The sequence below is a fragment of the Mytilus californianus genome, unplaced genomic scaffold, assembly GCF_021869535.1.
Source record: "Mytilus californianus isolate M0D057914Y unplaced genomic scaffold, xbMytCali1.0.p SCAF_1, whole genome shotgun sequence".
NCBI lineage: Eukaryota > Metazoa > Mollusca > Bivalvia > Mytilida > Mytilidae > Mytilus > Mytilus californianus.
In genome coordinates, this window is record NW_026262581.1 from 6204458 (window position 1) to 6492815 (window position 288358).

The 288358-nt window shown below is 32.1% G+C and overlaps 7 protein-coding genes across 13 annotated transcripts; 2 read left to right on the forward strand and 5 right to left on the reverse strand.

Annotated features, from left to right (window-relative positions):
• Nucleotides 1-14071: 14071 nt before the first annotated feature.
• LOC127738042 (MAP kinase-interacting serine/threonine-protein kinase 1-like) lies at nucleotides 14072-24388 on the reverse strand. 3 transcript variants are annotated; one of them, XM_052249147.1, is made up of 7 exons: nucleotides 24278-24388; nucleotides 22578-22773; nucleotides 22274-22371; nucleotides 21824-22082; nucleotides 21209-21464; nucleotides 20664-20963; nucleotides 14072-15260 (listed from the first exon to the last, which is right to left on the reverse strand). In XM_052249147.1, the coding sequence occupies exons 1-7, from the start codon at nucleotides 24314-24316 to the stop codon at nucleotides 14933-14935; spliced, it is 1476 nt and encodes a 491-aa protein (XP_052105107.1). In that variant the 5' UTR covers nucleotides 24317-24388; the 3' UTR covers nucleotides 14072-14932. The 3 variants fall into 3 exon arrangements, with proteins under 3 accessions (XP_052105107.1, XP_052105266.1, XP_052105191.1); XM_052249306.1 differs by lacking the exon at nucleotides 24278-24388 and adding an exon at nucleotides 23811-24006; XM_052249231.1 differs by lacking the exon at nucleotides 24278-24388 and adding an exon at nucleotides 22976-23132.
• A 120-nt stretch (nucleotides 24389-24508) lies between these two features.
• LOC127737362 (calcium homeostasis endoplasmic reticulum protein-like) lies at nucleotides 24509-131913 on the forward strand. 2 transcript variants are annotated; one of them, XM_052248006.1, is made up of 19 exons: nucleotides 24509-24636; nucleotides 29747-29899; nucleotides 36930-37192; nucleotides 37650-37787; nucleotides 37945-38021; nucleotides 40986-41060; nucleotides 45334-45445; nucleotides 45906-45956; nucleotides 101139-101177; nucleotides 102563-102761; nucleotides 104584-104786; nucleotides 107106-107424; nucleotides 108342-108541; nucleotides 111176-111309; nucleotides 111546-111839; nucleotides 113649-113744; nucleotides 114503-114606; nucleotides 114959-115150; nucleotides 131151-131913. In XM_052248006.1, the coding sequence occupies exons 1-19, from the start codon at nucleotides 24609-24611 to the stop codon at nucleotides 131186-131188; spliced, it is 2715 nt and encodes a 904-aa protein (XP_052103966.1). In that variant the 5' UTR covers nucleotides 24509-24608; the 3' UTR covers nucleotides 131189-131913. The 2 variants fall into 2 exon arrangements, with proteins under 2 accessions (XP_052103966.1, XP_052104046.1); XM_052248086.1 differs by having other exon boundaries at nucleotides 108342-108535.
• A 2170-nt stretch (nucleotides 131914-134083) lies between these two features.
• Nucleotides 134084-167367, reverse strand: LOC127737534 (post-GPI attachment to proteins factor 6-like). The gene is made up of 12 exons (XM_052248376.1): nucleotides 167345-167367; nucleotides 164331-164499; nucleotides 161388-161586; nucleotides 160371-160495; nucleotides 155222-155487; nucleotides 150853-151100; nucleotides 150071-150291; nucleotides 149205-149356; nucleotides 147330-147508; nucleotides 145641-145910; nucleotides 144902-145112; nucleotides 134084-137840 (listed from the first exon to the last, which is right to left on the reverse strand). The coding sequence occupies exons 2-12, from the start codon at nucleotides 164420-164422 to the stop codon at nucleotides 137716-137718; spliced, it is 2088 nt and encodes a 695-aa protein (XP_052104336.1). The 5' UTR covers nucleotides 164423-164499; nucleotides 167345-167367; the 3' UTR covers nucleotides 134084-137715.
• A 13097-nt stretch (nucleotides 167368-180464) lies between these two features.
• Nucleotides 180465-194577, reverse strand: LOC127737457 (amyloid protein-binding protein 2-like). 2 transcript variants are annotated; one of them, XM_052248278.1, is made up of 10 exons: nucleotides 194464-194570; nucleotides 192465-192506; nucleotides 190540-191209; nucleotides 189543-190232; nucleotides 188256-188380; nucleotides 187757-187862; nucleotides 187182-187386; nucleotides 186128-186308; nucleotides 184376-184548; nucleotides 180465-182274 (listed from the first exon to the last, which is right to left on the reverse strand). In XM_052248278.1, the coding sequence occupies exons 3-10, from the start codon at nucleotides 191182-191184 to the stop codon at nucleotides 181991-181993; spliced, it is 2409 nt and encodes an 802-aa protein (XP_052104238.1). In that variant the 5' UTR covers nucleotides 191185-191209; nucleotides 192465-192506; nucleotides 194464-194570; the 3' UTR covers nucleotides 180465-181990. The 2 variants fall into 2 exon arrangements, with proteins under 2 accessions (XP_052104238.1, XP_052104151.1); XM_052248191.1 differs by lacking the exon at nucleotides 192465-192506 and having other exon boundaries at nucleotides 194464-194577.
• A 14-nt stretch (nucleotides 194578-194591) lies between these two features.
• On the forward strand, nucleotides 194592-202691 carry LOC127739102 (ATP-dependent Clp protease proteolytic subunit, mitochondrial-like). 2 transcript variants are annotated; one of them, XM_052250723.1, is made up of 6 exons: nucleotides 194592-194660; nucleotides 196461-196631; nucleotides 199444-199540; nucleotides 200246-200433; nucleotides 200902-201007; nucleotides 202318-202691. In XM_052250723.1, the coding sequence occupies exons 1-6, from the start codon at nucleotides 194637-194639 to the stop codon at nucleotides 202422-202424; spliced, it is 693 nt and encodes a 230-aa protein (XP_052106683.1). In that variant the 5' UTR covers nucleotides 194592-194636; the 3' UTR covers nucleotides 202425-202691. The 2 variants fall into 2 exon arrangements, with proteins under 2 accessions (XP_052106683.1, XP_052106761.1); XM_052250801.1 differs by having other exon boundaries at nucleotides 194613-194670.
• Nucleotides 202692-217909: 15218 nt separating this feature from the next.
• LOC127737261 (uncharacterized) lies at nucleotides 217910-267696 on the reverse strand. Of its 2 annotated transcripts, none has more exons than XM_052247913.1 (15): nucleotides 267542-267696; nucleotides 266173-266313; nucleotides 265235-265374; nucleotides 264495-264619; nucleotides 262969-263162; nucleotides 262195-262306; nucleotides 256457-256678; nucleotides 239453-239546; nucleotides 238732-238866; nucleotides 237898-237941; nucleotides 222013-222115; nucleotides 220544-221753; nucleotides 219442-220091; nucleotides 218494-218533; nucleotides 217910-218154 (listed from the first exon to the last, which is right to left on the reverse strand). In XM_052247913.1, the coding sequence occupies exons 1-15, from the start codon at nucleotides 267561-267563 to the stop codon at nucleotides 218036-218038; spliced, it is 3351 nt and encodes a 1116-aa protein (XP_052103873.1). In that variant the 5' UTR covers nucleotides 267564-267696; the 3' UTR covers nucleotides 217910-218035. The 2 variants fall into 2 exon arrangements, with proteins under 2 accessions (XP_052103873.1, XP_052103808.1); XM_052247848.1 differs by having other exon boundaries at nucleotides 218479-218533; nucleotides 267542-267695.
• Nucleotides 267607-278680, reverse strand: LOC127738671 (uncharacterized). The gene is made up of 11 exons (XM_052250039.1): nucleotides 278597-278680; nucleotides 276590-276698; nucleotides 276091-276210; nucleotides 275072-275219; nucleotides 274030-274121; nucleotides 270896-271147; nucleotides 270164-270220; nucleotides 269608-269682; nucleotides 268921-269049; nucleotides 268398-268521; nucleotides 267607-267715 (listed from the first exon to the last, which is right to left on the reverse strand). The coding sequence occupies exons 2-11, from the start codon at nucleotides 276696-276698 to the stop codon at nucleotides 267712-267714; spliced, it is 1110 nt and encodes a 369-aa protein (XP_052105999.1). The 5' UTR covers nucleotides 278597-278680; the 3' UTR covers nucleotides 267607-267711.
• Between the last annotated feature and the right edge of the window lie 9678 nt (nucleotides 278681-288358).

Below are 288358 nucleotides of genomic sequence, written 5' to 3' on the forward strand. Positions count from 1 at the left end.
GAATTATACAGTATAATTAGATTCCGTAAAATATCTTTGATATCAAAACAGTATGCCTGGGCTTACTATTATTACTCGGTTGAGTACTAATTTTTGTAGATTACATTAACTTGCCAGAATATTCATCATGTTGATTGTGGGCAGTATTTGGAAGAAGAAGAAGAAGGTATAGATACCATTGAATCCCCAATTTTAAGTGTTAAAAGAATACACATTTTTATAGACTTGTAACGGAGATTATTCTAAAGCTATGAAAATACATTTTTTCCAGAATCCATAAATTTTGTTACCCATAAAAATATTTTTAGCATTAACTTTGGGTTTGAGTAGAACTACTTTATTCAGAGCATGAATTACCGGTTAAATACTTGATCTTTCAAAATTATTGCAAGAAGATGCAAATCACTTATACATGTACCATTTTTAATTTGCCTCAACCCGAAATCTATTTTGGAAAAATTATAAAAGTTCAAACTTTTAAGTTTCAATCACTTAAATTGGCCGAAATCACAACTTTATATGCAAAAGCAATTTGTTTGATTTACAAAATGTACACTAAAAAATGACGATTAAACTGCCTTGGAAATAAAATTATATGATAGTCCCAGATTAAACTTTTAATTTAGAGTTCATCACCACTTTTCAAATCTCTTAAATCCATTTTGAATATACAAATCAAGATAAAAAAAGACACCAGGAAATTGCATAAACTCCTAAAGGACAATGTGTGTCTACAGGGTAACTCCCAAAGGACCATGTGCGTCAACAGGGTAATATTAAGCATTTCATGCTACGCCTCACTGACCATGCGAATCCATACTCGGATAAAATGTCACAATAGGGAATAGTACACAATTGGTAAATTTATAAATCAGACGACTCCAGATATCTTTAAATCAAAACCTGCAAAAACAGTCTCTCTTGAGCTGAGACACAGTCACATCATATCAGCTAACCAATTCCTGGTGGCAATTGTAAAACTTGTGTAGTGTCAATTTCAGTCGTTCTTTTTCCTGATCCTGCTGGATCAGGAATTGCATTAGAAGCACACCGAAGTCGGTATAATTTGGACATGCACACTAGTAACATCAATATTTAAATGCCAAAAGTTGGGGCAGAGGGTATGTTACTACTGAGAAATGAGAATTTGATTGGATACTGAAATTGTCAAGTTTATATATATATCTTAGTTTGAAGTGTCCATTTAGGCCAATTTCTAGCAAAAAAGGACAAAGATATGAAGCAAACCTTTTAATTTCAGTAGCATCATTTATTTTAATAGAAAAACAAAGGATATGGGGTATCCATCCATGAAACAAAATCAGTACATGTACAGCTAATAACACACTTAAAGTCACAAAACTTCGTCAATATACTAGTACCTGGAAGTAAATGGTTAAAGAACTTCGCAAGATGATTTGTAAAGTCTTCGAGAAATTTGGTATGAATATAAAAACAGTAAAATGGCCAGAAGGGATGGCAATACGAGAGCTGCTGAATAAAGTAAAGACATTACTTTTAGTGTAGAAAACTAAGACAAACAAAAAAGTAGAAATAAAGCTAAAACAGCGTGTAAAAAAATCTCTGTTGATACATTTTGAAATTTTCAAGGAACTAACGTTCCAACTCCCTTGTGCAAAGTTGACCTTAGGTAGATTTGGCTATTCACTTTAGGCCGCTTTTGGTTTAGTGATATTGCTCAAAAAGTATTCAAGTGAGTTCTACATCCTTGGCTTTTTAAAAAATTGAGTACAGTTTTTCCTAAAACACATTTTAATGAACAAGCAACTTCAGGTTTAGATAAATTACTGATTACAAGGTATCGAATATAATTTCAATATTGTGGATCACCACATGTACATATGCTAGCATGGGTGAAAGATACACCACCCTTTGAAAAACTACAAGACCTTATTGACAGCAACATTCTGTTCCATTTCAGAAATTATTAAGATCTTTATGAGATTATATCAATAGTTCAGCAACACTAAAATTGCATTTCGAAAGCATGAAGATTCATGTCGATTTCCCGTTTCAAAGATTAATACTATATATATATAAATAAGGAGATGTGGTGTGATTGCCAATGAGGCAACTATCCCCCAGAGTTCAGATGTAGTGGATATAAGCGTTTATAGGCAACCGTACGACCTTCAACAATGAGCAAAGACCCATACAGTATAGACTGCTATAAAGGCTTCGACATGAAAAATGTGAAACAATTCATATGAGAAAACCAACGGCCTGATTTATAACAAAAACAGTTTACGAAAACAAATATGACAGACATGAACCAACGACAACCACTGAACTACATGCTCCTGACTTGGAACAGGCACCTAAGGAATGTGGCGCGTTTAAACATGTTTGTGGGCGCTCAACCCTCCTCTTACCTTGGGCAGTGGTGTAACAGCACAACATAAGATCAAACTGTAAAAATCAGTAGCAATTGGCTTAACTCAAGAGATCGGTACGAGGCACAAAAACAATAGAAACAACACACCGAGATAAGAGTACTCACATTTACTGAAAGCTAGTTAATTCAAAGCCAATTACAACTAATAAATAAATCATATTCTCCTAGACTAAAGTAGTAATCAGTACACATCCAAAGGATTTAGTGTAAAGACGTCATAAACAGTCTGAGAAACGCACGTCCTTGTGCAATGGTAAAATATAGGAAAACAGTTTCGACAGGATGTAGGATAATGAGTTCTCATAACTGTACATATATAGCAATATATATTTAGTTGTGTTTTAGTTTAAAAAAAAATCAATGCTGGTACCAATAAAAACAATATTTTAAGAATTTACTACTGTGTTAAATTGATTACCGTTTATTCAAAAGATAAATTAGTTTACATGGATCTATCTTATTTTACGGGCTTTATAAACAACATCACCGTGAAAATTAAGATGTAATATCCCGTTTATTATACGAACTCTACAGGTACAGCCAAACTTCCTAACCAAATTTTTGAAAGAATTTAGAAAAGGTTTTTATCGATTTGTGGTAACGAAATCCCCGACTTAATAATATATCAGTTATAAATAAATTTCGTTCTTTGAAATCTTAAACGTGACTACATGAGCATAGCGAATAAGTTGTGAAAAATATATAATGTAAGAAGGGGCCAAAGGAAAATCACAGTCCAAAATAGGAAATAATTACTATTGGTAACGAAAAATCGTCTCTTTGTATGGAGGTTCTCGAGTGAAACTGAAATAACCAAATCTAGAAAAGGACAATTATTGCAATCTGTATTAGATTTATTTAAATCAATTTCCAGTAAACTGCGGAAAATCTTGATTATATGAAGCAAAAATATTATTAAGGTAACGGTAAGTGTTTTTAAATTTATCAATTAAATGTAATTTAGACGGAACTTTACTGAGTTTGGCCATACGCTGTGATTCATAAGAATGCAGGAACAAGTCTGCTATTAAAGGGCCGCAATTGGTGCCCATAGGAATACCTACAATCTGTCGATAAACTTTATTGCCGAAACGTAAATAAATGTTGTCAAGAACAAAATTCAAAGCTTAAATCATCTCATTACAGAAGAAGGCTTTATATGATTTGCAGCAAATAAATCTGCAACCAGATCTTTCAAAAGGACCATTTAATTAAATAAGAGAACTTCTGTTTGATAAGATTGTGTGGCAGTGTAGTGTACAGAGTCGAAAAATCATAACTGTCAACTGAATTGAACGGACCATCAAAAGCACGTAATTTATCCAAAACATCCAAAGACACTCCAAAAATAGTTAATTCCATCATTTTCATATGTTTTATTACAAAAATTAATAACTAGTTCTTTAATAGAAGTAAGGGAACTAATTAGCAGTACAGTAAGATTAGTCGTAGAACACTTACTTAAAGCTGAGATGAAACGAAATTTGAACGGGTTTTTGTGTAGTTTAAGGTATACCAATATATAGTAGAGACTTTCAAATTTTCAGAGGATGCATTAAGCTGCGCTGTGGTAGTGACATGATTATTATGCCCCACCTAGGTGCATTATGTTTTTCGGTCTGTGCGTCCGTTCGTTCGTCCGTTCGTCCGTCCGTCTGTCCCGCTTCAGGTTAAAGTTTTTGGTCAAGGTAGTTTTTGATGAAGTTGAAGTCCAATCAACTTGAAACTTAGTACACATGTTCCCTATGATATGATCTTTCTAATTTTAATGCCAAATTAGAGTGTTGTCCCCAGTTTCACGGTCCACTGAACATAGAAAATGATAGTGCGAGTGGGCAGGTTAAAGTTTTTGGTCAAGGTAGTTTTTGATGAAGTTGAAGTCCAATCAACTTGAAACTTAGTACATATGTTCCCTATGATATGATCTTTTTAATTTTAATGCCAAATTAGAGTTTTGACCCCCAATTTCACGGTCCACTGAACATAGAAAATGATAGTGCGAGTGGAGCATCCGTGTACTATGGACACATTCTTGTTTTCTATTTGACTCATTGTGGATCACAAGGCCTTGAATGTAGATGAATGTATAATTTCATTCTTAAAGACTCCCGAGTAGCATTTACTTCATACCACCATCACATTGTTGGCCAGTTGCATTTTCTTCCTGGTAGTCTCTTGGTATTGGGATGTTTACCAAATAAATCACAAAGCTGATTAATATCAGAGTCACCTTTCTCGGCAAATTCGTTTTCATTGTCTTCTCTGGTGGACAAGAGGCTTAATAGTTTCCAATATTAGTGTGTATATAAGTGTAGCCCATCCTCTGTCTATCTGACAGTATACCAACTCTGGTTCATCGTGTGTCAACCTGTCTGTGTGTTGTTTATCTTTACCATGCTGTACCAATGGTACTCATCATTTTTGTTACCATAATAATTGGTCATTACTGTGATTCATCATCGCCTGTCTTCAGTTCTGACAGTCTGCCAGTAATGGGTCGGTCACATCGCCTGTCTTCAGATTACTATGCTAGAGTTGTGGTTATAATCGTCTGCCTGTGACGAGACAATTTGTCAGTGAAATGTTTTGTGTTCCACATGACAATGTGTCAGAGGAATGGTTCAATGTCAGTCCACACGACAATGTACCAGGGGAGTAATTCATCGATTGCATGCCTTTATAACAATGTGTCAGTTCAGTGGTACATCGGTAGTGGTTCATATCATGTGTGTGAATGACGATGCGTCAGTTGTGGGATTCGTCCTTTCTACATATGGCATATATTTGTTGGATATTTCTTTTATCTTCTTACGTTTCAATAATTATATCAGCGAAATTGAGTGATTCATCAACTGTCTACATACCTCTGCTTATATATTGAATCTGTCTTTCTGCATGAATGTGAGCAAGTTGAAGGTTTTGTTGCAAGTCAAAATTACAATGCGTCATGCATAATTCTATTGTCTTGAAAAAAAATGGAAATATTATATTGACTCAATATAATACGTCCATGGTTAAAAATTAAAAAAAAAACACGTGTCAGTTAGTGGTTCACCGGCTGTCTACCGATTACAATGTGTTAATTAAAAGATAGTTCATTAACGGTCTGTCTGACAGTATGTGGTTTAACTTCTGACGACATAGTAATCCTAAAGAAGTGTGACATGGTAAGTCTACAAACATGCATGGGGTATACCCAAGTGTGTTAATCTGGATGTCGTGTGCACAGTTAATCATCTACGGGAATGTGTGATAAAAATGTGTCTGTGTAAAATGTGATACTGACGTGACTTCATGAAGTTTGACCGTAACGTGGTACATTTACTGATTTGAAAGGAGCATAATATTAGCTGTCAAATTTATGTTCACCGATTTGACTCAAATTTTCATATTTCATTTATAACATACTAAAATGTATATCCAAATATCAAAAAGTCTAAACTATGCAAAAAAAAAAATTAATGCTTGGACTCGATAATATATATCAGCATTTCGGGTTATTTTAGTCAAGTTGTTCAGTATTAGATACACCTTGATGGCGTTAACTATCTTTTAATTAACACGACTGCCATCTAATTAATCATCGAGATGACCTCCGAAGACTGCTGAAGGTCATTCAACCCGATATAAACATAAATATAAATAGATAGCGACCACGTGCAATGGAATTTTTTGTTTATGTCTGTTTGATTTCATTTTATAGGTTAAAAGATATGTTAATCATCGTTTATACCTGTATAAGAATGTTTTTTTGTCGAATCAGTCAACCAAATGGTTCATCTTTGTTTCACTTTCAATGTTGACGTTCTTTTCCTTTTGATAGCTGAACACATGCGTAACCCATCTCCAGCAAAGGGTTAAATTGAAGGTTACATGTATACGGATTAAATGAGGTCGAATTATTTACTTGCAAGTGAATAATTCATCAGCGATGTTTCTTAGCTTATATTGACAAAATTGAACCAAATTGGCTGCTAAAAGTGAATTATTATTTTACTATTTCACTTTCATTAATGACTGAACAACAACAAAAAAAATCATATTTTATTATTTTTTATCCCGTAGCTAATGGCCCTTTAATACTTGAAACAAAAAGAATCGTATCATATAAAATTTTGTCTAAATCGTAGCTAATACCCCTTTAATAATAATGTTATAGATTATGATAACACACCAACTGTATCTTTAATTTACACCAAGATGTCGTTAAATGAAATTAGATACCCTGCATTTATCATGCTTTTCAAAAACATATGGTCAAAGCCCTCTCCCAAATTATTGAAAACTATCATTCTGCATTGACAATAATATCTTGGTGTAAATTAGAAACACCCATTCGGGTTAACGCCCTCAATGTGTATCTAATACCTAGCAACTTGATATACTTTCAATAAAATAGACAGTATCATTGTCAGCCGTCGGAGGATTTTATTACAGTACAGTGTTTTATAAGGTATTATCAGATTATGGTTGTTTTATAATGAAAGAAGTACCGTGTGAAACCCGTGTGAAACCCCATCTGGTAATCAAGTTGTGGAAAACTGGAAATATTGAAACCAATTACTAAAACTAATTAAGATCTCAGTAACATGTGTACCTAAATAAGATTAACGTTTTATAATAAATTACTAAATATGAAATGGAATACATTACTACTCTCAGTTTTATTTTTATTGGTCCCAGATAGTGTTGTAAAAAATAGAAAAAAAAGTGAGGGGCTTAAAACATATTTTATTCCATAGATTAAACAGGATTTTGACATATAGTAAGTTGTAATATTCCTGAGTTATCTTTCTTAGGACGTAGAATCCGAGTGAAATATATTTTTTGTCCAGTAATATCCGTTATTTTCTAAATGGGGAGGGGTGGGTGCAATCAAAATCAGAAGAATGATTCCGCCACTAGCGGAGCAGGATATATTTACTATTCCGGAGCTGCGATCCCTGGCAGTTTTTGAGGGGGTTCGTGTTGCTCAATCTTAAATTTCTATGCAGTGTTTTGTGGGCTTGTTGTCTTTTCGTCGCCTTTTGTTTTTTTTTGTCATGGCTTTGTTAGTTTATTTCGACTTGTGAGTTTTGAATGTTCCCATGGTATCTTCTGCCTCTTTTTTATATGCCTGTCCCAAGCAAGAAGCCTGTGATTCAGTGGTTGTCATTTGTTGCTTTCTGTCTTATTTGTTTATTGTTTTGTCATACATCAGGCCGTTGGTTTTTCTTGTTTGATATGTTTCACATCATTCATTTCGGGGCCATTTATAGCAGACTATCATCGACGGTTTGCGCTTTTCTCATTGTTGAAGTTCGTACGATGACCTATAATTGCTGACATCCACGTCATCTGGACTAAGAAGAAGTTTTATTCCATTAAATGGGCTCACAAAGAGCATATTACAACATGACATTATTTAAACAACAACATTAAACAATAATGAAGTATACATACAAAGAAAAGAAAAGAAGTTTGAACATGAACGAACTACACACACAGATATATAATTCGTCTCAATACCTTTACAAGTGGACTATGTAGTGGAAAGTTGTCTCATTGGCAATCAAACCAGATATCCTTTTTTATATTATTAATCAAACAAATCCCCCCCCCCCATAATCTCCCTCGTTAGAAGTTAACCCAATTAGAACGTTTCCTGGATGTCGCTAAGATAGTACAAAATGACACACTAGGCATCTAGTCATTCATTATAATCCAAAAGTTACAATATAACAAAATAAGAATGTGTAAAGTTTTATTGCTTATTAAAATAATGTTTTATGTATGTACCAATGTGTCTATTTAGTTATGAATAATTGTACAGCTCTATCCAGGGTTCCATAAGTTAAATAATAAAATATGTGGATGTCTATTGGCAATCTCTTGCTCATGATATGTCCAATAATTACAAATCGATGCATGCAATGACAGATTTGACAGGTGTCAGCTATTACTGTTCATAGAGTCAAATCAGCATGCTTTTAAAAAAAAGTACCGTCTCACCTTGTTGTCAGTAATGTCGAGCATTATGCATTCAGTTTTTGCTTTGGCTTGTGTTTTTGTTGGTTATTATACCGGTATTGTAGAGTTCAGTGCTTATGATCTGATTGTTTTTGTACATTCTTCTATGCACCTTTTGTAATTCCACTGATCGAGACTTAAAGGTGACAGGTGAGAACTGAAGGGTATAGATTGCATTCATTTTGCAGTGGGATCTAAAAACTGAAACTTGCATATTGTGTTAACCATTTGAAGGCATACAATGAATTGTTGATGTGTTCCTTTTCCCAATAATTTGATTTGGTATAACCATGGAAGTAATATTGGCTTCCATGGTATAACTAAAATTGTTGGCAAAGGAAGATAACTCTTTTAACTCTTCTATTTAATTTTTAATATAACTTTAACAATGACATCATTGATATTTTAAAACAGATACTAGATTCATACATCATGCACATTTTATTTCTTGGCAAGTATGGTGATACACATACACATCATTTGCAACTTGAATATCTGAGTGTATATTTCATTTATAAATTTCTTATGTTCATAAATAGGATGTAGAGAATGGTGTGCTCAATGTACTGTTTTTCTTTTCTTTCTCCAAAGTAGTGATGAAGTCTGAAAAATTGATGACTAACAAGCCAGTCCATAAGGGTTTTGATTGCATGATTGTAATCCCCCAAAACTGTACATGTTGCTGTAAAAAGTCGGGAGCCTGATCAGTAGTTGCCTACTAACAACTGAACACTACGATACATTATGTTCATAATTACATTCGAAAACATCGTGTCTTTAATTATCCCTGTTAGAAGAATAAAGTGTTCTACATGTGATTTCAAGATGTAAAATCAATATATTTAGGTATCTGTTATTGGTGTTCTCATTGTAAAAAAAATTTCAGGCAGCATTTCTGTACTGTTATTGTTAGGTGTCAGTCCTGTCATATGTTCCAAGTCCTTCTTGAATCATTGAGACCTTTATTATTTTAACATACTCAAATTTATTGCAGAAAGCTAAATCACCCAATTGTTATTTTTTTTAATCTTGATACTGACCATTAAGTAGTTTTTTTAGTTGTATGTTTCCTCTCGTAAATAATTCTTTGATACAAATACACAAGAACTTCTTTTTGTCACACGTCTATGCTTTGGACCATTGTTGTGTGTTTTTGCAGCTAAATATTCATGTTCGGATCTTTAATGATGAGATTAACTGGTACATGATCAAATGAAAATGTTTAGCAAACAAAAATTTATCCTCCATTTCAATAGAAACTTATAATATAAATATACCTACAAAGTAGACCTTACATCAGCAACATGTAACAAACTCTAGTTTGAATTTTGTTCCGGTCTGATGATTTTGTGCAGAGTTATGGTCCTTGGACTTAGAAAATTCTCTTAAATAATCAGTTTTCAACACTTTTTTCGTCATGCTTGAAGATATTGATTTGATATTTGTTATATAGTTTACACCATGACAAGTTATAGATTTAGTTAGAATTTTGTTCCAATACAATGATTTTTTTTTATGTTGGTCTACCAGTAGATCTTTTTTTTTGTGTGTACAATAAAAATGCATTAGAAGATCAACAGCTTTACACCAATAAACAACATTTTGTTTGAACCTTGTTTTTTTTTCTTTTCCAGCAATTGTCACCTACTTTTTGTAAACTCAAGACTGCTGCACATTTTAACAACTTGATTTGAAACAGAAATTTCTTTCTGCAAAAATGACAAGGATGCAATATTGTTTTCAAATTTTATTTCAACTTTATTTCTGAAATGCTTCATCAATACATTGTAAAATAAGACATTTTACTTACTTTCATAAACATAATTCTAGACCATATAATGGCCATGTCAAACCCTGAGACAAACATTAGGATCACTCTTTCCTACTTCTGACCTTGAAACACATTTTCAACACAAAACCAGATAAATTTTTAACCATTTATTTGGAAATATTGCAATTCAACAAACAAAACAGATTATATTGCAGAAGTTATAAAAGATGGTGATCCCGAAATAACACTGAAGACATTTAACACTTAGACAGAAATTATAATTCCATTCTAACATGTCTTCAAATTTTAAAAACATTGTAAAATAACCGAAATTGTCTGCTTAAAATCAAACTATTTAAACTGTTATTTTAACCTTTGATACTATAATTAAAATCTTAATCAGATTTTTATAAACTTAAAAAACTTTTGCTTGGTTTAATAATTAGGCCCTTATATAAAACTTTTGATCATTGTCGCGAAATAAAAAGATGTAATTATTCATCAGAAATTATCATTACAGAATATTGCACCATTTCAATATGTTCAAAGCCTCAGCAAAACTTATCGCATAATAAAAATAAAATTTCTTCACATTTTAACATGCAATCTGCATCTCAAAAATAAATAGCACCTTAAACATAGTAATGTATAATCAGAGATATAAACACAACCACATGCCAAGTGGAACGATGGTCAGAACTGGAATGGATTTGAACACTTTTACTTTTTTTTAAACATGCATTGTATGTATGATATGATGAATGTTAAGGGAATGAATATGTCACAATCAAAACAATGAATGTAGGCTGCCTGGCATGTGGCATGGTTTATATTTTTGATGATACCAGTTCATCATTTGCTGGTAACCCCCCAGCATTATCACAGTTCACATTGCCTTTATAATTATACATTGTTACGCTACCGTTATCAATGCCCAATTTATTTGACTAAAAGTACATAGTTGATGTAACTACAATATGTTTATAACAATGTATAAATACACGCTATTGGATTTCCTTCCTCTTGATCTAATATAACCAACCATAAGACCCCCATATCGACTTTGCTGGTACTTGCAGTTATTAAAATACCACTTGTCCAATACATAGCCTGGCCATATAACGATTGTCTCACCGATAGAAGGCCAATGGTTAACTTTTTAATAACAAAATTTTAGGTACTCAAAGTACCTACCTCGAAATGATTGGAATGACTTTTAACTCGTATTTGATGATCATGATATATGTTTTCATTTTTTGAGGTATAACACAATTTTAAGCAATATTATTTGATTTTTAAACAAATATCCTCCAAAAGAAAACTGACTGTTCATAAAAAATAAAATGGAGATCTGTGACATGGCTGAACAATCAGTTTTCTTTTTAGGTAAGCTAACTATTATTATGCTGCACTTTTAAAATAAGGATTTTTCTTAAAACACTTTTGTGCTGTACTTTTTCCCAAATAAATTTTATCTAAATATGAAATATTCCAACTTTTATATTTTAAATGACAAATTTTCTTTAAAAAGTAAAAATAATAGTTTTATCTATTGAAATGACACCAAATGAATAAGCTTATGAACATTTTTTTTGTAATATTTACATTTTTTCAATATGCCCTATATATTCATTCCAGTATAAATGCAGCTCACACACAAGTCCTGTTTCAACAAAACAAGTATTCGTTAAATGCAGTTGAATTATCGGTTGGCATCAATTGTGCTTTGCAGATGTCAAAAAGAGAAAATAATACTTTTTGATATCACTACACCTAGAGCTATAGATAATTCAACTGCTTTAATATATGACTTTCAATGAAGTTATGTACATTAAAAATTAACAAAACACACATTTCTTTTGATGGTGACTGGAATGTTATATTCTGAACGAGAATGTATTATTTCCATAAGCTCTCTTGTCATTTAATACTGATCAAATTATAAGCTGTGGCTACAATAATAATTTTAGTTAAAATAAAATGCTCCGCAGGGCGCAGCTTGATACGACCGCAGAGGTCGAACCCTGAACAGTTGGGGCAAGTATGGACACAACATTCAAGCTTGATACAGCTCTGAATTTGGATTGTGATTAAATATTTGACACAGCATAGGTTTCTGACACAGAATGAATGTGGTCTAAGAACTTAAAAATTTTAAATTGGACATTCACCTATTATGGTCCAATATCCAAAATCTAAATACATGGTTAGATTCAGCATATCAAAGAACCCCAAGAATTCAATTTTTGATGAAATCAAACAAAGTTTAATTTTGGACCCTTTTGACCTCAATGTGGACAAAGTTGATAACGGGGCCCAAAAATCAAATATCTAAATACATGGTTAGATTCAGCATATCAAAGAACCCCATATATTCAATTTTTGTTGAAATCAAACAAAGTTTAATTTTGGACCCCGATTTGGACCAACTTGAAAACTGGGCCCATAATCAAAAATCTAAATACATGTTTAGATTCAGCATATCAAAGAACCCTAAAAATTCAATTTTTGTTAAAATCAAACTAAGTTTAATTTTGGACCCTTTGGACCTTAATGTAGACCAATTTGAAAACGGAACCAAAAATTAAGAATCTAAATACACGGTTAGATTCGGCATATCAAAGAACCCCAATAATTCAATTTTTGATGAAATCAAACAAAGTTAAATTTTTGACCCTTTGGACCTCAATGTGGACCAATTTAAAAACGGGGCCCAAAATCCAAACTCTTAATACACGGTTAGATTCAGCATATTAAAGAACCCCAAGAATTCAAGAATAAAACCCCATTGAAATTGATCAAGAAATAAGCAATTTATACGAAGTATCTTCTTTTGCACAATACTGTGCAATTGAATATTTCTTGCTATTGCGCAATACTGTACAATTGACAATTTCTTGCTATTGCGCAATATTGTGCTATTGGATATTTCTTGCTATTGCGCAATACTGTGCAATTGAAGATTTCTTGCTATTGTGCAATACTGTGCAATTGAAAATTTCTTGCTATTGCACAATACTTATTATATAATAATTTACACATCCTGTTTGGTGTGTATCTCCTACCATATCAATATTATTTGCTTTTAATTATAAATCAGAAATAACCAACTTAAAATGGAAAATTTTAAAAGAAAAAAAAAAGGAAAAAAAGAGAAAACCCCCCCCCCCCCCCCCAAATTTTTTGAACCCCCTTATGATTCATCACCCCCAAACTCAATCCCAGCCTTCCCTTTGTGGTATGGTACCTTGCAGTACAATTTCAGAGAGATCCATACACTTGAACACAAGTTATTGTCTGGAAACTAGAAAAAATGCTTATTTTTGGCCCCTTTTTGGCCCCCAATTCCTAAACGTTTCAGGCAATTACCCACAAACTCAATTCCAGCTTTCCCTTTGTGATATGGAACCTTGTAGTACAATTTCAGAAATATCCAAACACTTACACACAAGTTATTGTCATGAAACTAGAAAAATGCTTGTTTTTTGCCCCTTTTTTGGCCCCTAATTCCTAAAATTTTGAGGCAATTACCCCCAAAATCAATTACAGCCTTCCCTTTGTGATATGGAACCTTGTGGTACAATGTCAGAGAGATCCATACACTTACACACAAGTTATTGTCTGGAAGTTACAAAAATGCTTATTTTTGGCCCCTTTTTGGCCCCTAATTCCTTAACTGTTGGTACCATAACCCCCAAAATCAATCCCAACCTTCCTTTTGTGGTATTGAACCTTATGGTAAAATTTCATAGAAATCTATTCCCTTAAACTAAAGTTAGAGTGCGAAAACCAATGTGTCTTCGGACGACGCCGGACGACGACGACGCCAACGTCATACCAATATACGACCAAAAAATTAAAAATTTTTGCGGTCGTATAAAAACAAAATTAACAGAACAGGAAAATAACATCAAAACAACTGAGCTGTTAATAAAACTTGCAACACAAACAAATTTGGCAGTTAATTCAACAAGTTGATAACATTTTCACAATTTGCTCTGTAATGGCATTTTATGGTTTTGTACCAGCTTTCTACACTAAAATTCAACATTGTAAAAGTATAAAAAAATGAAAAACATGAAAAAGTACAAAACATAAAAGACATTTTCACATAAAAGACAGGCACATTTTTATGTCCACTCTCACATCAATCACCATTCTTTTATTTTTTTTATCACTAATACACACATGTATAATCTCTCATGTTTTAGAACTGCCAATGTGTACAGTCATTCTATTTGGACCCACTTCTTTTTAATTCTAGCACTTTCAAGTCCACAACCATACACATATTTTGAAAGACAATGTTAACATAATGTTATGAGTATCCCTGAAACTAAACCTTCCAACAAAATATACTTCATCTTCTATACACAAGCATACATAGAAATAAGTATTGATAGGATTTATTTCCCTTTTTTTAAAAATTAACAAAACTATTTTTCAGTGTGGAAAAATACAATAAAATTTCTTTCTTTATAAAAATGGATTTCCACTACAAGATCGCGTTGTTTCTATTTTTTTTTGTACATTTTGTAGGTGGTATATACATGATATAAGAATGTACCAAATCCTATGTCCATTCTAAACCCTTTCATACACAACACACTCGTACAATGGACAAAATACAAAATAGCACACACATTCAATACATGTATAAAATCTGTCCAATTTTAAGCACTCAAAAATAACACAACCAGAATAATAACTGATATCAAATGAGTTTGGTCTTCGTCTCAAATACTTATGCCACAACTAGATGAATGGGAGCTTGGCAATGAACAACCACTGTCGCTACTGTCCTCGGTTATTTCACTTAAATTGTTTGGTTTCCTGGCCATTGTACGTCTTTTAGCCAGTCCTGAACTTGGTGGAGACAGTTTGAAACTTGGTATGTTAAACTTGTCATCATCATCGCCACTTTCATATGCATCACAGTCAAAATCGTCCCTCCCACCAATAAAGAAAGAGGGAGGCTCCGAAATCAAAAGATGTTGCTGCATCATTCTGTTGATTGAGACTGCTTCTCCAGCAAAACATTCCAGATCTTTTGTACTGTTGTTTCTGTAATGTAAATAACAGTCCAATGTATAAAAGATAAAAGCTATCATGTTTTCATCCTTAAATAAAATGCTCCGCTGGGGCGCAGCTTGATACGACCGCAGAGGTCGAACCCTGAACAGTTGGGGCAAGTATGGACACAACATTCAAGCTTGATACAGCACTGAATTTGGATTGTGTTAAATATATGACACAGCATAGGTTTCTGACACAGAATGAATGTGGTCTAAGAACTTAAAAACTTTTAATTTACCTATTCAAACCATATCATTATTATTATCTTTTATATACAAATCAGAAATAACCAATTTAAAATGGAAAATTTTAAAGAAAAAAAAAATCCCTCCACTAAATTTTTTGAACCCCCTTATGATTCATCACCCCCAAACTCAATCCCAGCCTTCCCTTTGAGGTATGGTACCTTGCAGTACAATTTTAGAGAGATTCATACACTTGAACACAAGTTATTGTCTGGAAACTAGAAAAATGCTTGTTTTTAGGCCCCTTTTTGGCCCCAAATTCCTAAACGTTTAGGGCAATTACCCCAAAACTCAAACCCAGCTTTCCTTTTGTGATATAGAACCTTGTAGTACAATTTCATAAAGATCCATACACTTACACACAAGTTATTGTCCTGAAACTAGAAAAATGCTTGTTTTTTGCCCCTTTTTGGCCCCTAATTCCTAAAATTTTGAGACAATTACCCCCAAACTCAATCCCAGCCTTCCCTTTGTGGTATGGTACCTTGCAGTACAATTTCAGAGAGATCCATACACTTGAACACAAGTTATTGTCTGGAAACTAGAAAAATGCTTGTTTTTAGGCCCCTTTTTGGCCCCAAATTCCTAAACATTAAGGGCAATTACCCCCAAACTCAAACCCAGCTTTCCTTTTGTGATAGAGAACCTTGTAGTACAATTTCATAAAGATCCATACACTTACACACAAGTTATTGTCCTGAAACTAGAAAAATGCTTGTTTTTTGCCCCTTTTTGGCCCCTTATTCCTAAAATTTTGAGGCAATTACCCCCAAAATCAATCCAAGCATTCCCATTGTGGTATGGTACCTTGCAGTACAATTTCAGAGAGATCCATACACTTGAACACAAGTTATTGTCTGGAAACTAGAAAAATGCTATTTTTGACCCTTTTTTGGCCCCTTATTCCTAAACATTTTGGGCAATTACCCCCAAACTCAATTCCAGCTTTCCCTTTGTGATATGGAACCTTGTAGTTCAATTTCAGAAAAATCCATATACTTACACACAAGTTATTATCATGAAACTAGAAAAATGCTTGTTTTTTCCCCCTTTTTTGGCCCCTAATTCCTAAAATTTTGCGGCAATTACCCCCAAAATCAATCCCAGCATTCCCTTTGTGATATGGAACCTTGTGGTACAATGTCAGAGAGATCCATACACTAACACACAAGTTATGTCTGGAAGTTACAAAAATGCCTATTTTTGGCCCCTTTTTGGCCCCTAATTCCTTAACTGTTGGTACCATAACCCCCAAAATCAATCCCAACCTTCCTTTTGTGGTATTGAACCTTATGGTAAAATTTCATGGAGATCCATTCACTTAAACTAAAGTTAGAGTGCGAAAACTAATGTGTCTTCGGACGACGACGCCGGACTACGACGACGACGATGACGACGACGACGCCAACGTCATACCAATATACGACCAAAAAATTTTTAATTTTTGCGGTCGTATAAAAATAGGAAAATTCTTAATCCAACATCACAGTGTAAATAAAAGTATAAATAGAAAGTGAAAGTATGAAAAGAAAGTGAAACATTTCAATATAATCAACATGAAAAAGATATTAAAATAAAATTGTTCATGTATAAAGTATTTGCTTCAAATTTTATGTCAGAGTTATTTACTGAAAATGCTATAAATGGAATGGATTAAAACATGACTGTCCCATAGTTCTTCTGTTTTGGTGCCTAGGATAACCAACATCAGGTTATGTACACATAATACAAAGGAAAAATCGGAAATTCATAATCCAACATCACAATGTAACCATGGTATTGAAAGTGAAATAAAATTAAGAATGGAAATTGGGAATGTGTCAAAGAGACAACAACCCAACCAAAGAGCAGAAAGCAACTGAAGGCCATCAATGAGTCTTCAACACAGCGAGAAAATCCAGCAACCGGAGGCGGTCTTCAGCTGGCCCCTAAACAAAAAATGTGTACTAGTTCAGTGAAAAAAGACGTCACACTAAACTCCAAAACATATAAATGAACTAAAATTAAAAAAACATACAAGACTAACAAAGGCCAGAGGCTTGAGATCCGAACTTGGGACAGGCGCAAAAATGCGTCGGGGTCTGTTCAATAGTGCTTCGGGTAATTTATCTACACATATGGTTTATTTGCCGCTGCTTGTAGTTACAGGGTAGATCCCTAAAGAGTTATTGTTAAAAGAGTATTTTCATTGTATTAATATAATACTTTTGTACTTTGATTTTTTAGAGTATTGATGGTAAACACTATAACAGTTTAATATTTTATCTTTCAGATAATTGAAAGTAAACAATACCGTTTTCAACTTTCAACTAATCTTTCTCATGTTCTACTGTTACTTCGCTATCTGAGGTAAGGAGGAGGGTTGAGTGCTCACAATATGTTTAATCCTACCACATTCTGTCATTCCATGGTTGTCCATAGTTACTGTCTGCCATATGTTTTAAGCATAAGGGAGCTACCATTTGATTTTACTGGGGGGCTAGGATGAAATTTGAAATAAAATGCTTCGCTGGGCGCAGCTTGATACGACCGCAGAGGTCGAACCCTGAACAGTTGGGGCAAGTATGGACACAACATTCAAGCTTGATACAGCTCTGAATTTGGATTGTGATTAAATATTTGACACAGCATAGGTTTCTGACACAGAAAGAATGTGGTCTAAGAACTTCAATTTTTTTAATTTACCTATTATGGTCCAATGTCCAAAATCAAAATACATGGTTAGATTCAGCATATCAAAGAACCCCATATATTCAATTTTTGTTGAAATCAAACAAAGTTTAATTTTGGACCCCAACTTGGACAAACTTGAAAACTGGTCCCATAATCAAAAATCTAAACACATGTTTAGATTCAGCATATCAAAGTACCCGAAGAATTCAATTTTTGTTAAAATCAAACTAAGTTTAATTTTGGACCCTTTGGACCTTAATGTAGACAAATTTAAAAAACGGGTACCTAAATTAAAAATCTAAAAACACAGTTAGATTTGGCATATCAAAGAACCCCAATAATTCAATTTTTGATGAAATCAAACAAAGTTTAATTTTGGACCCTTTTGACCTCAATATGAACCAATTTGATAGCGGGCCCACAAATAAAAAATCTAAATACATGGTAAGATTCAGCATATCAAAGAACCCCATATATTCAATTTTTGTTGAAATCAAACAAAGTTTAATTTTGGACCCCAATTTGGACCAACTTGAAAACTGGGCCAAAAATCTAAAATCTAAATACATGTTTAGATTCAGCATATCAAAGAACCCCATATATTCAATTTTTGTTGAAATCAAACAAAGTTTAATTTTGGACCCCAACTTGGACCAACTTGAAAACTGGGCCCATGATCAAAAATCTAAACCCATGTTTAGATTCAGCATATCAAAGAACCCTAAGAATTCAATTTTTGTTAAAATCAAACTAAGTTTAATTTTGGACCCTTTGGACCTTAATGTAGACAAATTTAAAAAACGGGACCCAAAATTAAAAATCTAAATACACGGTTAGATTCGGCATATCAAAGAACCCCAATAATTTAATTTTTGATGAAATCAAACAAAGTTTAATTTTGGACCCTTTGGACCTCAATGTGGACCAATTTAAAAACGGGGCCCAAAATCCAAAAACTTAATACACGGTTAGATTCAGCATATTAAAGAACCCCAAGAATTCAAGAATAAAACCCCATTGAAATTGATCAAGAAATAAGCAATTTATACGAAGTATCTTCTTTTGCACAATACTGTGCAATTGAATATTTCTTGCTATTGCGCAATACTGTACAATTGACAATTTCTTGCTATTGCGCAATATTGTGCTATTGGATATTTCTTGCTATTGCGCAATACTGTTAAATTGAAGATTTCTTGCTATTGCGCAATACTGTGCAATTGAAGATTTCTTGCTATTGTGCAATACTGTGCAATTGAAAATTTCTTGCTATTGCACAATACTTATTATATAATAATTTACACATCCTGTTTGGTGTGTATCTCCTACCATATCATTATCATTTGCTTTTAAATATAAATCAGAAATAACCAACTTAAAATGGAAAATTTTAAAAGAAAAAAAAAAGGAAAAAAAGAAAAAAAAAAAAAAAAAAAATCCCCCCCCCAATTTTTTGAACCCCCTTATGATTCATCACCCCCAAACTCAATCCCAGCCTTCCCTTTGTGGTATGGTACCTTGCAGTACAATTTCAGAGAGATCCATACACTTGAACACAAGTTATTGTCTGGAAACTAGAAAAATGCTTATTTTTGGCCCCTTTTTGGCCCCCAATTCCTAAAATTTTGAGGCAATTACCCCCAAACTCAATTCCAGCTTTCCCTTTGTGATATGGAACCTTGTAGTACAATTTCAGAAATATCCAAACACTTACACACAAGTTATTGTCATGAAACTAGAAAAATGCTTGTTTTTTGCCCCTTTTTTGGCCCCTAATTCCTAAAATTTTGAGGCAATTACCCCCAAAATCAATTACAGCCTTCCCTTTGTGATATGGAACCTTGTGGTACAATGTCAGAGAGATCCATACACTTACACACAAGTTATTGTCTGAAAGTTACAAAAATGCTTATTTTTGGCCCCTTTTTGGCCCCTAATTCCTTAACTGTTGGTACCATAACCCCCAAAATCAATCCCAACCTTCCTTTTGTGGTATTGAACCTTATGGTGAAATTTCATGGAGATCCATTCACTTAAACTAAAGTTAGAGTGCGAAAACCAATGTGTCTTCGGACGACGCCGGACGACGACGACGACGACGACGACGACGACGACAACGACGACGACGACGACGACGACGCCAACGTCATACCAATATACGACCAAAAAATTTTTAATTTTTGCGGTCGTATAAAAATGTGATGCATTGTTAAACTTTAAAGAAATGAAACTTATTTTAAGCTTAACACTAGGATTAATTTTTTTATTCAAAGTTTCATACTTCTGTATCTATTTAATGTAACACTTAAACTGTAAAAACAAGTCATTACACTGTTAACAATATAAACAGGAAAAGCATAAAGTGGTCACATACTTTGTCTGATGACTACAGGAAATTACAGTGTATTGCATCCCACCTACATACAGATCTAAATATGGAAATGTATATAACTTGTAGTAAAATAAAGCATACCTTGTCAGAATACCAGGTGTGGCCAAAGGGGTAGGTGCTGCAGGGCATGTAATCCATGGATGTTGTAAAACCTCCAAAGCTGTCAGCCTCTTCCTGGGTTCACGGACTAGTAATTTCTGAATGAGATCTTTGACATCGTTGGATACATCTCTCCATTCATTGTCAGGGAATTCAAACATGCCATCCTGAATTCTAGTGAACAAGGTCTCTTGACATGACTGACAAGCTTCACCTCTCTCCCAGCCACAATCCCCACCGCATTGTCCATAGAATGGAGGATAACCACATAACATAATATACCTGAAAAACAAAATTCATTTCTAGGTTACTCATTTTGAATTTCACTATTTATCACTATCATGAGTACTGATCAATATCATCTTTCTAAACTATGTAAATGTAATTTACGAGTCTATGCTACTCAACATAGCATTTTTTAAAAGAAATTATGACAGAACACATCTTGAAAGATTCATGTGATTAAATTTTCACCTCAAAATTATACTATTTTCTATTTTTTAAAACCAAAATAGTAAAAAACTTACAATATAATTCCTAAGCTCCACAAATCACATTTCTTATCATACGAGAATGACTCTCCAACCCATGCATCAACAACTTCTGGTGCCATGTACTCCACAGACCCCACAGGTGTAAGAAGTTCTGGTGTTGTACAATTATCTTCTGTTTGGCTTCCTGGTACGCCACTTGCCAAATCAAAGTCACAGATACGTATTGGGACTACTTCATCAGTTCTCTCACATAATATGTTATCTGGTTTGAGATCTCTGTGTGCAATACCTAAATATAATAATTTTTAATAATTAATTTGTGTCTGGACAGGTGTTCCTTTGTAAATAATCAGCATGTACGAAATTCAATATTATTATAAACACCAATTAAAATCATGAAATTCTTTCTTCAGATGCTCCTAATGCAAAATTTAAAAACGTTTGCTTTTATTTGTTTTCCTTTTTATTTAAATAATGTATCTTTTCAGGAAAGTTATTAAAATCAAATTTTTAAATGCAATGTCAATCTATAGGAGAGATGCCAACAGTTAAAAAGAAGAGACATTAATTTAGATAAATGCTAGATTTCCTGGAAAACCAGGACACTGAAATAAAAACATACATATATATATATATATATATATATACCTTTTTGGTGAAGAAAGTTCAAAGCTATGGCTATCTGTTTGACTACAAGTGCAGCTTCTCTCTCACATAGGTGGCCCCTTCTTTCAATATTGGCAAGTAATGTTCCGCCTTTCATCTTTTCAAATACCAAATAAAATCTATCTTCCTCTTCAAAGTATTCAAATAGTTGTAAAATATTATCCTGGCCTTGACAAATACTGAAAATCTCTATTTCTTTAAAAACTTTATTTCTTGATCTGGTAAAATCTTTTTCGATAACCTGAAAAATAAAATGATTTCAAATATTATTTTTGAACATTTTGGTTGGTGTTAGTTTTTTTTTTAAATTTATGTCCTTATTGTTATATTCACAACTGTTTTAATACAAAATTCATTATTTCTATTCATCTCTTAACATCATTTAAATGTATTAATTATTTAATAGACCATAAAAATATATTTTCAAATTACCTTCACAGCATATTCTTTGTTCGTTGTGTTTTTTTTGTAAGTTTTAACAGCAGCACATGCTCCATTGCCAAGAATTTCTCCAGTTGCTGTATATAGATCTGTGTAAAAGAACAAACACAATATTATATCATTGATTCATACCATAACTTCATATATTTAATTACACAAACAGTAATCAACAATATCATTACAATGTGCAACAATGAAAACTTACTAAAAGGTCATGACAAGTTGATCAAAGTGTTTCAAATTGAATTATGTCTTTCAAATTATTTCAACTAAAATAAACGAATCAAAAAGTTACCTTCAAATTTTTTAACAGAGTTGTCAGCAGCCCTTCGCTTTTTCTTTTTATTTCTTGTTCTGATATTCATAGAGCATGGGCCATTGTTGTTTTCCGAGTCTGCCAATTCCATATCCAAGTTTGTCATTATACTTTCGAACATCAAACTTTCTGGTCGTGGTGGTGATTGTGAACAATACTTTGACTTTTGGTCGATCTGCAATCAAATGATACATTAAGAATAGAAATTTCATTTTGATCTGTCAAAGGAACAATAAATATTTAAAAATTCCTTATGATTACTTTAAGTTCTACAAAACTAAATCCTAATTATCAATATATGAATTTATTTTTGAACATCAGATAACAGGTTCAATCTTTACTTTAACATATTCAGAAAAAAACAATTTCAAAAATACCTTCTTCAACTGAGCATTGAAAATCATATTCCTCAACTCCTAAACCCTTTCACCATACTGACAAGACATTCATAAAACCATTCCTACTCCATTGGTTTTTCAAAATGAAATGGATTTCACCAAATCATTGCAATAGTTAATGTTGCGTCATCAAAATTTATTTATAAAAGTCAAATTTACTGGTAAAAAATATATTTTAAGTAGTTGAGCTAAGGAATCTAAAATTAGAACTGCTTTGTTAAACCAACCAATCAGAATGCTAGTTGATTAAGTCATTCTATGGTTTAGGATTTTCCATTTGGGCATTCAGCCAAAACATCAATAAATACCTAAAGAATATTCCAGACCTCTGACAAATTTTGAGAATTCTATTTTAAGTTATCCTCTATATACATGATAATGTTTTGCTTTTTACTAACATAAACTGTCTATGAAACTCAGCTATGCTTAACATGTAACTGTGTCAACAAAGAACTGGGTCATCTTCAAAATATTTACATTTCATACAAAATCAATTTCCAAATTTTGACCTTCATGTAAAGATTATTGTGAAACTTATGATAAATTTTCAATCATTAAGATAGTGAATATACATAAATTCTTATAATAAGTGTCAAATATATTTTAATATGAAAAATGGATGTATTCATCAAAGAATATAATCTATTAAGAACTGGATGTATGCATGAAAAATTATAGTGCCAGCATAAAATAAATGTAACACAAAAGAGCATAAAATTATGAAATTTCAGAATAAGACGAAGTCAACAATATTTTGCACAATTAGACAATGTTATTGGAAGAACAATTAATTGCAAAAAATGCTTCTACTTACATCGATCATTTTAAATGCTGATAAAATTCCTATGAAAGAAAACTGATTATTTCCTGATTATATTAATCCCGACAAAATTTGTAAAATCCAATATTTCTAAACCGGTAAGTGGTCATTAGACCTGAATAATTTTGATCACCCTTTCATTGTAAAACACTCTCTCATTGAACATTCAAGACTGACAAAGTTTACGTCAGCCAAGCTATTTATACTAGCACAGCTACATGGCTCAACGTTGACTGGTTGACTCAACGATATGTGACCCCAGTCTACGTACGCAGATCCACGCAAATTTGTTTACATCCGACTCACAACAATGTCGGCCATGTTTACTATGGCGTGACCTATAAACAATGCAAATTTCTAAATTTCTGTTGTTAAATATAATAACAGCATTTGATATCATTCAAAATCAATCTTTTATATATGATTAAAAGAAAACTTTTAAGTATCTCAATGCAACTTACTTCTATCATGACGCTTTTTGTATTAGCACTTTCAAGCATACTCCCGCCGCTGTCACCATTTTCTCAAAACAATCAGTCGGATAACCTCGGAAGAATGATGAAAAATAATTTCCAATTCAATTTCCAAAAAGCCTCACTTTTATTTTAAAAATTACGAAAATAGTTATATTATACAATAAGTAAAAAAAAATACAAAAAAAAAAAAGATTTTAGAAGTTATAAAATTTTAGTCGTAGAAACGTTTTAACAGTGGAACATTAATCACCTGGCGGGGAACATATTATTAAACATTGAATACTTATTTTTCTTCACGTTTTTGGTGTAGAGAATTATGGATATTCCACCAAATCATCCTGACGGTAAAGTTTACGTATAGTTTTGTAGATGCAGATTTGATTTTGTTAGATAGCTAGTATGTAAATATATAGATGTGTGATACAGGTATATCTTCTTACAAACGCCAGTCTGTCATGTTTAAAATTTCGACCTTCTTTTCCCAAGTTTGGTTCATTTTCATGTATCTGTTTATGCCAAATTATGGTTAGATTAGGTTAGAGGTATTTCTAAGTTAGGTTTTTCCTTTATGGCTTGTTTTAGGGTTTGTTTAGTATAGCTCTATAAGGTTTGGGACCCATTATTGGCATTAAGTAAAATAAGGCACCGTTACGGCGTTAGATAACATGATATCTGACGTAAATTTTGGATCATCTAAATAAAAAATATTAAAATACAGCCAAGAACAGGCAAACACACTTATATTTGTCAGATTGAGACAACCATAGCATCTTAGATTTCATACTGCTGTTTGACATTGCATGTGTATCTCCCCCTTTCTTCTGTTGTATTATTAAATATCCTGGTGTTATCAGTTCTCAATAATCAGTACTTCGATTTCTAGAAAACCCTTTGGTTTGAAGCAAAAGCCAAATGATAAGTGATAAAACAAGATGATATTGATGAAAAGCTTACAATTCAGGGTTATGTATTGTTTATATTTATTATAATGGCATTTTAACTACAGAAAACAGATTTTTGCTTACTGTATGCAAGTTATTTGTTTTTTTTTGGGGGGGGGGGGGATAATTATGTAGAAAGTAGATAACTCTATCTTAATTATTATTATCATAGCAATGAAGTACTGTCATGACTGTTGGAATAATAAAGACCAATTTTAATTTGGTAAATAATTTCAAACTTTTTTAATCATTACCTAAATGTATGTGAAAAAAAAAAAATACAACACATACAAATGTAGAAGCAGTACCGTAATTGGCCTTGTATACAGGGCTCAACAATAACGCTTGTTCGATTGTCCGTTACCAGAGGAATAAATGGTTGGACAAGTAAAAGCCATATCAAGCTTGTCCCACAGGGCAAGTAAGAAAATAAATTAAATCAACTTTGATAAAGTAATAAACAAAAAACAAGAAAAGAAGATAAAAATAAATATTTATTTGACATGTTTACTTGCGATAGATAGGTTCTTTGTCAGATACTTTATAACAGATAAAAGGCATACTATTCTGGGAAACCAGTCTTACCAATGGCTTTTATAGATAAGGTAACAAGACAGTTCAATACGGTCATGGAAACAATCAGCTCCATGTTTAATAGACAGTTCGGCACCATTGGAGACATTTGGACCAAGACAAACCAGTACCTCATTTTCCTACCTTATTATGTTGCTTTATGATAATTAGATATAGGAAGAAATATATATGATAAATTTTATTTAGCAAAAATATTTTTTAAAGTCATGTGACAAGACATAACTAGATTCAGTTCTTCTCGACTCATATTTTTGAAAAGGATATCAAGAGATATAAATCAAATTCTGTTCTTTTGTTTTGATTCATTTTGTTCATTGAATCAACCTAAAATGCAAAAAAGGTTAATATAAAGGTATTTTTTTTGGACAAGTTACAATTCCATTCGGACAAGTAAGTTTTGGTATGTACTTGTCCTATTGGGCAAGTTGAAAAAATGTTATGTAGAGGCCTGGTATAGTTGTCTTGATAGTTCGCAATGGTACATTGTCTGCACCCCCTTCTCGCCACGAGAATTCAGGTAAAAAAACTTTTTGTAACTATTCGAGAAAACGTCTAATGAAACTCAGTAATTTCAAATCTTGTGTGATCGTTTGTGGTTTTTTCATGGAAAAACCCATTTTCCATCAAATATTAGTTGAAAATGCTTGAAAATGATTCTAGAACAATTCACAAGTGTTAAAATAAGTCAAGATCACAAAAAAAACAATTGAGAAACTTGTGTATGTTTAAACAGGAAATTTCGAATAGCACATGTTAATGAAAATAAATACGGTGAGAGTGTGTAGAAAAAGAGAATACCACTAGAATATGACTGACAGTAAAACAGTTCCATCCTTTAGTAAAATGCTGTTAAACATATCCTTCATATATATTAATGTTTGAAGGATCTTAAGCTAAAACAAAACGCATCAGTATGAATTACCAAAACGGAACGAATAACCAGTTACGTTTTGTAGTTTATACATTGTTATGCATAAACTGGTTCCCAGCTAACTTATACACTTTTTTCATTCCGTTAATTACAAGTTGTTTCCAGTTTATGTAATGCAATGCTGTGAAAAGTAACGAGAAATTTGTAATGAAGCATTTAATTTTGAAATTAATCACTTTATAATGGATTTTGAATTAAAATTGCACATTCATATGGATTAGGTAAAATATAATTTTTGAAAATGATAAGGGCACCCTCTACAATTTCAAAAACAAATATGGCGGAATGTAAACAAACCTTGCGAAATCGAGTTTTTCTCTTATTTCTTGCTTATCGTAGTTTTTTATGCCCATCCCTGTCTGGCAGGTTCAATTTTGGAGAATAAAACCGCGGACTATACAAGCCTGAATTCGGTACTGACAGTGCTTTTTCTTATTAAGACAGAGTTATCTCCCATTTACACAAAAATTGTTTCTCTTTGTTTTGGCACTATTTGGGATTATGGTCCATTATCTATAGTATTATTGGTTAATGTGGTTTTTTTTGGGGGGCGGGGGGTTCAATGAACCCCATGATATTATGATTACATGCAATGTAACAATTTTTTTTACTGTATTGCCACTTTGGCCAATAATTACTAATAATATGCACATTTTGTTAGTATTAATTTACTAGATACATGTACAATTTACATTGATTGTACCTGTCTTTATTCCCCCAAAACCTTATGACTTTTCAGCTGAATTTGTACACCAAATGTATTTGTGCTCACTTGTGATGTTACCTTGAAATTGCTTGAATCCATGAAAACCCAACTGTATGATGCCAAAAACAAGATGAAATTGATAATAAAATCTATTAATTGATGTTATTTATATATAAGTTATATTCATTTCAATTCAATGTGTACTTCCAAAAGAACATTTTTTACATGTAGGCAAGTTTCTGGAGTAACAATATGGCAGTCATAATTATGCAAAAGTCTGTATTATAACCACAGCACTGATTAACTGTTTGAATTTTAAAGACCTCAATTTTGATTATAAATCTACCTGTTCAAATGAACACTGCTATACATGAACATTCACCCTCTTCAAAAGTTACTGTTAATATATACATTGTACCAGAATGACTAAATACAACACCAAAACACCTTTTTTTCCTTTAACCACTTTTTCAGTTGGAGGTCAAATATAATTGTAGATCATAATTTCCTGTCAAAAATGACCCCTGTACCCATTGTGGATCAATGCAAGACTACCATACCTGCCAACTTTTAAAATTCTCTATGGGGGATTTCAAGCACAAGCGGACCTAATCCTACCTCTACATATCATTAGTGTACTTAATTAGAACATCTATGGTTTAGAATGAGAAGGCATGTGTTTAAATGTATTTTATACTCCTCTGTTTGCCTTTTTAAGTAAGGGTCAGGTCAACACCTCTCATCTCATGGGGGGATATCCCCCATAACGCAGGAAAGTTGGCAGGTCAGAACTAATACTGAACTACATGAAGTTTAAATTAGGGACATTATTGTTTAGGAAAATATGCTCCATTTTAATTTGATTAAAGGCATCATAAAGTTTTCTTTTTTCGACTCACACTTCTTGCTGTACAATGTACACTTTGCTGAACTTGCTGTTCAATCACACCCTCTTTCCTATGTAACTTTTTCTCTTTGTGAAACTTAATATATAAATTGCACAATTGTTGCTCTTATATGTACAAATATGTACAAAGGAAGTTGAAAGGCGATAGGTAATAATTGGTTAGGCAGTAACACAACCATTTTGATTTTTACCTTTTGGTTGAAATGTGAAAGACATTAAGGACAACTTATTTTTCATACTAAACATAGAAATATATTAGTTAACTCCTCCTGGGTTGCTAATTAGTTAAAATTTACCAACTATCTTTATTTTATTATACCCCACTCTTCTTGAAGCATGAGTATTTGCTTCTTCTCCGCTAAGAATGTGGCATTAAGGAGTAAAAGCAAAGACTCATCAGAATAATGTGTCAGAGTAAGGTGACATGTCTTCCTGGGGACTGTTACCTTGTGAACTAGCACGTTTATAAATCTAGCTTAGCATGTCGGTCTAGTACAAAGCAGGGTAAATATTCATATTACATTAACATGTTTTCGTCCTGAATATGCATATTAATTTGCCGCTGGACGTTAAGCAGCCATCCATCATCATCAGCCTGAAGCATGATGTTTATAGTGATGGAGAGCCCCTGTTTGTTTATAATTCTCTCTCACTTTTGTAAAACAGTTGCTCCTGAACCTATTATTAGAATTTTGTGAAACTTTCACAGAATCTTACTCATATTATGTACTTTTGCACCTCCTATTTCATTTCTTCATCAAAATTAAATTTGGGGCTTAGTTTGGCATGACATCAGACTTCGTCATATCAGCACACTGCAGTACACATACACCTTATCGCAATTTTCCGCCATTACTGGACATCACACAGGTTCCCATAAAATTTTGACGTCATAATACAAAATATCTGACGCCACAATGGAAAAGTGATTGTTGTATGACGTCAATAGTTCAAGCGGGACAGATTCTCGGGTCAGCCAGGAATAGCGATAAGGTGTATTGTATTTGCTTCTCCTTTAAGAGAATATAATGAAATGTTCTCAAAATATTCACTATACGTGTTTAATGGCATTGTCCATCTCGTTTATCAGATTTATTGGTGATGTCTAATTTATTTTTTTTAGTTTGGTCACAGGTCATTAAGCTTGTATCCTCATTAGTCATTTCAAACATTATTGAAATATTTTCAATTCCTGCTAACCAATTGCAAAGTGTCAAATTCCATCTAATTGAAATTACAGATTATAAGTCATTTTGATATTCTTCAATTTCTTAGGATAAGAGCTTTTGATATATTTTGCAATTTTAAATACTTTGTAAATGCACATTTTTTTTTTTTATATTGTTCATTGAATGAATAAATTTTTTCCTTTCAGAACTTGAATTAAAAAATATAATAGACAAATTGGCAAGCTTTGTTGCTCGAAATGGACCAGAATTTGAACAGATGACAAAACAGAAACAAAAAGACAATCCTAAATTCTCTTTTCTATTTGGTGGAGAACACTATAACTATTATAAATTTAAAGGTAAGTTAATATAGAGCAGTTATTTTTTCATTAGCAAATGCCTCTTGAATATGATAGAACTAATCAATTTGTTAAATCTGTCCAAGGAGGTTGTATGAGAAGGAGGGAAGACGACAGGCGATAATTGCACATAAAATGTTAGGGCCTTTTCGGCAAGTTGGTGTTAATTAGTTTAGATCGATTCGGTCGCAGAGTTAGACTTTATCCTGATTACACATCTGATTAAAAATGGAACCACCCAAAGTGTTATAAGCCAACCCAGATCCGAGATTTTACAAAATAAGCCTGATACTGGCTCAATTCTCGACAGTATAAATATATACATGATATATAGACTTACTTATGTGAAGTGGAGGTTTGGCCAGGAACCCAGGCTATTAAAACATACACATCAGATGTTTTCTGTTGACGTATTTAAGTCATCATTTGGTCATTGTCAGCAATTTATTTATTGGCAATGCCGAAGCATTGGAGCTGGAATTTGATCTAGAAATATTCTGCATCTGCAAGACGAACGACTTTACTGACATGAACTGCATCATAACTGGTTACTGTATATGGAATTAAATTTTACCGCATTAAACTTTTATAAAAAGATGCAAGATAAATGTCAGAAAATAAAAAATAGACACGCTTTTTCTGTAGTGGTATCGTTATCAACAAATTGCCGTCATCTTTTCCATTTCTTTAATGAATATTTCAACCGTGCATGGCCTGAAAATAGTATTGATTAAGAAGACGTCTGGTTATTGATAAAAAATTAATCTACACATACCATGTTTATTATAAAAAATAAAATCACATTACAGAGAGGTACCAATCATTATCTACATGCCTGGCAATCCGAGTATTTAAATGTACTTTGTAAAAAATCTTAGTGTTAATTTTCGGACACTTTACTGTTTTATAATATTAAGCCAAAGAAATACTGGTTTTTATACGCCCATTTACGGGACATTTTTTTGGTATACCGTTGTTAACAAAATCTTAATTATACTTAAATTATAACGAGGTGTTGATTTGGCATGGTCACATTAAGGATTTTTCAAAAATAAAAATGCATCATATTTCATTTTTTTATTCCTTTGCATTCAGTGAGAGCACATCAATTCAAAGGAACCAAAATGTAAAATATTGGAAAAAAAATGAACTTATAAAGAAATATTTAATTTTGCATGTGTTCTGATGTTTAAAGCATTCTACCCTGAGAAGGACTGAAACTTTCCTCGGATAAATTCTGTCACTAAAAAGATCACGCCAGTCGCAACTAGTCACCACAACAAAGATACATCACATATTTCTCGACTTTTGATGATACATTTGGTATAACCTCACTTGTCATTTCCATAAGACAACATGTTAACTGAAAATCTAAGCACCTATGCTCATCTACAGACCAACGTGTACATGTTATTGCACAATAAAAACACATTAAAACTGATTTGTTCCGATAATTACACCAGTATTTTTATGACCCAGTCACCAATTAGAATCACGTGACATTAGCGTTTCTCCTTATCACGTGGACTGTTCGCGGTAACAGCCTGGTACATCAGAGGACCATATCAAGATGGTGACAAACATGTCAGTTTCTTTATGTTTTTATCGTTTTCATCTGATCGAATTGCTATCCTGGGGATGCTAATTTTACATCAAGCAGAGTGTTCATTCTCCTTCTCATACAACCTCCTTGATCTGACAAAGAACTTTGCAAAGTTTAGATGATTTTAAAAGTTAGGTAAAATACTTTTCTCAAAGGAAGCTGATCTAATGCAAATTGTCAAAAAATGGTCAATATTTCTGATAGAACAGTTATCAAATATCAAAACAACAAATTGTATAGGTCTTTGCAGAATTTTATTCCAGATACATAATTAATAAGGAAGACAATGTAGTATTTTATAATATCACTTATAATGTACTAATGAATATCTTTTGTTTTGCCTGTAAATCCAAAATTGTTGTTTCAAATTTTTAAATCATAGATTAAAAAACTTGAATATTTTTCACAGATTTAAGAAAAATTTTATTGCAAGTGAAATAAACTCTTTTTTGTTTTATTCTGAGTCCATTTTAATTCCCCCTAGGACTTCCCTTTATGTATTTATGTGAATAGATCAGGAATCCTTTGAAGATTGCATTAGGTTAATTATTTGATCTCTCATGAGAAATATCAAAATTGATAAAGGTCAGACAAAAATGTGGGTTAATCCTTTGATAACATGATAAACAAAACCTTGTTTATTTGATATATAATTGGAAATAATTTTCACACCATGACAGACATAATTTGTTAATTGATCTATTGATATTGACACCTCTCTTGATTACTTGTTAATTTCACTCCCATAAGGTGTCATCTCAGAGGGAGTATGAAAAACATCTAGAATAAGCTTTATTAAGTAGAAAAGGAAATATTAAAAAAAACAAGTACATGTAAATGAAATTATAAGAGTAAATGACATGTGACTTTTAAAAGGGATTGTTTTCATAGAAGTTGTTAAAATATGTTGCTAAAAAGAGAAATAATAAGAAAGTATCCCAAGCCTTGTCTAAGCATCATTTGATAGTTTATAGAATCAAATAATGACTCATATGGTCCAGACACATTGATGAAAAGTCATAATGTAGGAATTTGAATGAGGGTTCTTTTTACTTTCATTTTTAAAATGCATTTGAACTCAACTAAAAACTATGGATTCAATGCTGTAAATGTCTAGAGTCTTATCTGTTGGGAAGCAAGACATACATGTAGGTGATAATATTCTGAAAGGTCTGCATTGATGCCATCGTCAACACCTTATTGTTAATTTACACTACCTTATAAAGATGCATCTCAGAGGGAGTCAAACAAAATCTAGAATTAAAATTTGATCACTGTATTATTTTTCAATTCTTTCATCAATTCATTCAGACCACAAGGCATGGCATAATTTCAATAAACATTTAACAGTTGTCCTACAAAATACTCTTTAAAATAACAAGATGGTGTAGGTACTCGGAAATTAAATTCATAAAAAGTATTAATTCGATCCTTCATTTCTCCCTGAAGTCTCCCTGTTGAGTCTTCACTTCTACCTGATTGGCTGCCTAAAATTCTGAAGTGTGGTGACCCCTGAAAGGCATCTACTTGTACAGTCTTCAACAGTAGACTTCATGTAGCAATGTCATGAATCATAAATAGTGCAGAAAAAATGTTTTTATGAAACAGTCTATTGAAACTATTGCAGATACATTCATCTCTTTATGACAGCATATTCTTTGACATATGGCCTTTAGTAATTTTAATTCTATAGTTGTAATGCACATGTTATAACGGTTAAAACAAATTTCTCTATTACATGTAGGTTAAAAAAAATGTTAATTGAATATTTTTAACATTACAAGATTGCATATTTAAGTTTGATGCCTACCAAATTAAAGAAAAAACTTTAATGGCAAGTTGATATTACTTACAAATTCATTTTATGATTGTATTACCTAAATTGGTGTCAATGACAACATTAAATGCCCATATAGGACACTTGGAGTCCAACTTTGATCATTATGACTTATTTATGTTAGTAGGATAATTGTAGTCTAAACTAAATAAGTGACACACAACCTTCTTTTATGTGCATCCCTCTCTTTTTGTCCCTCTTGTCCAAATTTTCTATTTGAGTTTTGTCCTTTAGACTTCAGTTAGATGATCAACCATCTAGGAATGAAAGCTTTTCTCACAGAGTCAAAGTTTATATAAAATATGTAATAAAAAGTCTAGTCCAAAATAGTTCCCCCCTTTTTTATGTACTACATTTCTTACAAACTGATAAAATGTGTAATTCCTTTGTGGATTGTGGAAACCTTTTGCTAGCAGAATAGGTTCATTTGACTCTACTGGGAGATGAAACAACTAATTTCTCTTTATATTGTGCATAGTCATGAATATTACTAAAATATTTGCCACAAGACATCAAGCAAACAACAATCACTCAACCTATTTGAGTGATATTATTAGTTACATAGTGTGCTAGTGACCTAATACGATATATATGAGGTCAGTAAATTCCATATGGGGGGAGAGCTAAGCTCAAATCCCCATATGGAATTTACTGACCCCATATATATCGTATTAGGTCACTAGTACACTGTGTAACAAATTTATCTTTACCGACTATCTTAACATATTTAGTATTTAGACTAGTGGCCTATCAAAGTGATCAAGTCTTCAATACTTAGTATTAAGAACCTACTTCCATTGGTCTATACAAAAACAAATGCCAACAACACCAACTTGTTAGCTTTAAATGTGTTTTATGAATTTATTTCAATCGTTCATCATCAATTACTTCCTCTGTTGAAACCTTTCAGATTTTTCCTCAACATCGTTTTGTTTTTACAAAGGGACGTAACACCACTAATAACCGTGTATTGAAATAAACCATGCCTACTAACCCCATATGAAATATACACGGTCTCCATGCATTTGCTTTTAACCAATCAAATTCCTAGAAATGTATAGGAGGTAAGATATTGCAATTGTGAACTCTCAGTCTGGTGTGTTTGTTGTCCTCTTTATTGTAACCTTAAATTCATATATACTTAGTTGGTATCTCCACAGTTGCTTGAATCAGCTGCAAAGGCCTTAATATCACCCCATTTAACAGCAAAATCTTAAATTAGGATGTAAAGGCTATTATCACAATTAAATATACTATAATGAAAACAATGACTAGATAGAAAATATTTCTATTTTTGAAATTTTAGATATTAGTGTTCTTTTGACAACATCTCAATTAGCATCAATTTTAATTTCCACCAAATTCAATTAAAAACAGGCCAATTTTAATTTGCTTTCAGGACCAGAAACATATTTAGCCCATGTGTCATTATGTGTTTTATAACAAATACCATATCTGACTATTTTGTTTGTCCTGCAACCCGAACTTTATGTTTACTAGGCCTAAATTTGGTTGAAATCCAAGTATATGTCAAATTTTGAAAAAATGTCCTTTTTTCGCTCACCTTGCACAAAGGGCAAAGATCATCTCCTCTAAAACTACCTAGTCAAATTTAACCAAACTTGGCCACAATCATCATTGGGGTATCTAGTTTAAAAAATGTGTCCGATGACCCTGCCTGCCAACCAAGATGGACAAAATGGCTTAAAATAGAAGGTAGAGGTAAAATGTAAGTGTTGTCTATTATTTTGAAAACCGCTATAAATAGAGAAAATCTGACAGGGCAAAAATGTTCAGAATGTTGAGCTCTACCTATTATCCATTCAAAACTGTCAGACAATTTCTTATTGGAGTTATTGCTCTAAAAGAAAAATTTTACTACTTTTTGTCTCGCCTTGACGGGGTAAAAAAGCGAGACATAGATATGCTGTTTCCGGTGTTGGCGGCGATGTCAACAATGTATATATTAGTTTGTGATTAGTTTTTGGTGAACCACTAGTGGTAGGTCAATGATATTTGCCATAATTTGGTATGCAGTTGTTTTAGCATTGGCACATCTCATTTTCATGGAGATTATTTGGCCCTGCCCCCTCAGTCATTGTCTATTAAATTTGAAACTTTTCCTTAGTTTACATGTATTAGTTTGTGATTAGATCAGTTTAAGATGAACCGCTAATGTTAAGTCAATGATATTTGGTATGCAAATTTATTGGCATTTGCAAGTCTCGTTTCCATAGAGATTATATAGCCCCACCCCCTCATGGTTCATTGACTTTGAAACTTTTTCGGATTTCAAATGTTTGGCTTTGAGCGTTCCTGATGAAGGTAAATCCAGAAAAGCGCTTCGGACGCATAGAATTATTAAACGTGTTGTTTTCAATTTTTTACATAGTTTACAAGTTAATGTTTGTGTTTAGGTTTGTTTATACGGAATGATTTATGATAAGTCAATGGTATTTGGTATGCAGCTTTATTAGCATTGGCACATCTCATTTCCATGGAGATTGTTTAGCCATGTACCTTCAGTCATGGTTCATTGACTTTGAATTTTTTGCATAACTTACATGTTTTAACTATTGCTATTTTAATTTTATTATCAAAATTACAAAAAGGCGAGACATAGCTCTGTGTTAACAGTTTATTTTTCCATTTTGCCTATTATCTTGAAAACTTTAATAGATAGAGAGAAACTTTTTTCAGCAAAACTGATCAGCGAGACAAGATCTTCAAATAAATCATTATAGCTGAAATCCTCAATCGACTGTTTATTAGAGTTATTGCCCTTTAATGACAATTTTACCATTTTTGGGTTTTTTTTTACTAAAATCTTAAAAACTACAATAGATAGATAGAAACGTTAAACAGCATAAGTGATCAGCAAGACAAGATCTACAAATAAGTCTAATAGTCGAATTTAGTCGACTGGTTATTGAAGTTATTGCTCTTTAATGACCATTTTTACCAATTTTTGGTGTTTTTACCAATTATCTTGAAAACTATAAAAGATATATAGAAACCTTGAATAACCAAAAATGATCAGTAAGACAAGATCTATAATCAGGTACAATTCTGCCAAAAAAGTTAGTACATAGGAGTGATTGCCCTTAAATGACGATTTTTTCACCCCTCTTTTGTGTTTTCGGCAGAAACTAAATAAGATGGAGAGAAACTGAAAACAGTAGTCTACAATGTTGAAGATGCACATAGACCTAGGTGAGCAACATCACCTCATTTACTAAAGTTCAACAAAAATAATTCTATTTCCTGTTTTCTTTTGTTTATTTATCGACTTAAAACACTTTTCATCTTGAAATAATGTCCTTGATATTGACCTTACCACACATACCCTTTTGATATCTTAAACATATATAGCTATAAGTTAACAAGTAACAATGTTTGACAAATAGTAATTACTTTGTAACCAAACTTTTGCTGGACCACTATTCCTAAAATATTATGCTTTTTCTATTTGTTGTATATTTTCTTCATTGTCCAATTGTATTTTTCTCACAAGAAACATGCCATAAAAATGTCAGTGATCTTTCAGTCAAATAGTCAAGTTATTAAAGTTTAGTACTATTTAACTGTAGTTAACCAACAGCAGCAGACACTAGCTCAGCAGCAAGTAATCGTCCAACAAGTGATTACACAGCAGCAGACTTTGCCACCAGCACCATGGCAACCTAATACATCAATGCCTCAGCCAATGCCACAGCAGACAACACAGCTAAGCCAACAAATCCAGGCTTTACAGCAACAAATAGCTCAGCAGCAGATAGTCAATGACCAGCAGATCAAACAAAGTGAACAGAATTTAGCTGCTCAGTATCAAAGCTTGATGCAGCAACAACAGGTACATAAAACTATATCAAGGATATTGTAAAGTACATACTTCAAAAATTTGATATACTTTGATAAGTTCAGGGTAATTTTTCATTGCGCAAGTCAATCTCATATTTAATAATCACTGAAATTGAAAACACTATAAAGTACATATATATCATGTGGCATGGTTGTGATCATTTTTCAGCTTAATGAATATTATGAAATTTGTTTTTGTAAACATGGTTAAGGACTAAAGATCAATCCTTTTGTTAATTGTAATGTTAGGTTCTGAATAAATTACTTTAAATTTACCAACACGAACTCTAAAACTAGGTTAGAAACAAAGAAGTATTGTTTCTTTAGCTGTTGTGTTCTTGTTTGTTGTTTCTATACCATCGTACTATGGTTTACGAGAATAAAGATATATATGTGTTACATTTTTAAGTACTGGTAATTAAAAACATATAATTGTTTTGTTAAAACAGGTACAGATAGATGAAGGTATAGAGAAAGTTCAGGAAGATGAACTCCAGGAACTGTCAATTAAATGTGAGATACCTCTGGTAGATATAGGCTCAGCTGTCCAGCCTATCATAGATTCTTGTACTAAAGATGCTATTCAGGTAAAAAAAGAAATGAAACAGCATGTTTAATTTGGTTAAGTTTATATACAAATGTAGTATCTAAGAAAAAGAACTTGAATAACAGACTTAATCCACTATACATGAATAGTAAATGCTGAAATCATATTGAAAATATATTTTTATGTTTTACACTCAGAATGGTAAAGTATGGATATTCCAAAGATGTATCACAGATGAACATTGTCAGTTGATGTCAAGATATCTTCTAAATAGGTAAGTTATCTGATGGTAGATTGGTCCTAGGATGGTACAGAACAATAGAATATTGCAAAGTATTTTTAACTTTTACATAACTGAGTTTGGTGTTTCCAATCCCTGAAGTCAGCTAAAATAAGAATTATGCAATATCAAAGGGTAGTTTTTACTTTAATTTTCAATTGAGATGCAGACTGTCAATGAAAACACTGACCCAGTGGTCAACATGAATTTTTGTTAGTTTAAGTGATTATGTTCAGCTCATTCACTTCTGTTGTCTTGGCACCATCTAGAAATTTGAAAGATATCTACAAATTAAATTTCATAAGAACTGATTACATTTGATAGATAAAACTACACTAATTGCAATAGCATTATAAGCGTCACTATTATTGTTTTTTTAATAATTTAAAATTTCAATTATTATTCTTTTTTATTCTCTAATCGCAGCTAGCTGACATCAGCATTTATTAATATGAACTTGTAATGCAATTCATGATTTCACATAAAGATTATTTAAATATAGATGGAAAAATCAGTAGACACAATGTTACATCATTTTATAATTATATCTGAAGATAAAAAGAGTCATTGCATTTGGTTTTACACAAATTTCAAAAATCCCTGAAGCTATTTATATCAGGTTTTTGTTTGGCTAATATTGTATTGTGTTTATATATAGAAATCAGACCACTTATCCTAAAATAGAATATTCTATAACCAATTGTGAATTCAAACAATTACTTCATTGTTCAAGTTCTATGATTTTTGTTAAATATCTTTCAGTAGGTTTCCTCCAAGTGTTTGGCCATTCAAAATGTGATTGCTGATATTTAATGAACTCTAGTTGAGTGGCTAACTATCTTTACTACCGCATAGAAACTAACTTTCTATCTGGCCTCTTTTAAAAAGTCTCCTTGTAAAATATTTCAAGATTTTAGATATTTCGGAAGTAAAACAACTTGAAGGAAGTGAAGGTTTCTAGCTGAGTTCTCCTACTATTAGTTTCTGAACAAAATAAATAAAAGATTATCAAACAAATACAGTTTAGTCATTGAAGATTGAAACATTAAAAAGTAAATTTTATTTACATGATATCAATATGTCAAAGTTCAGTGCACCCATGCATTTAACATAAGAGGGAAGTTATTATATATAATTGTAATTTGACTATAAGGCTGCAGTCTCATTATATTTAAAAATATATTGTGAAATTTTGTAATAGTTGTTTAAAAAACTTCATTTTGGAATAAAGGTGCCAATAAAAATTTGTCATATAAATAAAGATAGTATTGTATCGTGTTTAAATATAGATATCAGACCACTTATCCTTTAGTAGAATATTCTTTAACTAATTATGAATGCAAACAAATCATAAGAATAGATCATTGTTCAGATCTAGGTAATTGCATATGATTATAGCTAAACACCTTTCCGTAGGTATTAACCCAGTAATGATGTCTAGTATCTATTTGTAATTTTAATTTAACCATAAGGCTGTAGTGTCATTATATATTACAGTAATAATTTATTGTAACAATTTTTGGTAGTTACTCTTGTCTTTTAATAAAAGTTGATCCATTTTACTTGAGGTGCATGATGATAATTTTTGTATGACCCCAGAAACTTGACTCTGTCTCTGATAGAAAGATTTTTAAAATATGTGTAGCACCAATTAGCAGAAATAAAGCCCTGTTAAATTATAACAAAGGCTATTTTAGATTTAAAATAACTTTAACTGTTACCTGACAATACTTGGATGATTAACTTATAATACATATCATTATACTGCAAATTCAGAAATTTTTATGCCCCACCTACGAAAGTAGAGAAGCAGTATGTTTTTCGGTCTGTGCGTCCGTTCGTTTGTTCATTTGTCCATCCGTCCGTTCATCCGACTGTCCAGCTTCAGGTTAAAGTTTTTGGTCAAGGTAGTTTTTGATGAAGTTGAAGTCCAATCAACTTGAAACTTAGTACACATGTTCCCTATGATATGATCTTTCTAATTTTAATGCCAAATTAGAGTTTTGAGCCCAATTTCATGGTCCACTGAACATAGAAAATGATAGTGTGAGTGGGGCATCCGTGTACTATGGACACATTCTTGTTTATGATGTTTTTTATCATTGCAAAAGTTGCATAGGTTTTGCAAAAATATAAACACATTTAAAATTTCATAGTGATTTGTATATCCCTAAATCCCAATAAATTAATCTTGTGTTTATGTTTGTATACCATGTTGTAGATTTATGAAAACATGAAGATATATATGTCCACATAAAAAGAAGATTTAATAAAAATAAATAAATGCAAATGTTGATGAATTTGATGTCATTAGTAGGATGAAGATGTTAATTTTACAGGTTTTCCTCCCAATGTATATAGATTAATTTAATCATTTGACTTAATCTTATTTTCGAAGAGATAAAGACGTTAATAGGATTAGAAATATGAATAGGTAACCAGTTAATTATGGATTATCTTTGTTTGTGAAAATGTGAAGGAGTTTCTGGACTACAATTTCATAGAAAGGCAATAGCTCTGAGATGAGATGTACCCGAGAAACCTCCTCGATTTAGTAAGACCCTAGATAATCTGTTTATTGCTATTTTTCTGAGCATGGCTAATGACGTAGAATTTTGACGTCATTACATTCAAATTCTATTCAACTGAGAAAAACACATCGCAGTCAAGAAGTGCGAGATGGAAAATTATCACACAGAAAGATCAAGGAAAACTTAAGAAAAAAGCGATAATACATTTAGCAAAAATTTATAACCCTGTCCTTTAAATATGAACCTTTTCAGCACGGTAAATAAAAAAATCAACCCTTAATTGCATCATGCTAATTTTTTGTGTAATATCATAAGTAGCTTTTACCCATAGGGTAAATGGCTTTTTAGTCATATTTTTTTGTGTTTTGAAATGTTCTGCTTTGTTTAAAGAAATACTTTGTTTTCCACCTGAATTGTTGTTTTGTAGAATTGCAGCTGGAAATGCATCGTTTGAGTTAAGGCTTCATCTGATCTACTTAGTTAATGATTTGTTACATCACTGGTAAGTACTGATGTTATCAAACAGTTTAACCTGGAAAGTAATATAAAAATAAGAAGATGTGGTATGATTGCCAATGAGTCAACTCTCCACCAGAGACCAAATGATGTGGATGTTAAAAACTAAAGGTCACCATACGACCTTCCACAATGTGCAAAAACAATAACAAACATTTCAATCTGACTTAAGACATACTGTTAGTTCAGAAATTTTGTGATGTTTTTACATTGCTAAAATTTTGTCCAAAGTAGGTACATATATTGTAAAAAAAAAGTAGCATTTTAAATTCTGATAGCATTATTTGTATGCAGTATTTACTGAAATCTTGTTAACAATTTCACATTTTTATCCATTTTTTATAACAATAAATGCGAGTAAAAATTTCAGAATTTTCAGTAATCCTTTTTGAATGACATTATGTAATGGGAACAGAGAAAATATTACCTTTCAATAAATGGTATTACATGTATATGAATAAGAGGATAACGTCAGGTAAGAGTCCAACAGCAATAGTAAAAGGGGACTTTTAAAATGAATACCCAAAGGCAACATTATGTTAACTGTTAACAATAGAAAGCCTTATTACCTTATAGTGAGACCTAATATTGTCAAATTCATTTTGTTGCGCAACAGTGCACAGTTAATGACCAAAGATTTCAAAAGATTACATATGGATTAAGTAAAAAGTGCTAAAAATAACTATCTTTTAACCATGTGATGGGATTTGGGATTAAACTAGTAGTTCTCTGATCTACAACAATATTAACCCTGGTCAGTAGCTGAAAATAAATGTTCTATGTAAAAATATAGGTTATCCATATACCAGTACATGAATGTATAAAGAAGGGTATGGGCAATTCAAAGGTTAAGTACATTTGTACCTGTATAATTTGCATTTTGTACATTTTTCTTTTTATTTAATAAAGCCATATGTAATACAGCTGACTAGGAACAAATGACGAGCTCAATTTCATAATTTTCTTGTTGAACTAGAATTTGAATTAATTTTTTTGATTCAAGGAATTTGTTGAGTAAAATATCAGTATTGTCATCCAGAGTGTTATTAACTTTCCTGCTTCTGTCATTATTGACATGACCAAATTAATATATATATATATATATATATATATATATAAAATAAAGCATGCAAATGGTGTTTTATATAAAAATTCACCATGTTAAAGAGTCTGAAAATTAAACAAAAATGGATTTATCATTTATGCTAAAATCTTTATTTTAGTTAAAATGACATAACTTTACATGATTAATTATGTAATTTGTATCAAAAACAAGCATTAAGCTGCAATAATAACTAAATATGTGTCAGAAACAAATTAATCTACTTCAAGGATTTTTATTTTGGTTAAAATATGAAAATTTATACAGGAGACGAAATTATGATAAATTCAAAACTAGGTTACCAGGACCATTTGTACATGCATGCAGTTATGCAATTGTCAATATTTTAAACTGAGGTTCAAGTTTGCTTTTTGTCTCGCCTTGACGGAGTCAAAAAGCGAGACATAGGTATGCAGTTTCCGGTGTCCGCGACGGCAAGAACGTCAACAATGTATTAGTTTGTGATTAGGTCTAGTTCATGGTGAACCACTAGTGGTAGGTCAATGATATTTGGTATGCAGCTGTATTAGCATTAGCACATCTCATTACAATGGAGATTATTTGGCCCCACCCCTCAGTCAAGGTCTATTGACTTTGAAATGCTTAGTTTACATGTATTAGTTTGTGATTAGGTCAGTTTATGGGGAACCACTAGTGGTAGGTCAATGATATTTGGTATGCAGTTATATTAACATTGGCACATCTCATTACCATGGAGATTATTTGGCCCCACCCCCTCAGTTAAGGTCTATTGACTTTGAATCTTTGCTTAGTTTACATGTATTAGTTTGTGATTAGGTCAGTTTAAGGGGAACTGTTAGTGGTAGGTCAATGATAATTGGTATGCAGTTGTAGAAGCATTAGCACATCTTATTTCCATGGAGAATATTTGGTCCTTACTTCTCAGTCATGGTCTATTGACTTTGAAACTTTTGCTTAGTTTACATGTATTAGTTTCACTTTGTGATTAGGTCAGTTTAAGATGAACCACTAATAAGTGGTTAAGTCATTGATATTCGGTATGCAAATGTATTGGCATTTGCAAGTTTCATTTCCATGGAGATTATATAACCCCACCCCCTAATTATGGTTCATTGACTTTGAAACTTTTACATAGTTTACAAGTTAATGTTTGTGTTTAAGTTTGTTTAAAGGGAACGACTTATGAAAAGTCAATGGTATTTGGTTTGCAGTTGTATTAGCATTGGCACATCTTATTTCCATGGAGACTGTTTAGCCCTGTACATTCAGTCATGGTTCATTGACTTTGAATATTTGCATAACTTATATGTTAAAGTATTGTAATTTTAATTTCAACATTTGCATTATCAAAATAACAAATAGGCGAGACATATCTCTGTGTTAACAGTTTATTATATGATGATAGGCATTCAGTTTTAGGCTATTTCAAATCAAAATTTTTGCTTGTTTGTCTTGCTTGTAAGAAAAGTTATGGAGGTTGAGACTTAGATATAACTTTTCCAACAGCAATAACACTTATTAACAATCTTCACCCCATATTTAACATTGGTTACCAACATCTGTATGGAGGATTTATATATTGGAAATTTGTCAGCCAGTAATTATCACTTGACATTGAACTCATTTTCATGCTCTAGTATTGAGTTTAACTTTATTTTAAGTTTTCAGTAATAGGTCTGTTTTTAAGAACAGTATATGTCATATGAATAGCATTTTCATAATTCCAGTGGTCTTGTTAAGAAGTCCTGGTTTAAAGTTACTATACATTTTGGTGTGAGGTGTATATGACCATTTTAACCTCATTTTCATGCTTCAGTAGTCAGTTTTAAGTTTATTTGATTAGGAATGTATCTCTGTAAAACAGGTTTACAATGTTTTTTAGGTTAAGTCATGTTGATTAGGAAATTTTCTTTTGATTTTGACCGCATTTTCAGAATTCATTGACCTTTAAAATAACTAAATTATAAAATCTGGTAAGACATGTTATTGTGTCAACCCTTGTTAAATTTATGGCCCTAATTTTTTTACAAATTGTGCAAAATTTACAAGTAAATTGACATTATTTTATAATTTGTATGTACCTAGAACATTTGTTTCAGACTAGACCATTGTTTTCTACTTCCAGTAGTCTTTCTACCAACTAATTTGTTGAAATCAGTTTTTTTATTTGATTTTTTAGCAAATAGTTGGTGGACATAGATCTTAATATGATTTAGTTTGCCAACAATAAGAACTTCATTTATAAAATGTATTTAAAATTTAAGACAGTATTATAAGAAAAGATTGTAACTTTTACCAAGTTCGCACTATGCAATCTGCTCCAGATCAAATCAGGGATATATATAACCTGAATCATTACCCTGGTTGACACTCTCACACACAACAAAATAGACACATGTGCACAGTTATTGTAAATAGCATCTTTGACAACCAAATGGAAGGCAATATTTTAAATGTCTTTAATAATGAAAATTTGCCACAAGAATCAAAGTTTCAAGAGAAGAAATGGGTCAACAATGTTCAGGAGAATAAGAAATTTTCATGCTATGAACAGCCTTTTGATCCATTATTTGCTTTCAAAACCACACACTGAAAGACAAATCTTGAGCAAAGCCCAGTCATGGAACTGGTAAGACCGCATCATACTTGCTTTCTCCAAGAAAGAATGAATTGATTTTTTTTTCTAGATTTATTATTTAGCCAGGCAACATGTATGGGAATACACTTGTATTCTGTGTGGAAGAGTGAAGCTCCATATGTATCTTGTATGCTCAACATGTATATAAATTTAAAGGTTCTTGTCTCCTAAACACACCATGCAAGACCAAGTTTTGATTTACAACAGATTTTGGTATTTGAACTGTTTTTTCTGATTGTGGCAGAAAAATGTATTAGTCACTATAACATCGTCCACACATCAACTCCTCTTTGCCTTAACACTTAGATTGCTAGGCAACTAACCCAGGTTAGCCCAACATGAACTCCAATGAAGCGCACTTTTAATCCAGTTCGCCTTTTGTTAAGATGTTAGCACTACCAAAATTTAACGCTGATAATTAACAAATTCAAGTCAAACCTGAATTTAATAGACATAATGTGGATGGGGTTTTAATATTTTATGGTGTAGGCAATCTATGTTACAAGCCGATATATATTCCTTATTCTATTTTAATAGCCAAAGAAAGAATGCAGAAGAACTGAAAGAAAATTTAGAGAAAGTTGTAATACCATTATTTTGTAAATCTTTCATTGGTCTAGAAGAAAGCAGGAAGAATAAACTTAATAAGGTAAAATATAAGTGATTTGTTAGATATATCTATAGTTAATAATAGAATGTACTGGATTAACAAGGTAAAATATAAGTGATTTGTTAGATATATCTATAGTTAATAATAGAATATACTGGATTAACAACAATAATACTGCAACAGAACAAGTCATGTTAGCAAAACAATTTAAGTCAGTTAACTGAAAAAATAACCCCAGTATTTAATAAATTTTAATGTTCCCTAATGTTTTGCAATATTCAACAAGAAGGGTTTTTTCCATTTAACACACACACACAGACATGCATAATAAGACAGAAAGGACATATTTCAATGCTGTTGAATTAGAATTATTAAACCGCTGTAGAGAAAAATTTTGTTAATCTTAAAAGAATTCATAAGATAACAGTAGTTTCGTTTATTTACATAGCAGTATAGTAACTAACTGACTTGTAAAAACCTGTTGTTTTATTATTTCCAGCTTTTGAATCTATGGGAAACCAACCACTATTTTAAAGACACAACGATTAAGGTAAGATAACTAATTTGTACTATATTTACCTGTAAGACAGTTACAAGTTTACCTTACATAACAGACCTTATATGGTAGTTCCAGGTACAACGGGAACTCCATAAAACATAATTGTCATTAAACATTTCATAGATAGGTGGTATACATAATTACATAATTTCAAGGCTGTGACAACTTATTAATGCAGAGATGTAAATTTGTTGATTAATTAAAATCAAATTAAAGTCGATCATGGACATAAATTATATATATCGTTTCCTTTACCAAGTAATAATTGTAATTCCTCTGTAGTTTCCTTAAGTGTCAGATGGTTTCTCCTTTTTTTTTTCTTCAGAAAGATGGCTCTTTCCTACCTTTGAATGCTAATGTGCTATTAATTGCATGGTTAATAAAGTTGTTTTGGTGTTTATGTTTCAAAGGGTTAGAGGATATACATGTATCATACATTCTTCAAAATACTAAATTTTCAGTGTAGAGATGAGCTTTATAATTGAAATTCAAACAAAAATTGTTCAAAATGTTATTTCGATATATGCTGAATATCAATTATCATATTATTCCAGTAGTGTTTGACTTTGTATACCTTGTTTATTGCATTAGGATAATAACTTTGTCTGTTAAGGCATAATTTTATATTCCAGAAAATCCCCCGCCAAAACCTGTTATGATAGTACACATAAAATACATATAAAATCGTTGGTGCCAGTACACTTCAAATGTTGTCAGATGTGTTCTTATTAATTGTCGTTAATAATTATGATATCTAGTAGAGGGAAGTACCTGTCCCTAGAGGGCGTATGTCTCTGTAGTTAGTGGACTGACCACAGCTTTGATGTATGTTATGACAATTTTGATGTCGACATTTGACAAGTCTATCTAGTACTGCAATAACTATTACAGCTTTGTCAAGGCCAAGTTGTTTGTGACAGTATGTAATGTTATTAGTATGCACTTCTTGTTTGGTCAATTATGGGGGAGTTAATTTTCACACATTGTTACGACCTTACTTTATGACAGCATGGGAGGAGATTCCTAGTTTAGGTTAATTAGAAACATGTAAAAAGGTTATTAAGAGGGCATAATAATTAGATAAAAGTCCAGGCAAGACCTGATATATGAATTCATTATTGTTCATTACCTGTAAATAAAAATATCAACATTTGAATATTTACGAGATATTTCATGTGCTCATTTCAGCTGATGCATATGTTGTTGCTTTTGTTTGATTTGATAGTGGCTGTCTGGTATATAGGTCTTGCCAGAGTGTGTGTAAAATAAAAAAAAAAATATTTGAGTTGGGGAGGTATATTGTAGTAAATGGTACAGTTTCTCTCTATATATTTACCTATTTTTTGTGAAAGAAAGGTAGCAAGCACCCTGTGCACAAACCCCAACCCATTGGTTTTAGGCCAGATTGCTTAAGAGCAAGTGTGCTTTGTTGACCTATTCATGACAAGGCAGATTTTACTTTTATCAACTTTTATTTGTCCAATAATGAGACCCAATATAATGCAGTTTGATCTGATATCACTACTTATGATAGCAGCTTATAGATTATTTTATGTTTAATTCAAAGGGTAATTTTTCTGTTTTACAAACCATATTAGGTTTAGCATATATAGAACTTATATATTTAATTTCATGCCTACCATCTGTTACTGACATAATGGAAGTTTGTCTTTTTTATTCAGTTCAGAAATTAATGCATGAAATTGTTCTATTTGCTTTGTGGATTGGTTGTTAGAAATGTATTCCAGTCTGTCATTTGTCATATGACCTTGACCTTATTTTCAAACTCCTGTGATCAGGTTAAGTTCCCAGAATAAGGTCTGTTTGTCATTTTCAATCCATGACTGGTTTTTTCTTGGTTGGACCTCATTTTGATGGTCCAGTGGTAAAGATTTTAGAATGATATCTGTCCTTCAGTAACATGCACAATAGCTCAACAATATTTAGTATGCTGATATTTTGTTTCATGTATTTGCTAGTCTGACATATGTCATATGACCTGTGGTCGGATTTTGTTTTCAGAATTATGTCTGTTTCTTAGTTACAAAATGTATTATGCAAGATAGCTGGACAATATTTGGTATGTGGATTCATTAAAGGAATATGTATCTGTCTGACATATGTCATATGGCACTGACCTTATTTCACACTCTAATGGGTTGGGTTTAAATTTCAAGATACTGTTCGTCAGTACATGTTTATGACAGGTCAAAAACATTTTTGTATGAAAATAAGGAGACGTGACATGATTGCCATGGAGACAACTATTCACCAAAGACCAAAGGACAAAGATTAAAAAAAACTAAATTTACTGTGCAAAACTGACATGTCATGTGACCTTGACCCCATTTCAAGCTCCAGATATTAGGGTTAAGTTTAGTTCTTGGATTATCTAACAAAGTATACATGATGGTTAACAATATTTGTATATCAATTCATTACAAGGAGCACAAATACATCTGACAAATTTCATTTGACCTTGACCTCAACTTCAGAGATTTTTTTCAAATGACTCAAAAGTTGAAGCAGGAAAGACATTTTTAGTGTTTCAACTCCTCATAATGTGACATTTATACCATTGCATGTTTTGAACAAATACACATTTTGCAGATTAACATAGTTAATAATAAAAGTACATTTTTCCTTTGCAATTGAACCATATGAAATTTTTCTGGTGAAAAGTTATATAATATATTGATAAGTTATTAATTTGAAATGATAGATCATGAATACTTTTGACGGAAATAGCAGTATCTTAATCCATCAAGTAATAAGCCTAAGGATAAGTTGTTTTAAATATGCATATTTAAGTAAATTTGGAAATTTGTGTGTGCATGTATTAATGTGAATTATCAGAAGTGACTACACGGCACAGTTATTTTTATCACTCACAAATGAAGTTATGTTCATGATGAATTGAAATTTGGTAAATTTTTTTAAAAACTTTTTTGATTCCAGCATCACTCATGAGTCTTTTGTAGATGAAACGTGTGTTTAGCAAACAGATTTTTAGCCTGGTATCTCTTTTGCAAAATTATTTGCACTGTCTAACGTTTTTGGTACATGTTATTCCAGTTATCCTATTCATGTATTATTATTGAAATAGCTTGTTGTCAAATCATAACATCTTAGAGAAATAAGTTCCAACTGCATTAAGATAAGAATATAGCAGCAGGATAAGATGATGATAAAAGACCCTAGTGAAATTATAAAGACTATCTGAAAGTTATGTTTAACAGTTATCTCAATGTTATGTGTTATGACAGAAACAGTTGTATCTTAGAAGGTTCATTAGTTTTGAATTTTGTTGATAATAACATTATTGTACCGGTATACAAAGGAAACTTCTAAAAGAAGTCTGTTGGATGAACATGAACAATTATCAATAATCATAAATTTGTACTTGAAATATGCAGTTTACGATTTGAAAAATCAAAGCATGCATCTGATGTCCTATAAATATTTCTAGAACATTTCAATTAAGACATTGAACTTTCTTCATTTGTAATTAACCCAGTCTTATCCTCAACATGAATTTTGCCGTTGCCAATCTATACTTTCCTAAACAATTTTCAGAATTTTTCAGTTGATGTCAATTGATATTAAAATGTGACCTGTTTCCTTTTGTATGTCTCATGTTTTACAAAGCCTTAAGGTTATAAGAATTCAATCAGTTGTAACCTGTGTAGTTTGATAAGAACTTATTCATCGTTTGTTAACACAGACCATGGAAGTATTATATTGACAGGAACTCCAACGAAAAATTAGCACATTCCCATCCCACTGAATTCTTTAAGAAAATAAAAGGTTCCGACTCAGTTTGTCAAGTACGTGATAACTCCTTTGTGGGGTATCTGTGATGCTGCCTTCGCCTGTTCTTATAACTGAAGCTGGTCTTATCACGTGATTTGGTATCGATTGTCTTATCTACCTACCAATGTAAGTAAACACAGATACTCCCGTGGTTATTTGTGAATCGCCACATGAATAACAACACCTGTTTCTGTTCAATAAATGAAGAACAAAGCTGAAAAGATCGAAAAAATCGGTCCATATTTAACAGAATGACATAAGAAAATTAACTGCATTGGGAAAGAGGGCAAGCTTATTTTTAGTTTTGTTGAGTATGTTTTAATCATTGGAACTTGGAAATCGGGAAATATCCGATTAGGAATATTACATGATTCTGAAGTAGAGTGTTTGCAAAAAATAATGTGATGCGCGTGTACTGTGCCGGATGGTACCGGATAACTCAAATTTTAAGTTAAAGATTGTAAACTTTTATCGAGTGTAACACAAATATTTATGGTTTTCTCTATCGTAAGATATCGTAAAATGTTATTAACTTATCAAATATGTTTTAAAGACTAAAAGAGGTTAATAATTACACGCATGTGATGACCTCTACATAGCAATATCAGGTTACGAGACATGCAGATGAATTGTAACACCTATTATAATAATTCCAAAGTTGTAAACAACCTTAAACATTCAACCTAGTCCGAGATTACTCTGACGTCTGACAGATTTATTTTTACGGATGGCTTTAAATATTTCTGGATGCATTTAAAGAACGATCACCATGATGGGCCCTAAGCAGTTTATTTTTTTTTATCGTGGAAACCAAATTAGAATTTATTTATGTGTTTAAAAGCTTAACAGTTCTGAAACATCTTACATCGTATGAAAGGCAATTTATGATTTTGTTTCTTGTTTAATTGCATGAAATATTTGCAATTGGACTTTCAGTAAACAATAAATCAAAATATTTGATATTTTTTCGGATCAAAGCTCTTTAACCCCATCCCCCCGGCCAACTTTTGGATTAAATTTTTTTTGGAAATTCTTTCATTAAACACTTCAGTAAAATATTTGTCAAAGTTAGCCGTAAAACGCGATAATAATTACTGATAAAAACTTTTCCGTTTACTTTACATGAGAATTTTATGATTTTCAAGCATAACATGTATATAACAGTTATGCGTGTTTAGCCAATGGCCCTCTCATGAATAAAAATGTTACTATTTTAAAATTGATTGTAACTTAAACTGAAATGTTTATGGCTTGTGAGTATTTTTACTCTTCAGTTTTTTTTGTTTGTTTTTTCAATCGGTGAAAACAGTCGCGGGGATTTCGTTTCTTTTCTTTTTATTTGTTATTAAGCAGCAAAACCCGTAAAAACTGACATTTTTTTTGTCATTCACATGGTCGGTAAATGTCATTTCCTTGACAATTAAGTACACATCCGGTAATTTCGGTATGTTCCGTAATTACGATCATTCACGAGGTTCCAAAAATTTGATCGGAACTCATGCATCCATAAGACATGTCGAGTTAATTAACAGATACTTAAGGATTTTGCGGCATTGCACTATAAACGTTTGAAGTCCGCTTGTTGGAGTTCCTGTCAATATAATACTTCCATGCACAGACCATGGAAGTATAAGAGTTTTTTGTTAAACATCAGCTTTGTTAAACTAAGGGCTTAAAATCAGTATATCCCAGCTAAGCACATAGCATTTTGGAGTAGAAGTAAAGACAGGTGGCTTAAAGATGGAATTTAATGTTTCTAGGTATGGTTACATGTATGCCTACAGACTGTTACCCTGTAAGCGAGAATGTTGATGTTGATGGTCTAGTACAATGCAGGTGTAATCATGTGACATATCCTGCATGTAATATTTGCTGCTGAATGACATGCAGTCACCAATCTATCAATCATTGCAAACATGGAGACATGAGAAAATAATTAATGTTCATAAATGTTTCATATTCACAATTTTGTTTGAAATCATTGCATAAATTTATTGTTGGAAAATAGACATAATAATTTTATTAAAATGGTATCAAAAAACTTCAGTCAAAATCATTATCCATGGAGAAATAACATGATAAAAAATTGCTATTAATTTACTTTTTTTGTAATTAAGAGCAAGGTGAGTGTTTGCCCACTTTAAAAAATATATTCATTTAATATGTCTGATCGTGACAGCTATGAATATGTTTCTGTTATATTTATGACTATTTGACAAATCACAATTTGACAGAAATCACAAACAAAAGCATAAAACATTGTTCATGTTTTTATTGCTTAAGTAACAAATATCTAATTCAGAAGTTTTTAAAATATTCAGATGGCTTTACAAAATGTATTGAAGCATTGTTTGTAAAATTTAATTTCATTTGTGTTTTGGACAGGGTGAGAGGATGCTTATATTTATTGAAAACCTGTTCTGAATGTGTTCATACAGGTGAAGGGGAATGATTTAGTGGAAACCCTGTCCTTCAGTGAGCTTTATTTCCACTGTGTAATTATCAAAATGTATACCTGGTTCTTCAACAACAGAGGGTCCTTATAATCTGAATTTTTACAGACTCTATGAATTTAGTTTTGAGTTATTTTACAGATTATCACACTAATATGTTCTAACCATAAAGGGAGGACACAGTATCAATCAACCAACCATTTACTGTCAATAATTTTAGATCTTATTACTGTATAAGTTTCGCTCTGTGCTTGAATGAAATATTATGGTCAAGGATTTCGTTAATGGGAACAATTACTGACATAGCAGCTTACTTTTACCATGAAAATTTAATATGAAACAGAAAATGATATATTTTTAGATTCAGTATTGATGAAGTTCAGACATAAAGTAGTCTCCCATATAGAGTTGTCTCATTGGCAATCATACCACATCTTATTTTTACAGAAAAGTACCTTGGCTGTTTTACCTACAAAAGTCAAGGTTAAGTTGTTTGTTCCCTTGCTTTGATGTATTGACATTATTTCACACCTAGACAGTACATACAAACAAGCTATAATTAGTGTTTCTGTCATTGGTTTTAGTTGTTTGTCCATCTGACCATGAAATTACAAATACTTTCTTCAATGTCTTTCCAATGTCAAAATATTTGAACAATTTCCTTTCTAGTTCATTTGTTTATTTTAAAAAGATTTATAACTTTTCTTGAATTTTGAAGACAGAGATGAAATTTTCATAGTAAACATTTCATACAGCTGAATACAGACCACTTAAGTGTATAGGACACCATGATTTCTACCAGCAGGATGATAAGTACTTCGATCTTGCTTAACGTAACTACAAGCATTCTTTGATACAGCATAATTTTGTTTATTATTGTTTTGTTTGTACTTGTGATTAAGTTTTCTGTCAGACAGTTATTTTAGAGTTCATTCAGTACTTTTTTATAGTATGTTCTTTTATGTATCTTTTGTTAATCCAATGATTGAGATTAAGATTGGGAGGGTTGAGATTTAAAAAAAAAAACTAGTCTAATTTAGTGCCTGTCACAAGTCAGGAACCATATCAGTATTTTTGCTAGTGTCACATCAATTTTTTTGTTATTTGAAGATTTATGTATTGATTGCAGATCTGTGATGATTTCTGTTTAAATTATTCACAACTTTTTTAATACTTGACCTATTGTATATGCACTATTTTTTGGGGGGATTAAAGACTGTATATTGACCTCTAGAAGATATTTGATTCTTTGTGTCATTGGGTTGCTGTCTCATTAACATATTCTCCACATCTCCTTGAATTCATATTTCAAGAATTTTTGCTGTTTTTTTGAATTTTAATATTGAGTCAGTGAAAAGGAGAAAGAGTAAGAAAGAACGGTTTCAATAAATTTGTTCTACATTTATAGACAATAATAATTAACAAAATGTTTAAAGTGTTGTAAAATTTTAGGGTTGTAAAATAATAAGTCCTGTTAAAAGAACAATTGGTATGATAAATTCAGGAAGGTGATTTATCAAGTAGGATGTATTCTTTTCCATCTGTTCTTTCTTATTACCTGAACAATTATTTGATTGTTATTAAGCAGTGGATCAGACTTATACTACCAGTGCACTAGAACATACCTTATGCTCATAGTTAAAGGCTGTAAGGTGACCTATAGTTGCTTGCATCTACGTCATTTGGTCTCTGTTGGATAGCTTTCTCATTGACAATTATACCACATCTTATTTTTATACATTTTTACTTGTTAGACAGTATCTGGTGTAAACTTTCATGAAAACTACTACTGGAAGTGTTTAACGACCTTGACTGGCTGTTCAGCCCTCGCACGGTCGGCTCGGTGCCCGAAAATGGTATTGTTTTGTCATTTCATATGTTCTTGGCTCACCTGGAACAAAGGACCTATTGAGCTATTTTAGTCATCACATTTTTTATCTATCTGTTCATTCACTTGTTTTTTTAACTTTTCATGTTTTAATTTTCTATGAAACTACTAAATTTAACCAAACATGTGGGATTAATGTGTAGAAATTGTAGTATGGCAAAGATGTAGGTTTATGAACTGCAAAAAACATTGACAAATGTTCTCATTTATGTACGAGAATTTATATTTTTGTAGTCTTCCATGAAACTGCCCTGCTAGTCTGTACCAACATTTGTAGAATGTTTTGTTTTTATGTTTCAATGTAAAATGTAAAATAAATCCTAATTATAGATGATTACAAGAAAAAAAACATTACAAAGTCTTATTTGTCAATTTAAAAAAAAATAATCTCCAAATGTTTTTACAACTGGAAAGGAAAGATTTTGCATTTGTTTTGTTTACATTTTGCAGTGGAAATGCATACAAATTATCAAAAAGAGAAGGTTAATGAGGTTTAGACACAAACAGTCTATTTTTTTTAGGATTTGATAACATTTGATAACATCACTCTTACACTAAGCACTATAGAAATTGTATGAGTTTGTATTGTTGCAAAATACCCAGTTGTTTCTTCTATCATCCTTATCAAATTTGTCATACTTTGATCAAGACATAAACATATAATACTGGTACATCTAAGGTTAGAATGGGAGACCTATCAAAAACAAAGATTCATGATGTTTGGAATATTGTATAGCCTTAGGTTGTAGTTAGTAAAGCACTATGAAATGATTTCACGTCTATTTTTATCTAGCTGTCAGTGTTTTTGTGTGTGGATATAGTGTGGCTCCCCAATCTCAAACATTGTGATTTCTAACAGTGGAAAAAGGCTTGAATGTGCACAAGTAACATTGTGAAATCCATTCTTAATTCTTCGAGGCAGGAACTATATAAATTTATTGACATTATGCCTTAAGAATGATTGACTTGCAATAATATATGGAATACAAGTAGTCAGCCTATATTGATGATGAGATATACATATGGATGATTATTGATTCATCACCTGCATACATTTATTTTTAATTGACTGTAATTATATACATGTGTGTTCATGTTATATTATTATCTGGTATTAAAACATGAAAAGTTGATACCTGACTAAAATCAGAATGGTATATGAATCGTGTAGTAAAAATTAAATCCTGATACTAAATACAAACACATGTAAAAACATGTTATTGGTTTTGTACTGAATCTTTATAAACCTAATCTATGCTTAACCTGAAATATTTCAAACATGTTTTATGTATACATAATGTGACTACCTTATTGGCTATGACATGTTTGATGCTTCCAAACGTTTTGTTCTATTTGTCTGCAGAACCATCTTGCACTGAAAGATATTAAGACTGATCTGGTCAGAAAGAACAAGTAGAAATGAAAACAATAAAGTTATTGTTTTAGGAAGAAAAATTGATAAATACCTCTGCATGCAAAATTTGGAGCTTCCAGGAGAATCCTGAGGTATCCTTCATCTATTTATGGACTGGATAATCTTCTACCATGTGCACAACTCGTTTGTATCATTGTCCTTATGCTATAAACTGATGGTTACAGATTCTTTTCAGAAACTACTGAATCAAACATAACCAAACAGTAGGGTTTCAATTTACATGGTCCTTATCAAACTTTTAATTAATGGAAATAACGGGTCCTGATAGACATTTCAGAAATCTTATGCTTTTCAGAAATCACTGAATTAGTTGAATTAATATGACATAAGGAATTCTCATATGGTCCTCTATGAAACATTTGGTTTTATTTATGATCTTAAATCCAAGATGACTGTCTCAGTAGAGCATAGTTTACCAATAAAAAACTCAAAGAAAAACAGCTTCAACTAGGAAACTATTCAGATAGGATTAATATAATGCATGGAATACAATATTATGACTCAACATTTGGATTCTTTTGTATTGGTGCCAATCTGAAATCCAAGAACACTTTACTTTGATACATAGTTAACTTGGGACCCCTGAGAACTACATTTTTACATGGAAGCCTATGAGAACTTTATGGTAACATGGGATCCTATGAGAACTACATGTGAATTCGAACATGGGATCCTATGAGAACTACATGTTAACATGGGATCCTTTGAGAGTTACGAAGTATAGTTAACATGGAATCCTATGAGAACTACAAAACATAGTTAACATGGGATGCTATGAGAACTACCTGTTAACATGGGATACTATGAGAACTACCTGTTAACTTGGGATCCTATGAGAACTACCTGTTAAGATGGGACCGTATGAGAATTGCCTGTTAACATGGGATCCAATGAGAACTACCTGTTAACATGGGATCCTATGAGAATTGCATGTTAAGCTGCAGTTTAACATGAAGTTTCTTATGAAATGGATGAATGATGAAATCATGGTCTTTAGAATTTATGATTTTAAAATCAAAGATGGCTGCTTTCACTGAATGCTGTAAATTCAGAAATTATTGCTTGCATTTATTATTGCGATTTTTTGAGATTAGATAAAAATGAGAAATTTCTTATTGTGATTTCAGAAAAAACTGCTAACAGATGTATGTATTAGCTATCAAAATGCAATTTCTTATTACTGTGTTTATTCTCATTAATAAAAACCACGCAATAATTTCTGAATTTACAGTATACCTTTGAAAAGAACATTTTTAAATGCTGTTATATTCCCATGTATCAAGCAATTCAGGCTCCCTGGAGTTTTTAATTAACTATGACAACTGTAAATTCAGAAATTATTGCGTGCATTTATTATTGCGATTTTTGAAGAATTGACAAAAATGTGAGATTAATTATTGCGATTCCATGAAAACAGCATACAGATAAATGTATCAGATATCAGAAGTGAGTTCTTAGTATTGTGATAAACACCCAGTCGCATTATTCCCATTAATAAAAACCTCGCATTAATTTGTGTTTGTTGTGGACATGTTTGTTGGTTGATGCATTCTTCCTTATTTAAACCCCCCCTCTGCAAACAAAGTTTTTGGGGTATGCAGGAGTCTGTCTGTCTGGTTTAATGTAGTTAACCATGAAATCATGGTCACAACAAAAGATTATGATGTGATCTTTTAAAATTAGATACTAAATTAGGGTTTGACACTGATTTCATGGTTCACTGAACATGAAAATCTGATAATGTGAGCATGACATGGTGTCTAAAGACAAATAGTCTTGTTGGTATTTTTTTTTTTTAGATAGAGCAGAATTTCAGTAACTGTCAATATTGTGACATGCCATTACCAGGCATTATAGTCATCAGTTGCAGCTTACATGTATATAAGAAATCTATGTCTGCTAATGTTATCAAATTCTTCATTCCCTGTTGTGAGGAATACTAATATTGATGGATAGCTGTCTCATTGGCAATCAGACAACATCTCCTTGTTGTTATATTTATAGGTTTAACAAATCATGATCAGTAAAAATCATTTATAATTTTATTATAATTTTACATAGATCAATTTCACATAATTGATATTTTAATGTCATATTTCCTGAAAGCAATCAATAAACTACACATCAATATTTCTGACATTTCAAGGCTGTTTTAACCCATTTCATGATGTTTTTACATGAAAGGTGGTTACCATTTAACATTTTTATAAACCAATATAGAATATTTATAAAACCTCAAACCAACCTCCATGCACTAAATTTTAGATCTGTTATTTGGACATGATCTCTAAATGCTGATTATTTATAAAAGAATCTATGTTGTCAATACATTTTATTCATGATATGTTAGTGATTTATCAGAAAAGGTATTGAATGGATATAAACTGGTCTATAGTTTGCTCCCCTTTCAAAACCAAATATAGAAGGCAGATTTCTGCTATAGATTTATCATCCTTGGGTGTACTGTGAGTGGCCACTATTTCACAAAGCAAACAGTTTCAAGATTTTATACATGTATTTAAACTAATATTCAAGTGTAGGAAAATATGTATCTAACAATGACTTGTGACTGATCCATATAGGTTGTCTGAGTTTTCACATTCATTGTTGTTGCTGATATTCAATTCTTTGTCTCAACCATTCAATGTTTAAAATGATTTATAGAATAACTAATCGAAGAATTCAAATAGAGAAAAATATTCAACGAGTGACCGAACAACACATTAATTCACGAATGCGCGTAGCTTGAATATTTTTCGATATTGAAATTCTTTGATTAGTTATTCTTTTTATTACATTGGCAAATGGCTTTTTTTAATGAAATTAATGTAGAAAATGTAAGGAACTATATCTTTTTTCTACGCATTCACAATTTGTTTTGATCCGACGTTATCGACGTCTTGACAACGCCTATTGTTGCATGACGTCAGAGAGTGAAATAACCACGTTTATTTCACATGTGAAATTATCGGTTTTTATTTGACTGGGAAATCAATGTAATTCAATGCTACCAATGTAATAATTGATTATGATCTAAACAAGTCTTATGAAGAAAGTCAGTGAATCATCTTGTTAAAACTAAGATAAGACATATTCCTTGGTGAGAAATCTGTTTGAGCTAAAATGCATATTTTTGTGCTACAACTCATTTGCGTCAATAATACATTTATGTAGCTAGTTTTTGTCTCGCCTGCGACTTTCGTCGCAGAAAAAGTGAGACATAGGGATTGCTTTTAGTTAGTTTGATAGGAACTACTTGTGATAGATCATTGATTTAATATAAAGTTGCATTACTGTCAGTACATATCAGTTTGTCGACTATTTTGAGGCCCTGCCCCCTATGTAATGGTCCTGTGTCTTTGAATTAATAAGCAATTTTCAATGTTAAGTTTTCTGCTGAAGTTAGTTTGATAGGAACTACTTGTGATAAATCATTGATATTTAATATGAAGTTGCATTACTATCAGTAATATCAGTTTGACGACTATTTTGAGGCCCTGCCCCCTATGTAATGGTCCTGTGTCTTTGAATTAATAAGCAGTTTTCAATGTTAAGTTTTCTGCTTAAGTTAGTTTGATAGGATCTACTTGTGTTAGATTAATGATATTGTGTATGAAGTTGCATCAGTACATATCAGTTTGAAGACTATTTTGAGACCCTGGCCCCTAGGACATGGTCTAGTGACTTTGAATTAATAAGCAATTTTCAATGTTAAGTTTTCTGCTTGAGTTAGTTTAATAGGATCTACTTGTGATAGATCAATGATATTGATATTTTGTATGAAGTTGCATTACTATCAGTACATATCTTTTTGATAACTATTTTGAGGCCCTGACCCCTAGGTCATGGTCCAGGGACTTTGAATTAATTAGCAATTTTCAATGTTAAGTTTTCTGCTTAAGTCAGTTTGATAAGAACTACTTGTGACAGATCAATGATATTTTGTATAAAGTTGCATGACTATCAGTACATCTCAGTTTGTTGACCATTTCTATGCCCTGCCCACAAGATCATGGTCCAGCAAATTTGAATTAATAAGCAATGTTGCTGTCCATCAGATTGTCTTTTTCTGAATTTCATGCGGACAGGCAAGACATATCTCTGTGTCAACAGTTTATTATTAAAATATTTGGTATCATTTACGACTAAAATGAAGCTTAAAATCACGATGTACAATGCAACTTTAAAGATCATTAACTTAAATGAAGCTGTCGTCTAGATTTTTTTTCATCAAAACTCCAACATAGTACCATTTATCACATAAATTATTGTAATTAAAGTTCCACAATTCACTAATGACTGATAGGTATATGTAATAGCAAATGGTAGCAAATGAATTATGTAGTCTAGCACAATTTTTACCTTTGAAAAATTTATTTGGTGCAAATGATATATCCTAAAAATAGCAATTGGTGCAAAATGACTGCAGGTGATTCTTTAATCTCCCTGTAATTCTAATATTTGTTTACATGCTTCAAAAGATTATACCAAATTTGATAGTTTATGTAATATTCAGTCTACCATTCATTGTTGAATTTCAACCTAAAGATTAAAACTATTTTGAAAGTAAATGGATTAGTTAGTGCTAAAATATGGAGTTACAGTAAGTTGATTATTTAAAATAATTATATGTGGAAGAGGAAAGAATAGTATCAAATTTCCAAAAGTACTTTAATTTTCTTGTTGCTGAAGTGTCTTATCAACAGTTACCATATCTACTGTCAAAGGGGACAAGGAACTTTTAATACTAAAATATCAAAAATCCTTCATGCCTTGCATTAGTATGCTTAGACTGTTGGAAAGGCATCAAATGCAGGTTATTGTCCTGTCAAGAGAAGACAACAAACTCAGTAAACTCATAAATATGTATATTGTTTTCCTTGTTACATACAGAAATTGATCATAAATAATATTGCTTTTTCCATAAACAAAATATTGTATTTGCCTCATTTGTTATATAATATTCATAAGTATAAATGTATTGATAATATGAAGTGGTAAAATTTTTACTAGTAACTTTATTGAATGTTTTATATTAATATTGTTGAAATTGGTAATTTAGAGGAATGTTTGAAATGAATAAAGGCCATTTTATTGAAAATCAAAGATTTTGCCTGTTTTCTAATGTATTGAAACCAATTAAGGGATAGCAGTTGGACTGCATATATTCTGTAAATATATAAAATTACAAGCAGGTTTATACCAATACATACAATGTCTTTATTTTCCTTATTATAGGCCACATGACACATATATATATATAATCAAGGATCAAATACAGACCATTATACAATATAATTATGATTTATTAAAACATATATACCACACAGTTATAGTTTAATAATGGCAGTTATGTGGTTTTTTCCTTACTAATAAAGAGCTAAGGGGGAAAATCATGCCATTTCAGCATATTAAGAAATTTCATTTAGCAAAAAATAGCAGATTGAATTTCCAATATACAACCATAGTTAATCAGATTAAAATGTTTCACTTTTTTTGCTTTGTATTGAAAGGTGAACAATTGTACCAGAAAATTGAAAATGATGTTGAATAACTATTTGAAATGAAAATGTTGTTAAATTCAGACTTTTTGAAGCAATTCATCAATGTAGGTATAATTGTGTTAAGTTACATTGTACTTGCTGCTTGAAAAAAGAATGTCAAAAGTTTGTAAGAGCTGGTAGAAAATGCCTTTTGAAAGAGGGTGTTTACAGATAAAATTGAAGAAGTTTTGAATAATTTTGTTTGAAGGCAAAATCTTCCCTGTATAAATTTTCTAAGGATTCCTAAGATCTGTCAAAAGGAAATGCCAATGAGAGATATAACAAAATCATGCAGAATTCCTTAAATTATCAAGTTGAAACTACCCTATTGATATCGATTCCAAATGACCAGACTTTTTAATAAAAAGAAAGAACAAAATAAAACCAGAGTAACTTCTAAATAGTATTAACAGTTATCCCTCAGGCAAAGTTGACCTTAGATAAATTTGGCTATTTTTATGCCCCTGCTGTAGCGGAATGGGCATTCAGTTTTACCCTTGTCCGTCTGTCCGTCCGTACGTCCCAAAATTGGTTTCCCTTCTCTAACTTTAGTTTGCCTCAACCAAATGTTATGAATCTTATACACAATGCTTATTACCACAAAACACAGATCAAGTTTGAATTTGGGTAGCGTCACTTTTACTGTTCTAGAGTTATGCCCCTTTACAAATGGAAAAATTGCTGATTTTTTTTTGTTTCTGTTCTCTTACTTAAGTTTGCCTCAACCAAATGTTATGAATATTATATACAATGCTTATTACCACAAAACACAGATCAAGTTTGAATTTGGGTAGCGTCACTTTTTCCGTTCTAGAGTTATGCCCCTTTACAAATGGAAAAATTGCTGAATTTTTCATTTCTGTTCTCTTACTTAAGTTTGCCTCAACCAAATGTTATGAAACTTATACACAATGCTTATTACGACAAAACTCAGATCAAGAACAAATTTGGGTAGCGTCACTTATACGGTTCTTTATGTCCTATTTGGTCATATATCTCTTCAACTGTTTAGGTTGTTATACATTCATGGCTTTCAAATATTTGGCTTTGAGCGTTCCTGGTGAAGGTAAATCTAGAAAAGTGCTTCGGACGCATGAAATTTATAACGTGTTGTTTTCATTTTTTATGGTGATAAATGGACTGAAAGATACAAAGGAAGTAGGAATATTTTGCTTTTCCTTGTTTGTCGGTTTATATAATATATTCATCTGTATATAGTGAAAATGAATATAATGTTCTGTAAAAACTGTGATTCAAATTGATAATCAAAGACAAGTCCTATTTAAAGAATGGAAGAGTAGGTCTAGTCAAGAAGATAAGACAGTCTTATAAAGTTGTGGAATTTGATGACGAGAGACACAGTTTGATCTATCATTGTCTTGTAAGGTTATTTTCATTATTTCTAAATTCAATAAGATAAGAATCCAGAGACACGTGACAGAAATTGGGTTTTCCCCGACAGGACATAGAAGTGACCTCTAGTGTTTCCTGATTTCATAGATACTGAATTTCAAAGACATCATTGACCGACATAGACTTGCCTTCTCATTCCTGTTAAAACTGTAAATTTCAGAATTTTATTGACCAATCAAGTTTTGCCCTATCTCTCAATAGTTAATAAACATTGACATATGTTGAAATCACATCTTAACTTTGTTTTTCAAAATATCATACGACTTTAAGGATCAATAAATACTATGTGTAACTATGATCAGCTGTTGTTTGCCAGCTTGACATTACTTACCTGAAAGCAGGTGTAATATACAGTCATCAGTTGACTGGAAAAAATACAAATTTCATATATAAGATTTTTAGAAAGGGAATGTTTTGATCATGTTCAAAGTTTGCATGGTATTGTTTGTGCTTGTACACCTCTTGAAGCATCGAAAATTTATGGAACCATATACCATAGTCAGTTTTGTCTTCCTGTCACAACGGTTTTTAGAAAATTTTGCTTTATGACTTTGCAACTATTTTCTATCTATTACTGTTCCCGAATAATGCTCCTTAAATTATCTTAAAACGTGGATGGTTTTTATCTCTCTTGCAACAAAAGTCGCAGAATGCGACACACAGGGATTGCAATCTGGTGGTGTATAACTATATTTGTTATATGGGTTCCTTGAAAGGTCTGTCAGGAAGGGTTCACCAGACCTCAACCTCATTTTATGGATCAGTGATTAAGGTTAAAGATATATGGTCAAGTCCGTATCTCAGATCCTATATTTAGTGTATGGAATGATAGAAAGGTGTACATGTCCAACTGGCAGGTTTCATCTGACCTTGACCTAAGTATCATGGTTGATTGGACAATGTTTAGTTTTTGTGGTTTTGTCTATTTCACAGATACTGTAAGCAATAGGGCCACTATATTTTGTGTATGGAACGATTGTAAGGTGTATAGCACTGACTGGCAAGCTTCATCTGACCTTGACCTCATTTTCATGGTTCATTGGAAAATGTTTTGTTTTTGTGGTTTGGTCTATTTCTCACATACTATAAGCAATAGGTCAAGTAAATTTGGTTATGGAATAATTGTAAGGTGTACATGTCTGTCTGGCAGGTTTAATATGACCTTTACCTCATTTTCATGGTTCATTGGTTAATAGTTTTTGTGGTTATGTCAGTATATCAGTTACTATAAACAATAGGTCAATTATATTTGGTGTATGGAATGTTTGTAAGGTGTACATGTCTGTCTGGAAGGGTTTATATTACCTTGACCTCATGGTTCAATGGTCAATGTTAAGATTTTGTGGTTTGATTTGTTTCTCAGGTACTATAAGCAATAGGACCACTATATTTGGTGTATGGAATGATTATAAGAAGTACATGTCTGTCTGGCATGGTTAATCTGACCGTTACTTCATTTTCATGGATCATTGATAATGTTAAATTTTAGTTGATACTTGTAGTTAAACTTTCTTATTACAGACTTTCAACATGAATTTATAATAAGAAAATGATTTAATATTTGGTCTGCAGCTTTATAATGTTGAGTTGTAGCGAGTAAGCAATTTGTACATCTGACGTGTAGCCGCTTCCTGTTTGCTGATAGTTTGAAATACCGGTACTCATTTTACAAGGAAAATTTTTGTAAAAATTTTCTTGGCATCTGAGTGAGAGAAAGGGATTGATCAGTTATGTTCCAGGATGCAGGTCCAGACCTGGTATTGGTCTTGTTATATTAAAACTTGATTTTCAGTATTGTTGCATTTTCCATTTAAGAGTTTTGCTAGTTGTAACTAGGAGAAGTATTTCATGAAGCACCTTTTAACTCTACACAAAAAAGATTTGAAGGCCTTATAATTCACATTGTAAGGTTATAAAATCAAAATGTAATTGATTTAGAGGTATTTTTTATATGAATATCTTTATTCATACTGATCAGCATTTTAATATTTTGATTGAAACTGTGAAAATTACAATAGTCTTATTCATGCCTTTTGATAAATAAACAAAAGACCTCTTTAGATCTTATAATTATGTAATGTTTATACCGGATTTTTCATTCAACATATACACGATTAGTGGAATTCATGTACAGCTAGCTAGTGTTCTACCAAGACTTTTCAAGTAGCATCATTACAAAGGGGAATTTGAAAAAAAAATCTTATTGCCCCCCACTGCAATACAGTGTAGGGGACATAGAAATACTGGGCACCTGTTTGTGCTTAATATAAAAAATAAGAAGATTTGAGGCTATTGCCAACAAGACAACTCTCCATTAAAGACTAAATGACGATCTCTGGATTGCCACAATGCACCACTAGCTGTTAATGGTGTCATCCTGTTGAACTGAATTGTATCAGAAAAGCGTGTACTGTTACCAATTCGTTAAAATACAATTCATAATAACAGAATTATTGCTGTCAAAACATAAATATTCTTTTTGTGGACCAACTCCCATTTGTACAAGACTTCTTGACAGGTGTACCATGTGATGACTAGCTCAATGTTTTATAGGTTGTAATTCATTAAACAGTTTTGTCATTAATTAAATTCTGTACGTAAGTAATACAATGTGCATAATTAACGAATATCTATTTACCAGTTCATTAACAGGTAAATAAGTGTCCTAAAATAAGGTCTGTTTCAAACAACGGAATCAATGCAGGGATCTGATAGTGGCAGTTTCAGTTGTAGTAGACTTGATAGCTAAAGTACAAGTCACTCAAAGAGAAAAACATTTTCAAAGATGGGAAGAAATATAAGGAATAGATGAGCTTTCATTATGTCTGAAAAATTTCAGTACAGATGGACCAAGTTTCTGGAATTAGACGTTCTAGAGGACAACCTAAATAAAATTGATAAGAAAGAAAATTGTGTAAAGACAAGAGATATGTCATGACCAAAAGCCTGATACCTTATTCAATGGCATTGTGGGCTTTGTTGATTACAAATAACATTTTGAGAAGCATTGAATGCATTTGTTTTTCATGAAGACGTCACATGTCATCTTTGTGATATTTATATGTTACTGTTTCTCCTTCTGATTTATATGTTTTGATGTAAATCTGATTATTTTTGTGAAGAGATGCTCGTTATAAGAATGTACACATTATTCAACAGTACATTGATCTGTATTGCTGGGTGTGACACACTGCGTCATGCAATTGGCACACTAACAGAATGTCCCAGCTAACTTTGACTGAACTGTTACGTCTGTAAATACTTGGGGTATATATATAATATAGAGTGTAAGTAGGGGGAGGAAACTCTGTTTATTATTATATTTCTGTTAAACAGGAACATAGTAAGCAACTACTATTTATGCTTTCATTATGGTGTAATTATGGAAAATTATTCAGCCATCTAGCTGTAGGTGACAATCTTGCTCATATCAGTGTTATCATCTCATTTACTGCAGATAATTTTCTAAACTACAGATGTGCATGTATTAACAAGCCAGAAATCTTGAAAGTCAGCTATCTATCAAACTTTTAATGGTCTTTAATTAACTTTAATTTGTGTAAAGTAAAATTTGTAGGCTTCATTTTAAATAAAACACTTTATTGATCTTAAATCATTAACATAGTGTTTAATCTACATGTTATACAGATGCATTGCATGTAGAACTATGCAGTCTGAATTTGACTTTTCACTTAAAATATCTGTTTAAAAATATTGCACAAGCTTTGTAGCTGAAAGAAAAAAATATTGTAAGTTAGCAGTGGGCCAATGAAATTTTTCTCTCCTTTTTGAATTGAAAATATTTTTTATTCTACTAATTCTATAAAAAAAATACCCTAGTTAATCTGACACTATCCAACTAACAGTTTCATTTATCTGCAGTTTTGCAATATTTTGTTGCTAAAATGTGTCATTTGTATGTAAATAAGGAAGTACATCTTATTGGTTCATTCCATTTCTACCCTGAAGATTTCAACCACGTCAGTATTCTACCTATAATTATACACCCTAAAGAGGAAGTATAACTACTGTTGTATGATTAATATGTATTGAAAGATGTTATGAAAACATGAGAGACATAATAAGACTGTTTGAATTCTCTTACTGGTACAGAGAATAAAAAATATATTTAAAACATATTTGTTTTTTGTTTTTTTATTTTCTACAAAGATTGATTATGAGTAAACAAAAGTTCCAGTTTATATTCTGTGGAAGTGTAAAACGATTATTAAAACTAAATAAAACCACTGCATTGTAATCCATCAAACTTGGAACATTGTGACGATAGTATGAACTTGGTACATCACTCCCCTATTTTACTTCTAGAAAATATTTTTCCTTATTGTTTTAAAAATTTGATTGAAAACAATGACTTTTAAAATATGTTAAAATTCAGAAACTTTTTACATGAATAGGATCATTACCAGTAATTTTCACGCACAAAATGACATTTAGTTCCATTTTTTAACCTTTTTCTTTATATGTCATCATGATTGTCTTTCAGTGATTCAACTGTTATTATAGATGATGAATCCTAATGAAATCATTACAGAGTTTCTTGGCACAAATCAATTGGAATTATTTTTTCTTGCCATGTACACACCCTATTACTTGCTATTGGTACCGGAGATACAAAAGGATCTATGCTCTTAAAAACAACTGTTGTCGCTAAGGATAACAGCTCATATTTTTATGCGTTTCAGATTCCAATTGCAATAGTGTGCAGCAGATTTGAACTGAGTTACCTTTTGTATTTGTGGTACCGATAGCATTTGTATAAAGGTCATTGGCTCGTGTTCCATGGTTATTTCAGGCCCTAGATAGGTAAAATAAAAATGTGCGGTTTTCGTAATCCATCAAGCCATTACATCCTTATGGTTGTATGATCATTGCCTAGTGCGCTTCAATATTATCACATTTCTAGAAAAAATTGTTATTTTATACACAATAGAAATGTTGCTCCTAAATGATGACTTCTTATTAATAACTATTGTGTACTGTTTTAGCTGTTGAAATTTAGGGCCTGATTATTACATTAGAAGTCTATTGATATAGTAAAATTTAATTAAAACATTTTTTAAGTGTAAACTAAGGCGTGGCATTATATATAAAATTTATTAAATATCAAGTATTAATTATTGATGAAGAAACAATGCCATGATTCTATCTAATTACAATTATTGTTTTGGTTTTGTTTTTAAAATATGTCAGGAACTTCTCTAGCCTAAATATGTACATTTCTTTTCATTCATGAAATATTCATTAGAATTATCAAGCAATATTGACTCATGAATTGTGATATATGTACCAGTATGTAGATGCATAAATATTATATCGCATCATAATTGTCAGACAAGATGGCTCTTATTATTGAAAACATGAGTAAAAGTTCTTCAGGTTTATATCAAATGACCGATTTAATCACAATATTTAACAAGGTACAAAAGTGCTAAAATGGGTGCATTCAAAAATTCAAAATAAAATCATACTTGAGATTTCAATAAAGTTTTATAATCAAAAGGGAATAGCTAACATGACTAAGTTCTATAAAACAAACAGTCTTCCGCAAACACAACCATTGCCAAAAACATTTACTACTCATAGTGGATAATACCCCTGAAGACTAACAGTCTGCTTCAGGTATCATTATTGTCAAAACATTGCCTTCTCAGAGTGGATAATACTCTTGGAGAACAACAGTCTGCTTCAGGTATCATTTTTGTCAAAACATTGCCTACTCAGAGTGGATAATACCCTTGAAGAATAACAGTCTGCTTCAGGTATCATTATTGTCAAAACATTGCCTTCTCAGAGTGGAATATACCCTTGAAGAATAACAGTCTGCTTCAGGTATCATTATTGTCAAAACATTGCCTTCTCAGAGTGGATAATACCCTTGAAGAATAACAGTCTGCTTCAGGTATCATTATTGTCAAAACATTGCCTACTCAGAGTGGATAATACCCCTGAAGACTAACAGTCTGCTTCAGGTATCATTATTGTCAAAACATTGCCTTCTCAGAGTGGATAATACCCTTGGAGAATAACAGTCTGCTTCAGGTATCATTATTGTCAAAACATTGCCTACTCAGAGTGGATAATACCCTTGGAGAATAACAGTCTGCTTCAGGTATCATTATTGTCAAAACATTGCCTACTCAGAATGGATAATACCCTTGGAGAATAACAGTCTGCTTCAGGTATCATTATTGTCAAAACATTGCCTTCTCAGAGTGGATAATACCCTTGGAGAATAACAGTCTGCTTCAGGTATCATTATTGTCAAAACATTGCCTACTCAGAGTGGAATATACCCTTGGAGAACAACAGTCTGCTTCAGGTATCATTTTTATCAAAACATTGCCTTCTCAGAGTGGATAATACCCTTGGAGAATAACAGTCTGCTTCAGGTATCATTATTGTCAAAACATTGCCTTCTCAGAGTGGATAATACCCTTGAAGAATAACAGTCTGCTTCAGGTATCATTATTGTCAAAACATTGCCTACTCAGAGTGGATAATACCCTTGGAGAACAACAGTCTGCTTCAGGTATCATTTTTGTCAAAACATTGCCTTCTCAGAGTGGATAATACCCTTGGAGAATAACAGTCTGCTTCAGGTATCATTATTGTCAAAACATTGCCTACTCAGAGTGGATAATACCCTTGGAGAATAACAGTCTGCTTCAGGTATCATTATTGTCAAAACATTGCCTACTCAGAGTGGATAATACCCTTGGAGAACAACAGTCTGCTTCAGGTATCATTTTTGTCAAAACATTGCCTACTCAGAGTGGATAATACACTTGGAGAATAACAGTCTGCTTCAGGTATCATTATTGTCAAAACATTGCCTACTCAGAGTGGATAATACCCTTGGAGAATAACAGTCTGCTTCAGGTATCATTATTGTCAAAACATTGCCTTCTCAGAGTGGATAATACCCTTGGAGAACAACAGTCTGCTTCAGGTATCATTTTTGTCAAAACATTGCCTTCTCAGAGTGGATAATACCCTTGGAGAATAACAGTCTGCTTCAGGTATCATTATTGTCAAAACATTGCCTTCTCAGAGTGGATAATACCCTTGGAGAATAACAGTCTGCTTCAGGTATCATTATTGTCAAAACATTGCCTACTCAGAGTGGATAATACCCTTGGAGAACAACAGTCTGCTTCAGGTATCATTTTTGTCAAAACATTGCCTTCTCAGAGTGGATAATACCCTTGGAGAATAACAGTCTGCTTCAGGTATCATTATTGTCAAAACATTGCCTACTCAGAGTGGATAATACCCTTGGAGAATAACAGTCTGCTTCAGGTATCATTATTGTCAAAACATTGCCTACTCAGAGTGGATAATACCCTTGGAGAACAACAGTCTGCTTCAGGTATCATTTTTGTCAAAACATTGCCTACTCAGAGTGGATAATACCCTTGGAGAATAACAGTCTGCTTCAGGTATCATTATTGTCAAAACATTGCCTTCTCAGAGTGGATAATACCCTTGGAGAATAACAGTCTGCTTCAGGTATCATTATTGTCAAAACATTGCCTACTCAGAGTGGATAATACCCTTGGAGAACAACAGTCTGCTTCAGGTATCATTTTTGTCAAAACATTGCCTACTCAGAGTGGATAATACCCTTGGAGAATAACAGTCTGCTTCAATAATCATTTTTGTCAAAACATTGCCTACTCAGAGTGGATAATACCCTTGAAGAATAACAGTCTGCTTCAGGTATCATTATTGTCAAAACATTGCCTTCTCAGAGTGGATAATACCCTTGGAGAATAACAGTCTGCTTCAATAATCATTTTTGTCAAAACATTGCCTACTCAGAGTGGATAATACCCTTGAAGACTAACAGTCTGCTTCAGGTATCATTATTGTCAAAACATTGCCTACTCAGAGTGGATAATACCCTTGGAGAATAACAGTCTGCTTCAGGTATCATTATTGTCAAAACATTGCCTACTCAGAGTGGATAATAGATACCCTTGGAGAATAACAGTCTGCTTCAATAATCATTATTGTCAAAACATTGCCTTCTCAGAGTGGATAATACCCTTGAAGAATAACAGTCTGCTTCAGGTATCATTATTGTCAAAACATTGCCTTCTCAGAGTGGATAATACCCTTGGAGAACAACAGTCTGCTTCAGGTATCATTATTGTCAAAACATTGCCTACTCAGAGTGGATAATACCCTTGGAGAATAACAGTCTGCTTCAGGTATCATTTTTGTCAAAACATTGCCTTCTCAGAGTGGATAATACCCTTGGAGAATAACAGTCTGCTTCAGGTATCATTATTGTCAAAACATTGCCTTCTCAGAGTGGAATATACCCTTGGAGAACAACAGTCTGCTTCAGGTATCATTATTGTCAAAACAGTGCCTACTCAGAGTGGATAATACCCTTGGAGAATAACAGTCTGCTTCAGGTATCATTATTGTCAAAACATTGCCTACTCAGAGTGGATAATACCCTTGAAGAATAACAGTCTGCTTCAGGTATCATTATTGTCAAAACATTGCCTTCTCAGAGTGGAATATACCCTTGGAGAACAACAGTCTGCTTCAGGTATCATTATTGTCAAAACAGTGCCTACTCAGAGTGGATAATACCCTTGGAGAATAACAGTCTGCTTCAGGTATCATTATTGTCAAAACATTGCCTACTCAGAGTGGATAATACCCTTGAAGAATAACAGTCTGCTTCAGGTATCATTATTGTCAAAACATTGCCTACTCAGAGTGGATAATACCTTTGGAGAATAACAGTCTGCTTCAGGTATCATTATTGTCAAAACATTGCCTACTCAAAGTGGATAATACCCTTGGAGACTAACAGTCTGCTTCAGGTATCATTATTGTCAAAACATTGCCTACTGAGAGTGGATAATACTCTTGGAGAATAACAGTCTGCTTCAGGTATCATTATTGTCAAAACATTGCCTACTCAGAGTGGATAATAGATACCCTTGGAGAATAACAGTCTGCTTCAATAATCATTATTGTCAAAACATGGCCTACTCAGAGTGGATAATACCCTTGGAGAACAACAGTCTGCTTCAGGTATCATTTTTGTCAAAACATTGCCTTCTTAGAGTGGATAATACCCTTGAAGAATAACAGTCTGCTTCAATAATCATTATTGTCAAAACATTGCCTTCTCAGAGTGGATAATACCCTTGGAGAATAACAGTCTGCTTCAGGTATCATTATTGTCAAAACATTGCTTACTCAAAGTGGATAATACCCTTGAAGACTAACAGTCTGCTTCAGGTATCATTATTGTCAAAACATTGCCTACTCAAAGTGGATAATACCCTTGGAGAATAACAGTCTGCTTCAGGTATCATTATTGTCAAAACATTGCCTACTCAGAGTGGATAATAGATACCCTTGGAGAATAACAGTCTGCTTCAATAATCATTATTGTCAAAACATTGCCTTCTCAGAGTGGATAATACCCTTGAAGAATAACAGTCTGCTTCAGGTATCATTATTGTCAAAACATTGCCTTCTCAGAGTGGATAATACCCTTGAAGACTAACAGTCTGCTTCAGGTATCATTATTGTCAAAACATTGCCTTCTCAGAGTGGATAATACCCTTGGAGAATAACAGTCTGCTTCAGGTATCATTATTGTCAAAACATTGCCTACTCAGAGTGGATAATACCCTTGAAGAATAACAGTCTGCTTCAGGTATCATTATTGTCAAAACATTGCCTTCTCAGAGTGGATAATACCCTTGGAGAATAACAGTCTGCTTCAGGTATCATTATTGTCAAAACATTGCCTTCTCAGAGTGGATAATACCCTTGAAGACTAACAGTCTGCTTCAGGTATCATTATTGTCAAAACATTGCCTTCTCAGAGTGGATAATACCCTTGAAGACTAATAGTCTGCTTCAGGTATCATTATTGTCAAACATTGCCTACTCAGAGTGGATAATACCCTTGGAGACTAATAGTCTGCTTCAGGTATCATTATTGTCAAAACATTGCCTACTCAGAGTGGTTAATACCCTTGAAGACTAACAGTCTGCTTCAGGTATCATTATTGTCAAAACATTGCCTACTCAAAGTGGATAATACCCTTGGAGACTAAAGGTCTGCTTCAGGTATCATTATTGTCAAAACATTGCCTTCTCAGAGTGGATAATACCCTTGGAGAATAACAGTCTGCTTCAGGTATCATTATTGTCAAAACATTGCCTACTCAAAGTGGATAATAGATACCCTTGGAGAATAACAGTCTGCTTCAGGTATCATTATTGTCAAAACATTGCCTACTCAGAGTGGATAATACCCTTGAAGAATAACAGTCAGTCAGGGCTTCAATCCATTAGCATGGGTTTTCATATTATGAAGAGATCATAGAAGATCAAATGACACATCATAATAGATTTTTACGTGTATTTGCTTATATTTGAAGTAAAAGACTTCTTGCATGAAGTTTATATGTTTTCTGCTCAGTTAATAGACAATTGCTAAAGGAATTAGATATTTTGAATCCAAAGAAATCTAGTCCTTTTAAAATTTATAATTTTATTGTAATATTAGATTGACTTCTTAAACCACATATATTCATCCTAATGTGATCAATGTAATATAGTCACATGAAATGGACTAATTTGTTTTTCTCTAGACTTACACAGTCACATGATAAAAGTGGACTAATTTGTTTTCCACGTAACCTTTTTTTCTGAGAAATCTTTCATGTGATGCTTCGTCAGCAGAGAAAGATAGGTTTAGTACACCTCTGTCATTTTGTCCTGGGCGATGGGTTACAAGATGAAAAGTGATGTTTTTGTTAACTTGTCTTCTTTGACGATTAACAAGAACATGCCTTTCGGCAATCCTTGTAGTATATTATGTGATTTGTTTATACGTTTAGCAAGGACATTTTGGATGATGTCAAATGGAACATTTCTACGTACACATAATAAACAAGTTACAAGAAAATAATTACACAGGGCTATGGGCTCTACATCATTAAAGTATGGGAAACACCCACTTTATACTGTTATTACAAGACAACAACTATGCCAAAGATACCAGGACATTGTTAATAGATCACATGTATTACGTAAATGATCAGTTGTTGATTGAAATTCCATTTGGTTTGATGTAATGTTTTCTTGTGAAGGGAAACACAGAACATGAACTGTTAAGCTGTCAACATTATTGCAATATGTATTTGAAATTTTAATGACTTGTTTTTGAAGGGAAATGTTTTGAGAATAGATTATTACAATATTGCACCTTTTATTAACACCCATCAAAAGACCTCCAACTGGGCTATTTGCCCTTGAAATTTATGGCTGGTTTTTAAGCCATGGACATATTCCTACATATTCTTGACCTCAACAGCTTAACAGTTTTAGAAAATATGACTAACAAATACCTCAGTCACAGATATTTGTCAAAGCATGAGATATGACTGATACAACACCGGCTTGGGAGGGGGGATGACAAGTAGGGCAATCTATGTTTTTGCCCTCCCATTTTTTGGCCACAAAAATATATTGTGATGATAATGAAAATCCTACACATTTTTTTTTTTTTTTTTTTTTTTGCATTCTCACTTTCAGAAATTTGCCCCCTTATCAGTCCACTCCTGAGCATGCCACTGAATAACATGTATGTAACATTAGTTATAAGCATGTTATAATGAAATAATATCAGATAAGAACACATCACTTTAAGGTAGATCATAGGTATATATTTCTTGAGATAGAATTTTCTTATCTTTTGCCAAAAGGAAGATTTTACTATGCTTTTTTTTAAAATATGATAAAAAGTATGGGTCACCGTGCTATTTTCCAAGCTATGAGTCGTTGAAAATTGCATAAATTTGTTTAGATTGTTCAAGAAAAAACATATTTGTGTGCATAAAAAAAAATCTATGAGATAGAATTTTGAAATAAATTGTGAGAAGATAGGTTTTATAATATGTTTTAAGAAAATAAAAAGAAAAAATGGTGTCACCGAACTTGTTTTCTTGCTACAAGTAAAAATTAAAAATTTTCCTATCAGTCCAGTATATATTTTTTACTAAAAGAGTTATCTTCCCTGAAATGGCTTATTTGAAAAAAGTGATTCTAAAAACACAAAATTTGATATTTGTTTAAATATTTTGAGTTATACAATAAATCACCAATTTTTATTTACATAAATAAACAGTCTAACCAATAAATTGTAAATCTGTCTCCAAATTTGCAGATTTAGGCAAATAACTAGACCGATTTTGTACTGGGATTGTACAATCCAAGATGGCGGTATACCATGAATCTACCTTAAGTCCTCAAGAACATCACAGTATAATTTGGTAGTTAAACTACTAACCACAGTTCAAAACCACAAACATGTAAACAACAGTAAATATTATACTACTACAACAACAAGAAAACAACAGTATGAAATAGTAATTTGAACTCATATTGGTTCAAGAAAATATCAAAACTAACAATTATTTGCCATAAAAAGACATCAATATTGCTATGATATAGCCATCATATGCTTACACAAGCTATTACACAAAGCCTTGAACATTTAGAGACAGTGAAGCTACAATCTAACCAAAAAACATTTTATTTTTGTGTTGTGGAAATTTATGGTCGTAAATATACCTGATGAAGGTTATTCCAGATAGTTTTTCATAACTTAGAAATATTTCAATATCAATATTAGATAAAACTTAACTAAGAATTTGACCTTGATTTTTGCTACTGAGCAAAGATACTAACCTAATGTACAGGAAAGGACCACTTTAACTTGATTTAGTCATTATTAATTTTTTCTAGTGTGAATGAGTGCTGGAAAATTAAGTATTGGTCTGTCTGTAACTGAGTAAAAACAGATCAGTTTCATGTATGATTAAGTTTAATCAGTCAAAAAACTGACACATGTAGTTCTGTATGCCAATGCTTGTACATTGCATTTGTATGTCATATAAGCAAGCATTTGGTATAAACGGTATGTGCAGGTTTTCATCAGGACAATGATATGCTGCACATCTACAAATATGATCAAAGTATTACATTCTGTTGACAATCAACATAATTTTCAACTGTATACAAGGAATTTCATGTAAACTTTGTACTTTTGAAAAAAGTTTGATAGGGTTGTGTAGGACAGACATGGGTTTTGAGGAATTGCCATTGGGTAGAAATTAGTGTAACTGTTACATTACAAAATTGATCCAAATGCTTAAACATTCAATTACATTATTGAATTAAACTTGAATTCAAGATGAAACAATCAAGAAGCTGATTGTCTATATCGAAGTTAACTGGCAGTGGGTAGCCCATGGTTTTTGGGTGGGATTTGTGTTGCTGTAGTGTTTCGTGGAATATCTAAATTGTTTTGTCTTTGCTATTAGTTTCTCTTTTGGTCACATTGTTTTCTGTTTGAACTTATAGTTTTTTATTGACTCCTAAATATCTTCTCTTCTCTTTTTTTTTATATATGATATACATACTATTTCAAATCCCTTGACATGAGTTTCCAACACAGACAATTCTAAACCATAGATTATAGGTGGTAGATCTATGCCAACAAGTATTGACATCACTGACTCCCTGAAGGTGAGAGATTGCAACAGAACTGACAGTATGAACTTGTTGCAAAAGAGAGTTATATAATTACACTACTGACAGTATGAATTTACTATTAGAAGTTGGTAGATTGCTAAAGTACAGACCTAAAGGAATTACTCCATGAAAGTTTTGGCTTTCAACAGGACTGACATGAATATATATTCACTGCAAGAAAATGGCAACACTGCTTACAGTGTAATATTTTTGTTCAAAGGTTGTTGATTGAAAAACTACTGACATAAATAAGATTGGAATGAATTCACTCTCAAAGGCTTCTGGGAAGCTTAACAAAAAATTAAACCATCCATACAAATAACGGTAGCTCTTTATAACTATACTGGATTGAAGGTTATACTGAAATGTTCATGACATGGGATTGTGAGTCTAGACAATATAAAAACATCACTACAAATAAGCAGGGAGGAAAATATAGCTTGCAGCTTAAAACTAAGTTCATTTTTATTTAACTACTGGTATATCACAAAAATTGTAGGATTAATTGTTTCGTTTATTAAAGTTGACTCACAAAGGCAGTCTGTCATGAACTACCTATAGAATTGTCTTATTATTTGCTGTTAATTGCATTCCATGTAACTGTTATTAGTATGGTTTGAAATTAAATTTTTTATACATAAATGCAATAAGGAAATATTGATATGTCACTAAAATATGTATGCAAATAAACATAAAATCATTGAGCTATGAGATCACTATCCTTGAACAAATTGTACTGATTTTATATAATATGATAATGACTGTTTGTAAATATTACAGGGATTATGTGCCTCTTGGTTCAATGGAAAGACACATTAAAGCCTTCAAAATCATTATAGAACAGTTGTGACCTTGGACCCCAATCATACTTTGACATATTAGTTACTGGGCTCATTCTTTATAGACTATAGCCTGCATGATCTTTTGCATCTGTAAAGATTTGCCTGCAGAAATCAGTTTTAAATTTATCCTAAAATAACATGTTTAAATTGGCAATCCATGAACAGTAGAAGGAGATATTCTCAAAAAATTAAAAAGCCAAGGCAGAGTAGTTTTTAACAAGATTATAAATGATTTAGCTCAAGAGAAAAAGAAAATGGTCATAATCCAACTTTGTTATAGAAGTAATGATAATGGTTATTGATTTTAGTATCATCTAATGGAACTAAAAGTTGTAAATTATTGCTGAATTTGTTGACAAAGTAGTTCTGCAAATAACTCATAACCTTGACCAGAAGGTTGATTTGTTTATAACTTGTAAACTGCTTGTGGTATTATCTGATAAATGCTATTAAAATGAAAGCTATGTTTACCAATTGTTTTGAATGATTAATTAAAATTTTTGAAAAAAAGTTGTTTTGCAAATTATTAGGTGGTAAATTGAAATAAAAAAAAAAAGCTCAGTTGTAGATGGAATTGATCTGATCAGTTGCAAGAAAATTTTTAACATATGATTGATTGATTGATTGATTGTTGGTTTCTTAATGTCTAGTTGAAAATATTTCGTGCATGTTCAAGACGAGAACAAATTAGCAAAACATACAATAGGTAGGTCCTGTAATATTGGTCAACCAATATGATAAAGTGTGGAAAATTAATATTGCCTCTGGAAAATGAGGCTTAATTGGATAGGTACAGAAATTCAGCCTTGCAAAAAGTCACCTACTGACCTCTTAAAGATTTATTGCAAAATTATTAACGTGCAGAGAGCATTCTCTCTCAGCAATTAGGCATTGGATTTGATGTCCCAATTCTGACTGGACATGGCTGCAAATTTATACAGCCCGCACATTCAAATGGACTTCCCACAGAAACACCACTTTGGCAAGGGTTTTACTGAACAAGATGGGAAGAAGACCAAGAGTGACCATGTGACCATATATCTTCCCCAGTCACCCTTGGGGTGTAATTATAATGACCCCTGATGAATCAGAGAGAGAGAGAGCAACCTATCAAACATAAACTACTGGGTAGCTATTTCCTAATGCTAGGAGAGTTGGAGGCTATTTTATCAAACCTGCTTACCAAATGATTTCTCCGTGGCTATGATTAGTTAATTGTTCTTAAAGTCTGAACTGCTTTAAAACAATGCTCTGTTACTGCTAATTTATTGAAAAGCTATTTAACTGGTATAAGGCGAGTCCTGGTAGTTCAGGATTTATTACTGTTCACGAATAAAGAGAAATATACACATTTTGCATGCCAAAACTAAATCGTGAAAGTAAATCATCTTATCATGTCAATAATTCAATTACTAGTAATTATAGAAACTTTTGTTCACAAACCACATCCATGCAAATTTAACATAAAACTCTAATCTATTACAATTTTAATGTAGGCTGAAGAAACTAAACATGATTTTGATCTGTTTAAAAATTATGGTATGCATATAGAATAAGTAGGTGGTTTCCCTAATACCACCAAAGTGGCTGATCGAAATGCAGAAAAATATTGCCTACATATGTGACTAAAATCAATATATTATTTGAGTTTAACTACTGGAATATTGACGTGATTTCTGATAAGGTCATGCTTTGTACCTGTCTTATTTTGCATGTCTATACCTATATTGAAGAAGAAAGACGTCAATACTCTATTGTTTTGGAACACCCAATACTGTTGATCTAATTGGTTTAAAAATATACTGTCTTTGTGTAAATAGCTTTGTTTAAACAGCTAATAATCATTTAAAGTTCATGGGTAGACTAAGAAAACTTGTTATCTGGTGATTTTTGTTGATAAGTAACATTTTGAATTACCCCTATCTGATCATAGAGTCATTGAACATAAGGCCACCTACATGTATGAATATACACAAGGATTAATAGGTACATGTCTTTTATTGAACATGGAAAACTAATCAACTTTTGTTTGATTTCAGCTGACTAAGCTTTATCTTACTTGACAGATCAGAACTTGATGTCTTTTTACAGGTCTGAGGCCCAGAATGATGGCTATCTATGCACACTCTGTTTGGATGATAGTTCTGTTTAATATTTATTGATGCATTCTGTTTTTGATGGTGGTGCATTAGTTACACTTGATACCCTTTTGTTGTTTTTAAAATGATGGATTTAAGATAACGGTACATTTTTCATTCAAACAAGTAACTGTATTCAAATATGGTAAAGGCCTTTTTGCAACAAACTGTGACTGAATGAAAAATGTACCGTTATCTTAAATCCATCATTTTAAAAACATGCAAAAAGTTGGAAATACATGACAAGAGTTTCTTCTTAGCTGCCATGAAATTATAATTCTGGGTAGAAAATGTCCTAAACAAGTAAAAACGAAAAGTGTCATAAAAGGAAAAAATGCTACCAGTTCATGAAACAAAAGCATTACTTAACCCCTTCACCCCAATCCCGCTTGTAGTCGTGATGGCGACCACCATTCTTTGATGGCCTGTATGACCCTCCATACTTTTTTAGAACTGCCCCAGCTCAACTGTCTTTACATAAACATTTCTCAGATGTGTGTTTATGAAAATATGGCACTTTTAAAGGCCTTTTTAGAGTTCAAAATCGGAAAAACATGAAAAGTAGCCAAAATCAGGTGGGGTAGGAGTCTTTTAATGGCCACTACATTAATGGTATGGGCTGTAGGATCAACTATTATCATAAATACATGCATAGGTGGTACAGGAACACAAGGAGGTATAATATGGCCTAAAGAAATCTGGTCTGTAAAATCTAGGTCACCGTTTTGTCAGAAATCGGTAAAAACCCACATTTAGGCATACTTGGATTGCCAATGATAATTACCCAGCAAGATTCTCAAGTCACATTTTCTTCCAGTCAGTATGGATGGACTGCTGTAACTACAAGGTAATAATTAAATGACAAAGAAACACCGTTCAGTCAATGTTCACCTCTCAAGGTCGTATTAAAATCGAAAAATAGACTGAAAATGACAATTTTTCAGTAGGGGTGGGTTCAAAGTTTGAACTTCAAACCCTCCAGAAAATATACCATCTCCCACACCACCCCCAACCATGACATCCGCCCCCAAATTTCAATACATAGTTTAAAAGATCAGCATCAGTTACAGCCTCAAGAGTCTACTAATTTGCATATAATTTGCATAACTTTGCAAATTTTCGAAAATGCCTGATTTTCCAGAAATCTCTAATGGGGTCGAATGAGTTAAAGATTCATCTGAGCTAAACCTGAGATGCATGTTTTGCTCATTTCATAAGATATTTACCAGATATATTTGTTAAAATGCTGTATGACTCAGTTGCTTCATTGTTTCTCCAAATTTTGATATGCAATCATATACCAAAGCTGATTTGATTATACCCTTGTACTTTTATTTTGTTTATCTTTATAGCAGGTTACCTCTTTTTTACATGTGAATGGTAGATATTCGGATTATTCCCCTTCAAGGAACACTTTTCAGCTTTGATCTAGTTTTAAGACAAAAGGGTGATATTTATGTGTAAATCAAAATAAAACATTTTTAGTATGTTTAGTTGGATGTACATTTCTGGATTTAGCTGACAAAGTACTGCTCAGAGCCAAAATTTTGGAAAGCCACATTTTGGAGCTGACTGTAACCAAATGAGGCATAGCCATAAGGAATAGTCACACCACATAAAATTGTTTTTGTCAATAAACTAAATCAGTGAGTTGAAATTGTTAGTTATAAATCATTATCAGTACATATATATTCAACCATTGAATACTAATGGGATGTAATTAATACCCTCAAGAACTTAGACCATCAGTATGCAGTAGTATTAACCCATGGGGTACTGTAGTCATGTTAGCATTAACAAAGTCAAATATACTTAATTTGCTGTGTGCCATGCATAATTTGGATCTACTGTTCATAGGGGATTTTTTTTTTAATCAGAATGTGTATTGAAATAAGGTAAAACTGATAAGATATCCATATAGTAGTACACATGATTGACAATGTGAACAGATGATATTGTATTTTGATGACAAAATATGTAGGCTGATATGTAGCATGAACATTATCTTAAAAGTTAATGAGTACATATGTACATTGATTAACAAAGGAAAACAAAGTACAATGGATTAATCAATAATTTACAGTTGAGAACTTGTATGACATAAGATAAGATATTTTTCTAAATCTTTGCATGTTTTTTTAACACCACAATTTTTAATATATCCGATATCAAATGAAAAGGGATTCTTCTTGATATAATCCTGTAAATACTGCTATTAAGCACTGTAAACATCCTCAATCAAATATATAAGTACAAGCTGTATTTAGAAAGACAATATAAATATACAATCCGATTAACCTTCTTTATAGTATATACACTGAGCACCAATGAAACAAAGAGGAAATAAATATCAATAGGTTTATATTAACTTTTAATTGCTGTGAAGTGGGATTTGTTGAAGATGTTTGTTATTGTTTTATAAAACAAAAGGAAAACTTTTTTGGTTATTTTTTGGTTTTGCATTGTTGGGTTATTTTCAATATACTGTAAATTTAGAAATTATTGTAAGGTTTTTATTGATGCGAATAACGCGACTGGGTTTAAGTATCGCAATAATGAGAATACGCATTCTCATATCTGATACATATATTTGTATACAAATTTTTCTGAAATCGAAATAATTAATCTCGCATTTTTGTCCATTCTTGAAAAATCACATTAATAAATGTGCACAATAATTTTTGAATTTACAGTATTTTGTTTATTTTAAATGATACATGTACTGAGTTAACCTCCCTTCTGAATCTTTGTGTGATTAAGTTCTTACAATAACGTTTTAAAGTTTTGAACTTGTGTTGTTTTCTTGTTCAGTCAGGTAAGGACCTATTTATATGGGTAAGTCAGTCAGCAGTCACCATGTATGAGCAGGTAGAATATCACCATATTAGCTGATTTTTAAATGTCAATGATTCAGACCAAGCTTTAAACCAAATATTTTTGTTTATGATTTTAAACGTGAGGTTTGCTGGCTTAATATCAAAGACTTTAGGCTGACGAATAAAGGAATCAACGTTATAAAAGAATTATCATGATTTAGCTATTTTTGTTAAATTACTTCATAGTAAGTGCCCCTAAAATTGATTAGTACAGATTTTATTTTAAAAAGGATTCAAATTGATTAAAAAAAAAAAAACAAGTTGATTTGCCTGTCAGCCATTTGATGAAACAAATCACACCATATCCAGATGTTACAATATACTGATTCATATCAAACCATCGTTAATTTATATCAGATATGCGCAGTCATAAAATGGTGATCATTTGAAAATAGATTGTCGGCCAGTTATCAATAACAGTTAGTCCTCAGGATCTGATCAAAATGTACTATTTAAAACATAGTGGTCAGACTTGTGGTCACTGTTTGGAAAAAGTCCTTAGGATCTGATTTGATCAAGTTTTCAGTTAAAAATAGAATAAGTGTTCCACCTATAAAGGACTCATTTATATTTTCTTTCTAGATTTGAAACATTAGGCATATTGTTTTCATTTTATCTATTAAATCCTGCAATTGGTTTTCTCTTTTGAATTGCTTCACATATTGTCTTGTCGGCACCTATTAAAGCTTATTATACAACATGGACTTTGCTCATTATTGAAGGCTGTACAGTGACCTATAGTTGTTTACCTCCTTGTCCTTTGGTCTTTGGTGGATAGCTGTCTCATTGACAATCATGTAACAGCCACTATGTTCCGTCAATTACTTTGTTCTGGCGGAACTTTTCAGCTAGTTATTTCGTTGCGATGGAACTTTCCAACTAGTTGTTTCATTCCATTGGAACTTTTCAACTAGTCACTTTGTTCCGGTGGAACTTTTAAACCAGGGGAAGAACAAAGTAACTAGTTAATAAGTTCCTCCGGAACTTTTCGGCTAGTTAGTTCTTTCCGCCCGGAACTTTCCAAAGTCGGAACAAAAGAGCATTTACAATCATACCACATCTCTATATTTTTTTAAAGAAACATGTTAGCCATGTTTGATTTTAATTTATAATGAAACCTTCATAGAATGGTTTTTAGGGACAGATGATATTGTCAGTCAAAAACATTTTATAGTTAGAAGGAAACAAGACCACTTCAACTCAATACCTAAATCTATTATAATATAACTTTACAGGTCTGGTACTTTAAGGATGTATTTTAAGGTTCTTATTAGCACCTTCTTTTTAAAGGTTAACTCTAGTCATTATTTCTATATAAGGATTGTATTATCAGATTCTTATTAGCACCTTCTAATCTTTCCAAAGTGTGAACTGACAATACTAGCTAGCAGCCTATTAGTATGTATTAACAGCTTCTGACTAAGATTATGTTGACCAATAAAGTAAATGCAAAAATGAAATTGGTATTAATGCTAGAAAAAAGTCTACTATTTGTATGAATTAAATAGAATATTAAAACAAACTGTAAGTAAAATTTTTCAACATTGAACTGTTTATATGTATTTATATAAATATTGTACAAACTACTGAAGTACATACTTAAACTGTGACAAATATGTGTCAAGGTCCAAATGTAACCGGCTGAGAAAAGGACATTCAATAAGAAAAAGCCAGAGCATTATTATTAGGAAAAGAAAAAAAACCATTAGAGTGGGGTGCTCATTTTCGCCATAATTTTCCATGTTTTCTGCAGTTTATGTTCAGACCTTTAAGTTTTTGAAGTATACTGATATTTCTATATGAAGATAACATCAAAAGCAATATATTCTTAGCTTGAAAATGTGTTTCTCTGAAAAAATTCATCTGAAAAGTTAGATTAAAGGCTATTTGAAATTTCCGGATGTTTTGTCATAGGGGACACATATTCGCCATTTTTACACATCTATTTAAAACCAAATAACTGCAGCTTTAAACAATATTTATCAAATCAATTTCATTATAGATGAATAGAAGACATTTCAAAGGTGTAAAGAACTGAAATTTAGGGCAATCAGTCAAAGAATTACTAAGAAATACTTCTTTGAAATCTTTTTCTTCATTCGGGAAATTGGCTGAAAATCGTTGTCCGTTTTTCTGTCCTTTCCGGTAAGTGCCGAAAATTTTTTCCAAGTTTAAAAAATAATCATATTTGTTATAAAAATATGATTTACCGACATATTTCTTCCATTTCAGCAATCCTTTGAAGTTTCTACACCTCAAAATCATAAAACGGCAAAATTGTGTCCCTGGCGAATATGTGCGCCCCACTCTATTAGGAAAAGAAAAAAAAAACAAAATGAAAGGTCTTTAGAAATTTAAGTATGAAGATGACCATGAAAAATTATAAAATCAAGATCTAAGAAAGAACAATTGTCACAATCAAGTGTTCGATTTAGTAATGAGTTGAGGTGAATAAGTTTCGTTATATTTAGAAAAATCTGATTTGCTTACAGAGAAAATTTCATATATATTTCATATAAATATCTTCAGGTTTGGTAAAATATATCAAATATTTTGTGTTTTGTTGGGTTTTTATAAAGTTAACCATTATAGTGTAACTGCAAATCATAACAGTAATAGTAAAGGAATAAATGAAGAGAGGCACAGTTGGTCCTCAATGGAATGCCAATCACTTGATGGTAAACAATAGCTCGTAAAAGAACATACATATTACTAATCAAGAAACGAACAGCTATAACATTTCATTAAGTCTAATTAGCAGTTTTTTGTCAACTTTTATTACTTAAAATGGAATTGAAAGGATTAGTGGCACCTAAACTATTGAAAGACCATTTTATCTAAAAACAACATTCCCTTTAATCTGTACATCTGAAGTAAGCTAGCCATTGGGTAAAAGGGAATTGTAAGGATTACAATAGATATAGTTATACTCAGATACATAATATAAAAAAAAAGAATTTCATTAAGCAGGAAGATGTCTGTTATACAAGACTTTATACATCTGCGAATTCTGTTAATTCAATTGGCTGACCGATGAGAAAACAGAATAATAATGGCAGATGTAAGCATGGTTTCCTTAATGTTATTTCTGTTTACTATACAGGGTTCAGTTAGAGTCCAAGGATCAAATGAATAATTACAATTGGATATACCTTCATTATTGTTATGTACAAAAAGTAATCTGACCTTAAAGAAAAACCAATAAAAAAAATATCGTTGTTTTGATTTCAACGCATTTAATTTAGGTCATTTTAATTCTGCATATTAGACATGTTAGGTAGACAACTCATGGATATCAACAATAAGAGGAATTTCCGACATTCAAGTATCTATTATGTTAATTTCTATGATTAATAAGAATTCCCAGAATGTCTATTACTGAAATTGTAACAACAGCAGAAAATGTTTTCCCTGTACAGTTGACATAGTTATTTAAAAGTCCCACTTTGTGTACCTTGTTTATCAATAATAATATGTTTACATGCACTGGTTGAATATCTCCTCCAATGTTTTGTTAACTAGATTATATTTTGTCAACAAAAACATTTCAAATATAATTGTATACATTGCAGATATTTCTTTTTAAACCAAAAAAAAAAAAAGAAAAAAAAAAAAAAAAGGCCAATAGTTGTTAATTCCTATAGTTGTTAATTTCTGTGTCATTTGGTCTATTGTAGAGAGTTGTCTCATTGGCAATCATACCACATCTTCTTTTTAGCTCACCGTTCTGAAGGAACTGTGAGCTTTTGCCATCACTTGGCATCCGTCGTCGTCCGGCGTCGTTGTCATACTTCCGGTGTAAACTATTTCAAACATCTCTCCTCCTCTGAAACTACTGAACCAATTCCAACCAAACTTAAGCTGAATGATCCTTAGGGTATCTAGAATAAAGTTTGTGTTTAATTTTTTGTTTCATCAAAAAACATGGCCACCATGGCTAAAAATAGAACATAGGGGTAAAATGCAGTTTTTATACGACTGCAAAAAATTTTTTGTGGTCGTATATTGGTATGACGTTGGCGTCGGCGTCGTCGTCCGAAGACACATTAGTTTTCGCACTCTGACTTTAGTTTAAGTGAATGGATCTCAATGAAATTTTACCATAAGGTTCAATACCACATAAGGAAGGTGGGGATTGATTTTGGGGGTTATGGTACCTACAGTAAAGGAATTAGGGGCCAAAAATAAGCATTTTTTTTAACTTCCAGACATAACTTGTGTGTAAGTGTATGTATCTCTCTGACATTGTACCACAAGGTTCCATATCACAAAGGGAATGCTGGGATTGATTTTGGGGGTAATTGCCTCCAAATTTTAGGAATTAGGGGCCAAAAAGGGGCAAAAAACAAGCATTTTTCTAGTTTCATGACAATAACTTGTGTGTAAGTCTATGGACCTCTCTGACATTGTATCACAAGGTTCCATATCACAAAGGGAATGCTGGGATTGATTTTGGGGGTAATTGTCTCCAAATTTTAGGAATTAGGGGCCAAAAAGTGGCAAAAAACAAGCATTTTTCTAGTTTCATGACAATAACTTGTGTGTAAGTGTATGGATCTTTATAAAATTGTACTACAAGGTTCCATATCACAAAGGGAAAGCTGGAATTGAGTTTGGGGGTAATTGCCCAAAAAATTTAGGAATAAGGGGCCAACAAGGGGCCAAAAATAAGCATTTTTCTAGTTTCCAGACAATAACTTGTGTTCAAGTGTATGGATCTCTCTGAAATTGTACCTCAAGGTACCATACCACATAGGGAAGGCTGGGGTTGATTTTGGGGGTAATTCCCTCAAAATTTTAGTAATTAGGGGCCATAAAAGGGCAAAAAAACAAGCATTTTTCTAATTTCCGGATAACAACTTGTGTGTAAGTGTATGGATCTTTATGAAATTGTACTACAAGGTTCCATATCACAAAGGGAAAGCTGGGTTTGAGTTTGGTGGTAATTGCCCGAAACGTTTAGGAATTTGGGGCCAAAAAGGGGCCAAAAAAACAAGCATTTTTCTAGTTTCCAGACAATAACTTGTGTTCAAGTGTATGGATCTATCTGAAATTGTACTGCAAGGTACCATACCACAAAGGGAAGGCTGGGATTGAGTTTGGGGGTGATGAATCATAAGGGGGTTAAAAAAAATTCGGGGGGGGGGGGGGGGGGATTTTTTTTCTTTAAAATTTTCCATTTTAAATTGGTTATTTCTAATTTATATATAAAAGCAAATAATAATATGGTTTGAATAGGTAAATTAAAATTTTTTATGTTCTTAGACCACTTTCATTCTGTGTCAGAAACCTATGCTGTGTCAAATATTTAATTACAATCCAAATTCAGTGCTGTATCAAGCTTGAATGTTGTGTCCATACTTGCCCCAACTGTTCAGGGTTCGACCTCTGTGGTCGTATCAAGCTGCGCCCCAGCGGAGCATTTTATTGGCTTATATCTCAAAAACTAAAGCATTTAGAGCAAATCTGACTGGGGTAAAAATGTTCATTAGGTCAAGTTCTATCAGCCCTGAAATTTTCAGATTAATCTAGCAACCCATAGTTGGGTTGCTGCCACTAAACTGGTAATTTTAAGGAAATTTTGCAGTTTTTGGTTATTGAATATTATTATAGATAAAGATAAACTGTAAACAGCAAAAATTTTCAGCAAAGTAAGATCTACAAATAAGTTTATATGACCAAAATTGTCGATAGACCCCTTAAGGAGTTATTGCCCTTTAAGGACAATTTTACACAATTTGTTTATCATGTTGTCTAACTTTAAAAAATCTTCTCCTCTGAAACTACTGAACCAAATTAAACCAAACTTAAGCTGAATGATTCTTAGGTTATCTAGAATAAATTTGTGTTTTGTTTTCTGTTTCCTCAGAAAACATGGCCGCCATGGCTAAAAATAGAACATAGGGTAAAATGGAGTTTTTGACTTATATCTCAAAAACTAAAGCATTCAGAGCAAATCAGACAAGAAGTTGAAGTATTCATTAGGTCAAGGTCTACCTGCCCTGAAATTATCAGTAACTGTAAAGAGCAAAAAGTGTTCAACAAAGTAAGACCTACAAATAAGTTTTATATGATCAAAATTGTCAATTGACCCCTTAATGAGTTATTGTCCTTTAAAGACAATTTTTCACAATTTGTTCATCTACTCTAGTTTGCTTACTTTAAAAAATCTTCTCCTTTGAAACTGCTGAATCAATTTCAGCCAAACTTGGGCTGAATGAGTTTCAGAGTATCTTTCAGAGTATCTTGTATAAATTTTGTATTTTATTTCCTTGTATGTCAAGAAACATAGCCACTATGCCTAAAATGGAAAATATGGGTAAAATGCATTTTTTTGCTTTTGAAGAAAATATGACAGATACGAAGAACATTTAAATGGCATTTTTAAGCCACTCATCAATATATATTGAAAAGCAAATACAATCATTGATGAAAGATTTAAGCAAAAAATTTCAGGTGAGCGATTCAGGTTTTTGAGAGCCTCTTGTTATACAACAAGTGACAAATGACAGTTATCACTTATATCAATAAAGGGAAGATGAACGAAAAAGTGAGAGTAACTGTAGAAGTTACACCTACAAAAGCATATTGGCAAGTATTTGTTTTGCTGGCAGATGTCACAGGGGTCATCAGTGGACAACGAGACCCCAAAAAGTGGTCAATGTCCATTAATATCCTCAGGATGTTTACACTTATTAGTCTAAGTGTCGGCTATCTAATTTAGGCTCTGATATGTAATACAAGATATTATCGGTACATTAAGCTATTTACTGGTGGTCACTGGTCAGCACTTGACCTGTATTTCTCTGTGGTATTTAATATAATCCATACTATTATTATCAATTTTTCGCTGGGTAATTTAAATGTTCTATATAAGTTGTTGACACTTGTTGCAGTGTTTCATTTACCCATGAACTTTAATTGGAGTAAACAAGTTTTTTTGTAATTATGATAATTTATTAAAAAATAGTTTAATGACATATATGTTTTAAAACAAATGATACTGTTTTCTTTTACTATTTGTTTGTTTACCTGATTTTTTTTTAACAGAAATTGTCAACAAATTCCTGATGTTGATAGATTACATTTTAAACAGGGCATTTTATTCGTTTAAATAAAAACAGGCATATAAAAAAAGTATGAGAGTCAAAATTTGTTTTTAATAAATATGTAAGAATCATTTGTATAAAGTGTACAGTGAGTATTTCCAATTCAAAAATGAATTATATTCCAATATACTATTGTATCTTCCAACTTACTGACCTAATGTAATTACCTTTTGGAAGGCTTCAATTTGTTTGCTTTCTACAAATCATTTTTGATCAAAATATTTTTTCAATCATAATTTAGTTGTTTTTGTTGTTGTTGTTGCTTTTTTTTTCCTATTTGGGGGGATTATAATAGAAAGAGTGTTGTCACAGTAATTAAAGTATGTTATATCTGGAATTTAATCCTAAATGGTACAATTTGCACTTATTTATGAAAGAATAGAGAGGATTGCATTATAAGCATAATTTTCATTTATTGTAAAGTTTTCTTGATTTACGCATGTTTGAAACAGAAAAGCAAACTTGTTTAATCAACAAAAATAAGTTGAAAGGTAATTGCTGAGCAGCAAGTGCAGATCCTTGTTTACAAACATTATATTTCCATTGAGAAGAAATTTGGACGTTATTCAAGAATTTGATGCTTTACGTAGATTCAGACATGCATTGCGTGTTGTTATATTTACCTAGAGGATTTTAGCTTCGTCCAAGTTCATTCATATGTCATGTTTAGGATGTTTTTTGTTTGGGGGCAATCAACCACATAATCAAAACTTAAGTTGAAAACAACTTATATTTCATATCTTGAAAAGTTATTGTACTTTCATTCTCTGTCCAACCAATTTTTGACAATATTTTGTTATAAAATTAATTCATATTATGATGTGTTTTTCCATTTATCAGCACCTATTCAACAAACTATTTTAAGGGGGATAAATTACTCTTGGGAATGATAGATATCATTGTAATTGTTATGGATAATGATATGCCCATGTCTGAAAAATAATATAAATGAAGTTATTGTGCAAAAGATTTGGCCTGAAACATTTTATTTACTAGTATATGCAAAGTTTGGAAAATTTTATGTTGTTTTGAAACTAAATGTCCTTTTATGTGGCAGACTGTATGCCAAATTTTTCCAATTTTTTAAGTTTTTGAAAATTTTCAGCTCTTACTTAGGATTGATTTTGTTTGTCACTTTATTTCGTTTTACCTTCATATTTCTTACGAAAATAAGCATAATGAATAGCTGTTATATTTTCTTTATATTTTATAAAAGTTAAGCTTTACGAGTACATGAAAAGAGGCACTTAAATTCACTTTGATAACTTAAGATCCAGTCATATAATAGCCATGGTATCAATTTATTAACTTTTCCTAATTGTTTTTATTATGTTATGAAACTTATTAATCAGCACTTGTGTATTGGTATCGATCAGGATTTTCATTTGACAGAAATAAGAAACAAAAGTGTATTGTGGTAGGTAAGGATTTTCAACTTGACAAAAATAAGAAGCAAAGGAGCATAATCCGTCTTTATTTTTACACAGATATGATATCTATCTCTGTGTGGAAATCACCTGCCGATATGAGCCAACCACAGTATCGGGTCATTGACCTGTCTTACTTGTTTATCGGATTGAAAATATTTCCACCTGAGATCAGTTTCAATTCAATTCAAGTATTTTGAAATTTTTATGCGTTTGCCGCAGGTAAAGTTGACCTTTCTTCAAGGTGACCTAGATTGCATATAAAAACATTACAAAATCAGCTATGTCTAGATGAAATATGTAAACATTGGGTATATGCCAATTGTCACATGGCCAAAACAATCTACTTTCATAATTTGCTTTTAATACCTACTTCATTCAATATATCACCCCATATTTACTGCATCAGTAAACATCTAAATATCATTCATGTGACATCCAAATTACATTCATGACAATAAGTTTTTTGTCATACATGTGTTTAAATTTCAAATAAAACCATTTTTTCAAATCACCTGACCTATAAAAAAGTTAATAGACCATATGTATGCTATGTCAGCTTTTATTCCTTTTTCTTGGTTATGATATACATATTGAATGTTGTAATATAAAGTGAATAAGAACATATGTCAAGCTGTTGTGCTTACATTTGATAAATACTGTTATAACACTCATGTAAAGTTATCAATTTCTTACAACAAATTCAGTAACTTTTGTAAGTCTATTTGTGTGTATGTGTAATTTTAAGAACATATTTTATTGCTGCAACAAAACCTGATGGTTCTGAAAATTGATGCAGTACAGCATTATTAAATTATAACTGAAAAATGGGACCGGCATTATGGCTGAAAATTTGTGTATGTTACTACATTTTTGTGACCTTTTCTACCTGACCCCAATTTTTTATGTAGGCTCTTCACCCCTTTCTCTCCTTAGTTCCCTTTTTGAAAATTCTGGATCTGCCACTGTACTGTCATGATGCCAAAATTATACCTTTTGATAAGTTTGTCTCAACAAAGTAAATTGGGAATTCATGTGGTATCCTTGTTGTTCTTGTTAGAGTGTTTATGAGCATACAGGTCCTCAGGAAGACCTTATGTACCAATTTACATTCATATTTGTTATTTACATTGAATAAGCCATCTTTAGGCATTAATAATTTGATTGAATATTCAGTTCAGAAATATGAAAACCTTGAAGAACACACATGGAGTTATGAAACCTTGAATTTTTAACCTTTAAAAGATAAACACCGTAGATAAATAGAAATTTGCAACAACTTATTATTCTAAGGGTGTTATATTTTGTTTCATCAAAAACAAGGATATTACATCTTAAACTAAGGTCCTAACTAAGTTTTCCATGCTTTGAAAACAAGTGCAAAATATTGTATTTGAAAATGAAAGATTTCTTACTTTCAAGCAATTAATGAAAAGTTAGTAAATACTGGGAATCTGAAAACCAGATTAAAACTTAAGGAAAAAGGCAAGATTAAAAAAGCATGAACAAATCAAACCTGGAACAATACAACCTCATTAAAAACTGAACCTTCACTGAAACAATACAACCTCACTGAAACTGGACTAAAAATCCACTAGACCAAGAACTGAGACAATACAACATCATTAAAATCTTAGTCTCCACTGAAAAATCCACTAGACCAAGAACTGAGACAATACAACCTCATTAAAATCTTAGTCTCCACTGAAAACTAAAACTGGTAGAACCTAACTCACTAAAAGAAGAACATCCACTGAACCTAAACCTGTAACAATACCTCACTTAAAACTGAACAATCCTAAACCTAATCCTGTAACAATACAACCCAATAAAATTTTTAACTAATTCCTATGGGTATAACCATTTGGAACTTATTCCTGAATTTTTTTTCTCAATTTACAGATCATTATTTTTAAAGATAAAATATTGTATCCATGGAAGTATTATATGTAGCTACTTTTTAAGAATATACAGACAATTTGATTTATTCATAAATTTCCATAAAAAAGATATATTTTTCTTTTTAATTTAAAATAGCAGATGTGAGAAGCCCAGAGGTTAAGATAGAAAACTATTTTTCACTTTGATATGATGTCATTGAGTGTCAAGTTAATGAGGATGCCAGCTTAAAATTCACATTATATAAGATAGGTTTAGTTTAAACATATTTTATTGTTCAAAAGGACAACTGGATCAGACACAAGTTTTTCAACTTAGTAAAGTCTTATCTAAAAGATAGGTTATGGGTACTGAACTGGTGTTTATGTATTTTTAGTAATAAAAGTGGAATTTAAGTGTTATAGTTTCATAAAATTAGTTCATCAGTTAGTTGTTATTAACAAAAGTAAGCATTATACAAATATAAATTGCATTTTGCAATTGTGTGCATATACAAAACTTCATGGCTGATGGGGCCTCTATGGCCTAAGAAGTTCATCTGCAGTATCACTAGCCTGTCAACACTGATGTTGTGAGTTCAAACCCCACACGTGGCAGGTGCGTTCGACTCCAATCTTAATTGACTAGGATTGCCAGCTTTCCTGGTAAAGGTCTTTGGTTCTCTTTGGGCACTCTGGCTTCCTCCACCAATAAAAACTAACCACAACAATATAGCCATGAGTGCTGAAAGGGTAAGTTAAACACCAACAATCAATCAATCAATCATTCTTAGACTGTTTATCAAAAGGAGAAAAATTGTTTTAAAGTAATATTTGTCCACCAAGTCAGGAATTTCGTTAGTCAATGTTTTTAGTGCATTAGGGCTTTTTGTGTTGGGGCAGATCGTTTGAGTCTCTATAGACCTTATTAATATTATGGGTTCTGCAACAATTGACTGAGATTTTGCATTATATATATCAACTCTTGACCTTTTGAAATCATACAACAATCACTTTTGCTGCTTGACATCAGGCATTTTCTGATGTAACATCAAGTTTTGTAAAATTCATTCACAATTTTTCTTGACTTTAAAATTGTTGAAGTCTTTATGCTAATCTGTAGATGATGTTTTTGTTATTGTTTAGTTTGTTTTCATTTTTGGAAAAGGGTGGGAGGATGCTTAAGTTCTGTCATGGACATATACTCACTAACCCCACATCAGTGAATTGTGACAATGTAATACTGCACCATTTCATCATTATTTACCAAACCAACATATTTCACCAGACATCAACAGTTCTCATGTCGTTTGTGTGATAGTCCAAGTATAATCAAAACAAATTATACAGTGATTATCTTTTGTTTAATAACAAAGGTCCATGCTAAATAAGGTGACTTTGACCTTTATTTTAAATAAAAATGACTTAGGTTAAATTTTCCTTAAGGTCCAGAATTAAAATCTGTTGTAACAACAAATTATAGATCTTTTTTCAATTGGTTTTTCATGTTTAAAGTGAGGAAGGTCTGCACTTCAAGTAGAAGACCTTAACCTTCACTTTATACAATAAATAACAAGCAAGGGGATTAGCTGTCATTTATACCAATATTGAAAGTGATAAAACATTGACATTTTAAAATGAAATAATATATTCCCCATGATGAGTACGTGTAGTTCTACATATAATACTGGACACCTGCTTTTACAGTTGGTATAAAAATAAGAAGATGTGGTATGATTATCAATGAGACAACTCTCCACCAGAGACCAAATGACGTAGAAGTTAACAACATAGACCTGATTTTATGAATGTTTACATTTAAATGATGATTGTTACAATGGTTAACTCAGTGGTTAAAAATTGGGACTATGGATTATCTTTACCTTTATATTTAGGACTCATTGTTGGATTTTAAATAGAACATAAAAAGTACCTGAAATATCGTAATCTGATGGTTTGCCAAATTTCCATAGTCTCACATATGAATGAGGTTATTGAAACAAAAAACACATGATATAGCAGGATATATGTAAAACAGTAGATATAGCAGGATATATAGCAGGATATATGTAAATCAGTAAGGATTGACATCCTGGTTGTTTACCCATCTCCTACATAATATATATATTACATTAATTTCTGTTCCTGTGTGGAAATTTTACACCTGGAATCAGTCATGTTTTTGTTATTTTTTGTTAACCAGTACGGAAATCAGTTCCTACACATTTTCTAACACCTCTATTATCATGGGTGTTTCTGACTGAAATTATCTTTTTTCCTGTTGAGAATATCAAAAGATCCTTGATCTAGTAGTTTTTGGTGTTGTCATTCTTTAGTTTTCTGTTTACTGTATTGTGGTCTGTTATTTTCCGTTTTATCATTTTTCTTTTAGGCTGAGGTACTGTATTGCTTCTCACCCCTTCACCCCTCCCCCCAAAAATGGATCCTTTCAGGTTATCAAACCACTACCAATGCTGTTTATAAAGGAAATAACCAACAGTGCTTTTATTGCTGTTCTCTATCTTTGAAAATAAGTCTAGCCATAATTTATAACATCAGAAGTTGATAAGCACTTGCATAATACCAAGGTGCATATAAATTAAGATTTGAGCTTTTCCAAGTTTTAAATTTTTAATTCAACAGATAATGAATATTATGTAGTTGTTTAGTACACACCTGTCTACGTGGAACACAGTTACAATAGTTTTTACAGTTGTAAAATTGTAAGTGTAAGAACAAGTACTAATTAACCCAGTAACCCTTAATTCATTATCATTATAAAACTGGTATATGTAAAGTTTGAATTTATGAAAGTACAGAGCTGGCTTACACAAGGACACATACAGATTAAGGTACATAAATGACTTTGGAACATTATGAAGGTCAAGTTTTTTCTGATGGATGCATACATTGGCATTAAAAGATTAATATTAATGATAGGCTAACCCAAAGTTGACAGGATCATAAAAAATGTTCCAATCTGTGCCTTCCTATGTGACAATTCTTACAAAAAGTGTTATGTGCACTAAATGACATCTAAAGCTCGTTATACATAGTATACCAGTGAAAAATAGATACATGTACTAAAAACAGAGTTCTCTCTTTCAATCACTTAAAAAATACTGCTCTTTTAATGATTTTACAAGTGTCTATCTTTGGTAAAGTTTATGTAGAGAATATATGCAATACTGTGCATTTTTATACGACCGCAAAAATTGAAAATTTTTTGGTCGTATATTGGTATGACGTTGGCGTCGTCGTCGTCGTCGTCGTCGTCGTCGTCGTCGTCGTCGTCTGGCGTCGTCCGGCGTCGTCCGAAGACACATTGGTTTTCGCACTCTAACTTTAGTTTAAGTGAATGGATCTCCATGAAATTTTACCATAAGGTTCAATACCACAAAAGGAAGGTTGGGATTGATTTTGGGGGTTATGGTACCAACAGTTAAGGAATAAGGGGCCAAAAAGGGGCCAAAAATAAGCATTTTTGTAACTTCCAGACAATAACTTGTGTGTAAGTGTATGGACCTCTCTGACATTGTACCACAAGGTTCCATATCACAAAGGGAAGGCTGTAATTGATTTTGGGGGTAATTGCCTCAAAATTTTAGGAATTAGGGGCCAAAAAAGGGGCAAAAAACAAGCATTTTTCTAGTTTCATGACAATAACTTGTGTGTAAGTGTTTGGATATTTCTGAAATTGTACTAAAAGGTTCCATATCACAAAGGGAAAGCTGGAATTGAGTTTGGGGGTAATTGCCCGAAACGTTTAGGAATTGGGGGCCAAAAAGGGGCCAAAAATAAGCATTTTTCTAGTTTCCAGACAATAACTTGTGTTCAAGTGTATGGATCTCTCTGAAATTGTACTGCAAGGTACCATACCACAAAGGGAAGGCTGGGATTGAGTTTGGGGGTGATGAATCATAAGGGGGTTCAAAAAATTTGGGGGGGGGGGATTTTTTTTTTTCTTTTTTTTTTCTTTTTTTCCTTTTTTTTTTCTTTTAAAATTTTCCATTTTAAGTTGGTTATTTCTGATTAATATTTAAAAACAAATAATAATGATATGGTAGGAGATACACACCAAACAGGATGTGTAAATTATTGTATAATAAGTATTGTGCAATAGCAAGAAATTTTCAATTGCACAGTATTGTGCAATTGCAAGAAATCTTCAATTGCACAGTATTGCGCAATAGCAAGAAATCTTCAATTGCACAGTATTGCGCAATAGCAAGAAATTGTCAATTGTACAGTATTGCACAATAGCAAGAAATATTCAATTGCACAGTATTGTGCAAAAGAAGATACTTCGTATAAATTGCTTATTTCTTGATCAATTTCAATGGGGTTTTATTCTTGAATTCTTGGGGTTCTTTAATATGCTGAATCTAACCGTGTATTAAGTTTTTGGATTTTGGGCCCCGTTTTTAAATTGGTCCACATTGAGGTCCAAAGGGTCCAAAATTTAACTTTGTTTGATTTCATCAAAAATTGAATTATTGGGGTTCTTTGATATGCCGAATCTAACCGTGTATTTAGATTCTTAATTTTTGGTTCCGTTTTCAAATTGGTCTACATTAAGGTCAAAAGGGTCCAAAATTAAACTTAGTTTGATTTTAACAAAAATTGAATTTTTAGGGTTCTTTGATATGCTGAATCTAAACATGTATTTAGATTTTTGATTATGGGCCCAGTTTTCAAGTTGGTCAAAATCGGGGTCCAAAATTAAACTTTGTTTGATTTCAACAAAAATTGAATATATGGGGTTCTTTGATATGCTGAATCTAACCATGTATTTAGATTTTTGATTTTTGGGCCCTGTTATCAACTTTGTCCACATTGAGGTCAAAAGGGTCCAAAATTAAACTTTGTTTGATTTCATCAAAAATTGAATTCTTGGGGTTCTTTGATATGCTGAATCTAACCATGTATTTAGATTTTTTATTTGTGGACCCGCTATCAAATTGGTTCATATTGAGGTCAAAAGGGTCCAAAATTAAACTTTGTTTGATTTCATCAAAAATTGAATTATTGGGGTTCTTTGAAATGCCAAATCTAACCATGTATTTAGATTTTTAATTTTGGGTCCCGTTTTTAAATTGGTCTACATTAAGGTCCAAAGGGTCCAAAATTAAACTTAGTTTGATTTTAACAAAAATTGAATTCTTGGGGTTCTTTGATATGCTGAATCTAAACATGTGTTTAGATTTTTGATTATGGGCCCAGTTTTCAAGTTGGTCCAAGTTGGGGTCCAAAATTAAACTTTGTTTGATTTCAACAAAAATTGAATATATGGGGTTCTTTGATATGCTGAATCTAAACATGTATTTAGATTTTAGATTTTTGGCCCAGTTTTCAAGTTGGTCCAAATTGGGGTCCAAAATTAAACTTTGTTTGATTTCAACAAAAATTGAATATATGGGGTTCTTTGATATACTGAATCTTACCATGTATTTAGATTTTTTATTTGTGGGCCCGCTATCAAATTGGTTCATATTGAGGTCAAAAGGGTCCAAAATTAAACTTTGTTTGATTTCATCAAAAATTGAATTATTGGGGTTCTTTGATATGCCAAATCTAACCGTGTATTTAGATTTTTAATTTTGGGTCCCGTTTTTTAAATTGGTCTACATTAAGGTCCAAAGGGTCCAAAATTAAACTTAGTTTGATTTTAACAAAAATTGAATTTTTGGGGTTCTTTGATATGCTGAATCTAAACATGTGTTTAGTTTTTTGATTATGGGACCAGTTTTCAAGTTGGTCCAAGTTGGGGTCCAAAATTAAACTTTGTTTGATTTCAACAAAAATTGAATATATGGGGTTCTTTGATATGCTGAATCTAAACATGTATTTAGATTTTAGATTTTTGGCCCAGTTTTCAAGTTGGTCCAAATTGGGGTCCAAAACTAAACTTTGTTTGATTTCAACAAAAATTGAATATATGGGGTTCTTTGATATGCTGAATCTTACCATGTATTTAGATTTTTTATTTTGTGGGCCCGCTATCAAATTGGTTCATATTGAGGTCAGAAGAGTCCAAAATTAAACTTTGTTTGATTTCAACAAAAATTGAATATATGGGGTTCTTTGATATGCTGAATCTTACCATGTATTTAGATTTTTTATTTTGTGGGCCCGCTATCAAATTGGTTCATATTGAGGTCAAAAGGGTCCAAAATTAAACTTTGTTTGATTTCATCAAAAATTGAATTATTTGGGTTCTTTGATATGCCAAATCTAACTGTGTTTTTAGATTTTTAATTTTTTGGTCCCGTTTTTTAAATTGGTCTACATTAAGGTCCAAAGGGTCCAAAATTAAACTTAGTTTGATTTTAACAAAAATTGAATTCTTGGGGTACTTTGATATGCTGAATCTAAACATGTGTTTAGATTTTTGATTATGGGACCAGTTTTCAAGTTTGTCCAAGTTGGGGTCCAAAATTAAACTTTGAATTATTTGGGTTCTTTGATTTCAACAAAAATTGAATATATGGGGTTCTTTGATATGCTGAATCTAACCATGTATTTTGATTTTGGACATTGGACCATAATAGGTAAATTAAAAAAATTGAAGTTCTTAGACCACATTCTTTCTGTGTCAGAAACCTATGCTGTGTCAAATATTTAATCACAATCCAAATTCAGAGCTGTATCAAGCTTGAATGTTGTGTCCATACTTGCCCCAACTGTTCAGGGTTCGACCTCTGCGGTCGTATCAAGCTGCGCCCAGCGAAGCATTTTATTGGTTTTTGTTTGCAACAAAATGAAAGAATTTTACCAAAATAGACACCAATACTTTTCAATGGTTACCTTCCTTTGCATGGTTTAGAAATCTTTGTTTTTTTTAAGCAGATAGTTTTTTTACACTATGTGAAAAATATTTGTTATGCCCCATGACAAAAGTCTGGGGCATATGAAACTAGATCACTAATGAAATTACCAGGTACCTATTTTCAATCAATTGACCTACCTTGCTGCAAGGGACTGATTCTGAAAATTGTGAATTTTTTTATTGTTCTTAAGATTTGGGTACATTTTGTAATAGAATATCTAAGAGAACTTATTGCCTGTCACATTTGGCTTAGTTTTTTTGTGGAGTCTTGAGATAAATGAGATTGATTTAATTGCAAATTTTTGCTATTATAATTTTTTATTATAAAAATGCATTAAGTATTTTTATCAGATTTATTAGGGCCATATTATAAGGTACACTAGTTCATTATTCCCTTCTAGATATGCTGAGTTGAAATCATGCTGTACAAGCATTGCTCTTTAATTAAGAATCCAATTGTTGCATTTGAACTTTTTTTTTAAATTTGGTTTTTACATGTATTACGTTTTCATATACCAAAGTTCAGCATGCAAAAATTTCACCTTAAAATCAGCATTTTTTGCATGATTGGAATTAGTTGTTGAGAGTCATTATTTTTGTTGCTCCATCTGTTGAATTTTAACAAATTTGGAAGCCATACCTCTTAGAGGTTTATTGGTCACACAAAAAAATGGCTAAGGGAAACTAGGTTATAATGGCCTATTTTCAGCTAAAGACAATTATAAATTCTCTAACTGTTTGACATTAATTGAAAACTGCTTTCTTAATACCAATGTATTTGAAACTTGTTAATAGTGCTAGCCAGTCATGTAGACTGTTTGCCCAAAAAAATTTCTAAGCCCGACTAGTATTTAACGCAGATACTCTGTTTAAGTAGGATTTAAAACAAGGAAAAATCTCCTGATTATACACAGCTGGTATTAATACTTATGAACTTATATGTATTATATATAAGTAAGCCAGAAAATTTGATATTGATTTTAATAACAAGGAAAAAGAACCGGAAAATAGTATACTAGACTATTCAATAGAATGCAAGTATTACAGATTACATGAACTATAAATAACTGGATGGTATGTGAGGAGCAACAGATGTGACATCCACGAGACTGAACACATCACAAGAGTCTGACTCATCATTTGCCAAGTTGTACAGTGTTAATATTGCTAATGTGGAATAAGCCACGTTGGCCAGTTTTTTATTTAATAAGCTTATCTTTTTCATACACATTTGTAATGAAAATAAAAAAATGATGAAATATTGAAAGAACTTGCATGCATTTAACAGTTCTTTGCTTTGTAGATTAAAATTATATGTATTTATATCATATGTTTTAATGGGAGTTTTGCAAACTTAATGATAATCTGGTTAGCTTAAACCTCAAATATTAAGCCTTCAAGTCTGATATGTGGTTGAATGTATTTTTTCATTTACAAAGATTTCAGCCAAGAGGCTTTTCATCAGCCTTGATATTGGACTGCATTATATTAGATGTCACAAATAGATAATAAAACTTTTTCCATATTAGCTTTTGACCCATATAATGCTAAGGGCTATTTGAGTATCAGGTTGATACCATGACCTATACTGATAATGTGATATAATAAATTAAAAAGAAGAATCAATATTTATGTATTTATGACATAAAACTGCTCTATTTTTCTTACCTGATTTTTTCCCCCATATGCAAAATGGTATAAGGGAAGTAACTCTTAATGCATTTGATGTGGACTTTAACTATTGCCAATCAGTTGTATTTGCTGGATTTCAGTACTTAATGAATTGCAGGTATTTTGAAATTTTTTTTGTTTTCCCTTTTTTTTCTGACGAATGTTCCTATATTTATGGTAATGTGTTGTAAGTTATCTTTTTCAGTTTATAAAATAAAAAGTTTAACCTGTTCTTTTCTTTTATCTATTTACAGCAATTGAAAGATCCAAGTACAGCTATAACAAATCATCAGGTTAGTAGTTGTTCGCTATTTTATTAATGGAGGTAATCTGGTACAAATTGGGTAACCAACAAACATAATGCTATCAGTGAAGCATCCAACCTATGGAAACCTATTTGTAAATCACAACTTCATCTTACCCTTTGAAACTATTGGCCTATTACAAATTCAGCAAGGTCATTGTTATAAAAATAATAGAAAAATAAGAAGATGTGGTACGATTGCCAATGAGGCATCCATCCACCAAAGACCAAAGGACAAGGATATGAACAACTATAGGTCATGTTACAGCCTTCAACAATGGGCAAAACCCATAGCATATAGTTAGCTATGGAAGGCCCTAGGATAACAAAATATAAAACAATTCAAGAGATGATTAATGCTTTATATCATCCTGAATATTGAAAAGCATAGATATCAAAAGACTACTTTGAGTATAATTAATAAATTATGGGATTAGGCAACATTATGATTTCAACTTTTCAATGATTTCAAGTGAATTTTGAAGGAAAAATCTTTTTCAACAAAAGAAGTAAGAGTGGAAAAACTATTATCCCCTACTTATAAATAAGAAGATGTGGTATATTTCTAGGATTTTGATTGGTTAAGGCACGTTGTTGAAAGCCCATAGCCCAAGTTGTTACTAACCCATGGGGAACTTCCTGCACGTTTTCCTTAGTTCCATGGTTGTTCCTAGTGAACAACTTAATTCTGTAGATTATCCATGATGACTGTAATCCACTAATAATTTTATCGTATTATGCCAATCGTTTGCATTCATTTTAGTAAATGCATCACTTGGCTGCCACATTGTTAATGAATGGGACTACTGGTCTAGCTATGCAAATGACCCACGTTGACGTCACACCATCTATGACGTAACGCCTCATGGTGTACTGGGATACTTCAGGGTGTTAAAATACCCATATCTATGGATATGAATGTAGATAACTTATAATGTTGATGTATTATCAAGTGTTGTAGTGAAAGTGATGCCTTATAGAAGTGTATTTGAATAATTGTTTAAATACTGTAAATTCAGAAATTATTGTGTGCATTTATTACTGTGATTGTTGAACAATGGACACAAATGTGAGATTAATTATTGCAATTTCAGGAAATGCTGCATACAAATAATGGTATCAAAATTTGAAATGCGAGTTAAAGTTTTCAACACTGATATTGTTGAAATTTTCCCAATAATAAAAACATCGCAAAAATTTCTTGACTTTCTCTAGCTCTTCAAAACAAATTAAGGCTGAACTTGACCCTACTTGTCACATTTCAGAGGAAGACATAATCCCACCCAATCCTTTTAGATATTTTTCTGACCTCTTAATGTCATGTATCAATAATGACAATGTATTAGTTCAACTTTGACTGTATTTGTTTTACAGGCAGAGTTAGTCAATCAGTACACATCCGTTGTAAGCTCCATCACTAACAGTATCAATTTACAGTACGGCAACCTACGCAAACAACATAATGAATATGCCAGCCATCTAACCAGACAGCTGCAGGATCAACAACAGCAATTACAGCAGTTAATTCAACAACAGAAAGCTGTTGAGGTATCCACATCTATCCCTCCACCAGGTAAGTAAAATTACAGGAGTACTGTTAGTCCCTCAAACAAAACTTACAAGAGATTTTACTATCAAAATTACAAAAGTTACTTCAACTCAGGTGTACCTTACCTTACCTCTGTATCTTTAACCCCCTTTGTAGAGGAACCATACACTAGTATGTAGAACTTGTGATCTGCAATTTCTATGTACATCTATCTCCATCACTACCATTTTTGTCTCGCCTTGACGGAGTCGAAAAGCAAGACATAGGTATGCTGTTTCCGGCGGCGGCAGCGTCAACAATGTACTAGTATGTGATTAGGTCTAGTTTATGGTGAACCACTAGTGGTAAATCAATGATATTCGGTATGCAGTTGTACTAGCATTGGCACATTTGATTACCATGGAGATTATTTGGCTCCGCCCCCTCAGTCATGGTCTATTGACTTTGAAACTTTGCTTAGTTTACATGTATTAGTTTGTGATTAGGTCAGTTTATGGTGAACCACTAGTGGTAGGTCAATGATAATTGGTATGCAGTTGTATAAGCATTGGCATATCTCATTTCCATGGAGATTATTTGGCCCCGCCCCCTTAGTCATGGTCGATTGACTTTGAAACTTTTGCTTAGTTTTCATGTATTAGTTTGTGATTAGGTCAGTACTGTGCAAGGGCTGTATAGCCAGTCAAGGTCGTTAAAAACTTCCATTTGTTGTTATGGGGAACCACTAGTGGTAGGTGAATGATAATTGGTATGCAGTTGTATAAGCATTGGCATATCTCATTTCCATGTATATTTTTTGGCCCCGCCCCTCAGACATGGCATGGTCTATTGACTTTGAAACTTTTGCTTAGTTTTCATATATTAGTTTGTGATTAGGTCAGTTAAAGGGGAACTGTTAGTGGTAGGTCAATGATAATTGGTATGCAGTTGTATTTGCATTTGCAAGTTTCATTTTCATGGAGATTATATAACCCAGCCCCCTCATTACTTTTACATAGTTTACAAGTTAATGTTTGTATTTAGGTTTGTTTAAAAGGAACGACTTATGAAAAGTCATGGTATTTGATATGCAGTTGTATTAGCATTGGCACATCTCATTTCCATGGAGATTGTTTAGCCCTGTACCTTCAGTCATGGTTCATTGACTTTGAATATTTGCATAACTTGCATGTTAAAGTATTGCTATTTTAATTTCAACATTTGCATTATCAAAATAACAAATAGGTGAGAAATATCTCTGAGTTAACAGTTTATTTATAAAAAATATAGCAGATCTCTTATATACTGGAACAAAAATAAAAATCGCAGTACTCTAATCTCAGATATTTTTGGGTGTATTTAATATTGTGATTTTTATTTTTCTATCGTTGTCGTCCGAAGACACATTGGTTTTCGCACTCTAACTTTAGTTTAAGTGCATGGATCTCTATGAAATTTTACCATAAGGTTCAATACCACAAAAGGAAGGTTGGGATTGATTTTGGGGGTTATGGTACCAACAGTTAAGGAATTAGGGGCCAAAAAGGGGAAAAAAATAAGCATTTTTGTAACTTCCAGACATAACTTGTGTGTTAGTGTATGGATCTCTCTGACATTGTACCACAAGGTTCCATATCACAAAGGGAATGCTGGGATTGATTTTGGGGGTAATTGCCTCAAAATTTTGGGAATTGGGGGCCAAAAAAGGGGCAAAAAACAAGCATTTTTTAGTTTCATGACATTAACTTGTGTGTAAGTGTATGGATCGATTGAAATGATTATTCTTTGTTATACTTTGTTTTATTTTTTTGTCACAAAGAAATTAATGTTGATATTAAAATAAAATATTAATTATATTTATTTACAGGTATTGTTATACCTTCATCTGTTGCTACTTCAGTAATATCTGTGGTACCATCATCAGTTATCCAAATACCAACATCATTTCCTATCAGTTCTTCACATGTGCAGACTTCTGTCATTGAATCAACACCAATAGTAGTCTCTGCCCCACCACCTATAGTCCAGACTGATATTGGACCTGTCTCTATTGAGTCAGTCTCATTTCAGGTATGTTATGTTCTCTGCTCTTTAGGTGTAATACCACCATTGATTTTCCCCTATTAGTCATTGTTAAATTTGCACTTTTCAAAAAATTGTGCAGAATTTATCTTTGTTTCAAATAAAGAAATACTTGGCATGAGTAAAGTTTTATCCTGTCCAGTACTATAGACAAAATTTCACATAACATTTCATTGCATATAAGAAAATAACCATCACTGGAAGTTAACCAATCAAATTTTCACCCCGTTTTTTCCTGTGTACAAGCTTTAGTAGCATGTACCGGGTAACCTCAAGATTCCAAACTATTCTGTAGAAACACCAAATAAAAAAATAAGGGTGCTTTGAAACACCCAAGATATATGTTTATGACTCAGAAATTTTTTACTGCAATGAAATGTAGGATTAATTTCCTACAACTGTCAAATTCAAGGGAATATTTTTTTCGACCCTTTTTCGTATGCAACCGGATGTGACCTACTATGATTTGGTGGTATTACACCTTTATTGAGACTGAAATAGGGCCAGTACACATTCAGGAATGTCATGGTCTATGACCCTCCATCTACAGTGTAGCTGCCAGGGTCATTCCCATGTAATACTCCCTGTATAATATTTGTCTCAGTCTATAATGCTGGACCATGTAGTCTCTGTTGAATTAGTGCCATTACTACTAAGTATTTTGTGGATTACTTCCAACTGCAGTTGTGCAGACTCATATATCACTGTCTTTATTTAGTCTGTCCTGATTCAATTAATATTGTAGTGTTGCTGTTAAGATAATTTGAAAATGTAAACTAGCTATGATAATTGTATGCTAGTATTTACTGTTATGCGTTTACTTTTCTACATTGGCTAGAGGTATAGGGGGAGGGTTGAGATCTCATAAACATGTTTAACCCCGCCGCATTTTTGCGCCTGTCCCAAGTCAGGAGCCTCTAGCCTTTGTTAGTCTTGTATTATTTTTAATTTTAGTTTCTTGTGTACAATTTGGAGTTTAGTATGGCGTTCATTATCACTGAACTAGTATATATATTTGTTTAGGGGCCAGCTGAAGGACGCCTCCGGGTGCGGGAATTTCTCGCTGCATTGAAGACCTGTTGGTGGCCTTCTGCTGTTGTCTGTTCTGTGGTCGGGTTGTTGTCTGTTCTGTGGTCGGGTTGTTGTCTCTTTGACACATTCCCCATTTCCATTCTCAATTTTATATCATATTTAATTAAATACTGAAAAAGATATAAAGAGTGAACCTCTGACAACAGTTTTTTTAACATCTGTTGGGAAAATCAAATGTATTGCTCAACTATTATTGGTTCAGGCAGATATTAGACCACCATACTTAGATACATTATCAGGCAGATATTAGACCACCATACTTAGATACATTATCAGGCAGATATTAGACCACCATACTTAGATACATTATCAGGCAGAAATTAGACCATCATACTTAGATACATTATCAGGCAGATATTAGACCACCATACTTAGATACATTATCAGGCAGATATTAAGACCACCATACTTAGATACATTATCAGGCAGAAATTAGACCACCATACTTAGATACATTATCAGGCAGATATTAGACCACCATACTTAGATACATTATCAGGCAGATATTGGACCACCATACTTAGATACATTATCAGGCAGATATTAGACCACCATACTTAGATACATTATCAGGCAGAAATTAGACCACCATACTTAGATACATTATCAGGCAGATATTAGACCACCATACTTAGATACATTATCAGGCAGATATTAAGACCACCATACTTAGATACATTATCAGGCAGATATTAGACCACCATACTTAGATACATTATCAGGCAGATATTAAACCACCATACTTAGATACATTATCAGGCAGATATTAGACCACCATACTTAGATACATTATCAGGCAGATATTAGACCACCATACTTAGATACATTATCAGGCAGAACTTAGACCACCATACTTAGATACATTATCAGGCAGATATTAGACCACCATACTTAGATACATTATCAGGCAGAAATTGCACTGTATTTCTTTGGGTCAGGCAGATGTTTGATAATCATTCTTTACAGAGTCCATTTTATTCCACTGATGCTGTCATCATTATCCATCCTACAGTAGGACATGACAATATTAGATCTTTCTCTATTGATTTTCCCCTCTTAATGTAATTATACTCAGAGTTAGAATATGGTAGTTTCTTTTGAAGATCAGCTTTATATGACTAATGTATTTATTGATTGACAGAAAATCAAACATCAGGTTATTGACTGTATTGCATTTTACATGACAACTAAATGACATTTTTTGCTAATTTTCAGGCTGCACCTCCCATTCAAACAAGTCAACCCCAGGGACCACCACCAGAATTTGGTCAACCACGGTATAGTGGTCTATATCAAGATGGTCCACCTCCAGGACCTTTTCAAGATGGCCCACCTCCAGGACCTTTTCAAGATGGCCCTCCTCCAGGACCTTTTCAAGATGGCCCACCTCCAGGACCTTTTCAAGATGGCCCTCCACCTGGACCTTTTCAAGATGGCCCACGACCACCTCATCGAGGATTCGGCCCACCACATCCACCACCTGGAGCCCATCCAGGATGGACCAGAGGACCACCCCCACAGCAGTTTGAATATGGTTTGTATTATTGTCTGACAAAGGTGGATGAAAATAAGCTATATAACAGATTTATATTTTTGTATTTTAAACCTTATTTTGTCAAAAGTTGCCAAATATTTCCGTCACACATTTCTCCAGTACTACTTCATATTTAGTCAGCAGCTTGGCAGTGATAAGTTGTAACATGTAAGCACTTTTCAGATCTGTCTTCTTGTTTTCTGATACTTTGAAATATGAATGCTGTATGATAAAGGATAACAAGTGGTGCATACATGTTATATTTTGTTAATAGGTAATTTTTCTCATTTTTTGTTTCGCCTGGAATAATAGGTCAAGTTAAGGAGGAACCACTTATAATAAGTTGATAAGATTTGGTATGCAGATATACAATGTATTAGTATTGGCATATCTCATTTCCACATACCAGTCAAGGTTTTGTTCAAAATTTTAAGAGTACAATATATTTCTGTACAAAGTTTTCAGTATATAAATATAGTATATCTTATATACTAAGTTTTTTATTGAAAGTATCTTTATTATGCAAAACCCACTGTCCCAGGTTAGTGGAGGGTTGAGAACTCACAAACATGTTCAAATCAGGAGCCTGTAATTCAGTGGTTTTCGTTGATTGATGCCGGTCATATTTGTTTTCATTAAGTGTTATCCTTGTCTGTCTGTCCGTCCATATGTCCCCAAATTGGTTTCCGCTCTATAACTTTAGTTTGCCTCAACCAAATATTATGAAACTTACACACAATGCTTATTACCACAAAACACAGATCAAGTCTGATTTGGGTGGCGGCACTTTTATTGTTCTTGAGTTATGTCCCTTTATAATGTTATATGCAAACGGTGGCATCATTTGTGTCCCATGGACACATTCTCCATATATTTGTTTATTGTTTTGTCATACTATTTACCATATTATATTACAGGTCATGGACAGATACCTGCTCCAACTTTTCATCCAGAGTATGGAGTTCCAACATCTGCTCCTGGACCATTCCCTTTGCCAGATTTCACCAAACCTCCTCCAGGATTTGGACCACCTCCAGGACACATACCAGACATTGATCTTACTCCATCAGTACCATATTATGAATTACCAGCAGGATTGATGGCTCCCTTGGTAAAGGTTATTACATTTAATGTATACTGATTTTATTTGTAAAAGGGAGATAAGTGAATGTTGTTTGTTTGACTTTTGAAGATTTCTATAAAGAAATCATGTATTATGAATTTATAGGGGGCAGTATAATGAAAGAAATGATGTTTTAATTAAAAATGGTACATATTTTCTAAAAGATTTGATAAAATATGAATATGATTCCGTTGTACACTTTGGTAGACTAGTTTAGTTAACTACTTTTAAACACATATTTTTGATTTGGGGGTAAATATTTGTATTTTTTTCTGGGGAATATGATTTATGATTTATTTAGACTTACAAAGAAAATAAATTAAGGACTTAAAACTGCTATTAAACCACACAGGACAGCTATTTTAATTAATCAACCAGAAAGTGATACAAAATGAATAAAAGTGAGATCATATTCATACAATAAAAGACTAGTTTTCTTTTAAAATTTAACAAGTACTGCAATAAAAATTCCTTTATTTTAAACTTGTATTAAAGGAGATAGATTGGGCACAAACTAGTTATATTCATATTCATAAATGAAGATTTCTCAAATTCTTGTTCCGTCCCAAAGTTGGTTTCCATTCTCTAACTTTAGTTTGCCTCAACCAAATGTTATGAAACTTATACAAAATGCTTATTACCACAAAATACAGATCAAGGTTGAATTTTGGTGGCCTCACTTTAACCGTTCTAGAGTTATGCCCCTTTACAAATGGAAAAATTGCTGAATTTTTCGTTTCTGTTCTTTTTATACGACTGCAAAAAAATTTTGTGGTCGTATATTGGTATCACGTTATCGTCGTCGTCGTCGTCGTCGTCGTCAGAAGACAATTGGTTTCCGGACAATAACTTTAGTATAAGTAAATAGATATCTATGATATTTAAACACAAGGTTTATAACCACAAAAGGAAGATCGGGATTGATTTTGGGGATTATGATCCCAACAGTTTAGGAATTAGGGGCAAAAAAAGGGCCCAAATAAGCATTTTTGTAGTTTCCAGACAATAACTTGTGTTTAAGTGTATGAATCTCTCTGAAATTATACCACAAGTTTCCATACCACAAAGGGATGGTTAGGATTGACTTTGGCTCAAACCATTTAGGAATTAGGGTCAAAAAAAGGGGAAACAAGGGTTTCCTGGTTAATGGACAATTTTAAAGCAGTGTAAGGGAGGTAATCCAATCACATTTAATATACAATGTTGTGTATGTTTTGGATTACCTCCCTTACACTGCTAGTAAATTATGTATAAGAAATGCTGTATTGTCTTGAGGTGATTAGCTGTCAATTTATTTTTAAATGTTACAGTAATTTAATATTAATTTTAGCCTTGAACATACAGGTTGACAATATTGGTTCTTGAATGAGTAATTAAGCAACAAGCATTTAGTGTGAAATTAGGGAATTTATTAACCCAGTGAGAAGTGTTAATTGATTACCACAAACACTACACATGCTACACTTATTTCATGTTTTTGCTTGCATTTATCCATTATTATAGTATGCCTAACTGCTAAACAAATAGAAAAATATTTTTTCTTCACAAATGACCAGGTATTACTACAGCTTTATTTGACCTAAGTTTTATGTCACACCTCAACAAAGTCGAAAAAGCAAGACTAGTGGTGCTGTATGCGCTTGTTGGCGGCATCACCAATATATTAGTTTGTTATAAGATCAGTATAAGAGGAATAAGATTATTTGGCCCAACCCCCTCAGTCATGGTCTATTTACTTTTAAACTTTTGCTTAGTTTACATGTTAAAAGTTACTGATTAAGTCATTTTAAGATGAACCACTTATGATAATGTAAACCAACTTATTTTCGCGGATACTTTATTTTGTGTTTTAACACTTTCTAGTCCACTTCGCAGCTATTTAATTTCACGATTTTCTAGTTTACTTTATGTAGTTTAATAAGGAAAGATCCAAGTTTTACATATGCATGTTATTTTTTATTGCAAAAATAAATTGCTCGCAAAAATTAGTTGGTTTACATAAAGTCAATGTTATTTGGTATGCAGTTGTATTAGTATCTAAACTTTTGCATATTTTACATGTTAAAGTTTGTGATTAGGTCAGTTTAAAGGGAACCATTTATAATAAGTCAAAGGTATGTGGTATGCAGTTGTATAAAAAAGAGAGGCGAAAGATACCAAAGGGACATTCAATCTCATAAGTCAAAAATAAACTGACAACGCCATGGCAAAAATGAAAAAAGACCAAATGACAAACAACAGTATACAAAACATAACATAGAAAACTAAAGACTGAGCAACACAAACCCTACCAAAAACGGGGGATGATTTCAGGTGCTATGGAAGGGTAAGCAGATCCTCCTCTGAATGCATTGGCATTTCTCATTTCATCCTGCAAGTAAAGAGCACTTGCAAGAACCAACTAAATAATTTACCGTGTTGGTTAACTATATGAAAAACACCTTTCAAACACTATATCCTCAATTAATTACCATTTTGAATAAGAAGCTTATGAGGATCTTCTTATTACTCAGTAGGTCCCCTTGATGTCGTCTCCCAACTATGAACTATGGTGCTTCTGTGTCCAGTATTGTTTTAACATACTTGCAAAAATTACTTCCTCAATTAAAATTCCTTTCTTTTTTTTAGCTGCATGAAAATGAGTATAAACCATTAGATCCACGGGACATACGACTTCCTCCACCTATGCCTCCCAGTGAGAGGTTACTTGCAGCTGTGGAGGCTTTCTATAGCATGCCTACTCATGAGCGACCTAGAGACAGGTTGGTATTGATAAATATTCTGTTTAAATTTAATAAAAATTCTGAATGTATTTGAAAAGAAACAATACTTTGTTAAAAGAATATCTACCGATTGGACAATTAGGGAATGTTAAATTGGTAACATTTGTCATCTTTCTGTGAATTGTAAAGTGGAGATAGAAATATAAAGATAAGCATGATAGTTTAAATTTTACTTTTTTGATACTTTTACAATAAAGTTATTTTAATAATTTCAGTGAAGGATGGGAAAAACTTGGTCTGTATGAGTTTTTTAAGGCAAAACAAAGAGCAAAGAAAATTAGAGATCAAGAGAAGGAAATGGAAAGGGAAGAAAGAAGAGGAAGATCAAGATCGAGATCAAGGTCCCCATCTAGATCAAGATCAAGATCACCATCAAGGTCAAGATCAAGATCAAACTCCAGATCACCATCAAGGTCAAGGTCAATTTCAAGATCTCCTGTACAGAGGCGTAGGTCAAGGTCATTTTCCCCAACACCTCCAAGAGGGAGAAGGAGAAGAAGTAGATCTAGGTAGGCTTATGATTTTTATCAGTTATTTAAATGAGTTCAGTTATTTTCCTTCTTAAATTTTTTATTTTAAGTTAATGGATTTGGTAACATTTTTGTCGAGCTTCGACTTTTGTCGCAAAAATGAAACATAGCGATCCTACATTCAGTCGGCGGCGGCTTCCACAAATATTCACTCTTTGGTTAAAGTTTTTCAAATTTTAATAACTTTCTTAAACTATCCTGGATTTGTACCATACTTGGACAGAAGTTTGTTTATGATCATAAGATAGTATTCAAAAGTAAATTTTGTTAAAAAAAAAATCATGTTTATCCGTATTTTACTTATAAATAGACTTAGTTTTTCTGCCAGTTAACATTACATTCACTCTGTGGTTAAAGTTTTCAAAATTTTAATAACTTTCTTATACCATCCTGGATTTGTACCAAACTTGGACAGAAGCTTGTTTATGATATAAAGCTAGTTTCTAGAAGGAAATTTTGCAAAAAAAAATTTCCTGTTTTTCCGTATATTACTTATAAATGGACTTAGTTTTTCTTCCAGTTAACATTACATACAGTCTGCAGTTAAAGTTTTTAAAACATTTATTAGATTCATAAACCATCCTGGATTCTTACCAAACTTGAACAGAAGCTTCTTACATTCAAAAGATAGTATCTAGAGGAAAATTTTTAATAATTATTGCCCCATTTTTGTTGAGCCTGCGACTAACAGCAAATGTAGGCGAGACACTGGGTTCCGTGGAACCCTTACGAATTTTTTTCATTGATTATCAAACTGTATTCAAATTTTTGTTTATTGTTTTCATTGATTAAAAAATTTGTACATTTAATATAAAGATAAGAAGCTGTGGCATGATTGCCAATGATACAACTCTCCACCAGAGACTAAATGATGTAAAATTTGTTTCTTTGTAACAAATTAATTTTTAAAAATTTTATTCATAAATAACAAAATTAATGAATATAACTGGCTGTCTGATCCGACAATCAGCATATGATTCTGATGTTAAAAATGCTTTTAAAGTTAGTTATGTAAAACTTTATTTCTTAATTTTAAGCAAATATCATGTGATTTGGGAAAAAATTCCAAATAATGGTAAAAAATAATTGATTAGAAAAAGAGATCAAAATTAAACATGTTTATTCTATCTCGACTTAAATCTGCAATGATATGTCTTTTATAACTACATGCGATGTAATTCAAGATTATTTTGCTGTAGAATGATAGCATATTAGTAAATCCTTTTGTATAGAACAATGCTTTGGGTTGCTATGACATATGTTCGTACTAGAGTGACTTTTGTAAAGTTTTTTTTCTATCCCATATGGCTACAGTAATAAATATAAATAAAAGAGTACATGACATCAGTTTTGTGTTGTACATTGTTATTATACAATACTTGGGTCACAATAATCTATATTTCATGTTTGAATATTTTTGGTGAAGTTTTTTCATTTAGGTCTAGTTTTCAGAAAGCTTTGGTAATATTTGTGATATTTCACCCCTGTCTTCTTTTATAGCACAATGCTGCAGAGCAGCATTTGGATCATTTTAACCTATTTTTCTGTCTTGAGTGACTTTAAAGTTTTGTATTTGGTCCATTTCACAGAAAATATGTAATGTTTTAATTGATATCTCACACTACTTTTTTCTTGGATAAAAAATACAATGCTGTTCAAAATAATGTGGGCCACTGTTATCAACATAATTTGTTGTTGCTGACACAATGCTTTTTGTAAAGTTTTAACCTTGGATGGTTAGCTCTTAAAATTTGAGTGTAGATAATCTTTATATTCATTATTGCCTAGGTCGCAATCACCTTTGCCATACCAGAGGTCAAGCAGGTCACCATCACCAGCACGTAAGAAGATCTCTAGAAGTCCAACACCACCAATGGGAACATTGTAAGTTTACATTGTACACATCTCATATTGTAAATAAGGATGGCTTGGTAAATACTAGGGAGATTGTTAGGTCAATACATTGTATTAAGGATTGATTTATATTATAAGTAATCGTTGTATTATTGCGAAGGAAATAAAACCTTTCATGAAAATCAGATGGCATTGGTCAGAGTATTTAAATTCTTGGAAGGTGAACTGTCCCATTGAATAAATATGATAGCTATTGTTCACTTTGGAGTTCATTCATTTGGAACTTAAGATTTCTCTTTGAAAAAAAATTCATTCGTTGACTTATTTTGCTGTACAAAAATTAAACTCCTTGTTATGGTTTGGCTTACATTTATCTGCAATATATTTAACCAAACAGTAATTGACTTTTATGGAAAGCAAATCAAAAATGAAAATATTCTTTTCTTATTTTGTTGAGTATACATTCTGGACTGAAAAGACATTTTTTTAGTGAACCCTATATTTTGGCCCTGTCCATCTCATATTAGAAATTGTTTAAATATCTCTATTCAACATATATCTATAACTACGTTCAAGTACAATTACAAAAAAGCACTATGTTATATACATGTACTTGGAATCAAATATTTTAAACAATGATGTCGAATCATTTTGGTTTGTATGAATTCACTGCATTGAAGCAATAATGTGCATGTCTGTGCATATTCTTGGAGTCTTGAGTCAAGATAATAGTTTTTGACCTTGATAAATATTAAAATAAACGTGCATTTAATGTTATATACTTTCAGTTCTAGTACAGCTGGAGACTTTATGGCAGTAGGAGGTCCTCCACCCATAGGAGAATCAAAACTTGGACAAGAAAACAAAGGACATCAGCTTCTAATGAAAATGGGTATGTTTTTATATCTTATAGCAGATGGTGTAAGGAAATATTTACTGTTTGATATAACTGTAAAATAAATATCATTTTGAAATAATAGGTAGTATATGGGTTCCCCCTTATATTCCTTGAGATTTTTATGAAAAATCATCCTTTTAATATAGTCCGAAAAATGAGAATTTTTAGTTTAAAACAGTTGTCATAGTTTTCTTCACATAGTTATTTATGTATTAAATTTGAAGATAAATATATATAACTTGATGAGAAAATGCAATGTCTTGTTAATACAAGTCAACAAGACCACAGTGGGAATGATCTGAAATAGAGGTCAGAGTATAAATTAGAATTATAATTGATATTTTAGGTTGGGGAGGTAAAGGATTAGGAGCAGAAGAACAAGGTATCGTAGACCCTATTAGTGCTGCTGATGCTAGAGACAAAACTGATATGTTTAAAGGCATAGGGATGGATTTAAAAGATCCATTTGAACAGTTCAGGAAAAGTAAAAGTCATGGATTTATAGCTAGGATGAAAGCAAGGGATGAAATGAGGGAAGGTTAGTATTAATGTTAATGCATTCAATTTATTGGTTTCAACCTATGAGGGGTGGAAGGACCTTTTTCAGGACGTCAGGATTCTGGATAACATCCCCTCCTACCCCTCTCCTTCCACCTATCGCATAAAGGTACTGTTTCATTGATATTTAGTTTCATGCTTATACTGAAATTTGTGTGTGTTTCGAATCATCTACAGTTTTTAGCTCACCTGGCCCAAAAGGGCCTAGTGAGCTTTTGTCATCACTTGGCGTCTGTTGTCCATCGTCGTCGTCGTCTGTTAACTTTTCCAAAAATCTTCTCCTCTGAAACTACTGGGCAAAATAAAAGCAAACTAGGCCTAAATCATCCTTAGGGTATCTTGTTTAAAAAATGTATCCGATGACTCCGCCCAACAACCAAGATGGCCGCCATGGCTAAAAATAGAACATGGGGTTAAATTCCAGTTTTGTCTTATATCTCTGAAACTAAAGCATTTAGAGCAAATCTGACGCGGAAAAAATGTTCATCAGGTCAAGATCTGTCTGCCCTGAAATTTTCAGACGCATCAGACAACCCGTTGTTGGGTTGCTGCCCCTGAATTGGTAATTTGAAGGAAATTTTACAGTTTTTGGTTATTATCTTGAATATTATAATAGATAGAGATAAACTGTAAACAGCAAAAATGTTCAGCAAAGTAAGATCTACAATAGGGTATCTTGATTGAAAAATGTATTCAACGACCCTGTCATCCAACCAACATGGCCGCCATGGCAAAAAATAAAACATAGGGGTTTACTATAAAAGTCTATGGGAAAATTGTAAAAAAACAATTTCAAATGGTCACAACTTGAAAACTAATTTAAATAATGATAAGGGGTCTTCAGTAACTATTGTAAGACTACAATGGGATGACCTGCTTTAAATGTAACTACTGGGCCGAATTATACCAAACTTGGCCTCAATTATTATTAGGGTATCTAATACTATTTATTATGATTTTAACCTTATTTTACATGATTTCCAAAACCACAGTAGATACAGGTGAGCGACACAGGCTCTTGAGAGCCTCTAGTTTGTATTTTATGCCCTCGCATAAAAGTTGGGGGGCATATTGTTTTACCCTGGTCTGTCTGTCCATATGTCCATCCTTCTGTCTGTCCGTCCGTCCATCCTTACGTCTGTCTGTCCATCCTTCCGTCTGTCCATCCCATTATGGGTATATAGTTATTCCAGATAACTCCTCCTACAGTTTGAATCTTTTGAAGTTTTCACTTTGCTGGCTGTTTGTACATATATTGAAGGTGTGCATGTGGTCAGGGTTTTGATTTTTATTAATATTTGCTCTTTTTGAAGTTAGTTGAACTTTGTCATTTTTTGGAGTATTTACCTGCATAAGAGGTGCATAGCTTTTCCGGATAACTCTCGTTGTTTGAATGCTAGGAAGTTTTCACTTTGCTGGCTGTTTGTACATATATTGAAGGTGTTTTCAGATAACTCCTCCTACAGTGAACCATAGACCTATGTGCTCCCATGCTCAACTTTTTATACGACCACAAAAAAATTTTTGTGGTCGTATATTGGTATGACGTTGGCGTCGTCGTCGTCGTCCGAAGACGCATTGGTTTTCGCACTCTAACTTTAGTTTAAGTGAATGGATCTCTATGAAATTTTACCATAAGGTTCAATACAACAAAAGGATGGTGGGGATTGATTTTGGGGGTTATGGTACCAACAGTTAAGGAATTAGGGGCCAAAAAGGGGCCAAAAATAAGCATTTTCTAGTTTCCAGACAATAACTGTGGAACGGTGTATGGATCTCTCTGAAATTATACTACAAGTTTCCATACGACAAAGGGATGGTAAGGATTTGCTTTGAGGGGTTATGGCTCAAACCGTTTAAGAATTAGGGGCAAAAAAGGGGGAAAAACAAGGTTGTCCTGGTTAATGGACAAATACTTTAGTACAAAACATAATTTAAAGCAGTGTAAGGGAGATAAATCAAATACATGATTGAAATTATCTCCCTTACACTGCTTTTAAATCATGTATAAAGTAATGGTTAATGAACAATTAAGATAATTTAAAACAGTGTAAGGGAGGTAATCCAAATACAACGTTTTGGTTACTTCCCTTACACTGCTTTTAAATTATGTTTAAAGAAATGCATATTTATAAAGGAAGACCAGTAAAAATAACTGCAAATGTTGCATCTTTTTTTTTTACAAAAAAATCCATAAGAAAGATTTGACACTATATTTTAAATTCTATTATAAAATAGATTAAGTTAGCACTATGGTAAATTTAAATGGGTAATTATGGTTTGGGGGAAAAAAGGGGGGGGGGGGGTAAAAAGAAATTGTGGGGGGTCAATTTTTTCTCATTTCAGATTTCAGAAATTAAAAAGAATTATTCTTCAAATATTATTTTTTTTTCAAATTTCAAATATTGAAAAATTTCAAGAAGTAATCTTTAATTGCACAGTATGGCGCATTAGATTTGTAAAATCTTTGACCACATTTATTTATTTGTTATGCCGAATCTAACGATGTATTTAGATTTTTAATTTTGGATCCAGTTTTCAAATTGGTCTACATTAAGGTCCAAAGGGTCCAAAATTAAAATTTGTTTGATTTTAACAAAAATTGAATATATGGGGTTCTTTGATATGCTGAATCTAAACATGTATTGAGATTTTTGATTTTTGGCCCAGTTTTCAAGTTGGTCCAAATTTAGGGTCCAAAATTAAACTTTGTTTGATTTCAACAAAAATTGAATATATGGGGTTCTTTGATATGCTGAATCTAACCATGTATTTAGATTTTTTATTTGTGGACCCCGCTATCAAATTGGTTCATATTGAGGTCAAAAGGGTCCAAAATTAAACTTTGTTTGATTTCATCAAAAATTGAATTATTGGGGTTCTTTGATATGCCAAATCTAACCGTGTATTTAGATTTTTAATTTTGTGTCCCGTTTTTTAAATTGGTCTACATTAAGGTCCAAAGGGTCCAAAATTAAACTTAGTTTGATTTTAACAAAAATTGAATTCTTGGGGTTCTTTGATATGCTGAATCTAAACAAGTGTTTAGATTTTTGATTATGGGCCCTGTTTTCAAGTTGGTCCAAGTTGGGGTCCAAATTAAACTTTGTTTGATTTCAACAAAAATTGAATATATGGGGTTCTTTGATATGCTAAATCTAAACATGTATTTAGATTTTAGATTTTTGGCCCAGTTTTCAAGTTGGTCCAAACTGGGGTCCAAAATTAAACTTTGTTTGATTTCAACAAAAATTGAATATATGGGGTTCTTTGATATGCTGAATCTTACCATGTATTTAGATTTTTTATTTGTGGGCCCGCTATCAAATTGGTTCATATTGAGGTCAAAAGGGTCCAAAATTAAACTTTGTTTGATTTCATCAAAAATTGAATTATTGGGGTTCTTTGATATGCCAAATCTAACCGTGTATTTAGATTTTTAATTTTGGGTCCCGTTTTTTAAATTGGTCTACATTAAGGTCCAAAGGGTCCAAAATTAAACTTAGTTTGATTTTAACAAAAATTGAATTTTTGGGGTTCTTTGATATGCTGAATCTAAACATGTGTTTAGATTTTTGATTATGAGCCCAGTTTTCAAGTTGGTCCAAGTTGGGGTCCAACAAAATTAAACTTTGTTTGATTTCAACAAAAATTGAATATATGGGGTTCTTTGATATGCTGAATCTAAACATGTATTTAGATTTTAGATTTTTGGCCAAGTTTTCAAGTTGGTCCAAATTGGGGTCCAAAATTAAACTTTGTTTGATTTCAACAAAAATTGAATATATGGGGTTCTTTGATATGCTGAATCTTACCTTGTATTTAGATTTTTTATTTGTGGGCCTGCTATCAAATTGGTTCATATTGAGGTCAAAAGGGTCCAAAATCAAACTTTGTTTGATTTCATCAAAAATTGAATTATTGGGGTTCTTTGATATGCCAAATCTAACCGTGTTTTTAGATTTTTAATTTTGGGTCCCGTTTTTTAAATTGGTCTACATTAAGGTCCAAAGGGTCCAAAATTAAACTTAGTTTGATTTTAACAAAAAATTAATTCTTGGGGTACTTTGATATGCTGAATCTAAACATGTGTTTAGATTTTTGATAATGGGCCCAGTTTTCAAGTTTGTCCAAGTTGGGGTCCAAAATTAAACTTTGTTTGATTTCAACAAAAATTGAATATATGGGGTTCTTTGATATGCTGAATCTAACCATGTATTTTGATTTTGGACATTGGACCATAATAGGTAGATTAAAAAAAATTGAAGTTCTTAGACCACATTCTTTCTGTGTCAGAAACCTATGCTGTGTCAAATATTTAATCACAATCCAAATTCAGAGCTGTATCAAGCTTGAATGTTGTGTCCATACTTGCCCCAACTGTTCAGGGTTCGACCTCTGCGGTCGTATCAAGCTGCGCCCAGCGAAGCATTTTATTGCATTTTAAAATAACACTTTGCATCTGTGGGTGCATCAGTATCCCATACACAATAATATCTCAAAGAAAGTCCTACATTGACTATGTTATAATACAGTTGCTTCAGAGTGGAGTGCAGTGGCATAACTTTGTGTAGTTTTGGTTTGATTTCACAATGCCCCCTTACCAGTAATAGCAAGAGATATATTATATTTAGTATTCCCTTGGGGGCAACGCTATGTGTAATGAAAACACTATTTGTATAACTGTAAAATAAATTATAAGACGTAACATTTATATACATATTAATGCTAAATTAAATAAAAACGTATATAAAGGTATAGTCATCCAATGCTTTTCTTGGATAGTTTATAGTAATGACACCTGTCATGAATGCTTTCACATCTCAAAACCAGTGAAACAAACAAAGGCTAACAAAATTATAAAAACTGGAAGTATGATAACAAGTAATTTTGGCACTGAAATGTCATAAGGATGTATTTGCTAGCAGTGGAGGACATATTCTTAATATTTCTCTACCTTACCTATTTAATTTCACTTTCATTGAACGTAAATGATTGTACTAAAGTTCCCTCGTTTTCAAAATCATATTGACCAATTTGAGTTCTTTTTTATGAATGAGTTACGGCGGATGACCTAAGGTCAATTTACGTAAGTGACGTCATTAAATAATCATCTTTTTGGGATGTAAATTACATCAAAAACTATCGACTCTTTCTGTGACGTAATAAAGTAGTAAGCATTGTGACATAGGAAATGTACAGGAAAATTCACAAATTCAAACGTCGTCTATTGATCAAGGAACTTTTTATTTTTCACAGTTTTATAAGTAAATAACACGACACATAATGTTTTTCTTGTTTTCGTGACATATTTTTCTTCAATCACCAGCAAATTTTGTTCTGATGACAGAGTAACAGAATAAATAAGTTTTAATATTGTACACATTTTATTTCTGATACTTTATTTGATAAACTGAATAAATTGTCATGTTAACAATCTTTTCAAAACCTATGACAAAAGCGTGTTTTATGTTAATATTTATTTTGCTTTACTTTTTCTACAGGAAATTGACGTCTTAAAACCAACTTTGTAGTACATATATTATAGTCAAACATGATGTCCCGTAAGCAGAATATAAATTATCTTTGGCTGGGTTGCACAAAGTGATAAACTGGCTTATAGTAGGGGGATGTCAGGGGTCTGTCCGAGGTTGTATGGGGGAATTTGTAGTAAATATTGGTACTTACTTAGTGTAATCAACTTAGATCCCAGAAATTATGCACCTTCTATTATGGAATTGATTGAGGAATATTTGCACATTTTTGTAGACTTTTATCTGTTTTTCAGCAAATTTTTAAAAGACAGTACCAACTTTCCTACATTTATGGACCCAAATTCTTTAAACTTCTCAGAAAGACAGCACACATGTTGATGTTTTGTACCTGCCATTATGGAATTGTTTATGGTATTTTTTTCCATTTTCAAGACTTGAAAACTTAGGTCATTTTCCAGATGATTTTCAAACGACAGGACCAATATTGTGCAATCGACTCCGCCTACATTGACCCAAATATTTTTATTATTGAACTGTTATGTAAGGATTCCCCCCCCCCCCCCATTTTTGTAGACTTGGGACCCTTGTCATTTTCTGCCCATTTTTCAAAAGATGGTGCCAATTTTGTGTAATTCAATACTCCTACAGTTTTCAAACCAAATCTCCAGATCTTGAAACTTAACAGAAAGTTTACACACCTATTGAGTTGCGCAAATCCCATCTTTTTCCCATATTTTTCATTTATATTTTTTGCCATGTTTACATATAATCAAATGCTTATAATTAACCATTCTGAAGAAACATTCTGTGCATCCCGGCTATTTGAATCTTTCAATCGATTTTGTAATGTTTTTGGAATAATGCTTTAACTAAAATACTACTGGATGTGTTGTCGTGCTGTTTGTAATACAGTTGTTCTATCTGTCCATTTAGCTTGTTCATAGCCAGAATCCAATTAAGCAATGGTTATCGTTGTCTGTTTGTGTGTGTGTTGATGAATAAGGAATAGGAAGGTTGTGCTTCACAGTTGTGGTTTATGGCAGGATTGCTGTATAAGAAACATTCTGTGCATCCTGGCTATTTGAATCTCGTTCGATTTTGTAATGTTTTTGGAAAATTGCTTTAACTATGATATTACTGGATGTGTTTGTCATGCTATTTGTTATACAGTTGTTTTATCTGTCCATTTAGACTATCCATGTTTTTCTTCTCTTTTATACATAAATCGTGACAGGAAAATAGATACGTGTATTAGATACAGTTAACCTAAATGTTTTTTTTTCAAACCTGGATAATTGAAATAAAAAAAAAAGAACATGGTAAAAGCAATTGTGTTTAGAAATTTTAAACTTAGTGTTTTTATTATACCCCCGTTTACAGGACGTATTATGATATAGCGTTGTCCGTCTGTCCGTCCGTCGTAAACATGTCGGACATTAACTCATAAACGCTTTAACCAATTTGCATAAAACTTTGGTGAATTGTTTATATCTATTGACTTGAGCTCCCTTTCGTTTTTTATACATTTTAGAATTTACGTTTCCGAGTTATGGGGTTTTATTCATTAAAAAAGGGGGATTTTCCAGTTTTCGGACAACAACTCAAGAATGCTTTCACCAACTTGCAGGAAATTGTGGTGAATTGTTTATATCTATTGACATGAGCTCCCTTTGGATTTTTATACGACCGCAAAATTTTTTGCGGTCGTATATTGGTATGACATTGGCGTCGTCGTCCGGCGTCGTTGTCCGAAGACACATTGGTTTTCGCACTCTAACTTTAGTTTAAGTGAATGGATCTCTTTGAAATTTTACCATAAGGTTCAATACCACAAAAGGAAGGTGGGGATTGATTTTGGGGGTTATGGTACCAACAGTTAAGGAATTAGGGGCCCAAAAGGGGCCAAAAATAAGCATTTTCTAGTTTCCAGACAATAACTGTGGAACGGTGTATGGATCTCTCTGAAATTATACTACAAGTTTCCATACCACAAAGGGATGGTTAGGATTTGCTTTGGGGGGTTATGGCTCAAACTGTTTAGGAATTAGGGGCAAAAAAGGGGGAAAAACAAGGTTGTCCTGGTTAATGGACAAATACTTTAGTACAAAACATAATTTAAAGCAGTGTAAGGGAGATAAATCAAATACATCATTAAAATTATCTCCATTACACTGCTTTTAAATTATGTATAAAGTAATGGTTAATGAACAATTAAGATAATTTAAAACAGTGTAAAGGAGGTAATCCAAATACAACGGTTTGGTTACTTCCCTTACACTGCTTTTAAATTATGTTTAAAGAAATGCATACTTATAAAGGAAGACCAGTAAAAATATCTGCAAATGTTGCATCTTTTTTTTTTACAAAAAAATCCATATGAAAGATTTGACACTATATTTTAAATTCTATAATAAAAAAGCATAAGTTAGCACTATGTTAAATTTAAATGGGTAATTATGGTTGCAAACTCCATTGGAAATTTGAATTGAGATTATGACCATATCTTGAGGGAAAGAATTTTTTTGGGGAAAAAAGGGGGGGGGGGGGGGGGGGGGTGTAAAAAGAAATTGTGGGGGGTCAATTTTTTCTCATTTCAGATTTCAGAAATTAAAAAGAATTATTCTTCAAATATTTTTTTTTTTTCAAATTTTAAATATTGAAAAATTTCAAGAAGTAATCTTTAATTGCACAGTATGGCGCATTAGATTTGTAAAATCTTTGACCACATTTATTTATTTGTTATGCCGGATCTAACTGTGTATTTAGATTTTTAATTTTGGGTCCAGTTTTCAAATTGGTCTACATTAAGGTCCAAAGGGTCCAAAATTAAACTTTGTTTGATTTTAACAAAAATTGAATATATGGGGTTCTTTGATATGCTGAATCTAAACATGTATTTAGATTTTTGATTTTTGGCCCAGTTTTCAAGTTGGTCCAAATTGGGGTCCAAAATTAAACTTTGTTTGATTTCAACAAAAATTGAATATATGGGGTTCTTTGATATGCTGAATCTAACCATGTAGTTAGATTTTTTATTTGTGGGACCGCTATCAAATTGGTTCATATTGAGGTCAAAAGGGTCCAAAATTAAACTTTGTTTGATTTCATCAAAAATTGAAATATTGGGGTTCTTTGATATGCCAAATTTAACCGTGTATTTAGATTTTTAATTTTGGGTCCTGTTTTTTAAATTGGTCTACATTAAGGTCCAAAGGGTCCAAAATTAAACTTTGTTTGATTTTAACAAAAATTGAATTCTTGGGGTTCTTTGATATGCTGAATCTAAACATGTGTTTAGATTTTTTATTATGGGCCCAGTTTTCAAGTTGGTCCAAGTTGGGGTCCAAAATTAAACTTTGTTTGATTTCAACAAAAATTGAATATATGGGGTTCTTTGATATGCTGAATCTAACCATGTAGTTAGATTTTTTATTTGTGGGCCCGCTATCAAATTGGTTCATATTGAGGTCAAAAGGGTCCAAAATTAAACTTTGTTTGATTTCATCAAAAATTGAATTATTTGAGTTCTTTGATATGCCAAATCTAACCGTGTATTTAGATTTTTAATTTTGGGTCCCGTTTTTTAAATTGGTCTACATTAAGGTCCAAAGGGTCCAAAATTAAACTTAGTTTGATTTTAACAAAAATTGAATTCTTGGGGTTCTTTGATATGCTGAATCTAAACATGTGTTTAGATTTTTGATTATGGGCCCAGTTTTCAAGTTGGTCCAAGTTGGGGTCCAAAATTAAACTTTGTTTGATTTCATCAAAAATTGAATTATTGGGGTTCTTTGATATTCCAAATCTAACTGTGTATTTAGATTTTTAATTTTGGGTCCCGTTTTTTAAATTGGTCTACATTAAGGTCCAAAGGGTCCAAAATTAAACTTAGTTTGATTTTAACAAAAATTAAATTCTTGGGGTTCTTTGATATGCTGAATCTAAACATGTGTTTAGATTTTTTATTATGGGCCCAGTTTTCAAGTTGGTCCAAGTTGGGGTCCAAAATTAAACTTTGTTTGATTTCAACAAAAATTGAATATATGGGGTTCTTTGATATGCTGAATCTAACCATGTATTTTGATTTTGGACATTGGACCATAATAGGTAAATTAAAAAAAATCAAGTTCTTAGACCACATTCATTCTGTGTCAGAAACCTATGCTGTGTCAAATATTTAATCACAATCCAAATTCAGAGCTGTATCAAGCTTGAATGTTGTGTCCATACTTGCCCCAACTGTTCAGGGTTCGACCTCTGCGGTCGTATCAAGCTGCGCCCAGCAAAGCATTTTATTTTATTTATTTTAGATTTTACGTTTCCGAGTTACAGGGTTTTATTCATAAAAAAAGGGGGATTTTCCAGTTTTCAGACAAAAAATCAAAAATGCTTTCAGCAGTTCTTATGAAACTTTGGTGAATTGTTTATATCTATTGATGTAAGCTTTTTTAGAATTTTATAAATTTTACATTTTACATTTCTGAGTTATGGGGTTTTATTCTTTATAAAAGGGGGGATTTTCCCGTTTTCGGACAAACTCAAAAATGCTGTCAGCAATTCTCATGAAGCTTTGGTTAATTGTTTATATCTATTGATGTAAGCTCCCTTTACATTTTTATAAATTTCTAATATGACATTGAGAATTAATTGAACTTTAATTGTTTATAGTCTGACAACAGATTTACTAAGTATTGCGCAACAGCACAGTGAATTGCACAACAGCAAGAAATCTTTAATTGAATATAAATTCAATTCATATAACCAATTTCAAGTTCTTTGACTACATTTATTCAGAAACCTATAATATGTCAAATATTTAATACAATCCAAATTCAGACCTGTATCAAGCTTGAATATTGTGTCCATTTTTGCCCCAACTGTTCAGGGTTGGACCTCTGCGGGCGTATCCAGCTGTCCTCAGTGAAGCAGTTTATTATAGATTGGATTGACAACATCAAAACTTTGTGTAATGATTAGTACACACATTGTTGTCACAAGGTCCATTCCTGTTTACACATACCATATCGATACGTGAAATAAAAGAGATATTATTACACATAGCATTGCCACAAGGTCCATCTGCTGGTCCATTCCTCCATCTATCTGTATGTACATATGTAAGATTCTTCCATTCTAAACTATAATATACACTATTCAACAGACATTAGCCAAATGTTTATGAGTTTTTCTATGTGAATGTAGTTGGGTATCATGTATTTGATTTCTAAATTGAGGATTCCTAAATGAGATTTTTGTAGGGTTCAAACTTATGAAATGTGTTGGATGTCTGTCTATGTGTCCATCCACCTTGTGAATGATAAAATGCCTACCTTTCTTGAGATTTTTATAAAATTTTAGTGATGATGAATGGATGTTTAATGTCCAGTGGCAACTATTACAAACCTATTCAGGATGAGAACTTTTTAATGTGATATGAATATGCTTTGTACTGACTGATGCCCTGAGCCAGATTTATAACGTTCTAGTTCACAAGGAAACAGTCTGCTGCAAGACATGTTATCCTGACAGACACATTATTCACTCGTAGTAAAATGAATGCCAATCAAACATTTTTACATGAGTTATTTAGTGACTTATAATCCTTAGAAATTTAAATTTATGTTGAAAATTACATTTTAAGCTCTCATACCTGTCATCCTTAGGGAAATTTTCATATTCACAATATGTTAGTCTCGTTTGAAAATGGATGCTGATGGACATTTTTATCTGACTTTTTACACCTATTTCAACCTGCCATGCAGCTTGTACAGGAAATTATATTTGAACTTATCTTTTCCAAGTCATGGCCCATTTTTGTCAATATTGATAAGATTTCTGATTTCTTTTCCATTTACCTGATCTATGTTAATGCCATTATTAGTCCCCTACCGACAAAGTCGAAGGGGACTTTAGGTTTGCACTCCGTCTGTCTGTCTGTCCGTCTGTTTGTCCTTCTGTCAGTCCGTCAAATCAGTTTTCCACACTTTTTTTCTTCATGCTTGAAGATATTGATTTGATATTTGGTATATTGTTTTATCATGACAAGTTACAGATCAAGTTCGAATTTTGTTCTGGTCTGATAATTTTGTGCAGAGTTATGGTCCTTGGACTTGGAAAATTCACTCAAATATTCAGTTTTCCGCACTTTTTTTCGTCATTCTTGAAGATATTGATTTAATAATTGTTATATAGTTTACACCATGACAAGTTATAGATCAAGTTAGCATTTTGTTCCAGTACAATTAATTTTTAACCGGTAAGGGACTATGTATTGCCATGCAATACTCTTGAGAATGCTTGTTTTTATCTAGTCAATAATAAGTAGCTGGGTAGAATAAATCAGATTTTTAACTATTTCTTATTCTACAATATCATCTGCATTGATCAATGGAAATGAAACAGTGATATTAATCGAAAGTTCTACTCAGAAAGGCTGTGGAATATTTCTTTTTGGGATCGTAACTAAACACAGAACTTAGTTTAAACTTTTTAAATGTTTTTTATAAGCAATAAAATATGATAACAAATGTATATTATGCATAAAATATGTCCAAAGCTTGGTGAGGTTTAAAAATTGGAGCTGGAAGTGAATATCATGCAAGGACTAACTAATACAGCTTTTTCTGTATTGGACCAGGCATACAAGCTGTATTTATATCAACAGGGCAACCTCTTTATTATTGCACATGCTGAATTTGATCATATCATTTTTATCGCCGTCGTCGTCGTCTGAAGACACATTAGTTTTCGCACTCTAACTTTAAAACAAGCATTTTTGTCGAGCCTTCGACTTTTGTCGAAAAAGCGAGACATAGCGATCCTACATTCCGTCGGCGTCGTCGTCGTCGTCGTCGTCGTCGGCGGCGTCCACAAATATTCACTCTGTGGTTAAAGTTTTTGAAATTTTAATAACTTTCTTAAACTATCCTGGATTTCTACCAAACTTGGACAGAAGCTTGTTTATGATCGTAAGATTATATTCAAAAGTAAATTTTGTAAAAAAAAAATTCCATTTTTTCCGTATTTTACTTATAAGTGGACTTAGTTTTTCTGCCAGTTAACATTACATTCACTCTGTGGTTAAAGTTTTTAAAATTTCAATAACTTTATTAAACTATCCTAGATTTCTACCAAACTTGGAAAGAAGCTTGTTTATGATCATAAGATAGTATCCAGAAGTAAACTTTGTAAAAAAAAAATTCCATTTTTCCGTATTTTACTTATAAATGGACTTAGTTTTTCTGCCAGGAAACATTACATTCACTCTGTGGTTAAAGTTTTTGAAATTTTAATAACTTTCTTAAACTATCCTGGATTTATACCAAACTTGGACAGAAGCTTGTTTATGATCATAAGATTATATTCAAAAGTAAATTTTGTAAAAAAAAAAAATTCTATTTTTTCCGTATTTTACTTATAAGTGGACTTAGTTTTTCTGCTAGTTAACATTACATTCACCCTGTGGTTAAAGTTTTTAAAATTTCAATAACTTTCTTAAACTATCCTAGATTTGTACCAAACTTGGAAAGAAGCTTGTTTATGATCAAAAGCTAGTATCTAGAAGGAAATTTTGATAAAATTTTGTTCCATTTTTTCTGTATTTTACTTATAAATGGACTTAGTTTTTCTTCCAGTCAACATTACATACATTCTGCAGTTTAAGTTTTTAAAACATTTATTAGATTCATAAATTATCCTGGATTTTTACCAAACTTGGACAGAAGCAACTTACAATCAAAACATAGTATAGAGGGGAATATTTTTATTAATTTTTTTCCTCATTTTTGTTGAGCCTGCGATTAACACCAAAAGTAGGCGAGACACTGGGTTCCGCGGAACCCTTACGAATTTTTCTAGTTTCATGACAATAACTTGTGTGTAAGTCTATGGATCTCTCTGACATTGTATCACAAGGTTCCATATCACAAAGGGAATGCTGGGATTGATTTTGGGGGTAATTGCCTCCAAATTTTAGGAATTCGGGGCCAAAAAGGGGCAAAAAACAAGCATTTTTTATAGTTTCATGACAATAACTTGTATGTAAGTGTATGGATCTTTATGAAATTGTACTACAAGGTTCCATATCACAAAGGGAAAGCTGGAATTGAGTTTGGGGGTAATTGCCCAAAAAGTTTAGGAATAAGGGGCCAAAAAGGGGCCAAAAATAAGCATTTTTCTAGTTTCCAGACAATAACTTGTGTTCAAGTGTATGGATCTCTCTGAAATTGTACTGCAAGGTACCATACCACAAAGGGAAGGCTGGGATTGATTTTGGGGGTAATTCCCTCAAAATTTTAGAAATTGGGGGCCATAAAAGGGCAAAAAAAAAGCATTTTTCTAGTTCCAGGACAATAACTTGTGTGTAAGTGTATGGATCTTTATGAAATTGTACTGCAAGGTTCCATATCACAAAGGGAAAGCTGGGTTTGAGTTTGGGGTATTTGCCCTAAACCTTTAGGAATTTGGGGCCAAAAAGGGGCCAAAAAACAAGCATTTTTCTAGTTTCCAGACAATAACTTGTGTTCAAGTGTATGGATCTCTGAAATTGTACTGCAAGGTACCATACCACAAAGGGAAGGCTGGGATTGAGTTTGGGGGTGATGAATCATAAGGGGGTTCAAAAAATTTGGTGGGTGGATTTTTTTTTCATTTTTTTTCTTTAAAATTTCCCATTTTAAATTGGTTATTTCTGATTTATATATAAAAGCAAATAATAGTGATATGGTTTGAATAGGTAAATTAAAATTTTTAAGTTCTTAGAACACCTTTCATTCTGTGTCAGAAACCTATGCTGTGTCAAATATTTAATTACAATCCAAATTCAGTGCTGAATCAAGCTTGAATGTTGTGTCCATACTTGCCCCAACTGTTCAGGGTTCGACCTCTGCGGTCGTATCAAGCTGCGCCCCAGCGGAGCATTTTACATAATATTTACTACTTTCAAAATGAGTAAACACTAGTGATTATTATCTAATTTTCAAAACATGTTCAACTTTGTGATACTGAGATTAAATCAGCAATATAAAATTTAACATGGGTTGGTATAAGTGAAAACAAAAAGTATATGACTGTCCTTATGAATGGGATTGGATATTAATCCGATATTTGGTGTGGTAACTTTTTAGTTGCTAATTCTAGTTCAATTGGTTTTTATACGACCGCAAACATTTTTTTGGGATCCTATAATAGTATGATGTCGTTGTCTGCGTCGTCGTCCGAAGACACATTGGTTTCCGGATAATAACTTTAGTTTAAGTGAATGGATTTTTTAAGAAGGTTCAATACCACAAAAGGAAGGTTGGGATTGATTTTGGGGATGATGGTCCCAACCCTTTTGGAATTAGGGGCCAAAAAGGGGCTCAAAACAAGTATTTTTCTAGTTTCAGGATAATAACTTGTGTATAAGTATTTCAACCGCAAACATTTTTTTGGGATCGTATATTGGTATGATGTCGTCGTCGTCGTCCGAAGACACATTGGTTTCCAGACAATAACTTTAGTTTAAGTGAATGGATCTCTATGAAATTTTTTAAGAAGGTTCAATACCACAAAAGGAAGGTTGGGATTGATTTTGGGGATGATGATCCTAACCGTTTAGGAATTAAGGGCCAAAAAGGGGCCCAAAACAAGCATTTTTCTAGTTTCAGGATAATAACTTGTGTATAAGTATTTCGATTACTCTGAAATTGTACCACAATGTTTAATACCACAAGTAGAAGTTGGAATTCATTTTAGGGGTTATGGGGGCCAATACTTTAGGAATTAAGGGCCAAAAAGGGGCCAAAAACAAGCATTTTTCTTGTTTCCAGACAATAACTTGTGTGTAAGTGTATGGATCTCTCTGATATTGTACCACAATGTTCCATATAACAAAGGGAAGGCTGGGATTGAGTTTGGGGTTAATTGCCCCAAACATGTAGGAATTAGGGGCCAAAAAAGGGCCAAAAACAAGCATTTTTCTAGTTTCCAGACAATAACTTGTGTGTAGGTGTATGGATCTTTCTGAAATTGTACTACAAGGTTCCATACTACAAAGAAAAGGTTGGGATTGAGTTTTGGGGTTAATGCTCCAAGGGGGATTTCAAAAAGTTGGGTGTGGGGGGGGGATTTTTTCCCAATTTTTTAAGGGATTCATATTTTTTTTTCAAAATTTTTAAAATTTCGAATTTTTGAAAAGTTTCAAGAAGAAATCTTCAATTGCACAGTATTGCGCAATGGATTTATAAGATCTTTGACCACATTTATTTTGCGTCATAAACCTATATTGTTTCAAAAATTTGATCACAATCCAAATTCAGACAGTATCAAGCTTGAATATTGTGTCCAAATTTGCCCCAACTGTTCAGGGTTCGACCTCTGCTGTCGTATCAGGCTGCGTTCAGCGAAGCATTTTATTTTATTTGCATATATTATTGTATCTATAGGTTTTCTGACTTTTTGTAAAAAAAATGTTTGTTAATGAGGTAAATTTTATTTTTTTTCCAGCTGTTAGACAGAAGAATCAAAAGGAAGAGAAGAGCTAAGACATTTGAAAGAGTTATACATGTTATATCATCCAGTTGTACATATGTCATTGTGATTATCACTAAATTATAAAATGTCATTCTATTATTATTATCCCCCCCAACTCTAAGAGTTACAAAATTTCCACCACAAATTTCTCAGCTACTACGGAACAGAATGATAATATGAGCTGCATCAGATAGAAATAGCCTGTATGCAAATGAATATCAATACATCTTTTAACTTATTTTGGGTTGAAAAATCTCTTTGCCAAGTCTGTAACTGTTTGAAAATTGATTTGATATAAGAACCCTACAAAACAGACCAACTTCCAAAATCAATCAAAGTCTTATAAATGTACATGTATACGTGCATTGCCTAAGGATGATTTCTATCCAACGCAGCTCATATCTTAAAACAGCTTGACAGTGAATTCAATTGTAGGGTCTGAGCACTTTTCAGATCTGTCGGACACCTTCCTTTTTACCTATACTTTGAAGTTTTTAATATTTTGAATGAATTGTTTTGACACACACATCTCCAGTACATGTACTTCTGTAGAGAACAACATCATATTTGGCCTGCAGCTTAACAGTGATGATTTGTAATGTGTGAGCAATTTTCAGTTCTATCAGACACCAACTTCCTGTTTGCTGATACTTTGAATTACAAGTGGGGCATATTCTTAGCACAGCAACATGAAGTCTTGTTTCTATATTTCTTTCATTAAATAATGTAAATTCATTGTTATTTTTGGAATGTGAATTTTTATGGTTTTCTTGGGATCATGATGAGGTGAACTATGAATTTGAGTGTTAAAAAAATACAAATTGCCCATTGGCAGAATTTGTTGAAACCATGAATTTATCCACACAAAAAAATCAGGATTTTCACCAATCCTAAAAAGTTGTTACCCAGGAAAATAAAGAATTTCACAGAATTATATATATTTAAACTAATGTAATATTACTGACTTTCATTATACCCTGCAAACAAAATGCCTAAAAGAAGATGTGAGGTATATACCTATGTGACAGCAACCAAACAACAAAAATTATCAAACGACATCTAGAGGACAGCATACAGTCTTCAACAATAGACATGCATTGACAGGTGTCTATACAATATGTCAAGCTCTAAATTATCCTGAGTCTAGAAATTTACAAGAAACCATCAAAGATTTGCAATTCAATTTTCATCATAAAGGATGTTCTCTACTCTGTTCCAAAATAGACTGTTATAAATTGATAGTATATAAATGAAGGAATTTAAAAAGCAGAAAAAAATAAAGGGTACGTGTGCTTGTTTTCGAGATATTAGCCATTGAAAATTTGGCGGGAAATGATTCTCTCTAGATTTTTCATACATTTAACATTGGCACCTTTTTTCTTTCAAAAACAATGAAAAAATAACAAGGATTTTATAAGATTTTCAAATATGGCTTTTTAAACTATATGCAATAAAATAATGAAGAGAAAAGTAGGGGTTATCGGGCAAAATTTTTATTGGCATTACATGGATAAAACTAGAGGATTCTGAATATCTGACAAAAAGTAAACAAGAGTGCACACGCTGAAATGTCTCACCTTCTTTACTAATCATTGATATTATGTTGATAGTCCTTAATATAAAGCTTTATTACAACTGCCACATAAACTTAACATTAACCAAGTAAACTAAACATTGACCAATGAACCATGAAAATGAGGTCAAGGTCAGATAAACCATGCAAGGCAGGCATGTACAGCTAACAAATCTTCCATACAACAAATATAGTTGACCTATTGCTTATAGTTTAAGAAAAACAGACCAAAACACAAAAACTTAACACTGAGCAATGAACCTTGAAAATGAGGTCAAGGTCAAATAAAACCTGCGTGACTGACATATAGATCATAAAATATTTCCATACACCAAATATAGTTGAACTATTGCATATATAGTATTAGAAAAAAAGACCAAAACTCGAAAACTTAACTTTGACCACTGAACCATGAAAATGAGGTCAAGGTCAGATGACACCTGCCAGCTAGACATGTACACCTTACAATCATTCCATACACCAAATATAGTAGACCTATTGCATACAGTATAAGAAAAACAGACCAAAACACAAAAACTTAACTATAACCACTGAACCATGAAAATGAGGTCAAGGTCAGATGACACCTGCCAGTTGGACATGTACACCTTACAATCATTCCATACACCAAATATAGTAGACCTATTGCATACAGTATAAGAAAAACAGACCAAAACACAAAAACTTAACTATAACCACTGAACCATGAAAATGAGGCCAAGGTCAGATGACACCTGCCAGTTGGACATGTACACCTTACAGTCCTTCCATACACCGAATATACTAGACCTTTTGCTTATAGTATCCGAGATATGGACTTGACCACCAAAACTTAACCTTGTTCACTGATCCACGAAATGAGGTCAAGGTCAAGTGAAAACTGTCTGACGGGCATGAGGACCTTGCAAGGTACGCACAAACCAAATATAGTTATCCTATTACTTATAATAAGAGAGAATTTAACATTACAAAAAATCTTAACTTTTTTTTCAAGTAGTCACTGAACCATGAAAATGAGGTCAAGGACATGGACATGTGACTGACGGAAACTTCGTAACATGAGGCATCCATATACAAAGTATGAAGCATCCAGATCTTCTACCTTCTAAAATATAAAGCTTTTAAGAAGTTATCTAACGCTGCCGCCGGATCACTATCCCTATGTCGAGCTTTCTGCGACAAAAGTCGCAGGCTAGACAAAAACATGAGTAGCAAACATCCTTAATTCAGGAACTTAAAATTTTTAAAAATACCTTAAAATTCCTTTTAAAATGTATGCTGCTTTTGATGGGATTTTTGTCCAATATAAATATACAATCTATGAAACAATGTATCTGTTTAATGGTTTATTATTACATGAATAGTGCAATATATTAAATATCATACACAACAATTATGTCAACAATAAATAACAACAATTAACAATGTTTTAAAAGTACATTTTACAGTGAGATGTTTGAAAAAATATGAAAAGTGGCATCCTCTTTCCAATGCATATTTAAAATTACATATGACTCCTGAAAAATTATCTAATACAAAGGGGAAGACAAAACAGCTTATAACATATCACCATACAACAAACTTCTTTACAAATATGCATGAGCTAACGAGTTGAATGAAAAGTATTATCTATATGCTAGATTAATGTATTTAAAAGGGCCTTAGCTTCTGCTAACCAGAATAATTCAGTTGTTAAATTTCGCTGTGCTACAATGGCTACATTAACGCCTGAATGCATTGACAATAAAAAATCCTCAATCAATCATTCAGGATTTATCAGTCTCAACAAAAATAGGGCAAACTGCTGATTGGTTACCTCTTCCACAGGGAAACAATCAAAATCCAGGATTCGTGAAGAGTTTTTAGTGTGTTAGGAATTCAGGCCCTTGCAAGAAAGAGAGATTGATTGCAGTGAGGGACTGATTTTTTCAGGTTATGCTTCTGCAAAAGTTATTGAAATTGACAAAAAGACCTCAGCACAGATGTGATCACAGAAATTTTTATGAATTGAGGTATATAAAGTGAGAAGTTGAATGTGGCTTGAATTAGTATGATAATATTATTATTTTATCTAGTAATAAAACACCATTCTACCAAAAATGAAAAAAAACTTATGAGATTTGTTCTTTGTTATTATGTCTTTATTCCAAAAAAGTATGATAGATCTAGTCATGAATACTGTAAAAATTGCATTGTATTGGGATATTCAGATAGAAAAACAACAACATATGACCAAACATTCTAATATGAGAGCCATAGGAGTAATTGCATTCTCAAAGTTTATAAACCAATGCCAACTATTATTATGTCCCCATTTGCAATGAAGTATGGACATTAAAACACTACCTTTCAAAAGATTATTTATTCAGATTTCCAATTAAAAGTAATCAAAAACATAATTATTAGTATTAATGCATAAAATGTGCAACTATAACATTCCTCAACTATCTACATCCATGAAATATGGTAACTCCCACAAAAATCTAGGTATTTAGTCTTTTAAAATATAAAAGACATGGAAAAAAATAGCAAGAAATCTTAAGATTACTTTAGTTTATGGACTTCATATAATTTATGTGAATATTTAAATTACTAATGCAAAATGTATTTCAAAAGATGTGTTCAACACATGAGTGGCTCTTGAAATTTTCATGGCCCCTGGAAATGTAAAATACTTGGAATGTAATATTTAACCATATTTTAATGTGTATATTTTAATATTTATATAAAGATTTTAAATACCATCATTTGATTATAAAAATTAGTAAAAATTTTCAGGAAAGAAACTTTCATGCAAACATTTGTTTAAGGGTTTTGGTAAAATTTATGAACGAATTCCAATCCTTTGAAATTCATGTGTTCTAGGTTATAATTTTTGTTCTTCTGATCATAGAAATATTTAGTTGCTTGGCTAGCTACTTCAGAATTTTTTTTTTGTGCAGGAGTGTATTACAGATATTCATGTTCTAGCTTTTGAATTTTCTATGAAAGAAACTGCTGTTGTTCAGAAATATATGTTTGTTAGGTAATTTTCACAAATTACTAGAATTAGGTATGGGAAATTAATCAAAATTGTAAGAAGAAAATATTTTGGTATCTGGTACCAGTGTATTTGATGTAGTAGCTTTTGTTATCTTTCTAGAATATATCCTTGAAAAACTTAAAGTTTTATATAATTACCAAAGTTTTTCAAGAAAATTGAAAAATCTAAGAGTGCTTTTTCATAAATCCATAAAAATTGAAATCACTCCACACACAATAAATATAAATGGGGATCACAAGAGATGAAAATTATGTCGATGAGATAGAACCTAATGACGAGATATGCAGTGATTTTGACATTGAAAGCAGCTCATGTTACAATGAGGAATACACTGACAAAGATTTACAGATTACAACATGTTATAATTTATTGGTCAAACTTGAACTTTAAAACAAGACTAAAAATATTCATTTGTGTAGTATATATAGAATGCCATAAAATAAAATCTCAAATTTAAATTACTGCTTGGTATCTAACAAAACAAAGTTATAAAACTACAATCAAACTAGATTCATTATTTATTTCAGATCTAAAATTGCACAATGTATAAACATAAAGCATTCCATTAAAAAACTATAAAAATAAATCATCTGTAAGGGACTAGAATATTCAGATCAACTTCTTAAAAAAAGATCTAGGATACTCAGACTCGTGAAAGCATTGACTTTGTAGACAGGTAGATGTTATTTCCAAAGAAACAACTTTTTATGCAAACAAATTGAAAAATTTTATTTCACTTCCGGCACCTGTTACTCGCTTAAAACATCAAAAGATTCTGATTTTAGGCAAAATGAATTTGTTACTTCTGAAAAAAGTGATAAAATTGCCTTTAGTTAATGTATGATTCATTAGTTGCATTAAAAACAAGTTTCAGCTGACATGAGAATAACAAGCCAAAAAGTGAAAAATACGCTTTCAGCACACATTAAAAATAGACATATGTTGTATCATGGATGGATACCCCATATCATTTGTTTTTTCTATTATATTGTTTGAGCCCCTTAGTTACAAGTATATATTTTTATGCATGCATTGTCTCAATTTATTGATTTTAGTTGTTTTTAAAATTAATTAAATTAATACATATTAGAACAAAAAAAAAAATATTTTATGAACAGAATAGTTTTCCTCATTGAACTTTAATTGAACAATACAAAAAAGAATTAAATGGATAAGTAAAATGGCAAGATATATCATTTTAAGAACCAAACAATATAGTGGTGAAAGGGAAAGAGCAATTATCCTTTAAATCTCACCACTTCCCCCAAAAAAGGGAAGTCACTCCCTACGATTCTGAAGTAGTTTGCACCCTGGCACATATATAGGTACTATATTCAAGCTGTTTGATATGATGAATTACAATTTACTATTCACTCAGTTACTGATATACAGACCATCCTGAATTTAAGTACATGTACCACTAAGTGCATTATTATTATAGAGATATGTACCATATATACCACACAAGTGTTTATCAATATTCCTACAAGTGGTAGATGGTATTTAATTTCATCAAGAGTATTGTATATTCAGAAATTTTTTGCAATGTATTTATTATTATGAAAATAGCAACAGTATAGGTTTTGCAATAATAAAATCTCACATTCTATAATCTTAAAGCATTATTTGTATACAGAATTTCTTGAAAATCACAATAATTGATATGGCATTTTTGTCAATTGTTCAGCAATCGCACTAATAAATACATGCACAAATTTCTGAATTTACTGTCATCTGGTGTTAAAATCAAAAATGCTCAGTTGGTAATAAAGTAAATCTAAAATCAGGTCAATTGAAGCAAGTAATTTCATCTGAGCAATATTGATAAGCAACAATAATTGTTTAAACAGATCTAATTAAAGTTCAAACTAAACTGCAAATTGGATTACACATGTATGGTTTTAGGTGTTAAATAAAAATAATCATATAATAAGATTTTCTAGAGATTCAGTGTCTCTAAAACTTGTCAGAGGTGTAGAATTTGGATCATCTGCTAAGCAGCCTGTCAAACATTGTCTCCCTCCTTCGTTTGATCCAAATAGTGGTTCTGAAAAAAAAAAGTTTCGTTATCTCCCTTTAGATATCACTTCTGATATAAAACATTTTAAAAGCATGTCTAATGAGTATTATCTATATTGGTCCATTTACTCATATGTCAAATAACGTGAATTTGCTTATGAATTTAGTATATTTAGTATAAAAATTACAATTAAAAAAAAAAGGGGTCAATAACTTGGAACTTTTAATCAGTGGTAGGTTTTGAACTCAAGATAACTCTTGTACAAAGTCTCAGTTTAAATGAACAACTTATTCCATAACTAACACCAGGTTCTATAAATAATATATAAAACTATAAATCCTAATTTAGAATCAACATTTTGAAGTGTAGAATGTGTAAAAACATATTGCTTCTGTTAAATCTTGATCCTGTAAAATATAATCACAAGTCATGCAAAAGACATGACTATATGTAAAAGAAATAAAATGTCTACTGTAAGTAAAATACAGATCTAGACTTGTTAAAAAAAAATGATAAGCTGGCACTACCAATGTATACTCCATGAAATGCACATTAAATGACATAAAACAGTTTTATTTTAAATGGGTAATAGGAAGGACAAAAAAACATGTACTACTGCTAATTTTTCACCTGCATAAATGTATTACAATTCATAGTGGGATAACACCCTGAAACAAACTAAAAAAACATATTTTCAATCCCTTCTCTATATTTGTCCTCTGTTTAAGTTTCATTCCAATTAAACCAGAGAAATCAATTTACCATCTGGAAACCATTTTTCAAACATTTTCTATTTTTAGTAACAGAGACCTTGTTCTTTGACCTATGGACCCTAAAATCATTAGGCTTCTTCCCCCTACCCTATATATTCCATCTGTAAAATTTTCGTTCTAATCAAGCAGGAGTTACTCAAATTATCATCCTGAAACCATTTGTTCTGAATACCTGGAAGGACGGACAGATAAAGGGATTACTCCATACTCCAGAATTTATTTTGGAGATCATAAAAGGTGTCTGCATCACATATCAAATACCTATTGCCTTTGTATAATTTTATACAAATATCATAAGCAATATACATTTGAAAAGAATTATAACAAAAGGCTTGGTCCTAAAAACTCTGTAAATTTCATTTTTGCAAATAACATGATCAATATTAATTTTATGATGAGATCCTATATATTATTTATTTCAACAGTTGACATATACAAGTTGGTTGTACAGTAACAATGGAAATGATTGTATCTAGCTAAAGTTACACCATGCTTAGTACCGGTAGTCTCATATCAGAAAGCATTTCATATCATTTCGTTCACAAATTTTCTATTTAAAAAAAAAGTCAAAACATTATCATTTTTGGTAAGATGGGGGTCTCTAATCCACATCTCATAGGGTACTAGCATAGAAACATTTTTTTCTTTAATCTACATCAGAAAGGGCTCTAGCATAGAAACAATCCACCAAAAAAAAAAAAAAAAATAGTTTATTATTCTACAGTTAACGTAACAGTTTACAATTTGACTGTACAAATAATTTATACCATGTTTGAATAATATATAAATTTAGTTTTCGGGTATACTGTTCCTACTAATGAGTAATTAATTGTGTCCTCTATGGAGTCTGAATACAAGCAATATAGATTTCCATGACGATAAATACAATAAAAGGAATTCGGATATACATATGAAGTCAAACATGAATATAAAATTGCAGGAACAAAACAATATGTAAACCATGTGGAAAAAATATAAAATGGGTTTGTCAGTCAGGGAAAATTCTTGTACATAAAAATTTTATTTACAGGTACAGGTAAATAATTTTGGAGGTAGAGTTATTGCTCTTAGACATTCAAATTTAAAAAAAAAAACCTTTGTAAGAAAGCGTTTCATTCTTCTTGAATTTTCTTTACCATATTGCTTTGATAGAGTGTTTTATTGTCTGTCTTTAATATTTGTCTGAAAGTATAATTTCAAAATATTGCCGCCAAGAGACACTTTTAAAGGCCTTGCACACTTAATTTATATTTTTTGTGCAGTAAAATTCTGTGTAAAGTACTTAGGGAAGCATATGGGGAGTTTATTCAAATGTTGAAAAGAAAATTTAAATGTGACAAATTTACTGATACAAGAAAATATTACATACATCTTCAAGTATATAAAAATTATGTGTATAAGTTGTATCCCTGACTGTATGTACTCACTATAAAACAGAAGAAAAGTTTTGTACCAATAATAAATTATATATTTTCAAACAAATGATGCATGATGCAAATAAATATCATAGGTTGAGAGTCATTTGATGATAAGGGAGATCATCAAATAAAGTTTTGCAGAACCTAAAACATTCATTGAGGAAATTTGGTTCCAATAAGTCGGTTTCAAATTACTGACACTGTTTTCAATTTTATATCATTTTGGCAAAGGGAAACAACTCCTTGGAAGGGTAAACTGCTTTTCCTGTCAATTGAAAAAACATGTTTTGCTGTTAAAAATTTTCATTTGGTAACAAAAAAAAACTAACATATTTTGTTAATCTGATTAAAATACAGATCCTCTGTCCATGCTTTGATCATAAGGATCTAAAAACACTCTACTTTCTGTTCTGTAATTTTAATATCAGCCAATCAAATTTCTGCCTCCAAATTTTTGAAGGTATGTATCATTAAAATAAAACCAGAAGATAGATATCCCATTTTTACCATAAATGTGTGAACTTGTGAAGTCATCATCATTGTCACAATACATCATGCTTGATCCATTTTATTTTTATAGACAGGAAACCATTTTGTCTAACCAGACAGCTGTTTCCCGTTGCAAAAAAAATATCTAAAAATTGGAAATACAAATGGTAATTTGAAAATGGGACTATTGGCCCACTGGATTCAAAGAAAGATTTTTATGAAAAAAAGAAAGAAAGCAAATAATATGAGGCAGGTGTTACCTGTAAAAGAGGACAAAACTCGTTTAAATGCCTACATGTAAATACCGATTTTACAAAATTAATACTACTGTGCTGTAAAACAATTTTAAATTTTATTACTAATACCATCAATTATTTCTACATTTTACAAATTATCACATTCCAAATATCAAAATATTCGTCCTCATATTAATGTCATCACTCTTTTTGGTAAATAGAGATATAAATTTGCATGAAATCATGTCAGAGTCTTTCAACAGTAACATGGTAATGCACAAGAGCAACAGTTGCAAAAAAATAGTTAAATATTTTGGACTCACTTGTATGCTGACTTTTATATTGATTTTTCATTTAATTCTCTTACTGTTATTGAGGACTTTGCCCTTATACTAAGTGACTGCCCTTTATGTTGAGCTGAAAGGATATCTGACATCATTTAAAGATTTAGTCTCTATTTCAGCAGATATAATTTGCTAAGATAAATTAAACAAGACACTAAGGACTGTGACACATACAACATTATTTCGTAAACTATCAATAAGTATCCCAAAGAGGTATTTTTATTTCACTGCCCATAAATTTTATAATACAAGAATGACCAAACAGAGAAGATAAAACATTTTTGTATTAAATGGTTGTAAAATTGTCAGTATCATTTGTAGATTTACATTACATAAACTAGTGGACATTTTGGTAAGGAAACCATAACAATCACATATTTTTATACAAGGTATGCAGGTATGAATGTAAACTAAGCTTTCAGCTAGCAGAAATAAAACAGAATAAGAAAAGAAAAACATGTCTTTGTATTCACCTTTATACTTTCCATAGAGAATTCCAAAAGTAGTTGTATTTATGCATTTTATATAATATGCAGGCAACAATGAATAAAATATACTATACATTGTACTAGCTTACAACATCTTGGATTCAGGATTTTACTGAAATGAATCATGCAAGAATAAATTTGAACAAGAATACTTCGTAAAGCTAATTGAAGAAGCCTTTAGTGCAAACCTTTCTTTTTATAATGCCCTGCACCCTTTTTGGAACTAATTTTGATGTCTTGCATTTATTTTAAGCCATCCTGCCATTTTTTTCAAATTGTATTTGGTAAGTGCATAGAATAAGGTTGAGACTGTAACTTACAGCAATAATATTAATGCCTATGGCTGCTATTTGGGGAGAGCATATAGTGAGAGTTTAACAGACACTGCTTTTAGTATGTCCAGTTGTTTTCAATTAAATTATACAGTGCTGGGAATATGAAATATGTTTAGCATTTGAAGCCATATTGAAAGTCAAAAAGGGACATTTACCACCATAAATTTGAAAGGAAACAATTTTACAAACATTTCAGCAAAAATTACAACTAATTATTTTATTAAGAATTTTTGTCAGTTAGTTTAAAAAAAACTTTTTATAATAATGGCAGAAGTTCAATTGTTTCAGAAAAGCTTTGTTTTTAATTGTGAAAGACATAAAAAGGATATTTAAGTGGTGGCAAGGATCACAATGGCCTCTTGGGCTAATTAATCAAACTAGAGGCTCTCAAGAGCCTGTGTCGCTCACCTGTATTTACTGATGCTTTGGAAATCATGTAAAATAAGGTTAAAATCATAATAAATAGTATTAGATATTAGATATTATAATGATATCTAAGATAATAACAAAAAACTGCAAAATTTTTGTAAAATTACTAACTCAGGAGCATCAACCCAACAACGAGTCGTCGGATTTGTCCGAAAATTTCAGGGCAGATAAATCTAAATCTGATGAACATTTTGCCATCTGTCAGATTTGCTCTAAATGCTTTAGTTTCAGAGATATAAACCAAAAACTGCATTTTACCCCTATGTTCTATTTTTAACTAAGTTGGCCATGATGGTTGGAAGGCAGGGTCATCGGACAAATTTTTTAAACTAGATACCCTAATAATGATTATGGCCAAGTATGGTTAAATTTGTCTCAGTAGTTTCAGAGAAGAAGATTTTTGTAAAAGATTACAAAAATTTACGAAAAATTGTTAAAAATTGACTATAAAGGGCAATAACTCCTAAAGGGGTCGACTGACAATTTTGATCATGACAACTTATTTGTAGATCTTACTTTGCTGAACATTATTGCTGTTTACAGTTTATCTCTATCTATAATAATATTCAAGATAATAACCAAAAACTGCAAAATTTCCTTAAAATTACCAATTCAGGGGCAGCAACCCAACAACAGGTTGTCAGATTTGTCTGAAAATTTCAGGGCAGATAGATCTTGACCTGATAATCAGTTTTACCCTATGTCAGATTTACTCTAAATGCTTTGGTTTCAGAGATATAAGCCAAAATCTACATTTTACCCCTATGTTCTATTTTTAGCCATGGTGGCCATCTTGGTTGGTTGGCGGGGTCATCGGACACATTTTTTAAACTAGATACCCTAATGATGATTGTGGCCGAGTTCGGTTAAATTTATTCCAGTGGTTTCAGAGGAGAAGATTTTTGTAAAAAGCTAACGACGACGGACGACGACAACGACGCCGACGACGCCGACGGACGACGGACGACGGACAACGGACGCCAAGTGATGAGAAAAGCTCACTTGACCCTTCGGGTCAGGTGAGCTTAAAAGTGATTTCTGATTTACAATCCTGAATCCAACAAATTTACACAGACAGAATATAACTGGTATACCATAGATTTGAATGCATTGTTTTCATCATCGATGTCATATTTTCCTGTAAGTATATTCAAGTTTTACACATTCACAGTTAGACACCAAGTGTCTCAATTATTTAGATTGTTAATGAGAAGTTACTATTTCTTATCCAGATTAAATTAAGTGTAAACATCTATACAAGTAAAAAAATGCAAAACCTCATAGTTATGAAACAAAAATGTCTTGCTTTCTTTACTGATAATAATTATCTTGAAAAGTCTTTAAGATCAAGGTTTTACTATAGATATAACACAAGCTTAAAATTATCAATGATCCATGAAAAGAAGGCCAAGGTCAGAGGTACCCTGACAGATAGACAAATAAATGTCTTTACAATCATTCTCTACACTCAATCTAGTATCTGAGAAATGGCTGTAATCAGAAAAACTTAATGCTGATCAAAGAACCATGATAATGAGGTGAAGGTCAGATGGACAAGTAAGACTAACAATCATTCTTAACATCCAATATAGTTGACCTATTATGCATAGTATATGAGAAATTGACCTAATCATAATCAAATTATCATTGGCCAATAAACAATGAAAATGAAGTCAATGTCAGATTTCCCCTCTCAGATGGAAATGTTCACCATAAATTCATTCTATTCACCTTATTTAACTGACCTATTACTTATAGTTTTGATAAACATATTTAATCTAACAAATTTAGCATTGACCAATGAACCATGATAATGAGGTCAAGGTTAGATAAACCCTGCCAGACAGACATGTAAATGTCCTTACAATTATTCCATACACCCAACATAGTTATAGTTGACTTATTGCAAATAGTATCTGAGAAATTATCTAACAACAAAAAGTTAAAGTTGACCAATGAACCATGAAAATGAGGTCAAGGTTTTGATTACATTTGTTGTTAGTACAGAAATTATCACAAACAAGTTATATTTGACATATTGCAGATAACATCTGAGAAATGGATCTAATAAAAAAAACTTAAAGTTGACCAATGAACCATGAAAATGAGGTCAAGGTTTTGATAATATTTGTTGAGTACAGACATTTTCACAAATAACTTCCAAGATATTGTAGACAAAAACTATTTTTATATTAGTGAACACAATTAATTTGTAATATTCAGGAAATGTCTTTGGGTTATGGTGCCTCCCAACATATAAGAATATTAAGTGTATCTAAATATTTTTGAAACTCTCTAATTCAAGACTTCAGTTTTTTTTTACTTATGTTGGCAAGTTAATACTTCCTTAAAAAACGTTTCTACAGATATGACTAAAAAATCAAAATATCAGCAGAATGAATTTTGGGGGAATTTATGTAAACATGAGATTTTTATCACTTACTGATGGTATGGCTAACTTATGATTTATTGCTTTATCAAGAAAATCAACAAGCAAAATAAAACACTGACTATTGAAAGCCACAGTCACACATGTTAAAAACCTTGTCTTAAAATGCACATTATTCAAATCTTACCTTGTTTCTTGGGTTTAGGTGGTAATAAAAACATAGTACAGGTAGCCATTAACATATGCCATGCACTATGTGTGTATTTGTAATTTTTGTTGTTCTCTGCAAATGCAAATATACAGAGACCACCTCCAGCTATCAATAATCCTGGCAACAAGCATAACAAATATCGCTTACAAGGTGGGTAGCATTTATGTCTTTTATAACATTTTCTTGCCTATAAAAAAAGAGATATTTAGAAATGAATGCAAATGTTTATTATAAAAATTTTATTCATTTGAATTATAAGGATAAAACATTTCTTATTTGGTACTAAATCCATGAAGAAGATCTTTAACATATGATGGTAAATGTTTTTATAAAATTTTGTTCAATTTGACAGTGTTGTGTCCTGCATGCATTTGCAGCATTTTCAATGCATGAACTCAACACAAAATGCAGACTTTATCTGATGTCCTTTTAACATGTTCTTTTAAAATTGTTGGTTTTTTTTTTTTTTTAAATGATGCTAATATTCAGAACCTGGAAAAAAATGCCTCTTTCAACTTCATTTCTTTTAACAAATTGAAATAAAATGTCTCCATGCCAAAAAATTTCAAACTCAAGTGTCTTTTGAAAATTCTAAAACTTCTTCACACATGCCTGCATCATTGACCTCTAGATGTCTTTTTTGTGTTGTTTGGTTGACTGTAAAAGTGTCAATATGTAATTACAAAATAAACTGCCAAATTTTACTTGATCATACCCAAGACATAGCTATAAAAAGTACTCCTAATGCCCCTGGTACAACAAACATGTATAAACTGGTCCTTTCTAACTCTATACCCATGGCTATAAGTAATGGTCCTGCTGTATATAACACACTCCTAATGGTACGAGGTAGTTTTGTCATGGCTATCAGTGTAACCCATATAGATGTCACAGATCCCAGGAAATCACAGAAACTGAGCACACTAAGATTTATTATACAATACTTGTACTCATCTGATCTACCTCCATCACAGGCATGGTAAAACTAAAATATATAAAAATAACATTACTCTAGTACTCGGAAAATTATTAGTACAATAAAGGCCACAATAAGGTTTGTAAATTTTAAATACATGTTTTTTTTTCTGTGAAGCACTGAACATATGGCACAGTAGCCTAAAGAAGAAGGTATAATAAGGCTTCTTTTTTGGCTCCTTGAGTTTGACAATAAAAAAAAAGTATTATAAAATTATCAAATATAATCCTTCAGATGTTCATGGCACTTGAGTCTAAGATATCGGTGCTTTCTATTTTCAAATTGTGTCTTAAATAATTGCTTTGGGGTCACAAACTTCTTGTATTTAATTCAAAACTACAATAACTGCCAAATAGTCTCATTTTGAGAACTTGTCATCTATATTTATATTTCAGCCACAGCAATACACAAAAATATGTTTGCTACAAGATGACATATACAAAGATGTAAAATGGGTAAAATATATCTTTGTGTAAATATGTGGCTCATATCTAATCTACCTGAAAATGCTGAAAACTATGGACTTAAAGATTAAAGAACTTTACTTTCAGGTGAAATATAATGACTCTTTATCATACACCTTCAAAAATAAATCACAAATTAAATGTCCATGAATAATAAAGTGGTCTATAAAGTCTATCATGAATTACATCAACTAATTTCTCCATTTAAATTTTTCATGTTTGTTTACAAGTAACAATTTCAGATACTCGCTGCTGAAAAAACATTGTATAGAAGTAGACAAATACTTCAACAAAATGTGTTTCAAATACTTACTGCAGAAAAAATAAAAGAACCAATGTCCCCCGCGTTGTACATATTTTATATTTCCAAGGGCATAACTCTTTTAAAAAAAATCGGTCGTCCTCCATTAAACAACTTGTCCGAGATTTTGCTGATATTAACCTATAGTATAAGTTTTATAAAAATCTGTCAAGAATTGTACCAGTGAGAGCACTAACGAGGCTATTTTCCATAAATTTAATATTTCCAAGGAGCAAAACTCTTTTAAAAAAAGTCGATCGTCCACCATTATAGAACTTGTCCCAGATATTGCTGATATTAATCTATAGTAAAAGTTTTATAAAAATCTGGCAAGAATTGTACCCGTGAGAGCACAAAAAAGGTCATTTTACATAAATCTAATATTTCCAAGGGGCATAACTCTTTAAAAAAAGTCAATCGTCCACCATTATAAAACTTGTCCGAGATATTGCTGATATTAACCTATTGTATAAGTTTTAAAAAATCTGGCAAGAATTGTACCTGTGAGAGCGCTAACAAGACCTGACAGACACACGAACGGACAGACACACGGACGGATGGACGCCCGGTATTTCCATGTCCCCTGCAACGTGTTACGCGGGGGACAAAAACATTGTATAGAAGTAGACAAATGCCTCAACATAATGTGTTTCAAATACTTACTGCAGAAAAAAACATTGTATAGAAGTAGACAAATGCTTCAACATAATGTGTTCTGTAAAGGGTAAGAATAACAGCTGGTATAAACATAACATGGCTGACAGTCAATAGTATTAATTCTGTTAGCTGTTCATGCCCTGGTATTAAGTCAGACCCATCATTACAAGCATAACCAGACCAACCTGCAATACAAACATCAAACATAACAATTGGTTAAGATTTAAATGGTTGTCAGTTTTTATACGCCCGTCAATTTTTGACGGGACATATTATGGTATACAAATGTCCGGTGTCCGTCCGTCCGTCTGTCTGTCCGTCTGTCCGTCTGTCTGTCCGGCGTAAACATGTCGCACCTTAACTTGAGAATGACATATCCAAATTTCATGAAACTTAGTTGTTTCTTATGATAGTAAAACGATCTGTATACTTTTTGGTGAAAATAAGATTAAAACTTTACGGGACTTAGTAACTAAAACAGGTGTGTGTTTTTTTTCACATGTCAAAAACAATTTATGATTATTGCTTAAAACTTTACACACTTCTTAGTTATATTAATCTTAAGATCTGTATACTTTTTGGGGATGATTCAAAATCTTATTTTAGAGATATTGAGTATTTTGTTAAAAAAGGGGGAGGGGTTTTTCACATGTCGCGTCGTATCTCAAAAACGATTTATGATTATTGCTTAAAATTTTACACACTTTTTAGTTATATTGATCTTAAGATCTGTATACTTTTTGGTTTTGATTCAAAATTTTATTTTTGAGATATTGATTTTTTTTTTTTTAAAGGGGGGGTTTTCACATGTCGCGCCGTATCTCAAAAACGATTTATGATTATTGCTTAAAATTTTACACACTTCTTAGTTATATTAATCTAAAGATCTGTATACTTTTTGGTTTTGATTCAAAATTTTATTTTAGAGATATTGAGTTTTTTGTAAAAAAAAAAGGGGGTATTCGCATGTCACGCCGTATGTCAGAAACTATTTATGCTTATTGCATAAAAATTCACACACAAGACGACGGGCATATCATGCGCTCATGGCGCAGCTGTTTATTGTTTTTGAAACACTACAAAAATCAAGTTTGTTCAAATATCATTATGTTTTTTCATAAAGAATCAGAAAGAAAAGATCATTATTTAGCATCTGCAGGCAACAAAGACTTATATTGCTCAACACCTATGTAAAATTATGCATTATTAAGATTTTTTTCATATTAACTGATTAATAAGGCATTTAAAAAAGCACTGTAACTACACTTCTACTTTTTAATTTGTGAAGTAACATCAGTTTTCATATAAGATATTCAGTGGTATGTTAAAAATAACAACATCATCATTAAGTATTTACTTTTCAATAGAATATGCATAACACATCAACATTATGAGAAAATATAAGATAGGTCCATATGCATGTTTTTGAGATAAAAGCCTTTGAGAAAGTAGAATTTTTGGCAGGGAAATAGATGTCTCTGGTACTTCATATGAGAAGAAATAAGTGATAAAAGAGTATTAAAAAAAATATTGAAAATTACACAAATTTAAAAAGATTTTACAAGAGATGTAAGTTTAAAAGTTAAAAAAGTACATGCATTGCTGGGAAAACACTTTTAAAGCATAGTCAAGGAAAAGGCTAGAGGTGTAACAAAATATAAAGGAAAAGTTGAAAATATCAGAAGCAAATATCTTCAATATTTTCTTACCAATATCTATACACAAAACAAGATCATTTTATGTTGTCCATGCAGATAATGTAATACAAAATTCTGTCACATATCTTTCCCAAATGTTAACTCTGCAGATAATGAAAAATTCAGCAAAATCAGCTAAGAATCATTTTATAACCTTTCTAAACAACTCTACATTTTTACATACCTCCATGACAAACACAGGTTGACACCAGTAATCTCCCTTGTAAGTAAACAGCACAATTCCCTTTGTCGTTACATCTGCCTTCTACACATCTATCTGATTGTATGTCTAATGATACATTCACTGTTATGTTTCCACAAGACACAGTAATAACACTAAAAATTAAATTTTACAACAAATTAATTACATGAAACAAAACTGTTCCTATAATAACCAATTTTCTAGCAACAGGTCAACTCTATTTTTGTTTTAACAAAAGCTATATAAAAAGGTCAGATGATGAACAAAAATGCTTCGATTGTAAATCTTACATAAAGGGATAGAATCAGCCTTTATCACCAGTCCTATAGAATTTATTGCCTAGAATTTTTTTTAATTAACTCTTGATTAAATTTGAACTGAGTGACCAGTTACCATGAGTAACATGATGGGTGTTACTAGTGGAGCAGGAACTACTTACCCTTCCAGAGCACAAGAGATCACCTGCAGTTTTTTGTGGAGCTCCTGTTGCTCAGTTTTTCATTTTCGATGTAGTGTTTTGTGAACTTGTTTGTCTTTTCACTGTATTTTTTTGTTTTTCTGACATGGCTTTGTCAGTTTATCTCAACTTATTGATTTTTAATGTCCCTTTTGTATCTCCCACCTCTTTTATTTTTTGCAAGAAAACTGTTCAACTCATGTATGTTTTGGGTATTATATTCAAATAGTTTCTTTCATGATTTACAAATGTATACCATCCTTTTTTAATCTGATTTTTAGTTTAGATTTCTACCAATAATCTTGTGTCTTGATTTTGAAAATAAATACATATACAACTGCCAGGTGAGTGATTTAGACTCATTGGAGTTTCTAGTTTATGTATCACAAACCTTGTATTAGTGTCAGAAATAAAACATGACATAGAAAGGGTTGTAAACCATGTGCCTGCTTTAGGGTATGGAACAATCACGCTATCTTGTAACACAAGAGATGTGCTGGTGTTAACTGACAGCTGGGCTGCACTAGGTGGACATTCACTGTTCACTGATCTTTCTGGCATTGTCCTATGAAGACATGTTCTAACCAAGATTTTAACATCTGTGTCTTTTACCTATAAATTAAAAAATGTTGAGCTTTGAATCGGCTAACAGTAAATCAAGTTTTCAACAAGCTCCAAAGTTGAGTGTTGGCTGATTTCCAACCAATGAGGAACATTGACTATTTCATTTACATTTTGTCACAGCTGGACCCCAAATGATGGCAAGAGCTCACACTAGCCCTTTGAATGAAGTAACCTAAAAAGTCATACAACTTAATCAAATTATGCATAATTAAGCATAAACCAGTTTAACAGAACTGCATCAGTCATCTTGTGGTTGAGTGCTCCTCTCAAGTGCCGGAGGTAGTGGAGTCAATCTGCAATTTCAGAATCTAAATTTAAGGACTATGGATACTGTAAATTAATTGTTCTTACCCTAATACAGAAATAATGTCAAGTAATTGGTATAATTTCCAATTTTTTTTTGTATCCTGACGAGATTACTTATTCCATACTGTCGAACTGTTAAATGTTATATATAAATAACAAATATGAAATATTTGCTGACTTTTTAAATATGAAAATACTAATTTTTACAAACTCTAGTTGACCTGCATTTCTTGGCTAACTAACCTTTGGGTCGGCTAAAACAATGACTTTTAAGACAACAGATCCACCATTATCAATTCCACTTTTGATTTCATATGGAACAATTAATGTTGAATTCTCTGACAAAATATAAGGCTTGTCTACTATTGTACCATTTCTTATGTACATGTACTTTGTTTTAAAGACTGTCTGGTACTCCTGTCTATCCATCAGAGGGTACATAATACATGAATCATTTAACATACCAGAGGTCAGATCTTGAGATTCACATTCTGCAAACAAAAGCAAATACATGTACCATTTGTATATTAAATTGAAATAAGATCTTATAAGTCACATTCTGTAAATAGAATCACATTTAAAATTTTACAAACTTGAGATTTGTCTTGTGAATTACTTTCTTAAAGAACAAAAGTTTAAAAACATACTGACTTTCATGTGTATATTAAATGTTAATTTGTATTTAAATTTATCACATGTAAATGCTTCACAGAGGTGGATATATTAAATTTTAATACTTCACTAAAAGTGGATATATTAAATATAAATAAGTACTGGTTTGGTTCATTCCTCCTATTCCCACTTTTTTTAAATCTGGTAAGAAAAGTTAAATTTTCATGTGGGAATAGGGGGAAAACGGTTTACTCCTGGTTTGCCCACTTTTAATTACACCAATTATTTATTAGTAAAGAAAACAAAAAAGACAAAAGGTTTAATGAGCATACAATTATATAGTCTGTTTCAACTTAGGTATATAGTTTATCAGTGTTTTCTATATATATTCAGGTATTCATTTTTTTTGTAATTCCATTTTCATAAATGTATAGATAAATTATAAATAAATCATATATTTTTTCTCTCAATAATTTAACATACACGTAAAACAATGACACTAGCCTGTTTTAAAAGTAATATAAAGTATATTTAAAACTAAACAAATTTCGTTCGCAGGGTTTTGGGGCCGCTGAAGGCCCGAAGAAGCTATAGAAAAATGTATGCAAAATCATGCATTCTGCGCATTTCCCAGAACCTTTTTTGATCAAAAATGCAAGTTCTGTTTTAATTATTTTTTGACAATATTTTGGTCTCAAGGAAAAATATATAGTTTAAGTGTAAGACTTTTAGTCTTTAGAGACAACATCAAAAGACCAATATGTAGGATAAAGCAAAAACATGTAGTTTACATATAGTTTTATGGATGTGGCTGCTATTTTTATTTTTTAGATAAAAAATACTTAAAAAAAATAACAGTCAAGTTAAATTTTTTTTTACTAAATTACAAATGGAAAGCAACACTAAGAGAATAAAGTAAATGTTCCTGAGACCATATACCTTAGTGAAATGAAACCCATTTTCGGTCGGACATTTAATTCAAGTAAATTAATATTTATACATTATATTATTTAAAGATTTGGGAAGTTTTTCCCTAAAAAAAAAAGAAAAAAAGACGAATTTTGGAAGAATCTGGTGCCATCTCATACTAAATAGCATATATAAAATGGCTTAAAAGACCTGCCTTGAGTTATTTATTTTCAATACATTAAAAGTCAATTTATTTATTTTCAAACTACTACAGGACAAACCATTATTTTTTTTATTATTATCAAGGCTGAGTTATTTATTTTCAAAATCCTCCCCCCCCTTACAATATCAAATGGTCGTCACCTAATATATGAATCAAGTTTATAAATGCATTGCATAAGGAAATAAATAGAGCACTATGGTAAAATAACAATCTGTTGGGTTTTTTTTTAAAGAAGAAAATGCTAGCTTGGATGCAGATTACTGTTAAAATTATTTCATTTGTAAAGCTTGGCTACTGAACACGGTTGCATTTTTATTCTAATTGTTAGAATTTATTGTCAAATTCAATACATTTTCCTGATAAAAACTATATTGAAAAATTTCATTGATTTAATAGCAGAATATAGTATTTGATAAAATTTTACAGGTAAAATAAAAGGTAAAAAATATGACTATAATTCAGAAATAAACTATAATTGTTAAAACAACAATCCACCCTATGTTTACATATGCATGTAATTAAAAGTGGGCAAACCAGGATGACACCATATGTACTACATGTTGTATTATTCTAATGTTAATATGTACTAGTGTAGATATACTATTGAAATAATGTACTAGAGGTTGTTATATTAAGCTGAAGTAAACGTACTAAAATTTTTATGCTTTATAGAGATGGATGTATTAAATATAAATACTTACTAATGATGGAATTATTAAATGTAAAAAGAGGAGGCATGCTAAAAAATTGAAGTACATGTATAACAAAATCATGTGATTGTTTTTGGGTAAAAACAATTGATAGGTATAGGAGAGGTTAAAACTGTGAGGTCTTTCATGAACATTTACAGAAATTGAACTGTAGAAAGCTAGCATAAATTTGGTTTTTCTACAAAAAAATGAAGAAAAAAATGCAGGAATTTTGATGTCATAACAGCATTTGATAAGAGCTTATATTATGTATATAAGTGCTGTTTATTCAAGACACATCATAGGATGCATGTGTGTAGCACATGATTGGTACTGACATGCCCGAGGCTGCATGAGCACTCCTTATTTGGTCATGAGGCATGCAGTGATACAGACCCTTCTCAGGTTTCCCCAAGATGCTATGTAGTTTTCAGTTTGAGTTTTGCTGCTGACAGGGAAAGTCATACATTAGTTTTATTGTAAAAAGTAACAAATAATCGTTTTCAAAGTTTTAAAATATTAACTACCGGTATATCATATGATTATTACGTTTCAATTGGACTAAAAAAGTTTCTGTCTTTGTATATATTTGGAAGTACAGCTGAAAGAAACTTTGCGCCTTAAACTGTTTATAATACCCACAGATTAATTAGAAATTCGACAGAAACATTTACCGTAAATTAAATGAATCTTATTCTTTAATTGTGGCTTCCTGACGCAAGTCAAGAAATCATCCATATTCAAATACTCAATTGGACTTAAGTAATCCAGAAAATTGGACATGTGACTTAATGTTTCATATTCTACTCTGTTTAAAGTAATATTTCATTTCAATTTTAAAGTATACATTTAATATTTCAGTAAAAAATTAGGACAAATAAAACCCTTATCACACCTTATCTTTTGTACTTAGTTTGGATATACATATACCAAAAGCAAATATGTTCTGTAGGTGGATATATTCAATGTAAATATGTTCTGTTGGTGGATACCTGTAGGTGAATATATTCAATGTAAATATGTTCTGTTGGTGGATACCTGTAGATGAATATATTCAATGTAAATATGTTCTGTTGGTGGATACCTGTAAGTGGATATATTCAATGTAAATATGTTCTGTTGGTGGATACCTGTAGGTGGATATATTCAATGTAAATATGTTCTGTTGGTGGATACCTGTAGGTGAATATATTCAATGTAAATATGTTCTGTTGGTGGATACCTGTAGGTGAATATATTCAATGTAAATATGTTCTCTTGGTGGATGCATGTAGGTGGATATATTCAATGTAAATATGTTCTGTTTGTGGATACCTGTAGGTGAATATATTCAATGTAAATATGTTCTGTTGGTGGATACCTGTAGGTGGATATATTCAATGTAAATATGTTCTGTTGGTGGATACCTGTAGGTGGATATATTCAATGTAAATATGTTCTGTTAGTGGATGCATGTAGGTGGATATATTCAATGTAAATATGTTCTGTTCGTGGATACCTGTAGGTGAATATATTCAATGTAAATATGTTCTCTTGGTGGATACCTGTAGGTGGATATATTCAATGTAAATATGTTCTGTTGGTGGATACCTGTAGGTGAATATATTCAATGTAAATATGTTCTGTTGGTGGATGCATGTAGGTGGATATATTCAATGTAAATATGTTCTGTTTGATGGATACCTGTAGGTGAATATATTCAATGTAAATATGTTCTGTTGGTGGATACCTGTAGGTGAATATATTCAATGTAAATATGTTCTGTTGGTGGATGCATGTAGGTGGATATATTCAATGTAAATATGTTCTGTTCGTGGATACCTGTAGGTGAATATATTCAATGTAAATATGTTCTCTTGGTGGATACCTGTAGGTGGATATATTCAATGTAAATATGTTCTGTTGCTGAATACCTATAGGTGAATATATTCAATGTAAATATGTTCTGTTGGTGGATACCTATATATAGGTGGATATATTCAATGTAAATATGTTCTGTAGGTGGATACCTGTAGGTGGATATATTCAATGTAAATATGTTATGTTGGTGGATACCTATAGGTGGATATAATAAAAGCAAATATGTTCTGTATGTGGATAGCTATAGATGGATAATCAAATACAAATATGTAATAGTGGTGAATATGATATGAACATTAATATATATTCAAATACTTACTAGAGGTTGATATATTAAATGTAAAAGTGATATCTGCCGAGGACGTAAACATGACATATTGGTGGCCATATTGGTATAATACGGGAACAGTGATAATACATTGATCTGTATCATTACAAATATATTTGTTGTCATAGTGATGTAAATCTGGTACCCCTTGACCTCTTGTAATCAGATCTACTAAACAGCTAACCGGACTACCTGTAACATTTGTACATCCAGACACCAGTACATGGTACGCTGAAGTCGTTTCTAAAATGTTAAACCTGAAATGCAAAAAGTCTCATTGTGTATCAATTTTATAGAACATTATTTTCAGTCTTATAATGGACTGTAAGTAAATACAGAATTATGTTTTTCACATTTTAACAGAACATTTGACACTTTTTGATCTATTGAAAAACTTTTTTGTACCGTAATCAATTTAAATCCTTATACTTGTCAGGTAACTGACATTACTGTTTGGAGTTGAATTTCAACTTTATAATAACATGTCAAAATGGCCATAATTTAGTTGACATATGGGTCTATTTCAAAAGCCTTACTACTAAAAAATTCGTAAGGGTTCCGCGGAACCCAGTGTCTCGCCTACTTTTGCTGTTAATCGCAGGCTCAACAAAAATGAGGAAAAAAAATAATAACAATATTACTTTCGATACAATCTTTTGATTGTAAGAAGCTTCTGTCCCAATTTGGTAAAAATCCAGGATAGTTTATGAATCTAATAAATGTTTTAAATCTTTAACTGCAGACTGTATGTAATGTTAACTGGAAGAAAAACTAAGTCCATTTATAAGAAAAATACTGATAAACAGGTACAAAATTTTTAAAAATTTCCTTCAAGATACTAGCTTTTGATCATAAACAAGCTTCTAACCAAGTTTGGTACAAATCCAGGATAGTTTAAGAAAGTTATGAAAATTTTAAAAACTTTAACCACAGAGTGAATGTAATGTTAACTGGCAGAAAAACTAAGTCCATTTATAAGTTAAATACGGAAAAAATGGAATTTTGTTTTTTCCAAATTTACTTCTGGATACTATCTTATGATCATAAACAAGCTTCTGTCCAAGTTTGGTAGAAATCCAGGATAGTTTAAGAAAGTTATTAAGATTTAAAAAACTTTAACCACAGAGTGAATGTCATGTTAACTGGCAGAAAAACTAAGTCCATTTAAAAGTTAAATACGGAAAAAATGAAAATTTGTTTTTTACAAATTTACTTCTGAATACTATCTTATGATCATAAACAAGCTTCTGTCCAAGTTTGGTAGAAATCCAGGATAGTTTAAGAAAGTTATTAAGATTTAAAAAACTTTAACCACAGAGTGAATGTCATGTTAACTGGCAGAAAAACTAAGTCCATTTATAAGTAAAATACGGAAAAACAGGATTTTTTGTTTTACAAAATTTAATTCTGGATACTATCTTATGATCATAAACAAGCTTCTGTCCATGTTTGGTAGAAATCCAGGATAGTTTAAGAAAGTTATTAAAATTTTAAAAACTTTAACCACAGAGTGAATGTAATGTTTCCTGGCAGAAAAACTAAGTCCATTTATAAGTAAAATACGGAAAAACTGGATTTTTTTTTTTACAAAATTTAATTCTGGATACTATCTTATGATCATAAACAAGCTTCTGTCCAAGTTTGGTAGAAATCCAGGATAGTTTAAGAAAGTTATTAAAATTTAAAAAACTTTAACCACAGAGTGAATATTTGTGGACGCCGCCGCCGACGACGACGACGACGACGCCGACGGAATGTAGGATCGCTATGTCTCGCTTTTTCGACAAAAGTCGAAGGCTCGACAATAAATCAAAGCTCTCCATAAGAGTACACTCTAGGCTTCAAAGTCAGCAAATTTAGGATATATTTTCAAAAGATGATGATTTTATGCATTTTTCAGACCTAAAAGCTTGAGGAAACCCTTGGTCACAACATACTATCCAAAATGTTTTGTAACCAAAAGATGTCAATGATGATTTGATTTTTGATTTTTGGTGTTTTAACGCCACTTTTAAGCACCTCTTTTGGGCTATTTCGTGGCGGCCAGGTTTTATTGGTGGAGGAAGCCGGAGTGCCCGGAGAAAACCACTGACCTTCGATAGGAAAACTGACAATCCTAGTCAATTAAGATTGGAGTCGAGTGCACCCGCACGAGCAGGGTTCGAACTCACAACCTCAGTGTTGACTGGCTAGTGATTACAGTAGTAACTACTTAGACCACTCGGCCACCGAGGCCCCCTGTCAATGATGATATTGAATCCCTAGATACAAAAAAATTCTGGATCAGGGGTGACAGCAGAAGCTAATTATGTTAATAAACTGTTAACACAAAGATATGTCTCGCCTATTTGTTATTTTGATAATGCAAATGTTGAAATTAAAATAACAATACTTTAACATGTAAGTTATGCAAATATCCAAAGTCAATGAACCAGGACTAAAGGTACAGGGCTAAACAATCTCCATGGAAATGAGATGTGCCAATGCAAATACAACTGCATACCAAATACCATTGACTTTTCATAAGTCATTCCCTTTCAAGAAACCTAAACACAAACATTAACTTGTAAACTAAGCAAAAGTTTCAAAGTCAATAGACCATGATTGAAGGGGCGGGGCCAAATAATCTCCATGGAAATGAGATATGCCACTGTTTATACAACTGCATACCAAATATCATTGACCTATCTCTAGTGGTTCCCCATACACTAATCTAATCACAAACTAATACATGAAAACTAAGCAAAATTTTCAAAGTCAATAGACCATGACTGAAGGGACGGGGCCAAATGATCTCCATGGAAATGAGATATGCCAATGCTTATACAACTGCATACCAAATACCAATGACCTACCACTAGTGGTTCCCCGTGAACTGACCTAATCACAAACTAATACATGAAAACTAAGCAAAGTTTCAAAGTCAATAGACCATGACTAAAGGGGGCAGGCCAAATAATCTCCATGGTAATGAGATGTGCCAATATTAATTCAACTGCATACCAAATATCATTGACCTACCACTAGTGGTTCACAATAAACTAAATAAAACTAATCACAAACTAATACATTGTTGATGCCGCCGCCGATGCCGGGAAACAGCATACCTATGTCTCGCTTTTTGACTCCGTCAAGGCGAGACAAAAACTGTTAAGAATTATTGAAAATTTGACCAAAACTAACGTTTCAACATAAATAATGCATAATTAAGGGGTCATCACTTTGTCATTTTTAATGTGATGTGCTAAAATGAAGTTATTTTGTATCAATAGTAATATAACAAATATTTCTATGTGAAATTTTTAGTATTTTGGCCTGAATAGAAAAGCATCAAAATATCAGAGCCAATTATTACCCTTTGTAAACCTACTTCTTTGGCATTTGTGCTCAAATAAGTTTTCGAAGGGTTATACTTGTTGTTCAAACATTTTAACTTTTTTGCTATTAAATGTCTCTTGTTGTAACCTATAATTAAACTTAAGAAAGTTGCAATGCAACCATTCAGCCATCCATATAAATTTTAATAAATTCTTATTCAGAAAAGTCATATTATGGACATACTGTAATGCCTTTAACCAAACGCCTTATTTGCATTTTTAAACTTCAAAAGTGTGTACCTAACACTTTCGCACATTTTGTGAAAAATACTCCATATGGTATACTTTTCTGTATACCAATGATTTAAAATTTTCTTCTCTACCATGTGTTAGTTTTTGGTTTTTAGGTAAATCAGCAGACAAGAGTGATTTTGAAATATGTCACATTTTCCATGTAATTTTTTTTTCAATTTTCCAGTTATGTTTATAAAGAAATAAACAGAATTTTTGATATCAGATACATGTATCCTTTTTTAAAAAGTCCACAAATTCTAATAAAAAGTTCAGGGGTAACTTAGCCAGATAATTACATATGCAAATTTCCCCCAAGAAGTAAAACAGAGTTATTTTAAAAGTACAATCTCATCTAAAGGTGCTGGAATAATCTACTTATAAAAAAATAGCTTTATAACAACAATTATGAATAATCTACTGGGGCCTTTAGTACATGTACCTACAAAGAAGAAATTTAGTATTGTTGGATACTCAAGCTAAACTCAATCTAGTAGAATATTTTAAAACATTGTTAGACAACTAAATCTCTTACTTTTTTATCTTTTAAATCTGAGAAAAGAACATTTATTATAAGAAAAATATTTAATATCAGATAATCCTGTTATTAAAGTAACAGATAACCATGCAGAAATATTGTATAAATTCTAAACTATACTAGTTGATATGGAATAGAATTATCATATTTAAACTTTTGTTGAATGCTATAAAAACATTTGACATTATTTTAATTGACTTTATGTAACTGTTCGTTTGTGACATCAGGTACTGTCTGGTGAATTCTTATTGTACATATTGGAATAATATTTTATCAAGAGAAAAAAGTAGTTCATCTACAGTTACCACTATATATCCTATCAACATTGAGGTTGTGAGTTCTAACCAGTGCATGGCAGGTGTGCCTAACTCCTATCTTAACTTACTAAGATTGCCAGTTTTCCTAACAAAGTAAGTCCAGCTTCCTTCTCCAATATAGCCAAGAGTGCTGAAATTGCCTTTAAACACCAACAATCAATCAATCAATTGTGAATAATCTACTTGGCTCATTGTTAATCCCTGATATCAGACAGACCAAATTAGGCATGACCTTTGACCTTATAATGAAATCAACTGCCCCATCTCATGGAAGAAACCATCCCGTCTGAATAAACAACACTTATACTCTGCATAAGTTACAATTTAGAGATTCTAGCTTGATAGTTATGGTATAGGAAGAGTATCCTACCTATATATGACTGGTTTAGAGATTCTAGCTTGATAGTTATGGTATAGGAAGAGTACCCTACCTATATATGACTGGTTTAGAGATTCTAGCTTGATAGTTATGGTATAGGAAGAGTACCCTACCTATATATGACTGGTTTAGAGATTCTAGCTTGATAGTTATGGAATAGGAAGAGTACCCTACCTATATATGACTGGTTTAGAGATTCTAGCTTGATAGTTATGGTATAGGAAGAGTACCCTACCTATATATATGACTGGTTTAGAGATTCTAGCTTGATAGTTATGGTATAGGAAGAGTACCCTACCTATATATGACTGGTTTAGAGATTCTAGCTTGATAGTTATGGTATAAATGAATACTGTCTATGTTGCTTAGAACTGTTGATGTCAATTCTACATTCAATTTGTAATAACAACTTGGGAATAAACCCTGAAAAAAAGAAATCATCATGTCAACATTTTTCATATCCAAATAAATTTCTCAACAAAAAAAACCCAAGACACTCTAAACATAAACTCTCTAATTAAAAGACTAAAACAAACAATAGCTCATTAAAAAGAAAGTAAAGTTAATCATCATTTTACTTAAGTCTCCTTGTATTTTTTTTTTAAATCAGACATTAGTACTATTTTCTGTTTCATAAGATTATCAACTTTGCTCACTTATTCTAAAAAATAAAAGTTGTTGGTAAAGTCAACAATTAATCATATGTGCTTTTGCACATTCATGTGTGTATATTTTTGACATTATAATTTGACAACATGTTCATTTATGTTTCCTGATACTTTGTGTGTACACTATGTTTTGTTCTGTCTCAAAACTTGCATTTGATAGAACCTTTAAAGACTGTGATAGAAGTGGCAGGTTTGGCACCATTGAACTTTATTTAGCCCATCAAATTACTGAAGAGTGTCTGCACCTTATATAAGCCCATCAAATTACTGAAGAGTGTCTGCACCTTATATAAGCCCATCAAATTACTGAAGAGTGTCTGCACCTTATATAAGCCCATCAAATTACTGAAGAGTGTCTGCACCTTATATAAGCCCATCAAATTACTGAAGAGTGTCTGCACCAAGTTATTATTGTGACAAGCATTGTCCATTTTTCCAGTAGTTGATCTTAACAATGTTTTCCTGTATTTACCAGTACATTGACTTTTTTCTATTACCCTGGATTAATGTCATTCCCTAGGCTTAACCTGTTGTTGGCTTGCAATCTCAATGTACTTGTTATAGTCTCCCTTTATTAAATGGCTTATATATTCATATAAAAAATGATGGGTTTTGCTTAATATCTCAAAACAGTGTTTGAACATTACCTTTGGTCTCAGTTTAGTATCTTTGTCAGGAATATAAGCAATAGCAAACCAGTCACCAGGAAGTGGGTGTGTCAGATCTACTTGTGTTGTCTTATTATCACTCTGAATATTGACCTCCTGTACATCACCTCTATCCAGGTAATAGCCAACAGGAAATGTTTCATTTTTACCTAATGGAAGACTACCATACTGTAACTGTCTGCAAAGAAAAATAAAAATTCGCCATATACCATCTCACTCTTTAAGCATTAAGTTTAGTGGTGGTTGTTCTTTTACAAAATTTGTCTGAATTATTTGAAAACTGAAAAATCAGGTTGGGAGGGATGGGGGGAATTTGGTATCTGCATCAGTGGTCTCGTTAGCCCAAAATAGAAGGGCGCTGCGCCCTCAGGGTGCCCTCAGCCGCGCCCTGTGTGCCCTCATCCACGCCCTTCTGCCCTGACGCCTTTTCCCAAAAAAAACCTTGTGCCGTTTTGGCAATGTACTGGTAAAATTGCTTTTTGTCTCATCGATTTCTAATCACAAAGTTAAATTACATATATGACACCTGGTGATTGCCCCCAGGTTAATCATGTCATTAAAATCAATTACAGTTGATTAGACTTCAAAGGTGTTAATAACTAGGTAATTTAATTAAGACGAATGTACCTTGTCAAATTGAATATAAATTGATGAATGTGTCGGCGAGTGTTTTAAGCTTGGGTCGGCATTTTCGATCTCCAAGTCCCAATGGAAGAGTGTAAAAATGAAGACTTTCATGACTTAAGTATAGAATTTAAGTCATCAAAATACAACTAGGCCTTCACAGAAACGCCGTCCATCTCAACTTCATCGTAAACGTGCTGGAAATTAATTTTGGAGTTACTTCCCCTGTTTTAGCTTATTACAAATTTGTGCTCCTAAAATATTATCTATCTTTGAAAATAGGAATAAAGTACCAATCAAATACAAAATTATATAAGAATGTTACCTTAAAGATCAACACTGTCTTTGAACATACCAAAAAAAATATATTGCAATTCATTTTTGATAATCATACTTTTATCAATCCATGTTCTATCTAGACATTGTCAATTTAGAATATAATTATATATAGCTGGTGAAAGTTGTTAAGCTTTAATACTACAAAAAACGAGTTAGGACTAGCTAAACTATCATAACAAGTTAATTGGATGAAGTTATACTAAATAATTCATTGACAGGAACAATGAAAAAAGTTGAGAGGGCCAAACTCTAGCTGAAAATTTTAAATGAGACAACTCTAAAATATGAGATGTTTAGTTTATGCTGTGTTTTTTTTGGAGGGGGGTATAGTTAGTTATTTTGACTCTTTTGGTTAATAGTGATGTGATGTATGAACATGTATTGCCATGTATTATGAACATGTAGTATGAATGACTTTTCTTATGCAAATTTTATAGAATAAATAATCAAAACAACAACTTATTATCTTTATTGTCAACATATACAGTAAAAAAACAATGTGAACTCGTGATACACACAGAAACGTAGACAAAAAAAATGAGCAGTGCCTTTTCCTATCATAAAAAAGTGCCCTGCCCTCCACTGGCACCCTGCCCCTTTCAATTTCTAGCTGGAGCACTGTGCATGGTGCATATTTTCATATACCTACATGTAATTTAGTCACATGCACAATATTTTCAACCTATCTGTTGAGAAACACACGAACTTTAACATGACTTTGTGTTGATGTTGATAGGGATTGTTAAGGATCTCATATTGTAATGTCATTCTATTATCATGATTATGTAGTTGTTATTTTGTACTTGAATGTGGCTAACTATTACAAATATGCATTTTACAACTTTTATTTCCTTCACAATATATACTATCATGTATAATAGATCAGGAGATACACACTTAATCCACAAAATTAAATCCCCACTGGAAATGAGATCAAGGCCATATGACATAGTCAGAGAGAAATTTCCTTCTTCCAACCAATCCAAATTTATACCAAATATTGTTGACCTCCCATGCATTGTTACTGAGGTTTAGACATCTTTCTGAAAACTAAACATAATCACTGATTATATGTAAACATTACAGCATAAAATTGGAATCAAGACCAAATAACATACCAGTATATCCTTGTCTCAACCAAACAATACAATGTTAAGTTACTGAGGAACAGAATTCACCCTGAAAATTTACCTAATAATGTATGTGAACCTGAAATGAAGGCCAAGGCCATATGACATTATTATAACAGATGGAAAAATACTCCTTACAACCATGTACTAAATATTGTTGACAAATCATGTATAGTTTTTGAGGGACGGACCTTATCCTTAACACTTAAAAAGACCATTTGAGCCGGATATTTAGGTCAAGGTCATATAACAAATGTCAGAAACACATATATTTCTCACAACCAATCTACAAATAAAATGATTTTGAATAATATTGTAATTAGTGTGGAACAGACCTTGGCCAACAGAGGGTTAGATTGATGGAAAGGCCATATGACATAACATGTCCGAGTCAGACATGTATAAACTCCTTTAAATCAATCCATATGCCAAAAAATTAAAATCTTGTAGACCTATCATGTAATTACTGAGAAAACGACCTCATCATTAAAATTTATCTGACCACTTGAGTATGAAATTGAGGTGAAGTTCAGATGACAATGTCTCATCATGATCTCCTCAATACAAATCTTTAGCATCTTGAGTGAAAATAAATACATTTGTCTCACCTCTCATACATTTCTTCATTAACAGGAAAAAAAATCATATCATAGTTAGTTTTCACTCACCAATGGTAAAATGTTTTGTATATTATCAAATGTGTGATATGCTTCACACTATGCTTAATGAATATTCATGTACATAATATGTCTGTCTTACATTGTACATGTAAGTTTTCATGCTTTTTTATGATATTGGGATTTTAACAGTTCATATATTTTATACTTACATCTGTACTTTTCTGGTATCACAACTATCTGGAACATGACTTGAACGGAATGTTATTCTGGCATTCTTGGCATCTTGTGGCACAGAGAACATGTATGGCAAGACATTTCTAAATGACGAATATTCTTGTAAATATCCAGTTTCATACAAAATGGATGATAACGAAAAACCTAAAATCAAAATTTAAAACCTGTTATTCAGTACCTTACTTTATTTTGCAATAAAAAAAAACACAAATTCATGAGACATTACAGTCAAAGTTAGATGAGGAGGTGCTTTCAGATCTACAATGTATATAATGTTTACAGTAACAAGATTCCTTAATCATAGAGCTACAAAATCTAAAAATATCACCAGCGGTTACTTTAGCCTCTTTACCATGATTCTGTTCCATAATTTTCTTCTACAGAGCCATGCTGAACTGAGAAGCATCTTGCAAGTGCCCAAAATTTCAAACTGCCTTGTATATTTAAGTAAATTGCTTCGCTGAGCACAGCTGGATACGACCGCAGATGTCCAACCCTGAAAAGTTGGGGCCAAATGGACACAATATTCACGCTTGATACAGGTCTGAATTTGGCTTGTAATTAAATTTTTGACACATAATAGGTTTCTGACACAGAATAACTGCAGTGAAAGAACTTCAAATTGGTTATATGATTTGAATTTATATTCGATTTTTTGCATTTGTGCAATACACTATGCGAATTGACTCCCCCCCCAAAAAAATAAATTTTACCCTGTTTTTTTGCGTTTGTGCAATACCCTATGCTGTAAATATAATTATTTAATCTGTTTTTATTAAAAAAAAATGCAATTAACTTTATATATCTAGGTCCAGCCTTGCCTAAACACTCAACTTTTGCACTTGTTCCTGTACTCAGAAAAATTTTGAGATGTAAACACAGCCATATTTCACAGTACCATATGATTAATCCTGATTTGGCTGCCCAAATAAAACCTTATGAAGCCCTATGCCTAATAACTCTATTGGGGAAAATTACTACCAACTTTCACACCAAAAAAACAGGTGCATATTATGCAGAGGGCTCCATTCATCTGAAGCTATAACTACATGTAAACTACAGTTAAAGGTACTTGGTATTTCCTTAATTTAATAGAAGTTTGAAAGGAAAATGGGTCTTCTTTTCAATTTCAACCTACTTCAGCATGTTCAGATGTGCAGAATGGTGATGTAAGCATTAAATGCTCCTGTTTCAGGTGTGTTAAGTTGGCAAATATTTTCCTGAATAGAATTTATGGGACTTGTTAAAGTGTTCTTCAGGTGGTCAAATAAAAAATCCCTCTGAACTCGGAAGGGATTACCTTCAATAAGATGAACCATAAACTGGTACATTGTAGATATTAAGATAATGAAAGTCACACTCTTTTGTTTTCTTTATTTAACTTTACAGCACTGATATATGATTATGCTCATCTATTTGATATGTTTGAAAATATCCAAATTCATTGTGAATCAACAATTCTTAAAATATGGATTAATTTCAAGAATGATCATGAATGGATAAATTTAAAACATATAAAAGTGGTAAATCTGGTTTGTAATAAATTTCTGTTTGTATAAAAGAGCAGAGATTCATTACTCACTGTCATAACCAAAGAAATACTATCATATTTAAATAAGCCTTTTCTAAAAAGGAAGATTTTTAAGCATAATTTGTGAGAATCCATATAAAAATCGGAAGATTTTTTCTTGATCTAGTACTGTATAGATTGATTGGCTTATGGGGGTAATTTAGTGAATACCCAATATTTATCTTTCAGATATAGGTCAAACCAGACATTAATTTACGTCACAAAACAATATTGAGACAAATAATGGATTTTTGGAAGGCAGATTACTGGACGGGCAGATTGATACACCTAATCGCTATTTATTCCATTCAGGATAAGTTCTAAAATTACACAACTTTTATATCCAGTTGAAGCTATCTGGGGCCCTGTTTAAACAATGCACCATGCATGATACTTTTTAATGAGATCTGTTTAAAACATCGTAAATACTTCAAACAAAATATTTTTTTACTGTAAATTTCGAAAAAGTGGATCATAATCTATCAAAGTTTCGTATTGATCGCTTTCTAAATTTTTCCCTCCCTCAGCTCGTTACTGATGACCTTTGTTGTTTACCTATTCAAGGCCTGTTGAGCCAACCAGGAAGTTGTCTAAATGACTGTTTTTTCCGTATTGGACTAAATAGCGATAAGGTGTATTGACAGATCTCAACAGTAGATCTTTTAACACCCATTTCATAAGGGGACGAAGTCCCCTATTATGGTAGAAAAATCAATAAAAAAAAAAAAAAAAAAAAAAAAAATTGGGGAAATTTCCCGAAATTTTCATTCTACTAATGAACTCAAAATCGTTAACTTTTTTATTTTCAGACTTTTTTATTTTCCCGCATTTGAGCAGAAATCTACTTCCTTTTTCCGGTCTCGTTTGCATGAGTCCTTGATTATATTTATCAGTCTAGTAAAATATAGGAAGGAACGCAATACCAATTCCATTTTTAATAATTCCTTGAATGGCTTGATATGAAAAAAACGTTACCTGATGGCGTTTCTTTGTATACATTGAATATGACGTCATAACATAAATAACGTCACAACTAAAATTCCGAACAACTGAACCGAAATCGGAAACGTAAGGGTATTTCCGTTTCTTTTTTGAACAGATTTTGAAGTTTAAATATGTTTGAATTAAAAAAAATAATTTATATAGACTTCGTCCCCTTTCACAGGTAATGCCTGCCTCATATTACTAGTCCTGATAATCATCTGTCTGCAGAGGGTACTTTTTGATTTAGATTTGTATAGATTATATAAGTAACATCAGGTTATCTATGTCATTGAAATCACAGGAGGTCAGCAAAACAAAAATAATTTAATATTATTTTGACTATTTTCTCTCTGAAATTCAACAGTCGCAGGAAACGTAGTGCAATTTGTGCGATTAGCAAACAAAAATGTAATAGAGTATTTTAAGTATGCTTACACAACGGGACGCTGTACAGTAATAAAAATATTGCTATTAGTGTTTTTTGTAGCAACATCATTAGCATTCATTTGTGGTAGGGGAAAGCAACGAGTATTTTGTATTGAGAACAGAAGTAACTAAATACCATCTGAAAAGCAAACATTTTATGTTATGCAACGTACAACTAACATTAATTGTCTACGCTTTTTGACAACTCACATACCTTTTTTTAATTCAACTCGAATTTTCAATTTGATTTCATATAAAAATAGGTAGTATTGATATACTATATATATATATATACTTAAAGTAATTTCTGTATGTCGATTGATACCTGGGACTAATACATTGAGGCAGAGACATATATACTAAATTTATTTATATGTCTCTGATTGAGGACTTAATTGACACTTCTATTTGTAAACAACAATTATCCTCGTATTATGGGTTTTCGTGCTATTTAGAATGCATTGTGACGAAAAAGCATGCATAGTACGAATTCATATGACGTACGAAAACATATGATCTGACGATACTGGATTTTTTTAGTGTACCAGAGATTTTTATTTATTTGTAGCTTCCAATCTACACAAGATGAATGAATTAATAAAATATTATTCGAGGGTTTATATAACTTGATTTCTATTGGTCCCAGGTAATAGCAGACAGAGTCCATTACTAAAAGAAAAGTGCAAAAGATGAAAAAGAGAAAAGATCCTTTCTTAAACTTTCCTTTGTCAACAAAAGTCTCGATGCCATCAACTTGAGCAATATCCTTCATCATAAATTAGTTCACTTAAGGAATGACTGTTATATTTTTTCTGTCTATGAAGAAATAACATCAAAAATGTGGTACACTAAATAACCCGCTTAGCATGTTATTTAAAAGGGTGACCCGCATTTGAGCAGAAATCTACTTCCTTTTTCCGGTCTCGTTTGCATGAGTCTTTGAGTATATTTATCAGTCTAGTAAAATATAGGAAGGAACGCAATACCAATTCCATTTTTAATAATTCCTTGAATGGCTTGATATGAAAAAAACGTTACCTGATGGCGTTTCTTTGTATACATTGAATATGACGTCATAACATAAATAACGTCACAACTAAAATTCCGAACAACTGAACCGAAATCGGAAACGTAAGGGTATTTCCGTTTCTTTTTTGAACAGATTTTGAAGTTTAAATATGTTTGAATTAAAAAAAATAATTTATATAGACTTCGTCCCCTTTCACAGGTAATGCCTGCCTCATATTACTAGTCCTGATAATCATCTGTCTGCAGAGGGTACTTTTTGATTTAGATTTGTATAGATTATATAAGTAACATCAGGTTATCTATGTCATTGAAATCACAGGAGGTCAGCAAAACAAAAATAATTTATTATTATTTTGACTATTTTCTCTCTGGAATTCAACAGTCGCAGGAAACGTAGTGCAATTTGTGCGATTAGCAAACAAAAATGTAATAGAGTATTTTAAGTATGCTTACACAACGGGACGCTGTACAGTAATAAAAATATTGTTATTAGTGTTTTTCGTAGCAACATCATTAGCATTCATTTGTGGTAGGGGAAAGCAACGAGTATTTTGTATTGAGAACAGAAGTAACTAAATACCATCTGAAAAACAAACATTTTATGTTATGCAACGTACAACTAACATTAATTGTCTACGCTTTTTGACAACTCACATACTTTTTTTAATTCAACTCGAATTTTCAATTTGATTTCATATAAAAATAGGTAGTATTGATATACTATATATATATATATACTTAAAGTAATTTCTGTATGTCGATTGATACCTGGGACTAATACATTGAGGCAGAGACATATATACTAAATTTATTTATATGTCTCTGATTGAGGACTTAATTGACACTTCTATTTGTAAACAACAATTATCCTCGTATTATGGGTTTTCGTGCTATTTAGAATGCATTGTGACGAAAAAGCATGCATAGTACGAATTCATATGACGTACGAAAACATATGATCTGACGATACTGGATTTTTTTAGTGTACCAGAGATTTTTATTTATTTGTAGCTTCCAATCTACACAAGATGAATGAATTAATAAAATATTATTCGAGGGTTTATATAACTTGATTTCTATTGGTCCCAGGTAATAGCAGACAGAGTCCATTACTAAAAGAAAAGTGCAAAAGATGAAAAAGAGAAAAGATCCTTTCTTAAACTTTCCTTTGTCAACAAAAGTCTCGATGCCATCAACTTGAGCAATATCCTTCATCACAAATTAGTTCACTTAAGGAATGACTGTTATATTTTTTCTGTCTATGAAGAAATAACATCAAAAATGTGGTACACTAAATAACCCGCTTAGCATGTTATTTAAAAGGGTGACCACATTTTTGAGGTTATTTCGAATAGACAGAAAAAATATTTCAGTCATTCCTTATAATTTAATTCTAAATTTCATTTTTAAGGAGTAAATCATGAAAAAAACGTTGATGACGTCACGGTCACATGACAAAATTATGTCTATGAGCTGATAGACAAAATACTTTCAGCCAATCAGAAGACGTGTTACATCCAAAATTATATTATTCGTTTTAAAGATCAGTCTGTACCTATCATTTCTTATACCTATACTAAACCAATTGCCACTTAAATTTTCAATTACAAACACATGTTGCAGGATCTCAATATTGCGGACGACTTCAAGTCTAAACCTCCTGATTGAACCTGTGCTAGTTCCCCATTCATATATAATCCGGCTGGCCACGTTATTACTGGTGACCTAAACATTGGCAATAACACTTCTCTGCGAAATGTGTTATTCAAAGGCCCGAAATATTGTGAGCCTAAATCCATCAATTGGAAACACAACGTCAAAATACTGATGGATTCAGTCAAGGATTATGCCAGGCAATGCGGGGTTAAACGCAAGAAAGAAGACGTAGATACTCTTTCCGAATGAATTAAGGCTGTGAGGTCGTTAATACAAATCAGAATTAAGAAACTGAATGGGTCTATTAATACCCATGCTACATCAATATTTAAAGACCCAAATGTTGCTAAACACTTGTCCTACCTCCATGACAAATATGTTGTTGTTCCCGCAGATAAAGCCCCAAACAACATCGTTTTTGTGTGTAAATCACATTACATAAACTGCTTGATAAATGAATTAGGTATTGACAATTCACTTGGAAACTCAACATATAACCCCACGACACTTACTAAAGAGGAAATCCTGAATAATCATAGATCTGTTCTATGTTCCTTTAGAATTTCAACCAGAGATGAAGAACTGGATCTTTCATCACTGTATTGGATACCTAAACTACATAAGTGTCCTTACAAACAGCAGTATATTGCTGGGTCATCCAAGTGATCCACGAAACCTCTTTCTAAATTATTAACATCAATTATATCAGCAATCAAAGCCGGGATTCAAAGTTCTTGTGAAACTACATATTCACAAGGTGGCGTGAATCAGATGTGGATACTAAAAAATTCCAAAGATGTTTTAGAGTACATACAATCTAAGACTCTTTCATCTTTCAATAGTATTAAAACACTTGACTTTTCTACACTTTACACAAGTATTCCCCATTCGAAACTAAAAGACAAATTGAAAGAGTTGGTCCTGCTTTGTTTCATAAAAAAGAATGGCCAACGTAGATACAAGTATCTGGTCTTAGGGAGGGATAAATCCTACTTTGTAAAAAACCACTCTGATTCTAACAAAAATTTCTCTAAAACTGACATTATCAAGATGCTTGATTTCTTGATTGACAACATATTTGTTACGTTTGGAGGACGTGTTTTTCAACAAACAGTCTGATTCCCATGGAAACCAACTGCGCCCCTCTTCTTGCCGACTTGTTCCTTTCTTCATATGAGGCTGATTTCACACAGGAACTTCTTAGGAAGAAAGAAAAGAAGTTAGCAGTACCCTTTAACTTTTTTTTCCGCTACATAGATGATGTTCTCTCACTAAATAATTCAAAATTTGGTGACTATGTTGAACGCATCTATCCCATCGAACTTGAGATAAAGGATACAACAGATACATATCTTGACTTACATCTAGAAATTGACAATGAGGGTCGGTTGAAAACAAAACATTATGAAAAAAGAGATGATTTCAGCTTCCCAATTCTGAACTTTCCATTTTTATGTAGCAACATTCCAGCAGCGCCTGCATACAGAGTATATATCTCCCAGTTGATACGATAATCCAGGGCTTGTATTTCCTATCATGATTTCCTTGATAGAGGGTTGCTGCTCACAAGGAAGCTATTAAACCAAGAGTTCCAAGTGGTGAAGTTGAAATCATCCCTTCGTTAATTTTTACGGACGCCATCACGAGTTGGTTGACTGAGACGAAATATCTGTTTCACAGATGATAGCGGATATGTTCCTTATGTCGTAACTACAATTCCGTCCGGTTTTCCCGAATGTGACCTACCGAATTAGACTTAATACCGGGTTTTTACTAACATGAGCAACACGACGGGTGCCACATGTGGAGCAGGATCTGCTTTCCCTTCCGGAGCACCAGAGATCATCCCCAGTTTTTGGTGGGGTTTGTGTTGCTCAGTCTTTAGTTTTCTATGTAGTGTTGTGTGTACTATTGTTTGTCTATTTGTGTTTTTCTTTTTAGTCATGGCGTTGTCAGTTTATTTTTCGAGTTATGTGTTTGAATTTCCCTTTGGTATCTTTCGCCCCTCTTTTTGCAACCAGCTGAACATTGTAGACAATCATGTTTTCCCAATACTTTTAACTGTGAATGACCAGATTTGGACAGTATTTCTATTATAAGTAACAAAGACATATGACCAAAAGTTTTGCTATGCATGATGTAAAGTTATGATGCCCCTGAATATAAATCAGGAGGTATACAAATATACAAAAAAAATAACAGAAAATCAAAATAGTTCTTAATGACACATTATATATAATAAACTCATCATATATACAACTTTGCCAACAACTTTCAGTTATTTTGACATTTGACATTTGAGCATATATAAACTTATTTTGAATCATAGTATATAAGATTAAAAACATTTATGACACATACAAGAGATACATTAGGTCTTCCTAAGCTTAAAATCCCCCGTGGAGATTATGAAAAGTTTGCAGGTACTAGAACATTTTTTGGCTTAATTCACTTACACGAACATTTGTTGGCTTTATTCACTTACACAAACTGATGGATATTTGATTAAAAAAATAAGGAGACTTATCAATAGCAATTCTCTGTAACCACCAACCAAGTTGCGGCACGCATAGTCTTAGATTTTCTTGAAATTTTGTTTGTTGGTAGCTATCGATAAACATACAAGAAATTTGTTGAAAAAAAATTTGTTTATATTCCCGTTGCCGTGGTAACAGGTCCCCAAAATGATGACAACCCTTAGATTTTGCCTCAAAATGCATTTGTTTACGTAGAAAAAATACTAATCTTAAGCAGTTATCATGGATACATTTCAATTTTGATGAATATTTTGACATTTGTTCCTTAAAATATAACACTTATAGAGTAAGTTGAAAAATGAAAATCATTTCTAATAAAAAGTGGAGAAGGGGCAGCACTGATTGAAATAAGGGAGTTTTCATTGTATTCAAGAAGGCAAATTATAGGCATTTTGCATGACATAATTACACACTTTTGCATCCATACCCATTTATATTGAGGTTATTAATGTAAACTATCACTCTTCCCTAGGAATAATTTATAACTAAAGGTTTGGGATGCAGGTTGCTAGGGTGGTTGCTATGGGAACCTAAAAGTGTCATTTTTTTATTTTGTAAAAAAATTTTAATCTTGTTATTAAAATAGTTCATAAACAGTGACAGATAAAGGATGAAAATCACTTGAACAATGTTGCCAATGACCTTAAGTTTGATCCAAAGGTCAAATGTTATCGATGACCTTTGACCTTGCGTCTTTTTATTAGATTTTGTCAAAATTGTAACAAATAGACCCACACAGTAAGTAGAAAAATATTCAGAATGATTATTGATTTTATTTGGTAATAAAGCAAAATGCCAGAGGTCAAGGTTATGTCAAAAGTTCTTAGCAACGACCTTACTTGATATAAAAGTACCTAGCAACCATATATATATTTGGGTTCAGATTAATATGAACTATGATATAAATCCTAATTATTGAAAGATAAAGGGTCAATATTGTCACCATAGACTTTAGCAACCATTCTCATATAGTTAGAAAATGCCTAGCAACCATCAATGTTTTGGTCCCTTGATCAAAATTCTGAAATTTTGAAACTAAACTTGTAATTCTTTCTTCCAATTATAATTTCGAATTCCTTTTTAACAACAGAAATTGTGTTTCTTGACGTAAATAATTCACTGACATGATTTTACTCATGTGAATTTCAGTTAATTACCAGCCACTTTGTCTCCTGTTCTGACTTGAAATACAAATGCTGTTTTTTCCAGGCATATATATAGGTTTACAACAGTTGTCAATATCATCACAAAATTCTTTTGTAGCCATTCTCATATTGTGGAAAATGACTAGCAACCATCAATTTGTGTGTCACCGAAGACAAAAGGTACCAAACAATCTTTCTGATCATGATTCAAAGATCTTTCCTCGTGTGGCTCTTAAGAGCCTTTTGAGGTTATGCAAACACTGGGCGTTCGTAATTGTCATCATTTTGTACATTGTCCATCTAAAATATGTCCCTTTGAAACTGCATGATCAATTGTTGATAATGCATGACATATATTCTGTAAACGCCCCTTATTCTGATAACAATTATGGCTGGTACAAATAAAATAAAACACTGAAATTTAAACGATAGTTTTTGGCTTAATTCACAAAAACTATTAAAGCTGTTAGAACAGGACAGAAATGTTATGGTCAGTAGGTATTGATCTATCGTAAAATTTTCAGAACAACATTAAATGTCAGCTTAGAGCAAATTTCGCAGTTAGTTTACTTCAAAAGTTTTTTAGATAAAAAGTTACAAGAAAGTTAAAATGACGATTTTTACCCTTTTTTATTTTGCGAGCCTAGCCTACATGGTAAATTGAGCTTTTCTCATCTCATATAGTCCGCCGTCGTCGTCTGTAATCTTTTGCAAATTAATATGTCTTGTCCTTTGAAATTACTGGGCAAATTGCAACCAAAACATATATAGATAAAGAACATTTGAAGGGACATAAATACACTACAATATCACGGTAGAATAATAATTTGATTTTGCGTTTTTGCTTGAAATATTATTCTAATTTTATTGTATCAATTTTACGCAAAAATACCAGTTGAGAATCATATTACGGCTTCTTTCGGGCCTCATGTTTTACATTTTTGGTCTTAATCTTGAAGCTACAATAAATAGATAGAAAGTAATATAGCAAAGAAGAAGAAGCATTAAATTGTCTTTTGACTCCATATAGGCGTTTTGCCCGTAAATGAGTACTAAGGGAGACGGATTTAAATAACAGCACTGCTCTTGTTTCCTTATCCCAATTATTGAATTACTTGTATATTTCTTACTTATTTACTCCTGTAGCTATAAATAGCAAATTCTTTATTAAGATATGTTTACACCAATCGGAACAACTCGGCCTTTCTGGTTGCACGAAGAAATAAGCTATTGTACTGCGTAGCGAGAATGGCCGAGTAGTTACGATTGATGTTTACACTAAATGACGATTGTGACCCAAAAATCGTCATTAAAGGGCAATAACTCTAATAAGGGGTCGTCAAACGAATTCAACCGTGTTGACTTATTTGTAATCTTGTATATTTTTTTATATTCAAAGTTTCTTTCTATCTATTATGATATCTTTGATATCAGGCAAAAACCCAAAACAATTATAGAAATCTTCATTCAAGGGCAATAACTCCAATAGAGAATCGGCTGACGATTTCAACCAAGTTCAATTTTTTGTAGATCTTGTGTTGCTGATCATTTTTATATTCCATGATTCTCTCTATCTATTATAGTTTTCAAGATAATTGGCAAAAATGAAAAAAAGTTAAAACTCGCCGTCTAAGGGCAGTAACTCCTATAAGAAGTTGTCGAACAGTTTTGATGTAAATAGGCAATAGGTAGATCTCATCATTCTGACTATTTAAGCCCCTGTCAGATTTTCTCCATTCATTTTCATGCCTATTTTCTATTGTTAGCCATGTTAGCCATCATTGGGCATATTTGATATATAAAACGGCAGACACAATCATTGGGCATATTTTATATATAAAACGACAGACGCAATGTGATGAGAAAATCTCACTTGGCCCTGTTGGTCAGATGAGCTAAAAAAGTAAATTTTGCAGAACACGAAATGTGTGTATTTTATTTTAGAAAGAGCTTTTTTTTTTTAATTATCGACAGAATAAAAATATAGCAATTGAGTAGTTTTATTAGCTAGGGAGGACCATTTTATATTTTGTGATGGGGATAAGGGATGCTAAATGAAATGAATGTGATGGTGTCTATAATTGAAGATCAATAATATTGCCCAAGACTGTGCTGAAAACGATTTTTTTTGGTACATTCAGATGCACATCAGCCACATACTATTTGAAATAGGAAATAAGTGTGTATCCAGCCTTATAACGGTTGAAAATGATTATTCTGTCTATGCAAAACCTCTTGCCTAAAAGACCAACCCCAACCAAAGAAATAAATTGGTCGTCCTCATAGCAGTTCTGTTCCTTTTGTCTTGTTCTTGTAGATTCAAAGGACCTGTCTTAAAAATAACCTTTGGTATCTTAGGGAGAGTAATGTCTAGAATTCATTTGGCAATCATACCACATGTATTTGTTTTTGTATTTAAATTTGTAACCAATCCCTTGAAATTGAATTTGCCATATAATGTACTATTCTGGATTATACATGAGTTCTTTAAAGGAATTACTAATTTAAAGAAAACTGCATGTTTGATATTAATTTTTTTCTGATTTTTTCCCAATGAAACTGAAAATATATTGTTGCTAGGCATTTTTCCAATAAAAATATATGGTTTCTAGGCACTTTTCCACTATAAATGGATGATTGTTTAGGACTAATGTGGTGACATTCCCCCTTGATCTGTTAGGTAAGGTCTATGTAATTTGCTTTACATAGTCCTGAATCAAAACATTTATGGTTACTAGGTACTTTTTTTTATCAAATATGGGTGGTTGTTAAGCACTTTCGACATGACCTTGACTTCTTACTGTTGCCCTGTTAATAAAGTAGTGGCTTTAAACATCCTGAACATTTTCCCCATGTATTGTATGCTTCTTTCTATTATCTTTTCTTACAAAATTCAATTAATATACACAAGGTCAAAGGTCAATGTCATCAATGATCTTTGACCTCAGGTTAAATTTATGGTAATTTAATTGCCAATAGTTTGCACATCATAGTCATTCAATAGTTATTACTTTTATAGGATTATCTTAATAACATGGTCAAATTTCAGAGGTAAAAAGGCAAAAATGACACATTTTGTTTTCCATAGCAACCATCCTAGCACCCTGAATCCCAAACATTTTGTTATAATTTTTGACAAGAAACATTGATACTTTTCATTTATAACCACAGCTTAAATGGAGGTGGATGCAAAAATGTATATTTTGTTCATGCAAAATGTGTATAATTTGCCTCCACAAATACAATGAAAAATGACCTCAGCTCCTGCGGTTGTGACAATATTCAGCAAAAATAATTTTTATATATGACATTGCTGTTTTGTTTTTTAAGTATCAAGTTTCTGAAAAATATTAACAAATATCATTAAATAAAATCAGGTTTTGCTTTCAATGCTAAATTCCTCAAAATGTATCGGAAAACTCATTGACTTGGTTGCCTAGCAACATTTTGGTGAGTATTTTTCTTTTTTTTTTTACCTGATTACATGTTAAGGCTAAGTTTCTGGAAAATCGGTGACTTTGCGTGCTGAAATGCTCTTAACAACTATATGTTTTGTGGTAGTAATTTCTGCTTTATTCCATAGTTGTAAAATGTAATAGCTGTAATTCTTTTTTATGACTGATAACAGCATAGTTCCTTGGACAGTGCCAAACTAATATAAATATCATTATACAGCTTGCAAACTTCACCTAGTAATAGACTTCTGGTGGTAGGGATAAGCCACTGGAAGATGTGAATTTTTCGTGCTTCTGTGATATATCATATATGGACCATTTATAGCTGACTATACAGTATGGGGTTAGCTCAATGTTGAAGGCTGTATGCATATGGTAACAAATAATTGCTTACACCCAGGTCATTTAGACTCCTTTGGATACTTGTGTCATTGCATGGCAATCATACCACATCTCCTTATTTCTATATGTATGGTTGAAAAATTGACTTGATACTTCAGATACTTTGGAGTTGAACTATAAATATTCCTGGAATATTTCTATTCTGTAGATTACACACTTTGGGTTAAGCATTCACTGTGGATGTGGATAGCCAAGATTTCAAACTTTTTGACTTGAATTTAGTTAACTGTTATTGCTAATGATCGAATGCTACATACTTTTTAAAATGCACCTTTACACAAGTTTAGACAATGCTCTTTCTTATGGGTTCCAATATATGAACTTAGACTTAAAACAGAGCCATGGTCAATAAGCACAAAAACTAGGTCATAGGGATCTACTTTTGCCCTGATGCTAATCTGCTTCCTTTGGTAAATAACTTTTTACACAAATCAAGTGTTTTTAAAAAGTTGAAAAAATCCAGTTTCCCTTTGAATGAACTGTAAAGTGTTTCTTTTTCTAATAGTTTATCCGGAAAACAATGAAAATAATTTATGAAAGTCCTCAAAATCTCCATGTCACCATGCACGATTACTTATTCTGTATGTGTTGTCAAAGAAGCAAAGTCTGAGAATGGCTTCAAAATATAACATCATTACTGTATGCAAAGTAATGGGGGGATTTAACAAGCTAACTACACATGGTATACTAGAAATGAAGTTTACAAATTAAGCTATCACAGTAATTTAAGACAGAAACACATAATTATTTTAGATAGTCTGTCTCCTTTAATATTTTGTTCCCTATGTGAGAATCCTTTTAGGTATTTTACTGTCATTTTATAATGCCTATAATGAGCTGTCTCTATGAGCAATATAGGAATGTGTTTATTTTCATCCTGAGGACCATAGCATAGTGGCATTGTAACAGGTAAATTTTCCAAAATGAATATTCTCCTTTATTGTAAATGAAATGTAGAAAATTTCCAAATTTTTCATATTTGGATTCTAAGTGGAGAGAATAAAGTGTAAAAGAGTATCTTTTGCCAAGTATAAATAAATAACATTAACAATACCAATTTTACTGCACCAGATGCACATTTCAAAAAAAAATCTCTCTTCAGTGTTGCTTGAGGCCAAAATATTTGAAGAGCTGATTAACCAAAAAGGACCTAAAGTATAGCCAAATTGGGATTAGGAATCAAAATTTTTGCATGAGGGAGATATGTTTCTTAATTTTAGATGATTTCCAAATTTTATGATAGCAAATTTAAATCAAACAATATCCATGAATAAGAATCATTACACTTGAGTAAATTTACATGAACTGGACTGAGCACCTTCCACATCTACATCGTTGAAATGCAAAGGGTCTAAGACCCATCACACAAGTACTAATTAAGTCATTCAAGATGGTGCTCATTTAAATCATATTTACATGTGAAATTAAAATTTAGTGTTTGTTGTGTGACTACTCTGTTAAATAAGATGTGAGGCTGTTCTTGAATGCCTCTGCATCTTCTATATTTAACAGTCTTATTGGTAAGGTATTCCAGTCTTTGATGGTCCGTGGAAAGAAGCTGTATTTGTAGGTGTTGGTTGAAGTTTGAAGGTTTCTAAATTTACTTTGGTGATATTGCCGTGTTGTCCTGCTTTGTTGTTCTACATAATCTGGAATATATATGGCTATTTTTTGATGTAGAGCTTTGTGGAACAAGCAAAGCCTTTTTATTTTCCGTCTGGTCTCTAATGATGGTAATTTTAGTTCATTTAGTAGGCTAGTAACTGATTCAGGTTCTCTGCTGCATTGATGTTTCATGAAACGTGCTGATCTTCTTTGCACCATTTCTATCTGTTTGATGTGGTTTTCCTGATATGGATCCCAGGCACTGCTTGCATATTCAACGTCTGGTCTAACAATGGCTTGATATGCTCTTTTCTTAATTTCTTCTGGGAATTTGCTGATGTTTCTCCTCAGAAAGCCTAATGATCTATTCGCTTTTGCCGTGATGTTGTTGATGTGTATATTCCATTTCAGGTTGTTGGTGAACTGAACTCCTAAATATGGGTTTCGGCTTACATTTTCTAAAATTTGGCCATGCATGTGATAGTTGTGTTTTATAGGATTTTTCTTGTTGGTTATTCTTAGAACATAACATTTTGATGCATCAAATTTCATCTGCCATTTAGATGCCCAGTCAATCAATTTATCCAGATCTTTTTGTAATGGTAGCAGTCATCATTGCAATCTATTGCCAGGTATAACATGCTATTATCTGCAAAGAGACGCAACTTTGACTTGATGTCATCCCCAATATCATTGATATATAAAAGAAACATCAATGGGCCTAAAACTGTACCTTGGGGTACTCCTGATTTTACAAAGGTGTTTGTAGATGTTTCACCTTCAACTGCTACACACTGTTGTCGTTGTGTGAGCCAGGCCTTTACCCACTCTATTATTTTGCCATTTATTCCGTAGTGCTTTAATTTCCGCAGAAGCCGTATGTGAGGTACTACATCAAATGCTTTACTGAAATCTAATATTAGCATATCAACTTGCTCTTTTTTATCTAGATGTTTTGCTATATCTTCAATTGTTGTTACTAATTGCACCTTATCCTTAGTTCATTGTAATATAATAAAGATTAACCTCATATCAATTAATATCAGATTATGCCGTTTGATGACCCTACAACCATCTTGACCCTGCCACAAGAAAACTCTTGAAGGACCTTTCAGCCCATGTGAAGATGAAGAACATCATAAAAAGCACTGTTCCTTTGGCATATTGGCCACTTTTCTTGTATCATATGAGATTCATTCGATCTGCACTTCCAACCAATATTTTTTTCAAATCTAACATCAATTCATTTAATTCTTTAAAATGTATTTTCATCCCAATATCCAATTAAAAAAACATCAAATATTTGTATTTATTTACCTTTATTTTAGTAAATTAAAAGATACACATTTACATTTTTAAAGATAGTGTGTTCAAAGTAATATAATTACGCTGAATCTTGGTACAAGAACATTCAACTGTGCATACTTGATTAAATTGGTCTATACCTTGTTTATTCAAACCCAACATTACATGAAAGGCTGTCTGTCATTAACACAATCAGTTATCATAAACATACAGGGAAAGAATACCACACTGTAATGCAATCCTAGTTCTGCATTTGAAATTAACAAAATACATTTCAAGTAGATATTACAAAAGGTGCATTATATTATACAGTGATTCTAAATCTGATTTTATATGACAGTCTATACCCTTAACATATGGCAGTAAAATGCTTCTAACATTGAATTCAAAATTTGACCAATCTTTTACTGGCATTATAAGACTTAATTAATTATAATATAACCAATGTGAAGACATATTTGTATATAAAATGTAACTGGTTATTATCAATACAGCTCATCAATATGAACAGGAAATAAATCATATTTACAATTTAGCTTGAAATAAAAAATATCAGTAAGTGAAAATAAAACAAAACCGCTAACATAAACCAACAAACTGACAATGATTATTCATAATACCATAAAATAAAAATAAGTATTGATAATATATGTATATCACAGAATGCTTTCCACTAATACCACTTAAGTTCAGCACTGGCATCTTATACCAATGTAATATCTACAAAATATTTCAGTCATCAATATTTGTTAAATGGCATAATGACCAAGATATGGAAATGAAGTAACTATGTATGAAAATATATAAGAAATAAAGATAAGAAAAAAAACCCATGACTTTATCAATTTCAGAGACTACACTCCCATTAAAAATCATGCTCATAGTATTTTGAAAATAATGGTGAGTTGAAAAAATGTTTGAAAAAAACTTTTTATTAAATGGTTTGTAATTCAGATGAATTTTGTAGAAAAAAATCTAGTTTCATTCCAGAATTTTCACATCTATGTTGTTTATTTATCTCATACTATAGTTCCCTTGATAGCTGAGACTATAATTTTAGTGAAAAAAGAAAATATCAATGATAAAGTCTTGTGAAATTGCATGTGTATAATGATGAATTAAAAATATTATGCAAATTTTTCTTATAGAGAAATATGAGTAAAAATGGAAGCTATCACAGAAATCCTATTCTGATTGTTAGAGTTTGTATATAGGTCACTGCAGGAGAACTCTGAATGTTCAATTCAGAATGTTCCTTATAAATTGTATGAAATCAGTCAAGAGAAACAGAATATTTTGGTGCACAATCAATTTATATTATAGTAGAAATGTTTTTATCATAAATATGTATTATCATAAAAATATACACCATATTTATCATATTTCAAAGAAGTCTGAGACAAATAAAGGAAAGGATGTCAAAATATACAATAAAATATCATTTAAACAGATGATTACATAGAGGAACACAGAAGTTGTACACAGTCATAACCAATTAGGCTGTAAATACAAATCAAACTATCACTTGTCTTCTCCAGTTGCCACTATCTTCTTAGCAAAGTCCAAAACTTTTTTGGTTCGTTTTTCCCAGACATTGAAGTTATCTAAGAATTTTGAGAAAGATTCTGGTTTGGCGGTCAGATCTTCCAGTGTGATCTGTTTATCATATACTGGATTGTCTCGTAGCCATTGTGACAGCTGAATCTGGAACTCATCAGCTTCTTTGTTCTGATTCAGGGACTGTAGTGTGTTGATCAGGTGATCAAAACAAACATGGACCCACTTCAGGTATACACCAGCTGAATCTGAAATGGCAAAATTCATTCAGTAATTTATAGATTAGTAAAAAGAACTATCATTTTTTTTGTGCCTAATCACAATAAATTTAATACCTTTACGAATTGAAAACTCTGAAAATCCTACAATTAAAATTTCAAAGGTTAAGAGGCGACATAATAGAGACCTACAAGATAACAACAGAAGTATAAAACCCAAGAGTAACAGAAGACTTATGTGTGCTTAACACAAGCTTGACAACAAGAGGAAACTCTATGAAATTGGGAAAAATTGAAGCAGACTTGATATTAAAAAATATTGCTTCAAAAACCGAGTGGTGGAAGTGTGGAATATCCTACCAGATACAGTTGTGACAGCAAAGAATGTAAAGACCTCTGAACGTAGTCTGCACAAACACTGGAAAGATTACCCAACGATATATGACTTTACCACTGACTACACATATAACACCAGAAGTAGCACAAGTGTAATTAGTAGGGATGTCAACGAGTACTCGAGTACTCGAGTATCGCTCGGTAGTACAGAGTATCGAATACAAAAATAATACTCAAATTATCGGTGTCCTTTGGGATACTGTCCCCGTCTTTTCATACAATTGATTTTCTTGAGAATATCCCTCGGAAAATTAAATAGTAATTACGGATTAGTATTAAAGTGTAAATAATATACATTTGTATGATGTTGATCATTTAAAATGCAACTGTTACAGAGGTGGGCTTCAAATGAGAACAGTTACCCAAGGCTAACAATTCTTGCAAAGCGTATATTAGCCATTCCCGCAACATCGGTACCGTCCGAAAGAATTTTTTCATCAGCAGGATTGTTAGTAACAAAATTACGAAAGCGTAAGAACGAATAAGAACAAATGCATTCCCCGTAGTGACCCTCAATGATTGTTAAACGCATCAGTGACTTCTAATCGTCTCACCTTTGTAAATATTATGTTTTCTTTACGATTGAGGAATGTAACTGTTGTGTGATCATGTGTGACTTTGTAATAATTGATATTCAATTCGTATTTATTAAATTGTTTATTAGATAATTGTTTACTTAATTACTTCATTTAATAAATGATCTATCAATTCTAGTCTCACATAATTAGGGGGATTAAAAGTCAATTAGACAACGACTGACAATTCGTAAAATGTGTAACTTAATATGTAATTTTACAAATCTGTATTTTACCGAGCGAGTACTCGAGTATCGCTCGGTAAAACCAACGAGTACTTGAGTATTTATTTCTAACCGAGTTGACATCCCTAGTAATTAGTGAAGATGAAATAGAACCAAATAAAGAGGAGCAAACTGACCTCCTGTGTTTGGAAACTCTTAGGTTGATGAATAACCAATGACTATAAAAAAAGTTATTGTTCTGTGAAAATGATTGTTCATATCATATTCAGTATACTTCAAATTTCAAACTGAATTTTGAAAGCAAAAATTGCATTTAATTTTGGTATTTGTTACTTATGAACTATACAGGGCAACATCTTACCTTGATCCAGAAAACTGACAAATTGTTATCCTTGAAATGAAGTAGTTATAATGCTGTTACCAAAACACAGGCAATTCTGAGAACTTTTATATTTCTTTTAACATTTCAAATATCTTATCTAAATATTTACCTTTAAAAAAAAACCTTCCTATCTAATAAATTTAAGAAAACACTATATACATTTTGTGTGTCTGAAGCCCTTTCAGGACGAACCTTCATCAGGAATGCTCAAACCTGAACATTTGAAAGCCAGGCATGTATAGATACATAGAATGAATAATAAATATCACTATCTGGTTAAATTAAGGCAGTTGAATGAAATGTTCAGGAAATAAGATTGATTTCTTAATTTTGAATTTAATTAAATAAATCAAAAATAACATATAACTTACATGAAAATACATTAAAAAATGTATTATATTTATGCATTCTTTAATAAATCAATCTTATCGTATGACATTGGAAGATACTTCAAATTTGGTCTCAATTATTTTTTTTAGGTAATTGAGTATTTCAAACTATATGTTTGATAAACCTCAAGTAAATCTAGACTTTTACATTAAAAAAACAGGATGCCTGTGATGATATGGTAAATGGAGCTGGGTACAACTTACCAACATGTGTAACAACATGACTGAACAAATTAACAGCTTCCTTTGGTTTATTAAAGATTTTGTGTAATGTTGCTAGTGTAGCCATTGCCAAGAGGAGATAATTGCTGTTCTCTGGTTGACAAAGCTTCATATATACAATAGCTCTATGTAGTAATTCGTCAGCCTCTTCTACCCTGTAGGAAAAAATAATATACTGATAGTAAATGGCATAAGTGTGGCTTATCTCATATATTTATTGTACCAAAATTGTCTTGTAGAATATAAACAAATTTCCGATAATAAAGAAAAAAAGTAGGGGAGGGTATTTGCACTTTTGAACATCTGTAGAAATTTTCCAATTCTAATCTTTAATAATTTTGATAATTTCATGAAATACCAGTACCCCCAACAAATGGATTATAAACAGCATAGAAAGAAATATTAATTATGTCAGAAGTTTAAGCATATATCTCTTCATGATACATATGTAAACTTGATTAGATTGGTCTGTTTCTTTAAAACTTACACTATTATCATCTTTTGACAAAATGTATTATAGTTTTCTAAGAGGATTTGCCTTTAACAATACCAATAGGCCAAAACACTTTATCGAGTAACAATTTTATTCAAATTGATCTATTATTGAATAAACAGCTGTGCAATGAGCGCATGATACGCCCGTCGTCTTGTGTGTGAATTTTTATGCAATAATCATAAATAGTTTCTGACATACATCCTGACATGCGAAAACCCCCTTTTTTTTAAATTTGAAGCAATAAACATAAATGGTTTTTGAGATACGGCGCAACATGTGAAAACCCCCCTTTTTAAAACAAAAAAACAATATCTCAAAAATAAAATTTTGAATCAAAACCAAAAAGTATACAGATCTTTAGATTAATATAACTAAGAAGTGTGTAAAATTTTAAGCAATAATCTTAAATCATTTTTGAGATACGGTCGACATGTGAAAAACCCCTCCCCCTTTTTTTACAAAATACTCAATAACTCAAAAATAAAATTTGAATCATCATTAAAATGTATACAGATCTTAAGATCAATATAACAAGGAAGTGTGTAAAGTTTTAAGCAATAATCATAAACTGTTTTTGAGATACAGCGCAACATGTGAATAACCCCTCCCCCTTTTTCAACAAATACTCAATATCTCTAAAATAAAATTTTGAATCATCACCAAAAAGTATACAGATCTTAAGATTAATATAACTAAGAAATGTGTAAAGTTTTAAGCAATAATCATAAATTGTTTTTGAGATACGGTGCGACATGTGAAAAACCCCTCCCCCTTTTTTAACAAAATACTCAATATCTCTAAAATAAAATTTTGAATCATCACCAAAAAGTATACAGATCTTAAGATTAATATAACTAAGAAGAGTGTAAAGTTTTAAGCAATAATCATAAATTGTTTTTGAGATACGGCAGGACATGTGAAAAAAAACACACACCAGTTTTAGTTACTAAGTCCCGTAACTCAAAAAGTTTAAATCTTATTTTCACCAAAAAGTATACAGATCGTTTGACCATCATAAGAAACAACTATGTTAAGTTTCATGAAATTTGGATAAGTCGTTCTCAAGTTATGGTGCGACATGTTTACGCTGGACAGCCAGACGGATAGACGACATTTGTATACCATAATACATCCCGTCAAAATTTTTGACGGGCGTATAAAAATTGAAGTCTCATGGTGCATGTTATTAATAAAAGGTGTGTCAATTTCAATTTAAGGAAAGATAACAATGTACATACATGTCCATTTTTGATTTAATTTGACCAAGCAGCACACACATTCTAGCTGTACATAAACTAATTTCTGAGTAATGAGTAGCCACAATTTCTAAAGCATCAATAGCCTGTGTTTCTGCTAATCGTAATGTTGAATTCTGTAGGTCTTTAGAGGAATGTAGAGCTTTCCATTGTAATGCTGAAGCTATAAATATAACAAATATGTTTAATACTCTTTTGAAAACAACATATATCATTAGGTCCTATTTCCACAAGCATCTTGAAAATTGCTTTTCATTATGTAGGATTGATTGATTGTTTTCAGCTTAACCCCTAGATCCATAATCAAATATTTTATGCATATTCAGGATGACTAAGCAGTAGATCTTTTTACATATTTTTCATGCATATTCAGGATGACTTAAGCGGTAGATCTTTTTACATATTTTTTAATTTAAGGTTTATCTCGAGTTACATTGATGACAGTTTTTTGTTTCTTCTACTATTTACCACAAAATTTTATCACACTGACCTTTTCATGTGATGGAACAATCACTTTAAAACTATACTACAACCACATTTCCTTTACAACAGATCTAGAGAACTAATATTTCATGTTATACTGCAACTATGTTATCAGCACAGACAAATTGCATTGACCGTATATTCATTTGTGATAAACAGTCACTGACTGTTTATTGTTTGTGACCTTGATAATGTGTTTCCGAAGAGTTTTATTTATGATGTCAATAAAGAATACAGGTTCTTGGAATTTTACTGTCATCCGCTTCAAATTCGAAATTAATGGTTTCCACCCAAAATATTTCATTTGGAACAAGTTAAAGAGTTGAAGTATAAAGAGAACATCAAAATATAAATTTTATTTGTATTCTGCCCCAAACATGATAGAAATGCTGGCCTCACTTTCTACCTATTTCTTAGCCTTGCACAAATAAATGTTATATTTTGAGACATTATTGTATATGTAAAGTAACACCAAGCATAGATAAATACCAGTAGAATTCACTAAGTGATTCACTTAGCTAAATCTTTTACTTAAATAATTTGTAATATTTACCGGATGTGTGTAAAAAGAGATGTAACATGGGATGTTTGTCTGGCAGTAGACCTCTCGCCATCCTCAGAGCTTCTGTAGCATGATAATGGTAATCCATGTTATCAAAATTCTGTACTACAAGTAATGCTTTAGCAAGAGCTCTGTGAGCCAGAGCAAGCTGGATTGTCTCACAACCATAGACTATCTTAGCTGTATCCAATGTATGCTACAATAAAGTAAATTAAATCATTTTATACTGAGCATTCACACAACACATCTTTATCTTTGTTGGAAGGGAACAAATTAAGCCATAGTCATCCAGTTACATTTATATTCTGTTCAATATTTTCTTTGTTATTTAATGACAATATCTAAGTAATTTTTCTAAAGTAAATTTGAATGTAAACAATATCCTAAAGGCCTCTTTATAACTAATACTCTAATTATTGTCATGTTCGTTAATGCTAAAGTGTGAAAGATAGGGTATCCCATTAAAAAATGTAATGATTTTCCAATACAACTCTTTTGCCATTAGTACATTTTTGCAAAAATGTCAGTTTTAGGGTATTAATATTTCTTTAGCACATTTTACTTACCTTAGCCACATCTACACCTGGTTGGTCTTGTTTAAATTCACTTGAGAAATGACAAAAGTGAAGTAAGGCTTTGACGTACAGTGGATGTCTACATCCAAAGTGTTCCCTGTAAAGATAAATTTTTCATTGAAGGAAGTCTCTAACCAAAATTTATGAACTTGTTTCTGATACACAATATATACCTTTACTTCCAAAAGAATTTGGGGTTTGGTTAAGAATGTCCTTCTTACACATTTTACACATGGCAAAATTACAGTTTTGAGCTCACTTTACATGTTTGTACATTATGAGCTGTCATACTGTAAAATTTGGTAAAATTAAAAAACTTTTTGAAAATGGCCTTCACAGGTATGAAATAAATTCTGAGGAAAGTGCCATACCTCTTTAGCAATTTAATTTTAATTTAAATTGAAACCAAAATTCAACAGATTTATTTCCTAAATAGAAAGTTTTCCACATTTATTTCCTTAAATATTTTGACAAACAAATATGGACTTACTTTGCCTGTTGCACAGCTTCTACAGCTAGTGTTTCTGCTCTTTTAATGCTCCACTTGGCTGAGTAAACCATAACAGCTTGACACAATGCATGGATAATGTTGGCTGGATCCTCTGTTTTGACTTCCTATGAATGCATTATTTAGAATCTTATTGTTTTACATTACTTTTTTCTGTCAGTCTATATTCAAATATACAAACTGTGTGGTGTAAAATTTGTTTCTTTCACTTTGATTATAGCTTTTGCGAATGGAATCTAAAATTACATCAGTGCAATTGAATGTAAGGTCCAATTGAACATTTTTCAAATCTTCAGTTTTCTCATTTAATTGAAATGATCCCATTTAAAGTGCTGTTTCTTCAATTCAGTATCATGCACCTGCAATAGGTGTATCATCATTTCTGTATGTTTTCATCTAAAGTATTGATTATGTTACTAATTTGACTGGCTGCATGTATACTACATGTATATATGTAATGCATCTGGTCAAACAGAATCTAGTGCCAAGGTTTTTATATAAAGTGTTGTTCCTTCAATGCAGTAGTAATCATGCACAGATACATGTATCATTATAGAATATGAGACAAATATATATATAGTCATGATAGTATTGATTTTGTAACTAAGTGACCCCTTATATATATAAATACACTTTATACATTTGGTCAAATGGGAGTCAGTGTCTAAACTAAATATAGCACATGCAACTTAATAAGAGTATATCATTTTTATAAAATGCAAACTCAAAGAAAAGCAGGTAAAAATTGGACAAAAAAATCAATATGGCAACAAATGATAAAAATGTGCCACTTTTTTTACTCAATATAATTATGACATTTGTAAAGTAAAAGGTATACATTTGAAAACATATACATTGTGTAACAAATTCTTTTGTTTTGTGTTTTTTCTGAATGTGTTGTAGCCAAAACAAAAGTTGTATACATAATCATATTGAACACTATATCATGCAAAAGTAAAAAAAAAACACTACTGGATTATCCATCTATGTTACCTCTTCACTGTATTCCTAAGTATATATAAAATAAAACAGAAGAGAAAGTGTACTCTTTATAGAATGATTCCCAAGAAATTTTCTGATCTCTATCACAGTAATTCTTTGAGTTATCTCCCCTTTCCTGTACAATGTACTAAAATATATCTCTTTATACAGTAACATTTTCTACATGGATCTTTACACTGTAACATAAAAGCAGACCTATGAGATAAACTGTCATACCATTTCGTTATTTTGAAAACTGTTTTCTTACAGATTAAATTATATATATACCTTCATTGCCTTTTGAATATAACCAAATGAAGAGTTTGCTGAGCCATATTCCAACATTAAAGTGCTCAACTCGATAAAGTATTCTCCTTTATCAACCAGATCCTGACCAAAAGACATCATATTTATTTTCCACATTAATTCATTGGATAAATTGTAGGCCATCTGAACTCCCTGAAAATCATAGTTCATATTGCGGAAATGCATCAGTTTAACTAAACCTTTATATTTTGCCATCCATGTGTCCATGTTTTGTGATTTGTTAAGAACCATCAGCAGTACTGTCATAATCACCTCTGCCTGAGTAAAATAACCATACTCAGCTACAAAATCTATCAGATTGAATCCTAACTTCACAGCTTGTTCCATGTTTACTCCTCCCTTTGTTGGTTCCATGTTGTTCATAATAGAAGCAAAGGAACTAACAATATCTACCATTAAATTCACATCAGAAAGTTCTAAATTTTTCAAATATTTAAAGTAAAAGTGGTAATTGTCCTTATCAAAGAGAACTTCATGAACAACATCACACATACACAGTTCAAAACCTTCAGGCAGAAGTTTTCTCCTAGCCATTACTGTAACAAGTTCTAGTTTTCTCATTTTTTCTAGAGTTTTGGTTTCTGCAGCAAGCTGTTCTTTATCTACTAAAGCAGGTGACTCCTGCAGCCTTTTAAAATGATCTTCTGGTACCTGAAACATATATATATTATTGTAGCTATTGGTAAAGATGCATGTACAAAGATATCAGAAATATTTGTGGTTACCAAAAGGTTTTTTAGTATCCTTTCAAAATTTTGGTTTATTTTAAATTGCAATTTATCAAAGCTGGATAGGAATAAACTATCAGCGTAATTACTGCCTTTATAAAATGTAAGTTTTAATGAGAAATTCCTACTTGTAACTATCTACATGTAAACCCTACTGTTAACAACATCTTACCTGTATTAATGATCTAAAGTTATCTGGTGTGGATACCTGTTAATAACTAACATCTTACCTGTATTAATGATCTAAAGTTATCTGGTGTGGATACCCATTGCTGGAAGAATCCTTTCACTAGAGTCATGGAGTCCATCTGATCACTGCTCCATGGAATCATTTTATCCTCTCTCTCTGGTACTGTATCTCTAACTCCTTTCTCTGCTGTATAGTCTTCTTTGACAGTCATGACAGTTCCTTTATGCCTCTCACTATCTAAATTCAAGACATTTTGTGGAATGCTCTTTCTTGGTTCCTTGTCAATCATTGGTAATGGTTCATAATGTGGTAATTTCATAGAAGAGGCGTCTGATCCACTGAAGCGTGAGTTCTGGGATGTTGGTCTATGTATGACTGTGTTATCAAGAAATTCAACCATAGCTTTACATCTTTTCTTTACCTCTGGACCACCTTCAGGGTTCAGTAATGCTTCTCTGAAGCTCTGATACCAATCTTGAATGTGAGTTTTTGATGGAAGTAAATCAACCAGCCTTCGAGCTTTATCTGAGGGTGTTGTGCCCATGTCAATTTTTCTTTGGTCGTCTTCATTAATGACACCACAATCTTTGAGGTAGTTAAGAATGTACTCCACCCGCAGCTCCTGGACAATGGCAATCCTGTTGATTCTCAGCCTCATAATGTTCTGTCTATCTATTCCTGACATGACTACTGGTTCCTCTACTTTAGGCCTAAAATAGAATGAATTGTATAATTAATTCAGCAAAACGAAAAACAAAAGAAAATTTGAGGGGTAAGTATATTAACTGAAACAATACTTTTCAAAACAAACATTTTCCACAGTTTCAAAGTGACTTTATTTTTATGTCATTAATGTGCATTGAGAAATCCAAAAGTAACAATATTTTCAAGCAGTAAGCTTAAATATCCCATTTCTCACAGATATTTTTTCTGTTTACTAATAGTCTAACATCACAATTTCACAAAGTTTAAAAAAAAACAAAAACACTTACAAATAGGATATCTGCATGAGTATGAGCAATTGTTAATAGGGTTTAACTTTTCTTTGGTCTAGAAGTTAGAAACACAATATACATGTACAACACAAGTAATAATACTCAAGCTACACTTAAATTCAGTGAGAACTTGGACCATGTGTGCATTTGAAAATGTATGTTTACATGACCATTAGTGAGAAAACAGTGCCCCTTTTCCTTGCAAGCCAAAGTAAATTGATCAGTGTCAATTAAGAAAGGATTCATATATATATATATACACTTCCAAACACAAGGATTTATCTGACAATAGCAGTATTTGGATTGGTCTTAACAAGCTTGTTACAACTCATATACATTTTTGGTGTATTCTAATAGTTTTTATATGATTTGCATATCTACGAATACAATATACCATGGAAATAAATTCAAGGTGTAGTGAACAAAATCAGAAGAACCTTACAATGATTCTGAAGTTCAAATATAGTAAGTCAACCTTTTTTTTAATAGTAATTAACTGTGAAACTAACCAATTGACATATTTGAACTTAACATTGATTAAAAACCCCTTAAAATAAGATCCAGATGGGGTGAACTCAGTCAGAAGAACATTTTCATCCCTTTGAGTATTTTTAAAATGCAATGCATCTGATTTAAAGCAGGGAAATTTGTGTTAAAATCACCCCCCAAAAATGCCTTGTATAACATGCAGATGAAAATATGGATAACAAATTTTAGAAAGGGAAAAAGGGAAACAAATAAGGAAATAATAAAAGTGATTATAATTCATCAAAAATAAATTAAGAAATCAGCTGTTATGGTTTCATAAAAGATCTCAATTTGGAACTCCCTGGACTAAATTTCTAACTACCAAAATCATCAGCATTAGAAAAAAACTCATTTTAAAATTTGAGGGATATTCTATATTGCATTGAGATGCTTTATGAATTCTAACTCTGAACTCAAAAAATGCACAGCAAACAAAATTTACCTCCTTTCTATGTGATATGATTAGTACTGTTAATTAGCAAATCTGGAAAAAAGTTTTTTAACTGAATAATTTTACATAGTATAACACTGATAACTACAAATGTACATTGTATTCTAACAATAAATGTATGAACAGTTCCAGTGAATTTTCAAAAATAATCTAGCTTATTCTTTCCATCAAGCTAATTCAACAAAAAAATATGCTGGAAATTAATTTGATGCTGTCAGATCATTTTCATCTTTACTTGAAGCATAAATTTCATTCTGCTCCTTCATTCAACTAGAAAATCATAAGAACTTTGGTACAGGAAGACTTGCTCCAAGGCCAATCCTGAACAGTTCTATGGCAACTAAAAAAGGCAATATCTTACTGTTACAGTTGATTCTGTAAAAAATTTATAGGATGGAACAAATGAGCCAAGTTTGTTTAAGCATTATTTCATCTGTCATTTATCCTTTAATAAATACATATATAATACAGAGATTTTTAAATACTGATGACAAAACACATTTCATATTATCCCTTTATTCTGAATGTTACATCTGTAGAGGAAGTTACATATAAAATTGTGTAAACCACCTTCTTAAGTTAAGAAAGGCTCTATCTAGATGCTAAATCACTTTCACCTTCACAATCTCTTTTTCAAAATTTAAAATGAATGAAAATGAAAAAAAAGTATTATACATGTACATTGTACCATAACATTTTATGCTTGCTTGCACTTTATTGAAGCCTTTTAGTATATATTATGAACCAACTTAATTCATATCTTCAAACAACACATTTCCAACCCTCAAATTGAAACCATCAACTACTATAACTGAAAACATACATTGTAGTGTTATGGGTGTTAATGGATGAAATTTTGTAATAACTGCAGATGTGTCTATGACCAACTAATAAGTCTCTATTGTGTATGTCAGAAATTTTGACCCTCCCTTCAGATCCTTTAGCTAGTTATCAAAACCCATTTAGTAGTGGATTTAAACTACAGCAAAACAATCAGAAAGAGTTTCATATATCATCAGAACTAAGTTTTTCAACGTGATATAATGTCAACTTTTATCAAGATCATTACTATCTGTGAGTACTTTAATATAAAAATAAGGAGATGTGGTAGATTGATACAGAGAGAACTATCCACCAGAGTCCAGTTGATATGGATATATATGCAACTATTTCCTTATAACTCTTTCTGCCTTAAAAAATGAGCAAAACCAATACTATAGGGTCAGCTATAAATGGTTCCTACATGACAAAATGGAAAACAGTTCAACAGACAAACCCAAAGGCCTGATTTCTGACAAAACAATAAATGAATAACAAATAAGACAGACAGCAACTAACAACAACCACTGAATTACAGGCTTCTGACTTGGGACAGACACATAAAGAATGTGGCAGGGTTAAACATATGTGTTCAACATTCAACCCTCCCCGAACCTGGTACAGTGGTAAATTAGCACAAAATGAGAACAAGCTCTAATAATCAGTTGGAAAGGGCTGGACTCAGCAGATTGACAAGAAGCACAAAAAAACAGGGGTTTCCCTTATTTGGGACACAAATCATAAAAAATCTTAAGGGTGAAGTAACTGTTATACCTATTTCATGAAATTAAAGTATGTCGTTAATTTGTATTCAAAATATCATCCCATTATTGGTTTTATAAGCATGCCATAGAGTAACCAAAAGTCTTCTACAGGTGCCTGGGCTTCATATCATACCACTGTCAGGGCACTGAGTCTCCTTTCCTGACCTGAGCAATATTTATTATTTAATTATTGAAGTCTGTAATGTATTTGGAAGAATAAAAAGAGGAACTGAATATACCCTACCTTATGTGAATAAACAGACATGCATTCTTCTAGCTTTATTAAGCTTTTCTACAAGCCATGTTCAAAACTGCTTCCCTAGCAACGTGCATCTAACCATCTTGTTTACCCTCCATAGATTAATTTTAACCAAAAACATATTTAATGACATTGTTCAATTACTTACTGTTCTAAAATAAATGTGTTTCTTCTTATCATGTTGTCATTTCATTGTAAATTTCATGTAATATTTACGAAATGAGGAGAGTTGCAGGTGTTTGTGTCTAACTCGACTTTCAGAAGAAGTAGAATTAGGAGCGAGCATTTCCGGTTTAAGGACGTAGTTGTGCAACGCTCAAAATGATGCTTTTAAGACACTGCGAGGTTCATACATGTAACTTATTAAGGGCCATTTGTAGAGGAATCATTGTTCAATGATTTACAAATATCTTAGTAGAAGATGAAATTCATTTAAGTCTGTACAAACAGAGTCTGATCCTACTTACGACCTCAACCAGGTCCTCTTTTTATTCACCCCATTTATTGAATTAACCAGGTTATATTCATAAGATGCAACTTGCTGGGTAAAGAAATCAATTCCGTGATAAACACCAACTTCTATAGTATACCAATTTATCTTCCATTTGTCATGTTTGGCTCTCTGAGACTGGGGTATATTTTCATAGAAATCTGGTAACCTTGGTCTGCTTCTGATCAGCAATAAAACCCTTGCCAAAGTAGGACATCTCTTGAGCTGTGTGGGATTAAGGCATTTGCTGTCCCTTTCTGTCAGAATACACCTTATTGCTATTTGTCTGCCATAATTTACTGGACATCACAAAGGTTCTCGTAAAATTTAAACGTCATAATATAAAATATCTGACTCCACGATGGAAAAGTGATTGTTGTATGACGTCAATAGTTCAAGAGACGCAGATTCTCGGGTCAAGCGCACAGATTTCCAAATAGCTATAAGGTCGATAGGCCACTTCACGGATATTGCAGCCATATTGAATAGGGGGCATATTTTTTTGATAGAAGTGGAAATAGTATGAAAGTACGGGAATCCTATGCATGTTTCCAAGCAAGTGTTCTGTTTCATTGATGTTTTCCCTTATTTTAAAAACCATTTTTACCTCCATTATGAAAATCTGTCCCTATTCAACCTTGCTGCAATAACCGTGAAAGGGCCTATTGAGATGTTAAATTCGATGCGTCGTGTAAAGAGATCAAGTCTTACGCTCTTTACACGTTATAGAATCCTTGCAAAAAAATCTTTTGAGGGGTCCATTGGTGCTCTGTTGTACGGCAAATATATTATCCCCTATCCAAAATACCTTTTTTTTTTCAGTGGCAGTCCAAATTTATCATCTATCATCCTTTTTGTTATAATCGTTAATAGTTTCTCATCCTACATGTAAATATGCATGAAATAATTGCCACTGGATACCAAACAAGCAACAATAAGTTAACCTGTATTCTAATGTGACGAAGCTTAGGCTTTTATTAATTGTACATGATGATTGAATCCTAATGTTTTCATGGTTAAATGAGGATAGATATATGTTTTGTTTAACATGATGTGTACATTTTCATAAATATTTGTTCCAAAATTAGAATATTGTATGTGCCTCCTTTTAATGCAAAGCTGTAAAGTAGGTTTTTGAATTACTAAATATATTGATATCTGAGAAATTGTATAACATACATGTATTTATAAGAAATCCATCAATATGATTGTTCTTACTTTATCATTTATAAGAAGAAAATCTTGTGGTCACAATGGTATAAATTAAGTCTATACAAGCTGAACCTAAACCTCATGCATACCTTGCACATTTTTAGAAAAAGTAAAAAAAAACTGCTGGAATTGAGAAATCTTGTTTATTTACTATTTTATTATGGGGCTGGATCAAAGTGCGACTGTGTTTTCCATCTGTCTCTCTCACCAATTTAAAAGTTTCATGCAAAGTTAAAAGATGTGGAATGTTTGCAATTGACAATGCCGGCATTGAGACAACTATCTACTATAGAACAAGGCATGATGAGATGCATCAGATTTTCCTACTTGGCAGTATGTAAAAATTAAGCTATGAAAAGCTACAAATATTTTAAATCAAATATTTATCTTTTTGCAATTGTTTGTGTTAATTAGATATCTCAAGTTATTCATTATTTTTGCAGAGGTTGTTCAAACATGGGCACTGCATCAAAAGACTGCTACATAAATCACCATGTCGCCCATATACTATAGTGGTGCCTTCAGTAATAGGGGGAAAATCAACTGATAGAGAAAGGGTTATGGATATATTTTCACGATTACTATTAGAGAGAATCATATGTATAAATGGACAGGTACTGTATATGTCATATATGATAAAAGAACTTCCATCATCAGGGTAATGACATTTCTTTAGTCCCTGTTTTATTCTACTCTAGACATTTATTTAATTTTATTAGCATATACATGATATATAAAACTTAAGATATTTGCTTGAATTAATCACAGAAAAGCAATTTTTTTTTTAAAGATATTTTCATACGACCGCAAAAAAATTTTCGGCGTCGTTGTCGTCGTCCGGCGTCGTCATCCGAAGACACATTGGTTTTCACACTCTAACTTTAGTTAAGTGAATGGATCTTTTTGAAATTTGACCATAAGGTTAAATACCACAAAAAGAAGGTTGGGATTGATTTTGGGGGTTATGGTACCAACAGTTGAGGAATTAAGGGCCAAAAAGGGGCCAAAAATAAGCATTTTCTAGTTTCCAGACAATAACTGTGGAACGGTGTATGGATCTCTCTGAAATTATACTACAAGTTTCCATACTTTGCAAAAAAGGGGGAAATCAAGGTTGTCCTGGTTAATGGACAAATACTTTAGTACAAAACATAATTTAAAGCAGTGTAAGGGAGATAAATCAAATACATCATTGAAATTATCTCCCTTATACTGCTTTTAAATTATGTATAAAGTAATGGTTAATGAACAATAAAGATAATTTAAAACAGTGTAAGGGAGGTAATCCAAATACAACGTTTTGGTTACTTCCCTTACACTGCTTTTAAATTATGTTTAAAGAAATGCATATTAATAAAGGAAGACCAGTAAAAATATCTGCAAATGTTGCATCTTTTTTTTAACAAAAAAATCCATATGAAAGATTTGACACTATATTTTTAATTCTATTATAAAATAGATTAAGTTAGCACTATGGTAAATTTAAATGGGTAATTATGGTTGCCAACTCCATTGGAAATTTGAATTGAGATTATGACCATATCTTGAGGGAAAGAATTTTTGGGGGGAAGAAAGGGGGGGGGGGGATAAAAAGAAATTGTGGGGGGTCAATTTTTTCTCATTTCAGATTTCAGAAATTAAAAAGAATTATTCTTTAAATATTATTTTTTTTTCAAATTTCAAATATTGAAAAATTTCAAGAAGTAATCTTTAATTGCACAGTATGGCGCATTAGATTTGTAAATATTTGTTATGCCGAATCTAACAGTGTATTTAGATTTTTAATTTTGGGTCCAGTTTTCAAATTGGTCTACATTTAGGTCCAAAGGGTCCAAAATTAAACTTTGTTTTATTTTAGCAAAAATTGAATATATGAGGTTCTTTGATATGCTGAATCTAGACATGTATTTAGATTTTTGATTTTTGGCCCAGTTTTCAAGTTTGTCCAAATTGGGGTCCAAAATTAAACTTTGTTTAATTTCAACAAAAATTGAATATATGGGGTTCTTTGATATGCTGAATCTAACCATGTATTTAGATTTTTTATTTGTGGACCCTGTTATCAAATTGGTTCATATTGAGGTCAAAAGGGTCCAAAATTAAACTTTGTTTGATTTCATCTAAAATTGAATTATTGGGGTTCTTTGATATTCCAAATCTAACCGTGTATTTAGATTTTTAATTTTGGGTCCTGTTTTTTAAATTGTTCTACATTAAGGTCCAAATGGTCCAAAATTAAACTTAGTTTGATTTTAACAAAAATTGAATTCTTGGGGTTCTTTGATATGCTGAATCTAAACATGTGTTTAGATTTTTGATTATGGACCCAGTTTTCAAGTTGGTCCAAGATAGGGTCCAGTATTTAAACTTTGTTTGATTTCAACAAAAATTGAATATATGGGGTTCTTTGATATGCTGAATCTAAACATGTATTTAGATTTTTGATTATGGGCCCAGTTTTCAAGTTGGTCCAAATTGGGGTCCAAAATTAAACTTTGTTTGATTTCAACAAAAATTGAATATATGAGGTTCTTTGATATGCTGAATCTAACCATGTATTTTGATTTTTTATTTGTGGGCCCCGCTATCAAATTGGTTCATATTGAGGTCAAAAGGGTCCAAAATTAAACTTTGTTTGATTTCATCAAAAATTGAATTATTGATATTCCAAATCTAACCGTGTATTTATATTTTTAATTTTAAGTCCCGTTTTTTAAATTGGTCTACATCAAGGTCCAAAGGGTCCAAAATTAAACTTAGTTTGATTTTAGCAAAAATTGAATTCTTGGGGTTCTTTGATATGCCGAATCTAAACATGTGTTTAGATTTTTGATTATGGGCCCAGTTTTCAAGTTTGTCCAAGTTGGGGTCCAAAATTAAACTTTGTTTGATTTTAACAAAAATTGAATATATGGGGTTCTTTGATATGCTGAATCTAACCATGTATTTTGATTTTGGACATTGGACCATAATAGGTAAATTAAAAAAGTTCTTAGACCACATTCTTTCTGTGTCAGAAACCTATGCTGTGTCAAATATTTAATAACAATCCAAATTCAGAGCTGTATCAAGCTTGAATGTTGTGTCCATAATTGCCCCAACTGTTCAGGGTTGGACCTCTGCGGTCGTATCAAGCTGCGCCCCAGCGAAGCATTTTATTATTTCTGTAGTAGTAGAACTTTTAAAAACTTTTTTTAGAAAAGGGGGGGGGGGGGCAGCTTTTGAATATGTCTATATTAAGGCAAATCTTAATGACAGTAATTTTTTACCATACTTATTTTTGCTGAGATGAAAAAAAAAAGAGATATTTTTTTAAAGTTTCAAATACTTCAGTATTTTTAACACTAAACATAAAATAAACCAAAGCTACAAAGATGCTACATTGTTAATAGTAAAACATATACATGTAGTTTTAATTTTTTACAGATTGATGATCAGATGTCCAGTATTGTTATAGCTCAGTTGCTTTATCTCCAATCAGAAAGCTGGCGAGATCCTATAAATCTTTATATAAATAGTCCAGGTTAGTTTCACTTGCTTGAATTCTTTATATAATACACTAGTAATGTTATATGTAATCTCTACATTGGAATTGTAATTCAAGAAATACATGTATTAAACATTTTTTTTTAGCTTATTTGGCCATGTGTCATGTGAGCTATTGCCATAACTTGATGTTCTATTGTAAACTAATAAAAAAATCCTCTCCTGAAACCAGTGAGTGAACCCAGTTAAACTAAACTTTGGCTGAATTATGACCTTAAGGGTATTTAGTATAAAGTTTGTGCATTTTGTTCCCACAAATCAGACATGAGCACCATGTCTACAAATAGAACATAAGTGTAAATTGCATTAATAGTCTAATATCTCGAAAGAAAACCATGATAGATAGAAAAAAATTTGATTGCAGAAAAGGTTGAAATAAATATCAAATTGCTAAATTTTTTTTCCAGGGGGTTGATTCAGGCTCCTAAGCCTCTTGATTTTTGTCTTGCCTATAACTTATATCCTTACAGCACATCTTAGGTATTACATTTTATGTATAATCATATGTCTATTTTACCCTATAATGTATTGTTAACTAATGTTGCTTGTGTGTTTTTCTCTACCAAGATATTAATGTGAATAATTTTGGAATCATATTGAACAGTAACCTTTTAAGGGGTTTGTGTGCTGTATTGTGCATTAGATATTTGTAATTACTAAATCACTCTGAAAATCTCCCTAGGTGGTGTTGTGACAGCAGGATTGGCGATATACGACACAATGCAATACATTGATACACCTATTTCAACATGGTGCATAGGACAGGCCTGTAGTGCAGCATCATTATTACTGACAGCTGGTACAGATGGAATGAGGCGTGCATTACCTAACTCTAGAATTATGATCCATCAGCCTAGTGGAACTGCTGGGGTAGGTTTGATAGTACATGTTTAATTGATACATGTACAAGGTCACATTGAAATCAGGATCCTTATAAAATAGTCCACACATATTTATAATTTTTTTAAAAACTTAAATACACAGTTGTGTTCGAAATTAAAAAAAGACATTTTGACTGTTCGAGGATTATCATGAATAATTGTGTGGCAAAATGTCAATGAGAAAGCAACCCAATGACAAAAATATATATAAAAACATAATTGTTCGTCAATTAAGGTGTTGATTAGGTCACACAGAGGAGATATAGTTCTGTGTAAAGTTTATTTGAATCAAGATTTGAAAGGATTTTATGATATAGAAAGTTTAAGCATGCATGTATTTGAAAGGATATTTTGAATCCAATTGTTTTAAAATAAAGCAAGTTTTGTAAATGTTTGATTTTGAAATCTAAGTTCTTTTAAATGTTTCATATTATGGTATTCTATTATATTTTCTCAGGGTTCAGTAACTGATATTCAGATTAAAGCAGAAGAGATGCTGAAAATGAAGAGACAAGTTAATGACTTGTATGTTAGACATACCAAGAAACCACTCAGTGAAATAGGTAGGAATTTGTATCCATAAATATAGATGCAGGTAGTAGAAATCATAGTTATATGCAATTTATATTTTTGTTAGATTTGACGTTCTTTAAGATTTTAATAGCAGACAAGATATGAATTTGAACATTATCCTTGTTACACTTAAAGTACACAATACTTATTTATACCAGTGCCTTGTGAATGAAATTCCTGAATTCTTTTAGCCATTCTTTTTGCAAAATACATTTAGTGTGTAGTCTATTGTAGAATGAAAATACTATTGCATAAAGAATATAATACATCTACCATTTATTAGTGCCCTGCTGACTTGTTCGCAAGGCTGTATCACTGTGTCTGTTTTCATCCATCCACACTTTTATGTTGTACTATAAGTCAAGATCGCCTCAACAGATTTCCATAATTTTATGCAAAAATTCAAACCTATGAAGGTAGGTTCTTTTCCATTTTTGTGAAAATTGGACAAAAGTTACGGTAAAATCATAGTTTTTATTTAAATATCACAAACTTTGAGAAACATCTTTTGATGTTTGGATTATAAGACGCTTGATATAAAGGTATAATAAGCTATTATAAATTGATTCCTAAATTGGTGTTAAAAATCAATTTTTGTGAAAATTGGAAAATAAATTGATGGTGAAAACAAGGTTTACAAATATTTTTTGGTCATCCAGATATTTTTTTCGATACATTTTTATTCCCTTCAGCTATATAAATGACCGTAGTCCAGCCAATCAGGGTAACCATAAGTGTTTTAAAGGTAATGGATTTGTTTACAATGATTGGAAATGATTACTATGTACTATGATTCAGGTTTCCTTACTTGACAGTGTGTCCTTTGAAGTGAGGAAGGCTAGCACTATTTGCAGATATTTCAAAATCTGACCCAATTGCAATTTCTTTGATCACTTGATTGTTAGTCTTCCTTTTCACTATTTGCGGTTCTTTCAAAATCTGACCCAATTACAATTTCTTTTTATCAAAACAAACTGTTCATATGGTCAGAAATTTTACCAAAATGCTGTAGAAGAACCACAGACAAGCATCGATCTTAGAAGTGCACTGTGAAAAATAAAGCATTAACATGTAATGCTTTGTTTGCATCAGAATTTGTTTCTTTTCTATACCCAAAAATGTGCAAGCAGGGCTCTTACTGACATTTCCTCCTAGCATGAGTATATTAAGTCAATGGATTCAATTAAATCTATGAAGCCAACGGATACATTATTATCAAATTATGGAAATAACTATATTTACTAGTAAATGTGTATTGTATTATTTGTGTGTGATTGTATTGTTGGTATTTTCCTTGCAGAAAATGTTATAGAAAGAGACAAGTATATGAGCCCAATAGAAGCTAAAGAATTTGGATTAATAGATGAAGTTGTAGAAAAGCCTCCAGAAAAATCACCACATTCATGATATGAACTTACAGTATTTAAAATGTAGAGACACATAAAGAAAGTCCTTTAGTAATGTATATGCAATGGCATAAATATATGATGGAAGAGTGCATACAAATAGTAAATTTCAAATGGTTTGTTGTGCAGAAAATGAACCCATTTCACAGGAAACTTTAAAAAATGCATTTAAAAGTTGAACTATATATCTATATATATTATTTTGAATTTATTGTTGATACAAATTATTAAGATATCTTAAATTAAAGTTTTTATTTCAAACATATAATTGTAATTTTTAATTTGTCATTGGACACCTTATTGTTTTGTGGATCAGCTGCAAAGGGTGCATTGTAGTTGTATATCCATTTCATTCTGAGAAACTTGAATTGTACATTTTAATGAGTTGGTAAAATCTGATGAAAACCATATCTTCACTCATTCCAGTTTACTAATATGTCATATGAAGAGGGTTAATATTAGGTGAATCATTAAAGTCGAATTTTATTGACTACAAAAGGTTTTTATGCCCCCGCCGTAGCGGTGGGGGCATTAAGTTTTACCCTTGTCCGTCTGTAAGTACGTACTTTTGTCTGTCCCTACGTCCCAAAATTGGTTTCCATTCTCTAACTTGAGTTTGCCTCAACCAAATGTTATGAAACTTATACACAATGCTTATTACCACAAAACACAGATCAAGTTTGAATTTTGGTGGTGTCACTTTAACCGTTCTAGTGTTATTATGCCCCTTTATAAATGGAAAAATTGCAAAATTTTTAGTTTCCGTTCTCTAACTAAAGTTTGCCTCAACCAAATGTTATGAAACTTATACACAATGCTTATTACCACAAAAACCAGATCAAGTTTGAATTTTGGTGGCATCACTTTTACCGTTCTAGAGTTATGCCCCTTTAAAAATGGAACAATTGCAAAATTTTTAGTTTCCATTCTCTAACTTAAGTTTGCCTCAACCAAATGTTATGAAACTTATACACAATGCTTATTACCACAAAACACAGATCAACTTTGAATTTTGGTGGCGTCACTTTTACTATTCTAGAGTTATGCCCGTTTATAAATGGAAAAATTGCAAAATTTTTATTTTCTTCTAAATATCCAGTAATTTTTATACGACCGCTAAAAATGCGGTCGTATATTGGTATGACGTTGGCGTCGTCGTCGTTGTCCGAAGACACATTGGTTTTCACACTCTAACTTTAGTTTAAGTGAATGGATCTCTATGAAATTTTACCAAAAGGTTCAATACCACTAAAGGAAGGTTGGGATTGATTTTGGGGGTTATGGTACAAACAGTTAAGGAATTAGGGGCCAAAAAGGGGCCGAAAATAAGCATTTTTGTAACTTCCAGACATAACTTGTGTGTTAGTGTATGGATCTCTCTGACATTGTACCACAAGGTTCCATATCACACAGGGAATGCTGGGATTGATTTTGGGGGTAATTGCTTCAAAATGGTAGGAATTAGGGGCCAAAAAAGGGGCAAAAAACAAGCATTTTTCTAGTTTCATGACAATAACTTGTGTGTAAGTGTATGGATCTTTCTGAAATTGTACTAAAAGGTTCTATATCACAAAGGGAAAGCTGGAATTGAGTTTAGGGGTAATTGCTGAAACGTTTAGGAACAAGGGGCCAAAAATAAGCATTTTTATAGTTTCCAGACAATAACTTGTGTTCAAGTGTATGGATCTCTCTGAAATTGTACTGCAAGGTACCATACCACAAAGGGAAGGCTGGGATTGATTTGGGGGGTAATTACTTCAAAATTTTAGGAATTGGGGGCCAAAAAAGGGGCAAAAAAAAACAGCATTTTTTTAGTTTCCAGACAATAACTTGTGTTCAAGTGTGTGGATCTCTCTGAAATTGTACTGCAGGTACCATACCACAAAGGGAAGGCTGGGATTGAGTTTGGGGGTGATGAATCATAAGGGGGATCAAAAAATTGGGGGGTGGGGGATTTTTTTTTCTTTAAAATTTTCCATTTTAAATTGGTTATTTCTGATTTATATATAAAAGCAAATAATAATGATATGGTTTGAAAAGGTAAATTAAAAAATTTTTAAGTTCTTAGACCACATTCATTCTGTGTCAGAAACCTGTGCTGTGTCAAATATTTAATCACAATCCAAATTCAGTGCTGTATCAAGCTTGAATGTTGTGTCCATACTTGCCCCAACTGTTCAGGGTTGGACCTCTGCGGTCGTATCAAGCTGCGCCCAGCGGAGCATTTTATTTAAAATTGGAGTTATCTTCCTTTGTCCATGATTATAGTTGAATCAACTACAATCAATGCTTTATACAATGCAATGTTTAATTATGACTTCCACTGATAAAACACGGATCGAGTTGAATTTGGGTAGTGTCACTAACCATTATTGAGTTATGCCCCTTTATAAATCGAAAGATTGCAAAATTTTTAGTTTCCATTCTGTAACTTAAGTTTGCCCCAACCAAACATTATGAAACCTATACACAATATTCATTACCACAAAACTAAGATCAAGTACTAATTTTTTGTTTCCATTTTTATACGACCGCAAAAAAATTTTGTGGTCGTATATTGGTATGACGTTGGCGTCTTCGTCGTTGTCGTCGTCGTCGTCGTCGTCCGGCGTCGTCGTCGTCCGGCGTCGTCGTCCGAATACACACTGGTTTTCGCACTCTAACTTTAGTTTAAGTGAATGGATCTTTTTGAAATTTGACCATAAGGTTAAATACCACAAAAGGAAGGTTGGGATTGATTTTGGGGGTTATTGTACCAACAGTTAAGGAATTAGGGGCCAAAAAGGGGCCAAAAATAAGCATTTTCTAGTTTCCAGACAATAACTGTGGAACAGTGTATGGATCTCTCTGAAATTATACTACAAGTTTCCATACCACAAAGGGATTGTTAGGATTTGCTTTGGGGGGTTATGGCTCAAACCGTTTAGGAATTAGGGGCAAAAAAGGGGGAAAAACAAGGTTGTCCTGGTTAATGGACAAATACTTTAGTACAAAACATAATTTAAAGCAGTGTAAGGGAGATAAATCAAATTCATCATTGAAATTATCTCCCTTACACTGCTTTTAAATTATGTATAAAGTAATGGTTAATGAACAATAAAGATAATTTAAAACAGTGTAAGGGAGGTAATCCAAATACAACGTTTTGGTTACTTCCCTTACACTGCTTTTAAATTATGTTTAAAGAAATGCATATTTATAAAGGAAGACCAGTAAAAATATCTGCAAATGTTGCATCTTTTTTTTTTACAAAAAAATCCATATGAAAGATTTGACACTATATTTTTAATTCTATTATAAAATAGATTAAGTTAGCACTATGGTAAATTTAAATGGGTAATTATGGTTGCCAACTCCATTGGAAATTTGAATTGAGATTATGACCATATCTTGAGGGAAAGAATTTTTTTGGGGAAAAAAGGGGGGAATAAAGAAATTGTGGGGGGTCAATTTTTTCTTATTTCAGATTTCAGAAATTAAAAAGAATTATTCTTCAAATATTATTTTTTTTTCAAATTTCAAATATTGAAAAATTTCAAGAAGTAATCTTTAATTGCACAGTATGGCGCATTAGATTTGTAAAATCTTTGATCACATTTATTTATTTGTTATGCCGAATCTAACAGTGTATTTAGATTTTTAATTTTGGGTCCAGTTTTCAAATTGGTCTACATTAAGGTCCAAAGGGTCCAAAATTAAACTTTGTTTGATTTTAGCAAAAATTGAATATATGAGGTTCTTTGATATGCTGAATCTAAACATGTATTTAGATTTTTGATTTTTGGCCCAGTTTTCAAGTTGGTCCAAATTGGGGTCCAAAATTAAACTTTGTTTGATTTCAACAAAAATTGAATATATGGGGTTCTTTGATATGCTGAATCTAACCATGTATTTAGATTTTTTATTTGTGGACCCCGTTATCAAATTGGTTCATATTGAGGTCAAAAGGGTCCAAAATTAAACTTTGTTTGATTTCATCTAAAATTGAATTATTGGGGTTCTTTGATATGCCAAATCTAACTGTGTATTTAGATTTTTAATTTTGGGTCCTGTTTTTTAAATTGGTCTACATTAAGGTCCAAAGGGTCCAAAATTAAACTAAGTTTGATTTTAACAAAAATTGAATTCTTGGGGTTCTTTGATATGCTGAATCTAAACATGTGTTTAGATTTTTGATTATGGGCCCAGTTTTCAAGTTGGTCCAAGATAGGGTCCAGTATTTAAACTTTGTTTGATTTCAACAAAAATTGAATATATGGGGTTCTTTGATATGCTGAATCTAAACATGTATTTAGATTTTTGATTATGGGCCCAGTTTTCAAGTTGGTCCAAATTGGGGTCCAAAATTAAACTTTTTTTGATTTCAACAAAAATTGAATATTTGAGGTTCTTTGATATGCTGAATCTAACCATGTATTTAGATTTTTTATTTGTGGACCCCGTTATCAAATTGGTTCATATTGAGGTCAAAAGGGTCCAAAATTAAACTTTGTTTGATTTCATCAAAAATTGAATTATTGGGGTTCTTTGATATGCCAAATCTAACCGTGTTTTAAGATTTTTAATTTGGGTCCCGTTTTTTAAATTGGTCTTCATTGAGGTCCAAAGGGTCCATAATGAAACTTAGTTTGATTTTAACAAAAATTGAATTCTTGGGGTTCTTTGATATGCTGAATCTAAACATGTGTTTAGATTTTTGTTATGGGCCCAGTTTTCAAGTTGGTCCAAGTTGGGGTCCAAAATTAAATTTTTTTTGATTTCAACAAAAATTGAATATATGGGGTTCTTTGATATGCTGAATCTAACCATGAATTTAGATTTTTTATTTGTGGGCCCCGCTATCAAATTGGTTCATATTGAGGTCAAAAGGGTCCAAAATTAAACTTTCTTTGATTTCATCAAAAATTGAATTATTAGGGTTCTTTGATATTCCAAATCTAACCGTATATTCTAGATTTTTAATTTTAAGTCCCGTTTTTTAAATTGGTTTACATTAAGGTCCAAAGGGTCCAAAATTAAACTTAGTTTGATTTTAGCAAAAATCGAATTCTTGGGGTTCTTTGATATGCTGAATCTAAACATGTGTTTAGATTTTTGATTATGGGCCCAGTTTGCAAGTTTGTCCAAGTTGGGGTCCAAAATTAAACTTTGTTTGATTTTAACAAAAATTGAATATATGGGGTTCTTTGATATGCTGAATCTAACCATGTATTTTGATTTTGGACATTGGACCATAATAGGTAAATTAAAAAAATTCAAGTTCTTAGACCACATTCTTTCTGTGTCAGAAACCTATGCTGTGTCAAATATTTAATAACAATCCAAATTCAGAGCTGTATCAAGCTTGAATGTTGTGTCCATACTTGCCCCAACTGTTCAGGGTTCGACCTCTGCGGTCGTATCAAGCTGCGCCACAGCGAAGCATTTTATCAAACTTTAGTTTGCCTCAACCAAATGTTATGAAACTTATACACAATGCTTATTACTACATAATACAGATTAAGTACGAAATTTGGTAGCGACACTTTTACCATTCTTGAGTTATGTCCCTTTATAAACATAAAAATTGCTGAATTTTTTGTTTCCGTTCTCTAACTTTAGTTTGTCTCAACCAAATGTTATAAAACTTATACACAACCGTTCTAGAGTTATGCATGTTTACAAATAGAAAAATTGCTGAATTTTTAGTTTCTGTTCTCTACTTAAGTTAGCCTCAACCAAATGTTATGAGACTTACACACAATGCTTATTACCACAAAACTCAGATCAAGTTTAAATTTGGGTAGCGTCACTTTTACCATTCTTCAGTTATGTCCCTTTATAACTATATGATATGCAAGTGGGGGCATCATCTGTGTCCACATGTGGACACTATCCACATTTATTTAGTCCACTACCGACGGAGTCGAAGGGGACTTAAGGCTTGGACTTCGTCCTTCTGTTTGTCTGTCTGTCCACCCGTCAGTCCAGGAAATCACTTTTCCACACTTTTTATACGACCGCAAAAAAATTTTTGTGGTCGTATGACGTTGGCGTCGTCGTCGTCCGAAGACACATTGGTTTTCGCACTCTAACTTCAGTTTAAGTGAATGGATCTCTATGAAATTTTACCACAAGGTTCAATACCACAAAAGGAAGGTTGGGATTGATTTTGGGGGTTATGGTACCAACAGTAAAGGAATAAGGGGCCAAAAAGGGGCCAAAAATAAGCATTTTTGTAACTTCCAGACATAACTTGTGTGTTAGTGTATGGATCTCTCCGACATTGTACCACAAGGTTCCATATCACAAAAAGAATGCTGGGATTGATTTTGGGGGTAATTGCCTCAAAATTTTAGGAATTAGGGGCCAAAAAAGGGGCAAAAAACAAGCATTTTTCTAGTTTCATGACAATAACTTGTGTGTAAGTGTATGGATCTTTCTGAAATTGTACTACAAGGTTCCATATCACAAAGGGAAAGCTGGAATTGAGTTTGGGGGTAATTGCTGAAACGTTTAGGAATTGGGGGCCAAAAAGGGACCAAAAATAAGCATTTTTCTAGTTTCCAGACAATAACTTTTGTTCAAGTGTATGGATCTCTCTGAAATTGTACTGCAAGGTACCATACCACAAAGGGAAGGCTGGGATTGATGATGGGGGTAATTGCCTCAATATTTTAGGAATTAGGGGCCAAAAAGGGGCAAAAAACAAGCATTTTTCTAGTTTCAGGACAATAACTTGTGTGTAAGTGTATGGATCTTTCTGAAATTGTACTACAAGGTTCCATATCACAAAGGGAAAGCTGGGTTTGAGTTTGGGGGTAATTGCCCAAAACGTTTAGGAATTTGGGGCCAAAAAACACATTTTTCTAGTTTCCAGACAATAACTTGTGTTCAAGTGTATGGATCTCTCTGAAATTGTACTGAAAGGTACCATACCACAAAGGGAAGGCTGGGATTGAGTTTGGGGGTGATGAATCATAAGGGGGTTAAACAAATTTGGGTGGGGGGGATTTTTTTTTTTCCTTTTTTTTCTTTTTTTCCTTTTTTTTTTCTTTTTAAATTTTCCATTTTAAGTTGGTTATTTCTGATTTATATTTAAAAGCAAATAATAATGATATGGTAGGAGATACACACCAAACAGGATGTGTAAATTATTATATAATAAGTATTGTGCAATAGCAAGAAATTTACAATTGCACAGTATTGCACAATAGCAAGAAATCTTCAATTGCACAGTATTGTGCAATAGCAAGAAATCTTCAATTGCACAGTATTGCGCAATAGCAAGAAATATCCAATAGCACAATATTGCGCAATAGCAAGAAATTGTCAATTGTACAGTATTGCGCAATAGAAAGAAATATTTAATTGCACAGTATTGTGCAAAAGAAGATACTTCGTATAAATTGCTTATTTCTTGACCAATTTCAATGGGGTTTTATTCTTGAATTCTTGGGGTTCTTTAATATGCTGAATCTAACCGTGTATTTAGTTTTTGGATTTTTGGTCCCGTTTTTAAATTGGTCCACATTGAGGTCCAAAGGTTCCAAAATTAAACTTTGTTTAATTTCAACAAAAATTGAACTATTGGGGTTCTTTGATATGCCGAATCTAACCGTGTATTTAGATTCTTAATTTTTGGTTCCGTTTTCAAATTGGTCTACATTAAGGTCCAAAGGGTCCAAAATTAAACTTAGTTTGATTTTAACAAAAATTGAATTCTTAGGGTTCTTTGATATGCTGAATCTAAACATGTATTTAGATTTTTGATTATGGGACCAGTTTTCAAGTTGGTCCAAATCAGGGTCCAAAATTAAACTTTGTTTGATTTCAACAAAAATTGAATATATGGGGTTCTTTGATATGCTGAATCCAACCATGTATTTAGATTTTTTATTTGTGGACCCCGCTATCAAATTGGTTCATATTGAGGTCAAAAGGGTCCAAAATTAAACTTCGTTTGATTTCATCAAAAATTGAATTATTGGGGTACTTTGATATGCTGAATCTAACCATGTATTTATATTTTTTATTTTTGGGCCCCGTTATCAACTTTGTCCACATTGAGGTCAAAAGGGTCCAAAATTAAACTTTGTTTGATTTCATCAAAAATTGAATTCTTGGGGTTCTTTGATATGCTGAATCTAACCATGTATTTAGATTTTGGATATTGGACCATAATAGGTGAATGTCCAATTTAAAATTCTTAAGTTCTTAGACCACATTCATTCTGTGTCAGAAACCTATGCTGTGTCAAATATTTAATCACAATCCAAATGCAAAGCTGTATCAAGCTTGAATGTTGTGTCTATACTTGCCCCAACTGTCAGGGTTCGACCTCTGCGGTCGTATCAAGCTGCGCCCTGCGGAGCATTTTATTTTCGTTGTGCTTGAGGATATTGATTTGGTATTTGGTATATAGTTTTATCATGACAAGTTACAGATCAAGTTCAAATTTTGTTCCGGTTTGATGATTTTGTGCAGAGTTATGGTCCTTGGATTCACTCAAATAATCAGTTTTCCACACTTTTTTAGTCCCCTACCAACGAAGTCGAAGGGGACTTTAGGTTTGCACTCCGTCCGTTTGTCCATCCGTCAGTCCAGCAAATCAGTTTTCCACACTTTTTATGTATATTGGTATCACATAGTCATCGTCCGCGTCGTCCGAAGACATTTGGTTTCCGGACAAGCACTTGAGTATATGTAAATAGAAATCTATGAAATAAGGGGCCCAAATAAGCATTTTTCCAGACAATAACTTGTGGAAAGGTGTATGGATCTCTCTGAAATTAGACCACAAGTTTCCATATCACAAAGGGATGGTTAGGATTGGCTTTGGGGGGTTATGGCTCAAACCGTTTAGCAATAAGGGGCAAAAAAGGGGGAAAAACAAGGGTTTCCTGGTAAATGAACAATTACTTAACCCTTTCAACGCTATACATGGCATATGCAGCGATGACATACCCCGTGGCATGATGTCATATTTCCAGTTGAATCAATTAAGATATGCATATGATAAATTATTTTGAGAGGGACATTATTACAAATTATAATACAGAAATACAAATCAGTGGTAGATTTTCATTATTAAATGAATGTATTCTTAATTTTCTTTTTATACATATCTTGTTAACGTCATTTATATTACTCGCTTCTAAAATGTTCAAAATAAATTACTTAATTAATTGTAAATCATTATTAATTTCAAATTAAGTATTGATAATTAATTTCAAATAAAAACAAAATAAAACATCATACTTATATTCTTCTAGTAGTCCGAGTTTGGTATAGTCCGAGTTTGTTATAGTCCGATTTTGGGAGGCCGATTATGTTATAGGCCGAGTTTGTTATAGTCCGATTTTGTTATAGGCCGAGATATCATGGATTCGGTAAAAGTATGCAGTAGAAGAAAAATTAAAAAAAAATATTTTGACAAATGCAAATGGCGGAAATCGAAAAAGACGCTGTAAATATGGAAATATTTCAGCATTTCTATGGCGAAACTGACAATGAGGAATAGTTAAAAGGTTTCCCGATATCTCAATGTGTTAATTACATTCAATTCGTGCGGGAAATATGAATTGGTCGATCTTTACGAGACGTAGAAAAAAGGGGGGGAAACGGAGGGGTCAGACCTATAATCCAACAGTCCCATCATCCGACAGTCCTATAATCCGACAGCCCGATAGTCCGACGCGCGATCACTTGTCTCTGAAAAAATATGCCTATATAGACTAAGACATGGAACATGTGTAAATTGATTTTTTTTTCACACAGAAAATTATCAAATCAGTCAGTCAGTATGTATTTTTCCGTCAAGAACCCCTCGAAAGTTGAGAGGTCACAGTGGAATACATGTACTCTCCCTATTGGGATTAATGGAGAGGTGTCACTAACGAATTTACAACAATATGTACAAGGGCAATCCCCACCTCAACACAAAGGGAGCGCTAGGACACCGGGAAGTCTGTTATCATGGTGAAAGAAGCCGAATTATTTGTAGAGAACCTATAGTCAGAATCGAACCTGGGACATTTATCACTGCAACCATCGGTCTTAACCACTATCTGATTTGTCTGCTGTGTGTGAATAAGTACTGGCGTCAGGTCATTGCCCATCTTTGTTCCGATCTTTTTCACATTATTGGTGTCATGTCGTGATGATTCTATGACTAGGAATGTTTAGGTTCATATTATAATTAGTCCCTACCAACGAAGTCGAAGGGGACTTTATGGTTGCACTCTGTCTGTTTGTCTGTCTGTCTGTTTTGTCTGCTCTGTCTGTCTGTCTGTCAGTCCGTGCTGAAAATCAGTTTTCCACACTTCTTCATTCTTGAAGATTTTGATTTGTCAATTGGTTGAAAGATTTATCATGACAAGTAACAGTTCAAGTTTGAATTTTGTTCCGGTCTGATTATTTTGTGCAGAGTTGCAGTGATCTGGAAGGATTTTTTCTCTATGGGCCCAGGGCCCCCCAAAAATAAATTCAATGGGCCATTTTTAGAATTAATGGGCCATGTTGTCAAATGAGTGGGCCATTCGTTTACAATAAAAACAAAAAATAAAAAAGTGTATATTTCACTGTACTTACAAGTATGATTCTAACTAATATCATGGATATTGTTCCTGTGATTTTGTAATTTCAATTTCAATGAATATACAATAACTTCTTCCAAACCGGGCAATATTTACGATAACCTTTATTTACAATGTTAAAACTGGTACTGTTCCCTTGTTCATGTTGTTCATGTTCATGTTTTTTTTTTACATTAAATTTGGGTCTTCGTCGATACCATACTTATTCCAGACGTTCCGTATTAGAGGAAGTTTCTGGCATTTCATTTGCACTTGTATTATTATTACTTCATCGCGATGACAAGAATAACAGTAGAGAAAAACGTTAATTGATAAGACACGACAACAATTCGCTGAAGGCATGTTTACAAAATGTCAAAACGAGCCAAAGACCAAAAAAAATGACAAGGACAGTTAAGCCCCTTTTTTCGGAGACAAATACTATGCTATTCATAAAAAGGCTTTTGGGTTTTTCAATCGAAATAATAGCAAGCTTACTGAAAAGATTATAATTAGAGAAGAATTCTCGCCTGTACTAGCCAATTTTCACAAATTTAAAGTCGTTTATAAAAAAATATATCATGAATGATGGTTAATTACGTTTTTTGGGTAATCAGTCATACCGCATGTTGCTATTATTACCATAGGAAAACACCCGAGACGTCCCAAAAATATATAGGTGCTCCTATCATTGGAGTAAACACTACACAGTTGTGTACTCACAAATGGCGGCACGAAATACGATCGGAAAACCATTTGACGATATCTCAACGTTTCAAAACGAAGTGAAAAATATCATGCGCCACGCGGGCGCTTACATTTGTCAATCTATGCGCCATTTCTGGTCGATAAGCGCAATTGGCGCAAGGCGCACGTCCTTCCCGATCACTGGAGTTGTGGTCCTTGACATGACATTCAACCACATGTGGCATGCGCGTGTATGTAAACAAACATTCTCGTTATCAGCATCTACATGATGAACAGGAATGGAATCTTATATTAATTGTTCAAACAGTATAGGATTTAATTTTTATCCCATTACAACGCATTTCACTTTTTAAATTTTAAAAACTGCTCGCGTTTCGGCAGTATGCTAATAAGTTTATATGAAGACGATATCCATATCCTTTGCAGCAGCACGGCTTCATGTCAGCCCATCTGACTGTCGGATTAACGGACAGTCGGATTATCGGACCGTCGGACTATTGGTCTGTCAGACTTCTGGCCTGTCGGAATTTCGGGGTGTCAGATTATAGCTACGCTCCGGAAACGGAGGTTGACTGAAAATTTTGAGGACGGAACCACTTATTTGCGCCACGTTTACATTATACGTTGTGTATGGTGCAAATACTAAACGGAATCGAGCAACTGGTGTCTTCCTTATTATATGGCAGATAAAACAACAAAATAAATGAAGATTAAAAGTTGTTTTTATTCAAAATTCAACACAAATACAATAATTTACACCTTTTACCTGTTAATTACCTGAAAATGCAGGTAGCTTGATGAAAATTTTACAAAAATAATTGCATAACATTACAGTTCATGCTCTCCTTGGCATTTTTCATGCACTAACTTTGTCTGTATCTCTAATAATAAAAAAATCAATTTGCAATAGCATAGTGTATTGCACAAAAGCAAAAGATTGAATATAAATTCAAATCATATAACCAATTCTAAGTTCTCGACTACAGTTAATCTGTGTCAGTAACCTATTATGTGTCAAAGATTTAATTACAATCCAAATTCAGACCTGTATCAAGCGCGAATACTGTGTCCATTTTTGCCCCAACTGTTTAGGGTTGGACCTTTGCGGTCGTATCTAGCTGCGCTCGGCGAAGCAATTTATTTTCTTCATGCTTGAAGATATTGATTTGATATTTGGTGTATTGCTTTATCATGACAAGTTACAGATCAAGTTCAAATTTTGTTCCGGTCTGATGATTTTGTGCAGAGTTATGGTCCTTGGACTTAGAAAATTATCTCAAATGATCAGTTTTCCGCACTTTTTTCGTCATGCTTGAAGATATTGATTTGATAATTGGTATATAGTTTTATCATGACAAGTTACAGATCAAGTTGGAATTTTGTTACGTTCTGATGATTTTGTGCAGAGTTATGGTCCTTGGACTTAAAAAATTCATTAACAAAATCAGTTTTCCACACTATTTTTCATCATGCTTGAAGATATTGACTTTATTTTGTTATATACTTTACACCATGACAAGTTATAGATCAAGTTAGCATTTTGTTCCAGTACAATGAATTTTTAACCAGTAGGGCAATATGTATTGCCTTGCAATACTCTCAGAATGCTTGTTTCATCATGCTTGAAGATTATGATTTGATAATTGGTATATAGTTTTATCAAGACAAGTTACAGATCAAGTTTGAATTATGTTCCAGTCTGATGATTTTGTGCAGAGTTATGGTCCTTGGAGTTAGAAAATTCATTCAAATAATCAGTTTTCCACACTTTTTTTCGTCATGCTTGAAGATATTGACTTGATATTTTTTATATAGTTTTCACCATGACAAGTTATAGATCAAGTTAGCATTTTGTTCCAGTACAATGCATTTTTAACTGGTAGGGGACTATGTTTTGCCATGCAATACTGTCAGAATGCTTGTTTTTATATGACCGCAAAATTTTTTAGGGGTTTGTATAATGCTATGATGTCGTCGTCTGCGTCGTCATCCGAAGACACATTTGGTTTCCGGATAATAACTTTAGTTTAAGTGAATGGATCTCTATGAAATTTTACAAGAAGGTTCAATACCACAAAAGGAAGGTTGGGATTGATTTTGGGGGGGTTATGGTACCAACAGTTTAGGAATTAGGGGCCAAAAACAAGCATTTTTGTAGTTTCCAGACAATAACTTGTGTGTAAGAGTATTGATCTCTCTAATATTGTACCACAAGGTTCCATATCTCAAAGGGAAGGCTGGGATTGAGTTTGGGGGTAATTGCCCCAAACATGCAGGAATTAGGGGCAAAAAACAAACATTGTTCTAGTTTCCAAACAATAACTTGTGTTTAAGTGTATGGATCTCTCTCAAATTTTAGTACAAGGTTCCATACTACAAAGGGAAGGCTGGGATGGGGTTTTGGGGGTAATTGCTCCAAAGGGGGGGGGGGGGGGGGGGGGGATTTTTTTTCCAATTTTTTAAGGGGTTCATATTTTTTTTTCAAAATTTTTTCAAATTTCAAATTTTTGAAAAGTTTCAAGAAGAAATCTTCATTTGCACAGTATTGTGCAAAAGATTTTTAAGATCTTTGACCACATTTATTTTGTGTCAGAAACCTTTATAATGTCAAAAATTTGATCACAATCCAAATTCAGACAGTATCAAGCTTGAATATTGTGTCCAAAAATGCCCCCAACTGTTCAGGGTCCGACCTCTGCGGTCGTATCAGGCCGTGCTCAATGAAGCATTTTATTTAAATCATTCCAATAGAAAAATTTTACAAGCAAATTCTTACTAGAATCTCCACTCTTTTTGGAAGCATCTGCAATCATCATCATAGTAAAATTGAGAATGGAAATGGGGAATATGTCAAAGAGACAACAACCCGACCAAAGAGTATATTGTATGTTTTTAAAATTGCTTAAGGACATACACAATTTCTGGATCTTGTCATTAAATTCTTAATTTGAAATCTCCAACAATGGAAACTTCATACTTAAAATAACAACACAAGTGACCATTTCTCGATTACTGTTGTCAATTTTCCTCTTTTAGAGGGTTATTTTCCTTTGGCTCCTTCCTTGTATATTTCCAAGCCTATGTGCTACAACCTTTATGGGAAAACATGTTTTGTTTTTATATGACTGCAAAAAATTTTTGCGGTTGTATGTTGGTATCATGACGTCGTCCGCATCAGCGTCATCCGAAGACATTTGCTTTCCGGACAATAACTTTAGTTTAAGTGTATGGATCTCTATGAAATTTAATCAAAAGGTTCAATACCACAAAAGGAAGGTTGGGATTGTTTTTGAGGGTGATGGTCCCAACCGTTTAGGAATTAGGGGCAAAAAAGGGGCCCAAAACAAGCATTTTTCTAGTTTCAGGACAATAACTTGTGTATAAGTATTTTGATTTCTTTAAAAATTAAATTATCAGTTTTCTTTGATATGCTGAATCTAATTGTGTCTTTAGATTTTTTAATTTTGGGGCCTGTTTTCAGATTGGTCCACATTAAGGTCCAAAGGGTTCAAAATTAAACTTTGTTTGATTTAAAAAATAATTGAATTGTTGGGTTTCTTTGATATGCTGTAAATAAGCATGTATTTAGATTTTTGATATTGGGCACAGTATTCAAGTTGGTCCAAATTGGGGTCCAAAATTAAACTTTGTTTGATTTCATCAAAAATTGAATTATTGGTGTTCTTTGATATGCCCAATCCAACAGTGTTTTATGTTTTTGATTTTTGTGGCAGGTTTGTTTGTTACTCTGTATAAATTAATTTTCAAAATGTTATATAAATATATAATTTTCTTTTAAAATGCGAAACCCCTTTAAAAACTTAGCTAATATGGTCCATTCATAAATAAATGAATTAAATTCTTGGTGTACTTGGATATGCTGAATATAACCGTGTATTTAGATTTTGGATATTGGACCATAATAGGTAAAAGGTAAAATATGATTTCAAATTTTTCAGTTCTTTGACCACATTCATTCTGTGACAGAAACCTATGATGTGTCAAATATTTAATCACAATCCAAATTCAGAGCTGTATCAAGCTTGAGTGTAGTGTCCATACTTGCCCCATCTGTTCAGGGTTCGACCACTGCTGTCGTATCCAGCTGCGCCCAGTGAAGTATTTTATTATACACATTATAAATGATTTTTTTTAAGATCCTGATCTCTATGAAAAGATTTACATTATGTATAAGCATTGTATCAAAAATTTAACAAGTGCAACCAATATAAATATTTTTAATTTACTATGTCAACAACAAACAAATAAACTCTTATTAAGAATCTAACAGTTATTTATGTAGATATATACATGATATAGGAATGCACAACAATATATGTACAAATTGTTATTTAAAGATAAGCTTGGTTTGTCCTCCTCTAATTCCAGGTTGTTTGACATAGGCTAGTTTCCTCTTTTTATTTGGAGTTGATCCATTATTTGTTAGAATTAATCTGTTGGTCATAACTGAAAATAAAATACAGATTTACAAGAATGCATTAAAAATCATGGCATTACTGAGAAAATATTACAAACAAGAAATGTACTGTAGCAAAAAGTTTAATACCAAATAGGCTTATGTTTTTTCTCAAAGTGGAAAATTTGAATATTTACAAAATTTTCCTCGACCAGTTATCATGTAACCTGGATGCACATTTTGAACAGCTGGTTAAATATTAGTCTCAATGATATTTATCCCAAATTTTCATATTAGAAGGAGGGTGATTCTCTATGCATCAACATTTATGCCACATCTTTATATAAGAAAGGAGAGGTTTACTATCAACATACCTTTTCTTTGATTACCATTAAAATTACTGTAATTTTCCTTGTCATCATTTGATACCTGAAAAATTAAAAGTAAAGATGTAAAATATTGGACCTTCATGTCCATACCTCTTAAAGAGTTTCAGGTTACATAAATTCCTATAGTTAATAAATTGAAGTTTTGGCGAATCACTCTTTATATACTTATAATGATCAATTTTTTATAACAAACCTTCCATGATTTTTTACCAATGAGATTCCATACATAAAATTTTTATCATTTCTATTGTCTGAAAAACAGGTGTTACATGTAACACCCTAAGTTTGCTATCATCATCACTTTGTTAGGTGCATATTAATTGTTTAAGTGCTAAAGGTTAGATATCAACAATCAAAGTCAACAACACAGTAGGAAATCTAGTGTCAAAATATTACCTCCCCTGTAAAAACTGAAAACTTGATCTTTTCAATGTTTGTTCTGTTTTAGCAAGGATGCTATTAATTATAAATTCACAAAAAAACATTCTGGTAAATAGTAACAATAAAAATTAATTGAAATAAAAAACAAAATTTTCAATATGATATTATCATTTCCAGGAAGAAGCAAGAAGAGGCACTTACCATCCCTTATACATGTACTTTAAATACCCAGCTATTTAAATACCAACTGATACCAAGCTAAATTCCAACTAAATACCAGCTAATGCCCAGCTTTATATAAGATAATACTAAGCTAAATAGTTTTTCCATTGTTTTATTGTATCCTTTCACTGCAAAAGGAGGAAAGTTAACAGAAAGACAAAAAGCAGACGATGAACATGAGATAAAATAACAGAAAGACAGGCAGCAGATGCCAACTGATAGTAAAAGCTCACAAACCAACAATTTTCCTAAATCTACAAATATAGGCATTCATGAATATCTATATCTTCAAAGTAAGTATTACTAGTTAATGAGTAAATTCATAATGTACAGAAAAATAAGTACCTGCGTCCTATCTATATCATCTAGATAATCAAGATCCATTGGAGGTGAGTCATAGTCTTCCCACTCTTTATGTTTATTTGGTGCCCTATGCGTATTATCTCTTGTCATTCTAACTAAAGGAGATTGATGTATTTGATTGGTCTGTTCACAATACTCATCATCACAATAAAAATTCTGTGGAGTCTGTCCGCTGTTTTTCATGTTTGTCCATTGATTATCTACTTCAACAGGTCTAACAGAATGATCAAACTTTTGTGGAGATTGTCTGTTGCTTTTCATATTTTTCCATTGATTATCCATTTCAACAGGTCTATCATAATGATCAAACCTTGAATTTTCCATTTCTCTGGTACATCTTGGCATCTGTCTTGTTCTATTGTTACCATTATTCCTCATATTATCGATAGGTCTGAATATTTCACGACTGTTATTGAGAGCTGCTGTTAAGCCATCAACCAAATCTTGATCTATTCCTCTTTGCAACCTTTCTTCTGATTTATATCTCTTTTGGTTATTTGGTCTTACTAGAGAAAAATTCTGATTATTAAATGGTTTAATTTGTCTGTTGCTGCTTTCATGTTCTCTGTCTTGATTAAATTGTGTAGAAACTGGAATCATCCTTTCAGATTGTTGGATTCTTCTTTCTTCTTCTACATAAAATTATAAAGTATATTAACATGAAACAATGAAATATAAAAATAAACAAAAATATAATCAACATCTTACTTTTAGGTCTTACACAATATAATTCAAAATAAAATTTCATGGTGGTGTTTACAATATTTTATGCATGTTGGAAAGTTTTATTACATGGAGGCCCGTTGTCATTCAAAAGTTTATTAATTAAGTAGAACATCAGAACCTGACACTGGATTTTCTTACCTATATTCACTTCATGTGTTTTTTTCCAATTGTTGTGCACAACACATTGTAAAACACAAACAATGACACTAGTTTTGAATGACCTAGTTCAATAGAATTTTCATTTTCAAGTGCTTTGTCCAAGAAGTACACAGGAAACCATGTTTGTTATGATAATAAACAAGATCAAATAGTGTAAATAAATGTACCCATACAGTTGGAATCTTATAATATAACTCACCAAATGAGGGATTACTTTTTGTTTCCCTTCTTAGGGGTTGTGCTAAACCAACACTGATTCTCTGTGAAAAGGGTCTTGTTGGACATACACCAAATCTTGGAGATTGGTATGCTTGTTTCAGAATTTTTCTTGTAGTTTCTGTCAGATCAGCAGTAAAATTTCTTGTTCCTGAACTTTTTTCAGAAATGACATCTTGACCATCTTCCATCATTGAAATTTGTTCTCCTGCATCTGCATTTCTACTGTCTCTATGTCTCTCATTCTGGCTTTTTGCAGAATCAGTTATTTCAGTCTGTTTAAATTGAGAATACATATTTGGATTTTTGTCATCAACACTAGCTTTGTTGATGTGTTTTAAAACACATCTCTGACTTGGTGTTACAGGCTGTATTGATGGAAAGACAATATGTCTACCATACTGGTCATTTTGTGTTTGATTTACATTGTTTCTCCCTCTAACATTTTGTCTTTTATATTGAAGTTGTGCAGTTTCTGGTGTAGCTATTCTTTCAGCATTTGATCTTGCATCTGTTAAGTTAATGCTGTCATTTAAAGGCTCAGCAACATACAGTGGAGTTTGGTTTCTGTATTTTGTTAAAATAATATTATCTGAACAAATAGATTTCTCTATCTCCAATCTTTTCAGCCAATGTTCATTTCCTTCAATTTCAGCCTTCTGATATTCGTTCATTTTTACAGATGACTGTGATAAAGATTCTTCTGTACCTTGTGTATCTTGATCTTCACTCGAAAATCTAAATCGATGGTTTTCAAATCCATTTGGATTCATTTCATATGTACCAGGTCTCAGCTGCTGAGAACCATCAAAATGTTTTCTATTTTTAGTCTGTAGAACTGGTCCCAGCTGCAAATGAGAGGAATTATGGTTCCCTTTTCTACCAAGACCTTTTGTTACAGATTGCTCGCTTGCATCCATTAACATATTTGATTTTATACCACTTATAACAGGTGGTTTCAACGTATTATCTGAATATCCAAAATATTTGCTACTTGAGGACACAGGTTCTAAATTATTGCATTCTGTATCATAAATATGTTGGTCATCTGAATCCTTGTCAATAGTAATGTTGTTGTTTTGATCATGCTCCTCAGATAAACTGTTAAGTGTTTGATTCTGTGTAGACTGTAATGTCTTACTTTGCACTTTTGAATTCAATCCTTGGTTACTATGTATTATGGAAAATAACATCTGAAAAAGAAGAATATAATTATTTACTTTATTATTTTTGGAATAATAAAGATATGCCTCAATAGATATTTCTTCTCTTGTAATCTATGTTATATATTTCATCAAACAAGTGTGCATGCATCTTAACTTAAACTATTAACTTACTACATGTTCAAAATTGCTGTTCAAACAATATTAAAGAAACTGTTACATGGTACTTTTCAATATTTAATGTACAATACTATTATCATTTTAAGATTTTTAAGTAATTTGAACTCACTTCTATTATCCTTTGTGCAAACATAGGTAAAGTTTTCATCAGATTGTCTTTTGAACATAACATTAGTTCTTTTAAAGTCAGTTTCTTCAGAATAACCTGGCAACTGTAATAAAACAAAATAAAAGGAGACAGGTCATCTTTTTGTTTCAAAATAAAATGTATATATCAATATAAAAACAATCTCCATATCAACAGCCTTACACTTAAAAATGTCATTATTATGTTGCATAATTCTTCTATACAAAGTAGATATTTAGGTACAGGTTTCCCGAATATTGTTAAGTTACAGATTCTTAAATATCATTATATTCTTAATTTCACAAAAACAAGTTTTTCAGTAATGTTGAATCTTCATTTTTATACGACCGCAAAAAAATTTTGAGGTCGTATATTGGTATGACGTTGGCGTCGTCGTCGTCGTCCGGCGTCGTCGTCCGAATACACAATGGTTTTCGCACTCTAACTTTAGTTTAAGTGAATGGATCTCTATGAAATTTTACCATAAGGTTCAATACCACAATAGGAAGGTGGGGATTGATTTTGGAGGTTATGGTACCAACAGTTAAGGAATTAGGGGCCAAAAAGGGGCCGAAAATAAGCATTTTTGTAACTTCCAGACATAACTTGTGTGTTAGCATAAGGATCTCTTTGACATTGTACCACAAGATTCCATATCACAAAGGGTCAATGCTGGGATTGATTTTGGGGTTAATTGCCTCAAAATTTTAGGAATAAGGGGCCAAAAGGGGGCAAAAAACAAGCATTTTTCTAGTTTCATGACAATAGCTTGTGTGTAAGTGTATGGATCTTTCTGAAATTTTACTACAAGGTTCCATTTCACAAAGGGAAAGCTGGAATTGAGTGTTGTGGTAATTGCCCAAAACATTTAGTAATAAGGGGCCTAAAAAGGGGTTTAGAATAAGCATTTTTTAGTTTCTAGACAATAACTTGTGTTCAAGTGTATGGATCTCTCTAAAATTGTATTACAAGGTACCATACCACAAAGGCAAGGCTGTTATTGAGCTTGGTTTGGGGGGAAAGGGGGGTGGGGGTGATGAATCATAAGGGGGCGAGGGTCAAAAAAGGGGTAATTTTTTTTTTTCCTTTTTTTTTTGTTTAAAATTTACATTTTAAGTTAGTTATTTTTTATCACGAAGAGAAAGTAGGAATTGAGTTTTGGGGTTAATTGCTCAAACATTTATGAATAAGGGGGGGGGTTATGGCTCTAATGTTTAAGGAATAAGGGGAAAAAAGGTTAAAAAACAAGGGTTTCCATTTTAATAGACAAATAATTAAGTAAAGAACATTATTTAAAAGCAGTGTAAGGTTGGTAATTCAAACTCATTTAAATATCTCATCTACACTGCTTTTAAATTATGTAAATTGGAAATTTGCCAATAACTTTATTGTTAATAAATGCATTGGAAATTTGCCAACAATTTTAGTGTAATAAACTTCATTGGAAATTTGCCAATATAAAATTTTGCTGATGAAGGTTTTTTGTTTACCTTTAGCCTTGACTATGAAGTCATTTTCTATTTTTATAGCCTTATGATGTAGTTGAATTATTTAATACTTTTATGATGTGTTTAAATGGGGTTTTATCATGTTTATGGTTGCAAATTTATTGTTTTAGTATAATAAACTCCATTTAAAATTTGCCAATAAAAAAAATTTTTGTTTATTTTTAGCTATGATTATGATGTCATTTTCTATTTTACTTTTATGGTTGCAAAGAAATTTTTATTTTTAGATATTACTGTTAAATGATGCTGATTAAGGTTTTTGCTATGTTTAGCCATGACTATGATGTCATTTTCTATTTTAATATCTGTTATGATGTATTTAAATGGGCTTTTATGGTTACAAAGAAATTTTATTTTTAGATATTACTATAAAATGTTGCTGATGCTGATTAAGGATTTTGTTTATTTTTAGCCATGACTATGATGTCACTTTCTATTTTAATACCTTTATGATGTATTTAAATGGGCTCCCATGTATTTAGATTTTTGATTATTTATACATGTTACCAAATTGGTCCACATTGAACAAAAACAGTCCAAATTTCAACTTTATTACATTACATCAAACATTGAATTCTACATATTCTTTGATATATTGAAATTAACAAACAATTTAGTTTATGGATATTCCACCATAATAGGTAAATTAAATTTTTTCCAGTTCTTACACCACATTCATCCTGTGTCAGAAACCTATGCTGTGTCAAATATTTAATGACAATCCAAAGTCATAGCTGTATCAAGCTTGAATTTTGTGTCCATACTTGCCCCAACTGTTCAGGGTTCGACCTCTGCGGTCGTATCAAGCTGCGCCCCAGCGAAGCATTTTATTATACGCCTGTTTACGGGACGTATTATGGTATACCTTTGTCCATCTGTCCGTCCGTCAACATGTCAGACATTAACTCAAAAACGTTTTAACCAATTTGCATAAAACTTCAGTGAATTATTTATATCTATTGACGTGAGCTCTCTTTCGTTTTTTTATAAATTTTAGATTTTACGTTTCCGAGTTATGGGGTTTTATTCATTAAAAAAAGGGGGATTTTCCAGTTTTCGGACAATAACTCAAGAATTCTTTAACCAATTTGCATAAAACTTTGGTGAATTGTTTATATCTATTGACGTGACCTCCCTTTCGTTTTTAATAAATTTTAGATTTTATGTTTCCAAGTTATGGGGTTTTATTCTTTAATAAAATGCTCCGCAGGGCGCAGCTTGATACGACCGCAGAGGTCGAACCCTGAACAGTTGGGGCAAGTATGGACACAACATTCAAGTTTGATACAGCTTTGCATTTGGATTGTGATTAAATATTTGACACAGCATAGGTTTCTGACACAGAATGAATGTGGTCTAAGAACTTAAAAATTTTAAATTGGACATTCACCTATTATGGTCCAATATCCAAAATCTAAATACATGGTTAGATTCAGCATATCAAAGAACCCCAAGAATTCAATTTTTGATGAAATCAAACAAAGTTTAATTTTGGACCCTTTTGACCTCAATGTGGACAAAGTTGATAACGGGGCCCAAAATTCAAAAATCTAAATACATGGTTAGATTCAGCATATCAAAGAACCCATATATTCAATTTTTGTTGAAATCAAACAAAGTTTAATTTTGGACCCCGATTTGGACCAACTTTGAAAACTGGGCCCATAATCAAAAATCTAAATACATGTTTAGATTCAGCATATCAAAGAACCCTAAGAATTCAATTTCTTTTAAAATCAAACTAAGTTTAATTTTGGACCCTTTTTGACCTTAATGTAGACCAATTTGAAAACGGAACCAAAAATTAAGAATCTAAATACACGGTTAGATTTGGCATATCAAAGAACCCCAATAATACAATTTTTGATGAAATCAAACAAAGTTTAATTTTGGACCCTTTGGACCTCAATGTGGACCAATTTAAAAACGGGGCCCAAAATCCAAAAACTAAATACACGGTTAGATTCAGCATATTAAAGAACCCCAAGAATTCAAGAATAAAACCCCATTGAAATTGGTCAAGAAATAAGCAATTTATAAGAAGTATCTTCTTTTGCACAATACTGTGCAATTAAATATTTCTTGCTATTGCGCAATACTGTACAATTGACAATTTCTTGCTATTGCGCAATTTTGTGCTATTGGATATTTCTTGCTATTGCGCAATACTGTGCAATTGAAGATTTCTTGCTATTGCGCAATACTGTGCAATTGAAGATTTCTTGCTATTGTGCAATACTGTGCAATTGAAAATTTCTTGCTATTGCACAATACTTATTATATAATAATTTACACATCCTGTTTGGTGTGTATCTCCTACCATATCATTATAATTTGCTTTTAAATATAAATCAGAAATAACCAACTTAAAATGGAAAATTTTAAAAGAAAAAAAAAAGGAAAAAAAGAAAAAAAAGGAAAAAAAAAAAAAATCCCCCCCCAAATTTTTTGAACCCCCTTATGATTTATCACCCCCAAACTCAATCCCAGCCTTCCCTTTGTGGTATGGTACCTTGCAGTACAATTTCAGAGAGATCCATACACTTGAACACAAGTTATTGTCTGGAAACTAGAAAAATGTGTTTTTTGGCCCCAAATTCCTAAACAATTAGGGCAATTACCCCCAAACTCAAACCCAGCTTTCCCTTTGTGATATGGAACCTTGTAGTACAATATCAGAAAGATCCATACACTTACACACAAGTTATTGTCCTTAAACTAGAAAAATGATTGTTTTTTGCCCCTTTTTCCTAAAATATTGAGGCAATTACCCCCATCATCAATCCCAGCCTTCCCTTTGTGGTATGGTACCTTGCAGTACAATTTCAGAGAGATCCATACACTTGAACACAAGTTATTGTCTGGAAACTAGAAAAATGCTTATTTTTGGCCCCTTTTTGGCCCCCAATTCCTAAACGTTGTGGGCAATTACCCCCAAACTCAATTCCAGCTTTTCCTTTGTGATATGGAACCTTGTAGTACAATTTCAGAAAGATCCATGCACTTACACACAAGTTATTGTCATGAAACTAGAAAAATGCTTGTTTTTTTGCCCCTTTTTTGGCCCCTAATTCCTAATATTTTGAGGCAATTACCCCCAAAATCAATCCCAGCATTCCTTTTGTGATATGGAACCTTGTGGTACAATGTCAGAGAGATCCATACACTAACACACAAGTTATGTCTGGAAGTTACAAAAATGCTTATTTTTGGCCCCTTTTTGGCCCCTAATTCCTTTACTGTTGGTACCATAACCCCCAAAATCAATCCCAACCTTCCTTTTGTGGTATTGAACCTTGTGGTAAAATTTCATAGAGATCCATTCACTTAAACTAAAGTTAGAGTGCGAAAACCAATGTGTCTTCGGACGACGCCGGACGACGCTAGACGACGACGAAGACGACGCCAACGTCATACCAATATACGACCACAAAATTTTTTTTGCGGTCGTATAAAAAAGGGGGATTTTCCAGTTTTCGGACAATAACTCAAGAATGCTTTCACCAACTTGCAAGAAATTTTGGTTAATTGTTTATATCTATTGACATGAGCTCTCTTTTGAGTTTTATAAATTTTAGATTTTACGTTTCCAAGTTGCGGGGTTTTATTCATAAAAAAAAAAGGGGGATTTTCCAGTTTTCGGACAATAACTCAAAAATGCTTTCAGCAGTTCTCATGAAACTTTGATGAATTGTTGATATCTATTGATGTAAGCTCCCTTTAGAATTTTATAAATTTTAGATTTTACATTTCCGAGTTATGGGGTTTTATTCATATAAAAAAAGGGGGGATTTTCCAGTTTTCAGCAATTCTTATGAAACTTTGGTGAATTGATTAAATCTATTGATGTAAGCTCCCTTTAGAATTTTATAAATTTTATTTGCTATAGTCTGACAACAGATTTACTAAGTATTGCGCAACAGCATAGTGTATTGCACAACAGCAAGAAATCTTTAATTGAATATAAATTCAATTCATATAACTAATTTCAAGTTCTTTGTTTATTCAGAAACCTATAATATGTCAAATATTTAAGTACCTGTCTTTGTAAGAATCATGCAGGTTCCTGTTGATGGGCGATTCATGACCCCTCTTAAAATGTCTTTATATTTTGTTTATGAAGAAGGTATGGTATGAAAATAAGTTTCATATATTAATTTTTTTCTTTTGAACCTTGGTTGCCATGGAAACCATCCTTACAAAATTTTGCCAAAATACGTACAAAAGTAGTCTTTGAAAATTGAAATATAAGGGATTTTAAAGAACCATTGAAATAAAGTTAATCAATACAAACAATAAGTATATTTACAGTATTGACAAACAAAACCCCAAACTATACAAAAACGTTAAAATTTGGAATTTACTACATAGTTTGTTTCCATAGCAACCATTTGAAAATGTGTTAAAATTCGAAAATGAAAAATTTCAAAAACTCCTAAATTTTAAATCTGTTTATCTCCCAAGGCCAACAATACAATTACATGTCAGTGACAAATTTTGAAAGTCAACATTCTATATATTCCTAAAATAAAAAGAAAGTCGTGGGTTTTTTTTTTCTTAAAAAAAATAATTTTAGTCAAATATTGTCAATTTTCACCAAAATTCAGATTACCAAACAGATGAATAATTAAACATTTTGAACTTAAAAAGCTAAAATATTCCATTTATATGTGCAATTCTGACACACAATTGTTAATTTTAAACTAGAATATATGATAAATGAAGATACATTTGTACAAAACGAAAACTCATCACTCTGGGTATGGTGCACCCCCCCCCCCCCCCCCCCCCCCTTTTTTTGGAAAAAAAAATTCATTTTTTTCAAAATTATAAAATTTGTTGAAAAAAATGTGGAATCTTATTGTGTTTACTTGTGAACTAAGCATAAGCATAACATTACTATAGTGATATGTAAGATTTCTCAGAAGTTTGATAAAATCGTAATACGCATAACCCGTTGTCGTGCCTGGGATTGATGCTGTTAGTGAAAAAGAATAATATTGAACTCCAAAAACATTTAAGTCTGTGCATAAGAATAAGAGGATGTGTTGTAATTGCCAATGAGACAACTCTCCGCAAGAGACCAAATGACATAGAAATGAACAACCACAGGTCATCGTACAGCCTTCAACAATGAGCATAACATGATTGTCTTTAAAACAAATCTTAATGAACAATTTAAAAAAAAAAATTGCCCTAGACTAAGATCTGCTAAACAAGAATGCACACCCTGAAATGTATGGTTGGTTTTATTTATCAATGAATTACTTTTGAAACTCTGTTATATAAAGATTTTAATATAAGTATCATATTAACTTAACATTATCAATGTTCTAAGAAAATGAGGTCAGGGTAAGATGAACTGTCAGACAGACGAAAGAGAGAGAACGGAAACGAAAAATTCAGCAATTTTTCCATTTTTAAAGGGGCATAACTCATTAACAGTACAAGTGACATCAATAAAATTCAAACTAGATCTGTATTTTATGGTAATAAGCATTGTGTATAAGTTTCAAAAATTTGGTTGTGGCTAACTTAAGTTAGAGAACGGAAACAAAAAAGTCAGCAATTTTTCCATTTGTAAAGGTGTATAACTCTAGGACGGATGTACTTACGAACAAGGGCACAATTTAATGCCCCCTTCGCTACGGTGGGGGCATACAAATTCTTTCTTCTATCTGAGGAAATATATACCAACGATCTATCTTAAACTGTGCAAGACTTTGTCAATGTTTGTATGGTATATGATGGAAAAGGACAGCTTGTCTATCATTTTTTTTTTAAATAACCTAACTGAATTATTATTTGTATAAGGCAGAGTTATCGCATCTTTATAGTTCTCAAAACATATTCTCCTTGTGGACCTTGAGGAAAATTTGCTGGTCCTAACTAGTATATACTGTTTTGATTCTCAAAACCTTAGGACCACCATGTGCAAAGATCATTCATGGAATTTTGCTTAATTTTATCAATTGTTATATTTACACATTTGTATGCCCCTGCCGTGGCGGAGGGGGCATTAAGGTTTACCATTGTACGTCCCAAAGTTGGTTTCTGTTCTCTAACTTTAGTTTGCCTCAACCAAATGTTATGAAACTTAATCACATTGCTTATTACCACAAAACACAGACCAAGTTTAAGTTTTGGTGGTGTCACTTTAACCGTTCTAGAGTTATGCCCTTTTACAAATAGAAGTATTGCTGTATTTTTCGTTTCCGTTCTCTAACTTTAGTTTGTCTTTACCAAATGTTATTTAAATTATACACAATGCTTAAAACCACCAAATACAGATCAAGTTTGAATTTTGGTGGTGTCACTTTTACTGTTCTAGAGCCATGCCTCTTTACAAAGGGAAAAAGTTACTGAATTTTTCGTTTCTTTTTCTTTCTTTCTTTAGTTTGCCTCAACCAAATGTTATGAAACTTTTACACAATTCTTATGACCACAAAACTTACATAAAGTACACATTTGGTTAGTGTTACTTTTACCGTTCTTCAGTTATGTCCGTTTATGATTTTTATGATATGCAAGCGGTAGCATCATCTGTTTCAAATGAACACATTCCTCATTTATTTCAAGCTCTTTTGCATAAGTTAGATTCATTATATATTAGAATAGAAAGAACGGTTCTGTAGTTCTTCTTCAATTTCAATTTTGACACAGTTAAATCGACATAGTGACAAATAAGTGTTTGCATAAAGGTTTCGATACATGTCGAATTACATGGGAGGTAAATAGTAACAGCCATTATGTGTACATAATCTGACTCTGCGCAATAGTATACTAGTCAACAAAAGAAACGATACAAGGCAATGTATTAAATTTTCCATATATAATGAAATTTGAACACTGTACCATTAGTCTAATTTTTACAGAGTGTTATTTTCTTATCAAAACCACTGATTTTAGACTAAGGACTGATTTATTGTTTTTTTTATTTTTGTTATTTTAAAAAAAGTCTTTTTTGGCAAAAGATAATAATCAATATTAGAACTTAAAATTTTAAACTTAAACATGGTCTGCTTAAAATTTTGATTGCCGTCTGTCCTTGTGTCCATCTGGCTGTCCGTCTGTCTGCCTCTCTGTCTGTCTGTCTGTCTGTCTGTCTATCTGTCTGTCTGTCTGTCTGTCCGGTTCTTGCAACGCGCTCACATGTACAAATCTTGTCAGATTTTTACGAAACTAATACTTTAGGATAAGCAACATCTCAAACAAGTTATATATTGGTGGTCAATCGACTTTCTTAAGAGTTATTACCCTTAAAAATATTAAATTTATGGAAAGTGGCCTCGTTAGCGCTCTCGAGGGTACAAGTTGTTTATTTTTCATTTTCATATATTTCTGATAGAACGGACGTAGTTTTTTAGTTCACCGTTCCATCACTTGGCGTCCGTCGTCGTCCGTCCGGTGTTACATGTAACTATTTCAAACATCTGCTCTGAATCCACTGAACCAATTCCAGCCAAACTTAAGCAGAATGATCCTTAGGATATTTAAAATAAAGTTTGTGTTTTATTTTCTATTTTGTCAAAAAACATGGCCGCCATGGCTAAAAATAGTACATAGGGGTAAAATGCAGTTTTTAGCTTATATCTCAAACACTAAAGCATTTAGAGCAAATCTGATGTAGGTAAACATGTTCATTAGGTCAAGTTCTATCAGCCCTAACATTTTCAGATGAATCTAACAACCCATTGTTGGGTTGCTGCCACTAAATTGGTAATTATAAGGAAATTTTGCAGTTTTTGGTTATTACCTTGAATATTATTAATGACAAAGATAAACTGTAAACAGCCAAAAAGTTCTAATTTTTTTTGACATAGACTGAAATAAAACTTGGACAGAGGCTAATTTTCAAGACCATGAAATAGCATCTAAAAATTTCAATTTGCACAAAACAAGTGTATTTCATGTATTTAGGGAAGCAGCAATCCTTCATTCAGTCATCAGCCTTTCGGCTGTTTTCTGTTATTTGGTTGGATTGTTGTCTCTTTGACACATTCCCGATTTCTGAAAAAAATCTAATATCTAAAAATGGGGAAGGAGGTACTATTATTGCCCAAACCCTTTAAAGAAATTTCATGCTTCAATGCTCAAAATGTTCAGAATTTAATACCATCTTTCTTTTATTTTTTGATAAATTTTATAATTTTTTAAAAAAATAGGGGGGACACCATGCCCAGAGAGAAAAGTTTCATTCTCTACCAACATATCTCTATCAATAATATCATTTATAATTACTAAATTTGTGTCAGAAAATTAATGATTTAGCTTTTTAAGTTTAAAATGTTTGATTATTCATCTGTTTGGCAATCTGAATTTTGGTTAAAATTGACAATTTTTGACTAGAATTATTTTTTAAAGAAAAAAACACACGACTAACTTTTTTATTTTATGAATATATAGAATGTTGTCTTTCAAAATTTGTCGATGAAATGTCATGGTATTGTTGGTCTTGGGAGATAAACAGATTTAAAATTTAGGAGTTTTTGAAATTTTTCATTTTCGAATTTTAACACATTTTTATACGACCGCAAAAAAATTTTTGTGGTCGTATATTGGTATGACGTTGGCGTGGTCGTCGTCGGCGTGGTCGTCGTCGTCCGGCGTCGTCCGAAGACACATTGGTTTTCGCACTCTAACTTTAGTTTAAGTGAATGGATCTCTATGAAATTTTACCACAAGGTTCAATACCACAAAAGGAAGGTTGGGATTGATTTTGGGGGTTATGGTACCAACAGTAAAGGAATTAGGGGCCAAAAAGGGGCCAAAAATAAGCATTTTTGTAACTTCCAGACATAACTTGTGTGTTAGTGTATGGATCTCTCTGACATTGTACCACAAGGTTCCATATCACAAAAGGAATGCTGGGATTGATTTTGGGGGTAATTGCCTCAAAATTTTAGGAATTAGGGGCCAAAAAAGGGGCAAAAAACAAGCATTTTTCTTGTTTCATGACAATAACTTGTGTGTAAGTGTATGGATCTTTCTGAAATTGTACTACAAGGTTCCATATCACAAAGGGAAAGCTGGAATTGAGTTTATGGGTAATTGCCGAAACGTTTAGGAATTGGGGGCCAAAAAGGGGCCAAAAATAAGCATTTTTCTAGTTTCCAGACAATTACTTGTGTTCAAGTGTATGGATCTCTCTGAAATTGTACTGCAAGGTACCATACCACAAAGGGAAGGCTGGGATTGATGATGGGGGTAATTGCCTCAATATTTTAGGAATTAGGGGCCGAAAAGGGGCAAAAAACAATCATTTTTCTAGTTTCAGGACAATAACTTGTGTGTAAGTGTATGGATCTTTCTGAAATTGTACTACAAGTTTCCATATCACAAAGGGAAAGCTGGGTTTGAGTTTGGGGGTAATTGCCCTAAACGTTTAGAAATTTGGGGCCAAAAAGGGGCCAAAAAACACATTTTTCTAGTTTCCAGACAATAACTTGTGTTCAAGTGTATGGATCTCTCTGAAATTGTACTGCAAGGTACCATACCACAAAGGGAAGGCTGGGATTGAGTTTGGGTGATGAATCATAAGGGGGTTCAAAAAATTTTGGGGGGCGGGATATTTTTTTTTCTTTTTTTTCTTTTTTTCATTTTTTTTTTTTTTAAATTTTCCATTTTAAGTTGGTTATTTCTGATTTATATTTAAAAGCAAATAATAATGATATGGTAGGAGATACACACCAATCAGGATGTGTAAATTATTATATAATAAGTATTGTGCAATAGCAAGAAATTTTCAATTGCACAGTATTGCACAATAGCAAGAAATCTTCAATTGCACGGTATTGCGCAATAGCAAGAAATCTTCAATTGCACAGTATTGTGCAATAGCAAGAAATATCCAATAGCACAATATTGCGCAATAGCAAGAAATTGTCAATTGTACAGTATTGCGCAATAGCAAGAAATATTTAATTGCACAGTATTGTGCAAAAGAAGATACTTCGTATAAATTGCTTATTTCTTGACCAATTTCAATGGGGTTTTATTCTTGAATTCTTGGGGTTCTTTAATATGCTGAATCTAACCGTGTATTTAGTTTTTGGATTTTGGGCCCCGTTTTTAAATTGGTCCACATTGAGGTCCAAAGGGTCCAAAATTAAACTTTGTTTGATTTTTATCAAAAATTGAATTATTGGGGTTCTTTGATATGCCAAATCTAACCGTGTATTTAGATTCTTAATTTTTGGTTCCGTTTTCAAATTGGTCTACATTAAGGTCCAAAGGGTCCAAAATTAAACTTAGTTTGATTTTAACAAAAAATGAATTCTAAGGGTTCTTTGATATGCTGAATCTAAACATGTATTTAGTTTTTTGATTATGGGCCCAGTTTTCAAGTTGGTCAAAATCAGGGTCCAAAATTAAACTTTGTTTAATTTCAACAAAAATTGAATATATGGGGTTCTTTGATATGCTGAATCTAACCATATATTTAGATTTTTGATTTTTGGGCCCCGTTATCAACTTTGTCCACATTGAGGTCAAAAGGGTCCAAAATTAAACTTTGTTTGATTTCATCAAAAATTGAATTCTTGGGGTTCTTTGATATGCTGAATCTAACCATGTATTTAGATTTTGGATATTGGACCATAATAGGTGAATGTACAATTTAAAATTTTTAAGTTCTTAGACCACATTCATTCTGTGTCAGAAACCTATGCTGTGTCAAATATTTAATCACAATCCAAATGCAAAGCTGTATCAAGCTTGAATGTTGTGTCCATACTTGCCCCAACTGTTCAGGGTTCGACCTCTGCGGTCGTATCAAGCTGCGCCCTGCGGAGCATTTTATTCAATGGTTGCTATGGAAACAAACTATTTGGTAAATTCCAAATTTTTAACGTTTTTGAATAGTTTGGGATTTTGTTTTTTAACAATGTAAAAACCCTAATTGTTTTTATTGATTAACTTAATTTCCATGTTACTTTAAATTCCCTTATTTTAAATTTTCAAAAGGGTCTTTTTTCACATATTCAGGCAAAATGTTGTTTTGATGGTTACCATGGCAACGGGCAATATACAGGGAAAATAAAGACAGAATTTTACTTATGTACCAAAGTTCTTATGATATAGGGCCAAAAAAAATACTTCTGTGACATGTCTTAGATATGCATTCCATAGTGGTCAGTTTTTGTAACAATTTCTAAGTTTAAAGACTTATAGTAACTTCATTTTGGTAATTTCTATATATAATTGACAAATTCTAAAATGTGTCATATTAGAATCTATTTGTTACCACCCTTATTTAAGAAATTGTGCTCAGTATTTAGAAATTATGCAGATAAATATGTTCCTTGCAGCAGAAGATGAATTTTTTAATTGTTATTCTAGAAATCAGATTTGACTGTTCATTTATAATATGAAGCAATATTTTTTAAAATAAAATTATATCTTTTCAAATGAAAGATGATATAGGAAAATTCTAAAACTCTATAAAAATTATTTTGGTATCTTTTAAGTTTTGGTGAAACAAATTCATTTATAATAAATATATGGAAACAAAAAATAATTTGCAGAACAGGATGCAACCCTCTGGCGCACCATGAAAAGTTGTAAGGTTGTAAGTCACTGGCGTAGATGGAATAAGCTCGTAAACTTGACCTGCTGCAAATCAAATCTTGCTTATGGAAGGCACATTTTTAGTTATAAATTATTGTTCATATGTCATTTGATAAGGTACATCTTATATATTCTATGTTTATTTTATGTTTTAAAAAAGAATTGCCTAAACATTTAGTCATTCATGGTTTATTGACATGGTCAAAATTTATATGGTTAGTGTATTGAAACTAATGATGTCAAATCAATGATATTTGGTATATAGTAGATTTATAGTATCCATTGTATTAAAAGCCCTAACATATTCAGTAAGTCATTGACTTCAAATTTGTCAGAGTTAAAATCAGGCAACATCAGATGCTCCAGAAAGTAAGCATGACTTGCTTCTAGTCAGACACCCTTGTGTTTCACACAATGGTATTATTCTGGAATGGAAGAAAGGAATATATGACAGGTGCACTGTTGTCATTCAGTATACATACATTATTACAATTGTTATTAGGTGGAAAATTTCGGATTGGTAATAAAGTTACCTTGAATGATTGAAAATAAAAATTGAAGGATGACTAGGAAGAACATAATGATTTTTAGTTCTGCTAGTCAACAGTAAAATCACAATATAGATCTAAAAATGGATCTTTCACTGAAAAAGTTGTTTCTGGATGATACTGTAAATTCAGAAATTATTGCATGCATTTAATCATTGCAATTCTTTCATTTTCAATTTTAATTTTTGAGATGATAAGAACAAGAGTGCACACGCTAAAATGTCTCATCTGCTTTACTGACCATTAATTTTATCTTGATAGTCCTAAATATGAAAGCTGTAATACCAGTATCACAAATATAAGTATTGTAAATATATTCTTAACATGATCCAAGAAAAGAAGGTCAAAGTCAGTTACACCTTACAATAATTCCATACACAAAATATAGTTGACCTATTGCCTATGGTTTCTTAGAAACAAACTTAAACAGGAAAAGTTAAAATGGAACAATGAACCATAAAAATTAGTTTAAGCCTTCAAGGTTAGATGATCCATGCCTGACAGACATTTACACCTTACAACCAACCTATGCATTAAATATAGACATATTTCTTTCAGTATCTAAGAAACAAATTTAACCAGAAAAACAACACTAACCCATGCCATGAAATTGAAGTCAAGGTCAATGATATTTGCCAGACAGACATGTTCGTCTTAAAATATTTTCATACACCAAATAAAGTTTACCTATTACATATAGTATGCGAAAAAAAAAGACCAAAAACTAAAACTTAACTAACTAATGAACCATGAAAAAGAGGTCAAGGTCAGATGACACCTTCCAGTTGGACAAAAAAAATCACAATAATTTCTTAATTTCCAGTAACTATGCATGCCTTGTTGTAATTTGATGATGTTTACATAGACTTTATACATGGTTACAAGGTAGAATTAACCTGATTGATTTTTAGATAACCCTTTCATGGAATCAAGAGATACAAGTTGTAAATATAAAGAAATATAATTGCATGTTGATTTTTCGTTGAAAGAAGTACATTTACAGTGCTGAATAAAAGACATTATACGGTATCCGTTTGTATCAAATCTGAACCTTATTTTGTTTCCATGGTTACCAAAAGCAGAATGAAACACTGAAGTGCTGAGTATAGACTTCAAACTCCATTTATCATATGTATTCAATACATTGATTTTCATGTGTTAGATGCTGATTGTGAATTATTTCAGCAATTTGAGGTCGGTTGCTAAGGCTTTTTATCTGTTGCTATGGTCAATTTACCATTTTAAGTAATTCTAAATTTTTTTAAAATATTTTCCAACAAATTATAGGTTTTATTGTGTGTTAAATTGCATTAATATAACACATATGCACAATCTTAATAATAAACACATTTTCTGATTTTGTCATTTTTAAGAAAATTGCCAATTTTGGTTCCCATGGTAACAAAAATTGCGAAAAAACCCAGATGTTTTTTAACAGTTTTCAATAATTCAATATATGAACTTTAAGCTGCAATCATGTTTTAAAAGAAAATCATCTGCCCATTTTTAATTTTATTTGATTTAAAATGTAACATTTCAGCCATTTTCAAAAAATGTGAAAAACAGATTTTTGCCACTTTTTAAAATAGTATTTTCGCTTTATAGGAAAAAAAATTTCAAAACCTATACATTAAAATATATAATTCAAATAATGTTTAATAATGTGGTAAAATTATTTTTTTTTAGCAATTCTCATAATCAGAAAATGTTTGCAACCAAAATAACATGGATTTTTCAATTTTTCATGGATGATTTCATCATCAATTCTCGAAAAAATGGATGCATGTTTCCATAGCAACCGTTCAACAAAATTAAAAAAAATAGCCTGCAATCATCATTTCAATCTTAGCTGTCCATTATATAAAAAAATAAAGAAGTTCTGAAACATACATGAATCACCCCCTGCCTGGTTCTTACAAATAGCTGTACTTAATTACAATCCAAATTCAGACCTGTATCAAGCTTGAATATTGTGTCCATTTTTGCCCCAACTGCTCAGGGTTGGATCTCTGCGGGAGTATCCAGCTGCGCTCAGCGAAGCAGTTTATTATTTATCAAATAAATAATCCAAAAAAAGATCATAACCGAACATTAACCCACAAAGAATAATAGTTTTCTTTGTAATGTGTGTGAAATTCAATTTATTTTGTTTAACTGATTGCAGTTAATTTAGTAGATTACCTCTATGTAGGTTACAGAAAATGTTAAAGTGTTTGAGTCTGTTTTAACCAAAGGAAGCTTACCTAATTGAGTTAAGACAAGGTATAGACAACAAAAACTTTTCTTCCTGAAAAAATAAGAGATTATAGTTTAGTTATAACATACTTCTTCATGATTTAAATGTATAGAACCATGAGAAACATTATTTCATCATTTATTTGGAATCCTTAAAATTAATTATTGTTCAGTAAATAAAGGGGCAATAACTCTAGCATGGTAAATATCATCTCTCCAAAACCAATTTAACTTGTATTTAGTATTCCAATAAATTGGTTTATAAATACAAGTAATGTATTCAAAGTACATTTTGTCGCATGAACTTATTTTCACAAATATGGTACATGTATTGTCAATGTATTTCATGGCATTTGAACAAACATCTTTAAATATTCATAAAAGCCTTTTTAGCTTTACAATTATAAAACAAAAGAGTATTCCTGTTTACAAAATAACAATGATTATTTAATTGTCTGCATTGTCTGCATTGTCTGATTTGGTTGAAAATTATACAACAAAGGAGTTCCATTTGCATGGCTTGGGTCATTATTTGTTATGTTACGACCTTTTATCCTTTAAAGATCACTGATGCTGTTTCAAAAGTTTCACAGACTTGTAGTTATAAATCAGGTGATGTTATTGCTAGGATTTTTACATGCATGTAAACTGCATATACCTTTCACAAAATATATGAAATAAACACACCACGAAAAAGATACATATACATTAGATCAAATTATTTTAATTTAGGTGTAAATCTTGGTATGTATCAATAGGGTACCATCAAAACACGAAAATAAAAACAATTACTGCAAGAAACTAGTTCAAACTACTCATATTTTTGTTTAAATAGACATTACATTTGTAACAATTTCAAGCAACCAACTGCCATCTGACCATTCCTCTTTGTTCCATACATATGAATATGTTCTCTCCATGTCACAAATTTTCCTGATATTTGAGCATATTTCTTCTGCACTACAACATGTCATGACCTATAATGGCAAATTGGATAAGCTTCTATACATTCAGATATTTATGTGTGTGCTGTGGATGTATTTATTTTGTATCATCATGGTTATTTATTTTTGTGGATTTGCTGGTCTGTATACAAGCCTATAGAAAATTTGTACTTAGTTGAACATTCTATTTTGTAGTTCACCTATATCCATGAAATCCATTTTGTATCCCACGAATAATAAGGCCATGTCAAATGAACTTTGTGGTTCTCAGACAGAAAAAGATTGTGTAAAAAATCTGTGTTGCAAATTTCACCGCTAGTCACAGACCAATAGCTCAAATGCATTTGGAAAACTCTGGGTTTTACCTCTATTTGTAAGAAATTTAGATTTCCAGTGAAGTCGAACGTTTGCAAAATGTCAAAAATGAAAATGCTTTTATCCATCTAAATTTCAAAATCTTTATTCATCTCTGCATCTATTTCCTTAAAATTTAATATAAATTCTGCATGTTATATATATATATATATATATATATATCTAAAAATAATTTTCAAAGTGCTATTAAATATATTGAAAAATCTTATATCTCTATGATAGATAAAAATAAATAACAACAAACCTTTGTTTCAAATGAGTCATGTTTACTGACATAATTTCCAAGACTTGCTTGTAGCTTAAACAAATTGCTGACACATTTCCCAGCATAAAGGTAACTGAAATTAGTCAGAAAATAATTCAACTTTAGTTTACCAAAATTAATAGGTATGGACATGCTGAAGAGCTGTCATCCAGTATCTATTATGGAAACATATTTTCAAAAGAATTTTTAAACTTGCAATTTAAAAGTAACTGTAATTGCTTTTGGTTTCAAAATCGACTTCCATTGATTTTCTTACCACTTTTATATCATGAAGTATATTATCAGATTATTACATGCCAATTTATATACGACCGCAAAAAAATTTTTGTGGTCGTATATTGGTATGACGTTGGCGTCGTCGTCCGGCGTAGTCGTCGTCCGGCGTCGTCCTCCGAAGACGCATTAGTTTTCTCACTCTAACTTTAGTTTAAGTGAATGGATCTCTATGAAATTTTACCATAAGGTTCAATACCACAAAAGGAAGGTGGGGATTGATTTAGGGGGTTATGGTACCAACAGTTAAGGAATTAGGGGCCAAAAAGGGGCCAAAAATAAGCATTTTCTAGATTCCAGACAATAACTGTGGAACGGTGTATGGATCTCTCTGAAATTATACTACAAGTTTCCATACCACAAAGGGATGGTTAGGATTTGCTTTGGGGGGTTATTGCTCAAACCGTTTAAGAATTAGGTGCAAAAAAGGGGGAAAAACAAGGTTGTCCTCATTAATGGACAAATACTTTAGTACAAAACATAATTTAAAGCAGTGTAAGGGAGATAAATCAAATACATCATTGAAATTATCTCCCTTACACTGCTTTTGAATTATGTATAAAGTAATGGTTAAAAGGAAGTAAATAAAGATGACTGGCGCCACCTAGATTTTACATCCAAGATAATAGGTAGAAGTAAATTTATTTTCTGCTGCCCTTGTAATTAGAAATCAAAATTGAAATAGTGAGAAATGAGTGTTGGCCATTGGTGTAGAAATAGCGAGAAATTTAGAGAAAACTCTCTGTGACGAGCAACATTTTCTGTGCCAAATTTAGCAAGGGGTGTTCTTCGTTTATACTATTTCGAAAATTCCGGAACCGTTGAGTACCCTTAAAAAATGCAATTTTTCTATCAAAAAAGCTGCGGCACCATATGTGTTTTGCAGTTTCAATTACACCCAAAGGTGTTGATAATTCAGAATTCGACATTTTTTTCTATGGATCTTTGATAGTGAAAACGCAGGACCAAAAAAGGCTACCATTGTCGCCTATGTAAATAATTACTTCCTTGTAACCTAAAGCGAAATAACGATTTCTGGCTCATCACTGTATTTTTTGAGATATTTTAGAAATTGGATCGGTAAATTAATAAGGTACTAAGTGATAAACTGTATCAGAAGAAAATTGCTGATCGCCAAGAAACTATAGTCTATATCAAATTTTTACTGTTTTTTTATTCTTCTGCCTAAGGGGTAGGGTTCATTAACCTACTGTAAGAACGAGACTTCTGTCAATGACTCTGTCTTTAATCATTTCTCCTCATCCTCGATAACATTGCATGTATTTATGCATATTTAAAAAAAGGGGGGCTTATTTTTGCTGACGTTAGCGAAATTTTTGTATTTTTAATGGCCAAAATGTGCCAAAATGCCCCTAAAATATTAAAATTAGGTAAAAAATCAAAGGCAATACATGTTTCTCCTTAGTATCGTCGAATTGAATATTCTGCACACGATTCATATAAAACACATAACAGCAATGATAAATTCTTAGTTTCAGCACTTTTATAGTCTATTTCATAAAATATTTTGACTTATGCAACGGTGTTCATATATTCGTGATAAAGACATATAATTTGGACACAGTTATCAAATCATCAGCCTAAGGTCTTTAATAGGCCTAAATCGAACTTCATTAATCAAACACCTCGTTTTAAACATAGCCAAACAGTCAAAATAAGCTGGCCAATGGCCCCAAGTCTGTAAAAAGCAACGTTTTCTGCAAAGGGGGGTACCTGTAAAGAAAGTCATTTTTAAAGGTGAAAAATTGTACCTTTAATCCAAAAATTTGAACTTTAGCAGCAGGAGTATATAGTTATCGACTAATGTAAAGATTGTCCGATTTTATTTCAATATATGTCAGTATAGGTTAAAAGGAAGTAAATAAAGATGACTGGCGCCACCTAGATTTTACATCCAAGATAATAGGTAGAAGTAAATTTATTTTCTGCTGCCCTTGTAATTAGAAATCAAAATTGAAATAGTGAGAAATGAGTGTTGGCCATTGGTGTAGAAATAGCGAGAAATTTAGAGAAAACTCTCTGTGACGAGCAACATTTTCTGTGCCAAATTTAGCAAGGGGTGTTCTTCGTTTATACTATTTCGAAAATTCCGGAACCGTTGAGTACCCTTAAAAAATGCAATTTTTCTATCAAAAAAGCTGCGGCACCATATGTGTTTTGCAGTTTCAATTACACCCAAAGGTGTTGATAATTCAGAATTCGACATTTTTTTCTATGGATCTTTGATAGTGAAAACGCAGGACCAAAAAAGGCTACCATTGTCGCCTATGTAAATAATTACTTCCTTGTAACCTAAAGCGAAATAACGATTTCTGGCGCATCACTGTATTTTTTGAGATATTTTAGAAATTGGATCGGTAAATTAATAAGGTACTAAGTGATAAACTGTATCAGAAGAAAATTGCTGATCGCCAAGAAACTATAGTCTATATCAAATTTTTACTGTTTTTTTATTCTTCTGCCTAAGGGGTAGGGTTCATTAACCTACTGTAAGAACGAGACTTCTGTCAATGACTCTGTCTTTAATCATTTCTCCTCATCCTCGATAACATTGCATGTATTTATGCATATTTAAAAAAAGGGGGGCTTATTTTTGCTGACGTTAGCGAAATTTTTGTATTTTTAATGGCCAAAATGTGCCAAAATGCCCCTAAAATATTAAAATTAGGTAAAAAATCAAAGGCAATACATGTTTCTCCTTAGTATCGTCGAATTGAATATTCTGCACACGATTCATATAAAACACATAACAGCAATGATAAATTCTTAGTTTCAGCACTTTTATAGTCTATTTCATAAAATATTTTGACTCTTATGCAACGGTGTTCATATATTCGTGATAAAGACATATAAGTTGGACACAGTTATCAAATCATCAGCCTAAAGTCTTTAATAGGCCTAAATCGAACTTCATTAATCAAACACCTCGTTTTAAACATAGCCAAACAGTCAAAATAAGCTGGCCAATGGCCCCAAGTCTGTAAAAAGCAACGTTTTCTGCAAAGGGGGGTACCTGTAAAGAAAGTCATTTTTAAAGTTGAAAAATTGTACCTTTAATCCAAAAATTTGAACTTTAGCAGCAGGAGTATATAGTTATCGACTAATGTAAAGATTGTCCGATTTTATTTCAATATATGTCAGTATAGGTTAAAAGGAAGTAAATAAAGATGACTGGCGCCACCTAGATTTTACATCCAAGATAATAGGTAGAAGTAAATTTATTTTCTGCTGCCCTTGTAATTAGAAATCAAAATTGAAATAGTGAGAAATGAGTGTTGGCCATTGGTGTAGAAATAGCGAGAAATTTAGAGAAAACTCTCTGTGACGAGCAACATTTTCTGTGCCAAATTTAGCAAGGGGTGTTCTTCGTTTATACTATTTCGAAAATTCCAGAACCGTTGAGTACCCTTAAAAAATGCAATTTTTCTATCAAAAAAGCTGCGGCACCATATGTGTTTTGCAGTTTCAATTACACCCAAAGGTGTTGATAATTCAGAATTCGACATTTTTTTCTATGGATCTTTGATAGTGAAAACGCAGGACCAAAAAAGGCTACCATTGTCGCCTATGTAAATAATTACTTCCTTGTAACCTAAAGCGAAATAACGATTTCTGGCGCATCACTGTATTTTTTGAGATATTTTAGAAATTGGATCGGTAAATTAATAAGGTACTAAGTGATAAACTGTATCAGAAGAAAATTGCTGATCGCCAAGAAACTATAGTCTATATCAAATTTTTACTGTTTTTTTATTCTTCTGCCTAAGGGGTAGGGTTCATTAACCTACTGTAAGAACGAGACTTCTGTCAATGACTCTGTCTTTAATCATTTCTCCTCATCCTCGATAACATTGCATGTATTTATGCATATTTAAAAAAAGGGGGGCTTATTTTTGCTGACGTTAGCGAAATTTTTGTATTTTTAATGGCCAAAATGTGCCAAAATGCCCCTAAAATATTAAAATTAGGTAAAAAATCAAAGGCAATACATGTTTCTCCTTAGTATCGTCGAATTGAATATTCTGCACACGATTCATATAAAACACATAACAGCAATGATAAATTCTTAGTTTCAGCACTTTTATAGTCTATTTCATAAAATATTTTGACTCTTATGCAACGGTGTTCATATATTCGTGATAAAGACATATAAGTTGGACACAGTTATCAAATCATCAGCCTAAAGTCTTTAATAGGCCTAAATCGAACTTCATTAATCAAACACCTCGTTTTAAACATAGCCAAACAGTCAAAATAAGCTGGCCAATGGCCCCAAGTCTGTAAAAAAGCAACGTTTTCTGCAAAGGGGGGTACCTGTAAAGAAAGTCATTTTTAAAGGTGAAAAATTGTACCTTTAATCCAAAAATTTGAACTTTAGCAGCAGGAAGATATAGTTATCGACTAATGTAAAGATTGTCCGATTTTATTTCAATATATGTCAGTATAGGTTAAAAGGAAGTAAATAAAGATGACTGGCGCCACCTAGATTTTACATCCAAGATAATAGGTAGAAGTAAATTTATTTTCTGCTGCCCTTGTAATTAGAAATCAAAATTGAAATAGTGAGAAATGAGTGTTGGCCATTGGTGTAGAAATAGCGAGAAATTTAGAGAAAACTCTCTGTGACGAGCAACATTTTCTGTGCCAAATTTAGCAAGGGGTGTTCTTCGTTTATACTATTTCGAAAATTCCGGAACCGTTGAGTACCCTTAAAAAATGCAATTTTTCTATCAAAAAAGCTGCGGCACCATATGTGTTTTGCAGTTTCAATTACACCCAAAGGTGTTGATAATTCAGAATTCGACATTTTTTTCTATGGATCTTTGATAGTGAAAACGCAGGACCAAAAAAGGCTACCATTGTCGCCTATGTAAATAATTACTTCCTTGTAACCTAAAGCGAAATAACGATTTCTGGCGCATCACTGTATTTTTTGAGATATTTTAGAAATTGGATCGGTAAATTAATAAGGTACTAAGTGATAAACTGTATCAGAAGAAAATTGCTGATCGCCAAGAAACTATAGTCTATATCAAATTTTTACTGTTTTTTTATTCTTCTGCCTAAGGGGTAGGGTTCATTAACCTACTGTAAGAACGAGACTTCTGTCAATGACTCTGTCTTTAATCATTTCTCCTCATCCTCGATAACATTGCATGTATTTATGCATATTTAAAAAAAGGGGGGCTTATTTTTGCTGACGTTAGCGAAATTTTTGTATTTTTAATGGCCAAAATGTGCCAAAATGCCCCTAAAATATTAAAATTAGGTAAAAAATCAAAGGCAATACATGTTTCTCCTTAGTATCGTCGAATTGAATATTCTGCACACGATTCATATAAAACACATAACAGCAATGATAAATTCTTAGTTTCAGCACTTTTATAGTCTATTTCATAAAATATTTTGACTCTTATGCAACGGTGTTCATATATTCGTGATAAAGACATATAAGTTGGACACAGTTATCAAATCATCAGCCTAAAGTCTTTAATAGGCCTAAATCGAACTTCATTAATCAAACACCTCGTTTTAAACATAGCCAAACAGTCAAAATAAGCTGGCCAATGGCCCCAAGTCTGTAAAAAGCAACGTTTTCTGCAAAGGGGGGTACCTGTAAAGAAAGTCATTTTTAAAGTTGAAAAATTGTACCTTTAATCCAAAAATTTGAACTTTAGCAGCAGGAGTATATAGTTATCGACTAATGTAAAGATTGTCCGATTTTATTTCAATATATGTCAGTATAGGTTAAAAGGAAGTAAATAAAGATGACTGGCGCCACCTAGATTTTACATCCAAGATAATAGGTAGAAGTAAATTTATTTTCTGCTGCCCTTGTAATTAGAAATCAAAATTGAAATAGTGAGAAATGAGTGTTGGCCATTGGTGTAGAAATAGCGAGAAATTTAGAGAAAACTCTCTGTGACGAGCAACATTTTCTGTGCCAAATTTAGCAAGGGGTGTTCTTCGTTTATACTATTTCGAAAATTCCGGAACCGTTGAGTACCCTTAAAAAATGCAATTTTTCTATCAAAAAAGCTGCGGCACCATATGTGTTTTGCAGTTTCAATTACACCCAAAGGTGTTGATAATTCAGAATTCGACATTTTTTTCTATGGATCTTTGATAGTGAAAACGCAGGACCAAAAAAGGCTACCATTGTCGCCTATGTAAATAATTACTTCCTTGTAACCTAAAGCGAAATAACGATTTCTGGCGCATCACTGTATTTTTTGAGATATTTTAGAAATTGGATCGGTAAATTAATAAGGTACTAAGTGATAAACTGTATCAGAAGAAAATTGCTGATCGCCAAGAAACTATAGTCTATATCAAATTTTTACTGTTTTTTTATTCTTCTGCCTAAGGGGTAGGGTTCATTAACCTACTGTAAGAACGAGACTTCTGTCAATGACTCTGTCTTTAATCATTTCTCCTCATCCTCGATAACATTGCATGTATTTATGCATATTTAAAAAAAGGGGGGCTTATTTTTGCTGACGTTAGCGAAATTTTTGTATTTTTAATGGCCAAAATGTGCCAAAATGCCCCTAAAATATTAAAATTAGGTAAAAAATCAAAGGCAATACATGTTTCTCCTTAGTATCGTCGAATTGAATATTCTGCACACGATTCATATAAAACACATAACAGCAATGATAAATTCTTAGTTTCAGCACTTTTATAGTCTATTTCATAAAATATTTTGACTTATGCAACGGTGTTCATATATTCGTGATAAAGACATATAAGTTGGACACAGTTATCAAATCATCAGCCTAAGGTCTTTAATAGGCCTAAATCGAACTTCATTAATCAAACACCTCGTTTTAAACATAGCCAAACAGTCAAAATAAGCTGGCCAATGGCCCCAAGTCTGTAAAAAGCAACGTTTTCTGCAAAGGGGGGTACCTGTAAAGAAAGTCATTTTTAAAGGTGAAAAATTGTACCTTTAATCCAAAAATTTGAACTTTAGCAGCAGGAGTATATAGTTATCGACTAATGTAAAGATTGTCCGATTTTATTTCAATATATGTCAGTATAAGTTAAAAGGAAGTAAATAAAGATGACTGGCGCCACCTAGATTTTACATCCAAGATAATAGGTAGAAGTAAATTTATTTTCTGCTGCCCTTGTAATTAGAAATCAAAATTGAAATAGTGAGAAATGAGTGTTGGCCATTGGTGTAGAAATAGCGAGAAATTTAGAGAAAACTCTCTGTGACGAGCAACATTTTCTGTGCCAAATTTAGCAAGGGGTGTTCTTCGTTTATACTATTTCGAAAATTCCGGAACCGTTGAGTACCCTTAAAAAATGCAATTTTTCTATCAAAAAAGCTGCGGCACCATATGTGTTTTGCAGTTTCAATTACACCCAAAGGTGTTGATAATTCAGAATTCGACATTTTTTTCTATGGATCTTTGATAGTGAAAACGCAGGACCAAAAAAGGCTACCATTGTCGCCTATGTAAATAATTACTTCCTTGTAACCTAAAGCGAAATAACGATTTCTGGCGCATCACTGTATTTTTTGAGATATTTTAGAAATTGGATCGGTAAATTAATAAGGTACTAAGTGATAAACTGTATCAGAAGAAAATTGCTGATCGCCAAGAAACTATAGTCTATATCAAATTTTTACTGTTTTTTTATTCTTCTGCCTAAGGGGTAGGGTTCATTAACCTACTGTAAGAACGAGACTTCTGTCAATGACTCTGTCTTTAATCATTTCTCCTCATCCTCGATAACATTGCATGTATTTATGCATATTTAAAAAAAGGGGGGCTTATTTTTGCTGACGTTAGCGAAATTTTTGTATTTTTAATGGCCAAAATGTGCCAAAATGCCCCTAAAATATTAAAATTAGGTAAAAAATCAAAGGCAATACATGTTTCTCCTTAGTATCGTCGAATTGAATATTCTGCACACGATTCATATAAAACACATAACAGCAATGATAAATTCTTAGTTTCAGCACTTTTATAGTCTATTTCATAAAATATTTTGACTCTTATGCAACGGTGTTCATATATTCGTGATAAAGACATATAAGTTGGACACAGTTATCAAATCATCAGCCTAAAGTCTTTAATAGGCCTAAATCGAACTTCATTAATCAAACACCTCGTTTTAAACATAGCCAAACAGTCAAAATAAGCTGGCCAATGGCCCCAAGTCTGTAAAAAAGCAACGTTTTCTGCAAAGGGGGGTACCTGTAAAGAAAGTCATTTTTAAAGGTGAAAAATTGTACCTTTAATCCAAAAATTTGAACTTTAGCAGCAGGAAGATATAGTTATCGACTAATGTAAAGATTGTCCGATTTTATTTCAATATATGTCAGTATAGGTTAAAAGGAAGTAAATAAAGATGACTGGCGCCACCTAGATTTTACATCCAAGATAATAGGTAGAAGTAAATTTATTTTCTGCTGCCCTTGTAATTAGAAATCAAAATTGAAATAGTGAGAAATGAGTGTTGGCCATTGGTGTAGAAATAGCGAGAAATTTAGAGAAAACTCTCTGTGACGAGCAACATTTTCTGTGCCAAATTTAGCAAGGGGTGTTCTTCGTTTATACTATTTCGAAAATTCCGGAACCGTTGAGTACCCTTAAAAAATGCAATTTTTCTATCAAAAAAGCTGCGGCACCATATGTGTTTTGCAGTTTCAATTACACCCAAAGGTGTTGATAATTCAGAATTCGACATTTTTTTCTATGGATCTTTGATAGTGAAAACGCAGGACCAAAAAAGGCTACCATTGTCGCCTATGTAAATAATTACTTCCTTGTAACCTAAAGCGAAATAACGATTTCTGGCGCATCACTGTATTTTTTGAGATATTTTAGAAATTGGATCGGTAAATTAATAAGGTACTAAGTGATAAACTGTATCAGAAGAAAATTGCTGATCGCCAAGAAACTATAGTCTATATCAAATTTTTACTGTTTTTTTATTCTTCTGCCTAAGGGGTAGGGTTCATTAACCTACTGTAAGAACGAGACTTCTGTCAATGACTCTGTCTTTAATCATTTCTCCTCATCCTCGATAACATTGCATGTATTTATGCATATTTAAAAAAAGGGGGGCTTATTTTTGCTGACGTTAGCGAAATTTTTGTATTTTTAATGGCCAAAATGTGCCAAAATGCCCCTAAAATATTAAAATTAGGTAAAAAATCAAAGGCAATACATGTTTCTCCTTAGTATCGTCGAATTGAATATTCTGCACACGATTCATATAAAACACATAACAGCAATGATAAATTCTTAGTTTCAGCACTTTTATAGTCTATTTCATAAAATATTTTGACTCTTATGCAACGGTGTTCATATATTCGTGATAAAGACATATAAGTTGGACACAGTTATCAAATCATCAGCCTAAAGTCTTTAATAGGCCTAAATCGAACTTCATTAATCAAACACCTCGTTTTAAACATAGCCAAACAGTCAAAATAAGCTGGCCAATGGCCCCAAGTCTGTAAAAAGCAACGTTTTCTGCAAAGGGGGGTACCTGTAAAGAAAGTCATTTTTAAAGTTGAAAAATTGTACCTTTAATCCAAAAATTTGAACTTTAGCAGCAGGAGTATATAGTTATCGACTAATGTAAAGATTGTCCGATTTTATTTCAATATATGTCAGTATAGGTTAAAAGGAAGTAAATAAAGATGACTGGCGCCACCTAGATTTTACATCCAAGATAATAGGTAGAAGTAAATTTATTTTCTGCTGCCCTTGTAATTAGAAATCAAAATTGAAATAGTGAGAAATGAGTGTTGGCCATTGGTGTAGAAATAGCGAGAAATTTAGAGAAAACTCTCTGTGACGAGCAACATTTTCTGTGCCAAATTTAGCAAGGGGTGTTCTTCGTTTATACTATTTCGAAAATTCCGGAACCGTTGAGTACCCTTAAAAAATGCAATTTTTCTATCAAAAAAGCTGCGGCACCATATGTGTTTTGCAGTTTCAATTACACCCAAAGGTGTTGATAATTCAGAATTCGACATTTTTTTCTATGGATCTTTGATAGTGAAAACGCAGGACCAAAAAAGGCTACCATTGTCGCCTATGTAAATAATTACTTCCTTGTAACCTAAAGCGAAATAACGATTTCTGGCGCATCACTGTATTTTTTGAGATATTTTAGAAATTGGATCGGTAAATTAATAAGGTACTAAGTGATAAACTGTATCAGAAGAAAATTGCTGATCGCCAAGAAACTATAGTCTATATCAAATTTTTACTGTTTTTTTATTCTTCTGCCTAAGGGGTAGGGTTCATTAACCTACTGTAAGAACGAGACTTCTGTCAATGACTCTGTCTTTAATCATTTCTCCTCATCCTCGATAACATTGCATGTATTTATGCATATTTAAAAAAAGGGGGGCTTATTTTTGCTGACGTTAGCGAAATTTTTGTATTTTTAATGGCCAAAATGTGCCAAAATGCCCCTAAAATATTAAAATTAGGTAAAAAATCAAAGGCAATACATGTTTCTCCTTAGTATCGTCGAATTGAATATTCTGCACACGATTCATATAAAACACATAACAGCAATGATAAATTCTTAGTTTCAGCACTTTTATAGTCTATTTCATAAAATATTTTGACTTATGCAACGGTGTTCATATATTCGTGATAAAGACATATAAGTTGGACACAGTTATCAAATCATCAGCCTAAGGTCTTTAATAGGCCTAAATCGAACTTCATTAATCAAACACCTCGTTTTAAACATAGCCAAACAGTCAAAATAAGCTGGCCAATGGCCCCAAGTCTGTAAAAAGCAACGTTTTCTGCAAAGGGGGGTACCTGTAAAGAAAGTCATTTTTAAAGGTGAAAAATTGTACCTTTAATCCAAAAATTTGAACTTTAGCAGCAGGAGTATATAGTTATCGACTAATGTAAAGATTGTCCGATTTTATTTCAATATATGTCAGTATAAGTTAAAAGGAAGTAAATAAAGATGACTGGCGCCACCTAGATTTTACATCCAAGATAATAGGTAGAAGTAAATTTATTTTCTGCTGCCCTTGTAATTAGAAATCAAAATTGAAATAGTGAGAAATGAGTGTTGGCCATTGGTGTAGAAATAGCGAGAAATTTAGAGAAAACTCTCTGTGACGAGCAACATTTTCTGTGCCAAATTTAGCAAGGGGTGTTCTTCGTTTATACTATTTCGAAAATTCCGGAACCGTTGAGTACCCTTAAAAAATGCAATTTTTCTATCAAAAAAGCTGCGGCACCATATGTGTTTTGCAGTTTCAATTACACCCAAAGGTGTTGATAATTCAGAATTCGACATTTTTTTCTATGGATCTTTGATAGTGAAAACGCAGGACCAAAAAAGGCTACCATTGTCGCCTATGTAAATAATTACTTCCTTGTAACCTAAAGCGAAATAACGATTTCTGGCGCATCACTGTATTTTTTGAGATATTTTAGAAATTGGATCGGTAAATTAATAAGGTACTAAGTGATAAACTGTATCAGAAGAAAATTGCTGATCGCCAAGAAACTATAGTCTATATCAAATTTTTACTGTTTTTTTATTCTTCTGCCTAAGGGGTAGGGTTCATTAACCTACTGTAAGAACGAGACTTCTGTCAATGACTCTGTCTTTAATCATTTCTCCTCATCCTCGATAACATTGCATGTATTTATGCATATTTAAAAAAAGGGGGGCTTATTTTTGCTGACGTTAGCGAAATTTTTGTATTTTTAATGGCCAAAATGTGCCAAAATGCCCCTAAAATATTAAAATTAGGTAAAAAATCAAAGGCAATACATGTTTCTCCTTAGTATCGTCGAATTGAATATTCTGCACACGATTCATATAAAACACATAACAGCAATGATAAATTCTTAGTTTCAGCACTTTTATAGTCTATTTCATAAAATATTTTGACTCTTATGCAACGGTGTTCATATATTCGTGATAAAGACATATAAGTTGGACACAGTTATCAAATCATCAGCCTAAAGTCTTTAATAGGCCTAAATCGAACTTCATTAATCAAACACCTCGTTTTAAACATAGCCAAACAGTCAAAATAAGCTGGCCAATGGCCCCAAGTCTGTAAAAAGCAACGTTTTCTGCAAAGGGGGGTACCTGTAAAGAAAGTCATTTTTAAAGTTGAAAAATTGTACCTTTAATCCAAAAATTTGAACTTTAGCAGCAGGAGTATATAGTTATCGACTAATGTAAAGATTGTCCGATTTTATTTCAATATATGTCAGTATAGGTTAAAAGGAAGTAAATAAAGATGACTGGCGCCACCTAGATTTTACATCCAAGATAATAGGTAGAAGTAAATTTATTTTCTGCTGCCCTTGTAATTAGAAATCAAAATTGAAATAGTGAGAAATGAGTGTTGGCCATTGGTGTAGAAATAGCGAGAAATTTAGAGAAAACTCTCTGTGACGAGCAACATTTTCTGTGCCAAATTTAGCAAGGGGTGTTCTTCGTTTATACTATTTCGAAAATTCCGGAACCGTTGAGTACCCTTAAAAAATGCAATTTTTCTATCAAAAAAGCTGCGGCACCATATGTGTTTTGCAGTTTCAATTACACCCAAAGGTGTTGATAATTCAGAATTCGACATTTTTTTCTATGGATCTTTGATAGTGAAAACGCAGGACCAAAAAAGGCTACCATTGTCGCCTATGTAAATAATTACTTCCTTGTAACCTAAAGCGAAATAACGATTTCTGGCGCATCACTGTATTTTTTGAGATATTTTAGAAATTGGATCGGTAAATTAATAAGGTACTAAGTGATAAACTGTATCAGAAGAAAATTGCTGATCGCCAAGAAACTATAGTCTATATCAAATTTTTACTGTTTTTTTATTCTTCTGCCTAAGGGGTAGGGTTCATTAACCTACTGTAAGAACGAGACTTCTGTCAATGACTCTGTCTTTAATCATTTCTCCTCATCCTCGATAACATTGCATGTATTTATGCATATTTAAAAAAAGGGGGGCTTATTTTTGCTGACGTTAGCGAAATTTTTGTATTTTTAATGGCCAAAATGTGCCAAAATGCCCCTAAAATATTAAAATTAGGTAAAAAATCAAAGGCAATACATGTTTCTCCTTAGTATCGTCGAATTGAATATTCTGCACACGATTCATATAAAACACATAACAGCAATGATAAATTCTTAGTTTCAGCACTTTTATAGTCTATTTCATAAAATATTTTGACTCTTATGCAACGGTGTTCATATATTCGTGATAAAGACATATAAGTTGGACACAGTTATCAAATCATCAGCCTAAAGTCTTTAATAGGCCTAAATCGAACTTCATTAATCAAACACCTCGTTTTAAACATAGCCAAACAGTCAAAATAAGCTGGCCAATGGCCCCAAGTCTGTAAAAAGCAACGTTTTCTGCAAAGGGGGGTACCTGTAAAGAAAGTCATTTTTAAAGTTGAAAAATTGTACCTTTAATCCAAAAATTTGAACTTTAGCAGCAGGAGTATATAGTTATCGACTAATGTAAAGATTGTCCGATTTTATTTCAATATATGTCAGTATAGGTTAAAAGGAAGTAAATAAAGATGACTGGCGCCACCTAGATTTTACATCCAAGATAATAGGTAGAAGTAAATTTATTTTCTGCTGCCCTTGTAATTAGAAATCAAAATTGAAATAGTGAGAAATGAGTGTTGGCCATTGGTGTAGAAATAGCGAGAAATTTAGAGAAAACTCTCTGTGACGAGCAACATTTTCTGTGCCAAATTTAGCAAGGGGTGTTCTTCGTTTATACTATTTCGAAAATTCCAGAACCGTTGAGTACCCTTAAAAAATGCAATTTTTCTATCAAAAAAGCTGCGGCACCATATGTGTTTTGCAGTTTCAATTACACCCAAAGGTGTTGATAATTCAGAATTCGACATTTTTTTCTATGGATCTTTGATAGTGAAAACGCAGGACCAAAAAAGGCTACCATTGTCGCCTATGTAAATAATTACTTCCTTGTAACCTAAAGGTTAATGCACAATTAAGATAATTTAAAACAGTGTAAGGGAGGTAATCCAAATACAACGTTTTGGTTACTTCCCTTACACTGCTTTTAAATTATGTTTAAAGAAATGCATATTTATAAAGGAAGCCCAGTATGGCTCATTAGATTTGTAAAATCTTTGACCACATTTATTTATTTGTTATGCCGAATCTAACCGTGTATTAAGATTTTTAATTTTGGGTCCAGTTTTCAAATTGGTCTACATTAAGGTCCAAAGGGTCCAAAATTAAACTTTGTTTGATTTTAACAAAAATTGAATATATGGGGTTCTTTGATATGCAGAATCTAAACATGTATTTAGATTTTTGATTTTTTGCCCAGTTTTCAAGTTGGTCCAAATTGGGGTCCAAAATTAAACTTTGTTTGATTTCAACAAAAATTGAATATATGGGGTTCTTTGATATGCTGCATCTAACCATGTATTTAGATTTTTTATTTGTGGACCCCGCTATCAAATTGGTTCATATTGAGGTCAAAAGGGTCCAAAATTAAACTTTGTTTGATTTCATCAAAAATTGAATTATTGGGGTTCTTTGATATGCCAAATCTAACCGTGTATTTAGATTTTTAATTTTGGGTCCTGTTTTTTAAATTTGTCTACATTAAGGTCCAAAGGGTCCAAAATTAAACTTAGTTTGATTTTAACAAAAAATGAATTCTTGGGGTTCTTTGATATGCTGAATCTAAACATGTGTTTAGATTTTTAATTATTGGCCCAGTTTTCAAGTTGGTCCAAGTTGGGGTCCAAAAGTAAACTTTGTTTGATTTCAACAAAAATTGAATATATGGGGTTCTTTGATATGCTGAATCTAAACATGTATTTAGATTTTAGATTTTTGGCCCAGTTTTCAAGTTGGTCCAAATTGGGGTCCAAAATTAAACTTTGTTTGATTTCAACAAAAATTGAATATATACGGGGTTCTTTGATATGCTGAATCTTACCATGTATTTAGATTTTTTATTTGTGGGCCCGCTATCAAATTGGTTCATATTGAGGTCAAAAGGGTTCAAAATTAAACTTTGTTTGATTTCATCAAAAATTTAATTATTGGGGTTCTTTGATATGCCAAATCTAACCGTGTATTTAGATTTTTAATTGTGGGTCCCGTTTTTTGAATTGGTCTACATTAAGGTCCAAAGGGTCCAAAATTAAACTTAGTTTGATATTAACAAAAATTGAATTTTTGGGGTTCTTTGATATGCTGAATCTAAACATGTGTTTAGATTTTTGATTATGGGACCAGTTTTCAAGTTGGTCCAAGTTGGGGTCCAAAATTAAACTTTGTTTGATTTTAACAAAAATTGAATATATGGGGTTCTTTGATATGCTGAATCTAAACATGTATTTAGATTTTAGATTTTTGGCCCAGTTTTCAAGTTGGTCCAAATTGGGGTCCAAAATTAAAATTTGTTTGATTTCAACAAAAATTGAATATATGGGGTTCTATGATATGCTGAATCTTACCATGTATTTAGATTTTTTATTTGTGGGCCCGCTATCAAATTGGTTCATATTGAGGTCAAAAGGGTCCAAAATTAAACTTTGTTTGATTTCATCAAAAATTTAATTATTGGGGTTCTTTGATATTCCAAATCTAACCGTGTTTTTAGATTTTTAATTTTGGGTCCCATTTTTTTTAATTGGTCTACATTAAGGTCCAAAGGGTCCAAAATTAAACTTAGTTTGATTTTAACAAAAATTGAATTCTTGGGGTTCTTTGATATGCTGAATCTAAACATGTGTTTAGATTTTTGATTATGGGACCAGTTTTCAAGTTTGTCCAAGTTGGGGTCCAAAATTAAACTTTGTTTGATTTCAACAAAAATTGAATATATGGGGTTCTTTGATATGCTGAATCTAACCATGTATTTTGATTTTGGACATTGGACCATAATAGGTAAATTAAAAAAATTGAAGTTCTTAGACCACATTTTTTCTGTGTCAGAAACCTATGCTGTGTCAAATATTTAATCACAATCCAAATTCAGAGCTGTATCAAGCTTGAATGTTGTGTCCATACTTGCCCCAACTGTTCAGGGTTCGACCTCTGCGGTCGTATCAAGCTGCGCCCAGCGAAGCATTTTATTCATATCAGATGTATTATCAGCCCAAGGTTCAATATCAGCCCAAGAGTCAAAAATATCATACCAGCAAAATCATCTGTAAATTTTTTACTTTTTGAACTTCTACATGAGAACCACTTAGCTTAAAAGGATTAATATATTAAACTGTTATTTTTCTCCAATATTGAAGCATATGATAAAATGATCATAACATGGCATTATTCATATCAGGTGTATTATCAGTCCAAGAGCCGAAAATAGCATACCAGCAAAATCATACCATAAATGTAAGAAAATGTTTGATTCCCATGTTTACAGTTTACATTACAATGGAATTTGCTTCCAATTGATAGTAATATAAAGCTTAAAGCACTCACAGTAATGATGATACTGAAATTTGATGGCTTTAGGCCATAATTACTTAGTACTAATGATTGTCAGGTACATCTTAGAGAACAAATTTAATTGGAATGAATGTTTAATTTATGCAGATCAGAAAATAGAATGGTAATAAAATGTGATATAACTGGTTATAATGGACTGTTGGACTATTCTAAGTAATGATGTCATAAATTATTGAATAAACTACTTACCTTTTCCCAGATTTTGACAAGTTAAACAACAAAATCCAACATTTTGTGTATTTAAGACTAAGGGAGATAATTTTCTTGAGGAAAGGTTCCAAGTTGTTTTCACCTGCCATATCTGTCAGAGAATGTAATACAATACACGCCTTCTCATCTATGTCAATATCAGGAAAATATAATGTCCCATCAAACATACTGTAGTTTCTTTCTATCACTATAAGGTTGTATCTTTAAAAAATGTATACATTCTTAATTCTATGGTGTCACACATGCAGTGGCGGATCCAGGGGGCCCCGGAACCCCCCTTTTTTGGAAGATCAATGCATTTGAATGGGGACAAATATTTGGAACCCCCCCTTTTAAAAATGTCTGGATCCCCCCCTGCACATGTGACAGAACCAGAAGTCATATCATGAGTACACGTGATCAGATATATCTGGAGCAGCAGTTTTATATTTGAATAAATTGGGTTATTAACCTCAACTGTGCGGTATAATCTTGAATTTTAGTACATTTTCAGCTAGGTCTTCAGGACAGAAGGGTTTTACTGACAAAAGTGCACTAGTGCAATAATCTAAATTTTGAGAAAACCTATTAAGTTCATGTAATAAAAGTTTTTGGGAAAACATATAGCAGCCCTCATTTATTTACTTATCTATTAATCCAAACTTACTCTTTTGCTTCCCTTCCTCCCCTTTTTCCCATTGTAGGTTTTCCCCTGTACTAATATGCCTTAATTGTCTCTGCTGTTTGTGTGTGTTTGTGACTGTTTAACAAAAAGGAGTCTCAACCAAATCCTGAACTGAATTGAGTTACTAGTCCAGAGTCTGGTGAGGAAACCTTGGATATGCAATCAAGGCTTGAATAAATACCAAAAAACAGGTTTGGGCCAAGTAATCCACAGTTTAATTATAAATTCCAATTAGATGCAAACATATAATTGGCAAAATATAGGCGAAAGACAAAAATACATAGATCAGCAAAACTGTTGTTCTCCAAAATTTTGTCCCAAACCTGTATAGAAGTAGTGTGTTAGGTGTGTTAAGAGGTTGTGAAAGCCGCAGTAAAAGCTTGCATTACCTGATGACGGTATGATAGAGATGGGTCTATATATGCCTTGTATGCATCGCTACGCCAGTCGCCTTGAGCTTGTATGACCTCACTAGGGAGGCCACATTCCAAAGCAAAGGAAGCCCCACCCCTGCGAAAACTATGACCAGAATATTGGTTGCAATCAAAACCTAAGTGCTGCAAAGCCCACCTTAAGCGACTTAAAAAGGCTGGATATGTCAGTGGTGTTACTAAATTTTTTGGTAAATAGATAAACGCAGGGGAAGGGGTTGTGGTCTTAGGGACCAGATTATGCAACAATAATAATGCACTTGCACGACAAAATGGGGAATCTTTTATCCTGGGAAGGGGGATCTCTAATACCCTTTGTGCATACTGAATGGTCTTGGTCTTGTGGATTCTTAAAATAACCACTTGCGGTTGGAAAATAATATCCTGTCTGCTCAAATGAACTTTTGGATCAAATAGTGTGGGTGAAGGGGGTAATAAGTTGGATTTCCTCAGAAATGAGAAAAAGGCAACCAAACAAGCAGCCCAGAAGGCCAAGTCCCCAGAACATGAAAGGTTAATTGTGGTAAAAATGCGTCGTAGAATAGATGGTGTAATGGGTAATTTCCTATTACTAACAGTGCCAAGTACCCTCTTAGCTCCTTGTAAAACAGAATGTACAAAATGACCAGCTAAAGGATCTGGTAATCCTGCTTCGACATGAATTAATTTAACAATGATCAAATAATTTGCAATAGAGTTAAATTGCAGCTTGCGAGATAAAAAGGCAATATACCGGGCAACATTCTTAGGTGACAAAGGAAATAATGGTATTTTATACCCTGTACAAAATTGGACATAAGATCTTAAATAAGTCATGTATGTCTTTTTAGTTGATTCCGCAAATGTATTTCCCCAAAAATGGAGGATCAGATCATCCAGTTCCTTTAAATTCCTGGAGCCCTGTGTGCCTACACAAAAAAAAAGAAAGTGCAGCATTAGACATATGTTTGTGCAAGTGAGAAATAAACAGGGGCTGTGGTAAATAATAACGCATAAAAATTTCAAAGGATCCGGGCTCATGTAGTCTAGAAATATGATCCGCTATCACATTGCTAGCACCTGGGACATGAACAGCTTTAATATGAAAATTGAACAAAGCAGACAGCCAAAAAAGTTCTCTAAAAAAACCCATTAAAATCGGGTTACGAGACGTACATTTATTTATGCAGGCTACTGTGGTCATATTATCACAGAGAACTACGACCCTCTTGTTAGCCCAATTACTAGCCCATTTTTTTGCAGCTAAGAAAACAGAAAAAACCTCAAGTTCATTTATATGAAAATTTGAACAAGCAGGAAAATCTTTGTTCCAATTGACATAGAACCAGTCTAAATCATGGAGGTCCCCCCCTCCTTCTCTACAAGCATCTGTTATCACTGATGTGACAGGTATTTTATCTAATATAAGAGATTTCCCATTAAAAGACGCCATAAAATCACGTTACCAAGAAATATCCGCTAAGAGTGCGCCTTGGATGCGTATTTTGTGCCAGTCTTGCTTAAGACGCGAAAATGCAGTAATGATTCTGCGAAGAAATACTCTTCCGCCATGAACCACTGCGGATGCCCAATTTAATTTGCCTGCTAAGGATTGGAGTTGCTTTTTTTATGCGCGCTGCCGCTGCAAAAACTCTGCTAAGTCTTGCTTTAGTTTGCTTAGTTTGTCATTAGGGAGGCGCAATTCCATGAGCTTGGAATCTATTTCAATCCCCAAAAAGGTAATTTTTTGACAGGGACCTACAACTTTTGATCAGCTGATCAAAAATCCAAGCGCACACAAAAGGTTTAAAAGTGTGTTTAGAGCATCTAAACACCTAGTTTTTGTAGGCTCGCATATCAAAAAATCATCCAAATATGCAATGATTGTAAAACCTCTACGTGACATCATTCGTCTGACAGCTTGTGACAACCTATGAGAAATATTGGAAGCTAACTTTGCGCCAAAAGGTAATTTGCAATCAACAAAAGTGTGTTGTTCACCATTAGGGAAAATCCAATTAAAACCTGTAACCTGTTGACTTTTCTAACTAATTCGAACAGATCTATAAGCCGACTTCAGGTCCACTTTCGCCAAAAAATAATTAGGAGACACCAATTTTGCAGCATCCTCAATGGTTTGAAATTTTTGTTTTGGGAAGTCACTTACGTGATCATTAACAGAAGAGCCCACTGGCTGACTACAGTCATGGATAATGCGCACCCCACCATCAGGCTTCGGTATTATGCCCATAGGGCTGATAATTTTTGGAGGTGATTTAGCAAATATGTAATTCCCATTTTCTATTTCTGTTAAAATCTGAGCATGGGCTTTTTTGTAAAGGGGGCTTTTTGGATTTGCTGATGGGTGAATTTTTAATTCCACTGGTGACAAAATATCAAAATTAGAAATAATGTCAAAACCATTTTCTATGCCGTTTAGTAAAAAGGATTTGTCAAAGTCGTTTTTGAGTTCAAGCTGCCAAACATCCAGATTAAGGTCACGTAAAGGCTTTATGCTGAGTTTTTTGACTGACCTGTGGAAGAATGTGATTGTGCCGAGTGATCTCTGCTACAACCAGGTACAGAACAAACATGTTCAAACTTGCAAGAGACTGACTGACAACCCCTTATTCTGTTAAATCTTCTACATATCTCCTTTCCAGCATTGGAGTGAGATGCATAACCAGTTGGTTTAGATGCACCTTTCCCCCAAGACTTATTATTAATAGGCAAATTAACCTTGTTGGGTTGCTGGAATCTGGGCCGTAAGAATACTGTCTGAAGGTGGGGAACATCAGTACACCAGCGAAATTTGTGTTGGTGTTGTAAACACCTGTACTCTCTGTCATAAAAGAAGACAGAGACCATGTCATAACATGTGATTAACTGATAAATGCGCTTGGTGTATGACATGTAGTCCAAATAATTTTGAGCCGAAAGAGTCCCAGTTTCCAGCAACTTATACATTATGGAAATATTGGCCATTGACCATTGACAAAGAGAAATAGTCTATAATTTTGGCTTTACAGGACCTGATTTAAAAATTAACTGCCCCCACTAGCATGTGAAATTAAGCTTTCTGAATTTTCAGAAGATGAAACATTTATAGAAATAAAGTCAATAATGTCTAAATGTTTAGAGTCCACTATAGGCATTGACTTCAAACACAACTGTGGGTCCTGCCAGGAAAAAATGTCATTTATACCTGGAACCGTACCTTGGTGTGAGTTGTTTTGGGTTGGTCCTGTCATCCCCGTAGCACTTAGCTGGTTTGTTTTTAATTGCTCTAGCAATGCTCGGACTTAAGGATCCTCGGTATCATGTTGTTGTTGTTGGTGGTTTTGAGAATTACTTCCGGTAAACTGGTTCCCTGGATTCGTATTACTTCCTGATGACTGGATTCCGGAATGCGCACTTCCGGCCTGGTTATCAGTTAACTCCGCATCTATCGCCAGTTGGAATTTTCTGTTTTGGAAGTATCTTTGACGAATGTTTTTTCCACTGCGTGCATTAACATTTTTTGTTGGCCTAACGGCAGTTTTAAAGTTCTGACGTCTTCCATTGTTAAAAGCGATAACGACTCAATGGTTGTGAAGCCATTCTCCAAAAGTTCATCCGTCGTGCTTTCGTCGAGTTTCTTGGCTGCCGCCCACGTTCTTACTCGGTCTATATCCTCCATTGTGATGATTTACGCACAAAATAGTTAATAATAATGCAACTGCAGAACTAGCGGTTCAGTTAACATTCATACACTAATAACTTGAATCAAATTCTAGTTGAAAATCTCTTAATCGGCGCGAGGCTGTTTAAATGTCACACATATCAGCATAATAGCATTTATGTTGCAAAAGATGCATCCCATGCAACAAGCGGCACAGTCTAGTTTTAAGGACCACAAAGCCCGTGAAAGATCGTTCTCTGTTTCGGTCAGGTAGTAATCCAATGATGAAATTTCTTCCTTGGACAGACGGAACCACTCTGGAATTCCCAATAAAAGTTTAAATTGTTCCAAAACAGCGGCCATAGTAGGAAATGTTCTAGACTTACATATCAGTTATGAATGCTTAAGATTCCTGTATGTTAAATTAAAATCAAAAATAGTTTCTGCTGAAAACTTTGCTGATTACAGCCACGCCAAATTGAAAGTGAAGTGAGCGCACTTTGTTTCAAACAATTTCTTCGTTAATCATGTGACTGGTCAACATGAGAGCCACCTTCCCATTGGTTTCAGTCAGTCTCTTGACCAAATATGGACTGACGTCCGAGATGCAAACATGCCCCAGCTGTAATCCAACACCACCTTTGTATGTTGTGGAGTTTCCCTTATCAGAGCCCCATAGAATGCATACGTCTGATAGTGATTTTATTTTGATTAATAATATATTTAAATAAATACCCCCTTTCAATAGTTCTTCAAACTTTGTACAATGACACATTTAAGCAAGTTTTGCTTACCTGGGTATACATATATTTTTGAACATTTCTTTTCACTATACCTTCAGCTGTTTGCACAAGTTCCTGTACACATTTAAAGATAATTTAGTCTTGGAAAAGTAAACCTAAATGATAAATCAATCTTGAAAAAGACAAATCAAATAATAATTTACTCCAGTTTTAGACTGATGGTCTAGTTAAGCATATACCTTGTTTCCAACAATGGAAGAATGTCTCCACAAGAAGTTAGTTTGGATGAACCCAGTATTGTCATCTGCTGTAATTCCTTACATCTAAAAAGGCTTTTCTGAATGTTTATTTCTGAAATAAAAGCAATATGATAGGTTAAATAATTTTCAAACATAAAAACTGAAATATATAGTTAAATCTGATGTTTAAATAAGATTGATTGATTGTTGGTTGCTTAACGTCCAGAGGCAAATATTTCATGCATATTCAGGATGATGTTTAAATAAGAATAAAGCATATATTCCGGATCAAATGTAGATGTAACCCATGTGATAAAAGATCTAAGCTAATTTCACATAAAATTGTAACATAAAAGTTTTTTTTATTCAAAAGAAGCAAATAGTGAACAGAGCTCAGATCTCAAAATGTTGAGCTTCTAAAATTAAAAAAAATTATTTTTACAAATGTGTTTTTCAAATAACTAGTGTCATTTATAATGTAAAGAATAAAGTCTTTCTTGTATTTTTGTTGTTGTTAGGTTGCTGGCTCATTGTATACCCGTTCTCCTTTTATTCATATTAACTATTATAGTGCTAATTTATTTCTAATAGGATAACATCGTCCATAAGGAGAAGACAATCTAAGATCAAGAGAATTAAAAAATTGTGTATTTTCCTGTTTGCTATGTCTCATGCATATGTAATATTCAAATTGCATAACATAAATATCTGTGTTCCATTTCAAATATTGAATGCATAATTATTTCAAAGCCAAGCAGTTTGTAGTTTATGTACCTTGTTGAGAACTGCTCTCAGAAGAACTAAGTTTGACATTGAATGAAACTAATTTTATATTTTGTGTTTCACAAGTTCTTGAGAGAGTTGCCTGCTTGTCATATTCGTATTCAATAACAAGATTTATCATCGCCCAAGGAAAGTGTTTATCAATCAGGTTACTGGGTATTATCATGCAGTTACAGTCTTCAAGGCTGAAATATAAGATAAGTCAAAATAACAGTTTCAGAAATTATTTTTTTGTACCATAATGATTCCAATGTCCATAGATGTCATAGTTCATTAGTAAGCATCATGGAAACCTAAAAGTTTATACTTGTGTAAAGCCATTTCATGATACATTGTATCATACATATGAATTCCTAAACAGACAGAAGAGATCTCTGAGTGATGATGACATTTTTCTATCTGGAAATTATTTTTGTGCATTTTGTTTAAATGATAAGTACCAGTAATAACTTTTTTGTGTTGTTGAATTTGTTGATTAATTAACAAAATCTTTTACTCACAAACATAAATAATATCTAGTTAATGAGTGAGGCTGCAGAGTTAGTTTATAATAAAAAAATAACTAATTCAAAATAATCTTTATTACTGTAATGAATTATTGTTCATAATCTAAATTAAACAACCCAGACACTTCTGATAAAAAAATACGAAGTTTGGTAAATGTGTGCACCTTTCAAATATGTAAAATTAAAATTGAGAATGGAAATGGGGAATGTGTCAAAGAGGCAACAACCCGACCATAGAACAGACAACAGCAGAAGGTCACCAACAGGTCTTCAATGCAGCGAGAAATTCCCGCACCCGGAGGTGTCCCTCAGCTGGCCCCTAAACAAATATATATACTAGTTCAGTGATAATGAATGCCATACTAAACTCCAAATTGTACACAAGAAACTAAAATAAAAAATAATACAAGACTAACAAAGGCTAGAGGCTCCTGACTTGGGACAGGCGCAAAAATGCGGCGGGGTTAAACATGTTTATGAGATCTCAACCCTCCCCCTATACCTCTAGCCAATGTAGAAAAGTAAACGCATAACAATACGCACATTAAAATTCAGTTCAAGAGAAGTCCGAGTCTGATGTCAGAAGATGTAAACAAAGAAAATAAACAAAATGACAATAATACATAAATAACAACAGACTACTAGCAGTTAACTGACATGCCAGCTCCAGACTTCAATTAAACTGATTGAAAGATTATGTCTTCATCATATGAATATCAGGCACAATCCATTGTGCATTGCACTGAAATACATTGTAATTTGTAAAATATCAAAACTTATTGAAGGTGTACAGACAAACAATATGGCAGTGTACTTCATACATGTAATTCTGTAAGAATAAATGTTTCTAACTTTATTCCTATTTCTATTTACAGGTCACTAATTCTTCATGATAATGACTCCTTGAAAGACTAAGTTTTACTTTAAATTCTCAATATTAGATAAAGATTTGACCTCAGTTATGAACAGCTTCACAAGAAGTGCAAATATTTTTAACTCAAGTTATCTTACCTTGCTACAATGTTTTCATTCTGTGATTCTTCTTGAATCTTTAACTTAACTAATGAACAGTGACAGATTACTTTCTCAAGCATTTTCAGAAAACTGGGAATCTTTCTTTTCACAACAATCAAAACCTGAAAGCAAACAGTATTTCAGGAAAAAAACTTTTTAGCAAGAACTGTCTCATTACAATATCTCTGCTGTTGCATTATCTTGATACATATTATTAATAAGACAATGAACTTGAAAACTGAGGTGAAGGTCAAATCACCCTGGCAAGATTCATTTGTAATACTAAATCTTATACTTAATATAGTTGTTTTTTTCATTCATAGTTACTAAGGAAAAGATTTAATTCCAAATCTTTCACCTGACCACTCGTCAATGAAGTCTTAATATGAGGAAAAGGTTGTATGACATATTGTCCGTCAGACATACACATAAGTCCAAACTTCAAATCTACATACCAAAATTTGTCATGTATAGTGACAGAAATGAATTACAGACAGATGGTCAGAGGTTAACAAGTATACCCCTTTCTTTGGAGTGGGATATAATTACGGTAATCTTTAGGGAATGGGTAGATGTGTATTAATACTGTAACAAACAGTCTAATACTGCAATTCCAGATTCGTCTATGGCAATTATTACATATTTCATATCCATACCCGTTTACATTCTGCCAATTTTGTAAATGGTTTTTTTCATATAATTTATTTATTTACGTTAAAGTCAAAAATTTTCCATACCTTTTTCTCTGTATTATATCTGAACTGGAAACATTTTTCTACTTCTTTACAGGTTGCGATAATTTTTGGATGATAGATGTTATTTTGTTGAAAATTACAACTCAGCTTGAACAGTTTCTGTCTGATATCTTCTATCCCACCTTTTAGACATAAAAATACAAATATAATATTTTGGAAGATAAAATTACAAAAGATGGTGTGAAGAAAAATGGTGATGCATTTTCCACACCATTCAAATATGACCCCAAATTAAGTGATGTGTGGTATACCTTAATGAGAGTGTATGACCAAACCTGAAGCAAAAACATTGAGTTTGTTACATGTACTAGTAAATCATTTGGGCTATTTTTCAACATCTTTTTTTATCATTAATGAAAGCAGTGAACTATTTTTCAATGCCAGAAGTACATGTACTTAAAAACGTTAATTTAACCAGAAATAAATGGAGAATGTGTCTTTATGGCACCAAAATTCGAATTTGATCTGTGTTTTATGGCAATAATCATTGTGTATAAGTTTCATAACATTTGGTTGAGGCAAACTAAAGTTGAAGAACAGAAACAAAAAATTCCGCAATTTTGCCATTTATAAAGGGTATAACTCTAGATCAGTAAAAGTGACGCTACCCAAATTCGGATTTGACCTGTGTTTTGTGGTAATAAGCATTGTGTACAAGTTTCATAACATTTGGTTGAGGCAAACTAAAGTAAGGGAATAGAAAAACTGTTTTAGGATGTACATACATACAGACGGACAAGGGTCACCCTTCACTGATGCGGGGGCATTAAAAAACAGCTTTTGGTCCAAATATTGCTTTTGAAGGTTTTTAGTTCTTAGAAAAATATAGTTGTTTGAACTAAAAAAAGGAAATATTCATAAGAATAGATGAAATTAATCCCCCATGACAGCAATTTTCATATTGTCAGAACTCTACATACCTGTCAAGTATGACTTGTGCTTATCTTCAGCAGCTTGGAGGTGAGCTATTGCGGACTCTAAACAGTAATGTATTAAAACATCTCTAGCTCCACACAAAGCATGCAAGCAAACAGTTGTCCTGTAGGTCTCTTTCATATATTCTAAAATTATATTTTTAACCATAACTGTTTTGATGGATTTATCATAAGATAAAGCAAGAATGTGTCCATAGTACACGGATGCCCCACTCACACTATCATTTTGTTTGTTTAGTGGACCGTGAAATTAGGGTCAAAACTCTAATTTGGCATTAAAATTAAAAAGTTCATACCATAGGGAACATGTGTACCAAGTTTCAAGTTGATTGGACTTCAACTTCATCAAAATCTACCTTGACCAAAAACTTTAACCTGAAGTGGGACAGACTGACAAACAGACGGACGAACGGACACACAAACCGAAAAACATAATGACCCTAGGAGGGGCATAAAAATATAGTAAATATTTTGTATGTTAAAGTATTGCTATCTTAATTTCAACATTTGCTCTTTCAACAAAGTCTCTGATTAATTTCAAAATTATATTGTTAACCATAACTGTTTTGATGGACTGTAATTATCTTTAGATAAAAAGATATAGTATGAAATTAAAAGGAACTCCAGTTATCAAGATGAATTTCTTCATAAAACTTCAAAGTGCTCTGATTTTTAGCTTACTTTTACTTTTTATGTATTTTCTTTGTATCAAGTGTTTTTGTCAGGAACCTTTCTAATTTCTTGAAAAAGAATTCCTCTGGTTCTCTGACAATGTTGATTAAAATGACTTATAATTAAAAACAAGAAATATACAAAGACCAGTTTGGTGGTTTGAAAATGTTCATCTTTACAGGGTAAAATATGAGTGTGTGCATAATGTCTTGTAGAATGAAGTCTTAACAAATGTTGTAATAAATATCTGACAACACATTTAAAAAAAAACTAAGTATATGAGAACCAGATTATTTTACATATCCTTATGTGATGTGAATTATCCCATCATTTGTTTTTTGTAACCACAATACCAAACCCCAATGTAAGATATCACTGTACACCTTGTAGATGTCTTTATCAATCATTTGTTAAAGATAAAGAATATTTTTCAAATATTATAAAGAAGTATAAATTCTTGATACTTTGTTCAATAAAAATGCAACAATCCTAAACCATATCATATAAATGTCAATGTGTATTTGTTCTGCCTATAAAAAGACCTTCTCCTAGAAACTTTGTTATAAACAATTCCATAGGAACAAACACTGCAATATCTGTTCAAGTGGAAATAATATTACACAATATTTCTTCCATTTGGAACTTATATTAAGAAGGAACTTTTATTTCATGACATCAATACCTGTGTCTTTTGAATCTGTCATTTGTTTCTCCTTTTGCTTCAATAAAAATCTTGTATAATCTGTATTTAAGGATGATGAATCTTGGTTCTGTAAATGATCACCAGCAGTCTTCAAAGATGATAGTAGGTAACAGATCTTTTCATCAATAGCACTTACAATATTTTCAAATTCACCTGAAAAAAATTTCATAAAAAAATTATTTAACTGCTGAGTTATTATAGAAACAAATCCTTAATAGGAAATGATTTCCATTAATGTAACTCACTTTCTGCATTAAAATATCTAGAATTGAAGGGTCAGAGAAGAAAAGCTGAACACTGATCAACCAAGAAAACTATCTAAATGTTTTTTTTTTGGTAAACAGGTCTTTAATTGGTTTACATTAGTCATTTCGGGGCATTTTATAGCTGACGATGCAGTATGGGTTTTGCTCATTGTTGAAGGCCTTGTGGTGAGCTATAGTTGTTAACTTCTACTTCATTTGGTCTCTGGTGGAGAGTTGTCTTATTGGCAGTCATACCCCATCTTATTATTATATTCAATATAATATTCCTGCTAGGTTTAATTCAATTTCAGCAAGTTTGAGAAGAATATAAATGTTTACATACAGCAGGGGCAAAGGAAAAGAATGGTAGATGAATACAGGCAGTGATGGTAAAAGCTCACACGATCCATAAGAGCCAAGTGAGATCAAAATGAACACAATGCATTAGAAAAATTGGGCTCAATCGTTCAAAATAATGCAAGACATATATCAACTTCAATTCAATTGAAACAAAAATAAAATTAACATGATATCAATAAAATAAATATAAAACAAATAAATAAATAAGTAAAAACAATGAAAATACAAACCAGAAAGCAACAATTTGAGATATACCTCCCAGTTGAACAGTTATAATATCAGACCATATCTTGTTGTTATCTACTGGTCTTTTCCTATCCACACAACCACTTTCAGGGTTGGGTTTCACAGCATCTATTAATATAAAACAAATTTTTTCACAGATTATTCTTGAGATTATGTATGATTTTAATTTTAAGTTGTGTTAAAATTCTGCTGGAAAAGTCAGATCAACACTTAATTAGGGATTAACAATGAGCTTAGTGTTCATAATCATGAAAATAGTACCATAACTGAAGATTAACAAAAAAAAAGATTATCAACAATTATAAGGTCATAACTGTCATTGCATGAATATGAGTAAAATCAAGCTCCAAAAATTCTCCCTACAGGTTTCATAACTTCAAATAATACAAATCATACCAAATACTATCAATCTAAATCATACATTTTTTATTGAATGCAAAATCTCATATTTTTCTTTTTTCACTATCTCATATGTGTTCTCTTAATGAAATGAAATATTTGAAATACCTGCTGTCAACCTACTGGTGATTGATTTTTTCTGTTGCTGTGGCTTTGCTCCAATACGTAAAGTAAAGAAATCATCAATTTGACTGAAACCAAAGTCTTCTTCATTTGCAGAGACTACATCTTGGGTTACTGTGATGTATAAAATTTTTCTCTTGAAGATAATTTTTTCAATATTCACTTCTAACAATTAAGTTATAAGCATTTCACAATTTCTGGAATATCATAGCTTTTTTATAATAATTTAGATTGAAAAAAAACAAGATTATTGGTAATTTTTCATATGATAATATTGAAACAATGAGAATGCGTGAGCATACCTCAATTGTAATTCAAAGTATCAGAAAACAAGAAGTAGGTGTCTGACTGTCCTACTCTAACAGATCTGAAATCGGTTCAAACACATTTCAACTCTTCACTATTGAGCTCCTGACCAAATATGAAGTCATTTTGTTTATTAGTATTAAAGAAATGTGTGATGAAAATTTTTAATTCATTAGGCATGCAAAAGTGTGACATCCTGTTAAAATCAACAGCTCTATTCAAGTGAGCTTTACTTAATATTAACTGATTTCAACATGAATAATTTTTGGTTTCAATACCTTGCAAAGTAAAATAGAACTAGTTGCTTGCAAGAAATTTGGTTACAAAAAATGTTTTATCAGGTGAATAAAAACAACACATGTTTACCTTCTTTCACAGTTTCAAAGGAAGAAACCATCATTGGCTGATTTACTATTGATTCTGATTCAACTTCTTCATCATCTAAAATAAACAAGACTTCATTATCTTGAATACAAGTAAACAATAAAATGGAACATATCAGAAAATCCACTTTCTATCACACAATAAAAAACATTGGACTTTGGAATATTACAATTTTTGATAAAATAATCAAGTGTCTAAATAACTATTATCCATAATGTAAAAATGGCATTCCTGTGAATTTGGTGAATCAATTGAATTCCTATTATTTCACATAGTTCTCATATATAATATACATAATTTAAACAAACATCAACAAAAACATTATACCCTCTGCATGTAGATGTAAATTATAATTGCTTTTGGAGGAAAGAAAATATAACAGTAATTATCTCCCCTTCAGACATACCAAAAATAGAAAAAGATTATAACCCATGTTACGAATATAATATTTTATGCAGAAATAACAAAAGCTATTTGTTCAAATATTACACTTTTCAACTTAGACCATTATTCTTGATCATCAGATGTGTTTACCTACTTTTCATATCTGATATGTTGTTGGTATTGGACACTTCAATAACATCATCATTCACACCTAAAATATTTATCATATTAAAATTGAAATCAAGTTGAAATGCAACAATTAAACATACATCTAATTAACATTTTCCCTTATATCAAGGAAGTCAGTTCAACAAATTGTATAATAAATCCTGGTACATTTGTAGCTAAACTAACTCTCAATTACTAAATTACCTAATCTGCTTCTCACACTTGAAATTCCAGTTAGGAAGGCTCTTTGACAATCAAAAAGCATGATCCCTACTTGGACCCAAAATCCTTATTTTTACTAAAAAATTTCATTGAACAATATTGGAAGCCTTAACTTACTTGGAGAAATTTTAAAAGATCTGCAACTGCAAGTTGCTCACAAAACAAAACATATATACCTTTTTTAACCCAAACTTTTCTTTGGAAAATGCTTGTACCAAGTCAGGAATATGGCAGTTATTTTCTACTCGTTTCATTGGCTGATAATGTTTGATTTTGTCAGTTTTTGTGGACTTCCCCCTTATTTTAATTTGCCTTTGAGTTCAGTATTTTTGTAATACGATTTTACAACAATCAAACATTTGTGAATGCTGAATGCTAGGACATGTCCCACTTCTACTTGTTGATAACTATTGGAAGCTGTCTTGAAGCAACATTTATTTAGGTTAAAAATGATGCAATGTGCATTTTCTTAATAAATAAAATAAAACATACATACAATGCATATCAGAGTACTGAAATTTCTCAAATTTAATTTGAAAAACTTCAGAATAAATATTTTCTTTCACTGTTAGATCAATTTTCTCTGTGGTGCTCAAGGTTTTCTCAATGTTGCAAGCACTATTTCCAACTGGATCCCAGCTAAGTGACAGTTCAGTTTCACCAATATGATCCTCCTTCACTAATTTTTGCTGTTGAATGACTGTTTGAAGAGACATGTAGGAAACTATAGGAACTTGGATTTCTGGTTCTATAATAAAAACATAAAGAAAATACAAGAAAGTTTCCCTACAACTTATTGTTTACATATATGAATTTTCGTGTGGATTTTTCTAAATATTATAAAACTGAGACAGAAAAGAGTATTAAAAATTTTTAAAAATGCCATAATTTCTGCTATGAAAATATCCTTCATCTAACTTAGGTTGTTTGTATCAGTCTTATATTTTAGAAATTTTCAGTTTGGAGTCAGTACAATATTTATACTAATTTAAGTGTTATGTCCAAAACAAAAGTTTTAATTTTTAACAAGCCTAGTAAATTTTTGAAGGAATCGCTTTGTTTAGATAATGAGGCTATAGAATGTGTTAACAGATATAAATATTTAGGGATAGTCTTTACTTCTAGTGGTCTTTTTCAGCAGGGGAAAGAAGAGCTATTCAAAAAGTCCATAAAGGCAAAATTTAAATTACAAAAATCCATGTCAGCTTGTAATCCAAGTATTGATACTGCAATTCATTTATATGATCATACAATTAAGCCAATTTTATTATATTGTAGTGAAATTTGGGGTACTTTTAAGATTAACTCTGCTGCTTGTAAGAAAAAAAGTGATTATCTATTTGAATTAATTTACATAAATGATTATTTGGAAAAATCACATTTCAGATATCTAAAGTATATTCTTGGTGTAAATAAAAAAAGCCTCAAATTTGACAGTGTTATCAGAGGTTGCAAGATTTCCTCTTTATTTTTCTGTCATTATATCTATGGTAAAATATTTACACAGGCTTAACAAATTGGACGATGGGTTACTTTATGATGCTTATGTTTGTAATAAAATTTTAGATGCAGGAAACATTAATTGTTGGTATTCATCTATGAGATATGTACTCCAATCACTTGATATACAAAATTTGAATAAAAAGCTCAATAAATTAATTAAATTGGTAAAATGTAAACTTTGTAACAGTTTTAAAACATTTTGGTTGGTCAAAAGATCTGATACCTTATCACAAGGTAATAGTAAATTAGAAAATTATTTCAACCTCAAGACTGACTTTGTAAAGGAGGCTTATTTATCAATTAAAGATTTTAATATTAGAAGAGCTATATGTAAAATGAGAATAAGTGCTCATGATCTTAGAATTGAGAAAGATAGATATAGTAAAAAAAAATACATAGAGAGAACTCAGCTACTATGTCATCACTGCTTATTACATGGATCAAATTATATTGAAGATGAGACCCATTTTACAGTAAGTTGTCCTTTATATAACCAACAGAGAAAATTATTATTGGATAAAGTAAACAGTTTTTGTACTAATTTTAAAGAATAACCCATGGATAAAAAATATTTCTGGCTGTTCACATATGAGCATTTACCAACTCTTATGTGCATGGGAAATTATATTATTCAGTGTTTAGAAATAAGATCCAGGTGGAAACAAAATGTATAAATGATATGTGATTATTATGAGATATGTTGTAATAGTTATATAAGACACATGATGTGTTAGGCTCTGATTTGTTTTTTTCTTTTTTCCAATCATATTGTGCATATTGTTGTTGTGAAATGATGCCCTTTATGGGTTCTTGATTAGATTAATAAAATTCTCATCTTATCTTATGAACCAAATTTTTCTGGAAAAAGACAGGTCTAAAGAGAGTCGTCATACACTATTTATAATGTTCAGAATTTGATTTGGAGATTGATTTAGCTGTGCTGGAAATAAATGTTTTGTGCAATTCTGCCTGAAATTTTTCATTTACACAACAGCAAATACATAATGTACTGATTTTAATGCCTTGAAATATAACCAATAAGATTAAAATTAGCGAGAGTTAAACACAAAAAAAAAATATAAGAAAAATAATTTATCTTCTGTATCAAAATCAGATGACAATTTGTAAGTGGAATTTTAAAATGAACAAAGCAATTAAATCGCCATCAATGTCTGAAAAACACATTTGCAATAATACAGACACAACTTTGTTGTGACTATGTAAAATGAGTGAGTTTCATTATCTATTCCACTGTCTTACTATCAAATAACTCTATAAAAGGGATTCTCTAATTCTATGGAAATTTATCCCTTTCCGAACCCATTGTATAAAAACACTTCAACGTGTGGTTGCTGGTGATCTCAAAAGATCATTGGTCATAACCTTTTTAGCTAACTGGATGAATCAAAATATGCTAACAGGTGTTAATGAAATTGACAACTTCGTGGAATGTGAAAGGCACACGAAGGGGATTTTCGTTTAAACAAAAAAAGAAAATTTATTTTTTAATCATTAGAGAAACAGATTCTTACATAGTTACTGGTGGATTATCGGATTTATCAAATCTCGATAGTTAAATTATAAATTTTAAAGTCCTCGCCAAGGCTCGGACTTTAAAATTGATAATTTAACTATCGAGATTGGATAAATCCGATTATCCACTGGTATCAATGTAAGAATCTATATATAACTAATTGTGATGTCTTAATGTTTTATTATTTCGAATACTGTGGATTCATTTATTTTCTTTTAATACCAATTTTCATATATTTACGAAAATTAAGTATTTTAATGGATACTTGATTTCTTGGTTTTAACAAATTCTGCATATAAGTCTATAGGAAACTTGAATTTGGTTTAACACTGGAATTTTTGGTACCTTATAACCACGAAATTTACCAAAAAATTGTACTCAATGAATAATAATACACCCTAGGTTTGTAGGAAGATTCTCATGGTTTTAAAAGGCTACTTTGATAATCAATATCATTTCAGAAAAAAAACCCAGGAAAAGCTAGAAAAACTTCACTTTCTCTTTTAAAAGAAAGAACACATTTTAATTCAAGTAAAACGAGGAAGTTTTGATATTCTAAGTAAAAGAAATAATATTCTAAAAAGATTAATTACCTGTAATTCTCATAGATAAAATATCACTGAAGTATTTCTCTTTCTGCCATATTCTTTCTTTGATTAAATCAATCTCAGCTGGTTTAAGGAACCTAAAAAATTACAGTAAAACATGGAAATATCAAAGTTAAAGCAAACTAACTTTATGATGAATTAAAAAAATTCTATGACTGCGTGAATATATTACAGTGAAATTGACACAGCATTTACTAAGCTAACGAAAGAAGGTAGGGCAGCATGGTCTAATGAAGTGTAAACCAAGGAAATAATTAAAACAGACCACCAATTCAAAATCCCTATCTATTCAACCAAATTTTGCAATTTTCACAGATTTTTAAATATTTTACCTTAAGTTTAACTTCATAGAAACCAGGTATATCCTGAATTGTACAGGTATCACCTTTCTACATGCCAATTTTCAACCCATGTGTAAAAGTCTTATAACGAACAGCTGCCTTTTCGGAAGCCAAGTACTACTAAAATTAACCCTTGGTTTTCTGAAAATCTTAAATTAGTATACTATGGAGCACATTAATCCTCAATTTTAAATGCAAACTCATAGACAAGTAAATTTTGGCTTAAAATGGTCTAAATATATTTCTCTTTCACCAAAAGTTTCATTTCTGCAAATTTGTTGGTTAGTTTAAGTAAGTAATGACATCAAAAGCACTATTTTTTGTCAGAGTAGGGCTACTTTTACATACGTTCTAAATTGAATTGGGTGAATTGGTGGTCTGACACCTATATCTACAAATTAAGTCAGTCTTAAGGCCTCACTATGACTTTGAGATGAAGAACAGCAATTAAAGCGCTGTTCCTTTGCTTTTTGTGTGTTTGTTTTTTGCTATGCGTGTACCGATTTTGTGTCATGGTGGATACCCTACATTCATTGTTCTTCTATTTAAAAGCTTGTTTTGAAGCTCACAATATTTTTTTTGTATTTGTCTTCCAAAACTTTTGTTGTCAGAAGCATATCAAATGAAGGTTATCAGCACTAACATTCATAAACAGTAGAAAACAATTGAAATATTGAAATACATACCCATTTGTATCACTTTCATGAACCTGAAGCTTAGGTAATGTATGAAGTATTGATTTTATCTGCAAATTGTCATCATCTATGTTACATTTGTTTATGATGAGTGGACTATCCAATAATGCTTTCAGTTCAAAATCTTCCTCTGTATCTCCTAAAAATGAAAATGACTGGTGATATATTTGAATTTTATTTAAAATGACAAACTTGTGAACTTTCAAAACTAGTAACAAATTTGTAACAATTTACATCTTATAAGAATCAAAATATTTGTAATTACTAATTAGGCTATACTTTTCTGTATCATTTTAGGATAGGCAATATAAGACCATTGGCTATATAAACAAGGACTAGGCTACAACAAAAAGACATTAAACTGTACCTTTTCTATAACATGAATATTTTACGAGCCTGGTTGTTTACAAGAAAGAAGAGCCTAAGCTATATCAAATAAAATAAATATAGGCAAAAAAGTATAGCCTAATTAATAATTACAAATATTTTGATTCTTATAAGATGTAAATTGTTACAAACTTTATTCATAATATGAGCTATAATTTATCCTCTTAACACCTGAGTCAAGTCTTGTCAAATACAACAACTCTCTCCAGAGGCTGAAATTGCTGAGTGAAACTATGAAACTACTGAGAAGAAATTTTATGATCATGAGTGAACAATATAATATTAAGCTTCTAATTGGATTCAACCCAGTTTTCAAATGGGCATTGATTCTGTTTGTGAAAATAATTTTGTGATCAATTTTATGGGGTTTTTTTTCAGAAAATAATTAAGAAATTGTAATTTATAGTTTTTTTCTTAAGATACAATGAGATTTTGGACAGGCATGTCACTTTGTGTTTTTTGTATACATTTCTAATCATAAAATAACATTTCAATTATTTTTTTAATGGTAGAAAATAGTGTTTTTAAATATTATGTCTTTTTTTGGTACATTTTCTTTAGTATTATTCCATAACTTTTTCCTATACAACAAGTACTAATAATATTCAGTGATTCAAACTTACCAATCTTATTCATGTTTAAGAAAATATCTTCCTTATTTATTTCACTTTTTTCTTTCTGAAGTTTTTCTCTGCACATATTTATATCTGGGGTTTCAGCTGGTAGAGATATTTTACCAGATTCTGAAATAAACAAGAAACAGTATCATATACATGTAATTCATGGTAGTTTAATATTGACACAAAAAAAAGTATTTAAAATTTACTGTCAACTCCAGAATTTTTGCTTGCATATATCATTGCAACTTTTGAAGAATGGACAAAAATGGGATATCAACTATTGAGATTTCAGTACCGGTAAGTGCTGGATGCAAAAAATGCTATCAAAATTTGAAAGGCAAGATTTTATTTTTGCGATACCTATTCGGTCTCAATTTTCTTAATAGTAAAATCATCTAAAATAATTTTGAATTCATAAACTTTGATATGTACTAATCAAACAAATATTGAAATATTTTTTTTCAATCTAGTCTTTGTAGACCTGAAAGTACTAATACATTACCCAGATAGCAATGTGGAATTTCATTAAGATCTTTCAACAGTGTAGCTTCATCTGATCTTTTCTGCTCTTTTGGTGAAGAAAATGGTGACAAAGTTTCCTCAAGAAGCATCTGAAATAAATTATCTGTTTATATGATTGCTTTTTTAACATTTTGAAATATATCATATGTTATTCAGGTTTCAGACATAATCAACATAAAATATATTGACTGTTTTGTGAACATCAAAATGAAAGGGAATAGCTAAATATTTTATGTATTGACATTATTGACGTAACAAGATGTACTATGAATTCTTGATCACCAAATATACAAAGATCACTGTTGTTGACCAAATTCGAAAATTTTATATGTGAGCTTGTCAATTTACAAATATATGTTTTTCGACAAACAGAAAGTAGAGCATCAAACTATCATATAGCATGGCATAGCCAGAAAAACTTGGTGTCATATATCAAGAAGCTATCACTTATATTTGCTGAGAAAAATATGACAGAAACATGTTACAGACAGACCTTTGAACTGAAGGACAGACAGAGGTAAACCAGTATATCCCCTCCTTTGGAAAGGGGATGGGAAGGAAATGGGATATAACAAGAAGTTACATGCATTGTCCTGCAAAGTATTCCCACTTGTTCTTGGTAAATTTCTATGCTCAGTGCTTTCACCAAAGTGGCTAGCTGTCAGATCTGAAAATTGGTTATAACTTACAACTAAACATTATACAGTTCCAGACCAAATATCAAATCTTTCCTTCATTAAAAAATTTGTAAGGGTTCCGCGGAACCCAGTGTCTCGCCTACTTTTTCTTTTAATCGCAGGCTCAACAAAAATGAGGAAGTAAATCAATAAAAATATTCCTCTTGATACTATCTTTTGGTTGTAAGAAGCTTCTGTCCAAGTTTGGTAAAAATCCAGGATAGTTTATGAATCTAATAAATGTTTAAAAACTTTAACTGCAGACTGAATGTAATGTTAACTGGAAGAAAACAAAATTTCCTTCTAGATACTAGCATTTGATCATAAACAAGCTTTTGTCCAAGTTTGGTACAGATCCAAAATAGTATAAGAAAGTTATTAAAATTTTAAAAACTTTAACCACAGAGTGAATATGTTGTTTCCTGGCAGAAAATCTAAGTCCATTTAAAAGTAAAATACGGAAAAAATGGATTTATTTTTTTACAAAATTTCCTTCTAGATACTAGCTTTTGATCATAAACAAGGTTCTGTCCAAGTTTGGTACAAATCCAAAATAGTTTAAGAAAGTTATTAAAATTTTAAAAACTTTAACCACAGAGCGAATGTGTTGTTTCCTGGCAGAAAATCTAAGTCCATTTAAAAGTAAAATAAGGAAAAAATGGATTTATTTTTTTACAAAATTTACTTCTAGATACTATCTTATGATCATAAACAAGCTTCTGTCCAAGTTTGGTACAAACCCAGGATAGTTTAAGAAAGTTATTAAAATTTTAAAAACTTTAACCACAGAGTGAATGTAATATTTCCCGGCAGAAAAACTAAGTCCATTTATAAGTAAAATACGGAAAAAATGGAATTTTATTTTTATAAAATTTACTTCTGGATATAATTTTATGATCATAAACAAGCTTCTGTCCAAGTTTGGTAGAAATCCAGGATAGTTTAAGAAAGTTATTAAAATTTCAAAAACTTTAACCACAGAGTGAATATTTGTGGACGCCGCCGCCGCCGACGGAATGTAGGATCGCTATGTCTCGCTTTTTCGACTAAAGTCGAAGGCTCGACAAAAACCAAGTAATATGTCAATTTATAAAGTTTAAAAATTAAATAGTATCCATATGCAGAGCTTGCGAAACCCATGTTTAACTGTCAATTTAAATACATTGTACAAAACCATGAATCGTAAACAATAAACATTGCAAAAATTTAATAGCCCCTTTCTAAGGTCCAGACCATGAACAAAACATGAAAACAACCCAATATAAGTTGAAATAGCCTTATTATTATACATGTAGCATATCCATACTCACTTCATCATCTGTAGCTACTGCAACTCTGACAAATCCCTCTTGCAAACAATCAGCAATTTTTGTCTTCGTAGTTAATATAGGTGCACCTAGCCTGATAGAAAAAAATTTCAAATGAATTTTTAGAATTTTAATTTTTTACCTCTTGATTAAAAAGTAATTTATACACTAGAGTTTCTTATGAACTTTTCTAGTAGTCAAGTCTTATTTATGTGTTCACATTTATGTTAAAGGCCAATGTTAATTTAAAGTGTTTAATGAGAGTAAAATGGTTGGTTGATCATCAAAGAAATCAATGCTATTTCAGTTCCTCGAAAATGACCTTTACATTCATATTTGATTTTAACTGGTTATGCAACTTATCAGGAATTATTTCTTTCATATAACAACATTAGTTTGATTCCTAGCAATAAAATATTGAGTCATACTCAATCTAAATTGGTTAAATTGTTACAAGAAAAAAAATTCTGATTGTTGATATTTTCCTCAAGGTCCAATATACCGGTATATGAGCAATACCATATACAAAATTCCTACCTCAAATTGGAAGAATATATTTTTCTATAGCTTTACAATCAATTTCATTTTTATTCAAATCAAAGTTGTCGCTGATGTGTTCCTTAACATCTAGATCATTCATTTATTGAGGTAAACTTTATGTCCAGATACAAATATCACATGCATATTCAGTACAATTTCAGGTGAATTTTGTATGGTCATGAACCAGATTTGTACTAAGCCAAAATGATGAGCTGGATTTTTAACATGCTAGCTCACAAGATAACAGTTTGCAAGAAGACATTTTTCTCACCAGGACACATTTTCTCACTTTGAGGCCAATCACTCTTTGTTCTTACTCCTAAATGCTCAAATGTCCTTTGCAGAGTCCCAGACAATACCAGTTTTAAAGCTTTTGGTTTGATCAGGTTTTGAGTTAAACCCACAATCTCCTTAAATCAAAGTAAGCACACTACAAGACCATAGGGATGTTTATCAGCAAAAATAAGTTACAGAAAAAGTGTAGACATGAGGAAATTCTATGTAACTTTGAAAACAGTTTTAATCAAAATTATAAGAAATCAAGACAAACTTTGTTGTGATACCAGAACTCCAAAAATCATTTATGGGACTAAATTCAAAATAACTTTTCCTGACAAATCACTCTTCTAAACATTTACCTTAAATTGTCTGTTGTTTGAAGATTACATTGATCTTTTCTTGAAAAGGGATCTTTAACCTGATTTTTATTTAATCTACCAGAAAGACATTTCAATGAAGGTAGATTACTCTTAAACAGTGCAAATACATCTTGTGTCAAAGACTCTTCTAATTTCAATGATGAATCTGCAATAATTTTTCAAATGAATATCAAACACAGATTATTTATCAATTTGTTTTTAGTAGTCTATTAAAATGCAAGAATAGTCTATAAAACTTCTAAAAAGCAAATACTTAACTTCATACATTGTTTAAAACTGATTTTTACTTGAAGGTTGCTATATCCACTTATGTGCAGCATAAGTAACTTTAATAATGGTAAAAAGAAATATTTCATGTTTTAATTTCTTAATTTGCATGTGGTAATGTCCAATATCATGGTTGTAAATTTTTTAGCGATATATAGGAAAAAGTTTTGCAAATAGGTATTAATCTTAATTGAACACTTTCAAAAATTTTGTAATTGATATTGTGAACGGACTGATCTGACATTCAAGTAAAAGTAACGTTTTCTGGATACCTTCTTACTTAATGCTAGCGCAGTCACGAAATAACCAAATAAACCCAGGTTCTTTACATAAACAATGAAGACCAGTTCTGCCCTGGACACCTTGTCACACTAGGGGACAAGTGTCTACAACAACCGACATAACGGACAATTCTCTGGGAGGACAAAGCTAATACTTGACCGGGAAATGATTATGACAAGTATAAGCCAGCATTCTAGGAAGGGAAGTCTTAAAGAAATAATACCTAAATTATCATATTTATTTCATACCAAAATACACAATAAATATTCTTATATTATGACAGTAAGTTGTACAACAATACAGAAGTTAAATAAAGGGGGAAAATGTATTACTTTAAGTAGGGCTTTTAAATTGTACCATTTGAACCATTTTAGTCCCAAGTCCTAACGTTTAAACCCTAATTAGTGCCAACACATTTAATAGACGAAGTGGTCCAGAACAGTAATAGTAAACAGCATGGCTGTAATGACAACTGATAATTACCTTCGAGGAAAGTATGAATTCTGGACAATGTATTAAATGTGAATTCAGTATATAATTAATAACAAAATGACTTAACAAATGGTACTTTCTTAAAATAAGATTTGCAATTTAACCAACACAATCTTACCTTTAACTATTAATAACCGGTTTAGAAAAGGAGTACAGTTATTGTGTACATAAACACAGGTGAAAGTTTTCATGTAAACATTAGTAATTATATAAAATGTAAATATGCTTAAACTTAAAAGGGAGCTAATAAATTACTCTTAATTCCAATATTGCCACATTCCTCCCCACTTAAAGATCAAATGTCATCATTTTATCTAAAAAAAAATAATGAAGAAATATGTAAACGTAATGTAACCTGTATATAAAAAAAAAATATCTCAAAAATGTTCAATAAATATGTATACGAAAATTCAAAATATGTATCAAAATATTAAAAAAAATATGTATCAAAATATGGAATATAAACAAATATTGGTCACCTAATGTCAATGTTTCTTCGCTTTTATTATTGTCCTTGTCAGTGTATTCTTCACGAAATTAAACTTCAAATGTTCGTCCCTTGAATTATAGTATTTGTCCTCTAATTTTGTTTTTTTTCCCTTCTCAACATATTGTTTACGGGTTTCTTGAGCCTCTTCCAAAATGAGCTGAATATTTTGTACAATGTAACTGTTGAAAAATGAAATTTCGTATCTGTTCCGGAGCTACAAATTGATAAACAAGCCCCTGATTTTCTCTTTCAAAAAATTTACATAACAGGTTATTCTGAATGGTCAAGGATTCCCATAACCCATAAAGAATTTTTGTTTCTTTTGATTTGTTTTGAATTTCGGACTTTTTGGGTTTTTCATCAGATTGTAACAAATTGTTCAATATAAAACTTATATTTTGGTCATTCTCTTGCATTTCTCTTAATTGCGAATTCGACCAATAACTGAGCCAGTTTGATGTTATGTCAAAACTAAGTTCTTCTGTATTGACATTGACCGGTCTGATAGCTAAATGGGTCGCAAGACAACCTCTGACGCTATCAGTGTTGCCGTCAGTTTCCGTGTCATTGATAACTGATTGAATACTTAAGCAGGAGGCATGGCCATCCTTGACGGTATTCAAGTCATCAATACAATCCGTAGTTTTGACATTTTCAAAATATTCTATATCTGTTTTCATTTCGGTACATTCAGGACAATTGCTTCGTTTACATTTCCGTTTTGGTGTGCGAGATAAACCATCTGCGTTTGTATGCAATGAACCCTTGCGGTGTTGAATTTCCATGTCGTAGGTGTCTATGATAGAAATCCATCTTGCGATCATACCTTCCGGGTTTTTGAAATTTTTGAGCCACTTGAGCGACGCATGATCAGTACGTAAAGTAAATTTTTGGCCATATAAATAATGTCTGAATTGGCACAAAAAAATAATGACCGCGAGCAGTTCACGCTTTGTAGTACAATACTGTTTTTGTGCTCTGTTTAAAGTCCGGCTGGAATACGCAATGACATGTTCCTCACCATTCTGGATTTGCGAAAGAACAGCCCCGACTCCTGTTTGACTAGCATCTGTATCTAGTATGTAAGCGCCATCTTCACTTGGAAATGATAATGTTGGTGCAGTTGTTAAGCATTCTTTTAAAGTCTCAAACGCGATTTTACATTTATCATCCCATATAAATGATTTATTCTTTTGAGTTAGCTGTGTCAGAGGATGAGCGATAGTTGCAAAATCTGGTATGAAACGGCGGTAATAACCCGCAAAGCCTAAAAAACTTCGTAACTCTTTGACATTTGATGGTGTGTGCCAATTCTGAACGGATTGAATCTTTTCTGAATCGCATTTAATGCCTTCTGCAGAGACAATGTGTCCCAAAAATTTGACTTCTGTTTGAAAAAACGAGCATTTACTCGGTTTCAGTTTAAGATTTGCTTCTCTAAAACACTGAAATACGGTTTTCAAATTATCAAAAGCTGTTTCAAAGTCTTTTCCATAAATTATGACGTCATCCAAATAGCAGAGACAACGATGCCATTGTAAACCACCCAAAACCTGGTTCATGAGCCGGCTAAATGTAGCGGGAGAGTTGCATAAACCCATCGGCATTACAAGAAACTGATACAAGCCTTTATGTGTCGAAAAGGCAGTTTTGTATTTGTCTTCTTCAGCAACCTCTACCTGAAAATAACCACTGGCTAAATCAACGCATGAGAACCACTTTCCGCCGCTCAAGGTATCAAGAGTGTCATCAATACGTGGTAAAGGGTAGGCGTCTTTTACAGTTCTTTCATTTAATTTCCTAAAGTCCACACAGAATCGAATAGACCCGTCCCTTTTCTTCACAAGGCACACTGGTGCTGCCCATGAACTACAACTGGGTTCAATCAAATTTTTGTCAATCATTTTTTTCAATTCTTCTTCAAGTACATCCCTCTGTTTCAAAGCTACTCTTCGTGGGGATATCTTTACAGGTTTTGAATCACCTGTATCTATATAGTGTTTTACTCTATCAGTTCGCCCAAGAGAACCATCAGGACCAACGAATATATCTTTATACTCATGGATAAGTGAAGACAGTTTTTGCTTCTCTTCATCTTTTAAGTCTGATGATACTTTATCTAACATAGATTTTAAATGCTCGGGGAATTCATTATCTTTTAAAGTATTAACTTGTTCTGATATGTCATTAGATTTTGAATCTGTTTGTGACTCAGCATTATCCTCATCAAAAACTTGTTCAATTGTCATCAAGTGTGCAATCTGTTCACCTTGTTTAAGTTTAACTGATTTTGAATTCAAATTCATGATAGCTAGGTAAATTGTATTTTCTGTATCAACTAGGCTTTTTGCCACCAAAAGACCTTTACTTTTCACCCATTCTAATGGTTCAATAATGCCAATACCATCTACAAATGAATCTCTTTTAGAAGCTTCAATAATCATTTCACTATTTGCAGGAATTGAAACTTGCCTAGCTATCTGAATTCGTGAACACTGGGAACTACTTTCTTTAAAAAGAGGAATACTCTGACCATTGATACTTAAGCATTGGCTTTTAATTTGAATATCAATTTCATTTTGTTCAAAGAAATTCATTCCTAAGATCCCAGATGACCCTTTTATATCAGCTACAATAACTTCTTGTTTAACTAATAAAGGACCTATTGCTATATTCAAAATACATTTGCCTTTAACACTTAAAACATTGCCATTGGCAGTTGTTAATATACTATCTAGGCTAATCAACTGAGAACTTAGTTTTAATTTCTCAAAAGTATCAAAAGAAATCAAAGAAACTGGTGATCCAGTATCAACAAGAAATTTAACATCAATTTCATCAATTTTGCAAAAGGCAAAAAGACAATTTTGATTCACTAAATTTATTTGGACTCTCTTAATTGGATCTGATATCAAACTTTCAATTTTGGTTTGTGGCCTTTCTAAATTTTTAACAGCTGAAGTATTGGCCTCTAAATCAGCTTTTAATCGTTTCCCTGATTGTTCAATGGACAATAGTACTGAATGTGTCCTATCTCATTACATTTATAGCAGACTCTGTCAGTCGAGCTATTTTGATTCCTATAATACCTTCCTCTGCCCCTATTATTAAACCTAGGAGGCCTATTTTGATAATATCCGTTCCTATTTTCAGATTCTGTATTAACATGTTTAAGTTGACTTAATTTTTCATCAATTAGTTTAGCAACTTGATCAAGAGTTAATAACTCTGTACTTTCCTTTTTATTATCCTTAATTGCTTGAATGGGGACTTCATTGCTAGTTAGCATTGGCTTTCTCATATTATTTTGAGGATTGATAAATGCTTCATATTCAATTGCGTATGAAATTGCAGAATCCAACGTTTTTGCACGTTGGAACTGGACATGCTTTTGTAAATCCAAGTTATTTAATCCTCTAATGAATTTATTTATAAAAACTTTTTCCATCATTTCAGAATCTTGTTTTTCATTTGGAAAAGCCAAGTAACCTAGCCTTCTTAAAGCTTGACCATACTCAGAAACAGTTTCATCTTTAGAATGTCTCCTTGCTTCAAATTCGCAAACATATGCGGCTTCTCTTTCTCTAGGATTAAATCTATTATTTAAACTTTCTTTAATTTTATTATAATTTCCAAGGTCTTGTTTACTTAAAGTACTCAAAATTTTCTGGGCAGGACCTCTTAGACTCATAACAATTTGTTTAGCTCTTTCTAAATCATTCCATTCATTCCATTCTGCAACTTGTTCAAAATGAATCAAATAGTCTTGCCAGTCGATAGTTTTGCCATCAAATGATTGAGGCTCTTTTTCTCTTCTTACTATACGTTTTTCATGTAAGGTAACAGGGTTTGGCAAGTTATCAAGAAAAGATGTGTGCTTAACCCCTTCATGCCTATTTAAATCATAACTGGGGTATTTTTCAGTTGAATACCTATTTAAGGGTTGATAGTCCTCTGAAAATGTATCCTTATCAACATATCTCTTGTTTGGGAGATAATCTGATCCTTGGTTCTTATTTAATCTATCCCTATCATCATACAATTCATAGCTTGGTCTCCTACTAAAATGTGGCTCTTGGTATCTTTTTGGAGTAAATTTTCTATCTACTTTATAATCTGGATGTTTCAATATAGATTTATCCCTTACTGAATCATCATAGGTTTCAGATAAAGTAACAAATGATTTTAATGGAGTACTAAAATTGAAATCTTTTTCATGTCTATACTTAATTTCATCTTTATCTGAAAATCTATCAGAATGCTCAATTTTTGCTTTATCTTGCTGGCTTATACCGCTTGCATAATCCATTGAATATGCCATTTTACAAAATAACAGAAATGTTTAAGGGCAATTTGTATGGTCACGGCACCAAAATGTGAACGGACTGATCTGACATTCAAGTAAAAGTAACGTTTTCTGGATACCTTCTTACTTAATGCTAGCGCAGTCACGAAATAACCAAATAAACCCAGGTTCTTTACATAAACAATGAAGACCAGTTCTGCCCTGGACACCTTGTCACACTAGGGGACAAGTGTCTACAACAACCGACATAACGGACAATTCTCTGGGAGGACAAAGCTAATACTTGACCGGGAAATGATTATGACAAGTATAAGCCAGCATTCTAGGAAGGGAAGTCTTAAAGAAATAATACCTAAATTATCATATTTATTTCATACCAAAATACACAATAAATATTCTTATATTATGACAGTAAGTTGTACAACAATACAGAAGTTAAATAAAGGGGGAAAATGTATTACTTTAAGTAGGGCTTTTAAATTGTACCATTTGAACCATTTTAGTCCCAAGTCCTAACGTTTAAACCCTAATTAGTGCCAACACATTTAATAGACGAAGTGGTCCAGAACAGTAATAGTAAACAGCATGGCTGTAATGACAACTGATAATTACCTTCGAGGAAAGTATGAATTCTGGACAATGTATTAAATGTGAATTCAGTATATAATTAATAACAAAATGACTTAACAAATGGTACTTTCTTAAAATAAGATTTGCAATTTAACCAACACAATCTTACCTTTAACTATTAATAACCGGTTTAGAAAAGGAGTACAGTTATTGTGTACATAAACACAGGTGAAAGTTTTCATGTAAACAATAGTAATTATATAAAATGTAAATATGCTTAAACTTAAAAGGGAGCTAATAAATTACTCTTAATTCCAATATTGCCACAATATGATGGCACTACTTTGAGCACATGTTCTAAGATTCAGCCTTTTTTTCATAGAGCTGCTGAGGGAACAACTTACAGAAATTTGTAATTATGTGGACCACAAAATGTATTATTGCAATTCAAGAATTACTGCCTTACCAGTATCATTCATAATAATATTCATTTAAAATTGAGCTGATGAACTTCATCATTAGAGATAAAGGATACACAAATAAATATCTAAAAGAATTGTAAGTATGATTTTTTCTTGAAATAGCACTGACACTGAAAAGTAGACTGTGAATCTATTATATTTCTAATAAGTTGTACAGTTTGAATTAAAAAAAAAACGAAATGTAATTGGTTCATTCCTCCTATTCCCACTTTTTATAAATCTGGTAAGAAAAGTTAAAATTTCATGTGGGAATAGGGGGAAAACTTGTACAAACAAAGGATTATACTGTATAAACATTGTTTAATCAAATTTTAATTGACAAGTGTTTTTTTTTTTTATAGGTAATAGGTATTTTTTGTATGTGTATGAATTCTGTGTTTTTAATTAAAATAAATATGAAAGAAATGGAAAAAAATATAAGTAAATTATTTTATTTCTTTTATAACACAAATTCAACAGTAGATTCAAGCAAGCATTATACTATGAAACAAACAATACAAGTTAACAGCACTAAAACAAATCACACATTGTAGCACACACATTAGAAATTCACTTGTGTATAATCAAGATATTTGAAATGATTACTTAATAGAGGAGGCATGTTGTCAAAAAAAGTATTGTAATAAATATTAACATTTTTTTCAATGCTACATGTTAGTACAATTTTCTGTCTATCGTTTTGTTATTTATGTTTTTCTTTAGTAACAATCCTATTGTTTGGATTTTAAACTAATAAAATTGTTATTCTTATTCTGTATATAAGTCTATTAAAGTTTATTAATCTATTCAACCAGAAGAAGGTGGGCGGCTGCATCACCAAACTGTACTGTTGTGACTTCCTGGTTGCGGTGTTTAACCTTAAGCTCTTCTAATCTGTTGTTGATTTCTACATACTTTCGTTTTTGGGCCACTCTCTTCCCACCGACTGCATACTGGATCATGGTCAGGGCGTTGAAAGCTTCCTCATGTTTCAGTAGTTTTATTAGTTTAAAGATCTTTGGATATGGGGGCTGGACATGTTTCTTCAGCTTGCTGTGCCATCCCTCTTGATGATGAGTAGTCCTCGGTCCCTGTGTTGTGTAATGGTCCTAAAGGTGACTGTTCTGTTCGACCCAGTATGTTGTTACATAGTCCGTAAAGGGCGTGTAGTTGATATTAGTATCAATCTGATCTATGTCGGATAGGGCATTAAACCACACATCTTCGACTTCAGCAGTAGGCATAGCGTACTAGTTGGTGAATGTTGTTGTCTTCCTTGTATGGAACCTGAATCCCTGTTTCTTGTGCTTTTCTCCAGATGCATTGTGTGTAGTGGAAAAAAAACAGCCTTTTGATGTGATTCCAGGAAATACAGAATATGCTGCATTTCGGATGGCGACTTCATAGTCCAGGAAGATAGTGGTAGGCTGAAGTTGTAGTTGGTGTTGGTGGCATACATCTTTGAGTAAAGTCATGAACCTTGTGTATACTAGTTCGCTCTTGGCTGGAAGTAAAATGTGTACATGTGGATATGTTGCGCCATCAAACATTGCGTGAAATGTGTGATGTTGGAAGAACAGGCTCGGAGAGGAGTAAAATGTACCATCACCATATATGATATCTGCAGCTGCTAAGTGTGTTAGATTCTTTTGAGTACTGAAGATTGACAAACGCCAAACTGTGTTGTCGTCTGTTAGC

Excerpts from the sequence above, each read along its gene's own strand:
- LOC127738042 (XM_052249147.1), bottom strand. The coding sequence starts at position 24,316 with ATGCTTGAAAGTGCTAATACAAAAAGCGTCATGATAGAA. Across the intron at positions 22,083-22,273 it reads ACAAAGAATATGCTGTGAAG|GTTATCGAAAAAGATTTTAC; the intron begins GTAATTTGAAAA and ends TTTATTTTTCAG. Across the intron at positions 20,964-21,208 it reads TGGAGCTTAGGAATTATATT|GTATATTATGTTATGTGGTT; the intron begins GTAAGTTTTTTA and ends TTTGTTTTTCAG.
- LOC127737362 (XM_052248006.1), top strand. The coding sequence starts at position 24,609 with ATGGATATTCCACCAAATCATCCTGACG. Across the intron at positions 37,788-37,944 it reads GTACTAAAGATGCTATTCAG|AATGGTAAAGTATGGATATT; the intron begins GTAAAAAAAGAA and ends TTTTACACTCAG. Across the intron at positions 38,022-40,985 it reads TCAAGATATCTTCTAAATAG|AATTGCAGCTGGAAATGCAT; the intron begins GTAAGTTATCTG and ends GTTGTTTTGTAG.
- LOC127737534 (XM_052248376.1), bottom strand. The coding sequence starts at position 164,422 with ATGTTCTCTGTGCCACAAGATGCCAAGAATGCCAGAATAACATTCCGT. Across the intron at positions 161,587-164,330 it reads GATACCAGAAAAGTACAGAT|ACAGTTACAGTATGGTAGTC; the intron begins GTAAGTATAAAA and ends TTTTCTTTGCAG. Across the intron at positions 137,841-144,901 it reads ACCTAAACCCAAGAAACAAG|AACCACTATTTGGATCAAAC; the intron begins GTAAGATTTGAA and ends TTTTTTTTTCAG.
- LOC127737457 (XM_052248191.1), bottom strand. The coding sequence starts at position 194,495 with ATGATAAGAAGAAACACATTTATTTTAGAACA. Across the intron at positions 190,233-190,539 it reads ACTTTAGATCATTAATACAG|GTACCAGAAGATCATTTTAA; the intron begins GTAAGATGTTAG and ends TATATGTTTCAG. Across the intron at positions 187,387-187,756 it reads CAGGTGTAGATGTGGCTAAG|CATACATTGGATACAGCTAA; the intron begins GTAAGTAAAATG and ends ACTTTATTGTAG.
- LOC127739102 (XM_052250723.1), top strand. The coding sequence starts at position 194,637 with ATGATGCTTTTAAGACACTGCGAG. Across the intron at positions 194,661-196,460 it reads TGCTTTTAAGACACTGCGAG|AGGTTGTTCAAACATGGGCA; the intron begins GTTCATACATGT and ends TTATTTTTGCAG. Across the intron at positions 201,008-202,317 it reads GAAACCACTCAGTGAAATAG|AAAATGTTATAGAAAGAGAC; the intron begins GTAGGAATTTGT and ends TTTTCCTTGCAG.
- LOC127737261 (XM_052247848.1), bottom strand. The coding sequence starts at position 267,563 with ATGACAGATTCAAAAGACACAG. Across the intron at positions 262,307-262,968 it reads TGAGAGCAGTTCTCAACAAG|AAATAAACATTCAGAAAAGC; the intron begins GTACATAAACTA and ends CTTTTATTTCAG. Across the intron at positions 238,867-239,452 it reads ATGACTCATTTGAAACAAAG|GTCATGACATGTTGTAGTGC; the intron begins GTTTGTTGTTAT and ends TTGCCATTATAG.
- LOC127738671 (XM_052250039.1), bottom strand. The coding sequence starts at position 276,698 with ATGCTTCTTGAGGAAACTTTGTCACCATTTTCTTCACCAAAAGAGCAG. Across the intron at positions 275,220-276,090 it reads CTTAAACATGAATAAGATTG|GAGATACAGAGGAAGATTTT; the intron begins GTAAGTTTGAAT and ends TTTCATTTTTAG. Across the intron at positions 274,122-275,071 it reads CATGAAAGTGATACAAATGG|GTTCCTTAAACCAGCTGAGA; the intron begins GTATGTATTTCA and ends GTAATTTTTTAG.